The sequence below is a fragment of the Calonectris borealis genome, chromosome 14 (genome assembly GCF_964195595.1).
Source record: "Calonectris borealis chromosome 14, bCalBor7.hap1.2, whole genome shotgun sequence".
Lineage (NCBI taxonomy): Eukaryota > Metazoa > Chordata > Aves > Procellariiformes > Procellariidae > Calonectris > Calonectris borealis.
The window spans coordinates 19,003,987-19,261,915 of NC_134325.1; the positions used below are offsets into that span (position 1 = coordinate 19,003,987).

At 41.3% G+C, this 257,929-nt stretch overlaps 4 protein-coding genes across 5 annotated transcripts; 1 reads left to right on the forward strand and 3 right to left on the reverse strand.

Moving 5' to 3' along the window:
- Nucleotides 1-4,567: 4,567 nt before the first annotated feature.
- On the reverse strand, nucleotides 4,568-144,221 carry ABTB2 (ankyrin repeat and BTB domain containing 2). The gene is made up of 17 exons (XM_075163398.1): nucleotides 142,182-144,221; nucleotides 55,981-56,127; nucleotides 53,057-53,267; nucleotides 29,764-29,916; nucleotides 24,149-24,314; nucleotides 20,681-20,770; nucleotides 20,121-20,222; nucleotides 17,899-17,995; nucleotides 16,511-16,646; nucleotides 14,468-14,694; nucleotides 13,500-13,678; nucleotides 12,353-12,458; nucleotides 12,143-12,245; nucleotides 11,381-11,471; nucleotides 9,483-9,551; nucleotides 8,521-8,634; nucleotides 4,568-7,266 (listed from the first exon to the last, which is right to left on the reverse strand). The coding sequence occupies exons 1-17, from the start codon at nucleotides 143,044-143,046 to the stop codon at nucleotides 7,069-7,071; spliced, it is 3,054 nt and encodes a 1,017-aa protein (XP_075019499.1). The 5' UTR covers nucleotides 143,047-144,221; the 3' UTR covers nucleotides 4,568-7,068.
- A 21,095-nt stretch (nucleotides 144,222-165,316) lies between these two features.
- Nucleotides 165,317-186,643, forward strand: CAT (catalase). Of its 2 annotated transcripts, none has more exons than XM_075163399.1 (13): nucleotides 165,317-165,577; nucleotides 171,434-171,605; nucleotides 172,646-172,756; nucleotides 174,197-174,327; nucleotides 175,265-175,369; nucleotides 176,443-176,568; nucleotides 177,935-178,126; nucleotides 179,067-179,219; nucleotides 180,367-180,505; nucleotides 183,043-183,173; nucleotides 183,808-183,915; nucleotides 184,541-184,627; nucleotides 185,097-186,643. In XM_075163399.1, exons 1-13 carry the CDS (start codon nucleotides 165,512-165,514, stop codon nucleotides 185,160-185,162), a joined length of 1,587 nt encoding a protein of 528 aa, XP_075019500.1. In that variant the 5' UTR covers nucleotides 165,317-165,511; the 3' UTR covers nucleotides 185,163-186,643. The 2 variants fall into 2 exon arrangements, with proteins under 2 accessions (XP_075019500.1, XP_075019501.1); XM_075163400.1 differs by lacking the exon at nucleotides 165,317-165,577 and adding an exon at nucleotides 165,681-166,612.
- Nucleotides 186,644-197,258: 10,615 nt separating this feature from the next.
- LOC142088248 (acyl-CoA (8-3)-desaturase-like) lies at nucleotides 197,259-211,179 on the reverse strand. Its single transcript, XM_075163401.1, has 12 exons — nucleotides 210,943-211,179; nucleotides 206,871-206,981; nucleotides 205,081-205,278; nucleotides 204,589-204,690; nucleotides 204,288-204,416; nucleotides 202,776-202,836; nucleotides 200,839-200,915; nucleotides 199,926-200,023; nucleotides 199,155-199,251; nucleotides 198,359-198,438; nucleotides 197,497-197,622; nucleotides 197,259-197,310 (listed from the first exon to the last, which is right to left on the reverse strand). Exons 1-12 carry the CDS (start codon nucleotides 211,177-211,179, stop codon nucleotides 197,259-197,261), a joined length of 1,368 nt encoding a protein of 455 aa, XP_075019502.1.
- A 25,468-nt stretch (nucleotides 211,180-236,647) lies between these two features.
- Nucleotides 236,648-251,608, reverse strand: LOC142088249 (acyl-CoA (8-3)-desaturase-like). The gene is made up of 12 exons (XM_075163402.1): nucleotides 251,364-251,608; nucleotides 247,313-247,423; nucleotides 246,662-246,859; nucleotides 245,521-245,622; nucleotides 245,222-245,350; nucleotides 243,307-243,364; nucleotides 242,775-242,851; nucleotides 242,187-242,284; nucleotides 241,745-241,841; nucleotides 240,524-240,603; nucleotides 240,215-240,340; nucleotides 236,648-239,873 (listed from the first exon to the last, which is right to left on the reverse strand). The coding sequence occupies exons 1-12, from the start codon at nucleotides 251,580-251,582 to the stop codon at nucleotides 239,822-239,824; spliced, it is 1,347 nt and encodes a 448-aa protein (XP_075019503.1). The 5' UTR covers nucleotides 251,583-251,608; the 3' UTR covers nucleotides 236,648-239,821.
- Nucleotides 251,609-257,929: the final 6,321 nt, after the last annotated feature.

A 257,929-nucleotide genomic window follows, 5' to 3' on the forward strand; every position in this document is an offset into this window, starting at 1 on the left:
TACAACCGCTTGCTTTGGGGGACGGGGTGTGCTGGAGGTGCTGCTGTCTGTCTGTGCCTGACGTGGTCCTGAGAGACAAAGGACCAGGTTGTGCCGCAGGGGATGTTGCAGCGGGCTGGGGCAGGAGGGGCTGCAGCCAGAGCTGGAGCCCTTTCAGGGGACGCTCTCCGGCCAGGTGAGAGGAGAGCAGTTCCGACAAACAGGAGTGGTGTGGCTGCACGGCTGGGCCTGGAGGCTGTTCTCTAGCCCAGGGGCCCTGCAGCATGCAACACATTTCCCATGGATACCCGTAGCACTTGTCTTGCTTAGCTCAATGCAGAAACCTCTCGGGTTGGTCCCATTTGTCTGAGGGATGGTTATTGAAGTAAAAGGTTTTTTTGTGGATCGTCCCGAGCTGGTCACATCCTTTAGCCATTTGAGGAAGGGATGACAAAGATGTGCTCGAAGTGGTGGTCAGGTAAGGATCTGGTATCAAATGGTTACTGATTGAATATCTTTGGCTTGCCCACTTCTTCATATGCTCCGCTTGGCGAGATTCAGCTGTGGTTTAACAGGCTGCAAGTCAAAGCTTTAAACACTTTTAGAGTCCTTTTAAAGAGTGTTGAAACTTGGCACTAATAAAGCAGCCGTAATTATTTCAGATTCTCTAACCTATGCAGATTGCTGGATGTGTTCAGCCAGGTGGAAGTGTTTTACTTGCTCTGGGTCTTACTGTCTAATAGGTGACAGTATCAGAAGGTTTTTTTTTTTATTGCACATTACTTTTTGTGCTAAGGAAATGCTGATTGAATTTCCTTAAAATGTAGAAGTGGTGCAAATTACAATGCACGTCTCGGGAGGGCTGTTAAACTTGAGTTCTACTAATACGTTCAAAACTAAGGTTTAAGAGAAGTTTTATTATAGAACACCCATGTACCGTTAGGGCTCAGAAATTGGTTTGGTTTTTTTAATGGCGAAGCTGAGGATCAAATGGCCAAGAAGTTCAAAAAAAGTTTATATGAAAAATATGTCAACGTTTCTGTTTTATTTATAAGGCTGTGCTAAATAGCTATGAAACAGTGTATGAATTCGACTGTCCTGCTTCTGCTGGGACTATGCCAAAGCTGTGACCTGCCCAGCCCAGGGGAACCCCGTCTACACGTGGCTGTGATGAAGCTGTTACTCAAGGTGTAAGCCTTGAGTCAGGCTGAGGTTTCTGGTTGTTTCAGGAAACATACGGTCTCATGCTAGTAGGCAGCAGTCATAAAAACTTTGACGCCTGAATTACTGGCACTGTCTTGGGGAAGGTACGTCGGAAGCGTTCATGATGATGGGCTAGGTAGGAGCTGATCTATGGAAGTATCTGTAGTGCAGCAAGACTTCTTGTAAATTGTCTGTAAATCAAGGTGGAAGATAGTAGGCAAAATTAAACCGGATTCTTCAAGCCGACTAGAATTTTACTATTTAGCTGACATGGCTCTAGAGCTGCCTCCACTGCTTTCTGTAGGCTGTGGTAATTCTTGCGCTGTTGTCTGTGACCTGGGTGCACCGTACTTGCTGTAAAAGACTTGGAGGATTTGAGCTGCATGTGTGCCCTTCCATTTCTGAGTGGGAGTTGTATTTGAGGAGAATTTTGCTATTTCTACAGAAAACGTGTGTATTCAGTTGGATCGTTCTTTTTCAGGTTTTCCGTGTACATTTTATGATTCCTGGCAGCTTTTTGGATTCCTCTGCCTGTCTATTGCTCTTTGAACAGTAAAGTGGAAAAAAGCCCTCAGATACTAAAATAAGTGAGAGATGTGGATTTTTTTTTTTTTTTAACAAGTCTAGTCAAACCACATTTTCCTCCGCCTGTGCTTTCCATCAGTCAAGCTGGGTTAAAATTCCAGTGAGAGTAAGGGCTAGTTGAACGCAGTCCAACGACAAAGCAAGTATGCATGTCTTTCTGTAGCCAGAACTGCACTAAAAATGCCACGCAACATGGGAGCTGAGAAGAGCGCGAGTTCTGTGTCCTTGAATTTTAGGGTCGGGTTGGTTTTGAGCCGAAGTTTCCCTCTGCCTAGAGCGGGTTCCTGGTCTTTCTGTACCCGGATCCCCTGCAGCTGGGGCTGTGCATGCTTGAAGGAGCCTGTTGTACCACTAATTGCAGCGCACGCATTTAACCGCAGGCAAAGCCAGCTCAGCTGTCCGTGCCTCCTCCTTTCCTCGTCAGGGGGACAGGTCTTTGCACAACCCTGTAACCACATGCATTAGTGTCTCAGGCCCTGTTTTAAACCCACCGGGTCAGCTCATGGCCTTTTTTCAGTGCTCCCTGGATCGCTGATCTGTCACGTTGCTGCAGGTTCCCTCTCCCCTCCTCTCCTGTGCCCGAGCGAGCTTGTTTGCCTGCAGAGAGGGGGTACTGTGGCTAATTGGAGGAAAACGGGAGAGCCGTGTATAGCTGAGCAGCTCTCTGCAGGGGGTGGTAGATGTGACCTAGTTGTCAGTGGAATCATCCTGCTTGCTCGGAGACCTGTGAGCTGTTTTGACAGCTGGAGCGAGCTGACCTCTGCCAGGTATCTGGGAGGAAGTAAAACCAGTGAAGCTGAGGATCTTCCCTGCTGCTGTGAGCTGTACTTTCGGGAGGGGTCTTGCCTCCCACAGCTGTGTGAGGGTGAGGTGAGCTGCCTGGAAAGCAAAGGTGGGTGTACTGGATAAGGACAACGTGTCGAAGGGGCAGGAGGGACTATGTCTTTTCCATTTGGCCATCGTGATACTGCCTTGGGAGTCTTTTTTTTTTTTTTTTTTTTTTAATTCCACAGCTGGATTTTTGTTTGACTATGTCACTTCCCCGTGTAGTCTCTGAATCACGAGCCTGTCTCTTGGTAAGGGCCCCAAACTACATGCGTTTGCTAACGACTGCTGTCTGTTAGCAGGCCTGTGAAGGCTGAGGGTGAAGAGAGGTGGTGAAGGGCACAGGTAGCTTCTCCTGCCTGAGCTGAACGCGGGGCCCAGCCGGAGCGTTGGGTGAAAGCCTGTGCTCGGTCTAGCAAGCTGCCCTCCGGTGAGTGCGTACGTGAAGCGATGAGCTTTGCCCTGTGCATGGGGGTAGTACTCCAGCCGGGCCGTTGCGAACTGGCCTGCTCGTTTTCTGGTCACCAACAGTAGGAAAGTGGACAGCACTGAAACGATTCCAGCCCTGGGGCCGGGTGTTGCTGCTAGCAAGGCCTTTTTCCCTGCTGTGCTGTGATTTTTCATCATATGACAGAAACCTTTTTTTCTGCCTCTCTTTTGCTCGAGCAAATAGTGCCGAGTGCAATATTCTATTTTTTTTTGCTGTGGATTAATGGATCCCTTATACTCACACCCGCCCTTTGGGGAGGCAAATCTAGCTCTTAAGTCCTCTTCTCTGCCACGGGCAGTGGCGACAGCAGCTTGCTGCCCCTGTTCCTCCAGGGAGTCGCCACGCTCCTCTTTTCCCTCTTGTGTCTCCTTGGCTGTCTCTGTTCGGCAGGTGCAGGAAGCAACGTCTGGTGGCCTGGGCCGCATTTGGTGAGGGCAGAGGGCCAGTTAGTAGCAGTGCTGCCTTAGCCAGAGCTTGCCTGCTGTGCAAAGGCTTATTGTAAAGTGAAAAGGTTTTGTTTTAGTCTGAAAGTCATCGAGCATGTTCAGGCAGATGTGTGAGCTCTATTTATTTCCTCTGCTCCATGAAATGATAGAATTATGGCCAGCAGTTTTGTGCTTCCCCAAAGCTGGGCAAACTCTGCTGTTACTTTCTAGGACTCCAAGGGCAGCGCTGTATAAAATAGAGGTGGTATGGAACTAGTCTCATAAGAAATTTCTATTTAATCTACTTTTTAGAGTAAAAGTGCTCCAAAGGGAATCTTAGGTGTTTGTATTCCATGATTCTTGAGAACAAGGCGGTGTTTGTATTGGTGGGTTTCCAAGCATGCTGGTGTAATGGCACAACGCAGGAGAAAGCACCCCTCATCCATCATTCCCAGCAGACTTCTCTCGGATGATGTAAATCAAATGCTAAGAAATGCTTGTGACAGTAGCTTATTATAGAACTGGATTTCAAGTCTTGCTACACCAGAGAGATACGCTGCACGGGTCCCTTTGTTTAGACACGTGGTGGGAAATTCAGCGAAAGAAACAATTACGAAGAGATTCGCAGCAGCCAAGTACGGGTTCTGGCTGTATTAATGGTTTCCTCTGAAATGTGCTCAGTGTCCTAAGAACGTATTTGAGTCCTGTAGAGGTAGCACCAAATTCAGTTACAGCTCAGCCATCACCCGCAAACTCGGTAGGCGTCTGCAAGATTTATGGGGTAAACTTGGTGGGGGTGGGGGGGAGATATTTCTGGGTCAAATTCTTGCTCTGACAGCGGAATTAAACCTGTGTATTTCTTACCTCATAGCTAAATAAATGCCCTTGCTTCCTGTAGTGTTGCATGCCTGACTGTGTGTGGCTGTCGGAGTGTTCTTAAATGCTCTTTGCTCTGACATGAATCCTGCTACTGCCACGGCCAAGCACCAGCCAGAGCCATTTTAGCCTTTTGGGTTCTGAGGTGACTCGGAAGGGAAGCGTTACCTGCTTTTTCACACTCTGTTAGCATTTGGGAGGGAGTGGATCAGATGTTTAACTTCTGAGGAGCGCTGAATACCTCCAGGTTAATAGTTGCTTTAACCCTCACTGTCTCTTCTGCTCCAGAGAAGAATCCGAGAATTAGGATTTTTCTTAGACGCTACTCTCTGCTGCTTTTCAGTGGAAAGCAGGTAAACTTACTTCAGCTAGGGAAAATGCAAGTTAAACTTACTACTTCAAAAAAAAGTTTGAGCCTAGGAAGGGGAAATGAGTGCCTCTTTATCCCTTGTTTTAAAGCGTAACATTAGGTATATAGTCCAAAACAAATTTAAGATGCTAAAACTGCAACTGCCTTTTCCACAGGAGTGTCTTTAAATATATTTTTTCTCGTTGTTAGAAGAGCAGAATAAATGAATAAATAACAGCAGCTGTGTATTTTAAAATTACGTTGTTAATAAAATCCTGGTACATTTACATAAATGACAACATTAATGTACAATTAACAAAGCATTGTAATATTACAGCAACAAAAGAGGACCTACATATTTGTACAGACAGCTGGAGCAGCTACTTGAAAATACTTTCCAAGATAAAGCCTGTTGTGGTATTTTTCAGGCAGACCAGTGATAATTCTGAAACACCTGTATGGCTTTCTGATAATAAATAGGGTTATTGAAGCTGGTGATCTTCAAACGTGGATGTGTACCTAAAGCACAAATCGGAGTGTGCCCTGACCAACTTGTCTGTCAGCTTACTGAGCCTAGATTAATCATTCTTATCCTTGCATGCAATTTGCCTCTGATGTAAATCCTTCAAGAATGAGGCGATGTCAGATTTTGATGGATTTGTTGGGAGGTGCTGCAGTTCCTTCTCCTTCCCTTCATCTACCTAAACCACGTCTATGTCGTGCTTTGGAGCTTGGGCCCAGCTGAGCCTCCTTCTTCCAGTGTGTTTAGTTACAGTATTAATTGCTGAATTTCTAAGAAGCAGTAGATCTCCACTGAAAACTTGGCTTCCTCTTCTCCTTCACCCACCTATAAGGAATGAAAGCGTCTTAGCAAATGCTTTTGGTGGGTGCTAGCAAAGATCAGCGGGAATAGCTGAAGGTCTTTCCTCAAAGCTATTGGTAAGAGCAAGGTCTGTGTTTTTACACAACTAACTGCCTTCCTATGGCTGGGATTATTTAAACACACACACACAAAAACATTGCTTCGGACTCAGAACTGTAGATTAAACTGTCTCTTTTAGTTCTCCTAAGTCAGCTAGAAGAAGGCCTAGAATGAGTCCTTTTGGACCAGGAACATCCGTCTGCTGCAAACAAAGGAAAAATGTGACTCTCGGGCGTTCGAGCTGAGGCACCTTGTTTAAGTGCTGCTGCCTAAATGTTAGACTGCAGCCTGCCTCTAGGAGCAGTCAGGTGCCCCCCTGAGGTAGCGTATCTGTGGAAACAACATCATTCCGTGGATGAGGCTGCGGAAGCAAAGACTAGCGGTCAGAGCTTCTAATCCCAACTAGCTCCTGAGAGAGAACAGACCATCAAGCTGTATGTTCCTCGGGGTCTTAGGGAGACTTTTATTGCTATTTATGCTATCGGACAGTTTTTCAGCATAGTGCTAGCTCCTACTACACCTGAGTCTATTTTAGAGAGCATCTTTTATGGTGTCAGGTCTCACAGATAATGTTCAGAACCAGGTTTTTAAGGTGAAAGTGATTGGGACTATCAAACCTTGATACTGAAAGGATAGACAGTCTTTTTCGCCCCCCCTCAAAATGGATCCAGATTAACAACTAGCACAGTGAAACTGTATTAAAAAAAATACAAAAAACCAATTCTCCCCTCCCTGCCCCAGCTCGGTTCTTCATATTAGGTTTAAAGAGTGAGTAATTTCAGTTAGTATTAGTTTCTACTCAGCTTTGAACATCTACAAAATCTCTCTCTCTCAAGGTGCAACAGTTTTGGGGAAAAATTTACGTCAGAGTCTCTTGACATGTATAGACACTGGTGTTTATTACGATAGTGAAGTAGTTTGTGTATGCCAGCCCCTGTGTTCAGACAGACGACTCGTTGAGTGGGCAGTGGTCCATAGGGTTAGGAAACTCCTTCTATGCAGCCTTTTTACAAGTAAAACATCTATGCGTATCGACTAGGTGGCCATTATGATGTGTAGACAGACACTTAAGACTACATATTAGGTGTTGGCTCTAGGTAAATTGCCTCACTTCTCTATAGCCCTGCGTTGTGCTTGTTTAAATGGCAGCGTTGATCTTCTCTTCGGTTCAGGTTCTTCACTTGCATCCTCAGTTCTTGTTGCGCTGTGACAGTGTTTCTGTGACAGTCGTGGCGCAGAGAAGCCAGCTCCCCCTCCCGCAGTGGGACGGGGCACAGCGCCCTTGCCTGGGGGGTGTCTGTTGCAGGGGACTTTCGGCAAGATCCAGAAGGCAAACAGGAAAGCTGCAGCTTTGCCTGACGACGCGTCCCCGTGCAGTTTGAACCAGTGCTCCTGCCACTGCCCTGTTCCTGCTTCACACCCTGGAGGTGACGTACACAGAGTGCAGGCGGCCGGCCAGGGCTGTCTGCAAGTCCCGCAGGGGGTCCAGGCCTTGCACTTTGCTGTTCCTGCTGTAGATCAGCTGTTTGAATGAGTCCTGTTCCAGAAGAGAGCTCATGTGTTTGAGGAAGAAGCCTTCACAAAAAGAGGCTAGCTCAGGTGCGTTGTGAATCTGCAGAAAAGAGGAAGATCAATTAGCCTAAAGGAGATGCCTGAGCCTCTTCTCATTTCTAACGCTTTTCCCTTTAATGTTTTCTAAGACAGAAAAAGGACGGTAATAACAGTGGAAAAGCACTGCAGGTAGGACCAGTGATGGCTGGTAATTTCTTTTGGTGCTTTTTGCAGGCACAGGTGTGAGCAGGGAGGCTTTCAGGCTTCTTTTAATTCCTTCCCCTGAGGGCCTGCTGTTGGCAGAGCCCCTGGCCTCGCTCCAGTCTCTTCCTCTTAAAGGAGCAGAGCAGCTGGCTGATGAAGTGGCCAAGATGCCCGTTTAGCTGTGCAGGCGGGGAGTGCGTGTGCCGCAGCATAAAACACGGCGCTGCCAGATGGTGTGCGCAGCTCATGGCAATAAGAATATGGTTCATAGGACGCCAGCCGAACTCCTAGAAAAAGGAGCTGAATATAGGAAAATAGGGGTGTTGCACTTCTATTTCTGGCTGTGATCGGGTTCCCTTTGCTTCAGAACCAGTGGGGGAAGCTCAGTAACAGAACAATGAAACTCAAGTTTAGTATTAAGCAGCACTGTGCACGCACACACCCCATTTCTGGGAACTTTGTGCAAATAGTAATTTAAGGACAAGTACTAAAGGCCAGTAGGGAATGCTCTCTTCCCCCTCTCTGCCACAGCACGGTTAAATTTTAGGTCCTGAGAGAAACCAGCCCGAGTTCCATGGAAAAAAGGGATCTGACCCTGCAAACTTCCATGAGTGGCAGAGTGTTTCTCCACGATTTAACTGATAACATGGATTATTTGCTATAGAGGTGAATATCTATGTCACACAACAGTATATATGCTAGTTCTGGAGCTGTAAAGAATATGTTTTAGCAGTAGGAGTGCTAGGAAGGGGGTTACTTCTTAGCTGCTGTACTATGATCAGTTGCCCCTGCTGCTCTGAGGATTTGAATCTCTCGGGCTTTGCTGGATGATGTTGCTGCACCAGCCTGCTAAGACACCTCTCCCCTGCTCTGTAGGGACCTTGCACCAGTTTCATACATGACTGCTTTAGACAAGAAAACATACTAGGGCTGTGTAGGACTTTACAGACTGGAACTTGAATACGTCTCACTGGTGGTTGCGGTTGGGGTCGAGTTACCAGCGTAGCAGGTGCCCACTCTGTGCCTGTTGTATTCAGTTACCAACACGAGACTGCAGAAAGCATGCATGCTGTTTCATTGTCATTCTTAAATAAGGCAGTTTGGCACATACCTTTGCATATTTATAGATGTTAACGGAGTTCTCCATGCTGATCGTCTGGGCACAGAGGATTTCACAGTGCCTCTGGAGGCCATCCAGTTGAAACAGGCTGGCAGCCGACAACAGCTATCAGGACAAGAGAGAAGCTATTTGAGATCATGAGCCTCGAAAGGCTTTAGGGAAGGGAAACAGACAGAACTGATGATTTCCTCTCCGAATGATCTCTGACTCCCTGTTTTAAAGGTTGAGTCCTCATGAAGGAGCAGAAAGGCCACTCAACACCTAGCTAAAGCGACAGATTTCCCCTCTTAGCAAAGGCTTGCTCCTCCTGCAGGAAATGCATTTGTGCTACCTTCTGTCACCATGACGTACGAGCTCTAGACTGCTCAAAGCCCCCTCTCCTCTCCTCAAAAAAAAAATAGTTGCGTGTAGTCTTTAGCTGCAAGCTTTAATTTCACCGGACGACTTGTGACTGAGCAGCATAATTGTAAAAGGGCCTATTTGTAATGCAGAAGTGCTCTTAGTCCAGCCTTTGCAGTACCGCCAGCTGCTCTGCAGAAGTTCAGCTTGAAATCGGTCGTTTCTCTACACTCTCCAGCCCCTTGGCGTTTGGGCTGCTGTGGGCACCAGAGCTGCTGATTCAGCTCCACCTTTTCTGTGCCCTGCCAAAAGTGCAGCACGCCCGCTTCCTTCCCCCAGGACAGAGAGGACGTGCAAAGGAGGCTCCCACCCAGCTCCGGGTACCAAAAGCACTGTAGCGATTTCCCTCCCTGCTGCCGCCTCGCCCCCCAGCCTCTCATGGACATAATAAAACATAATTGGTGGTTCTTATTTCCAAGCAATGGTGTTTTGAAACTTTAAGCTCATTTCAAAGTGTAAAGTATACTCCTGGATTGGAAGCTTGCTGTTAACTCCTTTTAAGCTCTGTTTATGCCCCAGTGCACTTGGCAAGACTTAGAAGAAAACACTCTCACCTCTAAGATATCAGTGGTGGGAATTTCCATAGATTCTGTTCCTCCATAGTATAAATACTGCATCAGCATCTGAAACGGGAAGAAGGCCAGGCATGAAGCTGTTATCACTGAAGTCACAAGGGGCTGTGAATGGCTGCGCTCCCCTTCCTGAGCAGACGGGAACCGCGTGGTATGCTGGCTCTCGCCTCCACTGTTGGCTTTTTTCCCTAGTGTTGCAAATCTGCTGCTTTCTCATACCCTTTTCTTCTTAGGGCTCTGAAAAGGGCCCTGTTGAGGATTTTAGGCCGAGGGTGACAGCGTGTCTCTGAGCAACACAAACGTCCTTGTAAAACGGTTCTTTGGATTCGGTTTTGTAAAGCCTTGCAGGCTGGTCACACGCAGAGCTGCCAGCTAGCTGGAGCGCTGAAATCTGCCACGCCATGAGCATGTGCGTCTCGGGGACCTCCCAGCCACTTGCCTCCCCTGCTGTGCTTCTAATCAGCTTCCAGCCCCCCCATCAGGGCCGGAGGAAAAGGCCTAATTGTTTGCAGGGAGAGCGAGAGGCAGCTTCTGCTCTTTGATCTGCATGTGCGCACCCCCAGCTACACCAGTACTGCCTTATCTGGGGAACGACTGGATTTGGTGTTGGAAAGAGAAGTCATTCCAGTGTCCTGGGTGCTGTGCAAGCGCGTGTGGGGATTGCACGCCGTGCTTACCGTTTCTAAGAGTAGTGGTAACAAAACTAAGTTTCTACTTTTAAAATTGCCTTACTTGTATAACGGAATTACAGGGGAGCAAAGCTGCTTTCCAGCAGAGCCGCGAGCAGAACACAGATCTCTGGTGGCTCAGCATCCTCCATGCGCCATAACTGAGATTGCTGTAGAATGCCACCATCTCCTGAACTCATCTGATTTTATTTACCATCAAATTGCTTAAGTCCATGAAGTATTTCACTGTTTTAATTCTTTTTGATTTGTTGCTCTCTCCAGCGAAGCAAAAGTTTATCTTTAGAAACCTTTTGATGTAAGAATGCTGTTAAGGAGGCTTGTTTCAATATACTTTTTCTGTCATGGCCCGAGCTGCAAAATTTGGATGTCATCTATCCAACACAAAACTCGTATAGCCCCTTTCAAGCAGAACAAAGATGTTCTTCCGGTCAGCTTCATCCCCTCTACGTGAGATGACAGTACTGCTGACCAACAGCTTTGCTGTTTCGTTTGCTTGTAAAAAGAGAAGGAAAAGCCTCAACCCTGTGGTGGAACAGTTATACAACCTGTTCTGCACTTCAGATTTCCCTGTTCTGTACCTCTCTTCCAATTTTGAAATGCAGATCTGGAAAGCTGGAATAACTTAACTGTCACATTTCACTGCCTTGTTTTTTCCCTTGGGGGTGTGTTAAGAAACCTGCTTTCTCTCCATTGTGAATGAACCTCCCTTAGGTGCATTAAATATGGAAATGTCATAAAAGCAAAGTGCAATTCTCAATTTTGAGCCTTTCTTCAAAGGGACACCACTGAATTCTGATCATCTGATTTGAATTAATATGAAGCCTGGCAGTCCACCTGCTGTAAATAAGTTTACTTTTTGCTTAGCGCAGCATGAAAATGGTGCCTTGAAAAGTATGAAAATGGTGTCTTAAAAGTACAAAACTACTTTCAGTAGAAGACTAGTTTCTCCTGCTTTATGGAGGAGTCAGCTGCCTAGTAAGAAAGTAAGAATATAGGCTGGAGGTTTCTGTTTTAAGGTTGGTCCTAGCTGAAAAGTTTTGACAAAGATCAGAATACTCCTGAAATACAGGTGTGTTGAAATGAACTCCACCTCTACGTGTCAGTTACCTGTGATATTAAGCCTCGGCCCTCTTAGCTTCCAAGTATGTGAGAAGATGAGAAGAGTAAAGAAAGGTAGAGTAAGTTACATACCTTGAAAATATTGTATTTCATATCGCTGATTTCAACGGTCTTGCTGCCATGGCTGTCGTGTTCTGTTTTATTGGTCATTAGCGTCTTAAACCTGAGAACGGTTTTAACAGATTTCTGTATTAGTGCTTCACATACTCATTACCTATTGACAAACAGCCTAAGCAAGGGGAAAATAAAGATTTTTCTTGTCCTTGTTTTCAAGCTGAAAATTGAAACGTTTCTTTCAATTTAATGAGAATTAGTTCAGAACTTCAGGGACAACTTAACCTGTAAACGGCTTGAGTCTGATCCAATCCCACCCTATAACAATTGCAAAACACTGTTACTATGCCAGTAACGGAGAAAGAAACTAATAACTGCAAGTGTACCAGGTCAGGGGTGAGATTTCCAGGAAATCTGGAGCAAGTGTAGCTGTAGCCAGCAAACTCTGAGCGGGGGAATGGGGAGGCAGTGAATGGCTGGATAGGTACGCTCCAACTACTGCACAGGGTTTTAGGGATAATTACTGGTTAGTTTATGTCAGCAGAGCTCTGGGAATCTCTAACACACACTAGGAGTGGCTAGAAAAACTCATCTTTACTCTCCTACTATTCTTAACAGTAGCAAAGAAGATGTGGCTTGGTCCTGCAGCTCTGAATTATGGTCTGTAGTCGTATCCTTAGCAGCTGCCTTAATGCAATGAAGGAGCGAGAGCTAGTCTCACAAATGAGATACTGAAGGGCCAAACCTTCCTGTAACGCTTGGCTGTGGAAAGCGACTCACCTGTTAGATGCAGTAACCAGCAGGACTTTGTGTGCATAAAATAGCTTTCCTTCTACTAAGAAAGTTACATCAGACATTTCTTTGTTGTTTAGAAAGTGAGGATCTGTCAGGGTAAGGAAAAAAAAGAAGAGGGTGAATATTTTTTGAAACTGGATGCTTTTTAAAAAAAAAAAAATCACAAGAACTTCACTGTTTAGGTGAGCATCTTACCTAGCCGAGCCGGCAGTGTCTTTCGGATTTCAGGAATGCTGGGTATCGGACTGCTGCCGTAGCAGTGGGTGAAGATGGATGCAAGCTGCTGATTGATAGAATCATTCTGTAAGGAGGATGGAACAGGTATCGTCAATCGGCACTTTGTATTGGGCAGGTTTCAAACATGCTGTGTAACAGTTCACTTGAGGCTTATAGCAACTGCACTCCACAAGAATAACCTCCAAGCAGAGGGACAAGAGCATGATCTGAACAAGTATGCTCTGACAGAATTCTCTCAGCAACAGTTTATGGGACAACCTCTGTCAAGGGAAAACGAGTCCATCAGCAAAAGCCCACCCGTCCACTCGCTCTGTAACAGGTAAGCCCACACGCATGTTCTCAGCAAGGTTCCATTCACAGTATCAGTTCGTTGTCAGATACCAAATTCGGGTTCCTAGTTTGCAATTGTTTTTAGTTAGCCAGTTAATATTTCTCGCTTTTGATTTAAAGGACAGTTACAATGTACGTTGTAGTGACCAATTATGGAGGAATGGAGCTGTATATACTCCTCAGCTTCCCCTGTCTGTGCATTTCAAATGTATCCCATCCGCAGTCAGCAGGCAGGCATCCCCCTCCTAACATGAAGGGCAACAGCCTCTTGGAAGAGAACATGGTAGAGACCAGGTGAACTTATCTGCAAAATGGGACAGCTAAACGATATACCATGGTTCAGATCTGTTCTAGACACGCCTTGAAAAGGAAAAAACAGTCATGGGCAACCTTTAAATGAAAGAAAAAAGTAGAAAGAAAATGTCACTGAACAAAAGCATTGTTCAGAAAACTCCTAGAAGATACTATTGAGAGAACCTGAATTGCCCAGTACCGTATTGATAACCCTTCCTCTTACACTCGCATGGTTTCAAAAGCGAGTTGCTGAACTGGACTTCAACAGAATAGCTTTCACTTCTATTGAAATTAACGTCTACTGTGAGGACTGCTTTTGCGGGCTGTATACGAATTTAGATAAATGCTATCAGGGCCATTTTCATACCATAACTCATTAGGGACTTCGCATAGGCATTCACTTGTTCTTGTTGTGCACTACCTTGTACAATAGCAAAAAATAAACACTTGATTTTGATACTGTTACAAAACTAATAATTACTTTGCTGGTTTTGAGGATATCAAACATGAGCTGCAACCCTTCATTAACCAGTTCTTCATTATAGTCCTCTTCCTTAATGGTGACAAATTCCCGCAAGAGGGTCTGTACAACTGAGTAACGAGACTGGTAGAAGGTTGTCCGTAGTGACTCGATCCACACATGGAGCTTCCACGGGACTCCTGTAGCCACGGCAAAAAGGACAGTGACAGATGATGATTTGCTGAAGTACCTGTGAGTAGGTAGTTCTGCTGCTATTTAACACTTAGTGGCACTGAAGTAGATCTTTACATACATCCTAACAGCAGATACATTTTTGTCGTGATATTAAAGATGACTGAACTGGGTCATTGACAGATTACGTGACTTATCTACAAGAGCAAAGGATTGGACCAGGACCGTAACTTGAACGTTTCTGCTGATTGTTAAGGACCAGAGACTCCCTATTGTGTATTTAGCTTCATGATTAGTCAGAACTACAAAAAAATTTGAACTGAACTTGTAAGAATACCTAATCCTATGCAAACATGGTGCGAGGTCTTTTCTCCTGGTTACCTGTCACAGTCTAGACACACAAGCTTCAAACCTTCTCTTTCCTACCTTTAGATCACATCTGTTCTTTCACCTTAAACCATTTAACTCTCTGATGTTATCTTTGATTTTGAGACCAGCCTCTTTAACATTGAATTTTAGGTGTTAGAGTATCTGACAAAGAGACATGCCCCTTGCTTTTGATACTTGGGAATAGAGGATCCAGCTGTAAGTAAGGGACATCCTAGATCAGTGGGAATTTGAAAATATTTGTGAGGAGCCTTAAACGCTTTTTTTACTAAATTAGACAGCTAATTCCCATAAGCTTGGGATAGCTTTGCAGCTGGGCTTGCAGGTTCTTCTCCAAGTGAAAGGGGTAGAGGAAAAACCTTTTCATGCCTTAAATGTGCACAATGCTTAAAATAAAGAGAACACCTTACCAAGCGCCCTGAGCTCCATGGTGATGTCTACGTAGCCGTGCTCAGCACTGTAATACATGGCCTCCTGCAGAGCCTTCATTCTTGTTTTACATAGCCTGACTTGCCCCTCGCTGGAGCTGCCCTGGCTGGAGGTGTCACTCTCCACTCCCTCAGCTAAAATCTCCTCCAGTGAGAGGACATCTCCCTTCAGCTGCTGGGGCTGGGTCAGGAGCTTGCGCAGAACATTCCTGAGGAAGAAGAAGAGATATCACTTGTTAATAAATGAAATATCAACAATTCAGACAGGACTATGGTGATTTGGGTTTAGGGGTCTGGCTTAGTAAATAATAATTTCCTTCCAAAACATAGACAGCTGGCAGATACGGAGCAGCATTTAGAACACTCGTCCTTCCCTGTCCCACATGCTAGAAATCGATGCCCTGGTAGCAAGGGCAAAAGAATGGAATATGCTCCGCTACCTTAGTGGTACCGGGGCATATTTCAGCGTGTTAGGGCAAACTGGTTTTTGTTGCAGTCTATACTTTGGCATAGAAGCACACTTCCTTCTGCCAGCCCTGAGTGTGGTAACATCTCAAGCTCTGAAGTAAGATTTACCAGAGAGTGTCTGTTAGAACCCTTGCTGTTTTCCCAAATGACCATCTTCAAGCACTGTTATGTTGTTTTAGTCACTTCTGTGTCAGTAAATAGAAACCATTAAAAAAATGATGGTCCTGCATCACTAAATCCAGGGAGAATTTTTTTTTGTTTGGAATTTCACACAGCAGTTGCAAGAAAGCTTGCATCATTGGTGTCCTACAGACAGCTGGAGCCATCTGCAGCAGACATTCCCCATCCCAGCAAGTCCACCCGAATACTCAGCTGTGACACTGAACTGCCACTAGCTGGTGCTCTCTTTGCGCCCACACTACTCACTATGTCTAAAAAATGTTAATTTTGTGCTTTAGGATCACCTTGCCCTATCCGATTGGAGAATAAGCCTTAAATTTCACAGTTTGCATGGTTAGATATTGCAGAACATTGCGGGAGGGGAACAGAATTGGGAACAGAACAGTGTTTGTGTAGTTTTACACTGTAAATAACTGCATTAGGCCGTTCCAGCTTTGCAGAGTTTGGGCCATTCTCCCTGGTGTATCCAGATGTGCGATGTACCTGGAGGTGCAGTTTTGGCACCACTGTAAAGCACAGCTGTGTTCAAGCAAGGTAGCTACTATTTAACGTGCTACTCGAGGGCCAGCTGTACTGCAGTAAGACCCTGTGATATCTCTCTGCCCATCTACATGGGCGGTTTCAGGGCTGTTTTAATTGGCTTGTTACGCTAACATTTTTTTCTGGGAACAGAAGGATTTCTGGATGAGTTTGTAAGTAACGTCTTATTTCTAAATAACTACCCTGAAAACAGGGTTGGAAAGCCCAGGCTGGCTTTTCAGCATTTTAATGACTGATCTCTTGGTCGGCCATCCAAAAACCAGAGATGGAGTCAACCAAATTCTGCCGCAGATTATGTTTGCCACCTTAATGTGATTAGATTCTGTCTCAGAACATGAACAACAATCTCATAATCTACCCCTAGGTGGAAGTTTGTCTGCTCACGTATGGCCTAGAACCAGCTCCTACTCACTCTCAGTGCTGCAGAGCTAGACCAGCAAGTGAGAGAGTAAGAAAAAGCAAATATCTTTCTGTTATATTTTGTGCTTTTGACTAAAATATAATCCCTTTCTTATATCAAAGTTACAGTTGCTGAATAATGAAAGTCTTGCATCATTTTTTTCTCAAAGGGATGTAACAGAGAGCAACTATCAGTTTAAAGAATCTTTCAGCTCCCCAAAATGCTCAAAAGGCACCACCTACATCAGAATCGCAATAGTCTGAGAAACTGTGCTGCACTAAAAACTGGTTGCTGTCAGGAGAGTCTTAGCGTCATCTTCTGAACTATACACCCAAGGATTTGGGTACAAGACATGTAATATGAAGTCACATAGGAATACCTACAGTGATAGCCTCAGGCAAAAAAAAAACCTGTTCTGAACATGAACAGAGCTTTACCTGTGCCCATGTGCAGCTGAGTGACTGAAGCAATTCATATCTTCGTGAAGCGATGAAGACATACCATTGACTTCCAACATACTCAGGAGTGGATCGGCACCCCTGCTTAGCAATAAGCTGACCAACTCGTAGTTCCCTAGGAGAGAATTGACAGAAACATAATGATGATTCCATGTCTTTTACCTCTTTGAAAGCATATAACACAGGACAGGTAACAGACAGACTGTACCGGCAACTTTTATGCTACCAACTAAGGCTTCCAGAGCATCCTGCAAGCATGCATGAGGCTTCGTAACATCTCGGAGAGAGAAACTGAGTCACCAAGCACTTAAATCACCTAATAACGCACAACTAGCTAGAGGCAGGATGAAAAGAGAATTAAACTGGTCTGGTGCTTTCAATACACCCCAGCAGACGTATGCAACCAGTTTAACTAGAGTCTCGGCTGTTCAGTTGGTGGATGAGGGTAACAGAGAAGGCCAGGCAGGAGCACAGCTTCCTAAAACCACCCTGCAGACAAGTATATCGGTGCAGTCCACGTTCAGCCGGGCCTCCTTTCCGCCGTTTTCATTAGATGTACTAGTGAGTGGTGGCAAGAGACCCAGCACAATGAGTATCTGTCGTTGGGAGGGGAGGAGGCCATTTTTTTTATCCCTTCAATAAAGCTTGGTGCAGAGCAAGCCAGAGACTCGTCTTCATAAACACACAAAAATGAAGCAGAAAGAAATGAAGGAAAAAAAGTAAAAACAGTTAGAGGTGAAAAGTGTTGAAAAACAACAGGTACTTTTAGGCTAGCACAGACTTGTTCACAGAATGCTAAACTCTTCTCGTGACAGTTAGGTAGAAGAAATGCAGAATTTTACTTGTATTTAATAAATTAATAAAACAAATTTCTTTATATAGCTGTTATTTTTCCCCAGGCTGAATTTAAACTTGTTAATTTTTGCATCTGGAAGTTATTTAGATCCAAGACATGCCTAGACTAGACAGTAGCTGTTTTATGTTTCTTGACAGTGTGCTGTGCAAGGGAGTTGTTTCAGGCAGCTTTACTATGGAGGCCGCTGGCAGGAGGTGAGTGCTGGGACTAGTTGCAAAAGCAGACACTCATTTAGTGCCCATCAAGCTCTTGCCACATGACGACGGCTGTGAGTTGCTGCCAACCCAGACGGGGTTCCTACTAGTGTTTTAGAAATGAAAAAAATGCTGACTTTTTAGTAGCCAGCTCACTGTGCTACTCATTTGATATCTTTACCATACCCGTGGTAGGGTAGAATGCACTGCAAAGTCACTCCTAACGTGTCTTACAGATACCGGACCCACGCATGAATTGGTTGTGGTTGTTCTGTGGTAGCAAGAGACAGAGCGTGCTGCGGCTGCACTGAGCTTACCTGCTGCTGAAGCCAGCTGAAGTGGAGTCTCAGCGTAGTTGTCTTCTCCACTGTTAACGGCAGAGCCCTCAACGTGGGCACCGGCATCCAAGAGCAGCTGCAACAGACACAAGAAAGACAAGGAGCTGAGAAAAGAGCAATTCAGAAAGACAGAACAGAAGAGGCTGTGTGTTAGAAAGGAAAACCAGCAGATTCATAGTGAAGAGCGCATGCACACAAAGGAACCATCTCAAAGGCTAAAGCAAAATATCTAGTACAAGGCAAATTTCTCTTGCATTTCCTCACTCAGCCTAGGGCTAAAGTCTCCACATGAATGTCAATTTAGAGTTTTCTTATTTTCTTTTGCTTTACTGTGCTTTCAATTGTGAGTTTGTGCTGGAAAGGTGCTCAGCCGGCAGCTTGGAGAACACCACCTACTTTTTTTTTTTTTTAATCTCCTTTATGAACATGGTTTTGCAATTGTAATTTTCCAACTCCAAAGAGCTCTGCAATCAGAGCTTCTCTTCAGCGCAGGAAGTCCATCTTACTTAGTTTCACGCTGTGCTCAGGAAACAGGGTTCCTCCAGGGAATTAGCCCTGGAGGCCAAACATACCTCTTGGTCTCCCGGCCCTGCCGAGCCTGCGAAAGGAGGCCCTGGCAGCTGCAGTGATTTGCCACACACACAACCTGCTTTCACTGAACGCACCGAGCCGCTCGCAAGGGAAATTGCCCCTCTCCCAGATGAAGGGGAGAAGGTTACAAGATGATGGGGACCTTTTACGGCCAGGTAGGGCTGGCAGACAGCACCGGAGCAGCCAGAGCACCCAGGCGCGGGCCGGTGGGTGCTGCCCCTCTCCCGCGGCAGGGAGGATGAGCCCTGCCCGCATGTGCATCACCAGCGCCCGGCTGCTGCCAGCAGCGGAGGTTCCTTCGCCGGACGTAGGAGTCCAGCTGGCTGTATCCTATGACATTGTCACAATTTAACAGTTTCAGCCATCTCCAATTAGCGATGACCTTGGCCTTGGCACAAACAGCATATCCATTCACATTTTTATTATTAAACCTTTTGCAGAGCACGACTGCTGGTTCATTGGCTGGTTTCTTTCTCTCCTGAGATGCCAGCTATGCCATGCAAGTATCACATGGTAGACCTTAACTGGAAAGGTGATTTTAGACACCGATTTCAGCAAAAGCTGATATCTACCCTTTTAATAATAGTTGCCGAATGAAAAAAATTTATGTAATCTTTAGAAGTTTTAACCAAAATAAAAGAAACAAACACTGTGGGTAACGCAGTCCAACAGGAGCTTTGATATACTTGGCTACATCTCCTGGGAGAATCACGCTTTTATCTCACATGTAAATTAAGGCTGTCCAACCTTTGTAATACCAAAGGCTGCCCTGGCAATTTGCCAGCTGGAATCTGATCTTTGTAATTATTTACAAATGTACACAAACAAAAAATGAGTGTGTGCAGCCTCTATTTGCTTACATCTTTTTTTTTTTCTTCCCTTTGAGCAGAAGGTAGATTAATTTCACCAGCAATTGACTATCTGCTGTGATCGGTTTTGAATTCCTCTTGAAGTTCAGGTAGGATTTCCAGGATTCCACCCCATTCCGCTCCCCTCTGCGTTAATTCCACAGAAAAGGGAGCGGGGAGGATGCGAGAGGCTCAACTCCCACGACAGCTTAAGTCTTGTTCATGCAATTCTCAAGGATTATAAAGGAAGTTACAGATGATTTGCTGCCATTAGAGCAGAAATCAGCATATTCTTAATTTTTGCACATGTAAATGTATAAACCAATTAACACCTAATGTCAGAAAGCATCCTGATCAAGCAGTCTACCTGTAACCACTCCACATGAAGCACTAGTTTATCTAATACCAAAGAAATGATTGTGCAGCATTGTTCTGGAAGTGGTAAGCCTTGGACCAGTACTGAAACCAAAGAAAAATAAGGAAACATACTGTGTTTTGTTATCAAGGCCTTGCTAGGAATTATGTCATCAATTCACAGTTCCGCAAGAAAAGCATCGGTTGCATTCTCCTCATTTTCAAAACATGCAACTTTTCACTGATTCGTTAGAAGGCTTCCACCAAACCGCGCGTGGAGCCCCTGAGGGACCCGTGCTGAGGAAGCCCGGCAGCAAGGGTGCTGCCCAGCACTCGGCTACCGCGCTGCGCTTCAGTCCCGCTGCGTCTCCTGTGAAGATTCCCGACCGGGGGATTTCCTCCGCTTACCTGAACAACAGAAATGTGCCCATGTAACACAGCAAAGGTAAGAGCAGTCCAGTGCCGGCTGTCGGGATGGACTGAAGGGTATCGTGGAGAGGTACTGGGAACCTGGGAGAAAGGAACCAGGTAGTTATTAACCACTGCAGTCTCTGTCTGCCACAATCTTTAGGCTTGTACATAACTGCCTTTTTTCTTTGTAAGTGACAACCCCAGGGAATGGTAACTTACGCCATTTAGAGAACACTGCCACTCTGTCCGGTCCCCTGGGCCATTTTAATGGGCTTACTGGTTTCTCCTAGTGGCAGCTCTTTCAGGAGGGAGGCCCCTTTACCCCCACCATGCCTATTAGACTTGCCAATGCCAATCATAATTGGAGCCACTGTGTGGTCCAGGAGGTTTTGAAGGTTTTCTTCCCCACCCAAATCCCTCAAGCAATGATTTCTGGAAGAAGTGGCTTGTTCAGAAGCTTCCAGAAATGAAGCCTTCAGTACCTAGGAGAAATTTCATAACTGCTCTTTTTAGTTTACCGATGAGTAATCATGGGGAGAGGGTCCTCTGTTACTCACTGGAATATCTAAATTTGCTCCGGCATCTATAAGCATTTGGACCATGGCTTCATCTCCAGCAGCACAGGCGTACATTAGTGGGGTCATACCCTTTAGGAAGAAGAAAAAAAAAAAGTTATCTTTCTATACCTATCAACAGTGAAACTGTCACGGACACAGTGAGTTTGAATCTTAACGTACAGAAGAGTGTGTGTGTGCGCGTGTGCAGGCATGCACGTGTGTAGGGTCAGCATACATATATGTTCAAAACGTTTTAGTTTCTATGCAGAGTGGGCACAATGCAGTAGTATTGGAAAGTGATGTAGACAAAACATCAGGGGACAAGACTGCAAGAATACAAAAGGGATCACTGAAAATCCCAGCCGTGTATTGTCCACAATTCTTGAGCTTTCTCAAGGCTGCCAAAAAAGAAATACCATTTCTGGGACCATTTGTAGCCAGATGAACCGAAAGCAGAAAACAACACAAAAATACACAAGATGAATTTATTTGGCAACTTATCCCCATTGCTAAAATCCTATTTGCCACAATATTTCAGCATTTCTATCCCATAAATCTCTCTCTCTCTTCTTAACCAGCAAACCATGACGGCTCAGAGATGAATTATGAGAGAAATGAGCCTTACTTACGGAGTTCATTCCAGAAGTAGCCAAGGACAGAAAGGAAATGGCCTAGTAAAATCCATTCCTGCTCACATGCTACGGTTCCCCCCTCCTCCTTAATTATTGTGAGCGTTTGAATTTTTCACAGGCAGCATCTCTGCTGCTCATTGTGTAATAATACAGCTTCGTCTTTAGAGACGAACATCTCACACTGAGGAGTTCTCATCTTGTATCTGCAAAAGCGTCTTTTCAAAACAGCCACAATTCCAAGCTTCCTGCATTTGAGGCAGTTACACACATTTGCAAAGATGTTTCGGGGGCAGGGGGGTTTGGCTTTTGGGGGCTTGGGAGGATCCACTCTCATTATAGACAAGTAAACTTAACTGAGAATTCAAAACTCGGGTCTGCAGGCACAAGCCCATATTTACTGCCACAGTCAGGGTTCTAAAACTACCAGGTTTGTATAGACTTGCCTTACCTTTCCTTTTTTTTTTTTAATTTTTAGTATCAGTTTTGCATTCCCTGCTTGTTCCTCAGCATGCAAAGGGAAGAAGAGATTGTTTTCCTAAACACCTCAAATCCTGTGAAACCAGAGTGCTGCTTGGGGCACAGCAGAGAACTGAATACAGGGTCCTGCTCCAAACTCAAGTTTCTGAAGATATGTTCTGAATTCTCTCCCTCTCTCTAAAAATATTGCCATACACATACACGTAGAAGTGGATCTGAACACACACATCAACACTGGACATGCTCACATTCTGGGAGCGGTCAAAATCTGAACCTGGATCTAAAGCCTATATGTTAAATTAGTCCAACAGTTCTGTCTATTGTAGGATTTGCAACAAAACTTTTGCTGTACTTGCCAGGTGAGAGATGGTCACGCCTGTGTGCGAGGCCTCGGAGGTGACTGCCTACTGTGCACTGTTTTAAGAAGACTCATCATGACCAAAAGAAATCAAGATATATGAACTGAGCTTTACCAGGTGCCAGTGTTTCATATTCTATCCTACGACAGGACATAGAGACCTGCTTTCTCTTGCCGTGCCTACGTCAGTTTTCCCAAGTTTGGGTGTACTGGCTTTGGCTTATTCCTTCCCAGGGAGGGCAAAAGCAGCTAGCTGCAAGGTTCAGATTTGGTTTCATATTCCAGCTATGGCAGAGTCACTGCTAAAGTCTGGATTTAACTTTCTCTGTGAATGGTAGCGCAATGGAGGACACTTGCTTAGCTGCAGAGATGAGTTGCTCCAGAATCACTTAAGTGGAGAATTTCAGAGAAACAGCGTCTCCAGAGAGAGCCTGTCTTGCCCTCCTTGGTCAGTGCCCAAACACTGCTTTGAGACATGGGAGCAGCGTTCTGCAAAGAAGAGAAAGCCGCCAGCATGCTACGATCCCCCTGTTCAGAGTAGGACTGGCTAGAGGATAACATCAACAGGATGACAATGAGACCATAAATAAGTGACAGCACAAACTCCTCAAGCTTTCCAAGGAGTTGCCTACAGAACGCAAGGGTCTTTATCCATACAAAAGCCAAACAGCTCCCAGTTTGCTGGCTGGCTGAAGAGAGGTAAAAAACATCCCGCACTGGTCTTGGCACCAATGTCTGTGGTGTTAGGATAGCAAGGTTCACAATGCAAAATAATCTGCTTTGAGAAAACAAAAGGCCTCAGGGCTACATAAACAGGAACTGCAAAAACTTCTGGAAAAAAAAAAGAAGTAAGCGGCAGACCTTCGTAATACAAATTGCTACCTTTGTCACCTTACTAAAGTCAGTATTGAGGGCACCTATGATGTGATATCCCACCTCTGTGACCACAAAGCTCCCTGTATTGGATGAGTAAATAAGGCAACTACATACCTAAATATAAGCTTGTGCACGAGTAGCTTCTGCTCGTATTTGTGCACACATTCACTCTTCCTTTAAAATTGCCGGATGGTGGAAAGCACCGTGGAAGATGTGCCAGTTTCAGAATTTGGTCTGAAATGCTACTGCAGTAAAAATGCTGTCTATGAGAAAACCTCTCTACTTGAACGTAAATCCTTCCTATTGCTAAATATCCTATTGTTTCTGAGACATGACAGCTCATTCTCATTGCTGTGACAGCTATAATGAATCTTGATTTGGAGGAGGTTTTTTTTTTTTAAAAATTAAAAGCTAATTCAATGCATTGAATGATGCCCCAGAGAACAGACTGCTGTTACTTGATGGGACTGACAGCACAAGCAGAAGCAGCTAAAGACTCCCCGGCCTACAAAATCCCTATGGTTCAATGTAGCTGAGCAGGGAACAGGTAAAAATGAAAAAATAGACACATCAGCATGATGGACTTTCAACAAAGCTAATACTGACGGATACCAATGCCACTGGGGTTCCCGGTGCTGTTTCTTGTATGTCAGACTGTACTGACAACATGTAACTCGCTTCACACAGGCAGCCCGAAAGCCATCAGACACCTTTTGGTCACTCATCACTGACCCGGACTGGATTTGGGCTGTTGAACCAGAAGAGAGTGTTGCTGGCAAAAACCACTTTGTTTTGACATTGCCTTAGCATTAAGACAACATCAGACTTTCCATTTGCAGCCAGCGTATTCACCTGTCTTCCATCAGTGCCTGAGACAGGCCATCCAAGGAACAGACCTACATTCCAGCTGATAAAGAAACAATTCACTCTAGGCTTTGACTGGCTTTTTAGGGGTTATTTTTGTTTTTTAAGGGATGCATTTTCAGACTAAAACACAAGCTAGAATTAGAAAAGCCTTGGAGAGGCAACTAACGCTTATGACCTCGTGTATTGATTTGCCACATGGAACAGAACATGCAATTTGTTCATGCAAAGAATTTGTGTGTGTGTGGGTATATGGCATACCTGATCATCCATGGTGTTAACCCCGTCAGGTCCCAGTGCATCGATTGCTTGGTTGATCAGATCTGTCCTTCCACAGTTTAGCATTCGGAAACCCAGATCCTGCTGGAATTTTTCAGTAGCAGCCTTAGCATCCAGTCTCCGGAAGGAACTAAAGCAGCATTCAGGTCTGTGAAAGACAAAATAATTCCTGGATTTTTTTTATTTTTTTTTAGCCCTGTCTCCTACAGAAATCAGGCTTACGAATTTTCATGGTTTACCTATCGTATACCTTCCCCACTGCATAATCATTTCTGAAAAATCTGGCTAACTTCACTCATACTGGAGATGGAAGTTTTAGTTCTTAGAGAAAGACAGTAAGTTCATGTAAACACTGCAAAAAATAAAAAGAGGCATCCAAGTAGAGAAACCTCATTGGAGCCCTCCTCCGAGGGAAAGGCAGGAAGAAGTCCTTATTCCTTGCCAAGAGTGGTGTTTTCCACCCAGCCCCTCACTACAAGGGTAGCTCTGGACCAGGCACTGCTTCTGCTACATCTTACCCAGCAAAACAGAAAAGGGGATGCCGGAATATGCCCATACCATAATGGGCACCAAACAACCGGGGTTACCGCAGCAGCGAGGTTATTGTGGTGGGACCGGTGCCACAGGCTGCAAACCTGCAGCAACCAGGTTTCCTTAGTTCTGCTTCTCACAAAAAACCGCACCAAAACCCAGTTGCTTTAAGTAATTAGTTGTATATATTTTTTATATCATATTTGTATTTTCCTGCTTGTTATAGGATAGTCCACCAAACATATACAAAAACATATTGCAAGGAGGAGAAAGAGGTGGAGAGAAAGTGTATCTAATAAAATACCAGTGTAGTTCTAGGATGAAACAATTGTGCTGTCTGTCTACCAGACTAGCTATTATTTTGAAATAAAAAGCATTTCTGAAAGAAGATAATGATGCTTATTCTTTTCTGGAAAACAAACAAACAAACAAACAATTTAAAAAAAAATAAAATCAAAATCAAATTCAGGTAGTGGACTCTTCTCAACTCTTTTCCAATGCCCCAATAAAAAGAAGTGCGTTAACATTTCTGTGAGGCTCTATTAAATCCTTATCCTTTAGATGACTATCAAATGACCTTTATCTCATTTGGAAGGAGTCCAGGGATTACTGTAAATCCTCTGGTTATCTGCTCAGAGACTTCTGAGTTCCAAACCTGGAAATGCATCTCCTTCACTGAAGAAACATTGCCAAATCGGAGGTGTTTCCTATCTCAGCTGGGCATTGATATGGTCAGCCCTTTGATGTTATTTCAGGGTGAATGCCTTCTCCACTAGCTGTCTGGTTTTCCACAGAGGCTCTTGTGCAAACTCTCAGTGAGTGAGATATCAGCCTGCCAAGTTCCTTTGAAAAATGAGATTCTTTCAACAAGGCTAACCTCTTCTGGAAACTTTGTACGGCCTGCCAGATAAGTAAAACACTCATCAATTCATGTAGAAGATGCAAGACGAACCTTAGTCAAGTTTTAATTCAGTTGGTCATTTTTTAATGCTTCTGAACTTGCATTGGTGGTGGATGACAAATGGTGAGCAGATGCTATGAACAATATGCTGAGTTAACAAAGATCCCTCCACAGCCTGGTGACGGTCACATTGTACAGGGGAAACCAGCATCTCACCACAGCTGCTTTCAGAAAGGAACTGCATCAGGGTACAATTTGGGGAACAGTCAGCAGCAAAGTGACAGTCTCGGAGTCACTAGCTCTTTGGAGATACATCTGCAAATAAAATGTGTCTCCGAGGCAGCGGAGTACATCAGAACACAAGATCTCTGGAGCACCCAGATTCTAGATTAGGACACATGCAGTACAGAGCACAAGAGGACAGGAAGACAAAAGGCTTAATGCTAGACATAGAAAATCCTAGAGCTAGGCTAGTCAATTAATAATCTTGTTCTAGTAAGGTAGTTGGTACAGTATTGTGATGCTACAATATTATGTAGAATATGATGCAATGACTTTGTATAATATATAATAAGAAGGAGGAGGAGGAGAAGAATCCTATGCAAAAAAAGTGAAATAAAATGACATCACTTGAAATGCAGAGAACCTCAGAAAATAAAAGTTTTTGAAGGGATGGTACCTGTCTTTACATATAGTTTCTATTTTGCTAACAGGCACGATTCTACCCAGTGCTATTTACAGGCCCTGCTGGAACAAGGGTGGTGGGGGGACAATTCACCGACGAGCTCTGCAGAGCAAACAGCAAAACAAAACAGTTGCACAGAGCTATCAGGGAGACCCAGCAAAAAGGTGGACTGTAGTTCTTGGTGTAGAGCTGCCAGGAGGCCAGGTCAGGTGCAAAAATTTGAAGTTAGCATTTGTGAGCTTTACTCCTGGGGGACCTGCAGGCTCAGCCCATGGAAAAGTTCCTGTACACTTGCTGTTCTGTAGCGGTAGTTTGACAGCATGCTCTTCTATGATAGATGCAAAGTAGCTTTTTTCTTTTAGAGTGTGATAAAAGTTAGAGCATCCTACAAGAGCCGGGGGGGAGAGCTCACATACATACAACTGCTGTGCAGCAGCTGTAACCACAGCAAGTTTTCCATGTGTGAGTTGTTATCCTGTGCAGAAGAGAGGCAAACTCTTGCACGCTTCCTAGAGTAGAGCCTGTGCTCCTGCAGTTGCCCAGATAGCAGCTCCCATGTACGCCCAGCTGCACCCAGGGGATAAACTGAGGAACTGAAGGTGGACTGAGAGACTTCGGCGAGGCAGAGCCCAGAGAGCAGGGAAAGGGATAGGGCTGAGGTCCTAGTTTGGGAAGGGATAGCTTGAAGAGGAAGCAGGAGCCTGGTGTGCTCTTTGGGTTTCATAAACAGTAACTACTACTATAAGTATAACCACTGGTAGTGAATGATTTAAATTTGGCCTGCAGTGAGGAAAAAATAATGAAAAAAAAAAACCGTGCATGATAATAACTTAATATTAAAATCTCAACATTTATATTTAAGTAGGTGGAAAAGAAACACAGTTCTCTGCAATCTAGCATTTCCCCACTTATATTATCATTTAACCAGTAACAGGTGAGTACTGATAAACTGAGAGCATCCTATTAGAAGGCTTCATCCACTAAGACACAAACAGTTGTTGCGGAAGACTATACTGCCCAAGCAGTCTGTGTCAGAGAATAGGTATTAGAGGTCTGAATTTCAGGTTATACTAATTACACTTTGTTCTTCTGCACAATTTCCCTTTCAGGGATTTCAACATACCCTACCTGATGCATCACCACTGCAAGGAACTATCATTATAGGACTTCTAACCTGTGCATCACAAGGAAAAGCGAGTTGCAGTTTGCCTATAATCACACAGCAAGCCAGGGATAAATTTGGCTTCAGTTCCAAGATTTCCTTTTCCCCTAAATGTGCTGTAATGGTTAGATACAAATGACTGCTTTAAAGGATCATATAATGGGCACTGGAAATGAGGCACTGCTCTCTCCTCGTGTTTTTTTCTGTTAGTTTAAATCTTTCATGCAGCAAAAAGACAATGTTCTTTCTCTCTTATCACACATCACAGAATATCCTTAGACCTCTGAAAATAAAACTCAGGCAAGACAGTTCAGAACAAAGACCTGATCAAGCTTAACTTTGATTTTTGTCCTCTACTACAAAGATGATGTGCGTTACTTTAAAGCAGAGGTTGATTCACCTGCAGGGAATGCATACTGCATATGTCCCTATGGAGGAACAGTTTTGTGAGGTAAAAGGATCTTAGTTTTCTTACAGAATTGCCGTTCTTTCTGTAATAACAACAAACTGGATAGAAACCTCTAACATACTCCTTCCCTGGGCCAGAACTGCTAACCCTTAACAATCCAGCAGTTGAATTATCTTATGCCTGAATATCCCACATAGTGTGGCTGAGGCCCTTTATACGTGCTTCTCACTTTTATTTATTGCCTATTTATTACATTATTTTGGACTTCCTGGGTTTCTATCGAGACCTTCATTTCATAGGTGTATCATTATGGCTTCAGTTTTAAGTTACTGAGATGAACTCCATTTTGACAAAGCCTGTCTTTAAGTGTTTCCTTTTAGCTCACATCAGCAGCAAAATCAAACACCCAAATCCCAGCCCTCTTTTTTGTTTGTTTTTTTTAAGGTATACGATCTATAAAGTAAGGGACTACCTGTGCTTTGTATGTTAATGTGCATGAAAAAACAGTGCAGAGATAGAGTGGGATGTCTTTGAAGTGGAAGGTTTGGATTCAGTTTTGAAATCAAAAGTCTTTCTGAAGGAGAGACTGAAAGAAAAAGCATGAAACTGCCTGGAAATACTTGTGATTAGGTTAGTCTTCTGTTGTTCATCAAAGAATTTCAAAGGTTTTGGCACGCATTAAGCACATATGTAAAATTAGTTTAGCCCATAGAAAGTCGCCTACACTAGCACCTACCATCCACATGTAAGCCAGAGTAGCCTGTGCTTTAACTGACACACAGAGCACACGTACACTGGCAGAGAAAAGGGAGAAGAAAAGTGTTCCAGGAGTAAGTGTACAACTCCTGCTTTGTGGACGCCAAGTCCAAGTTCAGCTGCTCCCTTCCAGTCCGAAGCCAAGGAGTTTAAATAACTGTGGAGGATCACCTGTGTAACTTCACTTTTTAAAAGACCGGGAGCACTCTCAGTCGGTCAGGTACCACGTCTCAGGAGAAAGGCAGGAACTGAGAGCTGCGAATAAGTCTAGGAGTCAGCTGCAGCCGACAAAACATTCAGTCATCTAATTGCACCAGCATACTCACCGACTAATTTAGCTTCACATTAGGTTTTACGGGTAGTAAGTACTACCCTTCAATTCACAAATGGGGAGACAGAGATGCAGCAAAAAGCAAGAGCCTTTTTGGCTGTCAGAAGGAAAAGGTAAAAATGCAACAAAAACAGATCCAGGACTCCTGATTAAGTGTCTCTTGTTGCTTTTACTGTTCATGAAAAATAATTCTAAGAGTAAGGGTATATTTTTATCTTTTCAGGTGATCATTTCATCACTTAAGAGCATGATAAAAGTATTATTTATTGTTATTAATGTGTTCTGCCCACTCATTTAACCCAAAGGTATGTGGGGGACAAAATTCACTTGAGAAACAAGAATTTACCTTGTACTAAAGTTCAAGATGTTACCCTGATATCAAAACCAGTGCTAATGACAGCAACTTAAAGGATTACAAACCTGAATAAAATACCTATGATGTGCTAATGAATCAAGCTAATTATAAATCCCTGTTCATTATATACATGAGGGGAGGATTTTAAAAGGCACTGATAGTTTTCATCAAGGTATCTCAAAAAGCAAAGAATAATCTTGCAATTAAGGCTGAGGCATAAAAAACCCAAATACTTGTATTTCAATCCTTCTCTGTCTCATTCCTCCTACATAACTTTTGGCAAGACAGAATCTTTCTACCCCAGCCGCAGTGTTTGGCCAAAGTTTTTTTATCTCTTGGAGTACTAAAAGGTTAAACATGTATCGCCTGTATAGTATTTTGAGATCTGGCTCCCATGAAATATAGTAAGAATAATATTGTAAGAAGTTACAATTACTTTAGCTGCTTATAAAGCTTAGTCTACATACTTTAGCTGCCGGGGCTCACAGTCCAGTCCAGGTAAGAGCAGTCTGGCTGTCTGCCTGATATCATCACTGTCCACAGTTAAACTGCGCCGGTGCTCAGCGTAGGTGATAGCCACTCTCATCCACTCCATCAGCGGCGGCAGAAGCATGAAAGGTCTGTGCAAACAAGGGAAAAATCCATCATGGTTAACATTGGCCTGCTATTTTCTACTGCGATGCAAAAGCACACTTCATCGCTTCCTGGGCATGCTTGTGGGAGGCTGGCACAGATAAAACCCACCTGCAGAGGCAAACTCTGTCCCTGTGCTCAGCAAGACTGGCAGGCCACAGCAGGTGGAAGGAGCTGGAACTGCTCAGCCTTGATTATCTGAACCGCTTCTTACCCAAAATGGGGTCATGCCGGGACACGCTGGCTTCATGCAATACATTTTACCCTGTGGGAGACAGACTGAATATAAGGGACCTACTTCTACTATTAGCTATAGGTCAGGCTCCCCTCAAGTAGAGCCAATGCTTTGTTTTGGATCAGAAGGGCTCTCATCTAGGGGTGCAGCTTATATAATAATTGTGTCTGTTGTTCTAAATAATCCATATGTACAGGAGTGAGCTGCTCCACTGCTCACTTAGTAACACTGAAAATATTCTTGATTATTTGAAACTTCAATAAAGGCTAATTCAGGCTAACTCAGTACTACCTCCATTGATTTTTACATTACATTATCACTGTGCGATGGCTTTTCACATCCTACATTTCTTATGTGCAGAGCTGAGGCCTCCATTTTTGCACCACTGACCCTCTAGACCGCAGCAGAACTGATGCAGCTATGTTTTAATGTGAACCGTTTTGCTAGGGAGGACTGAGTAGAATCAAAGAGATAACAACTCACATGGAGACATCTCTGTGCAAGAATAAATGTACATTACTTAAATTGTAAGCAATTTGTGGAAAAGCAACCTATCTGTTCCTAATTTGTACAACATCCAACACAGTGAGGTTTTACTCGATATGAAGGGTTGCAAGGCAATAAAGGAATATAAATAAGGTAATAACAATAGCAACAACAGCCGTTTTGGATTAGCTTTTGAAGAAGCCCCCCCCTTACTCCTGCTATAAGAATGAAGACAGTACTGAGATTACACATTAATATATGGGTACCGTAATACTCTCACACACAACATATCTCATCCATCCTCTCAATATACAGCCAGACTGATCTATTATTTGCTTGATTTTTCCCCAAGGATACCTGCCACCCTGATGGAAGGCTCAGAAGTGCCAGCTGTAATTGAAAACACCTTTCCCATTTCCAGTAACGAATTTATTAACACTGGGAAAAAAGCCCATTTCAAAAAGAAAATAACTGAGGGGAGAAGGTACCAATTCCTTTACAAAGTTCAGAGGAAAAAAAAGACACATACTGGAAAACATAAAATTATTTTGGCATTAATGAAAGCAGCTGAACCTGTGAAAGGCATTTTCAAAGCTGTGCATGTATATGTGTGCGCACATTGCGAGCACAGTAAGACGTTAGAAATCATTTATCAATAATGGGATTTGCAAGCAGAACTCCGTTTGTATGACTTTGAACATCCTTCAGGGAGGAATAACTGCACTCCGTAAAATATGTGCCATCTGTTTCCATTTTTGCCGGTTGCAAGGTGCACTCTAAAATGCTGCCATTATCTCTTTGCAAACGCATGCACTATTTTTTCCTCTGCTCCTTCTCTTCTCCTGAGTAGCAAAGCAGCGTTTACAACATCAGAGGTCCTTTTAAGCATCTGATCAATCCTGGATTGCCAACGCAAGGGTGTTTTTAACAGGACATTTACTTATTGCTTTTACCAGTTTACTTCTATGTCAAACAATCAAAATATCAGGGCTGCTACATTCATCACTTTGAAAATTACCCAGTAGCTCATCAGTTGAAAGACTTTCTGGAAGTCCAGCTTGAATCCCCCAAGCCGTTTATTCTTTCTAACTTGTCCCAGACACGTGGGATGGGATGAATTCCTCCAGCACAGCCAATTCTGTGTTGACTGACTTCCCTAAGGGAAGAGCAGCAATCTGCAACAGGCATTTGGGAGCTGCCTTTCAGCAGTCTATTCCAGAGAACTTCAACCTTTACCTGGCCTACAAAGGAGGCCTTTACACCTTTTAAATTCAGGCACGAGCCTAAATTAACCATGTAGACTTTCTATGCACTCAGCAGAGCCTCTAGTACAGGATTCAAAGCTCCCGAGACGTGGTAGGACAGAGAGGTAGGCTAAAAGTACCAGAATTAAATACTCAAAGTTAGATGGGGTGAACATCTCAGGAGCAATGGAAAAACTCATCTTAGAAGTGATTGTATCTACCACCTTTTGCAGTAGATAAGCTATTTAGGCCACATCACAGCTTCCCTGACACTTTCATGGTGGGAACACTGCTGGACAGAGAACCATTTCAATCCAGCACAGTCCTGATCATCTTATCAGGTAATGAGTCAAACCTTGGTAACTGTTACACACTGCACTGGGCAGCAAGAGACTGTGGTCAGCCAACAGAAAATACCATTGAGTCTGCACCAGAAATAACACCTATCATGAAGAAATTTCCATTCTGTAAAAAACTCACATGTGCCAGGGTTATAAATGGCTTGCATGCACAAGCAGACCCTGAATGTGGAAAACCTGGTTTGGGAGGAATGGAAAGGAAAAAGACTTTTTATGTTTGTTTGTTTGTTTTTTAATCTCAACAGATTTTTCCAAAGGCTTTAAAACTCACAGCTCAACAAACTGCCTAGTTACCCTGTGCCCGAAGGAGAGCAGACTTTGGATTAAAAAAAGAAATGTCAGGAAGGATGTTCTCCTCATACTGCTCTCTTAATTTGTCCAAACCCCACCACTCGCATTGCTGTGCAAGTTAGATAAATCATTATTCTACCAGGAGTGACTATAATGACTTCAATTTCCATTCTGCTGTAAAAGCTTTACTTCTCTTGAAAATTTCTAGCCTGAGGATGGGCTTTCTATTCTCCCCCCGACACACACACTCTTCTTTTATCCAGCTACCTCCTTTCTTCATGCTGTGGGCATGCTCGCGGGAACAGCTCTATCTTACTTTGCTCACTGACACTACATGAGATAAGCAGTACACATGATCTAAGCAGAAAGAGAGAGATGCAGTTTAACTGAATGAAACACCAACATTGGGTCACTTTGCACTAAGAAAATAAATGCAATTATTCATTTTCTAGAAAATAAATGCAATTATCATCCCTGTGGCCCTTAACCTGGGCATCTATCTGCCTCTAGGGAAACACTGATCATTTCACAGTCTGAAAAACACTGGAGGAGGGGAAGGGGAGAAACCTTCATGGAAAATTAACTGGGAGATGCTGCAAGCTAAAGAATTAATTTCTGTCTGTGCCATGTTCTATGCTGTGCATTTTCCTCTGGACTTTCTGACATTTAGAAGCATTTGGCAGCTCATTAAATCCTTCACATGAAGTGATCCAGCCCTACTCACAGCAGTGGCTCACTAGGGACACATACTCTCTGATTTCTATGAAGAAGAATGCCACCATTGCTTTGTTCGGTTTCTTGCCATGAAGTTGTCTTCGAGTGATGCCACATGTACACTGGGAAAGTACACAGCCATGGAAAGTAAAATGGACACTGCTCATCTACTATACACCTTGTAAAGAATCGCAGTAATGTCTGATATAGTCATGTGCTGTCAATCTTCTCCACTTAGAACTGGACAGCCACTCCATTCCCCGGGGGATCAGGCTGGAGCTGGGTGAGATGTGCTCTGAGAAAGAATGACTCTATTGTGGGCTTTTTCCCCTCATTTGAACTAAAACACATTGTTTTATTTAGACATAACCGAGAAGGATGGTGGCAGCAGCACTTGGCAGAAAATTTATAGCAAGTTGTAACTTCTTCCTGGAAAATGTACTATGCTCATTTGATTAGAATGGCCTAGGACATGACCGGCACGTGGAGATCACGTGCGGCAGTCCTGAGGACGTGCTGTGGGATCACAGACTTTCAGTGTTAACTCATGCATCACAACAAAACTAGTCCCCAAAGTGGGCTCTTCTGAGGATTTTTAAGAGCACTGGGGCCAAGATATTTTTAGCAGAGGGAAGTTAATTGTATGCAAAAAGGAAAGAGCTCCAGAGGAGTTAGAAAATTATGTCATCCTTCCTCTGCATTGAATACTTGAAGGACAACGCACCTGGAGCTTGACTTTCAGAGGTGAGGAACACCTGCTATCTCAGATGGAAACAGGAGGTCTTCCCAGAAGAAACAGCCTTGCTATCAAATTCCTCCCTCCTGCCTGGGTCCCCAGGAGGGTCCAGTGACAAGATTGCTGAAGAAAGGAGGAGCAAGGGGAGGAGCTGCAGCCACCTCTCTTTTCCTCCTGTGCTATTTTTCATCGCCTCCTGTTTTGCTACAGCAAAGCAAAGAGGGAGCCAACAGTGACAGCAACATCAAGAAAGAAAAACCTTGTTCTTCTAAATAAGAATCATCTTCTTCTAAAGCAGGAAAGAAAATACCGTCCTAATGGAAGCAGGTGAGAATGGCAAAATTTGTCTCCCTCTTGGCAGTCTGAGCTGGTCCTGAGACACACAAGCATCGGACAGTCTCCCATCCAGCCTGTCCCATATTCCTCTGAACGGTTTGACTGAACAAGCTTTCTCTTCCCTTCTTCTGTAACAACCGCTCTATAAGCCCCTGCTAACATTTTAAACACATGCAAACTTTAGCATTACAAAACACGTGTAAATACCAGAATACTTATGGGTGGAGTAGGGTAAGCCATGATAACTCCCCCATATTTGATTTACTGAAACTATGCAGAGGCTATGTGCAGAGAAGAATCCCAAATCTTTAAAGGTCGTCGCGTTTTTTTTGCAAGGGACTAAAAAAAGAAGGAGGGCTTGCAGTGCAGTGCAGTGAGCTGATGTTTAAGTTTAATGCTGGAACCAAACTCTATGGTTCAGTCCCATTTTACCCTAAAGCGATAGAGCTCAAAGTCACTAGCACACAGTGAGTTAAGAACAGCTATAAAAAGTTATTGCTTAGTCTAACCTGTTCTCTCTTTTTTTTTTTTTTAAAAGGAATAAGCTTAAAAGTCAATTGTGTGTGTGGACACAGAGAAGGGAGTAATGTGACTAGCAGAGATACTGGGGGTGATTGCCGGATTGCCGAGTAAGCCAAGCAGGCTTTTTCATAGCTTATGAATGCCCCTGGTTAGGGGTCCTGGGAGACCCACATGCAATGAGCAGAAAACAGTGGGAATAAGACTAATCTGCAACAAAATGGTGAATCATGTAGGAGGGTGGCTAGAAGAAGATGCATTGTTTGAACTTTAGACCAAGATGGAAAAACCCCAAGGATGGCAACAGAGTCAAAAAGAAAAGAGAGTGAAGTCTCATTAACTGGAGAAGGGAAAAGACTCTGAGGCAAGACAAAAGTATCCAAAACCTAAACCATGTCATGTTGATGTGAAAAACAGTGGCATATTTACAGTTTGGATTCTCAAACACTAAACCCCTCTTCAAGCTGCAGGGGAAAAAAAAAAGATATCTCTGAATTATACGTATAATATAATAATATATTATTAATTATATGTGAATAAAATAACAACAGAAATGATGATTTAGAAAAAATACAAACATTTGCTCCAAAACACAACCAGCTTAAGTCAGGAGCCATTCCTTTCAGATTGAAAATATTTTACTGAGTTTGCAAAAACCTCCCACATTTACAGAGAAAAGATAGGAATTACCATGCTGGATCTGATTCACGGATCATCTCGACAAATGCCACGTCTTTCAAAACAGACAGTCCCAGATCTCCACAGAAAAGGAAGAAGAAATTTAATCCCAGCCAACTGGCCCAAAAATAAAGTTTTCTTCTGAATTCCCTTGAAACAATGACTGGCTCACATCTTAGAAGATAAGAGTTCTCAAATTTTAGTGGATCATTATCAAGTTACTAAAGTCTTGGCTTGGATATGCTATGACACTAACGTCCACAGTTTAGCGAGTTATCCTTCAGTCAGACACTAATGGAGTGAAAAACATCTGGATAATATTATATTTATTGGGATCCTTTCTCCATTGAATCTGCCTTCACAGTTTCCTCTGCTTATAGAATATAAAATGGTACAAGAATAGTTTAAATCTCGAACTGGCAGCTCTGATCTTTCTTAGCAATCCTCGTAACCACAGACAGAAATACCACCTTTCCGTTCTTGTCTGCAAACAGCACTTAGAAATAAGGTACAGCATCAGACAGGTTTTACTTCATGTTAACTGCAAATCAAAGTAAAAACTTAATTCAAGCTCCCTAAAAAAAAAATGAAGTAATCATTAGGAACTCACTATGAATCTTAAAAAAGACCCTCGAGACTGGTTTATTTATTATAATCACATTTTGCAAACTTTGTTTTAATAACAGGGAAAAGATTCCATTTTCAGGCTGAAAACAAGTACTTGTGCTGCTCTGGAATGTGCCATGTGTCTCATTAGAAAAACATATTTGTAACATCTGTATGCTGAAGCAGAAGGAACTCTTGGTTTCTAGACAGAAAATAATTAAAACCAACTTAAATTCTATATAGTTGATGATAAGAGTCAAATAGATATACACGATAGTTTTAAGTACAACAATATGGTCACAGTTCTGTGGTCAAGGATGTGACTGACTTCCATCTGCCTCCCCCAGACGCACACAGAGCTGTTTGATCCCCGACGGGCACTGCGAGTACCCACCTCGACAGAGGAAATGCGGAGGAAGGGAAACCACCGATCGTGCTCCCCTTGCTCCTCCCAACTCCCTGACATCCATAAGCTGAAAATGACGGCAAACAATCTGGGAGGTGAACTATTTTTGCATGACTCTGGACCTAATTGCAGCCTTGACCTCAGTTAATACACAGCTGTATGTTTAAATCACTCGCAAGAAGATCAGATGCAACTATGAGGACTGACTTGCTGAATCTCAGACACAGAAAACAGCGCTTGTGAGTGACCTATGCGCCTCAGCTTGTGCCACCAGACTCGCAGAGGTCAATTCTACAGATCTCCTCCGAAGGACCTGGGTCTCAAATCCCACCTCTGACCGGCCGCGAGCATCCTCGCATCGTCACCCAGACACAGGCTCTTCCCACCACGGAACAGTGGCTCTGGCCCGGTCGTTTGCATCAGATCTCTTAAGCCTTTCCCAGCCCTTATAAAAAGGTGACTACCCTGGTTTGCAAGCCTTCCATTTTGTAAGCACAAAACGCTTTCCGGACAAGACCTAACCATGGCCCAGCCCTTTCACAGCAGCGGCTCTGAAGGAAGCCGTGCTTGCGTCTGCTGGGCAGGTGGGGTGGGCACACACCTGGCTGCTGCCCCTCAGGCCTGCCCAGACCCGCAGGAAGGACGCTTTGCATCTGCATGCCCCGCTGAAGTTGCTGTCTGTCATTTTTGCTTTTACAATTTAAGTTGCTAAAAGCCCAAAAGTGCTTGTGCTGAGTTACACAGCAGGTCACAAACTGCCTCAAACTTCAAAACCAACTCACATGGAAAATCTTAAAAAGTCCCTTCGTGTCCTTGTTTTAAATGCTACTTTTTTTTTTTTTAAATGGTCATCATTGGCTAACAGAAATTAAGAAAAGAGAAGGGCCATTTTTGTGGATTTCCTGGGTTAGTCGGTGAAAAGGGCGCAGCAGACTTTGCAGGAGGACCAGAAATGGCTGGAACGTCTTGTTCCCCCCTGAACCAGTCTGACATTTGGAGGGCCGGTACACATGACCCACCCCAAGGAGACCGACCGAGGAAATCTTGCCATGTGTGACAATTCCTCCTGCAAAGGAAAACACTGGTACTTTTTGGAGCAGGACATGAATGCAAACTATATGCATTAAAGAAATGAGCCTGTAACAGCATGCTATGTGATAGGCAGAGATAAACACGGGCAGAGAGCCAGAATGGGTTGTCTGCTATTCTTGGATTCGCCTTGATCCTGTGGGCAGAAAAACCAAGAGGTAACTCCTATGGTTCATTCCAGCAGCTACGCTGGCAAACTAAAAACCAACATTGCTATCTGCAAGCAGATTTATCTGGGGTCAGTGCGGTTCTTCACTATCCAGTGCTAAGACTCCTCCTTCATCATTTTTTTGCCCATTATACTTAATTCCTAAAAGCACTAGTAGATTTGAGATAACAGGCCTCTTAGTTATGACTTCAATCTGATTTGCCAACATGCATATGTTAAAAACATATGCTGATTCTCAAGCCAAAACCAATCTGCCAGATTCAATCACAGAACTAATTTTCAGGGCCCAGTTGTAAAATCCTGAAGGCAGAGCATTGCCACGCTTACGAAAATTGCCTGAAGCTCCTGAGTTACAACTGTGTGAACAAACAGCCAGAAAGATAAATATTTTCGGCAGCCCTGGAATACTGAAAACTGTTTAATTAATTGTAACTGCAAAAGTTTGTTCAGCTAAACAAAGAAAATCCTCACCAAAGCAAAGGGTTTTCACAATAAGTAGGGAAACGTTTCCCATTTACCTTACAGCACAAGCCAAAACCTAATTAATATTTCAAAAGAGAAATTTTCAAACACAAAATAATGGTATCTACAGGCTAAACATTTCAAGGTTAAAAGATGATTCTTTCATTTTCAGGACTAAGACAAAATTGGTGAAACTTCTATTTTTCTAACGGCTTGACTGATGTTACACTTCTGTGCCATGTCATGCTACTGTAAGCATGGCCTTCTTATAACGTGAATCTCACCTGATGCTGACATCAGTGTTTTCTTAATGAAAATTAAGTAATCTCTTGGCTTTTCACATTCCTGGAATCTGAGAAGTTCCAGAAACTAACTTAGCATGAAGGCATGAGGAACACACCAATGCACGCGGATGAAAAGAACTGATTTTGGAGCTCTCTTAGGTACAATAAGGTAACGTGTGCACTAAAATCAGGTACCCACTCCACCCAATAGTGTAATTATACAATCCAGGTTCTGGCTGCTGTATTACAATCACAGAATGTAATACAGCCAAAATTTAAGAGTCCATTTTCTTGAATAAAAGGCAATCAAGCCCACAAGGTTTAGCATTTGTGAATGAATAGGCAGTAGTCTTCCCTCTAAGTCAGTGCCAGGGTAAGACACGTAAGATCTGTCATTAATGAAAGATTAGAAGGAGGAGTAACATCATTGCTGGACGGAATAGATGCCAGCATAGCATTTTTTAAATTATTACTTTGCAAGAGAACATCACTTTGTCCTAAGGGCAAGCTTCTCAATGAACATATTTCACCTACATCTTCACAGAGCTTCTGTTTTGTTCCTCAGTTCTTGTCTTAAAATATTGGAAAGAGTGGCTGGGCAGAAATGAAGAGAGAGTTCTGTTTCATGCAAAGATGTTTGGAACTAGTGGTGAATGAATGTGTTTCTGGTTTTTACTGAAAAGCATAATGAGTTATATGTTTGCATTTTGCCTTCAATAATTAAATAAATAGTGCCATGTAAATGTATAGATGTGAGAAATATAAGCAACAGAATTGTCCTAAATTTAAAGAAAACCACTGTTGCGATGAAGTCAGTCAGCCTATGCCAGACTAGAAATCCCCTCACTCTTCCATTTTGTGTTTAATGTAGTGAAATCTCCCAATTTCAAACTCTTTTTATGCTTCCATCACCATGATTTTTACGGTCATATCAATGGATATCAATGAACCTAAGCAGCACTACAAATGGCAGACATAACTTCTTAACTATGGGATTCTGATAGGTGGCCTTAATTGATAAAGCTCAAATTCTTTCACTTTCCAAATATCCTAAATTTAGAGTATGCACGCATTAAATTTCAACAGTTGGAGCGGTAGCGCTTCTCAGCTATTAGCCACAAATTCCAGCTATTAGCTTGCCTTCAGCATGGTTGCATAGATCTGCTAGCACTGCTGCTGAACAGTCTCTTGCTTTGACTGTTACAGTGTATGAACTTTCAGTGAATTTCAAATAATATATTATGTTTCAATACCTCAACATATACCTGCAGGAGATTTTTCAGTAGGTAACAGTTTGGTCTAATCAAGAACAATGCTGACAGGATACATGTAAAGTTAAGCTAAGAAGATTTTGCCACCATGGGTATTAGTAGCCTCCTGACATCTCTACTGAACTATAAAAACTGTGTTGCTTTCTCTTCGAAAAAGGTCCCTAGATCCAAGGCCAGAGTTGTAGAGTTCCTCTTATAAGGAATTTTCATGCTGCAGACAATAGCCATAGGTGACAAAATATCATGAACTTTGGCAAGTCTGGTCTCAAGTCTTTCAAACGCTGTCAGCCCATAAAGCTAACTCACTTAACTGCTCTCCCACTTTCTCCAGCAGGACGAGGTTACCAATATATGCATTGCAGAATCTAGCAGGTAATTTCAACCATTCCTCAAAATACATGTACTTCTACACCAGAAGTAGGGGGAATCTTCACAAACGACAGCCTTGCAAACGAGAGATGTAAAGGCACTTACCTTCAAATCTTGACACCATCACGCACGCAGCTGCCAAGACTACTAGCACAAATAGGAGGCCAGCAGCTTGCACAGCGGCATGAGCAATACTTTCCTACAAAGCAACTTGTTATACTACCAAAGTTTTATATCTCATGTATTCTGAACTACAGAGTTGCAGATTTCATGCTGAGTTTGCAAATGGCTGAATAAGACACTAGCAATGGTTGTTTATACCCATGACATCTGCAGTACAGGCTGGGAGGGAGATTAAAAAACCCAACTGTCATACAACTCTCCATATCAAGGTTATCTGTTACCCCATCTCTCTCTCTAAAAAGGCACACTTAAATAGTCCTATATTAATAGATTAGATAAACATTCTAATGGGGGGGTAAGAGAATGGAGTTTTCTTACACAAAGCTAAAACCTGTTCTTGCAACAGGTCCAACCTGCTTTACTTTGACCATTGCAGAGGGTGCAGCGCTGTGGTTACTACAGGAACACGGAGGAATTTCAAGCTCCAGCTACCCGCTCAGCTAATGACTAGCATGACAAAATGATAATTTTTGTTTCTAATACCAAATTACAAGGATATTTTTTCTTTTCAGCCCTGCTAAAATTCTGCTGCCAGAAGGTAGATCTAAAACCACAGAAGCATCGATGATCTGTTAAAAATGACAAAGTTAAACATGCATCAGTTCTAACACCAAGTGTAATGTGCACAATTACTTTTTTTCAGCTTGTTGAGAAACAAAATAGCATTCAAAATCTTAATCTGCTCTACACTTCAATTGCCTGTTGCTTGAATAAACCTTTCTACCAACACCCAGTGCTCTGCATTCCAAACACAAAGGAAGAGTAATCAATAAAATGTATATGAAACGTGGGAAATGGATATCTCCCTTCCCAGAGTTTTTACCTCAAAGAAAACTGAAGAAACAAAATTAGTTGAGAAATAAACTAGTTTTCATTTGCCTTTCTTCACATCAGGCACCTCTGAGCCCTGACTATGTGAATAAAGCTGTACACAGCCAGAACTATAACACATCACTATACTGGGGCAAATCCCCTTTCTATATGTACAGTCAGATTAAGTTAGTTTGGCCACTTGCCCTTAAGCGTATTGAAAGTCTCAACACAGAGTTTAGCAGACTAAAAGAGGGTTCCAAAGTGAGTTAATTAAACTATTGTAACTTCTTGTATAAGGAAGAATGGGATGCCCAGGTGGAAAGTCATTTAAGGAACATATGTTTCTGTGATGTTCTTAATGGCATCGACTCCTCAGAGAGATCCTTTCTGAAGAATTTGGCAGCCACAACAGGGAACTGAGCACGGACTACCTGGCACAGTGCAGTGCTGCACAGAGGTAACTCTTAATCACACAGTCTGGATGCTGGAAGCAATATAATTACAAGAAGATACATTCTGAGCAGGTTATATTAGTCCTGTTATAATTTCATGCTAATGTGCTTATATTCCTCTCAACTAGCTTAACTATCTTCTCCTAGTACTGCATCATGGACAACTCATCCTTTCCTACTGAAAAAGCCTACCAATTCTGAAGCATCTGTTCAGAAGAACCCCATGTTTCTCTGGAAGGATCTTTTGCATTTCTGAAGAGGTAAGGAACGGCTGAGTGAATTCCTTACAGTAGCAGAGAGTTTTCCAGCAAGCCTAGGAATAAAAACTTACAGCTTCTCTCTCCCCGCTCTATTCTCTAGCCATTACGATATACTTTCTAATCCACGGAAGAAAGAACTTAAGATACAAACTCTTCAGTGGAACTGGAGTTCCCAGTAGTTGACTCCAGACTGAAACCACCCCTTTCAGCAGCATCGCTCCAGATCTACACTGATAAGCAGTAACAGCAAAACACAGCTCAGTCTCTTTCCTCTCGAAGCAAACACATTAGACCAGCATGCATTGTATCAACACAAGGTGGTTTAGCCCCAGAAGAATCACGAAGCTGAATCAGCTCAGACATGTAACTCATTTGAACAGGATTTGTCTTGCAGAGCAGACATGCTTTTTAAAACAGTCAGTTCAGCATTTACTGTAAAAACATGTGATGAAAACAGTACAGTTCAGCTTCGTCAGTACCCACCAGGTCACGGCAGTATGTGCACTCGTAGGTATAGGATGAGGAAGTGCAAACTGCCAGGGTGTCCTTTAAAAAGGAAAGAAAGCAGAGACATACCAATCTAGGATTACCCCAGGGAAAGTTTAGTTTCTATTCTCCACAAGGTGAAAGAGAAAGAATGATTGTTGCTATTATCATAAATTATACCCAGAAACATTTACTCTTCAGAAGAGCTTAGCTCTTAGCTCTCTGTTACAAAGATGTCAGGAACAATAAGAGCAAAAACCCCAACAACCTGCCAGCCCTGGCTGCTGCACAGCAAAAGCTCAGAACTGTGTCTTTATTTAGTGTGGCCTTTGTTAAAGCACCAGTTAACTCAGGAAACAGGCAAGTTCGGCAAGTGAAGGTTTGTAATTTAGTCCAATAGGAAATAATACTAACTTCAATTGGAAACAGCAATTACTGAAAAAGAAGAAACTTGTTGGCTTGTTACCATCATCGCTCTTTGCAATATGCTCAGAACCTTTCATCCACAGAGTTACTGCTTTTTACTTACATTAGCTACAAGAGCACTGCATTGGTATCATGACACTGTCTTTAAGGATCTATGCCTAGGAAAAATGAAGACAGGCTGGTATTAAATGACAGCAAACCAGCCAGAGTCAAGCAGAGAAATTTAGACTCTCAGTCAGTCCTCTACTATTTCAATGGGCAGTCACTGTCCGAAAGGTGGAAAAAGAAGCCAGGAGACCTTGTCTTATTCATGTCTGTGTTTCTATAATGCCTTTTTAGTAACACATGCTGTAACAGTTTTGTTTTAATTTCTCCCTGGATTATTTTTCCTTCATTTTTGATGCTAGCTTGCTGCTTAGTCTTCTCATCATAAAACAGCAAACAATAAACAATACACCACACAGGGTGCCTACAGGCACTGAAGATTTCTGTTTGTACCAGCCCTGAGAATCCAGGCAGCTAAGCTGCCAGGCTCTCATTTTCTTGCACCTTCTTTTTTATCTGAACAGATGGAAACTTAAGAGCAGAAGCCAAGAACTTAACATGGACATCTTTACAGTAGTTACAGTAATTACTGTAGCTGTAGTTACAGTAATTACAGGGTGGTAGCACACACATGCACAATGGCTGTCATCTCTTCACTGCTAAACAAGACAGCCAAAGATCATCTATCTAGTTTTCAAACATTTTTACAAATAGGGGACATTTGCCAGAAATGACTTAGGTCAAAGACAGTCTTTCTGGGGATTTCCAGCAAGCACTGAGGTCAACTGTAAAATGCCTATGAAAGCAGAAAATAGTTTTTCAAACAAATGTTTTGTAACTGACAGGACAAAGACTGTTGAATGCCTTATTACTTCTCTAGGTAAGTGGTAAGGATCAACTACTGCCTGCTGTCCACCTGAATAGCCAGTTCTAGGAAACAACGTATTGATACCTATCAATGATTGGGAAGTTACCAGACTGACACATATAACAACTTTAAGGGACAAACACTGTAATTAGAACCACAGAACAGCTGAGGTTGGAAGGCACTCTGAAGATTGTTTAGTCCAAACCCCCTTGCTCAAAACCAGGGTCAAGCTAGAGCAGGTTGCCAAGGACCACGTGAAATTGGTAATCTTTCAGGTGACCTGTCCCCTGCATGCTTGTATCTGTGACATCTGAGACTTCCTTCACGACTGTCCATGGAAACCAGTGCATATGCAGCAGCAAGGTTTCAAGACAGCCTAAGAGCCTGACTTTTTGGCACATGGCTTCACATATGGCCATTAGCATCAAATTTTTGTTTCACTGTGTATGCTCTTTTTAACCTGTAATGCTTGCCCTGTGTGCCAAGGCTGGCATAGGAAGGCAGTCCCTACTCTCCGTGAAGTCTGCTCTGCGCTGTTCGATTTCGTATACAGTGAGATTCTTTTCCTTCCAATTTTGCAGAGAATTTAAATAATCTCTGTTTGTACCACACCCCTGCTCCAATACAGAAAGATCAGAAGATACAGGCTACTTTGGAAACACTCCAATAACACTACAAATTGCTTACAGCCAGTAATATGGGAGAAAGGCTAGTCTGTCCCAGGTGTGAGATACACGGAGATAAAAAAATTTGAGCAGTGTTTGTTTATACAAACAACATAAAAGACAGGGAGGGGGGAAATCTAATTCAGAATAGACAGCATTGCCAGTTTCAGCAGCAACACTTGGATGAATTCGATCCTCAGGGTTTGCAATTAATTCCCTTCACTACTGCCAAGGTCACCCCTCACATTCCAGTTTTGCAATCTTTGAACTATAAAGAAATGAACAATTAAAAAAATTACAAGACTTAAAAATACAGGCAAAGGCAGGAATATTTCCAGGAACCCAAACATAACTACTGTCTGTCACCTATTGACTTTAACGTGACTTGTTTTTAATTCACTTCACATACCCAATGCGGTGGTGCTCAGAGCATGCATGGACACACAGACACAGAGTAATAAACAAACATGACAAATATTTCATCCTGGATCCCTCTTCAGTCTTTCGGTTAGGATACCAGGAGTACATATGTAGAAGGAGTCCCACTAGCACGGGATCTGACTCTTCTGTTTTTTTCTGGCTAGATGTTACTGCTGTAATATGTGCTGAGATGTCACCATAAAGAGCAGGAAGGTGAAAGTTGCTCACCACAAGTGTGATAAAGCTACTGACTCCTCCTGTTAAATGATATATGCTCTCAATCTCAAAACTGTGGAAGATACTCAATATATTGTAAACTATTTAGTATGGGCTCAACAAACACACAATCCTGCATAAGGTCAGGAACAGCCTGCCAATGAACAGTTAATTTTAGTCAGTAGATAAATGTTGATTGTAGCTTATTGGCCTCTGAAATAGGGCCATTCACTCCATCTTCCTTGTGAATGAGTATCTCAAAATCACAATTAAGTCTGACATTAACTGGTGGAAGTCTGAAATGGGCAAAAATACACGTAACAGCTTCTCTCCTTAGCGTTGGTGAAGGAAGCTGATCTTATCTGTTTATAGCCTTCTTACTCTTCTAATTAATCTACCAAACTAATCTTTCATCAATAGCAAATAGCTTTTTTTTTTCTTTAAAACAAAAAGGGGCATATTTTTATGTCCACTCTGAACAAGGAATGCCATAATGGCACAGTTCAATGTAAGGCTTCCTTCTGTTTCCCTATATTTAATCAGTGTATTTATATCAAAATAGCTCTGGGGAAAAAAAAATTAAAATCAATGGGACTATTGCATGGGGGTGGGACTGGAATATGCTCACTGACACATCTTTCTGTAATCAACTGTTGACTTCAGGGATACTCTGAGTGGATTTAAGTACTGTAAACATGAATGTATGATTACAGCATTATTCTCTCTCAAGACAAATGAATCAGGGTCTACTTTTATTATTCCTCTATACCTATTCTTGACTGGTGAGGCAGCTGTAGACAGAATAGAAAGATATTAAGATCTCTCAGACAAGAGATCCCAGAACTTATTTTATTGCAGACCTTTTCAAAGACACAGCTCATTGAACTAAGTGTATCCAGTTCTGTTCCTGATGCAGCATGGTAACAATGGGATAGGGCTGTAAAATAAAAGAATTCAGACATAAATATATTAAATTTGAATTAGGAAAGGCTAGGCCACAGATAAATCTAAAAGACAGACAATGACGTAGCTATTACACTTAATAAAATTCCATAAACCTGCAGTTAAAAAGAATAGAGGGGAAAAAAGCCTCATGACAGATCACTGAGAGTCTGGAAACATCCATCTGGAGAAAAGATTTGTCCTGAAAAGCCTTAGCCAGCTCTGAAAGCAGTGATACTTCTCAGTGATGTTGAGGATGCAGCTCAAGCAAACACAGGTCTCAGCAGCAGGCTCTGCAGGTTATTCCTGATTTTCCTTCCTTTTCTGCCCATGCAAACAGAGCAAGACTTTCTGGAGACAATTCACATTAATAACTGGGATGTTAGTGTTCTCTTTATTATGAATTAATATCGCTGTATAAATTTGATCCATGTGACCAAATCAATCCTGTCTCAAGCAATTTCAGAATGAACATTTAGTTGTGCCAGACGTTTTCTGAGCACAGGGGAAGAAAGCAGCTAACCGTGAGGGAAAGAGCTGAAGGCTCTAACTATTTCTAATGATGCACCTAAAGATCATCAAGTAAAAAGGTACTAAGTAAGATCAAAGTAATGCTTTTTCAAAACATGAAATTTAGAAAATGTGATGAGGAGGCCATCTTCATCATATGGTCACTAGGGATTTAGAAATAGCCATAGCACAGGGGCTCTCTATTTGCATCAACCACTGCTAGGCTCTTGATAGGGAAACTACGCCAGAAGGCTCTTGAAAGTAGCGCTGCAGGAAAGCAGATGCACAAACTACTTGGAGATTATTTTTCTCTCAGTAGAAGTCAGTGGCATGTCTCTGATATATCTGAGGACAGATTGAGTTTTACAACGTATGAAAGATAAAATCAGGTCATAAGGCCACTGCTCTGTTCAGGCTGGTCTGAGCATGAGTATTTGAATCTAAGATTATAATAGGCTGAGATGCAAACTTGATCACCACTGAGTCAAGGGATGCTTGGACAGGATTTCGACACTGTATCAGGAACTGTTAATTTAGACCCACCTCTGTTTTCCATGCTAGCCAGAGTAAATTTGGATCATACGCCACAAGACAAAAAATACCAAGTATTCTAGCTAATGACGATTTAAATCAATAGCTCAAATATTGGAAGAATATAGCATTTCACCAAATAGCACTCAAAAATAGCAGGAAAGGGCTACAATCTTTTCTTCTGGCAGCATCAGATGCATTTTTCATCCTTTCCCAATAAATAATGTTTCAGAGCAGGCATTGCTGGAAATACTCCACAGACAGAAAACCCAAGTAGACAGTTCAGCTCCTTCCTCCTCCTGCCCAGCTAACGTGGCACAGGAGAGCAGGCATTAGTCCATTTCTCCTGCTTGACCCTGTTGAAGAATATGGTTTGCATGCTTATCCATGGGCCCTGGATCACGCCAGGTAACAGATGTAATGGGAGGACTCCTGTTCGAAGTAGAAAAAAATTTTAGGTCACACTTGAACCTTGTAGCTAAAAGCAGCCATCCAGCTGAAAGAAGAACGAGCAGCAGCCTTTCTGAAGGATTTAATGTGACGGGAGAAACTGAGTGACCCAACGTTTGTTTAGAATCACATCACAAAACAGACTCCTCTAGAGAAGTAGCAAATCTGAGGCAAGCCTTCTAGACGCCTGCACAGGGGGAACAGAACAAAGCTTTTCTCTTTTCCTATGAGGTGGCTCCCTGTGTGATTGCAGTTGGTTTTTTGCAGTGTCCACAGCTTTTCCAGCTGAAGAGCTGTAAATTTCCATCAAATTGGCAAGCCCCAAATTTTACTGTTGGCAGCTGACAAATCCTACATCAGCTCTGGAATTTCACTAGCGTTTTACTGGATTTTCACCGACAGAGTCAGATGGGTAGAGTCTGTGTGCTTCTGCTGATGTAAATTGTTTTATACTCATTGACATTTGGAATAAAATAAAGCACCAGCAAACTCAGACACTGTGTAAAACTTGGCATGCCTACAACATGGATAGCTCAGAAGGGTCTGCCATGGCTGGATCCAGGGGCACTGATGGAGAAGCCCAGAATTACTTTTAGAATGTTCTACAGACCAACAAGATCAACAATAGGCAAACACAATTTATAGTTTTTTTTAAATAGGGTAGCTGGAAGAGGAGGAAGCTCAGCCTACCAAAGACACACAGGTAATCAGCTACAAGGAAGCAGGATCCAACTTTTTTGCCTATTCTTAGGTATTAGATCATGCTAACTTCCCTACAATAAATGCTGTACGCACATGATGACCAAAAAGAGGTAGGACGAGGGCAGTCAATGGTGTCTATTCCTAGCTTTAAGGCTTGACCACTATCCTGGCCAACTCAATTAACCTAGGGTAGACTAGTCCACCCAGCTGTAAAATGAGACTATAATACTGACCTCGATTTGTGGGGAGCAGACAAATAGTCCCTAAGATAAGCATCACTGAGAGAGCATTCTTGCCTTGACACACCATTAAAAATAAGACAAAAGCTTTGTATTTCATTTGGGAAAAAGTGAAGAAGGGAGAAAGAAACTTCGTTTACCTTTGGATGGCCCTTCTCAAGTCACAGTATCCCGAACAATCCCAGCAAACATGCTCTGCTGCTCTGGGACATGATCTCACACTGCAGAGTGCTCCCAAGCTCAGCCAGCCTGACATAAGCAATGGGAAAAAACCCAGAGCAGAAACAGAGCAGAGAGAGAGGGAGTGCCACGCATCTGCTCGTGGCCAAAAACACATTGTCTGACCTCTGACACAATACAGACTATGATCTCTGAGAAACTCTAAAAATCTTACTGCCCAGCAGAGACACTTTTTTGGAGCAACAAAGGCAGATGTGCTCTCTAATGACACAGACAAGCTCTTAGCCTTCAGGCAGTCAGGTGTATTGTTACTGAGTAAAGCAGCTTTTTCTCACCTCAGGGTCTAATTCGTTTGCCAAAGTATTGCACAAGTGGCACTCTCTATTTGCAAAACACTTCCTCGGGTGGCCTATTTGACACCAAACAGCAGATGGTTTACTGTCCGTGCAGCAAATACAGTCATTTTGGGGTTCCAAGTGGGTCACAGCTTGGTCATACAGCAAGCAGCTGCATTCGTTGTGGAAATATTTCAAATGTTTTGCTTATGATACCTGGATACTTCCTCTCTAATTCTGTCTCCTCTCCTTCTTCTGCTTCAATGCCTTTACCTGGAGGTAAGTATAAAAACCAGATAAAACCAACACACAAACTTCCCAGAGTTTCAATCTATTGGTATCCCAAATCATTCACATGCTGGAGGCCAAAACAGAAAGCTCCTCTATCTGCCAAGCTCTAGAGAGATGACTACATCCATGCCATTCCTGCAGGACTCTACAGTTTACCCACCTCAGTTCTTTAGTTGCCAAGGTGTTTAGCATGGATAAGGCACATAGCTTATATGAGTTTAAACTGGCTCCGTTCATTGGGGTGCCTTGCATTGGGGTGCAAGTGCGTATGTTTTCATATCTTGTACAGTTTGCTGCAGGATATGTTCAGAAGCTCAGCTAGGTTTTTTAAGCCCCTTATGGCTTATGACACCCTCCATTAGGTATGGTTTCAGAACTTGAATTTTATACTTGCCCTTACGTTGAAGTGAAGTACAGTAAAGACCTTCCAGACCCTACAGTGTTATGATTTTCATAGCACTTTGCATCGCAGTGTGACACACAGAAAGCTCACAGACAACAGAAAGCCAACCAAGATGGATAGTAGGTTGTCAGGTCTCTAGATGTACTGAAAAACTGCAGTTCCTTCCACTTGAATCAACATGGCTCACAGATCTTCCCAAGATCAGGTTTTACCAAGTCTGCAGCTCTAACAGCCTCTCTTTGCTAAATTTCAGATTGGTGTTCAATACCGATAGATTTATACAGCAGCCTAGAAACTGAAGCACAAGCAAATGCAGAATAGGTCAGCGTTATTGTCCTTGTTCGTGACCTAGATTTTTTTCAGTAGAAAACAAACTGGGATTGCAGTGCACATAACGGGTTTATTCCAGAGAGAGAGCATAAATGCACAAAAGAGCAATGCAGAGTTTGCAGCTGATCTAGCACAGCTCAGGAAAGTATAAAAAATCTGGGCTGCACAGCTTTGCCAAGTCACATTAGGTGAATCAGTGCCCTCATCTATCATGACATGAGTCCGGCATCTCACATGCAGCCTCAACCATCTCTCCTCTTAAGCGAGGAAAGAGTAAACTATCTCCTGCATAAAGCGCTGCTAGCAATATTTATCCCACTGGCTATGCTAAATAATGTGTGCAGAGGTCAATACAGTAAGACATATACAAATACATCTTGGAACAAATAAAAGGTAGGGTTGGATGTTCATTTTTGGTATACGGGGCAGTATTAATTTTATTTCCAGATTTCATAAACTTTTCAAAGCCAATTGTTTAAACCGATAGTCCTCAGGTTCTGTTTTTTTTCCCCTAATGTCAGTTTTTGCTCCATTTTAATATATCCTCTTTAATTTCCTTTACAGCTAAGTACTGGTCAGAAGAAAATGGCAGAAATTTCCCTTACACCAGCTGTTATAGGATCTAGTGTGGATTTTAAAATAGAATAGAGTTGCAGCCTGCATTCCAAAAAAACTCCAGTGAACCATGTGAAGAGCATTGTTTGGGAGCAATTGGAGAGATAACTGCACTCCTGATTTAACTCCCTTATTATCCTCAGTGTACAAAACAAGTAGCTGCAGTAACATCATTATGCTGAGAGTACTGAAAAGAACACAACACAAAATAGCTTAATCCTCATTTCTGATACGAGCTGTTTAGCAGCTTCAGCTGTACAACTGTGGGAACTAGTGGTACAATTTCACAGAATCTAGCCCCATGAAAACTCATTTTTTGCACAGTGCGCAAACACGAAATGCAAAATAAATCATCTTGTGCTAGGTAGGGCATTTGATTAAGACTAGTGAGCCCAAAAAACAGAGCTACCAACAGGCTCCGAGTTGTGCAGTCATACCTCTTCCTATTCCTATTTTATTCAACTTCACTTAATTCCTCCTGGTTCTTTGCACGTGTACATCAGTTCCCTCTGATGCTACGGTTCTGCTCACAGATTTTTCTTTTTGAAAGGATTTTGGGGGAGGATCAGACAAACAGAAAGACAATCTTTTTTACTTTGTAAAATAGTTGAGCTCCCACCAGACTGAGACCTCAAAGAAGTCGGTCCAGTACAAGCTACAATAAAGTACAGGAAGATGGTTCAGCAACCAAGAGAAAATGAAAACAAGTGACCAGTGGAGGTAGCTACACAGACCAGCCACATGCAAAATATTATGGCAGAACAGGCAGCTTAAGAGTGACAACTTTATATTTTTCTCCTTATTTGAAGTTTCCCTTAACCTAAAGGAACTTACCAAGACTGAAATTATAGAGGCTGACTTCTGCCCAGTATGTTTTTCTGCACCCTGGCCTGAAAATTCAGAGCCTTGAAAGGAGACAGTTCAACCTACCATTATTCTGAAGAGGTCTTCTCACTCCTGACTAGCTAAGCTCTGGCCGAGAAGCCATCAGCCACAGCTCCAGTGGTGGTGAATGCAGCTACAAGAAGCCTTAGGGCTGCTGAAATCAGCCGGCAGGCTTGCTGCAGGCCAACGAAGGTCTGCATGAGAGGGGGTTGACTTGCAGCATCTGAAACGCACGGACTGAAGACAGTGCAGTCTGAGAGCAATCAGGAAGTGTCTCAATAAAAAAAAAAAACACAGGCTACCCAGCATGGAGCAGAGGAAGCAGCACCATAATCCCCACATGTACAGAAGAAGATAGGAAGAATAGAGAGAGGGCTAACTTTTGTAGGGTTTTTTAGAATGAATTGTAAGAATTAATTATTTGTATGTTACCATGATTTCATACCAACTTTAGAAGCTGGGGCTCACTACAGTAAAGCGCAAGGAGGGAAGAAGCTTTGTTATTTACAAAGCTGCAGAGATGTTCTCCTTTCCCTGCTCACCTGTCCAACAAGCACCGTGCTTTTTTGTTTTGTGAATGTGGCCTCACAACACCTCATTACACTATGAAACTTCCCAACCACAGGCTGCTTTTGGGAAGGGCCAGGAAAGCACCATCGGCCTGATCTCCATCAGGCTAAAATAAATTCAAAGAGTAAGCTAGCGTAAATACTCAACAAAGTTAATCAGAAACCAGAATTTCCCATTTAGGTAAGATTTCTGAAATAAACATAAAATTGGATATGCATTTCAAACAGGGGAAACCTAACAAGTCCAGAGAGGCCTGGGTCTCCCTGCAGGATGCAACTGCAAGGCAGCAGCTATCAGTCTGCCTTTGAGCTGAGGAGCAGGAGCTGCACGACCTGTCAAGGAACTCGACTTGTGGCCAGGGCTCTGAGGGCTCCTCAGCAATCCGCTGCCACCAGCCTGTCAGGCAGACTGCCAAGGAGCTGGGCAGGAAGGAAACCAGGGAGGTTTCTAACAGAAAAAACATCCCGCTGGAAAATTTCTGACCCACTCTAATAATGGGCCTACTTTCAGAGTCAGTTGTGATGCTGGCAGAAGGTAGGGAGACCCACTGCATTTTCTGTTTAGTTATTGGCTTCCTATATAAATTTCTTTCTATACCAGACACACGCATTAACTGAAATAATCCTTAAGAAGGATGTTCATAAATCCCTTCAAACCTCTCCACAGCAAACGACATTGCTTTTCCCGAGAATGATGACAATTGTTAATTGGTGTTATTCAGAAGGTAACATTTTCTTTGGTAAGGTCTTTACTGCTTTAGGCAACCACACGTACTTTTGGCAGCGTCTCTAGACAAGCCTTGTTGGCAGCACACAGTATATGCCTCGCTCGGAAAGATTGCATGAAAAAACAGCTCACTTTCCAGTTCCAATTCCAAGGCTTCGTAAACTTGGCAAGGCTGACAACATAATCTGGCTTGACTGCAGGAATAACTGATGCCTGATAGGTAGCATCCCACAAAGCGACCTGAGCTGCCCATGCACACGCAGTTACTCTACAAAAGGAGACCTTCTTAGCCTAACTCCCTGACTACTGGCAGTTGACCGACCTACATACCGTTCGTTGTTCAGGGTCATTCTTGGAGGGTCAAGGTTGGGGTTCTCCATGGACTCCATTTGAGGACAGCGTAGGAAGTAGTAGAGGGTGTGGAGAGCATCAGGGGACCAGGAGATGGGTTGCTGCTGCCGGGTTTGCCGAATGGGGCTCATTCCTGGGCGGATGGTGTTCAAGCACTGCATGTGGTGCATTGCTCGTGATACCAAATCACCTGCACAAAGAGAAAGAATGCAAAAGCATCTCTTTACTATTCATCCACGGTCCTCTTAAGTACACTTTTTGAACTAAATAAAATCTCTCACAGCTAAGAGAAACGTCTTTTGTGTGCACATATTCTTTTTCCTCCACAAAGGCATAAACTGTCCTCAAGCTTTGCAGGTTGTTGTATGGGAAATTTAACTTTCTTTCAAATGACAAGCTTTAGTTAGAAAATACAGAACGAAACTTCTCTCAGTCACCATACATTCAGAACAACAGCTTTATAGTGATTTTTTATATCCTGTTTTAATGCTGGTTTTCTCCTCTTTCCAACCATGTATACCAGTTTCTTGCCTGCCTACAAAAACTACTGATATCTTTGTAAAATGTCCACAGCCCAACCTGGGAGCACAGCTTTCACAAGGCAAAGCCGGTAACACCAGTACAGAAACTTTACTCTCATCGCCAGCATCACCGTTTTATGTTATGAGATTGTTCCCATTTCTTTCAACTGGGTTGTGACGTTCTACCCTCCCACCCAGGCACTTGTGACAAATTAATGATGTTACATTCAATATAGAAATCCCTTCTTTTAGGGGTCTGCTTCTCTCATTCTCACTCTAGCTGCAGGTTTCTCCAGAATAACAAGACCTGACTCTCTTATTAAAAAGCCAGTCTTTATCATGCTGACTGTCACAAGCTATGCCAGAAATTTGCCCCTGAGCCTTGTAAGAAGTTCAATCCAGGAGCTTTCCGGGCTGCTCAGTCCTCTTGGTCTTTGAACTCGAGCCAACCTGCCTCTACGTCAGAGTATTGGTGGATTTGAGGAGGCCTGGAAGAAGGCGACCTGTATTACACAGTTTCTACTCGGAAAGGATTTTAAGACTGCAGATTTTTAAAAAGTTCACAGAGTGTTGACCCCCAGACAGCAGCTATGCAGTCACATAAAGCTGGTCTTTGGGTAATAAACTTGCTTTGGGCACACCCTGTTTACTCTCCTTTTATTGTGGTGCATTACAAACTCCCAAGAGCTTTGCAACAAAGGCTTCAGACACTGCATCTTTGAGTAGTGTGACTACCATACCAGTGAGCTGAACGATTACTATAGATTACTATACATAGCTAGGATCTATTTTTTCCTTGGGAGAATCCTCTGTTGCTTTATGTTTTACAGTCCCCTAAAACTCTCACAGGAAATGTTACCCTATTGTGTCCTACAGTTACAATACTGGGAAAGGATGGAACTGAAATAGTCGCCCCATCGCAAAGCTGGTTCCTGAGAAAGCGCCCTGAACTTAGCCGTGCCACACATGAATTAGTCACGCCTCCCTCGAAATTCTTAGGAAGTTATTATTTGTTCATTTATATCTAACAGCAATACACTGAATTTGCCAAACAACCTCCAGCTGAACCCATGGAATTCTAGTGTTACACAGGCTAGGGAGAAACCCCCACAGGGCTACTGCATGTCTAAACATGACAACGTTATTAGTGGTTCAGATCGATGGAGTATTAAAAATCTCAATTTGCAACGTAAAGCTGTGCCACTCGTTTGTTGCATAGTACATTCAGTTCAGGGACCCACTTCAGAATGGAAGAACCTTCTAACATCTCTGCCTTTCCACTTCAGTAGCTCCTGCCTCTCCTGCAACCAAACGTTTTATGAGAGTATCGTGAATCCTTCAGCGTTGGTACTAACACAGAAGTCTGCGTAGTTATAGCAGAAATGCATCTGGAATTCAAATTTTCAGCTCAAAATAACGTTCCTTCTCCTTTGCACACTCACTCTCTTTATTTTTCTGGCAATGTGCAGCAACTTTTTTTTAAAAAAAAAAAAAAGTAGGCAACTGTATCAGGAGATCTATTCACTAGATGTAATGACCAAGTTGGCCAAAGCAGGGACAGGGGAAGAGAGGGAGGAAGCTGTATTCAATCTTAGGCCCATGCTACAAATGTTCTCTTGTGTTCCAGGATAAATAGAGGTGTGTTAAAGGAATTTGAAAACCTCAAATTAAGGCAGGTTGCAAAATAAATGGTGAAACCCACAAACTCCTCGCTGGCCCTGACATTCATTAGCATTCAGATGGTGGAGACTAAGAAAGTGATGCCAGCAGAAATGTTGCAAGGGAAAAGTAGACCAGGAAAACACAAATCATTTTTGTTTACTTTAAAGGGGCTTTGTGAGTAGTCTAGGAATGGAACAGTTCATTTGGTTAGCATTAAAAAAGAAGGTTTTGAACAAGTTTTTGTTACCAAAGTGCTCTCAGATTTTTTTTCCTCCACTTTTTGTTTTTTAAGTAACCAAAAAGCTTTTCCTTGAATATCCTGCACCCTTGACATTTCTGCTGCACAAACACTAACAAAGAGAACCCTCTTCGCCATCTGAGGGAGGTGCCACTGCTGTGTTCCACAAATGTACAAGAAAGCCTCCAGAGACAGCTAGGCAAAAGCATCCATCTTCTGTTGGCACTAACACCACTAAACTACCAAAAGGCTAGAAAAGCCACATCTTATGCATCTCTAAGGTGAATTAAATACAAAGTTGTCTAATGAAACAACCTGATTTTCATAAACAGCACCACGAGACAATTAAATCTTGCACAACGTTAGCCAAATACTGCTCAGACTGTCAACAATAGCAACACTCCCACTGACCTCAATAGCGGAGGGACTGGCTCTCCTGCTTCACTGAAAGAAACCCATGTTCGATTACATCCGAAACTTACTCAGTTCAGAGATGCTTCCAACGCAAGTTGCCAACAGAGATTGCTCTAATGTTCGGAGTTCCAGCTGGGCGTAAGCATCAGCCCGTCCATCGCCGCACACAGAGCCATCGTTGTATGGGCTAAAGTAGGCAGGCAGAGACAGCACACCTGGGGACGAGAGCAAAGAACAGTCCTGTGACAAGTGAAGTTACAGGAGCGGAAAAGCAAGTCTCTCTACTGATAGGAGCGGTAGGGAACTTGAACACCTTTGCACCTTTCTTGGGGGACTGGAGGTCTTTTGAACAATTCAAACAAAATCAAACAGTGCTGTAAATACCATTGGAATGGCTGAAACAGTGAAACTAGGCTCTAGGGAGTAAGGCTGGATGATTCCACAGCCTTTAAAAACTAGAAACAAATTGCAGTTGAGATAAAACTACATGAAAAGCTTTAGTGAAGTCTCTACTATTGTTTATACAACAACTCGGCTGTGCACACACAGCTTGATTTTGAACAGCTGTATGCAGATTGCTAGATATAAGGGCCTGATTTTTAGAGGTGTGAAAGATAACCTCTAGTCCATCTAAGGTAAACGTTAGCTACAATCTTTGCAACTCTGAAAACAAAACTATGGGCTCTGCCAGTTCTTTGAACCTGCATCCAATTTCAAATGCGCAGACTGTGGTTTCTACATGTGTGAACCTTTGGATATGCCAAACTACGCCCACAAGTTTTGGGGCTGACTGTATTTTCATGTCTATAAATGACCCCTCTATGAGAGAGAGAGATTAGAAAGATAATTACATTGCATACACGCATTTACCACACACACGCACTCCTTCCATTTTATCTTCTTGCACACATGAGCATTAATGCACAGTAACTGAACAGAACGACGGACTTGCAAGCAGTTTTGCGTAGTTGTTATTGGGACCCCAATAACATCCTACTTTGTGCATATCCCTACAACTCATTTGCATTGTGGGCTAATTAGAGCCCATTTGGGTGAATTGGCTGGGAATGGTAGCAGAGACTGAGGATGCTACAAAAAACTTGACATACAGTTTCATGTTAAGATGCAGGCAGTCATTCACCTTCCCCCAGACACCTTTTCTACCTGTTATCTTTGGTCGAGCATGGCAGATCTGCAGCCACAATGTAAGTCAGTGCAACATAGAGATCCAAAAAAATACTGCCTCCCCTGCTTTCCTCCCAGAAATCCATTAGTTGAATAGTTTCTCTTCAAATTAACGAGCTGAATTTTGTTGCCCTTTGGCCACATGATTGCTCTGTGTGGCACAGAGGGAAGGGTGGGAATGTGACCTCTAGAGCTGACGTGAGGTGGGGAGCACGGATACGTGACTGAGGCTGGGGCGGGAGAGCGGACCTGCCTCCTCCGGTGGCACCCTGGGGTGGATCTGGTGAAACACAGCGTGACACTGCACCCTGAAAAGCCGCCTGCAGTCCACACAGCCAGTGTTCCTGTACCCTTGTTGCTACCATATTTTCAGCTGTGTTCCATTGCTACTATACTTTTAGTTACGGATCTATCCCACAATTCCAGTAGCACACCCTAGCCCCAATTTTCCATGATTTCAGATGAGGACGCTTATAGCCACAACTGCCTATGCTCTTACCCTGCTGCATCCTGTATTTTTGATTTTTCAACTTTGATCCATGCACAGCCATACCAATATATTTCAGCTTAGACCCACATTTCCTTCCCACCCTCACCTTCTGACCCCGCTTCAGTCTTAGATGTGGAGAGACTTTACTCCCATTGCAGTGACCTCCTGTCACATAGGTGCTGTGTATTCTTGTCAAACAAAACCCTGCCAGCTGAACGGCAGCGCATTGTGCAAGAGCTTTGTTTCTTTGTCTTGATGTTTTCTTTTGAAATGTTATGCTGAATTGATCTCTCCTACTCTTTTCACATCCTCTTTGCATCCTGCTTGGTGGTAAAGCCAAGGGCTGCATCAAAAACTTCCTGGATATTTTGAGGATAAGGGAATCATTTATTCCTGTTGTGCTTCTTCACTGTACATCACTGTTAGTTAATAGAGAAAACTCTGCCAATGCCCTCTGTAACCTGAATAATTAGGAAGTCGAGGCTTTAAGAGCTAACAGAAGCGATGCATGCAAACTAGAAGAGCTTGCTTTAAATACACTGTAGCCTCCTATACAGAGCCTAAGCCACTTCCTTTTCCATGTTAAAGCTATGAAAGGATGTTTTAAAGACATATGGATTGAATTTATGGCAGAGGCAGAATGAAAATAGACTGATTTGTCAAAAGTTTCAAATAGAGGCATATAATTCTACAGAGGAGAAAACAGAAACTGGCAGTTACATTACTAAGCCAGGCAGAGGAAAAAAAAAAATGGGGCACGTTTTCTCTGCCAGCCAGTTTCAGTTGGTTCTGTTTTCTAACAAGGAATTAAAAATAAAGATTTGTAGAATGATTTAAGTTGGCTCACAAATGAAACAACATTTTCTCAGGTTTTCAGTTAACAGTTTGCCAGGTGCTGTGGGTAAGAGGAAACAGGGATGATTTATTTACTTTTGGAAAAATTACTCATACAAGATAGTTGCGGACAAAAATTATGTTCTCATCTGCCTTGGTACAGCTGAGGAATATCCTCTATGTACAAGAGAGGAATAAGGAAGTTACCGAGACTCTGGCCACGTGCCACAGCCCGATGATGCCACTGGGGATTTTCCCTGGCATTGCAGTGGGGTATGAATCAGGCCCTCATTACATAAGATTTCACAAAGGCTCCCCACGCCTGGCAGGTCTCGATAGGTACGAGCAAGCCTGGGAATGAGAAAACACACCTCTCGACACTGCTTTTGAGACAGACGGAGAGCAGTGACCGCATGGGCAGCAAAGTAGAAACGGACCCCACAATTATCACGTCTTGCAGCACGCTAATCCTGATCTCCTCTTCGATACATTTCCAGTAACTGCGCCGAGTTGGAAAAGCATCATCTTTGCTCCTCAGATCAGAAATTCAGGCACAAGGACATCTGCAGCCAAGCTTTGCCCACTGGTATTATAATTAGGAACAGGACTTAATCTTTAATACCAATTAAAAACACATTGTTTGATAACAGAGACAACTGCGTTGTGATGACTGCTTGTACCCCAAGTGGTGGTACCTGCTCTCCTCCCACTCAAATCAAGAAATTTGCAGTCAAAAGGTGTTATAATGGTATAAATCATAGGGGCAATTTCTATTTCTATCTGGCATTCCCATTTCTGTATTTTTATATTTGTGGCAACACTGGTTTTAATCATAGCTAGCTAAATAAGCAATTTAAATAAATCAATTCACGTCAAAACACTCTCTCTCTGTCTGAAATCACATTAAAACTGCTGATGTATTTCCTGACGTTCAAGAACGTGTTTTCCCCACAAAACAACAATGTGAAACAGCACGTAATTACCGTGCAGGAACGAACCATTCAGGCGTGCACACCACTGTTCTTACAATATTTTCTCTGATGTGGGCTACGTTGTGTTTCCTACACATCCCTGGCTGTATCCTGGCATTCTGGTCACAACATTTTTTTTTAATTAACCAAGATTTTAAGTATGGGATCCAAGCCCAGGTGAAGTTGGTGAGAGCCTATGAATTTGAGCATGGCTTAGATGAAACCGCAAGAGCACAGGGAGCTAAGAAGTCACCCCTCTAGAATGGCGTGAGGCAACACCCTGTAGCAGCCCAATTGAAAGCACATTTGTAGCGCTGTGATTAAGGTACGGCTGGCTAACAATTTGTTTCTGATATTTCCATAGCCTTTGAAATAGCAGCTGGAAATAAAGGCATATTTATTCTACCTCAGTTAATAGACGAAACCTGTTCATGGGCTCTTGCTGCCAACGATCTTAAAAGGCAGTCACGACTGGGTGAAATTCCAGTTAAGCAGTTCCTTAAACTCAAATTATTCTGCTTGCCTAAAGATTTTGAAATTGTTGTCTGTAATTTGATGCTTTTTTAATAGCCACTGAAGAAGTTTCCACAGCCTGAGCTAGGTCCAGGGAAAAGTCTGTTCATGCTCTTGGACATCCTCCTGGTTAAGAGGTGCAGCAGTTCTGCTGAGAGCTTTGGCTATAACGTGATTGCTCCCACGAGCAGGGCTGCGCAAAACTCTGCGTGGTTTCCTCGAGCTGGGCAATCGGTCCAGTCCTCAAGCAAGGCAACTTCTGTAAGGAACCCTGGGTCCATCTCTGAATGTCCCGTGATAATTCAGAAGCTGGCATCAAGTTCTGCTCTTTTGATATCAAGGTACAAGGAAATGCAGACTTTTACCTGAATTTCATTTTAAGATTTGAATGTTTAGAAACTTTATTTTAAATAATTTTAAAAGTACCCATCCTATCTTCACACTTCATGCTGTTTACATGTTACATTCATGAAAAAGGACTAGCCATCATTTTTACCTCGCTGTAATGATTTTCTCTCTGCTTTCTCTTCTTTAATCTAAATCCTTCATGTTGGGAGACAACTTCCTAGTGATTAACTCATCAGCCATTTGATGACTTTCAAACACTTACATGATGTCTGGAGGTTAAGATGAGGCCACTCACAAGTGGCAAAGGGCCAAGGAGACTTGTCGGGAAAGCACTCGAATTCTGCTGTCTGGGATTCATCACAGAAATTGCCCAGGATACTAACTCCCTCATTTCAGAAACGCACTGGCTGTATTCATGACAGGTTAGGCAAAAAATCAGAAATATAATTAGCACAGGGGTATACACTGTAAACTACTGACACAGAAAAAGTGCCTTTTTTTTTTTTTCTTGATAAACCTAGCAAAGTCTATGAGACAATACATGTGTATTGATTTCTCCCTTTGGCCAGAATAAAAACAGGTTCTCTGGGCAAGGATTCTGTGTATTGTGTTTGCATTGCCCCTAAAACAGTGGTGATCATTACTGAACACTACCATAACACAAATTAGCACAACAGGAAAAAAGTATCTATTTGGCAAAACCAGCCAGAAACGAAAGCCCTCAGAAAATTCAGGATCGCCTTTATACGTGAGAAATGCCCCTAGTACCGCAAAAAGCCCCATATGTGAAATCAGAACTGCTGTGAATATGCTACAAACATGTATTAGGAAACCAAGTAAGGAAAAATGGTCTTGGTCTCCAGCATCAGCATACTTTTGCAATATTTGGCTTGTGATAAATTCCGTAAGAAACATTCTGCGAGGTGAGAACGATAGCTGATCCCAGTGAACTGAGCTGTGATTCAGAAGGCCAAAATTCTGAGGGCAGATGGTGATGACCTGACTACACTGAAGTGAACAGCCAAATCCCACTGATTTCAGTGGGCCCAGTAAAAACCTCACCCAATTGCAACTGCAGTTCCCACACGAGAATTTGGCCATGACATCAGGATAGCTGTCACCTTGCACAAAGTCCTGTAATTCTTCATAGCAAGGAGCATTCAAGGCTTTCCTTGTTTTTGCTTCCCATTCTACGAAGCAACACAATGCCATGCAGTTCCCTCTTGCCAATCAATTGGCAAGTACAGAGCACCACCTAGAATTAATGCCAATTCCTGGAGCTCTGTTTTCTTCTTGCCAAACTACCACTGCTAGAAAAGCTCAACTCTCCTTTATTTTATGAAATGAGACAGAATCATTCTGACAGAAAATAAACAAACGCTCCCCACTCCCCCAAAAAACAGGCAACCAAAGTGTTCCTGATACAACTCACTCAAATCTAAACACATCATGCTCTATAATCAACTACAGTCATGCTATAGATTGTGAAAAAGACTTGTGATCAGGAAACAATGCATATAATTGCTAACATATAGGAAAATAATGTGGCTTCTGCTATAAAGCAGGCAGGCATCTCTTTCAGTTTGTCTCTGTCAGCAGTAAAAAAAATCAAACACAGTTGCTTGTATCTAAATCCACATTAAACAGTAATTCTGTAATTGAAAACAGGAGGAAAAGCTGAAGAGGGAAAAGCTTCAAGCAGAGAGAGCAGATCTTCAAATCTTCTGCAAGTGCTCAACTGAATCTCTCCATCGAAGAGCTGCTGTCCTAATCGGACACTTCTGCACAGATTTGTCTGATTCACACAGCGCTCACATGGGCTCCCCGGTCTTGGTCTAACTGCTCGCAGAGACAATGTCCTCTTCAAATTAACAAAATGCAATTTGCCTCCACTTCAGGAATGTTATCAGAGATGCTTTGTCTTGAAGCATGCAGCCTGGTCCTTCATGTAGCTCAATGTCAACAGGCGTTGCTTGACTGAGGTATCAAAATACCCCAAAACAGAGTTTTAAAGCACTCTCAACATCCACTACCCCTTTTCTGGGGTGCAGGTCACTGCAGCACCTCGTGTTCCAAAAGCAGGTGAAAGCAGTGGAGCTCACAGCTCCTGCAGCGCGATGCGAGCTGTAACGCTACCCTTGTGTGTATGCACTGCCACAGAAAGAGCAGAAGCCTACTGACAGTCACCACAAATGCTTAAACATCTCCTTACTCCTAGGTAACTAACTGTGTCCTGTCTTCATCCCACACTCGCAAACGTTCAACATACTTTGCTCACTTTTGCTATGAAAATGATGGAATTGGGCTGAAAGTTGGAGGGGAGAAGGTAGGAAGTAGGTATAAAAACTATTATATTTGAATCCAGCTGTGATATACAGGATTGCAAATGACTATAAATGTAGGAGAAAGGCCTTGGTTTGGTATCGAGTCAGTATTTACTGAGTCATTAATCCCACTTCCATATCCCTGTGGTCTTCCGGACAACCACTAACCTGGCTTGGCCCCAAGTACTTAATTGAACATAAGCACAAGGGAACATAACCTTGGCGTATATTTTAATGACTGCCAAAAAACATAGCAAATTTTATCTTTCGCAGCAGCAGCATACTTTGCAAGATAAAAGGTATCAGTGCTTTTATGAGATGGTGATTGTCCTCATTTCCATTTCCTAGATGGAGAAACAGAGACAAAAGGAGGAGAAGCAACTACCAAGCTCATGCATCAGAACCAGCTCTTTGGAAAGTCCAGATATCCCAGTTCAGAATCCCTGTGCCATTAGACCTTGCCTATATGAAACAGGCCAACATGGAGCCATTGGATCACAACCTGGATCCAGAGATTTGAAATCAATGGCATGACTGCGAGAGATAAAACCACCTATGTTTCTAGGACGACTATTTTCAGAATCCAGTAAGGCACATTAAAGAGAAAACCCTGTATTAGGCTATAAATATCAATGAAAAAACCAGAAAATTTTATGAGGCATGGTATAAATAGATTATGAACACTGAGAAAGAAATACAAAACCAGAATCCTGTGCCAAAAAATGAATGTGGTCCAACAGGCAGAAGACCTACCATTAACTAGTTGTGTAAACTCCGACCAGTTTACTCAATCTCAGTGTCCCAGTTCACTTATCTGGAAAATGGGGATATTGCTTCATTCCCATCAAGGGTAGTCTGACAGAAGCAGTGTTCTTGCTTCATTTGTTATTCTCATCTTACTCCTTCATGCTACTCATCATCTCAGCAGTGTCCCCATTTCCTATATGTGCCAATAGCACATTTTTTGTCCCTTAGCAACAGTCCATCTTTCATTTACATAGCCCTTTTTACCTTCACAACATTCCCAAAGCTCTCTGAGATACAGCTACTTCTGAGATGAAAGGACACCATATTGTGACAATGTATAATTCCACCTCAATGGAGCTTATGATACAGGAAGAGAAGCTTTACCCAACTGAGAGGGGTAAGAAGGGCAAAATGGATTTAAGCCTAATGGAGATTCTGATGTAGATACGATATCGGGACAGTTATTCTGACAAACATAGCAAAAATACCATAAGTTATTATAAAGAAGAAACTATATATATATATATACACACACACACACGAAACAACATATGAAAGCTAAAAAACCCCAAACCCTTATTTTTAAAAAATAGGAGAGAAAGAAAGAGAGCGAGAGATACGACAGATAAACAATGGCAACTCCAGAAACACCAAGTCCTTTAGTAGCATTACTGTGAGGATTAGAAAGCCTAGGGAAAAGAGGTTTACATCACTTTCTCCATTCCCTTAGAATTCTTTAGAAGTCTCCAATTTAGGTGCTTTTACAGTAAAACCAGCTTCATTTGGAGTAACTGGTAGGACTGCAGCGTAAGTCTAACAAAACTGCAGGCACCAGCTAGAGCCCTCATACCCTCTACAATACCCTCTTCTAATCCATCCTTATTGTTCACTGTCCTTCCTGAAATATGGTCTTTGAATCATGCCCAGTTCTCCAGATGTGGCCTGAAAAGCTCTTTGTACATACCATAATGACCTCTCTTTACTTGCGTTCAATTCTTCTATTTATACATCCCATGATCTGTATGCTTGCCAAACCCAAAGAGGATAGTAAATTTATATCCTCTGTCACTCCCAGTTCCTTTTCTTAGGGAACATCTAGATGGAGAATCTGACCAGGGCAGTACTCCAGAACAATCCCATGCAATCCCTTCTCAGCTATCCCAGAGTAATCTTTTGAAAGAGCTTAGTCTACATGACCCCTGCCCATCAACTTCTTTATACAGGTGAGCCCTTGGTCTGATAAAATCTGGTTAGACTCTCCTGGCTGTAGTAAACGTGCCATTAAAATAAGATTTTAGAAACTGTGGTCACCTAATAATAAACATCAAGACTGCAATTAGATCAGTTCATGACTTAAAATATTGTTAAGAGCTGTTTATTCTACACTTATTTTGAAAAAGCCATGAGGAAATAGGAACTCAACAGTAACCAAACTACTGCTCCTCAAGGACTGGTCTTTTTTACACGACTCAAGGATTGCCTCCATCAGCTGTCAGCAACACCCGCCCTCTGATGCACAGCTGCACAGTTTTGATTTTGTCAGGGTGAAATATGCATCTGTCACTCAATATAAGATTGAAATTTTATCTAAGTGAAACACAGCACAGTCCTGAGACCATGAAGTCTGACCTCAAGAGGGCAAGGTTTGGAGTCTCACTAGGATGATCACATGCATACCATGTTTGCAGACAAAAATGATTCAGGTTTTGAGTCACTGGCCAGACAACACAAAACTTCGGGTGGGTGTACACTGGGTAGTTCACAGGAAAAAAGACAGTATAGTGTAGATTTGATACCTAGAGTTTAATCTCCAATATTGTTGTCGGCGTAGCTACAGTAAATTGCTCACACCAGCATTTACGTGCATGAGTAGTTCATGAATCATACACTTTGTCATTTTTACCCCAAAACTGCCTGGAGCCCAATATTATCTTTGGTGAGCGCAAGTTTTTGGGACAACTATCAACACAAACCTCCACCATACAGATAACAATGTTTGTTTTTGACACGCACCTTTAGACAGGGTTTAGTGTCTAGGAGTATTTTGATAGCGCTAAAGACCAGCAACAATTCTATCTCAGAACAGAAGCTATTCCTCTCTTAATTTTTATTTCCTCAAACAAATACTTGGAAGTATTTGGCAGTTTTTGCCCCACAATACAGCAAATCAGTCTCTTACTAATGATAGTATTTTGCAACTTTCTGCTTCCTCACATCAAAGCATCCTGGAGATCTTGTCAACAATGACCAACTGTTTATAGCCTCAGAAGCGTTGTTGAGGAATTCCACTTATTCACCAACTGCTGACTTTTGCCCTGTATGTTTGCAACACCTTACCTATTTCTCACATCATGTGTGGTACTAAAGGACCATTTCATACCATCTACATTCATGCTTGGCTTTCTTCCATGATGTATGCCACTTGCTCTGGCTTCTAGCACCTATTTTACACTCTACTTCTGCATCTGCATTCTTCTTTCTTGTCCCCCCTGTCACCTGCTCATCATTATCATGTTTGTACTCTTCCCAGGATTCAGCCTTTGAAGGCTCAACACCAGTTACAAACAAGAGTAGATACAATATCTATTTTTGAATGTACCCTTTAGGGGTAGCAACACTGCAAGAATTTGGCACTATTTGTAAAGCTAGCAGAAGAAAAAACCCCAACAACTCCACTACAAGGCTCTGGCCTGTCTCTCGCATTGCGTAAGTGCCAAACGCGTTTCAAAGTCTAAGTCTCTTGGTTGTAGCCATTTATAGTTTGTATAAAAAGCATAACTTGTACACTTCCATTAGAGCCCTAAATATAACTGCCCTAAGCAAGTATTCGCTTTTCAAACAGTACCTCTTTGAATTTTGTTTTCAAAAGAATGCTGTTGCCACTATATTATTTATAGACATTTACATTAAGATCTAAATACTTGGTCAGGAAACCGCTCAGATTAATGGATCCCCAGCATTGTTCTATAACTCTAAATAGCTCAGAAGAAAAACAGGTTGCCTATATTTTTATTCTAAAGCAGCATGTTTTTTGCATAAGCATAAAAAGCAGCAATGTTTACAGTGCTCAGACTGGATGGGCATGGTTCTTTGAAGAATCTGGAAACACTACCACATGTTTCAGTTTTTTAACATAGCATCTGTACAGAGGATGAAACTTAGAATTTCAATCTTGGCTTGGGTTTTTTTGGTTTGTTTATTTGTTTGTTTTAAACAGGGAAAATATCTTTATTACACTGTGCACCGTATCTGTAATGGATTCAACTATTCAACGTAATTGATTTTGCCAGCATGCTATCTTCTTAAAGCTTTCTTGCACGTGAATTTCCAATTACACCATTTCATAGCATGCAATTATTTTCTTGACCCTTGGAACATAATTATTTGGAGAGGTGACCTCCTTCAGGTGATATGATGAAAAAACGGGAAAAATTGCCTTATGGCAGAAGTAAAAAGGAAAGTAATTTTCAGAGCAAGACAGGTTCTCGATGCTTTACAACACTGCGCGCACACAGACACTGACAGTGTCCCCAGGAGGAATAATACTGTGTAGCTCAGAGAGTGAGGACACGTGCCAGAATAGATTTGGCAAGAGCACGGTCAGCGCTCCAAACACCAAAGTAGTTCTTCTCACAGACAATAGGCAAAAATAATGTCGTGATTTTGTGCCCGCCATTTCTACCAGAGAGAACCAAATCATTTTCTTTAAATGTTATGGAACCCTTGCTGCTAACTGCAAAATAAAGTGGCATTTCTTGCACTTTTGCCAGAAGAGCAGCTCAGCCCTGTCCCCATCACTGCTGGCAAATTCTGCGGGACCTGAGGTGTAGGAAACGAACTCTGGAGTGCCTACCTGCTTATCCACGACTGTGTGGATTCTTCTAAATACCTTTCAAAATCAGGAAGCCAATTATTTTTCAAGTAATCTTGAATCATATGGTGCTAAAATAACTTGCCCACAGTCAGTCAGGGGCTATTCAAACTGCAGGATGATGCAAGCCACTTACTAGAGAAGAAGACCTGAGGAAGAACACAAGTTGACTGCAAATAAAGAAGCGGGCAGCTATTATCATTTTGCATTCCTCTCCCCCTTTTCAGTTAGCACCCATTTCCAACACTGAACAAGCCTGCTCCTAAATGTGAAGATATTCCTACGGCAGCATCTCGCATGCTGGTGGCAAAGACTACGATTACAGGGAACCTTCCTACAATTCTTATAAAATAATGGAAAACTGGCTCTCCGAGGAAGATAGAATCATAGAATCATAGAATCATACAGGTTGGAAAAGACCTCTAAGATCATCGTGTCCAACCGTCAACCCAACACCACCATGCCCACTACACCATGTCCCTAAGGGCCTCATCTACACGTCTTTTAAATACCTCCAGGGATGGTGACTCCACCACTTCCCTGGGCAGCCTGTTCCAAGGCCTGACCACTCTTTCAGTAAAGAAATTTTTCCTAATGTTCAATCTAAACCTCCCTTGGCACAACTTGAGGCCATTTCCTCTTGTCCTATCGCTAGTTACTTGGGAGAAGAGACCAACACCCACCTCGCTACAACCTCCTTTCAGGTAGTTGTAGAGCGCGATGAGGTCTCCCCTCAGCCTCCTCTTCTCCAGGCTAAACAACCCCAGTTCCCTCAGCCGCTCCTCATAAGACTTGTGCTCCAGGCCCTTCACCAGCTTCGTTGCCCTCCTCTGGACGCGCTCCAGCACCTCCATGTCCTTCTTGTAGTGAGGGGCCCAAAACTGAACACAGTATTCGAGGTGCGGCCTCACCAGTGCCGAGTACAGGGGCACGATCACCTCCCTATTCCTGCTGGCCACACTATTTCTGATACAGGCCAGGATGCCGTTGGCCTTCTTGGCCACCTGAGCACACTGCCGGCTCATGTTCAGCCGGCTGTCAACCAGTACCCCCAGGTCCTTTTCCTCTGGGCAGCTTTCCAGCCACTCTTCCCCAAGCCTGTAGCGTTGCCTGGGGTTGTTGTGGCCGAAGTGCAGGACCCGGCACTTGGCCTTGTTGAACCTCATACAGTTGGCCTCGGCCCATCGATCCAGCCTGTCCAGGTCCCTCTGCAGAGCCTTCCTACCCTCCAGCAGATCAACACTCCCGCCCAACTTGGTGTCGTCTGCAAACTTACTGAGGGAGCACTCGATCCCCTCGTCCAGATCATTGATGAAGATATTGAACAGGACCGGCCCCAAAACTGAGCCCTGGGGAACACCGCTCGTGACCGGCCGCCAACTGGATTTAACTCCGTTCACCACAACTCTCTGGGCTCGGCCGTCCAGCCAGTTTTTTACCCAGCGAAGAGTGTACCTGTCTAGGCCGTGAGCCGCCAGCTTCTCTAGGAGAATGCTGTGGGAGACAGTGTCAAAGGCCTTACTGAAGTCCAAGTAGACCACATCCACTGCCTTTCCCTCATCCACTAGGCGGGTCACCTGGTCATAGAAGGAGATCAGGTTGGTCAAGCAGGACCTGCCTTCCATGAACCCGTGCTGGCTGGGCCTGATCCCCTGGTTGTCCCGGACATGGCTCGTGAGCACCCTCAAAACCAACCGCTCCATGATCTTCCCCGGCACCGAGGTCAGGCTGACCGGCCTGTAGTTCCCCGGATCCTCCTTCCGGCCCTTCTTGTAGATGGGAGTCACATTGGCGAGCCTCCAGTCGTCCGGGACTTCCCCAGTTAACCAGGACTGCTGGTAAATGATGGAGAGCGGCTCGGCAAGCTCCTCCGCCAGCTCCCTCAGAACCCTCGGGTGGATCCCATCCGGCCCCATAGACTTGTGAACATCCAGGTGGCATAGCAGGTCATGAACTTCATCCTCTTGAATTATGGGGGGTTTATCCTGCTCGTTGTCCCTGTCTTCCAGCTCAGGGGGCTGAGTACCCTGAGGATAACCATTCTGACTACTAAAGACTGAGGCAAAGAAGGCGTTGAGTACCTCAGCCTTTTCCTCATCCTTGGTGGCAACGTTCCCCCCCGCATCCAATAGAGGATGGAGATTCTCCTTGGCTCTCCTTTTGTCATTAACATACTTATAAAAGCATTTTTTGTTGTCTCTCACGACAGTGGCCAGGTGGAGTTCTAGCTGGGCTTTTGCCTTTCTAATTTCCTCTCTGCACGACCTAACGCGATCCCTGTACTCTTCCTGAGTTGCCTGACCCTTCCTCCACAAGTGATAAACTCTCCTTTTTTCCCTGAGTCCCAGCCAGAGCTCCCCGTTCAGCCAGGCCGGTCGCCTTCCCCGCCCGCACTTCTTGCGGCACATGGGGACAGCCCGCTCCTGCGCCTTTAAGACTTCCTTCTTGAAGAACGTCCAGCCTTCCTGGACCCCTTTGCCCTTCAGGACCGTCTCCCAAGGGATCCTCTCGACCAGTGTCCTGAGCAGGCCAAAGTCCGCCCGCCGGAAGTCCATGGTAGCGGTTTTGCTGGCCCCCCTCTTTACTTCACCAAGTATCGAGAATTCTACCATTTCATGGTCGCTAAGCCCAAGCCGGCCTCCGACCACCACATCTCCCACCAGCCCTTCTCTGTTCGTGAACAGCAGGTCAAGCGAGGCATCTCCCCTGGTGGGCTCACTTACCAGCTGCGTCAGGAAGTTATCCTCCACACACTCCAGGAACCTCCTCGACTGTTTCCTCTCTGCCGTGTGGTATTTCCAGCAGACATCCGGAAAGTTGAAGTCCCCCACAAGAACAAGGGCTAGCGACTGGGAGACTTCTGCCAGCCTCTGGTAGAATATTTCGTCTGCCTCCTCTTCCTGGCCAGGTGGTCTATAACAGACCCCCAGCAGGATATCTGCCTTGTTGGCCTTCCCCCTCATCCTTACCCACAAGCACTCGACCTCGTCATCACTATCATCGAGCTCTAGACAGTCGAAGCATTCCCTAACATACAGGGCTACTCCACCGCCTCTCCTTCCTCGCCTGTTCCTTCTGAAAAGCTTATAGCCGTCCATTGCAGCACTCCAATCGTGCGACTCATCCCACCACGTTTCCGTGATGGCGACTAAGTCATAGCTACCCCGCTGCACAATGGCTTCCAGCTCCTCCTGTTTGCCGCCCATGCTGCGTGCATTGGTATAGATGCACTTGAGCTGGGCTGCCGATTTCTCCCCCGACAATGGCGTGCGGACCCTAGGCTCTTCTCTAGAGAGCCTGGTTTTATCCCCGTCCCCCTTCAAATCTAGTTTAAAGCCCTCTCGATGAGCCCGGCCAACTCACACGCGAGAATCCTTTTCCCCCTGCGAGACAGCTGAACTCCGTCCGTCGCCAGCAGGCCCGGTGCCATGTAAACCTCCCCGTGGTCAAAGAAGCCAAAATTCTGTTGATGGCACCAGCCCCTGAGCCACGTGTTGATCCGATGAGTTTTCCTGTTCCTTTCATTGACAAAAACTAACATAGCTGGAAATTTTTTTTTTTTTTAAATAAATGATCATAGCACTACCTCTGTCTATAAAACTTCTGTAGTCGTTAGGCTATAAGACAAAATTAGTATTTTTTATTTTGTTGGTTCCCTGCTGAACCCAGACTATGTTGCTCTACATTGCGATTTTCTCTCTGATTGCAACGTGCAGCATCTCTACTGCTGTGTAGCAGAGATGCACAGCACGGAAGTACTTGAAAAGCAAAGGTCCATACCACATAAATAATCCCATACCACATAAGTAATCACTTTTTGGATCCAGCTGTTTGTATGCAACCACTATATCCTAGTAACATTAATAGCTTTGACTATTGCCAAGAAGAAACGTCTTAGAAGGCTTTTTAAATTTGTCATGGAGGAAAGAAAAAGCTAGAACCATGGCAGATGCAGATTTGGGGAGGCTCAACTATCTAAGAAAATGTTTTTCCTCAAACAGCACTCTCTTCCTTTCACCAAATTACCAAAGCAACAGTTAGAATAAGAGAGTGTTCTGTTAAAAAAGGACAAGCTGGTAAAGGCTAAAACTAGACTGCACTGCAGTTCCATTTAGGGAATTTCAAAATGCAGATAGGAATAAAAATTGGAATAGGAGATAGGACAGATCACTTGGATCTGAAACCCAGGTGCTCCACAACGTAGACTTATTTGGAGTTGAAATTTCACTTTAAACCCATCTTTTTCCCAAAAAGAAATACAACAGTAACAGGGAAGGGAAAGGAGCACACAGGAGACTCTGAGAGGTTGGAAATAGATACATGGAAGAAGGACGGCGGGAAAGGAACAGGAAAAAAACCCCAAACGTTCCCTGATGAAGGAACTGGTGAAAGAATGGGAGAGCGCTGGAAAACAGTCAAATAAGTAAGAGCCACTTCTGCTTTTCTTATCTTGGAAATATTTTATTTTTCCTAAAAATTTTCAGGGTCTTGAGGAACTTATAACACTCTATATCCTTTAACCCCCCATATAATTTGTCTCCCTTCCCCTCACCTCGTTCCCTGAAAAGTGGCACCATAAACAAAGGGTGACCCAGCAGAGCTGGACATGCCTCTTCATAACACCGATGGAACCTGATACCCACCGTAGCTATCTGGGCAAAGTCATGCAGTTTCCACATGTACCTTCGCGGGCTGATTTCAAGACCAGCATAATAAGATATACAAAGATAAAGGAATCAATTTTTTAATAATATTCTTTGAAACCTGAAGATCCTTGGTTTTGTTTTGGTTTTGCTGTTTTACAGTTCTTCAGGGCAGAATAATCAGACAAACACGAACAGAAAAATGCTACAATCTCCTACCTACCTATTTTCTTCAGGATCCTCTTCACCTTCCTGCCCTATTCTTACTAATAAATCACTGATTTACTTTTGGGCCCTGCAGGCCCGACCACTGCTTCTTCATCTCAGTAGGAGCCAAATGATGATTGAGATGCCAATATATTAGGCTGGCCTGATTCAAAGAAGGATAAGGAACAAAGCATTTGTGCAAAGCAAAGATAAATGAATATAAATCAACTGCTAAGCCATTTTCTGTGATGGATTAGCACCTTTCTTTGACCTAATAATGTCAAGGGGTCTCCATGCTGACAGCAACTAATGTGGAAATGTCTGTGCTGTGTAAAGCCAGGAGAAATTCTGATCTCCAGCTGCACTATTCCTCTATTTGTATTTTGCTGGGTGTCTCACTCAGGTGTAAGCAATCCATCTCCTTCATCTCACCTTGAGGAATGTCACTACAGCATCCACCGAACTATCGCTAGAGTACAGGACAGAGATTTCTTCCACTCCCTCTTCAAGTTTCTCCCTATAATCCCATTTTTATCAGTAAACCAGGACAACCAGCAGGTCACAGATAGTTTACCTAGCTGAGGACTGGACAGAAAACCTTTCTCAGTACCTGGGGATGTTGCTAGAGTATAAAACTATACAAAACCAGCAGCAAAAAGCAGATGTTTGGATCAGATCTGGCAACTGCAGTTTTACCAAAACTTTTTTTTGCTAGAAGGTAGCAAAAAAATTGGTATGCACAGAGAAAACTTCAGTGGGAGTCGAGCCCAAACCTCTCAGTTTTGGCCATATGCAGTAGCTAGAGCTGCATTATATAGAGTTTAAAAATCCATTGTGTCACTGACAAGTGGCAAAACCTGCAGCTTTCGAGAGCAGGAAATACATCAAAGTCCTGCAGCTATTGTAGCCTCTACTGTTCTCATTTCCCAGATGCAAAAGACTTGTTCATTACTTTTCTTTTTTTTGACAATTTTGGACAAGAGCAATGTTTCTCTTGTGTTTGTGTTTGCAACATGAGCCTCTGTGTTATGTCTTAGATGAGGTGCCTGGACACCTGGGTCAGTAAAAACAAGATTTTTATCCCTCGGCTGTTCTCACAGCTAGCTCAGGATCTGCAGTTCCAACAAACAGCATGGGATACTCAAATCACAGCTCTCGCATCAACCTACCCCACAGGTGACTGGCACTTGTCTAACCTGTTATCTTTGTCTGGAGACTGAATCACCTTTCACCCTCTCTAAAGAGCTGACCCGATGAAAGATCATCGTCATAACGTGCTTCGGGCCAGACTGCACCCATATGTCTTCACATTACCCATTCCATGCAGACTGACACAGATAAGAGGTGGTATCTCAAAGAGACCTAGGGCATTAAAAATGAGCCAAAGGCTTCGCGCTCTCATTACACCACCTACATTGTTTTAAACTTCCACTGAACTACCTCCAATACTAGAGCAGCTGTGCTCCTGCCTCTCTGCTTTGAGCCCGAGCTTTGTGTTCCTCGCCTCTGCTTTCGTCAGAATTGGCATTTGTGCAGTTGTATCATAAGATGCTTCAGGAGTCAGAGGGATGTCTCTCTTGTTTGCTATCCCCTCTCTCTCAGTAGACTTAGCTTTGGTCACATCAATTCTTTGCCTCAGCATAAGCACTGTATAAACACATAGATGCAAGTGCAGGCATAAAAGGGGCAGTAGGAACGCATCTGGAGGCAAAAGGGGATGGGTGAGACTGCAGCAACTCCAACTTAGTTTGGCTTAAGCTGCCACAAAAATCACACCCTTATACTGCTACCATGTCTTGTAGAAATACCTGAAACTGCCAAAATACTGAAAATCATAAATTAAGTACGATCCTTTAAATCCATCTCTTCTGCTTTTAGAGAAAATAGTAAAAGACTTACTTTTAGAAATTAGTAGAAAACTTATCCGCAGTTTTGGCATTCTGAGAAAAATTGAATTTGCCAAGTGCAAGAAGTTGTTTATAAGAAGAGAAACAGAGAACTGGAAATGGTTCCAGAAAATTTATTATGATCCACCTGATTGTAGCCAAAAATATTACATCAGCCTAGATAGCCTGAGAACTGGAACAATATTACTCTCAAATTAGCAAGTTGCTTGGTACAACAAGCAGGGAGAAATGGTTTTGCAGGAGGTCTGGGTTCTCTCCCTAGCTCTGCTAGGGACCATGGGCAAGACCGCTTCTCTGCCTCTAAACTTACTATCTGTAACCAGAAATAAAGACATTTCTCCTCTACTCCTCAGTTTGGTTTTTGGTTGGTTGGGTTTTTTGGTTTTGTTGGGGGGGAGAGGGGGGAGGGGAGACTGGACTGGTGTTTGTTTGTTTGTTTTTAAAACATCTTAAGATTCTTAGGACAGTGAGCACCTCTACACTAACACTTCCAGAATTTGCAGTTCTCAGACATGAGCTTTCTTGGTTCACACTTAAAAGATGGATGAATGCAAGGTAGTTCCAATCCAAAAGCCATGGAGCCATTGGTGCTGATGACGAGTTAGACTTAAGTATAGTGCCAGTGTGCCAAGGAATTCCATGTGTGGCGCTGTGTTTAAAAAAGTAAAACACAACACATGCAAAAAGGTCAGTTGATGCTTAAATATTTTAAAGATCATAATTATGAGAACACTTTTTCAATATTTAGACAATTTCACTCCAAAATAAAATACAGCACTGACCTAGTTACAATAAGAGAGCTCGTCTAATAACATTCTTTTCCTATACCAATGCAATCAAAGCATGCACGTTCCCGACTTCAGGTGGAGGGTGATTTCTCTCATTTAGCACAACTGATGAATTACCTGTTTTATGAGAGTCTAAGAAGCCAAGACTCAATAAACTCTCTGATGGAGCTGGCATGACATCATTAATTCTGAAGCAGTGTTATGGATACCTTTTATCTTGAAGTATCTAAAAGAACTTTCTTATACGTTAAACAAGGTAGTTCATAGGCAGTGCTTCTTGGAAAAAGGAAATTCACTGCTGGGGTGAAAGGAAAACAAAAACCAGTAGCTGCCCACACACAGCAATGCTGTCCTACCAATTAAGAAAGGAAAACTATTACCTCGCAGACATACAAAACGTTCTTATGAACCAATCTGGGGAACGCTGGGAAGTCAGGGCTGGGCTAGTGCATTTGGCAAGTCCAAAGCACTTCCCAGTGCCACAGCTCATTAAAGCCCCGGCCTGTTCAGGATCCCTCCTCTCTTCTTCCCCACAAAAATGGTCACAGAGAGGTGGGAAGCATGGAAGAGTCTATGCTTGATGCCACAGTACTTGTGCTGGGCCAGCCAGTGCATCTGCTGACAAGACAGGAGGCTTGGCTGCCACGTGTGGTCCACCACTACCATCAAAGTGTGTTGATGATGCTCCAAGGGTCTTGGCGTTGGCCTAAAAAGCTTAGGAGAGAACAATCATTTAGACTCTCTTCAGCTAGGCAGATGTTCCTATAGTGTTTCAGTCCCTGAGGACACAATCTGACGCTTATTCTTGTACCATCATTTTCAAATGAAAGACAAACTTTCATGTAATTGCGCAGACGTAGGATTCACAAGTGAGCTTTCATGCTTGTGACTCAGTCTGGCCGTGCCTGCTGAGGAGACAAATGCTACAGAATTGGACATAACCCACAGGCTACTTTTTCCCAACTTTGAACCATTAATTTATTTACTAACATGGTGACTTTGCATACCACGTTCTCAGAGGTACAACTGTTCAAGCTCACGTCACTTGTTTTCTGAAAGCTGAAGTTTTAATGAAACATCCTGATACAGTTTAACATGAACAGTATCTTTCCAACTGCATTAACTCACTTGTGACACGTGTAGTTTAAAATTTCTTCATTTCCTGGCCTAACCTGTTGTGTAAAGTTGCTGCTGTGTGCTTTTTAACAGCTGCCATATTCAGCCCTGAAGGCTGCTGTTACAGGGCACTTAGGGGAAAATGTGATCTCTGAGTGTCCTTGACATTACTCACACAGATGCGTTGACTAATTGGTCATCTTAAAATGTGTTGCAATTCTGGGTAAATGCTGCGGAAGTACAAACATTACTGTTACATTACAGAAAAAGAAAAAACTTCTGCAATGGAGGAAAAGAAGGTAGGAAATTCTCTGCTCACACACATGCAGATTTTGCTCCCTAGTATAGTGCTAACGTCAGGACATGAGAAGTTTCCATGAAACTTGTTGACACCTTCTGTGCAAGACTTTTTTCTCTAAGATTTTTTTCTGTCTATACATAAATTATATTTGGTAGTATGTTGCCTCTACATAAAGAAGATCTTTAGGCAAATGTAAAACGGATTTTTTTTTTTTTAAAGACTTTTTCTACCTTCTCCATCTCTCCCCGCCCCATACACACTGGAGCATTCTGATGAAGGAAGATCCGAAACGAGGTTCAGCTTCTGAATATTCAGTTCTTACAATGGTGAATCCTCTTAAACAGCTCCAGTAATCTCCCATTAATCTCCCACAAGAGCTAACATTCTGGGAAAAAAATATAATAATCTCTTAATCCTTTTGGGCTGGGGGAAGTTCCAGGATACAACACTGAACCAAAAAGCATTTAGTATCTGAGCTAAAGTTTTCATTAAATCATCAAGTATCTGCCCAGGATGAAGAGGCTCCCTCCAAGTTATCAGCAAGTTTCCTCCCTATCAGTCACCTCCATGAATACCAAGGGCACCCCCAGATGGAAAAACACGACTTCTAAGTATGCGTGACAGAACATTTCAGCCAGAATTACAGAAGCTGTTGGGCCTTCACTGATTTCATTTAAGTGATCTCATGCATTGACTTGAGTAAGAACTGTGTTGCATCAAACCACAAAGAGTCCAGCTCTTACAAGCTTGATCACATCATCCCTAAGGTCCGTGTTAGGTCTAAATTGTACCATAGCTCATATTTTATATATTTTTTTATCTATATAGTATATAAATCTCATAAGCAAATAGCTAATGAAAAGCAGAATGCAGGAAATTTTACAGGGCAAACAGAGGTCATCTATCTCAAAGAGGCTATGTTGTCTTCTTGATTTCGGCTGCCAAATGTCTTTCCCACAAATAAAAGTTAAGTGCATTTGTTGCATCAGGTTTTATTCCCAATTTTGTTGTTTGTATTTTATAATGAAAGGAAGTGCACTTTAGATATATTAGCATTTCTCTTTTCCCCACTAAGCACTGAGAAGGAAAATGGCTTTTTACCTACACCTGCACGCTGCCTGAAACCTGAGGACTGGATTTCAAACTATCACAAAAGGCTGTGACAGAGCATGTGGGCCCACTACCCAGACACAGTACATTTGTCAAATTTTAGTTCAGATTTATGCTTCACTGAAGACATCATCATCAACTCCTTTTTCAAACATTGTTAAAAGTTCTGAGGTTCAGGTCTAACTGGGACCTTTAGGAACTGCTTCCAATTCTGCATTCCCTAGGTAGGAAGGAGGAGGTCTCTCTGAATCTCTTGTCATCTAATAGACTGAAAAACAAACCAAGAATTCCTCCCACCCTTTCTTCTGGGATGTAATGAATAGACCTAAACCACTCTTTGCAGGAACACCGATTTATGTATTTGAATCAACTTAGCCCTTCCTCCTTTTAAAGCAGGTCAGCAACTGGAGTGGAAGTTTTAAACAATACCTACATAACCCCTTTCTTCAGCTACCCCAGCTCCTCTACAAAGGAAAGATCGATATCATTCTGTTTTTCAGCTGTAGAAATGGAGGCAGGGACATCAAAGCCTTTGCCCAGCATCATTCCCCAGTACTGCAGTGCAGCGGGAAACCCAGTGCTCTGGAAGTCAGACATGCTCCAGGGAGAAGGGTGGGAGAAGAGAAGTGGTTATCAATAATTCTTTTCCTGTTTGCATAGTTCCTGGTGAACACAGGGCACCTGCGCAGTCACCAGGTGAAATACATCTCCACCAAGCAGTTTTATGCAACATACTACATGGGACCTGATTGACAGCTTAAAAAGTTCAAGGCACTGCCACATGGATATAGTTTATTCAGTCTCTTCAGCTGGGAGGTAAAAAAAAAAAAATCATTTCAATGCTAGAGTCTACTTCAGTATTGTTTTGGTTACCCTCTGGCTTGCTTTCTTTATGTTCACTTTCTCCTAAAGGATAGTGCCAACAAGACCTGCACCACCACAAAAAAAAGAATGAAAAAGAGTCTAGAAGGAACGATGCATTAAGTCTGCCACCTTTCACATTCTCTCCCTTCGTTAAACAGGCGTCACTGTTTTGCTTCATTGCTTCTGTGCACCAGACTAACGGCTTCCAAGATCTTTCCACAACAATATCCAAACCCCTGTTCCAGCACAGTATTCTGGATGATTTTTCCAGTGCACACAAAGTCCCCCAGCTGACTTCTTTCATTTCCAAGTTATTGTACCATTAGAATGACAACATCAGATTTATTACATCGTAGACGTATCTTAAATAACCCAGAGAGGCGCTGACATTCCCTGCTCTGGATGGGGCCTATGCAAACCCCTCTCTCCTGCTGGAAGGACAAGCTGAGATCAGATTGATGTGGAGTTTTTCAGCAGGGGATGATTAAAAATAAAAATCTGGGGGAGGGTAGGTATTTTGAAGAAAAACTTCTCTATTCTCAGAAGAAAAGGAAAACTATTTTGAGGCAGCATTATAAACCATAAGACTGTGCTGAAACAGAGGTTATAGTGGGAAAAGACTTAGCAGGCTGTAAAGGCAACAGTAGGTTTAGTACCGAGCTCATGGGACCCAGCAGCAGAAATATTGAATTTATTCCAGTCTGCCACTAAATCATGTGACTAAGGCATTTCCCTCAGTTTTCTCATCTGTTAAACAGTTAACAATACTGCTTCCCACTTACGATGCCTCAGAGATGCTTGGAAAACACTCCGAGATGCAGAGGAAGGAAGCGATACGGCAGACAAAAGCTCTCGGTCTTCATAGGGACAAGATCCTATCGTTGTGAACACTAAATTCATGATCCACTGAGACGAAAGGCCAAGCATTAGTTTGTTGCTTTATATAAAACATAATGCTATATATCAGTCTCAAAGCAAGGCTACGTCATAATTCTGTTTTTCCTCCAAGTACTCTTGGGGGAAAAAACAAACAAACAAACAGCAAGACAACCCTCAGCAAATAGATACAGTCCTGACAAAGTTCGCAGCTTTTTCAATACAAGTATTAACCTGAAAAGTAAGCAGTTTATTGTCTATGGCAAGGTAGGTGGTGCTACAATTACAGATTTCTGATATTCATGATTAAAACCCTAATTCTCAACCTATGCAGACCACAAGGGAACAGCCCAGAACCATTCTCTCCAGATCCACCGTCTAAGCACACAGGCTGAGCGTTGTCTCTACATTTGTGGCAACATCTGTGTCCTGATGAAAATGCAGTCTTTTTATATTGACAGAAAACATTTTCCAAACCAGTTATTCAGCAAAGAAGCTGTTTTACAACAAATTATGAGATAAGGCTAAAATCTATCTGTGCTTTCCTGAGCCTTTAAAAGACTGAACGGAGATGAAAGGCAAGCCCAGGCATGCCAGTGGAAGCAGGCAAATGACTTATAAGATCACCAGTTACACACGTAAGAAATTCTCTTTATTGCCAGTGCCTGACCAGAGAGGGGAAAAAAAAAAAATTAAAAAAATAAATCAATCTGTTGTGGTTAGACTAAAAGACACACAGCTTCACCAGCCATTTCACTTTGTGCTTTATACAAAGCTTCACTTTGTTTGAAACTTCGAGTCTTGCAGCAAGAGATGAGCGCAAGGCTTGGTCTGTCACAAGGTAGACTACAGAAGGATGTTGTTCCAGACACAGAAACAGGGCATTATGCTTCTCGGGTTATATCTCCAGTTGGGTCTTTTGTTCAGGGTGTTCGTGAGATTTTACTCCATGCCTCCTTTTCCACACCTAGGAACTGGGGAATAATATGAGCATTTTTATTACGTATTTGCATTTTCAATATGGGAGAATATATTCTTTACGTGTAAGGCTCATTTCTGCAGCACAGCTTCTCTCTTTTTCTGTTCCAGATTTACACTGGTTTCAAACACCGGCTGAGCCAGGCAAAATAGGGAGAAGGAAATGAGTACACTGGAAGAAGGGCCACAGGTGGATGAAGTAAGAGTCAGAGTGTGTCCCACAGGCAAACAGGTTCCTGCAGATGCTCGGAGAGCAGAGGCTCCAGAGAGGACAGTTTACCGTAATTCTGCAATGAGTAATGAATCCGCATGGCTTCCAGCCGGAGCATGTGATCCATTTAACTTCTTAGCGGAGGAAAAGGCCTTTCCCCACCACCGCCTGACTGGACAGTATCAACAGCTATTCAGACTGAGCTACACTCACATGCTCCACCGCCACCTCTTGCACGGAACCAATCCCTACCAAAACCGCACTTATCGTTCTCTACATTACTTTGTTCATGACTTAAGTTGTCATCTTTACATGAAAGTTACTTCTTTCCTTGCAGCTTTGCACATTCCCTGCCTGGTTCTGAGCAACTTCAACTTCATCTGACGTTCATGACATCACCCCTGTTGGGACCTGCCGCTCCATCCCCTTGGGTGGCTCTGACAGCAAGTCTGAATTGCATCCAAGTTTGTGACAGGCAGAGCCGTCCTTTCTCAAATGCTAGCTAAAGAAAAATGGCTTATTTCGTCATGTAAAAGAAACTGATTTTTTTTTTTTATTCCAAACCAACTCCTTCCAAAAATAAAAGGCAAGTAAATGGTCAGTTCAGCTTCTCTGCTCCCCTTCACAAGGCCATGACTAAGGGTTGGCAGGCTCACAGCCAGACTGTGAAATGGATGAATTTCCCCTCCCCACACTTCTAAAAAGTGTAACATCTTGGCTCACCCTAATGCCTCTTTAATCTCTTTTCAACATTCATACATTCTCCCAACCAACTAGAATGCAATTGCTGCTGCATAGTCTATTTTTTTTAAAATAAACATTCCCTGTTCATTTTATTATTCAACATCATCTGTCTGATCCTGCACTATGGAAGCAGAGTAATTTTGGAACGCCTGTAAATCACACCACATAAACTAGCCTGAAATAACTTTTTTTTATTATTAATTTGTTTTATGGCCTATCATTGCAACCAGCTTATGCTGCCACGTATAAAGTCTAGATAGCTGTTTAAAAAAAAAAAAACAACCAACACAACAACAGAAGACCCAAGGTACTAGCTGTACCTCATACCACTGGAAGCAAGGGCTGAGGGAGTTGCAAGGAGGCAGCCCTTGCTGTCATTTCTACATTTACAGTGCTCCAAAATAATAATGATGTTTTAAAGATCATTTGCCATACTACAGCAGAAAGAGATCAATTCTATGTGAAATTATGAAAAATTAGAGCTATTTATGAAACTGTAACTCTGATTTCCTGCAGCTTCACACAATTACTGGTTTCTTTGTCATAGCAAACATTTAGGAGAAGAGATGTCAAACTTGCTCTGTTTGGCACAAGGAATGCCAACCTCCCTTTCCTGATGCTTTCATTTGGAGGCTTTGCTTTTAACCTGCCATTTTCCCAAATGTCATAAGCAAGCAGTCTAAGTGTCACAGCACTATATTCCATTTGATACCACTCTCAACTCAAAGCAATTTTACATCAGCCTCACTGGAGTATCTTCTGCTTTGTACTGGCCAAGGAAGTCCAAACCATGTTCTCATACAGGGTACAGGGTTGCATGGTTCAGAACTAGAAGTGAAACAGTTTCTTGGTGACCTCTCTGAAAAATGAAGCCCAGGGTGAGAGTGGTTCCCTTCAAGTTTCTTAAGGCAACAAAAGCCTACCTGGGAGTCTGTTCGGTAATACCAAATTAAAGAATTAAAATAAAGTATTATGGCTAAACAAAGAATCGGGGAAAAAACCCTCCTACCAAAAAAGCACTTGCTGTATTTTGCTCATTAGATTGCATCAAACTGAAGTCTCATGGAAAGAGAAGGGAAAGGGTTATTCACACTCTAAATTCTTTTCCAGTTTTTGTGGTTTACCAGTCACATTTTTCTGCCTAATATTTAGCTTCTCTGCACTTCTGCTTAGGGACAGAGCCTTGCAAACAATAAAATGGTTTAAATGATTACACAGAGTTTCATTTGAAATAATAAAACCAAAAAAATTTCAGTGGGAATTCACACTGGGCCACCAGTATATCTGTGCTTGAGCCCTATTCTGAAGTCTATTACCAGATGCCTAAATCTGGATCTCCGTATGGGTGCCAGCTCTCTGGTGGACGAGGCAGACTGTAGCCCATGCTGGGCACGCTGCTCACTACTGATGCGGCATCCTGCTGTTCACCAAGGGTTTGGGCTGGTTTCTTTACATTTGCCACTCAGCTGAAAAACAGCAATCCGACACAGAGGTTAGTCTCCCCTTGGACCTTCGACAAGTGACTCTGGCCGTATCCAGTAACAGCCTCACAGTCCCTGGCCAGGTGACTTGTGCCCGTTGCACCAATACCATCCCCAGGGCTACAGCTTCAGTTCAAAGTTGCCCTAAGTGACTGCCAGCTGGCTCACTGAAGATAAGAAGCAGGATCCTATCCGACAAGCAGGCAATATGCACAAGCTCAAGCCCAAGATAAGAGGCCATGGCAGACAACCTTAATGTTTAATTTCTGTGAGACACTACACTTCCCTGCTGCACAGGAATGACTGAGGATAACACTGTTAAGCTTGGATACAAGAGCAGCACGGGCTATTTAAACGAACAGCCAGACTACGTCACCAACGTAACATCAGCCTGCTTAGCACGGCAGCACAACGTGCTTGCTTTTGAAGCGCTGGCAGAAGGGACGGCATCTTTTGCACAAGTTTTGTAGAGGAGACGGCAGGAAGGTACAGAACATGCACGAGGCTTGTATTAATAACTAGGTTTGTGTTAGTAGTTGAGGAAGAAAGGGCACAGAGCAGGGATATAGTGTAATTGGATCCTGGCTTAGGAAGCAAAGACAAGGCTCTGTATGTATACACACGTGGAGGAAGAGAGGAAGGAAAGCCAGAAAACCCTGTCAGAGTTGACCACACTTGCTTTCCACAACTGAGGTTTCCAGCCACCCTTTTTACTACAAAAGAAGCAAAATAAATATAAGCAAAGTGGAGGATTTATGCGAGCTCTGTGGGCATGGGAGCAGGGCATGTATGACATAAGCTGGTATCACAGCAAGACTGTGAATCATACGGTAATCAAATGAGAAGTTCCTGCCCAAACAATACACACAGTGTTGGACGACAGGTCTTGCAGGCAACAGCACTGAGCTCACAGACTGAGAGCTAGAAAAAGCCCACAGACAAAAAGGGAAGCCCCTAACAGACACAACGAACAGCAAAAAATTAAAGACATCCTGGGCTCTGTAACAGTCACATTTTACCTAACTGAGAACAGAAGAACCTCAATTCTACAGACAAAACTTTTGCTCCTACTTTACCCCACAATCCCTCTGCTGAAAACTTGCCCCAGAACTTGCATATAATGAATTCAACAAAAAAGATTTAAAGATCTTCTCAGATGCCTTTGAATGCCACCAAACTGTTATTTACTACATTAAGTAAACTCCCAAACACTCCAACTAAAATGACCAGTTTTCTAACTATCTTTCACCAATCAAAACAAAACAAAAAAGTCCCTGGAGAAGACAGGACTGAAGCTTTGTTTTAATATTTTCTGTGGAAAAGTCACCTTCGGAGTAGGACTTCCAGCTCCCTGGAAGAGGAGCGTTTTTTGTCAGCACAACTGACTGAGCCCTTTGCTCTTCTTTGGAAGCTCGAGCCATTTCCATGCTGCTCAGCGCGGGTCATGCTTTCAGCCGGCACCTGTAAAAGTCACACTCCTGCATGCAACCTGCAGAGTTTACAGATGTCCACTGTGGGCATTCAGATGTAGCACCGATATGTGAGAATTAAGACAGATAGGTCACTTGTGCCATTTGGCATTTATAGGGCAGCTTTAGCCCAAAGCATTTGTTGTTTTCAGCCTTTGCCCTGGCTAATCCTTTCAACAGCCTCAAAAGGCATTCTCTCTCCCAATTTCTCTTTAGCTTTCAATCCTTAAATGCTAAAATAAGTGTGTGATCAGTATAGAAAACATTGTTCAAAGCCAGAAGACGCTGGATTTCAGTACTTTTTCAGGTTCAGAAAAGTAACAGAAACAGAAAAAGGCAGCAAAAACTCCGAGTCAAACAGGAGATGCTGAGCTGACTTGGCTCTGACCGAGATCTGGACAACCAGTGCCATGTACTCAGGAGAAAGACAAAGGCCTGGATGTCATCTCAAAATAATCCCACAACTCGGAGAAAAGAAGTGACACTCAACAAAATGCAAGGAATATGCAAGCTTAAACAGTAAATGCCAGAGCAGAAGATTAAAATAAATCACAGCTGAAGCAAATCTAGTGAAAACCACAGGCATAATAAAAAACAGACAGAAAAACACAACGTAGCTGGGTCACTAGCTATGAGTTTTCTCTGATAATGTTTCCAGTAAGTCCCAGAAAATAGATCTCATTGTGGAACCTATACGAACAGCCCTTCTGAGTTACAAGAGTGTATACACGCACAAATGCATGAGACCGAGAAGCGGGTTTTAGGAAACAGCATAGTCTACGATTTTTACAAACCAGTGTAGTTGCACAGTTTTCTCTGAAATAACATCTGTACGCACCAAGGGGAGGCAGAAAGGAAATATGCTCCTTAAAAACATGCTCCGCTTCTTTTTACAAGCAAAACCACATACACACTCTACCACTGTTAGCTCCTACTATAAGACTAGTGTGATCAGCAGCCCCCCGGGGCCTCAGGCTCTCTTATTTGAACTTCAGGAGTCATGGGAGACCTACAGGAAAGGCCATGTCCAGAAGCTACAAAAGCAAACAAATCCCAAATTGTTATGCTCTTTACAGCAGTCCTACCCTTCCCTATGAGAGGCTGTGGCACAAGCTGGGGTTGGATTCGTGGTACTGACCACACTTCGTCAGTGCAAGCACTGACAAGTCAAGGCATATACACCTGCCAGGGGCACAGCCAGGGAAAAGGCAAGACCAATTTCTATTGACAACAGTTAGCTGACTTGTTCTGCCAAGCTGAGCAATCAGAATTCCACTTCTCTCTACATGCAGCCCCTCTTCTCCTCGCCTTAGGCCATCTCCACCCACCTTTGTTACTTGGATCTTCTTCTATAGTTGTCATAGCTGCTTGTCAGAGCTCATCTCAGACTGAAAGCTCTTTGGGACAGAAAATGCAGTGCCTACACTGTGAGTTTTGATATATAGAAACAGTGCCCAGAGGTGAGCTTTGAATTTGGTGGAAGGCTTATGATGGGCTGGTCCTGCTTACAGTGCGTAAGAGCTCATCTTTTAAACCGTTGCTGCCATATGTAGCTAAACTATTGATGGTCCTTTCTCCACTGTAACCACAGAGCACACTGGGCTATTAAACATCCTACCTAAACTATCCCAAATGGAACCATGGACATATTTAAGTAGCCCTATTAATTGCACTGAATTGCCACATTGAAGACAGCCCACTGCAACAACAGGACTACCCAGGCGGTAATGCTGAGAAGAGAAGACTCTCATACGTAACAAAGGAATAAAAGACCTGTTTCTCCTCTGGCGTACGCCAGGATGCTGTGACGCTGCTGACTTATGCAACTTATGTACCAACATCAGTATGAGCAAAAAGAGACTAAGACTCAGACACTATCCGGGTAGATGAAAGGCTCTGCAAAAAAGCAGGCAATAGTTGAGCTATGCAGTACATGCCATTATCTGCAGACATGCTTATTAAAGCTTTAGCAGCCTCCAGATCTCTTACCTTAAAGAAACAACAGTAATAAAGTGCAATGCAGTTTGGTAATTGTCACTGGCCAGGCAAAATAAGGATAAGTTAAGCATGCACTTTTCTTTCCTCTCAAAGCTGGAGAATCCCCCTACCTCACTGTTCAACAGGAAAACAAAAGTATACATGCACATACCCATCTTTCATGCATTGGGCATTCAGCCAGGGCTACACTCCTAGGCCAGCTATTGTCAGGTTAATACATCAGACTTGCTTTCGATGGCCTATATTCATTTCGGCCTTAATTACACACCACAATTCGGGAAAAGCTTGGTGAAACCAAGTGAATTTCCCAGTAAACCATTTGCTCATCTCGAAGAGACTGAGAGTCTGGGTTGTATTCGTAGGAGGAAACGGTGAGAGGCTTGCAAAGCCAGCCTTGCATAACCTCACTGACATCAAAGGCTTGCCAGGGTTTTAAATCAGATCAAAATTTGACTATGCAGCATTTGCACTAGAAAGAATCAAAACTCAGATATCCTTAGAAGCAATTTTTGATTCAAGCTCAAATTTTAAAGAACTTTTCTTTACAATTTCTGTGTCTTTATTTTTGATAAAGCAGAACAGTTTAAGATAAGATTATTCACATTTAGTATATCAATTTACAGGTCTTCTAAAGCAACTGCGTAAAATGTCTAAGCCCATGCAGAGAACACTAGAATACTAAACATCTGACATGTTCAGTGAAGCATTTCTATAGAGAATTAAGAATAGATAAGAAGGGTATGAGGAAAGAGGATAAAGTGCAATCAGCGGGAGGGAGGGGAGAACTTAACCTATTACTTGCTAGGCTTTTTGAGAGGCAAATAACTGACCTGAATGAAAACACAAATACCTGCTTACTGCATTACATTTTGCATCATGAATAATACATACACCTCCCCTCTGTATTGAAAATAAAACTCTCACTTGAGCTTTCACGGTTACTGTGCAGCTGGAGAGTTTCAAGATTAAATGACACCCTTAGGTTACAACTGGAAAACATGGCCAGTTTTGTAGCTTGTAAATGAAATAGTTTTGTATTTTAGCTGTTGTCCCAATTCATGAAAACCGTGGAGTGCATCTAGAAGACGTTCACTGTCCATGCAGGGAGAGGTCTTAGCAAAGAGAGGCCACGTTCTTGAGAGCCAACCTAATCCAAACATCACGATAGCTCCCAACCTCCAAATTCACAGGCCCCCAGTTCAGGGGAAAAGCTCCCACGTACAAGGTATGTCACTTGCTGCTCATGTGCAAGAATCACACCGTATCAGCAGACAGCATCTCACCAGCAACCACATGCATGGGAATCTGGCACAAACTCCTAGCTGAGAAGAACATCCAGTGCCAGCAGGAATGAGAGCTTTGCCCCGTTTTTAACAGAGTCTATACTGAGGATGAACCTGCGGGAGGAACTCCTACCTCCCCGCCATCGATCCAGCCAAACAGCATCCACAGCACCCACTTCTTCTGCCACCAAGAACAGCCCAGCCAGGCTGTATAAGGCGTGCACCAGAAAGAAATTTACAGCATGTGTGTAAAGGTAAAGACATATTATTGCAAAATAGAGGTATAGGTACATCACAGGAGCAGAAGTGACTGATACCCACAGGATTAAAAGTATAGTTTAGTTGGGGTCACTTTCTGCACAGACAGGAGTTCATAAATGCCTTGGTTTTAGTCACCTAGGTAAGACAAATGTACTCAGATGGAACAGATATATGAACAGCAACAAGGATTAATTACCAAATAATTAATTAATGGAAACATCTGGATGAAACGATAAACCATTGGAAAGATTAAAAAAATTGAACTGTGACATAGATCCATAGTAAACAGATCCATTTATTACCATTAACACACACACAGACAGCATTACTGTTTCTCCCTCTGCCATATAAAGTCATAATTAATTATGCAGTACAGCTGTTGACACCTGAGATTGATTCACTATCAGCTATACTCTTACAAGGCCAGACTCTTTGAGAGGAGAGAACTTTGTAGATACCCGATACTGCCTCAGCATCTGTTACCTTGGCATAGTATCTGCTTAACACAGCAACCACCTTACCTGGCATGTTACAGATGCAGAAGAAAAAAGGGGAGAGGGGGTATATTTAATTTAAAAATATGCACTTCATAGTTTATCACATCTATTTTATGGATAAATACAGTGAGGCATGAAGGAGCTCACTGACTCGTGGCAAACCGTTCGAACATGCCCTACTTTTAGCGTGAGCTTCCTTTTTGGACTGCGAAGTCCTGGAGTTTGTCAAACAAACGCAAGTAGGCTTTGCTGCACGTCACTGACATGAGGCACTTTCTCTCTACTGCAGAAGATACAACAACTTTCACCTCAGAGAGTCCCAGAAAGGAATAATAAAAGGGCTGCGAGATTAAATCGGCCCAAATTGATAATGAACTCCAGGTTTGTTTTGAACTGAGCTCACTCTTAAATTGTGCCCCTTGCACTAAGTGACTCAGGGGATTGGTTTGGGATCAGGAATGTTTTGAATTGCTACGTTCTGGATTTCATTATTACCCTCTGGGCAAGTGGATGCATTTGTGAGCTTGAAACTTCATTTGTAGAAATCCTGCTATAGCTGGAAAAGCAGGAATCAAACCAACCAGGACAGAATACGTGCTGATGCCTCTGAGTCAGCATTCAAATTCCTGTTCCACTTCAGCATTTACCAAGTCTGGAAGGGGTGAGGGAGGGAAAGGCGGGGGGGAGAGGTGGTAGGAAAAAAAAAAAAAGAGGAAAAAAAAAAGGCTTTCCTTATAGTACCAGCAGCACACAACCACGTGTGTGGTACGGGAAACAGTCTTGGTCTTTGCTTTTCAGAAACATTTTTCTACGTCAAGAAGCTCATTGTATAATGCAACTCTATTCTTGTTCCTCGTTTACTCTGTTTCTCACCTTCTGTAACTGCTGATATCTCATCAGTTAGGGAGAGGTTAGTATTCTTCCTTCTGACAGGAGACTTGTTGCTGCAAGTCTGATATATTTAACATTCTTTCTACCTGGTTCATTTACTAACACACAATAATTAGCTTCCAGAAACAATTGGTGTAGCTCAAAGGACTTGTTCACTGAGATTTGTAACCAAAGTTTTTAGTCTGAGCAAAAACAAAAAAAAAAAAAAAAGAAAAGAAAAAAGATAGAGCATGTGTTCAAGATGAGACTTGAACCAAAGCCTCAGCCCAGTACAGCTCCTGCACAGTGCTGAAACCCAGGTGATAACAACGAAGGAATGCACAGAAGCAGAAAGCTAAATTCTGCAGTACAAGTGGACCTCAAACGTGATTGCAATTATGTGGAAAATGTGCTTCTACTCTTTATAGCCATTGTCTTTCTTGGCTCACTCCCAGCAAGTCATAGAGGTTTTATGGGCAACTCAAATATAAGATGAGACCAAAAATTAACGGAGATACTGACCGCACACATACTATACATTAATTTGATTTAAAAGACAACTATTAGTGCTCTTCTTTCTACAGCTACCTGCCTTCCCAAGAAATACTCAGGAGACGGCAATTAAATCACAACTTTATGCTCCTTAAGGAGTTGAAGTAAATAGACATATGTCTGTCACATTTAAAACGGGAAACGAAAAAAAGTACTTATTTTGGGAGTGGTGGAGACAGAAATAATATTCTCAAGGGTTCAAAGGCAGAGGTGGGAAACTGAGGTGGTGAGATGGCCTCCAGGTCGTGGTTTGTACAGGAAAAGACAAAAGCACTAAACCAAAAACTTTGATAGCTGACTGGGTTCAATGGAGAGATTTCAAGAAGTTCAAGCGAGAACAGCCCCTGTCCGGTTAGAGCAGGCAAGTGCTGATTGCGGATAGAGGGGAGTTTGACTTTGAAGACAAGTTAAGATGATACTGGGGTTCAAAGAACAAATTAAGTAGCAAGAGATCCTGGTCTTCACCACCTCAGACACAATTTCATTTCCCACTCAATCACTACTTGCTGAATTTTCAAAACTCCTTCCATACAGCATCTCACACTGAAAACAGTAAATGGCTGTTGTGAATCAAGAAATTCAAGATCTAGCTTTGTCTGGCTCTTCATGTTTTCATTTGTAAACTAGAGGCCATAAACATCTCATTACTTCAAAGCACTGAAGTGCTTTGAGATCCTCATAATGAAAACACTAGGTAAACTACAGTTATGATGTGCTATGTGATCACTATATGAACAGCGCAAGCTTGCTCTCTCAGATTTACAGCTCCTTTACAGATCATTCATTTTATTTTTTGTGTTACACTGAAGGAGCTGATGACTAACTTACTGAATGCAGAAATGCTACTGTACTCCTTGGAGTATTCCTTCCTGCATCTCTTTTCCCCACCCCCAGACATATGTTAGTCATTAGAAGCAGCTTGCTGAAGTTCAAAGTTTGACGGGGAGGGGGGGAAGGAAAAAAATATATCCATGATCAGAACACAACAGAATACCCAACAAGACCCCCCCCTTGTCTCTCTACCTACATAGACACACAATTGTTGCCTCTATGTAAGGTTTTTAGTTAAGGCCAAGGAACATCTAACCAACTGAAGCAGTAAATAATTGAAATGGCCCCTATTATATATACCTGTCCTTGAGTAAAAATAATGGTTAAATAATGGAAGAACTCAGATTTTGGTAACATACATACGCTGTGCATTAGTACGGATCAGAAGCAGTTATCCCTTAGCTTTAATAATGACAATATCAGCACAGTAACTATTGTAGCTTATCCTGCCTTTACTGATGGGGTGGGAGTCTCACAGGAAGGCTGAGCCCTGTATCCGAAGCGGTGTGGTGTTCCCTAACAGCAGTTCTGCGGAGGAACGGGGAACACCGCACAGGACTAGTAAATGGAAAGGAAGAATGGCAAACCTGCTACTAGGAATCCCCGAGAGACAACAAAAACGTTTTCCTGCCTTCTGGTTTCTCTTATGCCAGAGACCTGAAGAGGGCAGAAGGTAAAGAAAGGGGTAGAGGAAGGAGCCGCTGACCTCTCTGGGCCAAGGCCAGAAACATACAGCGACCAGGAGCCAAACGAGAAGAAAGAGTGTGGTTGGTGGTGAACATGCCACCAGGGCAGGGAACACCATCTGCTGCTAATTCTAACCATCATCACTGTGACAAAAAAAACCCCACCAAACCAACCAAAAACCAGTGCTCGCAAGCATCAGGCTACAGCCAGCCATATACTTTTACATATATCACTTTAGAGCCATAAGATGATGGAAACCACAGGAACAGACACCAAATCGGTGCCTACTGTAAGACGGGTTCATATCTCATTCATTTCCTCAGAAGCATGTCTGTTACACAAATTCCCAGAAACGCTGGCATCCCGCCCAAAAAGCACTTATTCAGCCAATTCAATTAATGTTATCATTAAGTCACAATATATCTAATGAATGGGACAGCCAAGTTACTACTTATTATCACAGCATTTCTCTTTGGAACAGTGTTAGTGACGGGATGCAGAGAGCACAGTCTGATGTACAGATGGCAGGGAGCGGATAAGTAAAGCTGAAACAGCCCGGACAAATCAGCTACTCTGCTCCAACTTCCAGAACTGGTCCTGGGAATAGAATTGTCACCTTGGCTTTAATTTGCATAGGGCCTACACCAGACTTTCTTCTGGTAAGTAGCAATTCTGAAGTGAGGAATTCAACAAAAGCAAAAATATTATAGCTTTTCAAATTTTTAATCAGTTAATTAACCAGAATACTGACAACAGTATTCTGGAAGCTTTTATATGGTGTGCCTTTTTTTTTTTTTTTTTTTTTGAAAAAGTAGAGCAGCAAATGCACTCAACCCCAAATCATATCTTTTTTCACATTTAGTTAATTGCTTGGCAGCACACATCCCGATAAAAATGCTGCCTGTACATGTTCATGTATTGGAGTTACCCAGCGCAGGAACAGCAGGGGATTCTTGGAGTTTCAGCAACACTAACAATTTCACTGTTTTCATTCCACTGGGATTGCTTTCTAAAACCTAGTTATCTCAAAGTTAATTCCCCAAAACAGAAGCATTCTAAAAAAAGATTACACGAAAAGTTTGAAATTCCACACCTGCATCTCTCTGGATTTTAGCTCCTTTTGTAGACCCTCTATCTGAGACGCCCTAAAGCTTCATGCACTGTTGTAAATACAATGCGCTGCTAAACATAAGTCATGGACCAAGATGTTAAGAGTTGTTCTGCTATGGCTGAAGCTTGGTATGGCAGAGAGCTGTAGATAAGCAATGAAATGCTGACAGGGGAAAGGAATGGAACTGGACGTCCATTCCTGGATTAACATTGTATTACAGGTTGGGAATAAAATCCTGCAGGGTTCATCAGCATAGGCAATGAAGCTTGGCAGAAGCATTATTTATAAGGTCTCATGTATGCTTGTAATCATAGATGTAAAAAGAATACAGGATTTTGTGTTAAAGTCCTAGCTTCAGACTTTCTTCAGAAATTTAAATGCTCCTAGCTAAACGAATAACTTTGGTATTTCCCAAGCAACATGATTAAGGCTTCATAGCTATAACTTCTCACATGTGGTTTCAAATGTACTGTTTTGTTGACAAAGGACATTTGATCCAGTTCTCTGATCAAACCTAGTGGCTGGCAAGTCAAAAGCCATGATCAAGGTTGACTTCTCCCTTAACTCTGCAAACCAGAGTTCAGGATTTGCCTGATCTAAATAAACTGCATAAATCAGAGCTTTTTTGATTTTAGGTGTCCATCTTATTTAACTGGCAGAAATACTGATTATTGCTGTTATTTTTGCTGATGCTGTTTTCTAGGAGAAACGCTTAGCTGACTGCTGAGCATTGTAGAGATGCTTGTGGTAAGTCTAAACAAGTTAGTCTAATCACTGGAAGCACAGTAATTGCAATCGCACAGCACTAAACATGGGTTAATATACCCTGCTAGGACTACCAGGATAAATTTGCCTGCAAGGAACTCCAGAGCACCACAGCTGTCCTTCCTCAAATATTCAGGTCAGCTCTAGTATATGCTGCAGCATAGGAACACCTGAAATGTGAGAGGAAAAAAATATCTAAGAAAGGGAAAAGATGTTCATAATTAACTGGGAAGTTAAACTAATTTTTCTTGAGTTTTCCTACTTAAGTTTTCTCTGTCGTTTCTGAACCTTCCAACAGTTGTTCTTACAATTACAGATCAGGAGGACCTTGGAAGCCTGGGATGGTATTTTTGTGTTTGTGCACTGAAAAGGTGCATGCTACTGCAGTCTGTGCACGGAGGATGAGTCAGTAGGAGCTGTTTGCCACTGCCCTGCCGGGTACTCCAAGGGCAGCTCTGCTGTGCTAGACATGTCGGCCTTGCCAGCAGGCTGCCCTTGTGCCTCTGCTGGGAGAGGAACAGAAAAGGGCAGAATACCCACACCAGCATTGGCTGCAGCCCTTCAATACTAACTTCTGAGTCAGTCTAGATCCAGGTTGCTCTACAGATTTTGTAACAGATAGGGAAAGCTTGTTCGTGTGTTTCTACTGCACGCATCTCTGATTTGAGCTCCTGGGCATTACTGCTGTATCAATAATGGTATCCGAGTCTCTCAAATTACAGTAATTGAAACAGACAAGACTCACTGGGTTTCATCTTCATCTCAGTTCAGGACTTCTTCCTCGTCTAGGAGACTTTCATGTTTCAAACAGTGGGGCTTTCAGCACTTCCCTGCAAGTCTGCTTGACAGAGCAACAGATCCACTGTCAGGAAATTCTTCTCCCTTGGTATTCAACTTGAAGTTCCTTTTTGCTTCCTCTTTTTCTCTGCCAATTACCTCTCTGGAGCATACTAAGCAAATCCTTCAACATTTACATCTTTAAAATAATATGGCATAATTAACTCCAGGGGAACAGCTTTGACCAAACTACATATATTTATCTCTTTTAATCTTGCGTTGTTAATTTAACCCCTCCAGCCAGTCCCCGAGTTATTTGGGTTGCTCTCCTCTGAGCTCATGCCAATTTGTTAGCTTTTTTCTGGCGACTCAAATGAAAAAAGCTGAGAGCAATATGGTAGGTGTGGTCTTTTCTGAGCCACAGAGAAAACTCTCTATGGTTAAAGTCCATTCTGAACCATAAAGAACTACAGCACATTAAAATACTTCGTAAATGGAAACTAATTCCCACACCATCTCTCCGAGGAGGGGAAGTAAGCGTCTGACCTCTTTCACAGATTAGAAACAAAACATTTTACCTGTGGCCACAAGGGGAGAGTCAGTGTGAGAACAATGCTGAAATTCAGCATCTTCCCCTTAGTCTTGAGTTTAGACCATTTCTGTTGCTCTATAAAACAAACCCAAAGAGCTTCAGAGAGAAAATCTTTAGAAAGAAGTGACTTAGTCCCAATTGTCCTGGAATTCAGCTTCTAGCACTCTGCTCTTATATTATCGTATTGGCTCTGCTACCGAGTACCATTTTGCTTCCCGGGGTTCAGACACTGTTATGATACTTGACTTCTCTCCCTCATTCTCATCCATCTGAAATTGTAGTCTGAATCGCCAACCCTCTGGAGCCCAATCCACTTAAGCTTTGAAGCAACTGTCAAAATATAGTACATCAAAGCGTAAGATCGAGAACATGCAACATCTCTGAAAAGCCACAGTGTGAGAGAAGTAAGTTTCTCAAAAACTGGAAGTCAGAGGTGTAGATTTGTAAAAAGAACTGAACATAAAGCAGTTCAGTGGAGGATCCTTCTATTTGGGTAAAAACTCTGTAACATTATAAAGTGTTGGCACCATTCAGCTCGTGCTTCATATGTTTCAGCAGCACTGTGTTGTTGTTGGTCTTGACAGACTAAGCAATGCCAAGTCCTTAGGGAGTGCTGCAATGAAACTGCTGAATGCCTGGCTAGAGAAGGAGCAGCTGTAGAGTGAGACCATATACTAAAGAGAACATGTTTCAGCTTGATTTTTATTTTTTTTAAAGCCACTTCTACATGTAGTTTGTTTCCTTTGCGCTCTCACTCACACTCTGAGAATGGCTCTTTTTTGTGCCTCTTCCCTCACATGACTACTACTGTAATCTGTCTTTTTCCAAACAGTTCAACAGAACTTTCTAAAAACAATACAAGTATCACAGTCCTTCTATATCACCGTATTAGTGACAACTGCAGACAATTCTGGTTTAATACCTCTGATCTACTAAGTAGATGACCATATCTATATGCTTGATAATTAAATACAATTTGAATAACCTGATGCAGTCCGTAAGGCATGAGTGCACTTTGTCTAGCACTTCCAAGAATTTCCAAAGAATGATGACAATGTAAATACCAGTGCTGAGACAGACAGTTAAAATCAGTGCCTGATGCAGGCCACCTTATATTTCTTTACTGCAAATACAGGTTGCACTCAGAAGTTGAAAAATAACAAGGGAAAAAAAATGGAAAAAAAAAATCCTGGGATATTATTCTAACTCAGATTCAGAAACTTTCAGGTTTCTGCATTTTTAGACTACACTCCATGGTTTTTAAAACTTCTCACTATCATAGGAGCTAAAACCAACTTCCTTCATAGTGAAAACTGAAATTGTCCTGTAACTTTCTAATTACAGCAGCAATCACTTAAACAAAAAAAACCACCACCCCAAACACAGCTGCCAGAGAAACAGAGCTTACCACTATGTCACAAGAATGATATCATAACATCATACAGCTTTCTGGCTTTGGAGCTGCTTGCAAGAGGCGTCCCATCTGTTTCTTCCCTCCTCAGTCCCACATACTCTTCATGACAGCCTCCTTAAGCATTTGTATATCCCCTGTCTGTACCAATTTGTGAGCTCACACAAGACAAATAATCCTAAGGCTTCCACAGCCAGCACTTCTCCATTCACATGCCCTTTCCAAAGCAGCTTTTTCTTTCCACAGTGCTGTCGCCCAGTTGCTCCAGTACCTCCCATGTGCCGACCTACAGCCCAGCCGTACAGAGCAGGCACCCTCCAGCCTCTCTACCCATGGGAGGCCCCACTCCTAATTTTCCTGATGCTTACAACAGGGGACCCAAGAAAAAAAAGTGACATCTTTCCATCTTCTTTGGTTGTTATCTGGTGCCCCCAGAACGTGGGGAGACACCAGGCTATGGAGACTTACACAGTGTTGACTCTGTTCTCTATTTAGAGTTTTGCAATGACTGTGGAAAAAGCCTATACCTTTCACCAACACAAAGTATGAAAAGCTGGAAGAAAAAAATAAATAAATTGGAGGAGGTGCTTGAGAGATCCTAGAAGAAAATATCTTCCAGAAAAGTGGAATGTCCTGATGACACAGCCCTTCCAATGAAGGCAAAAATAAGACACTTGTAGAACCGCGTATATTAGAACAGAAGTGATAAACACTCTCCATAGGTAATCTTCATGCCTGTATCTGTACAGGGAGGAACACCATTTGAGGGGAGATTTCATTTATCCTGGAACCTAACCTTTCCCTAGGGAATCTCTTTCACGAAGTTGCATACAATACCTCTATTCATTGACCGCTTTTTCCATTAGTTGCTTTGCTTTAGGGGGTCCATTCCCTGCTCAGCCCTTTCCTCCAATTCCCCCTCCTCTTCCCTGTACTATCACATGGTCACTTTGTGAGCCATGTTACTTTCTTCCATTCTGTTATCCTTGCAATATATATTTGATGTGCTTGGCATACAGAACTGATGTCTGTTTAGATTAAAACCATGTTGTAATTTGGAGGAAAAACATACAAAGCCACGGCTGAGCATGACAGAAGAAAGCTATCCCCAGTTTTGGAAGCTGCAGTATGTCCCTACTGGGAATAGCCTAGTACCATGTTTATTACATTAACCAGAAACAGGGGAAATGGCTGAGGTTTCGCTGGTCTTTCCGCTCCATACTGTACAGAGGCCAGTGCTCATTCCCTCCAGCTATGTAGGGTGAACATTTTACACATACTCTCATTTCTACTTAATGGTTCTTCCATCCTTTCAAATAACTCTCTCCACTCTGGCAAGCATGTGATTTATGGAACCTCAGCAGAAACGAATGGATTACACAGCTAATGAATGAATCAAACAAACCCAAGAGGCTAGATCATATGATCAGCTCAATGGGACTGAGTCTTTTAAATGGCACTTCTACTACTTTAGGTCTTTGCGCTTGGTTATGCTAAAGAGCCAGAATCCAAACAGATACTGCATTGTTTAAAAAACATGGAATTTTTCGATGTGGATCTGCCTTCACTGACATCTTTCAGCAGCGTTGTCTCCATCTGAATTAGCTGCAATTGATGCAAAAACTTCTCTATGACAGAACAACTTCGGGAGCATTCTCCCTCTCAAATATAGCTATGGCACCTTGCATTTCTAACAGAATACTTCTCTTGGAAAATATCCAGGGCTATGAAATTTTATCTGCTCAAATTCTGCCCTTTTAGTAGCAATATCAGCCTGAACGTCTAAGCTGGCTGCATACAAAATGTACCCTAAGCATGGCCTAGAAAGGGTGGGATACATGGAAACTCCATCAGAAACTGCAAACTTTGCCCCAAACTTGCATTCCAACAACTATCTTTGATAAAAGCTTTGCCTTTACATCAGCCTGAAGAAGCTCTTTCAACATCATAGACTCACAAACGTAAAAAAAAAGAAAAAAATTTTAAAAAGCTCCCTTCAGATGTAAGACATAGTAGTAACCTTCTATTACAGATATAGAATACGAGGTAATTCTGTGCTAAGACAATGCAAAAAGTCATTGAAAAACTGAGTAACTTAGCAAAGGTCTGCTGTGTCCCAGTCTCTTAAATAATGCACTAACTTCACATGATTCAGTTTACAAAATACAAGGCTCCAACATGAGCAGTTAATTTTATTAATAGTGCTGATATTGGAGGATGCGTCCCCTAGCTGTTCTCATTTGGTGTCTTAGGAGTAAGAAAAATTGACACTTGCATTTTCTCATATTACTTTTTTCCAGTAAACCTTTGAGGTTTTTTCTACAGCTTTTGACTTCAGCAAATCATCATTTACAGACACACCAAGCCAGTGGTTGGGTCGGATTTGCAAAATCTTATCATACATGTTTTGATTTTGGGTGATCAAGACCACAGATAGTCTTGATTCAGGTCTAACTTTATTCAAATATGAAAGGTGTTTTTTCTGAGAGCGGAACTGAGGGTGGTGGTTTAAATACAGTTTAATTTCTAACCTATTTCTGGACACCTAATTCATATGGTGGAGAATGGAAGTAAGTCTAAGAACAGTCCAACTTTATTTTATCATACCACAACAATACGGTACAGACAAATCAAGTTAGTGTTCTCAACGTCAGCATTTACTTATTGAGCTATGCATACAACTTCGGGCATACTATCAATTTATTTTAAAAATGTGAAAAATTGTTTTACTTGAAAGTTTCTTCAGCTTTTATATTAAATGCAGGCAAATTTAAAATGACAATTCATATTGACATTAAAATGTTTGCCTTTTAAATATAAAATGGAAACGTTTTAAACTTTTCAAATTTTAATCCTACTTATTAGGCCTATGCTCTGAATTTGATAAATACCCATTTTTAGCTAAAATTAAATTGCACTTTTGGGGAATGAACTATTTGATAAATATTGCCTAGCATTACTCGGTATTTCTTCCCTTCTGCCAAAGAAAGGTCACCAGAGGGAATGAAAAGATTTAACTGAAAATTGGTTTAAGATAATTATTATACATCTTTCAGGCTCTTCCTACATACAGGAGAAGAAATACTGCAGAAACAGAAGTTGTTTTATGCACATAATTTAGAATATATTTTATAGAACAAGTGAAATTCCCAAATAGGATGTTGTAGTTCACTTATTCGGCACACATGCAGCAACAGCTTACAAGCTTTCTTCCCTCCCAACTCTTTTGGAGTTCTTTGACTTATTCTAACTGGATAACTCCTACAGACCTAAAATCATTAAATTGGTGGCTTTTTCATTAGTACTACTAAGAGAGAGAAATGTTATCTCTTTGAGTGGTACCTTGTGTTGATGGGAAGAGAGAGGTAATCAAACATTTCATACATGATACTACAGAATTTGCTTAGTTAGACTTTACAATTCTGAGCTGAAGATCATCTCAGCAACTTAGCCATAAATACTTACCAAGACTAGCCTTTTCACTGCCCAAACACTAAATTGTTTTTTACTTAACAAGTCTTGTGACATTCAGCATTTTGATATCAATCATATTTACTATTAGCTACCAGAACTGAAATGACAAAAGCTACTTCTATTCTTGGAGACAAGTATAATTGATTGAACCCTGCTCTGCACTTTATGCCATGTGGAAAAATAGGTGGCAAATAGTATTTCTCCCTTTCTCACCCCACAAAGCCTGACATTTCATTTCATCTGAGCATTTTATTGGTTCTCACATCTGGATTATATAAATTTAAAGCACAGTTTTCAATATCTGTGTTGCTTAAGGTTACAGTATTTGACAAATCCTATTCGCCAGGCTGTCAAATTAAATTAACATGGGCAACAGAGGGGGAACAAAAGAATAAAGAGGCTAAGTTTTATTCCCTTGTGTTCAGAAAGTGAGACAAAATTAACCCCTCTGAAGGGGAAGCACCAGCCCCAACAGACAAGCCTGCTAGCGTGGTAACAGGCAACATAACATAAATCCATAAATTATGTTGGCTGGCACCCCAGAGATTAACTGGCCTTTACCAGGCCATCAGATTCCTATGAACAGAAGCCACACTTCAACTGCTGAGAGCTTCCCGTCTGAGGCAGTAATACTTTTTGTTGTACCGTCAACTGAAGTTTTAACCACAAATCAACAGCAAATACACTAGGTAGGATACATCTAACGCCTCTTTCAAGGATTCTTACTTGCATTCAGTCAGAAACTTCTGAAAGACACTATGAACTCACCAGTGGGCCAGAACGATTAACTGGTCCCATGTTTGTTTAGCTGATCAGGAGAGTTAAGTCTCAAGGGTTGCTCTTCATATCACTCCTTTGAAGATTCCTCTTACATATTTGCCCACACAGAATCTTTTTTATCTTAGCTTCCAGGGTGGCTTTTGTGCTGACACCATGCTTCAGCAGCCATATGCTGTGGAGGGCACTTACCATCAACAAACAGAAATGCACACAAAGCCCAGAAAAATAGTAACAATAGAAGTAAAAGTTGTCTGCATGACCAGCTTGTCTGCATGAACCAGCCTAATTCATAACAGATGCTTAAATCCAGTATAGTGATGATTAGACTCACAGGTGAGACAAACTCATAAGAGCAATCCGTAATAGCATGTGATCAGCATTTTTATCTGTTAGGAAAAAATCCTGGATTATAGGCTGCATCAAGATGGCATTTGAAGGTCTCTGCAGGGGCCAAGAGAGAGAATCCTTTCCTCAGAATTACATGGGGGCTCTGCAATCACTGCTGCATTTCTGAGATAAACTCAGGAGATTCATGCAAATCCAAAATCTTTGCTAGTGAGGCAGCCAGATCCCAGAGGTGAGACAAGGTGGTCTCATCTTCACTCCACTCTTCCCACAATTGCATTTTTGCCCCCACTGGCTTTGTGCATCTCTCTCAGGTATGGATGGATGGACTCCAATACATTCTTTCTTCCTGGGTAAAGCTCTGCAATTCCTGTTCAAAACAGACTACAACTCATGTACGCTCCATGATGCTCACCTAAATAGAATGAAATGGGCTCAGCACCTGAGTCCATAACTGTCAGTGAAGAAAGCAAGACAGCTCTCTAACATCAAACCTTAGCAGAGTAAAGCATTTTGACAAAAAGGACTGAAAACATACACCAAGACAGTTTCAATTTCTTTTGGTAGTTCAGAGTAACAAGGCTGTCAGCCCAGCTGAGCTTTGGTGAGTCTTTTATCATGAGATAGAGGCTTTTAACTATTTACAGTGTATTTGACTGCCTGGCTCCCAATATTACTTCCACATTACCTACTCAGAGGGCTTCAGAGAGAGCATGTTCACAGCTATTATGCACAGCTTCCTACTATCTGCAAATAATTTTGGGGGAAGCGACTGTTCAACTAATTCTTCTTACGCTCTATGCAAATCAGAATTAAATTTGAGTAACCTCTTTGTATCTAAAACACCCTCATGTTCACGGTACATACGTTACATAGACCCCCTACCGAGTAGCCTCACAAAATGGGGACTTACATTTTAGGCAATGAAGGAAACCACATGGCTTGGTTACCAGGATTTCTTGTTGTTGTTGTTTTTAATAAAGTGTGTATGTGTACAGATTGAACCTTCTCATACCTTCATGCAAAGAATTACAGGAAGTCACTTGACATGCTATTGTCATTGTCAATTTGATTGAAGAAAAAAAAAAACCAAACCAAACTGCATAATAGGCTGCTGTCATGATCCATACTGCCATTGCAGTGCTGAAGGGCAACGATGATTGCTCCTTCCAGCTTAGGATTTGGAACATGTTTTGCTTCTCTCAACTATCTGCCAAAAGGAAACATGCATAAATGTGATCATCTAAACATAGACATTAGTAGATTTCTTTTTAAAACCCCCTCTTTATGGCAAAACTAAGGGACAGATAGGCAGTAAAAAAGAGCAGAGAAAACATTCCAGCAGTGATGCTGCTCCCCTGAGACACAGTAAAGCAAGACATATCTGTCATGAGATAAAGGAACACAAGAAAAGTTTAAAATCTTTTTTGTATGTATACAAGTATGTACATATATATTTGACACCGTACTGACAGTCTTGTTAAGCATTCTTACATACAGTCATCATGATGTCAAAATGGTACCAGGGCTCTCTAGAACCCCTGAGAACAACTGGCATGTTTCCCTATGATCAAAACCAACTCTCAGCTGACATAAGTTAAAGCTACAGCCACTCCTTGGGTATTTTTCTAGGTTTATAATAGTGACAAAAACTCAGAGATGAGTCATGCTTTTTGTCCTCTCAACTCATGAAGTTTCTGCTTTTACAAATAATATAATGCACTCCCACTCCCCCCAGACCTGTATATTACACTCAATCACATGAAACCTCCAACAAACCAATGCTCATTAATTCACTTTAGATACCTATTTTTTCAATAAAAAGACTACAAGATTCAGATAGCACGCTATTGGGTGTACAGTCCAAAACTGAGCAGTGCCAACTATGGCTGAAATCACAGAAGCACATCATCACTGCCCATGTACGCCTACAGGGACATGACAGCTACCAGAAGTTGTTTTATAATAGGCACATTTCACAAACATTTACCAAGGGCTCTTTATTGGCAAAAGGCCATACATGGGAACAGACAAAGAACAAAATAAAGCAGCAATAATCCAATACACTAGTATTTGCAAGTATGTGAAAAGGAGCTATGAAAAGGTAGAAAAGAAGTCAGTGAAGAAAGGGAGCGTAGAAGAGAGAAGAGAAGCATCTGAGCAAGTCTTCAGAATGGAAAGAGGGTTTAGGGAAGGTCACTGAGGTCGGTTCAGACGACAGGCAAAATAAAATGGGTTTGGAATTGTGCTGAGAGGGAAGCCACTGAAGACTCTCAACTATGGAAAAGTGAGATTGAAAATGGAGGGGAAGAAGGGAGAAGGACAGCTATGTTTGGAGGAGGGGAACTTCAGAAACATAACAGAAGCTAGCCACTAGCCCTTTACACATCAAGGAGAGTCTTTTGGACAGCATTTAGCATCATTTGTGCTTCCTTGGACTCCAAGCTAGAATTAGTGCAGGCAACATTTTGAGACCAACGTATCAGATTAGATTTTTCCTTCCCAAAGGGAATATAAAGTTAAAAACTGACTTCAAAAAGAGGCAAGATCCTTCTCATTTCTTTATCAGTAGTTTCTTATCTTTGCAAGAGGGAGCAGCTCTCCACTGGTGCTGCCTTCTGAACTCAGCAGCTGGGAGTCCCTGCCTCTCACAGATACTGCACTTCAGATGCTACGGCTTAAGTTCCTGGCTGAGTTTTGCTTTATGCATCGAAAACCTGCCTAAACGCTGTCCTTTGCACTTCCTCTAGTCACTGCAAACCTTTTGTGCCAAGAAGCATTACTCCAAATCTTACAGAGCCCGAGAGACCTAGTTGACACAAGTAAGGATACAATAAAGGAGTGGATAAGTTGTTCAGCATTTACTTCTCTAAAGGATTGCTTCTATCCAAGAATCGGAGCCAAGAACAGAAACTCTTCAGTAAGGAGTAAAACAAAGAGTGTCAAGGACCCACAGAAAAACAGCTGATTGATCAGTATCTGAAATCATTGAGGATGTAAAACTCACAATGAATGAGGCAGATCACTCAAGCCAGATACAATCAGAAGTTACTCCTACGCTCTGACATGATGGATAATGTTACACAAGGGTTCGTAGGAACATTAATAAAGCTCAACATAACGATCATCTATCTGTCCAGATCAGCAATTCTTTGGGGGCATTACATTTGCTTGGCAAAAGAGAATCTCCATCTCCATTAGATCTAGGGAAATATAAAATAAGAAGAAAAACAATATACGGCAACACTTACACTTGTTTAGAAGGAAAGATTTAAAAATAAGACTGTTTAATGGACTATTTATTCTAGGGCAATTTATTTTTCCATTAAAATGAGTTTTATCGTAGATCACTCAGAGAGGAAATCAGCCTTTCCCAAAGCAACTGGAAAGAGCAGAAGCATAGAAAGCATTACGATTATTCAACAAGGGACAACAACTTCAACCCCTGGTCCTGAAAACGATTAAATCTAAGTTTGGAAAATGAAGGAAGAAAAAAACCCCACAATACCCAAAACCAAGAACGACCTGTACTCCTACCCCCGAACCCTCAGCAGCGATACAAAGCAGGGCCACATGTCGTAGCAGCTACTCCCGCGTGTTCTCTTCCACACTATTATCGGTCCTGCCGTCATAGGATCATCAAAGGGAGAAGGCAAGATTCATTCTTGTGTGGCTACCAATACCAAATGCTGCACATATGGCAAAGTATAGTAAATAAAAACCTGATCCCATCACCCTCACTTTGGAATCAAAGTTTTTTTCCAAGTCTGCTTTTTGTGGTTTGCTCTAGTCCTAAGGGAAAACCAGGAAAACACACATCCTGCAGAAAAAAAAATTAAACGGTATTTGAGAGGGATTGAACCAGGAGAAGAAGGAAGGTCAAAAATGCAAAGGAACAATAGAAAATATTCCTGCTTTTGAAATGATCCATATACCAGCTCTTTATAATACAATGCACAGATGTCACGAAAACTAAGTGCAACACCGTTAGGCATTTCACATTTCTCCTAGACATTTATTATTTAGACATCATTTCTCTTTTATGGCTTCCCTGGAAGGTCAAGACAAATTTTCTCTCATCACCTCCAAGGCCCAGGTTGGTAATGAAACACCTACCCAACAAAATAATTGCTGCATTATATGCTGTAATGCTCCATTTGAAAAGGGGAACACGAAATAGCTCTATCCTTCAGGGAGCAGGGCTTCCACTTAGAACACCAATAGCTTTCACATTTCTCTCATTTTTTTTCTTCCTGTTTTGCAATATCATGTATTTCTGGCTAGAGGTTATACTGAAAGAAAGCAAAACAACTTTTACACTTTCTATCCTTTTCATTGATCAGACCTAAAAACTGAAAATTAAGAAATCTAGTAATTGTAGGGAAAAAGGCTTATGAAACAGGCATGCTAGGGAAAGCTAGTGTTTTATACAATAATTAATAAGATTTTCTGAATGTTACAGTAAAATTCAGTACTAGTAAGCAATACTCCCAATCTTCTAGTGTGTGCAAAGCACCAAAAAGCATTATCCATCTGAATTTCCTATTCTCTTTCAAGAGTCAAAGTGCAGACTCTGCTCTTGCTTACACTGTTGTGACACTGATTTCTCTCCATTTACAATTTTCATTAAAAAGCCTGGAGTTTGGCCTTTATATTTGTATTTGTTCCTTGTGCATTAATAATGAACTAAACTAACATTAAAATGCAGCTTCAAAAAAAATGTGCTTGTGCACATTAATGAAGCTATGAGAGGCAGTTTACTATTGTTATCCCCTGACTCTGTAACTGAACAAAAGCAAGCAGGTAAGCACAAGGATTTTTGCCACGGCCGCAAAATATTTTTGCGAAGACGTGCTTTATACACCAAGCTAGGATTGTACATTCAGATTTCCAATGGTCAGTCAGCTTATATTTCATAGCATGATTTTGACTTTATTTTAACAATTTTTACCACGATGTATGTGCTCAGGCCAGTTAAAATGACTGCTCTGGCACAGGAAATTTGCAGCCTCATTTGAATAGCTGGGAGGAGAGAATTCACTGGCAAGCTGTCACTAGATTGTTCAGTGCAAACTCCTGTTTGTGTGATACCTCTACACTTGTGTTGCTGCACAGCTGCCCTTATAGCCACAGGACTGGATTGCCCTTGCAGTAAATGGGGAAATGCTTAACAGAGACAGATGTAAGAACCAGCCACAAAGCAGGGTAACCTGATAAAGCTCTTTTTATTAGCTACTGAAATAAAGAACATTGATCTGTAGAGCACTGGCTCTTGAATGCACAAAGCAGAGTAAATTTCTATAACAGTCCCCCTAAAAATGTACAAAGGTCTGCTAAGTGCAGCTTTACTCCTCCCAATGATAAGAATTTTTCTGGGGAGACGCACCAGACTGGCTCTGCTCACAGGTCCATGATAGACCTAGTAGGGCTATTGCTCTCCTGGAACGTGGAAAACGAATTTCTTCATTCTACTTTCCACTGCCAAGGGGCAGGAGAGTGGTACCAAGACTATTTATGACAGTCCCCAATTTTAAGTACTGTAACGTGTTTGTTACTACATACTATTTTTGCAATATCTGTTCCCACCATAAAGAGAACTTGGCCCAACAAACCATAACTTTCACTGACTTCAGGTTTGATTCTGCGGTGCATATCCCATCAGGTTACCTGTAGGGGCTTACTTCCATGAATAAAGCTAAAGGATAGTATTATGCTTTATAAATGGCTTGACTTCAACAGAGTTACTCCTGATCCATATCAAAGCGAACGGAAACAAAGCGGATCAGAACGAGATGGGATCTTACAAAAAGCTTCTAGCCAAAAAAAAAAAAACCACACCAAAAAAACAACACACAAACGAGCGGACAATATGTCCATCCACTACTTCATGTATTATGAATCAGAAAGATTAGATTAGTCCACAGGAGTTGAGAGGATAAAGCATTCGTTTTCACCCTGGAAATTGTAGTCTCCTGCTGGTTGAGTCAGTCACCATCTTGAAGAGAAGCGTTCACCCAGAACACTAACCTGGCTGTAGCAGGCTTCTTCCTGCTTGTCTGAGTCAAATAAAGGTGTTTAAAGACTCGTCCACACCCTCTGATAAGAGGTTACACTGCAGGGAAGTTTCATGTTTATCTTCTTTTTCTCTAGGAAATACCCATGATGTAACAGATGCTCAGTACTGCAGGTAATGCTTTGGGGCAAGGAGTGAGTCAGTGATACCAAGGACCTTATATTTGCCTATTCAAATTCCACTCATTTCAGTGTTTCGACATGCAGAGCTATAACCATACAGAGTAGTTCACATCCAATAATACAGAATCAGGATCTCACCCGGTAGGTGCCAACTGATTTTAAAAAGATCCTAAGTATTCTCTATACTTAAACTAGATGGAATCAGAGCTTATAACCTAAGGTCACAGTTTTACATTATGCTGGCTGCTGTTGAAAGGTGAAGTCCCATTTTCTTTTTCCCTAAGGTACATATTCTCACCCTCAATTTTGCACAGGATTATGCAGTCTTCTGTCTCAGGTCAGCAATCCAATGGAAAACTTGCTTTTATTTTTTAAGCAAGTTTTCCATTAAGTCAGCAAACTGATCCAACTTGCCCACAGTCACAGAGTTGCCAGAGCAAACACAAACAGTGGAAGCACATGGCTGGCCCAGGCAGAACAGGATCTCATTTCATTGGCAGCCTAAACTTAGACTGAACTCAGTGTAACATAAAACTGCACCCTGAATTTTCTACAACGCTGTTTCCTAGCTGTGTTCTGTGACTCACAGAATACTGAATGATATCTCCGGACAACTATGAAGAAGTAGGTGTTCATATGTGGCTGATTCCTCTGCCTCCCATTTGAAAAAACTAAATATACTTTAAGTATTTTGCTAGAACGGTTCTCCTACGTAAGTGTTTACAGAGGTTGGCACAAAGCTCACAGTGGAGAAACAGAGGAACAATGTATCCAGAAAGCAATCATGAGACATTTTTGATGAGTCCACACACTGTAAAAATAGTCTCTTACCTTCTCATATAAGCTAAAACTCAGTAAAAGCAAGATTTACCCAAATTATTAATTATTATTACTAGGTCTATGGAAGCTCTTAACAGCCTTCAATGTGAAGTCAAGACTCCAGTACAGTAGTTTTGTCAATACTTGCCATTCTATTGCAAACACGGGAGTTTTTGTGGTTCTCAAGCACATCTCCCAGAGTTTTAGTATTAAATGAGAAAAATAGTGTTCCTTAAAACAAAAAAAGGCAAACAAAACATCCTTCCTTCCATTCTTTACAGATGAGAAGAACAACTTAAACACTGCAGGCTAAAAATACCAGAAAACAAACCTAACCAAAACCAGGGTTTTTTGTTTTGTCCCGTTTTAAAAAACAGGCTCTTAACTTCGGATAGCCAGGTTAGGATTTTGGAAGATTGAACATGCTAGAAGAGTCGAGTCTTGCTCCTGCAGATTACAACTCTTTAGTATTCCAGGACCACCTTCAATATCTAAACAATAGATAATGTATTTTCTAGAAGGGCCCTTCTAAGTTAGTTGATTTGAAAGGGTTCAGTAATTTATATTAAGTTCCTTATATTAGTGTTCCTTTCTTCTATGGTTAATAACTTGAATATTAGGAGGATCCCAATTATAAGCATGAAAACTATTTTATACTATCATCTATTCATTTCTTATTTTTATTTTTTTACTTTGGTATCTGCATCTTATGCCAGTTTTGAGGAGAAAATTTGGAATTTAAGAATTCACTTTGTAGTTATCTTACCTCTGCCAGGCCGACCTTCACTTAACATTTCCCATGAAACTAATCTGACTTCTGGTCAAACAAAACCTGTCTAGCTTGAGTTAACTGATACTTTGAACTCGGGTTGGCCTCTTCAAAGCGAAGCAAAAGGTAAATTGGTAAAGATAGTAGTTTTGTGCAGTTTTTGAAAGCTGGGCTAGAAATTTGGTGGGGATGCTGCAGCAAGTGTTACAAGTCACTAACTGCTAGGCTGATAGCTACAGCCTGAACACCATTCTGTCAAGCACACCAACTTCAGCACACCCTGAACTGGAGCACACTATTAGTGAAGAAGGAATCTCAAACTGTAGCAGATGCTCATTGTTCAGATGTATAATTCTGTTGCAGAATATTAAAGTTCTTTTTTTTAAACTCATTTTCTAAAGATGAAAAGAACTCTTAAGATTAGAAACAAATCAGTCAATCTGACAAAGTCTGATTTGGGTCTAATTCTAAAGGACAACATTCTTTAACACACATACAAGTTTTACTCAAGATTTTTAAATGGCTTTCACATTTATTTTTCTTCTACATCACTGACAGTATAATACAAAACTATCTGAATTTAAAATATGCATTTAATTTCCACTACAATGGATTTATCTTTCTAGCAGATGTTGTTTGGAATATCTAGTGACTGTAAAATGTCTTGATCTAAAATGAAGACTGAACATGTACCAATACCCTTTATATCCTTTTTTTTTTCCCTCCTTTCTCCAGTGAGATTGGTTTTTTGCAAATCTAGTTCCCATCATCGTGCACATCAAATGCGTGAAGCCATTTACGGGACAGCCTTAAAGCTCAAACACCAGGCACCAAGAGGAAGCGTCAACATCACTGTATATTCTAAAGCAATACTGATTAGTGAACGGTGCTTCTGATCTCTAGGCCAAGATTTCTCAGAATATCAGGTTTCCTTATTTGGAGGAATGGCTTATTTAGAAAACTGTAGCAATATTCTTCCTGGAAAACAATGAAGGCAGTTGTTTGAAAAGCAGAAGCTGACCTGGATTATCTGAGCATCAGGGCAAAAACTTCAGCTGCTTGATGTAATTTTTAGTAAGCAGTCCAGGAAAAATGCAGAGTATTTGTAATAATAATTGCACAAGCATTCTACTAAGTTGTCGTCTGCTTGGCCTTTGAAAACCTCTACTTCAAAACTGGAATGTTTTGAAGCCTAATGTAGGTATTAGTGTAGTATACCCCATATTAACATGATGTCTTATTTGCACTGACTATTCTAATACATTTGGACAATCCTGTATTCACTGTAGCAACAGAAAACCTAGAGACTGAATACTGTACAATCAAGCTTACAAAGATTTCACCTGTAAGCAGCTGCCTGCATACAAAAACCCCAGGCTTGTTCAGAGACTGACTTCACTTTTGTTATTTCACACTCAATTCTTCTTCCAAACCCTCCCACTCATTTTCTTACACAAGTAGCAGTTATTTGACTTCTCACATGCACGTACCTGTAACTCTCATTCTGGTCTCTACCATTACATAGTGTTCAGAAAATGTAGCATCTGTTCTTCATACAAATACATAGAAATTAAAAACAGCTTAAAGATTTTTAAAAAGCAGTTTGCCTTTTCTTGATAATTTTGAGTTTTTCTGAGGGGTTTAATTGCTTTTGCTAGTAGCTATTTGATGCTTCTATGATAATTTATCTTTGTTCAATATTAGTTTAGCAAATCCTCTTCAACAGAGTGCAAATACTTAAAAAAAAAATTGTGAAACGAATCATGCTCTTATTTTGCAAGTTCAAAGCTACTTTAAAAAAAAACCCAGACTGAAATCAGCTATAGCCATGATCAGAATTAAATTAACTTCCATCAAGAATTTAACATCTGGATTTCAATTAAGCTTAGAGTTAACAATTAACTGTCTTAACTCATAACCCATCAAGGAGTTAAAAAAAAAAAAGAAAAAAGGGAGAGATCAGCCTTTGATGCCAGTTTGAAAGTTGCTGAGCTATTAATCAGTAGTTATCAGTTTCCCTTAGATGACTAAAACTCATTAATATAAACGAGAAGCCTGAAAGGATCACATTAGTGTGCTATCAGTTTCATAATTTACAACACTGAAATAGCTAAAATAGTTAAGCTATCACACACTGCATAGAAGGATAATTTGGCATCATTAATTTTATTCTGCCATTTGCCAAACATTATTGGGAACGATAGGGGCTTGTAAATCTGAGTTCCAGTAGTTTTCGCCTACATCCCTTTTTATTTTTTCCCCAGAGTCCTGGCATTTAATGAATGAAATAGCACCAAAAGTATGCAAATGTTTTAATAACTTGAATTTTGGCTATCCACCAGTGCCACCCATCTCTGTTCCCCTTCTGCTCACCTCCAGAGGCCACATTATTCTGTGTTTAAGCCTCTCATCCACAGATACTCATCCACTGAACCAGCTTTTCGCTAAGGTGATTAGAAGATAAGGGAGATCTGGAGCTGTCAGCAAAGATGCAGAGGCTCTCAGCAGAGATGACAGAAGCCATTTAGCCCGAGGAAAGTTTTACATTCCTTTTGATTTCAGTGGCTATATACTTCATAAAAGCATAGTGTTGTGGCAATTATTTCCAAAGCTCATATTTTTGTTTCTATTGCCTTTCTACGAGGAGGGTAAAAATTTTCCTCTCATCATCTTCATTATGTGCAATATGCCAGTTCTCAGATAAAGAGCTATTTACTGTTGGCCAGTTACTAACCAGCACACATCTTAGCCATTCGCCAGATCTATTTACTACTGCTCACTGGCCAAATTGTTCATTCTTAAAGGGACTTTTACACTTTCGGCACACAAGGAATATTATGAAATACAAACAGTTTTCCCCTTGCTAGTTAAAAATAAAAAAAAAATCTACTCTTTAAATTTTCAGTTTTCTCAATTCAAAAAGTAATATCCCAGAATTAATCCTGGAAAAAAGAGAAAACAATATATGTACCTAGTTATGAAATGGTTAATGCACTAGATCTTGAAAGCAGCAAAATAATTTCTCTTTTTTGGTTAGATGTGCACTCAGTTTGTGTATATGGCTGATAGTGGGTAAGACAGCACTCTCTCCTCAACCTCACTACCACTGGATCTCTGCCTTTGAGTAAGAGCTTAGTATTTAGCTACTTCATGAATAAAAAAAGTAATAAAAAGCAATCCATAAACATTAAATATGACTATGACTAATTTAAGTATTCAGATCCAACCTTCAGGCTTGCAAACATTTTAGTTAGTTCAGGGAAAGCAATTGTTAAGTAAATTCATGCGTGGATATGCCTATTCTAGTTAATCTTTGTTCCTGGTCACTTTAATTCACCTAAAAATATAAGCAAAGCTAAAAGAAAGGTGGTGTTCCAATTACAGAGGTAGATAACCATATGCTGGATCAGAATTATGATTAATCATTTACACTTGAGATCTACATTCAACCTAAAACTGAATTAGCTTTCAACTGTAGATAGATCCCTTGGATCTGGAAGGCTCCATTAATTTCAAGGAATCATTCCTGATTTGAACCACTGATGGGGAGGAACAATTTATACCTGTGCTTTCTAAAGAGATGTCATTCACCAGGCAGAAGGAAAGCATTCATCTTTCACATTTTTTTCCTTCACAGATAATCCCTTTAGCCTTTGGGTTGACATACTTTATAGAAATTCAAAATGACCATCCACTAGACTTATTTCATACTGCAGTCTTTTATGAAGCTCTTCAAAGAGCATTCTTATTCCAAAGAGATAAGAGAGTTCTTTTGTCACATTGACATATAGAGTTTATTATCCTTTAATGGAAACTTCATCATCTGTGGCAGTTTTGAACCTGAGGAGGTTGTGCTATTAGACACAACAGACATGCTACTTTTAACTGTAAAAAGTTAAAATTCAAACAGTTGTTTCCACTGTTCTTGATATATTGCGATGTTATGCAAGACATTGGCTCTTTTCTTGCATGCATGTTCATCACAAGAACAATCAGAGTCCTCATTCAAAAACCTTTTAGTGAAAAAAACCCCAATTTTTAAAGACAAAGGAAAAACAAGGGCTTTTGACAGCTCTGGGTCCTGAAACAGTATCATTAGCTCCGCTTCACACACTGAGAAATAACGATCTGCAAGCCAATAAAGAACTAAGTCTAAAATGGAAGCTACTCTAGGGGATGGTTCAAAGCATGGAGCTGATGGAAAAATACCTCTCCAGGTTAAAATTAACCTTTGCGAATATTACTTTTAAGCCCCAGGTCAATGGTGTCTATCCATTAAGAAATGTTGCCTAATTTAAAAAAAAAAAAAAATTACTTTTAACTTTGAATTAGCTCCTGAAATGTCTCTTACTTCCTACCCCCCCAGTGATTAACTAGGAGAGCCTCGCTGCATTCACACGCTCAGCAGCCTTTGGAAAGCAGACACTAGTTTGACAACACAAATTCAGTGCAATAGGATTTTGGGCAGCTAATGATATAAAACAGCTTAGACAGTGATTCTTTTCTCTGTGTGTGCATGTTCAAAACTTTTAAGGGATGGCACATCTTCCTTTCTTTAAAATTATATACTCAACAGCAACATAAATTTTACTCTAATTTCTTTTCAGTCCATCAGGTTACAACTCTATCCTTCAACTGGAAGGATTAATCATTAAATCTCTCCTTGTGATGTGAGGAATCACTGTCCTGTGAAACCTCTGCAGGCAGCTGTGGCCAGCCTCCTGGACATAAAGGTACTGCTTTGTAAGCAAACATTTCCATGCTGCCTTAGCCTATGGGTTGAAGTGGCTCTGCCGCTGCAAGGTTTCTGTTCTCAGAACAGTACTTCTACAGCTGTAAAGCTCATTACTTAGGAGACCCCAACAGACACACTTTAACAACAGCAAAAGGTTCTCAAATGAAGCTTCTAACCCAGGTTCTGATCATCTGCGATTACTGAAGATGAGCAGCATTACTGCAAGATGATATTTTGTGCTGGCCTCTTTGTGGTACAGGTCTGCACAGTTAAAATTTGCACGTGCAGCTGAAGACTGCAAAGCCATTTACAAGGACAGATTCATTAATATTCTCAACACATTTACACTGGAGACCACCATCCTGGAAACGAAGATGTATTAGTGAAATTCATGTTACCATGTACAGTAATAGATCGGCTAGACTATTTATGACTCTTTTTACATTGGCATGGATTATGCATCAGATGAAAAAAGTTGTCATTTGCTCACTACTTACAGAATCTATTCACTGCTTATATTAAAACATAAGATGTTAAGGAGGGACAAATTCTTTCCCAGGAATTCACCAACACTGAAGCTTTGTTAGCCACAACTCCTTGGATTTACATAATCCCAGAGTTTGAAAAATGTGAAGAAGCATACAGTACCAGGGTGGTGTTTGTGAAAGTATCTCAAAGGAGTAATTTTGTAACCTCCTGACATTGTGTAAACACACCAGTCTTGGGGGCTTTTTCAAAAACTTTTGGTGCATTTTCATTCTGGCCAAGTAATATAGCACACACCAAAACATTCTGGGGGCTTAACAGAAATACCCCGTATTGTTTTATTTTATATAAAACCATGATCAGTTAATAGTAGGAATAGAATGTTCTTCCTAGCAATAGGAACTACGCTAGTAGGAAAAGAATAAAACCAAGAATACTCCCCCAGTAGTAGTAACTTAGTTTTGCTTGTCATTTTATGAAGCGAGGATCAATCTGACAAATTTCACGTAACTCAGACCCTGGAAGACCCCGAAAGTATTTTATTTTCATTAATATAATTGGCTGAAGGAAGACAGCGTGAGGGGGATTGTTCTGAGACCTTCAGAGTGCTTGCTGTATGACCAAGGAAGAATTCAACTTCATCTCCCATTGATATGCCGGAGTTCCTGTGACTCTTCTACCCAAAGCCTGCATCTTTGCATGCAGCCGATATTAGGGCTGGACTTCCAAAGATAAAAACAAACCTTACCAAACCTGCTTCCAACCCGATCATGCTTTACAACCACACGTGCACTTTAAGCCACAGTGCTACCAAGATAAAGTGTGGGTAGCAGAACTGTCAGGGGTTAAGGAAGAGGCTGAGACATAAGTGCTAGTTAGCATGGTCAGAATGGTATCCACATCCATTATTATTTTACACAGCATTGGCAATTCCTCATTACTAGCACTTCTAACACCGGATACTAACTAGTTTCTTCAAGAAACATGAAGTTTTTTGATGCTTCTTTAAAATCACCTTTTTTTCCTGCACTTGCACAGTAGATTAAACAGAATCTAGACTCCTCGGCCCACATAGTTGCATTTCCTATCACTTGAGAGGATCCAAGTCCTGCAGAGGTGGAACAGGCAGTGTGAAAAGCAGGATTAAGCCCTGGCCGTGCCACGTAAACAAGTAGGTTTTGACATATAGGGAGCCAGTAGGGAGCATGCAGGCAGAAAAATAATTAAAAAAAAAAGTCTGGAAAACAAGAGCTTCCAAAAGAAGCAATCCCGGTTCACAACACAGCAAAGCAAGCAAGAGGGGTCAGTGCACAGAGTGTAGTAGTTTAGTACAGGCATAGCCATCTAGGTTTGGGCTGAAACTCAAGTTAGATCCAGAGGTAAGCTTACTACTTGGACATACAATTAAAGTCTTTGTCAGAAGATGAAATACAGTTTGGGATGTGTGACATACTGGAGTAAGGAATACAACAGACAAAAGTGATATGCACTTTCTTGCAGAAGGAAAAAAAATACAGAGGGCGAGAGATTCCAAATATCGGTCACTAAAAGCATCCCATTTTTGAAAAGTGAAAGATTCACAACGAAAATTTCACTACTGCGTTCTCCTGTGGTGTCAGAGAACACAATGCCTTCCACAGCTACGTCAGGTCTGCCAAATACATCAACTCAGCACGTATTCAAGTCAAGAGATGGCATTTAGAAATTGCTCACATGATACGCCTCGAATTCTTCTACTCTGGTACTGTCAATATAAGTCTGTTTGGAGTATAAATGCATTTTGGAAACATATCTGATGATAAAAGATGACAGCATCTATTTTAAATGCAATTATTATTTGAAAGGTGCTCATTATTGCTAAATGATTCCTCTTTGATAGAACTAGTACCTGCAACACTCACTGGTATTCAACACTTCCAGTAGCGAACAGTTCTCTAAGCTGCTAATTAATGTGATAACACAAGTGCTCCGCTCAGATACACTGTAATTAAATATAGGGTCCGTAAAGAATAAGCTCTACCATCTGTATCTGTAGAGAGGGAAGTGCTTTATTTGTACAGTGATGGGGATTTTTTTTTCTCTTTAGCCAAAGGGGGAACCCTCTAACAAGGGATTACTTTCTGAGAACTTGAACCCAATGTATTTATGCTGATGGTGTGTTATTCCCTGTCATGTTTAATGGGAAGTCTGTCAAGCTTTGTTTGCAATAGTTTGTTTATAAATTTTTTTTTTTAAAAGCATTTGTGCCACTGTTTTCCCCCCCCAGCAGTTCTGAATAATTGATGCGTTTTTACAAATTTTGTAATTAAAAGACCTACTGGAGTTACTATAGTAACAGGGGCCTTTAGAAATCAATTGAATAAAACAAAAAATGGGGTTGATTGGTTGGCTTTGATCTTTTCTCTTTGTTCAGTGGTATTAAGAATATTCTGAAAGATAAACTTTTTTTCTCAGAGTTCAGTTATATTTCAGGGCTTACGCTGGGTAAGCATTAGTATTCATCAGCAAGCCACGGCATAAACATAGACAACTTTCTGTATGCTATTTTCTTTCTGGGGACAGCCCTAGCAAATGCAGAGCAGCTCCACTTACACAGTTTTAAGATAGCCTTATTGCATTTTTACCACCGCTTACTTAGCATTGAAATCCCCACATGGAAAAACTCTCAACAACGACGCACATTTTAGGTTTTGTTTTTGGAGGAATATTTACTAATTCAAGTTACAAGAGCAAAACTCAGTGCTCATTAATTTCAAAGCAAGGTTCAACTGGATGGTGCAGTTAACTTGTTCTATTGCAAATGTTCTCTTTGGTTTTGGTTCCACTAGCACCTGACTCTTCAAGTTTCAGTTTGAAGAGTGTTTCAATTTGAAAAATTACTACGAAGCAATGATAACCTCTTACTCAACAACTCTGTTCCTTCTCATGCTATGTACAGATAGAGTCAGATCACCGGTTCTAAGGGCACAGATCGAGCCTCTCTTGCTTTTCTGTTCTGTTAGTAGTTTAAGAATCAACGCAAAGGAGAATGTGTTTATGCTAATCATTATATTTTAACTATGCTGACAGACAATATCAGCCCTTGTATACTAATAGCACAGTATGTTACCTTGGAATAACTCCTCCAACACAGAAAAGTAATGGTAGTACCTGTGCAAGTTACTGTCTCGTTACTTCAACTTGACCAGGTTTTTTTAGTCACTCAATTTATATTGGGGGGTGGGGGGGAGGAAAAAAAAAAAAAAAAATCACACCAGAAATTTTCACTAGGAAAAATATTCCACCGGATATGAACTATGAGCCACAAAGAAAAAGACCACAACAGCCTGGATCATAGGCGCGTAAGAAGGATGAGATTGTATTTACCAAGTTCTATCCTACTGCACCTAATCACAGGTGTTGCTTGCTTTGGGATATAAACCCATCAACAACAGCGTAAACACAACACGATGCAGTTGCCACCCACATTGGAAGGGCATAATTTGCACTCCAAAACCTTTCTTGGGAAAGAATGAACTCAGCTCAGTTCTCAGAGGCAATATACAGAGCCACGTTTGGACTCTGTTGCAAGCAGCCACCTACAACATGGTTTCAATTTGCAGTGATGAAAATGAAACTTTTTTTCCCATAAGAGACAATTACCTTTCATTAAGTTCTTCATATTATTTATTGGCATCTGCTTGAAAAATACCTCTTTTATGAACAATTGGCTCATTTCCTTGCAGAAATAAGATGAAACTATGAATCTGAATGTCAAAATACTATACCTATCCAAAGATATGGAAAGTACTGCACATCTCTGGTGTAACCACTACCCTATGGTGGCATGGCCCCATTTGGTCCTCATCATCAATCATGCCTAACCTACAAAACAGGACCACTCCAGGGACTCCCTGCAGTCTTATTTCCCCAGCTATGTGAACGTAAGTCTACTGGAAACTCCTGTTTTCCTTAGAAGAAAACTTAGGTGCCCAGGCAACCAGGCAGACAAGTCCTGTCCTGCCTTGTGGCAGGAACATCAGGAAGGTGTTAGACCAGATTTGCAAGGCATACCAGAGAGTAAATCCGCCCCACAGCTTACGCATAACCAGCAAGACCAACAATTTAAAACGATGCAGAATAATTTTTCTCCAGAGGAAGAGAGATCTTAGAAGAAATTTAGCAACAAGGAAATTCAGCCACTCGTAAATCAATAACACTTCCAGAGGTTTAGCACATCTTATGAAAATCTGTTCTTTAAAATGTCTAATTTAAGACTCTTGCAATCATTTTACTAACCCAGGTAAATTTATGGTCACACATATTTATGAAATGAGCCTAAATTTCCATGCAGAACTTGATTTTTAACTTAAATAACCAAGTTTATCAAGTAACTAATTTTTATCCATCTGAAGGGCCATTGCTTAAAACAGGTTTCATTGTAGATGAGCATCTGGACTCATATCTCTTATTTCAGATACACGGCTGTAACTAAGATGAACATCAGATCCATTTTATGAAGTCAGAGCCTGATTTGAAAGTAATAAATCACAACATTTTGTTTTATATTTAAGTTATGCTAGTGAACTTCCTTAGGCCTTTGGATTTTTATATTTGTAGTTAAAAAAAGAAATATGATTCAGAACTGATTAACATCAGAACCTGTTTTTACCTAAGCTAAAACGGTTCTTATTTAATGTAACACTAAATTGCATTCCAGTTCTAAAAGAAGCCATAAACACAACAAAGGATCACTTGCATGCATTGATTTTTTTTTTCTTTTTTTGGTCAAGTTTTTATAAAATAGACATTAATGAGCTCTTTCTGCAGCCCCACACGTGCAGTAGGCATAAAAAAAGAAAAATGCAGCAGCAGGTATATCCCCTTCAACTTCAGCATCCACCACAGGGCAGTAAAAAATGAACGCTCTCTTCTTCTGGGAAGAACCAAATGGAAACAGACTGAGATTTCACTTTCAACATGGAAAGGAGTTTAGTAACCAATTCATGAGTGATGCACTGAGAATTTGCTCAATCTGAGAAGGCGGCCCCCATTCTTGACTCACTCAGCTGCAGGAGCATGTCTCTCCAGCAAAATTGTCTGCAAGACCTCTAATCATAATAATTTCTTAAAATAAACGGTTAACAGTCTATGGCCTAAGAATAGCACAACCTTTTGTCCATAAGTCTCAAGCAGACCACCCTCTAATAACTACTCAATATTAGAAGGAATTTCAGGAAGACAGCATCCCATTTCTTGTTTGGAGAGATAACAAAATGCTGAAGATGCTTTGCTGCGTTATGCCCTCCCTCCACTGTTTGTGGGCTGTAAATTCATGTAGTCCTGGGGTGGCTCTAAAAACTTACCCATTTTGCTGCAATCTCATACCAGCTGCAGCGCTGGCCAGAGAGCACAGGGAACAGTACATTTAGGACACATCTATTTCAATTCTTGACGAGCTGGCAGAAGACCTAAACTAACACCACACCTGTCTGTTAGGTAGCACCACAATATCAACTGAGACACGTTTTAGGATTTTTCTTTCCAGTTTTTCCCACTTTGTTTTTCGTGTGACTTTAAACAAATCGCTTCTCCTGCATACGTTTCAAATTTTCCTTTTTTAAATTTGCAATATTTTTCTGCCTTAATAAGGTGCTACAAGGCTTATTTAGTATTTGTAAAACACTAACAAAAGGTACTTTATAAAAATCACAAGTTATTATAACAACACTAAGGCTTTATAGCTCCTGGCTTGAGTCCTTGCAATATTTTGTAAGCAGGGTGTGAAGTAGAAGCAGCATACCGAAACTCTTGTGTGTCATCTTCTTCACAAGAGCTTCTCCACCTCTTATTACACTGCCTACAGTGCTTAGTGATCTGTACAAACACATAGTGAACTAATACAGCTTCTCAGTATAGCTGAAAGGGAAAAAAGAGAGGGTTTTCTCATGTGTATGGTATGCCCTAATTCTACTCAGCTGTATAATATTTAAAAAAAGAATGATGACAAGCTTTCTGACGTACCCGGCAAGAGTCATCATGAATGTGATACAAACCAAATCCAAAAATAGATGACTACGTGCTTCAGAAAGAAAGAGAAAGACCTTCCCATAATTTGCAATAAGGAAACCACCTTAGCTTATCATAAAACAGAAGTCAGATCGCTGCTGGGCTGAGCAATCGTTTGTCACCAGATGGGTATGTGTAGGTTGTTGCTGGATGCGATCTATGGTGAGCTGCACAAACATGTTTCTGTAATGAGTATACACAGTGGTTTGCTTTTCTACAACATGGAAATGTTACTCAAATGTGGGTGACTGCGCAGTGAGAAGCATTCCTTAAAATATTTCATCATGATACACTAAATTTATTTCTGACAGAATGCCACAGCTGAGCAGAATGTAAATCCTTCAAGTTACCTGGCTACTTACATTTTCACTGTTCTCCTTGATGACTGACCCAACCTACAAGGCTAGAGAGAAAATACCAGACAAGCAAGCTGTTAAAAGAAGTTGTGGAAAGTATTCCAAACACCAGTGATTTTTACTGCCATAAGGTCTTGCTGGTTTTGTTATTTTCATTGAAGGCTTGATGCTTATGATATAAAATCACTGTTAAAGAATCTCATCATCAACTGATGCTGTGCTGAGTGCATCTTGCCCTTCATAATCACAAGCTCTAAAGTTACAGCTGGACAGTGGAGGACGCAGGGGGAGCACAAAAACTCAAAACAGCCAGAACATCTAGAATTCAATCACAACTCTAACACTGACTTGCAAGGTGGCTTTGGACAGTTCATTGAATTTTCTGTGCCACATCAATACTATGGGTATGGTGCTGTACTATTAGCAACAGTATTCAAATTAAATGAAGTCAAGCCTCACTAGAAAAAAGACGGTGACGCCAACACAAGCAAAGCTATCTCATAACGTGTTTTTATTTTCATAAAGGGATCTGCTTTCCTTTTCCTTTTTTTCCAAAGGGATCTTTTTCCTTTTCCCTTTTCCAACAGAACAGCCTTAGCAGTGAATGCAGGTCCCATGTTTTTAAGCCTTGGCTATAGCTTGTCACGTTTAACACTATCCCAGCCGAAACCAGGACATTCACCCACAACCTTCCACATACTATTACATTTACATAGGAACAATATGGCCAAACCCAGGGAGATTTGCAATCATTGGATGCAATCAAAATGTTTAAGTATTACCAACTGGCCATTCAGACAACATAAAAACAGGAATATCATCTGATTCTTCATTTGGAAAGCAGGAGACATCCCTAGTCCCCCTCTCTCTCTGTGCTCTTCATGGGATGCTACTACAGAACTCACTACAGTGAGTACAGTATACTACTGCTATAGTGCTACACTGGAACAGTAAATCCTTTCAGTGCTGGGTTCCCTACTGTTTGCTCACAGTAATTCTCATTCTCAGTCACCCTTCCCTTTTTTTGGGCAAGAAGTATGAAGGAGGGGAAGAATTTTGAGCAATTTTTTTGCAATCTCTACTTCCTTATGGGTTTCCAAACTGCAGTCTGTATTTACACACCAGCTCTTCCACAACATGCAGGAGCAAACTTTGTTTTCAAAAGATCTTATGTATCCATATTTTATTCACAAAAGAAAATTACATTTGCTGTAAGTGTATGGGATTTTTGCGTTTAGTAAGCATAGGTTTAAAGTCAAGCTGCTGTTAGTAGACTGTTACTGGTACCAGTTAAACAGGTTTCTCACAATGCATTGTAACATGCTTTCCTATTGAAACTATTTAAAGTGCATTTTATCACCAATTCCTTAATTTTGTTATTTATGAGGGATTTCTTCTTTACAGTTTTATCATTTTCCAAAGTCAGAGCTAAAGTACGTACCCAAATTCATAAGCTGTTATGATTGAGAACAGCTGAGCTGCAAAGAAAAAAAAAATTACAACAGAATGAATGAGAAAAGTGCCAAGCCAGATCAAAGAAGTGAGTGAACAAGCCTGGAAAGACCTCTTTGGGAATCTAAACAGCTTCTCAGACAAACAACAAGAGATCCCACTGCAATCAGAATACAACATACCTTCATCCTAACACTGCACTTCTACTGTGAGGGAGTTTTCACAATTACCAGTATTCCTAAAGAATAGGAGGGGGGATATTCTAGACACAGTCATGGCCTCAGAGACCTTTAAAACCAGTTGGGTGTACACCCACATTTAGGAAGCGATGTTCCCATACCAGTTGTCCAGGCTAGCCACCTCCTGTTCTGACTCCAAATCATTCCAGCTACTGACTTGTATTTGCAACCAAAATGTTTTAATCTCTCAGATTAATTTATTTAGAGATGTGCACAGCGCACAGTAAAAGAGTTTTTCCTTCACAATCCAAAACTCAAGCCCCACTGTCTCAGCTTCATCGCTTCAATGGTCATGTTTCGGGGAAAGCTTTTTGATATTTCTGCTCGTAGAAAAGAGGCACCAGATACCCACAGTGAGACACGTTTCTGATCCAACAGTAGTTTAAGTACACAGTGTGCTAGATAAAACCTGACAAATTCCCTCTTAATCTTAATGCTCGGGAAGGGAAAGGAATTAGCAGCAAGACCCAGTTCTGCAATGAGAAAGGTTTAATTAATAGGTTTCAGCATAATGCAAAGGTGGTTTCTCTGTAATCCCTTTGCTAAAGTCTGGAACCAGGAGAGACTGGGAGAAGCTCACTCTTTCTGCCTGGCTTTAACAAGCAGTATACATGTACAAAGCAGCAACTGAGACTCACATCACAAACATCCCACTAGCTAAATCCCAGGACACGGATTACTAGTCATTCAGGGAGTTTCCGTGAGGTTGTACTGCTTTATAAAAGGGTTTCACTAGCACACATTTTGGATGACTTGAAAACTCAGTAGTGGCTTCCTGAATAATGTAGCTGGCCCAAACTCATACCAATAAAAATTTTATATCAGACCAAAGTGCCACCTAGTATTTTAACATCACATATTATGCAGGGAACCTGTTTTAGAGAGCTGTAAATGCTATGTATTTGTTCTACTTCCTCACATCTCCAGTGACTCCGTAACTGCCAGGAGCAAATGGTACCCAGCTGTACAGTTAGAGACACAGATTTGAACATTTCTCAGGTCACTTTTAGGGAATTAGCTATTAAACATAAAGACAAGAAGCCTGCTGTAATCTCTTTTCCACTGATGTGTTCTGTCTAGGCAGAGAAAGCAATGGCCCATTTCTTGACCTGTATTGCATATAGGGCTTCTCTGTGGCAAATTTACAGCCTGAACCTGATTTCAGGTATGTACTTTTAAATTAGCAGAGCTGTATCCAGCAGCATATCGGAGAACAGGCAATCCTGGCTCTCAGCCCTCTTCAGCTTCCGAATGCTTGTGTGCAAGAAATGAAAGAGCTGGTCACATCCACAGAGTGGAATGAATTACTTACTCACAAAAGATAACATTTTACTCACTGAATAAGAAAGTGCTGAAAACGTCTGCATTTCTGTAACATGAGTGTGTGTTTAAGAGTCCCCTCCGGATAATCTGCATGTAAATAAGGCAACATTAGTTGCAAGTATCTCTGGAAACTTAAACTGGCTACACATTCTGAAAGTTAAGTAAAAACAGAACCATGGGAGAGAACCCCTAATTACCACATAGCGAGGGTACTGATTAAAACCATCAGGGCAGGGATCCTGTGTTTCATTAAATAAATACACCAAGTTCAGCTTTATTGTTATTTTAGCTGATGAAGGAAAAATAAAGTCTACCTCCGCATGCATGAAATTACCTAAATTCAAAGACTCACTGACAAGAGACTTAGAATAGTACAGGATTTTTTCCCTAATGTTTGTATTTAAGTAGCTCGCTACGGTTACTTGGGTTAATATGAAATACTGAAGCACAGTTAACCTCCGGCATTTTAGCATTCTATATAGAGCCATTTCTTTGGATTTCACATGGCAGGGTGTAACTAAGAAATGCAACATCAGAATACTATTTTAATCATTTTTTGAACTAAAAGCAGAGAAGAACTAGAGAACATTTTGGCATAATGGGCAACACCACCTCATTTATTCTCTAGCTTATAGGGGTTTTTGCTGCTTTCTGGCTACTGCATTGAGTATTCAAAACTGATTGCCAAGAGCTTGAGCAAACAACCTTAGTGAGGTCATTTCTGGGTAGCAATTTCACAGAGGGTTTACTTCAATTAGAGAAAGACAGACATGAATTTGTACGTAGGAAGCAAGTTTCCTCTTGCTACTAGCAAACTCAATTTAGTTACACTACTCAAGACAGGAGAACACCATTTTCTGGGGTGTATCAATATTTGCAGTCTATACCTCATTGGTAAATAAAATGTATTAGGCAGGATTATCTCTGCTGACATTTCCAGAGTTTGCAAGAATGTCAAAAAGATGTGTGTCTATTCTTTTTCCACCAGTACTGCCAGCCTCCAAGGGGACCCCACATCCAGAACTGATACTGCTGGCTAATGGGATCCAGCCTCTTTAAGGAACATTTCAGCAAAATCTCAACATTTTCACAGAAGAGAAAGTGACAAGTCTCATCAGTTATTTTTACTAATTACTTTAAGAGCTCAGGTTTTGTTAAGAGTTTTGTTCAAGAGCTGAACAAAGTTAATACAGAGTAACTTTCAGTATCCTGGTCTCCACCCCACTCTCTTCAAAAGTTTATAACCTAGAAGCAAAATAAATGAAAAAAGGAAGAAAAGGGAAGAAAAGTGGTATGGATACACTGAAACTTGCACAGTCACCAGCATTGTTATTTTAATTGGTATAAAATTCTCTTCAGCTGCTTAGCCATATATTATTAGTCCGTTAATTTTTGTAGGTGACGTTCTGTTTTTAAGGGTAATATCGGCTAAGACATAATCCAGTACCTGTTTTCCTAGGCAGCTGCTGGAAGGAAGAAGGTGCAGCTAGTGTTTAGAGCCACATTTTCCAAAGAATTATTGAATGAGTCTTTCGTTTGTGAATGCTCCACATCATAATGCAGTAGGTAGAGAAACTAAAATATTTGCTTCTCAATTCTCTTCTTGCATAGTGCAGAGCTACTCCATTTTCCAAGTACGTATAGGCAGCATTCATGTAAGTGACTGCAACTTTAAAAAGGGCAGTCGGTGATAAAGAATGACAACAAATCTAAGTCTGCAGTCTGCTATAACCAGCAGATCACACTTTCCCCATCTCCTAAGTTTAAAATGACCAGGCAGGTTGTGCCTTCAACACTGGTTGGGGGCGACAGGAAAAAGGCAGGAGGGAACCAAGAAAAAAAAAACACTGAAACCTGAGACTAGATCTCAGGCAGAAGCAGACCTCACAGCCAGACTTCAAACTCTTGATTTTGAAGAGGTATCTGGACAGTGAAAATACTGATATTCTCATACACTGCAATAACGTTGACACCATAGCTCTAACTCAGTTGAGAGAGCTAAAGGAGTTTGCAAAAATGTGTAGCAATATTCGACTGCCACACAGAAGACTTTTGGGATTTTTTTGTTGGTTTGGTTTTGGTTTGGGGTTTTTGTTTTGGTTTTTTGATTTTAAATTTTAAAACATCAGAAATAGTTTTGACAAATGGCTAAAAGGGAACTCAAGAATCACTGCTTGTAGTAGCAAGAAGCTCACTCTTTAGTGATGAAGTCATTTTTCTTCAGAGACTCCCTGGAGCAAGAGATGCCTCCGTTTTGTGCTCTGGCAGAAAGAAAATTCTGCATTTGAAACCTCTCGTTTGCCATACTTCTTCACTGTGCATAAAGCCACAATCTGGCCCATACAGTGTGTCAAGTCTAGGACTTCAGCGACTCCAGGACAGGTCCCTCTCCAGCAGAGAATGCAACAGTGGTTGCAAGTGGTAAGCCTGGACCCAATCAGTCTGGCTTTTGCCACAGGGCTGTCATGTAACGCTTCATCCTTCCACACTTATTTCTATCTGACTGCACTGCAAGTACTGTGGCCCAAAGATGATGCCTAATAAAGTGCTGGCATCCAAGCCAGGGCAAGCATGCTCCGAACACAGGGTTTCTGGGTGTTTCTCTAGTACAAACGACAGTCTGCCAAATCATCAAAGATCAGGTGACACTAACATACAATGTGAGGCATTCTGTAAGTGACAGGAGACATGACGGCCACTGACAGCTAAGTACGAATGCGTGGTCACGAGGCAATGTAACACACTTGTTTGTGAAGCTCTTTCATTCACTGAATACTCTCCAGAAGGTTAGAGGCATCATTAGCTTCATTTAAAACATTAATTAAAAACAGAGACACAGAGAGAAAAAAAAAATCACATGGCCAAAACGTTATACAACAGCTCAGTATCACAGAGAAGCCAAGTCTTCAGAAACCAGACAGGAGTCAGAAGACCTGGGACTGCCACCCGCTTTGGAGCAAGCCTCCCGATGGCTGCCTCCTCCTTGCCACACTTTTGCCTCTTCGTCTCTGGAGCTCTGCCACCGCTCCCCTGCACTCTGCCTGGGCAGAATTCAACAGGAGTTTCTAACCAGAAAGGCTTTTCCACACTCAAGGTGAGGCAGAGATGATGGTAGACCACATAATAAACAGTATTGTATATTACGTATACAGTATTCATTTGGCAGAATGATAACGAGCAGAGAACACAGGAGCTGATACTGGGGTCCATATTGTTTAATATCTTCATAATCAGCCTCAGCAAGTTTGTGGGTAACACTGTTTTAGGCTCCCCACTTCAAAAGGGATGCAGATAAACTGCAGAGAGACCAGCAGAGGGTCTCTGCCTGAAAATGGTCAGGGACCTACAAAGCACAGCTTTCAAGGAGAGAGCAGGGGAGCTGGGCTTGTATAGGCTGGCTATGAGGACACTAAGGGCCAATTTAAAAGAAGCCTACAACTATTAGGGGGGTAGCTACAAAAATGATGGAGTCAAATCCTTCTCAGGAGCGCCAGATGGTGCGCCAAGGGCACTGGCTACAAACTGTGGCTTGGGAGTCTCAGGCTGGACATTAGGAGAAACTTCTTCACTGAAAAGTGAGCAGGTTGCTCAGAGAGGCTGAGGGATCTACCACATGGATGTTTTCAAGATTTAGAGAGGCAAAGCCATCGCTTACCTGATCTAGTTCTGGCAGGAGTCCAGCTACGGGTGGGAGATTGGACTAGATGACCTCCAGGAGCTCCTCCTAACGAGCATTTCAGTCATTCTAATGTGACCAAGTAGTTATGCAGTGCAGCCAAGATTTCCAGCTCCCAAAGTATTAATTTATATTCCTCCTCCCACCCTTTCTTGGGTCTAATTCATAGGTCACAGTACTTCCACAATGAATGAATCAAAGATACTTAAAAAACCCAAAAAACCCCAAAACACTAAGCGGTGAACTGCTAGCCCATGCAACTTCCCTGGTGTCAGTGGGGATGCTGAAGGTAACAGACCATGCATCCATGACATTAATGGAAAAAAGCCTACAAAATATATCTATATGAAACATTTCATTCCTTTCTTAAGTGCTGTTTTTGTCTTAGCTTGTCATAAGCTGAGGAAAAGATAGGGGCAAAGGGAGGGAGCACATAATTCACTGCCCATAAAAATAAACCTAATATTCATTAAAGGCCTGAACATTTTGAGCAGAACCAAATACTTAAGCAATGCTTAATGCCTTCAACACCACTGCCTGCTCTGTCTGAATGTTGTTACCAAAGAGTGGCTGATTACTTGCATTAGGAAGTTGAGGCCAAAGAGTAATGTCTCCCAAAGCAGCCAACTGGAAAAAAAATCTGTGAACAGCTGTGATTGCTGCACAACAGTTGTGGGAAAGCAGTGCAATAAGGTCAGATTCTGATCCATTACATTACTACGCATAGAGACAAGCACTACTGCAGACAGAACCCATTATAGATATAAAACAAGCTCAGCGTCCAGTCCACAATCTGCAGGACAGACAGCAGAATACAGCTCATTAGCATAGCTACATGAATGCCATTATTCAAACAAAATTACTAAGTTTTTCTTGACCTCAGCTACTCACAGTGACAAGCCATGCGTATTTTAAGAGAAGAGGCGAATCAGACCCCAAGAGATCTCATTCTGGTTCACCTCATATGCTTCTACTAACTGTTACATCCAATTAAGGCTGCCAGTTTTATGAACTACTATATATTAAAGAACACCACAAACCTGACTGTACCCTCCCAATAAAAGGTAAATGCTGTTTGAGTACCTTCCTTAAAAGCTGAATAAAGCTTGATCCTGTGGTTATGATTTTGGTTTGCAGGAATAGCCAGTTGTATTATGCTCCTATGCAATTACAGAGCAGGTTTCTGACCAAATCATTCAATCTTTTTGAAAAGACATCTACTGACCCCTTCCTCCATCTCAGAACTAATCTAGGTTTTAATGGATGATCCATTTACCCACAGTACTCAAAAAATCTCTGCAACAAGTTAACATGATAATAACATAGTAAGCTCTTCTGATACCATTACGACTACACGGGGGATATATAAGAAAGAGACTGCGCCAAGGAACTCAGTCTAAATACAGAATTGGTTCCCTTGTAAAATGAGAGTTGGAATTTTGAGGGGAGGAGAGATGGAGAAGTTTGTTTATTCCTTTTTTTCCCCCTCCTGAAAGACTTGCAGGAAAGTGAGGCCTTTTGTGTTGGCAAGGATTGAACAAAGAGAAGAAGCCACTATCCCAGGACAAAAATTTACATGTGGCAACTATGGAACAAGATGAGAGTTCACAGCAGTTCTTTATTTGTGCAGGTATTTATCCAGCCTTCTTCGACTCCTAAAAATGAGTAAAAGGAAAGCCAATACTTCAACAGGAATCCATTTTGGTTTTGCTCCCTATTAAAACTTAATTTGATGCTCTTAACCTGTACAGCTCAATACGCCACGTATTTCTTAGCATCCCTGGCCTTCTGAAATGAACAACAGACACAAGAAGTTTTTTTTAAATAATAAATTAAGGTCAATCTAAGTGATTAATGGTTCTTTAATGTGTTATGCTGATTTTGTTCCAAAACAAGCAGCTGCTTTATATAAAACTGCTTCATTTCTCTTCAACAGCAAATCACAAAAAGTAGAAGAAATCACTCCCACACGAGTCTTTTAAAGCTCATGTTGTTCATCACATAACAAGCACAGAAAGTAACCTGTTGTCCCTGAACAACAGAAAAGCGTCCTCAGATGAACCAGTCCTATACAATGAATACTATACATTTTTACAGATATTCACTGAGCAAACTCCTTCATAACAGTTAAGGAAATAGCAAGGTTAGAAGAACAACTGATTCTTAATTCATATCAATATTCAGACCCAAAAGTCAAATTAGAATTTGTCTAGCAATCCCTGATTAAGACAAATCAAATACAACTCTTCCGTCGTCTTCTAGAAATCACTATGGGTGACAAAGTAAGATGAAGCTAGCCCATGCAAGCTTCATGAATATTTTTAAGCAAGAAATATTGTATGTCCCCCCACAACTGGCTCAAGGGACTTGACAACAAAAGATCTTGTACCTCTAAGCAAAGCACAGATTGAAAATAAAACTGACAGTAGCTTCTCACAATTGTGGAATATCAGAAGGAGCTATAATCCACAACAGATTGTTCAAATCAGCCTTACTCAATCACTTGAGCACTTCTTTGTTATGTACTCTCATCAGAGAAATACTTGGCAGTGTTCACATGTAAATCATCAGCAGCTTTTTGGATCACTTCTTTTAATGTAGAATCAGCTCAAACTTTTCAGAATTATGATGTTTCGCTAGAATGCTTTTCAGAAATACAATGCACTGCTGAAGACTCAGGCAGATGGCTTGGCTGAGACAGTTCACAATTTGAAAATTGTCTCCAGTCAGATTTTATTTAAAATAAAAATCAGCAAGTCTTTCTGAGATTATATTACACAGAAAAAAGCAGCAGTTACTGGAAGATACAGGGTCATGAAATAGACTGCCTCGTTCACTGATCCCAGCCCCAGGGTTAAATGCTACCTAAGTTATTTGATTTATAAATGGGATTAATTGGTAGCTTCAGTCTCATTCTTGGCAGATACATCACCATTGCATCCAGCAATATTTGGCACTGTTAACAAGCAGACCTCACCTTATTCCTATTCACAGTTCCACTCTTCCATGCAGTGAAAAGAGACTACATACACAACTAAGGCAAGCAGGAAGCAGTTCTTACGGCCAAATAAAAGCTATGGTTGGAAAATGCCCGGAGAACAAACCACCCTCTTGTATGGTTCCCTTCAGTCAGAATTGAAAACCACAAATGGACCTGTGAGAAAAAGTTTTAGTTCAGGTTTTTGCCACAAGAAGTTTGCTGAGCTCCTATTCTCTCAGTCCAGAACGTGTCACTAGCATGACACTCACTGTTGTTTTGTTGTTATTTTTTAGTTAAGAAGCATCTTCTATGCAAAGATTAAATTAGCAGCTGATGCAGAAATTATTCTCTTCCATCATCTGTCAAGGGAGCATAAGTTCACCAGTTGCACACTACTCTCCAGACCACTAGAAGCTTTGCAAACAATGCAGTTCATTACCTCTACATTATTATGCTTACTCTCTCATTGACAGATAAGAAAACTGTTTGCTCTCCAAAGCAAGTCACCCCAGTATTCCCTGTTTCAACCTATAGTTCAAAGAAAACAACATTGATAACTCTGGCCCTATGATCTACCCAGCGCTAGAAAGCGATCCAGCTCCACTAACCAAACACCTTCTGAGTCCTGTCTCTTGACAGGCCAAACATAGAGCCTCCTACGGCTATACTCTGAACTCTGTATGTTTGACTAGTACACAGAACCCAGGCCTTGTTCCCCAAAAACAAAAGCAAATCCCAAAGCGGTGGTGAGTCCGGGGTAGCAAGCGGAGGCAGGGGGCTGCTCTTTTGTTTGACACGCCGAGACAAAACTGTGCATAGTTACTTCATGTGTGTCAGGGGCCTGATTCTCCAACTGCTTTACTCTTCTTTCAGAGCAGCATGTCCAATTAAGCGACGGTTGAATCAGGCCCCTCATATATAAATGGATCATTTGAAGTTATACATGTTACTTTACGTGGAAAAAATTCAAGCTTTTAAAAAAATGAGCATATAAAATATAAAAAGACATTTAAAGTGCGCGTGCGCGTGCACACACAAGCCAGTTTTACTTTGCACTGCCTGTTCAGTAGAACAGATAGCCTGTTCTCTGACTCTCTTTTAACTGCAAACCTTATACTAGCTGTGTATATTTTGGACCCTTTCCCATCCTACCATGATTTCCTGTCTGAGTCTGCAGCCCGTGGCAACAGCAGAAAACTGGAGTGCAGGGTTTGCAGATGGTGGTAGGCCAAATGCCCTGTGCCAGTTTAGTATCTTCTTCCATAACATATGCATATCTAAGTCTTGGCTACATGGCAAGAGTTACCTTCATGATAATAAGTTATATTCATTTTAATTTATAAATTGTGCTTGCCTTAGGGAAGCTCTGGCCTTCTGCAGTGAACATAAAAAAACCACAATCACACAACCTTACATATACATCATCATACTATAAAAGGAAAATTATATTCTGAACTGCTGTCAAGGTAGAAGAAAATTCACAGTTTTATCACTTAATTCCAGCAGGTCACAGGCCACTGCAACTGCTTAAAAACAAAGAAAAACAGTCCCCTCCCCAAATTTATTGATGTGCAGCACATACATCATCCCACAAAATAACCTATGACGAAAGCTGCATTTCCACATGTCTGCAACAAAAATACAAGACCTAAGATTATATACACAGGGAAAAAGTGCCAGAAACAATTCCAGGGTTGCTTTCCATCGGGAAATGTAGTGTTAAACATGAATCTTCCTTGAGTGGTTTTAATAAGAGATTCTGCATCTGGCATTGCCCTGAGATAATGGGGCCGGGGGGTAGTGGGGGAGAAGGAGACACTTTTTTCAAGGAATAACATTAACAAGAACGCAGCAGTCACCCACATCGCACTCACAAACGCAGCTACAAAACTACCTCAGTGTATAGGTGCTTTAAATCCCTCCTGCCCCCAGCACACACGACAGGACATCCAGGTTTTCCATGGAATGAATGGTCACCATCAAAGCTTCTCCCACCTCGAGGTGCAAAGCCCTGAAGTTTATGACAAAGTACTAAAACAAAACTACCTCAGACAAACACGTGGCCTCAATCCAAGTGATTTCAGCGGAAAAGCCCAGGCAACTGCTTCAGAAAGAATCCAGTCTTTTCTGATAAGCAAAATCATTCCTTTGCTATTGTAAGGAATCACAGACTAAAATCCATCAGCCGCTGCTTTACTCCATAATGAAACTCTCTGGTCTCTCAGCACTGGTAAATAAACACACTGTATTTTTTTCCCCCCCTCGAGCCTAGTTCACAACTCTGATCTATTTTCTTGACTTTCTGCCTTTCTCTTCCTCTACCTACACCACACCAGGTAGAAGCATTATTCAGAACTAAGGGATTCACAAACCTATTCTGGATACCGATCAAAACCCCATTAAAGCTAATGGAAATTATTCCTTTGGCTCCAGCAAGATTAAACTTTAAGGTAAGCAGCACTTCTCGCACAGGTTATGAGCTTGCTTTCAGTAGCAGTTCATTGACAACAATTCTGACAAATTTCCTACTTGATGATCTTACTGTCATCACCCTCAAGTGTCTTGTAAGTTCAAACAAAAGTGATACTCACTCAAGCCAAAATTTCCACATATACTGCCAAAGCATAAGAGAACTTTTCATAACACTTCTTGGAGAAGAAAAGGGGGGGAAAAAAAAAGCCCATAGACAAGCTTTAGAAGTCTTTATACATTGGCAATAGAATGAAATGGTTTATTAAAAACAACTAATAAAGATGATGTCTTGGTTGCTACTATTATGTTTTCCGTGTTCTTCCCACCACTCTAAGTTAAATTATCACTTCAGTGAAAATATCCAAAGACACCTTATAAATTTGATATAACAACTTAAAAGTACCAGAAACCATACTATGACCATAATAAAACTGTATCAGTTCAACTCTGGAGCAATTTTTACGATCACTAGACTAAACAAAACTGCCAGTGCAAGTTGAGCACAAAACAGGGTGGGGGGTAGAGGGAAGATAACATTCAAACCAAAGAGCAGAAATTCAATGTGCAATTAACCAGAAATTATATCCACCCCCCAGAGGAAATATGTTTCATTATATATTATCTCTGATATTATTACAACATACACACATCCCTAACGTTTTGGTTAGGCCTGTGGCATTATCTCAGGAAATTGCACAAAACCTGAAAAAGAAATAAAAAGGAAACCTCTCAACCATTTGTGATGCACAAAAAGATGAGCACTTCAGAGGACAAGTTTATAGTGTGCACCAGTCCATTAATGTTTCCCTGGACTTGCATTACCGATTCTTCCCAAACTCAGCACACAATAAAACACTCTAAAGAAACACCTCTGAAGTTAAGACTCCAGTGTAACTGTACAGAGGGGTGCTCTCTGCCTGCATGCGTGCATACCTACCACAGAAACACCACACTGCTCGTGCCCCTGTTCCTCACAAGCCACAGCAGCATCCCGACAGCGCTTCCTCACCCATCAGGGAAGGCTGAGACCCACACTATTTCAGGTTAAAAGAAGCTGCAGGATCATCCAAGTGGAATCAAAGTTAAAGATGAGTGAACTGTCTTAAAGCAACTGGAAAACTGGGATTTTTGCTTTAATCTACTAGTTTTGACATCAGTCTGTGCTGCATGTAGTATTGGGTAGTCATTTAAATAAAACAAGCAAACAAGAAATTGATTTTTACTAAATTATATTAAAACATCAAAAAATCCAAAACAGTTTGAAGAAAGAATGAGGTAAAACTGGCCTAATTCCCTACTTTAGCTGTTTGCCAATATTCAACTCTTGCCCTTCAGCTGAAAGAGTAGTGTGCTTTATTCACAAGCAATAAAACGTAAATATTAGAAGAAAATCTATTCACTGTCATCTTGGAATTAATCAAGAAAAAAAACAGAGCTATATAGGATCAAGAAAATAATAGATAATTATGCCTCTGCATGTTTATCTTTTTAATGTATAAGTCCCAGCATAAACACACGGTCATATTTTTTTCTTTATTCTCCAGGTCCCAGGCAACAGACTGCAATCTGGGCTAGAAATGAAAGTAACAGAAGTATCCAACATGGACTGTAATGTTATAAACACTAAAGAATGGGACAAGCAGATTATGTCTTCCATAATGTTCCTTTCCTCTCATCCCTGAAATATCATAAACAACAGTTACTTTGATCTTGCATAGCCCCATAGCAAATTTATCAGTTATTATAAATCCACATGCATGAACTGAAAAGCTGGTCTGAAATGTTTATTTGGCTTCAGTTCTTAGTCTCTAGCCCATGATTATACCACAAATACCCTTAATCATTTCAAGCATTTTGGTGTCACTACACAAAAACTACAGCAATTACTTAAGCACATTTTCCACAGTTTTGCTCTTTTTTGCTTGTGTCAAGGCTTTTTCATTTTTTAGACAGGGAGAACCAAATGCAGTCTCCTGATAGACTGCTGGGCGCTGTAACACTACAAAAAAGTGACACCTTGGTCACTTGGAAACTTCTCTAGCTTTCTTCTGAATTTTTTTTTAAAATAAAATAGTAATAATTAAAAAATAATCACGGCTTAGATTTCAATTTCACTTTTACAAACCTAGCAGAAAGCTTGTCAAATAGCTGATTTGATACTTGTGCATAAGATAAGCAAACAAATGGAGATGCATATTCTCACTGTAAGACAGCATAGTTAGCGTAGAGAGAAAGCCTCACATGAAATACATGAACGATGTACACTGACCCAAGATGATTAAGAAGATGCTTTACCTTCTACTGTCCCTATCACTCCACAAACCTGAAAGCACTTTGCACAGATGACTGAATGAAACCTTGCACCATCCTGCAGAAGCTGGTATTTTGCTCAATTCAGATGTGAAGCAGGTTAAGTAGCCTGGTGAACATCAAACAAGTTTTAAGAAAGAAATGGTCCAGGCGTAATAATTAAACAACCAGAACAAGACTGACAAGTGTTCAGGCTCACAACTAATCTATGAGTTGTCTGGGTCAAACCCGTACAAAGAACACCAGCCAGTTTTTGCCTGGTTGACAGGAAGAAGGTAAGTACGTTCACAGCAATCCCTGTGACCTGATTTAATGATTCTCACAGGTTACAGTCCACAATCTCGGCTTTGTTGAATATCTATTTCAAAGAACTGTTTCATGTTAAGATCATAGTAAAGACCAATCCAAACAACTGCCTCCTAGAGGACCACCACAAAAAACATCAGCTAGACTATAGTTAATGAAATCACATCATTAAGTAACAGGTTTTGAGAAGATGAGGAGGAAGTTTACAATTCTAAGGGACTTTCATCTGCAAGTAACACATAAGCAAGTAGGTTTTAGTAGACAAGGATTTTATAGCTCAGAATTCCATTTAACTTGAATTTAAAAGGACTGATCCTTAGTTTCCACTCCTGAAGACAGCAGCAGCTACAGCATACCCTTCCCTCAGAAGTTACTTTCACACTATTAATTCTATCCCACACATCCCATGCTCACAAAAGCTGCAACCACCACCCTAGCAGGCTGCAAGCAGACACTTTAATTACAGGTTGACAAACAACCCTCAGCCATGCCCTGCCCATAGCTGGCCTGTCCCAGTGCTGGTCTCTCCTCGCTCCAGTTGCCAAGCATACCATGTCACACCCGCTGCAGCCAAACGTTTCCTAAGGACCAGAATGAGCTCACAGTCCCAGCTTGGTTTGTGACCTAAGTCAGAAGGCAAGTCTGGATGTGTTTGGGTGAAAGGAACAAACCTTTCAGCATTTGTGCATCTTTTCCTCTCTCTGTTATTGCTTTCTTGCGATAAGGTCCGCGCTGCCAACAAGACTCCATTTAGAAAGCCCTCCTCACTCAAAAATGCACAACTTGGAATCCTTAAATTGACTTAGATGCTCTCAACAAGGTCCTGCAGTTGTTTTTTTTTTTTAAATGTAGCTCTTGTTCTTTTAGGGAAGGAATCAGAGTTCTGTTGAAATATTTTTGTCCCAATTTGTAAATTAAGAAAGCATGAAGCCACCATCGTACTGGTTTTACCATTGCCTCAGGCTTGCTTAGATTTAACCAAATGTCGTGTTAGGTACTTATGTTCAAAATAACATGTAAATTAATCCCATTAAAACAAAAAGAGCATCAGAAATTATTGTTATTCTTTTGTCCATCAGCCTGAATTCTCATAGTTGGACATCATCTTATGTTGAGTACTGGTGGAGTAGAACTTAGTCAATGAAAGAGGTTTTTCTTCATGTCCAGAGCATAAGACTGCAAAGCAGGACTTCTGAGTCTGTAACGATGTGAAAATGTTTACAAATAAGGACCACATACATTGTCTTGAAGAGCTTAGCATTGACTAAATGCAAAATGCGAGCTAAAATGTAAACAAAGAATTATTTTGATCTTGTTTCCAAACATTCAGAAGAATAAAGATTACTGAGGGATTTGCTGGACACTTCTGAGTATCTAGTGGTTTTATTGTGTTTAGAAGCCTCTGTTTCTCTTCTTTTGAATTCTGCTGGCATGATGGACAAATTGCTCAAGATAAACACCTGTTCATTTTACATTTTACTTTAAGAAAGGACAACATAGCAGCTTAGTGAGGATCACAGGATTAATAATACCTTTGGCCTTATTTTGCCATTTTCTTGCATTGCTACAAGATGAGTTCCTTTTAAAATGAACTTACTTCTAGTTCAACATTAAGATCTTGTGTTTAAGCTTCCAAGTGCAAACAGGCACTTCTAAGCTTCGGTTCTTTCTGAAGTTATTTAAGTGCTTCAGTCCTAAGCCCATGCCCCTCTCAACTTGGTAACTGTGTAATAAGTGAATTTTATACAGTCTATTGTAAATAAGTACATTCAGTACTTCTGTACTCTTTACATTTCATATGACAGAGGGCTTTATAAGCTTGAACATTTCCCTTGCAGTGTTGTATACCCATTACAACACCAAGCTAGGGAAAGGGACAGAAAAATGAAACAGATAAGGAAGGAAGCTCTAAATGGACCATTAACTAGATTAATTGAATCATACCATGTACATGAGCAGAAATAAATTATTACAACATGAAAACGTTACAGTAACATTAATACCCAAACAAGATTTTTCAGTGTAAAAAACTCACTGCCACCCTACATGACTATTGCAATTAGTTTTGGAATAGCCCCAAATTAGGTAGGATTAAGACTTCAAAACAGCTAGAATATATACAACATCCATGCACTGGGTGAGTGCTGATTTCAAGAAAGAGGAGGCAATGTGTAATGCTAGAGATCAGTTAGGGAAGTTCACTGACAACCATCAACTTCCCCAGACCAGATGAGTTTAGTTTTCAAATCACATGAGAAATTAAATGGGGTACATGAGAGAAACCACTCTGGTGGCTCAGTTCAGAAAGACTAGCTGCCTGTATGCTGCAAGATCTTCAAACTGGAAATGAGACAATTTATTTTCAATTATTCCAATATCAGAAGACATGATATTAGCCATACCATATTTTATTATTAAGAATATGAACACTCAAAGTTCATGCCTCATTTTCCTGCAGACACACAAAAAACCCATGTAAGAGCACCCCAAATATCCAAATATTGCACAAGTGTTCACAGCTGAACTTTGAGCTAAAACAGCTTGATTTTTCACCTGAAAAATAAATTTAAAAAAAAAAAAAACCAAACAAAACAAAAAAAAAACCAAAACCCTGTTGGAACTTAGGGTTTTACATACCAAGGATGAAATTCTGTCCTGGCCTCAACAGTATTTGCTCAGTTTAAACCCCTGGCGTTAGCAGTAACAACAGACTTCAGCCTCGACACAACAGGTCACAGACTTTTTTCTCCAAGAGGTTCATTCTTCTCAGGCCTAGCTCCTCAGTTTCACAGGGACAAGCTGTCACCAACACTGATTCCACTTGAAATCCAAATATCAGAATTTGCTGCTCGTAGTTATACACTGAGGGAGTTCCAGCACTTGCTCTTTAACCAACTGAATTGAAAAGACCCAAATTTTATTGCTGTGGTGCAATATCAGCAATTTGAAAGATTAATTTAAGACAGCATTATTACTTCATTAATGAAATTTTCCTTTACTATCACTAAATGAAATATATATATATGCGCCACAGAAAACGCACTATAAGGGAAAAAAAATAGGCATTTTAGCTTTACTTGATCTATCCTTTAACATAAGCAAGATGCGTATCTGCAGATGTTTGTATTTCTAATTGTGCATCCAGTGGTTTACGTTTGTAGGAGACGTGAGCATGTATATACAAGCACTAACATTTAGGCTTAAAGAATTTGTCCCTGTGGGTTTGTGGATATAAATCCAAGCTGTTGGATGTGTAGGAGTAGCAGCACACAAGGTATGCTGGGGGTACATTTGTACAGAGGTGAAGGAAGCCATAGTTCGAATAGGATCACAGCTACGACCAGCCCATCTAACATGGAAACATGCGCATAGGTCTATCATATTCCTGCCCAGGAATCCCCAGTGAGCAGCGTTGCTTCAAACTACTGCTTCAGATATGATGACACGGAAGACAGAGGTGCGCATTTGATTTTTTCAACGATTTGCAAACCACCTGTGGTACTGCTGTACTAGCCTTGTACTTCTACTCAGCTTAGCTTATTGATTGCACTGGCAGCTCTCTTCCCCAAAATGCATCCCTTCCAACATGCAGTTTTCTCCTGAATACTTGTGAAGCTGATAGCTTATTAAAATTGATGAGGCTCTTTATGAGCACAACAGTTTGTTCAGTTCAGATAACAAAAGGACATTCTATTTATTGAAATGTCATAATTTTATTTTCATGCTGGATTTCAGTACCACAACTTTTTTTTATTTCAGTGTAGTCATTTCAGACCATTTTGATAACTATAAAAAGGAATTATGATAATAGCATAGCTCTAAAAAATCCTTGATGTTAAAATCAGCTATAATTTTTAACCTATATTAGTGCAGTGAGAAATATAAAAGAAAATGGGGTTAGTTAGTGATACTAAATCCAAAGTCCATGCTTGACACTTGGTAGGGTGTGCCGCAGTGTTTAGTACCAGAGAGAAGAAAATTCATCCCTGCTCTAACTTTATTGAGCCCAAATCAATGTGAGGTTACACATTTTCCCCCTCAACCTCTTTCTGAGAAAAATGTCTCAAGACACAAGTAGAGCTTATTTCAGACTCTGTTTCTACCACTCATCAGCTGAGCAAATCAACGAGCTAATTTGTGGATTAGTTCATCCACAGAGAACTTCAAGTGTTTCAGCTAAGAGGTATGTGAAGACACAGTGTTACCAAGTTAAATTCCCCCCCTTTTGGTTTTTTTTTTGTTTTTTTTGTTTGTTTGTTTTTGTGCAAAAAACATCTGTCAACACTTGTATCTACAGAACACCAGGATGTGCTGATGCATTAAATAGCACAGCAGGTGTACTGGCTGTCGCAGGAGTGCTCGGCAATAACCAGATAGTTAAGTACAATGTAAGTGCTGTAGTTAATAGGGCAATAATATCAAAATGTATTTGCAGTGCTGACAGTTCAGATTCTAATGAACCATGCACCACTCAAACACAGGAACATCAAGTAAAAGAATCCCTTTTCCAAGGTAAGTTTCATATTTCTCCTCATCTCCCAACAAACACTTTAATGAATAGACCGTAATATTCCGAATTAGCATGTCTCAAAATCCCTGTGAAACTACCGGACGCATTCTCTACTTTAGCTGTATCAAACCAATACATATCACATATCTCCATCTAATTAAAAATAGAAAATAAAACATGTATACCAATTTACATTACTTTTTTTTTTTACCTTCCAGTTGCTATGTTGTTCAGTAGCTGCTTATCATTTTTGCTGCTTTTGTTTAATTTTCGTTCCAGCTTGCATTGCATTATTTTTGCAACATCCCACCTAGACTCTGTCTGAAAGACTTCACCCTTGGAGGCATTAACACACCCAGAGAGCTTTACAGAACTCCTTAGGGCCACAAGCTCAGATGACATTCCTCCTTCCAAGGCAGAGAGACTGAGTCCCAAGCATGAAGTCAGAACTCACACTAACAGCAGAAAATGTCTCATAGAAGCAGCAAATAGTTGACTAAAGAACAGCTTCACAGAAAGGGCGAATAAATAAGCAAGCCACGGATTATATTTATTTAAAAATAACATTAAAATTCCCCTTAAGCATTTACAGAGTTTTAAACTTTACCCTTCACACACCAGGTGTTGACTAAAACATGTTTGTTACAATACAGAATATTAAGATTTCAGCCTCCAAAGCCGTAAGAACAGTGACTGGACTACTGTCTTTGATGGGAGATTAGTCACTGAAGAAATACAGGTCTAAACCTCAGTCTCTTGAGAATTTACAAAGATTTATGTATTTATTTACTGTTTCTTAGACTCCAAAGAAGCATGCTATCCTGATCTAATAATGAAAATTGTATTCAATAGATCATAATGCCAGAAAGGTCCATTATGATAATCCAGTGCAATCTTCTGCATAGTACGCTGCCATGGATTTCATCCAGAGATTGCAATGCTTGACTGGAGTTAGAATTTAACCTCTAAGTGCTTTTTATCTCTAACATCAAACTCAGTGCTATAAACCAAAACCCAACAAACATATGCCAAGTTCGCAATTTACAAGTACTCCTTTAAAAAGTTCTTACTAGAAAAGAAAAAAAATGACAGTAAAGCAAGTTTTCCTGTTCCTTATACTGGAAAAAATCCAGTTATTTTACCACTAGATCTACCTCAAATTTAAATTAATGTAAAAGACAAGATCACTTGAAAGCACTGTGGAGAATGATGTGAATACTACTAATTTACAATTCCTACAGGGAGAAAGGATAAAGAAGTTATTTCAAGCTTTTTGCATCCATATAAAGCCATTTGTGGTCTTACAACTGCAAGAAAAGCCATTATCACTGACTTAGGTCAGGTAAAATACCAGTGACAGACGGTCACAGGAAATCACAGGATACCTTCACGTGTAGTTTTATTCAATTTTCAGACTCAAAAAATGCATTCAGTTATTGACAGAATTGATCTGAAAGAGAACAACAACAAAAGAGGCAACAGAAGCCAACCCTTCTGTGGCCAGTGGCTGCTTGATATTACACTATACAAGCGTTATCATAACTGACCATTTGGTGGTTTGAATATTTATAAGCATTTCCCTGCACAGTCACTCATGTTTCCATTGAACACCAGCTTCCATTCATTCATCGCAATTTTTCCAAGAAGAAGATTTCTCTTAAGGAAAAAAAGCTCTGTTAGGGATTGACTCTTCCTCTCCATTTTACACACATAACCTGCATGGCAGAAGCACTGAGCAGCAAACAGCTGAAGTGCATGTTTTTCTTTACAGAACCACAATATTTTACTCCAGCTTCCCTGAATAAGGAACAAGAGAGGGAACCGAGTCCTCTTTTTGGACCTGGTGACAAATACTCCCATGCTACACAAAGAATTATGACAAGTGTTTTGGCAGGTGACAAGACATCCCCATACCTTTATAATCTTCCATCAAAAAGCTTGTAGTTAAAAAAGCAGATGTCTATGTTTGACTTTTAAAATTACAGTTATGTCTTGTACCAGTGCCGAGAACATATCCCAAAGGGCTCCTCACATTTATCTCACATACATTTAGTAACACTGTCAGTGGACAGAGGGCAGATGGAGCGCACAAGAGAGGTTTTGTGAACACCGCAATAGCAGCCATCCTCTTACGTTGTAATGTGAACCAGGCAGACCCAAGGGGGACAGTCACTGCACCTATCTACTAGCAATCTGAACCGTGACGTTATTGCTTTGTATAGGATAACTGCAGGAAATCAATGTGCCCAAGGAGCAGAAGTTGAGTCAGCCTTTCTCTGACAAAAATGTTATTACTAACATTCACCTAAGGTATATTTTTTCCACACAGAAAATCCACTCCTTTACTTATCTCTCGTTATGAGATTATCGTTTGAAGAGGACCAAGCCACTTGGTTTTATAAAGAGTTAAATCAGAAAGGTATTATGCATGGAATATCTGACCGTAACTATGAGGCCAGCAAAAGTCACAAAACTGTGTGTGGTACTCAGAATAGTTTTCTAAATTGAATGTTTCTCCAAGTTTTCCATGGAAAAATATGGTACTCCTCAGAGTGACAATGCAAAATAAACAGCGTAGCTTCTTGACAGAACTGTCATGACTTAAGCCTTTCAAATTGCTCCTCAGTCTCATAGGAAGACGCCAACATTCCTCTATCTACTTATTTGCTTAACTGTTCAAAAAGTCTGCTTTCTAAACAAATTACAGAGGTGAGTATCTTAATGCTATGTTATTCTCATTACTGAGGCACCATCCTACATACCCTGGCAAGCCAAGCACAAGCTCTTGTTTATTGCACGAGTGTAATTACAACACATGTTTCTGCTCTCTAGAAAGAAGCCTAAGTAACATGTAGCTTTAAGTTTTTGCTCAGAAACTGAATTTTACTACTGCAAAGAAAAAAAAATATTAATGTTGTTTTCCCTCTCCAGGCTGTATGTGGGAATAGCATCTCCAAGATGAAACTGCAAGATACTCACTACAATATAAATTTTGTTTAAAAACAATAGCGGTATTTTCCGAAGAGCAGCTTATAAAGCAGATTTCATCTTATGGTTACAGAGAAGCATGTTTACATGCCAGTTATAGCAAAAATGCTCAAAACAGCAGCTGGTAGAAAGTCAGGAGACATTTGTTAGGACAACAGGGCTTGGTTTCCCACAGCCTCTGCAGCTTTTATAAACTGGTACATCTTAAGAATAAAGCAGGATCACTCTTGCCTGGTAAAACCATCATGTCTGTTTTACGCACACACAAACCACAACCAAGATGCAATTCAGATGAAAAGAAAAACCAAAAAAACCCCAAGTCCGTAGAAATCAACGATTTTACTTTAAAGCCTGCTGGTATGAAGATTAGAAATTGTAAAAGCTGGATCTTACCATTAGCATTTTTCCCACAGATGAGATGCTCGTAAGGTTGCAGCACTCCCCAAAGTTCAGCATCGTTGTTGATAACCATCTCCAGGATTTCAGCTGAGATCTCCCCTCCTCCACCATCTGGGCTCTGACTTGCCAAAACCCTAGCCTTAATCTCTTCTACAAGGTTTTCCATGCAAGCAGTTAAAGAGATGGCTGCATATTCATGGATCCTAACCGAGATCCTGGTGTCCACCATCCACCTGAAAAACCTCCCCACTGAAAAGGTGAGGCCGCATCTAGCCGATTTACCTTTCCTCAGTCCGTCTCCCGCACTCATGCTGTACAGAGAGAGAGCCTTGACAGTCGCCAAGACACAGCTTTCTGACAACGACCAGCTCTGGATGAGCTTGATAGCGCTCTGCACCTCAAACCTGGTGCACTTGGAGTGCATCACGCTGAGTCGTTGAGCTTCCCTGGAGACCCTGATCAAGACGCGCCTCAGTAACTGCGAGAGCCGCCTGACAGCTTCCTGAGAAAAGGTTCTGGTATTGCCATCTCCCTTCCCTTTTCTGAGTATTTTTCCAATGTCTTCATCAGTCCAAGGGTATTCCTCTAGATCCGGCAGCTTAGGACACTTGGAAAAGATATCTGCAACCTCGGGGTCTTCTGGCAGAACAGTGTTCACGGTATCCCAGCTGTTATTCCTACTGTTCATGGAGCCCGAGTAGTACCACCAGTTGCCTCTGTGCTGAGAAGAGGTGAAGGCTTGGGAGTTGGACTTGGAAGAAGAGAGACTAAGGGACCTGCAGGAATCCCCTGCCCCATAACCAGAGTCCAAAGTTAAATCCTCCAGGGTCTTCAGAGTAGAGCTGTATATCCCAGCCATAGGAAAGACGGGTTAAGCCAACCGCAAAGAGCACGAAAGGTGAGGCTGGAACAGATCCCTCCTGCGCCTACCGAGCCAGAGCCGCCTGCCCCACCAGCGGCGCGGGAGGAGTTGCAGCACGGCGGGAAGGAGCCCTCCCCGCACGCCGGCTCCGCCGAGGGCCAGCTACCTCCATCCCGCAGGGAGGCTGCGCTCAGCCATCTTCAGCCTGAGGGACGGTTGGCGGCGGCCGAGAGCCCCGGCGCGCGGGCCGCCGGCTGCCCGGGCAGGTCGCGAGGCCCGCGGAGGGCGCGGGGCGGGCTCCGCGCGAGCCGCTCGGCGGGACACTTGGCGGCGGCTCCGACTCAACTTCTCCGCCGCAGGTCTGCCCCGCACCGCCGCATGCAAATGACCTGCGGGGAGAGGCACCAATCAGCGATGCCGACGGAAACCGTCTCGGCCAGTGAAATCCGAGCTGGGCGGCTAGTATGCAAATAGCGCCGGGCGGGGCGGGGAAGGAGGGGCGAGGGGAGGCGAGGACAGCCGGGGAGCTCCGCCGGCTTGCGGCACCGGGCGACAACGAGCGCTTTGCTGCCACCGGCCCCGCATGCCCAGAGCGGCCGCCCGCCCTGCCCGGCTCTCGGGAACGGCGCACGACCGGGCCGGGCCGGGCGGCGTGGCGGCTCCCCGGGGCGAGGGTCGCGCACGCCTGGCCCCGCGGGGGTCACCGCCTGAATGGAGGATTGTGCGGGCGGCCGCGAAGCCGGCGTGCCGGCTCCTGAAAGGAGCCTTTGTGCGGCAGTTTACACAGCCCTGACCTTGAACCGTGAGCTGGGTACGAAACGGAGGTGTCTGGTTTGTTTCTCCCCTCCCTCCCTCCGCCCAAGCGATGGTGCTGCCCGGGCAGGCGGCGCGGGGTGCGCGGGCCGAGGGCGCCCCCCCTCGGCTGCACCGCGCCGGCAGCGCCGGGGACCGGCGGCGGCGGGGAGCCCCGGCTGCGGGGCGGGCAGGAGAAACCGTATTGCCCGCATCGGCCATCAGGTTCTCACGTTCTTGCAATTCAACTTGGAAATGCAGTTTTCACATCTTTCTACAAGAAGTAATCCCCCCCCCCCAAAAAAAAAAAAAAAAAAATCACCATTCTGCTATTTACAGCCACCCGCCCACCACGTTATCTTTTTGCAGGCCATGGAGCCCTGAATTACATTGTGGAGCCCTAAATTACATTAGCCATAGGCGACAAGGATCCGACACAGAGAGCGAAGGTAGCCAAGAGTCCATTTTGTTAATGCTCAGCCTCATTTCACTTCTCCATAGAGGAAACTGCAGTGACTGCAAATATCTGTAATTTAGCATACTTCAAGCATTGATTTTTCAACAGCTTTCATAATTACAAACACAGCATTTTACTTCTGCTCTATAAGATACATAGAAGCTCTGTGCTTGTTTTCTCTCTAAAATTACGTTCGATATTTAAAACCTGTGGAAAGAAACCTCAGTCAGGAATTTCGGCACTCGCTAACCTAAACCACTACTGCGATGACTCACGCGAAGCAGCGGTTCTCTCTGCCTTCCGTAGATGACATCCTTCGCTTAGGACAGCCTGGCCAATACTTCTGCTCTTGCAGAGTACATGTATTTCTCTTCATTCTTCAATTAAATAGATTCAATCAAAACCACCAAGTGTCATGTCCTGTTGTCTTCTGGTCATATGAGGCCAAAAGGTTTCACCTGAAGTTGTCTAAATTTGTAACAGTGGGCTGACCGCGATGATACCCACTTCACAAGGCAGCAATGAACATGCCAAATGCTCTGACTTTTTTGTTGTTGTTGTTGTTAAAAAAGTGCCTAGGAAGGTGCATTTCAAACTCTAAAGGTAGATATTTTACAGTCACACTCATGGAGCAGCAATCTATTCTCAGACTGCAACACTTTCCCTTAATGAATACTTGCCATAGAGGAAGCAGAAGGGTTGTATTTGCATACAATCTGACCTAGAGCACAGTGCTTTCCTACGAAGGCTCTAGTTAACGAATACTTTGAGCAGATGTGGCTATTGACCGCCTATTTGCATGGCTAGCAATTCACTGTTACACAGATTTTTCTCCTGTCCAGGATACAAGAGATTTCCTACTCCAAAAGCATAATGCCTTACAGGATCTCGTTTTGTATTTTTGTACTGCGGTATACACATTGCTTAGTGTCAATGAAAAATATATCAGAGCAACTAGTAGGTTTGAATGAAATACTTGAAAAATCATATCTTATGCACTTCTGCTCACAGGAGCAAGTACCTTCCATTTATACTAAAAGACGAAGTACGTAACAGGGCATACTAACTTCCTACTAGTTGGCCCTCAAGACTGCTTTTTTTAACATTACATCTTCTTTCATCTTTCTTAGATCTAAGCCCAACTATAATTCAGCTCTTTGCTCTTTCATAGCTTCTCCCCATGAAAACATGAACATTAAGCATAAGTTGTCTAATAAAACCAGACATAATTCTCTCAAAGTCATTCCAAATTATTTGAAAATCATAACACTTTGCACTTTCTTTGTGCTCCACTGTCAGTTCAGAAATAGATATTTTTACTACATGATTCTAATACCTCACTCAGTTGTTGTTTTACAGATCAAAGCTAACTCTGCTATTTTGCCGTATTTTTCAGGCTCAAGCACTATTTTTAAGAATTTCAAGCCCAGCAAAGACAACACAGCTGATAGTGCACATGGTAAATAGGTGCCTGAACATAAGACAAGGTACCTTATGCAAATGGGGAGAGCAGGCAGCAAGACCAATCTCTATTACTTCTTTCTCACCAAAAAGCCTTTGTGCTTTGTTTTGTGATGCCCCTTTGCAAAAGCTTTCTCTAAAATTCATCCTGTTCTGTCTACCTCTTAGAATTCATTTCAATCATAAAAGCAAGCATAAATTGCCACTGAGATCGCTACATAGTTGGCCAATGGGAACTTGATGTTATTTGGGAAAAATGCAGCTTTGCAAGTACTTGACATATTTCTACAAATCATTTCTGTTCCTTCCCTTTATCACACTTCTCCAATACTCCCACACAGTTTGTTATTCTTACCATTCCAAGTAATTTAACAATACAAAAATCATCCAGCTTAACAGCAGTGTCTGCTTTCTTACTTCCCTCATACAGTGTTTTCTCCTTGTTAGGAGTTACACTACTTTTCATTTTTAGAATTTTATATGTAGTATTTCGTTATACAATAACGCTTTGCCTGACAAATCCTTCTCTCCCTCTGCTGCAAAGGTATCACCAGCCTTTTCCAAAGGCAAACCAACTGTGGAACAGAAGCCCCCAAGTATGGAAATTATATTTCTTACTGAAGATATAACCTCAAGCTCCAAGATATCCAACACAATAAAGACAAAACTAGGGTGGGAGGAAGAGGACCAGACAAAGAAGGGTTCTCTACTAGCACTTCTCAACGTCACGTGCACTACTTACCCGTGACAGAACAAGTTCATCACATGCGCTGTGCTCTTCAATTCACTATCTGTATCGGACAACTAGAAATAGCCAACTTTGTAACAGATTTCCAAGAACAGCTAAAAGAAGCATGAAGAGTGGAAGGAAATAATAAAATTATTTTCTTTCTTTGAAAAAGAAGAAAATAGTTCACTTTCAGACCAGGTGCATATATTTGTAACAAAACTATGTCATGAAAACTAATGTATATTTCCAGAAAGCAATTACTATACTTGGTTTGGGCTAACACAAAATTGCCAACTCAAACAATCAAGATTACAAGTCATACATCAAAACACTGATAAGAACAACTTAAGATTCCTTGATTTATAAGGCACAATAAGTATTGGGCTCTTTTTGCATATGTTTCAACTGGAGCCATTAGCAATCGCAAATTATTTTCATGCAATGTAAGTCAACGTTCTATAGTCAGATTTTCTCATAATCATTTCTCTCTAAAATTAAAGTGTTAAGAAAGTAGAATGTATCAGAAGACTTTCAGGAACATAAGCAAAACAGATAAAGGAAGTCCCATAATAAACAAAAATACAGCACTCTCGAACCCCCATCTTCCTTTATGTAAAGAGCTCAGACACAAATGTTATTCTAGCTCTGATACACTACAGACTTTGACAGAGTTTTAAAACTCTGATTTTAAAGTACATCAGAATTAATTAGAATTAAAAAGCATTAGCATTCTCTGGTACACAAATAGCAACTAGGCAAATAGCATCAAACCCATTTAAAAAATAATCAATCACTTTGTTGTTGTTTTTAAGGAAATACAACAAAGCAAATGTAAAGCCCCATAAACTTAGTCTGTACCAAAGACTCCAAATCAATACTTTTTAAAGTAACCAATAGCTGGATTAATCTGTTACTTGTTCAAACCACAAAGTTCAGTGTATTCCTAGAAAATAACATTCACATATACACTATTGAGCAGTATAAACATCCCTTACCACTAGGTGCCATATGAGCTTGTTTTACTCACTTGAAGTAAAGATGACTCAAGCTTTTCCACCAGGAAAAAGAAGAAGGAGGAAAAAAAACACAAAATAAACAAACAAACAAACAAACAAACAAACAACCACAACTATCCTCAGCAGAGCACTCCAAAAAGCTGTTTGAATGGTGCAACCAAAACCCTGAAGTAGCACCTACAGAGCACCTAGCAGAGGAACCATTTCCAAGCCTTATTTACTGCAGCTGTGGGTGGGGGTGTTAATTAGCCCAAAGAATCAACAGCTGGCATGGCTCCTCCATGGGACATGAACTGCTTCGATGATTATTGCTAGCAATTTCCTTCTCAAGCTGCTGTCTCTATTTTGAGCAAGTGCTAATTCTGTTTGCCCACTGTAAAAAGATGGCATTTTCCTTATATAGCTACTTAATTTAACTGCATTTTATCTGCAACGTTCAGAACTATCTTTTTTAATAAACTGTAGTTCTGTTAACAGTTGCTGCCCAATACCTGAAAATCAGTCTGAGCCCAGACACCAGCAGATGTGGGGGAAAAGTAGAGATGAAGCGTGACTAGAGCAGGTGAATCACATATCAGGTCTAAATCAAATGCAAAAAAAAAATGTTTACTGCAGTTAAGAGAATACATTTTGCATATTTTCAAAGCAACACTGATGAAGAGATAATGTACATCTGATGTGTTTTCTACAGTACAGCAAAATCCCCATCCAGCAAAGGCCCTCAATTTATTGTCTAACTGGAGTTGAGAGTCCAGTTCAGCAAGTTACCAAATATTCACTGCTGACCTCACCAACTACCAAGTAATAATGGAGGCACCAGCTGTACCTTCCCAGCTGAAGAGAGACTTTTTCCCCAGTATGTAGTAAGTTGGCTTCTTTTCCCATTCATTTTGTGCAGAATGACCTTTTCAAAGGTTACAACACTTACATTTCAGAATGTGTTAAATGGTAATTTGTAGGTAAATTTACTTGATAGCACTAATTAAAATTTAAAAAGAGAACACAGAATCTCATGAATGTAGAATTTCAGGCCAAGCCTTTGTTCTTCAAAATCCTCAGAAATAATACCATCCCTTGTGTAAACTTTTCAGGTATTTAGAACTCACTGAAATCTTCTACAGAGAGTTGTCCTGGTTTCAGCTGGGATGGAGTTGATTTTCTTCCTCTTAACTGGTATAGTGCTTGTTTTGGATGTAGTATGAGAAGAATGTTGATAACACACTAATGTTTTAGTTGTTGCTAACTAATGTTTTTGTTTAGTTGTTGCTAACTAATGTTTTCGCTAGTCAAGGACTTTTCATCTTCCCGTGCCCTGCCAGGTGTGTGGGGGGCTGGGAGGGAGCGTGGCCAGGACGGCTGGCCCAGCTGGCCAATGGGCTATTCCATACCATATGACGCCATGCTCAGCATATAAGGCTGGGCGAAGAAGAAGGGGGGAAAATGTTTGGAGTGATGGTGTTTGTCTTCCCAAGTAACCGTTATGTGTGATGGACCCTGCTTTCCTGGGGATGGCTGAACACCTGCCTGCCGAAGGGAAGAAGTGAATGAATTCCTTGTTTTGCTTTGCTTGCGTGCATGGCTTTTGCTTTCCCTATTAAACTGTCTTTATCTCAACCCATGAGTTTTTCTCACTCTCACCCTTCCGATTCTCTCCTTGTCCCACCGGGGAGGGGGAGTAAGCGAGTGGCTGCATGGGGTTTGGCTGCCTGCCAGGTTAAACCAGGACAAGAGTACACTGAAGAAATCTTCAGACTTGCTGGTAATAAATGGCTCTCTTACCTTCTCCTGTCACGGTTTTATCTGTGATTTAGCATAGACTAAAACTATGTTTTGCTATTAACAATTCCACAGAAATGCTCCTGCCTAACAAATCCTGCCTACTTTTTTCTACTTTACTGTTAAAACTAATAAAAGACATTACCTGTCCTTACATAACTTGCCTCACTGATATCCTCAGACTGTCAATTAAAACAGAATTTCTATTTAAAAAAGATCACTCTTCATTTTTTTTCAGTAAGGTAAGTTTGCTTAGCATACAAAATCAGCACAGATTAGCTTTACTATTATGTGTAATGACAAAGAAGGTACTACTTCTCAAAATTATTACTAACTGTCGAGAAATAAGGGGCCATGTCTATCATGACTAATAGTGACTGTTAAGCAGGACCATTTTAAAAACTTTAATTGCTGAAGATTTTACACAACAGCCTGCTTCTAACACACATTTTCAGACACGAAAAGCCTAAGAAACATTGAGACTCCATTTTAAAAATATCCTTTCTACTTTCAAAAGCTGCCTTTTGTAGTAGATATAATTAGAGAGATAAGTAACTTCGAGTGAAATCTGTGCACATATAAATCAGATGCCTGAGATGAACAAAAAAATGGTTTGCTGCTGCTGTATAGACAGCTTAACTGGCCAGCCTTGGCTGCACTCTGCTCCTCCAGAAGTCATTCAAAGCAACTAGCTACAAACTGGTCAGCCTCACCTTTACCCTTGGGAGGGGGATGGAACAAATAATTCTGGAAACATTTGCAAACACATTAAGGACAAAAATGTGATTTAGAGTAGTCAGCATTGATTTATGAAAGGGAAATGATGCCTGACTAACTTGACAGCCTTCTATGATGAAATCACTAGCATAATGGATGAGGGAAGAGAAGTTGATACTGTTTATCTTCACTTCAGCAGGGCTTTCAAACTTGCTCCCGTAACATCCTCATTGGCAAACGGATGAATTATGGCCTAGATAAGTGGTCAGGGAGGTAGACTGAAAGCTGGCTGTGCTGCTGGGCTTGAAGGGTTGTGATCAGCATCACAAAGTTGAGCTGGAGGCCAGTTAGTAAGTTTGCAGGTGACAAAAAAATGGGAGGAGTGACTGATACAGTAGGTGCTGCCATTCAGAGGGTCCTTGACAGGCTGAAGAAATGGTCAAACAGGAATCTTGTGAAGTTCAACAAAGGTAAGCACCAAGTCCTCTATCTAGGGAGGAATAACCCCATGCATCACTACATGCTGGGGACTGACCAGTTGGAAAACAACTTTGCATAAAAACCTGGGGGTCCTGGTGGACAAGTTGAACATGAGCTAGCAGTACATCCTTGTGGCAAAGGTGGCCATCAGCGCCCTGGACTGCATTAGGAAAAGCATTGCCAGCAGGTGGAGGGAGGTGATCCTTCCGTCTACTCAGCACTGATGAGACAGACACGTCTGCAGTGCTCAGTCCAGTTCTGGGCTCTCCAGTACAAGAGAGACATGGACATACTGGAGCTAGTCCAGCAAAGGGACACAAAGATGATTAAGGAACTGGAGTTTCTGTCATTTAATGAGAGGCTGAGAGACCTGGGACTGTTCAGCCTGCAGAAGGTGAGAGAGTATCTTTGTGTACCTGATGGGGGCAGAGTAAAGAATACAGCTAGGCTCTTCTCAGTGGTGCCCAGTGAAAGAACAAGAAGCAATAGGCCCAAAATGCAATTAAAAAAATTCCATTTAAACACTAAAAAAAAACCCAAACCTTTTTACTGTGAGGGTGGTAAAATATTGGAAAAGGTTGCCCAGGGAGGTTGTGGAGTCTCCATCCTTGGAGATATTCAAAACCCAACTGGACATAGTCCTGGAAAACCTGCTTTAGCTGACCCTGCTTTGAGGGTTGGACTAGATCTCCAGATGTGCCTTCCAACCTCAACAATTCTGTGATTCTGTGAATTCTGCTCTTCACACTGTGAAGGACACCTAGATGAACCTTCTCAGCACAACTTTCCCTTTCCAAAGTCAGGTCTTCTGCTACATTTGGAATCCCTCTCCTCACTAGCATTTCTAACACTGCTGCTGAATCCTCTCATCTTTAAACATTACCGGTTAATTTAGTTTTCAATCTCTCTTAATTCAGCACATATTTTATAGGCAAAGACATCTTTAAATCGAACACTTTCTAAGAATGAAAGTAGTATTGAAGATGCTTCATAACATGCAAATAATGATGTTGTTCTTCAGCATTTAACAGCTATTAATTTATAACAACCAGCTATAAAGTTACAGCAGGATAAACTTCCCTAGTCACCTAGCTATCTAGCTCTGATACAACACCAGGTCTGACAAGTCTATATATGATTAGCTACCAGTGTAAAATAATTCCTTGGATACACTTGCAATAATCTCAGTTATCTGGTCATGGGGTCACATGTCATGTTTTCACTTCTATATCATGTATGTATGGAAACCTGCTACAGTTCCATGTGCCAGAGTACTCACATACTTGGATGAACTTCATGTCAAAATTACACCTATTACTATAGCCATTCACCGGCTCTAATATTAACCTGTCTCATGAGGCACTTGATAGAGCAAATTACATACATGGATTGCAACAGATGTGTGTCATGCTTCCTGGCACGTGTGTACCGAACTAATGTTCATGTCCTCAACTCTTTTTTATTAGCCAGTAATACAGTATTGACAATAACATTATCAAGAGTCAACCACTACGATCAGAGTCAATGGAAAGAACAGTCATACAGACAGACATTTATAGTTAAATATTGTAATTTTCATAATCCTTAACAGTCAGGAAACTGTCAGGAAACCAAATATTGAAGCATTATCCTCCAACGTTGCTATAAAGTGAATGCCCCAGAGTGTATCAGTCCATGCTGAGAATAGTTTTTATATACAATGGCAAACAATGCTCGAAAGAATTAAAGACAACCGATAGGGGAAATGCAAGGGCAAAACCCAAAGTCTTAAAAATGTCTTCTACCTTGTCTGGAATCATTCAGAACCTTAGGACAACAGCTGCAGTATTTATTGTGGTACTGACATACACCAGTCTAGCAACAGCTTCCTAGCTGATGCAGGATCTCATTCCACAAGGTTCTTACCAGCCCTCACAAGGGCTACTGCTGCATCACAGTCTATACAGGCCATGTGCACAAATTCTGCTTCCCCCTGGTTGTGATTAGTCAGAGGTTTATTTTCACACGGAATACTGAACTTTGTAGGATTAGGCCGCTTCGCTGTATCACAGTAACCCACTGACTCCCTCTTGAGGCTGGCTGTATGGAAATACCGCAACAACACTGTCCTTAAACTGCTCCAGGATGTCTATCAAATGTCAACTCACTGCAAAATGAAGAATGCTGCGGGGAAATATGAATACCAGCTTTCCCATTCTGGGTGAACAACTGCTGTTTGACACACCTCACGAAATGGGGGTGCATGCAAACACTGATGAGGCACTGCATATGTGGCACAGTTTCAAACAGATCATGTCCTATGATATGGCACTATCATCACAAGGTGTCTTGCCTCACACAGTGATCAACAAGTGCGCAACGCCTTGCATACATAACTGCTTAGAATAGTTGCAGGATTGCCCAGCATAATATGTGAACTGCATGGTAGTGAAGCCAATGACTTTCTATTTATAAAACTAGAAATAAAGATCTGCTTTCTTTCCTTATCCCTAGCATAAAGCCTCTGGAAGAGAGGAGCACCCCTTTCTGTTCACAATATATTGGTAAGACAGACACAGCATAGTGCACTGTTGCAGGCACCTGCTTCACAAAGACAAAACCTGCAATTTTGCATAAGGAGGAGGCTTAAACTTACTCATTTGCAGATCATGTTCCCAGAGCAGCACCTGACGAGGTGGCCCATCATGACAAGGTGTCATGCCTACCGACCTAGGCATCTCTCTGTGCAGTAACATGTTCCTGAGCAAAAAAATGCAACTGCAAGAAAAAGCAAGTAAGCAAGGACAGGAAAACAGAGTGAGAATAAGAATCAAGCTGACGGATATTATGAGAAGTGCAATGTGGTAGTGGAACTTCGCTGCTGTATTTTTCTAACCTGCCCTCAGTGGGGAGCGAATCAAAAACTTTGTGGCGCTTCAGGTGCCTCACTTTGAATTGGAATACGCCTTTGAGATGATTAGCAGTGTACATTCCTGTCTGCTGTGGAGCTGGTAACACTAAGCCATCCACTCTCAATGAATTGTTTCTACCATGTGGTCCTACCAGGCCTTCTGTGCTCACTGTTGGCTAACTCTTGGGTGTGCAGCTACCTTAGATGCCTACTGCAAAAGGAGTAACCAGCATCCCCTGTGCGGTGTGAGCACATCTGTCACCATGTACACAGTGTGTTAGGCTGATGGTGCTGGGAAGTGACACCTCCATCTAGGCCATCTCCAGGCATAACAAAGCAATGCCCAAGTCTTCTCATGAACCCAAGCCAAAATGCTATAAACCCTCGATGGATAACTTACTGGGTTGTTTTTCAGGTTATCCTGAGCAGTGACAAGGTTGCTTGGCAACCCTCCAGAAAGCCATACTGCTTAGGCTAGGTGTGGTATACTCTAGCATGGAATAAGGCAGGGTATGAAGCATACGAGAGTATGATGCCTTCTGGGACGGCACTGGAGGACAGTCAGGCAGAGGTAGCCAGTCTTTGTGCAGTGCCCTCCACACTGTCTTTACGATTGTCTTTTAACTATTCTTTCAGACACACCAGGGAGCAAGAAAAAGGTCCCTTAATCAGCAAGGGACCTAGTACATTCAATCCAGAGAGACCTCAGGAGTGAACGAAGTATACAACTTAGACCATGGGGGCCTGGGCCAAGGAGTGAGAGAGCAAAGGGACAGTGCAGATGTATCCAGGAAATCCTCATCACCACAAAGGACCTAGTAGCTGGGGTAGTCATCTGGCACATATGTCTCATTTTAAGTCTTGTCTAAATCTAGCATTTGAACTCGATTCTTCCCATATTCCATGAAACTCTTTTAGCCACCAACTATTTGCTGCTCTGGTTTGGTAGTGAATCAATAATAACACATTGAGCCAGCATAGCAGCAAAGGGCAAGCAAGAGAGACAGACAGACTGCTGCAGTACTATCACCACAGTACTCATCTGGAAGGTAGAAGAGAAAAGTTCAAACACGTTTGTGGGAAAAACTACAATGAATCAGTATTTCCAGCAACAAAATAATTACTAGAAGAATGCCAAACATATTAGAATAAGGGGAAAAAAATCACAACAAAACAACGTCTTCAATTGCAGAATTCTCTCTTCACTAAGAACTTCCTATCTTTTTACCTCCTGATCCCTAATTTCCTTTTCTCTGATTTCTCTGATAAAATCAAGAGATTTTAGCCATTTTCAGTATATGCTAGAACTGCCTACCTGCACATAAACCTAGAATAGAATCTTATAAATTCTTCAGTTTGAGGTATACTTCATATTGTTTAAATACCTCAGAGCCAATATCATATAATGCTAATTTAGTAAATAAATGAGTGATTGCCCAAAGTTAGGCTGAAATTTTAATAAAATTATATCTAAAATTTATAAGGCATATGTGAAAAGTGCTATATAACTCACCTAGCATGACCATTAATATTGGCTTTTTTATGAAAAACAAAACGGAAAACAAAGCTTTGTAACACTAGTAGGCCTAGTGTTTCTCTCTCAAAGATTCTGTAACACAGTTTCAAATAAATCTTTTTACTCTATATAACATTATAAGAGCACAGTAACTAGTATTCTAGTATTCATCACCGATTTATATTGCCCATATTAAAAATTTTAAGAAACATGCTTCAATGAGAAGATTTAATCTCAGTATGTTGGAGCTGGAATTTGTAGTTTGACACTTATTGCCCAAGTGAGTTTACTAATTAACGAAAACTTTCTGAGTTTATATGATGGTTAAAAAGTACCTTATATAATGCACTGTTCATACTTTTTCAGTATGCTTGTTCCTAATTTTTATGTGAATGAACAATGTTTTACCATCTCACTATTCTTGTGAAGATGCTGAATGTGTATACCACCATGTTTTTGCTACAGCAGAAGAGCATGCATACTTCCAACCCAAAAAGTAAAATCATGTGAAAAACAGTAGGGAAGCAATCACATAATAAGGTTCCAAAACTCATTGTCAGTTCAGTACATGCACACGTAGGTGAGTTGTTAATTAGCACTATTGGCTCAAGAACCACCTAGTCAATGCATAGCCTTAATAAACATAACACCATCCACCTTCTTATATACCTAATTCCACTTATGACACAGGGTTGCTTGTTATCATATAATCCAGGCATATTTTTCCAACAACGAGACCGCTGACACAGGGCAATTTGTTATTGCCACTCAGGATGAAACATACGCTGTAAGCAATGGGTAGATAATTACCAACTCCCTTTTTTTCCACCTACGTCATTGGGAAGGCATACCTGTGACACATCACCTGTAATGGAAGTATCACAGTGCTACATAATGTTCTATGCATAGCACATCTCAGTAACTGGTCCTGAAAAAAATATAAGAGTAGTCTGTATGATTCAGTAAAAGAGGGGCTGGTGCCAGGATTATGAAGTATGGGATCCATCAGCGCTCAATAAAATGATGAATCAGAGATGTATCAAAGGTTGACAAAAGAATTAAATTAAATGAAGAATGGTGGGTGGATATCATAGGATAAGTCATTAGAACTGGATCACAACAAAAACCTCCTCATTCAAATGCATTAAAATATAGGGGGACAGACCAAGGTCTATCTCCAATCCATACGAAAATACTTGGCAGTTAACTTTCAAGTACAATGGAGCCTTTTGTGAATAAGTTACATTGGTTAAAATCCCTATGACAGGTAAGCAGAAAAAGAAGCAAAAACATCAATACGGAAGAAGATGGTGAAAAGCCTCTGGAATCTGCCATGCAGGCAGAAAATTAAGGTATCTCAACCTTCCGTATCTTGAAACCTACTTTCAGATTTCAGGAAAATGTATCAATTACAATACCAAACAGAAGACGTATTAGCACACTGTAAAAACAAATAAAGAAACCCCATACCATACTAACAACAAAAGAAAAGAAAAAACGTTAACCTCCTCAGCCAAATAATATAACCAGAGGACTATTGAAAAATAGCTGTTTTCACTGTTCGTGAATCGAAAGTAGTTGGTGGTCAAAACTTGGCCTAATTTACATGGTTGGTATCATGTGGTACTTTCTTGTAGCTGTAAAAATTTATCAAACATTTTTACACTGGAAGTATTGAAAAAAATGAAGGCAGCATATTCAGTGAAAAATGTGTATTCCTCTTAAAATTCTTTAGAAGCCCACGTTATGGATCAAGACCCAACTGTGCTGTTCAAACACAGAACAAACACTGCTCTTAACCCAACAAAAATAGGAAATGCACATACACAAAGCTGGATAGGAATGCTGATAGATCACTGTAGATCTTTTTAGAAGATTTTAGCGTGTTTATAAGTTTGATGTTTTGTAAGTTATGATCTGTATTTAACTTTTATCCCTACATGGTAAGTTTCTTGGCAATGTAAATGGCTTGTAAACCTCTTGCAAATATCTTGTAAATGGCCAGGCAGGGTGCAGGGGAGAATTAGTAGCTAGAAAGAAATATATGAATATAATTAACCTGGTAACTTACTGTCAACCTCCAGAAAAAAACCCAAAAAACTAGTAATTTGTTACAGTTTCCAGATAAGTTTCACCACTTCTTGGTTGTCTTGAAACAGCCAAGTTCTGTGCTGATATGTCAAAATACCAATTATCTCTTCTAGCAACTTCTATAAAGCAGGCGCACATTTTAAAAACATACTTTCCGTACATATAAAAACCAAAGAATTTTTAGGATGTCTAAAATGGATCCCAATGTCTAACTAAATGCTGTAAAGACTACTGTAGTTATGGAATTATTTTGCTTTTTTTAGTATATTATATAATATTTAATATATTAGTAATTAGTATATATTTTTGTATATATTAGTATATTTTTAGTATATTAGTATATTCAGTATTTAGTATATTTTTAGTACATTATATTAATATATTTAGTATATTTAGTATATTAGTATATATATATTTAGTATATTATTTAGTATATCTTATGTACTAAACTTACCTATTTGAGACAATTAATTTTCTATGAACAAAAACCTTAGAAAAATGAGGTCAAATGTAGAGAAGAGAACTTTGGCTTTAAGAATAGCCATACCTAAACACACAGAAAAAATTCTGCTCTGTTTATTTTCCACGCATCTACCTGTGGTCAAAACAGTCAAGGGCTTGTCCAGGCCTTTTATTCTACTTCAGCAGAAATCAGAAGTAGCCCCTGGCAATTGTGTAAGTCTTAAACAAAATAATGGCCATCTTTGCAACCTATAACTAGTCAGTGTGAAAAACTGCTTTTATCAGAACGATACAACTGGAACAACAACTCAAATGCTGCCATTACACAAGACAGCTGGGGCAAAGGGCATCAGCAAGCTGCTGGCCATATGGCAGGCACTGTGGTGGACCAATTATTCCAGGCTAGAAGAGCTATTTTGTATTTATCTAATATGCTACTAACAGTGCTGTATTTCACTCTGACTGTGCCCCTTGCTTCTTTGAATCTCATAAGACCCCAGAATTTTTTGTAGTCTTTCTTATTGTCAAAATTAAGATATGTAAGCAGATGGTATACAGACTTTTTGCCAGTATTCCATCCTTAGATGCCTCCTATTATGATGTAAAATATACCGAGAATGAAAAATACACTGAGAATGACAGCTACTTAAAGTGAAAAAAAAGGCTAAAATATTCACACCAAAATAAAAACAGATTTTCAAAGGTACTGAGAACCTACAACTCCTATCAATTCAAACAATACTAATTAGTGTGCTAGTACCCTAGGATTAATTACTCCCTTGGTTCTATTTGCGACCATCTCAAGGGACAAACCTTAAGTCTTACGTCTATTGCTGTTATGCCTCGTAAACAGGGCAACTAAAGAGACAGCCACATTTCTTCTTCTGTTATAAAGCAGATTTTAAGAACTGCATTTACTTCACAATTCATTGAAATTATCTTTAAAAATCTGAGTTATGTTCAGCATCTATTAATCAGCTAGTTTAAAGACAATGAAAATGAATTGGTGACGAGCTAGCTTCCATTAAACATTTTAAAGTGTATTTGTATTTTCAGGACAAAAAAAATGAAAGAGAAAACATACTAAACTACATGTGGATTATAAGCATGTTAAACTTGGAAAATATTATTATCTTAATGGGATCCTGGCAGGCAATCTCTGCACTAGGAATTTGTAAAAATTACCTCCAGGTAATTCCATGGGAAACTGACCCATCAAGTCAGCACACTAGATTATTATATATGTAAAATGCTTACTGATACTCTAGCATACAAATACCACGTCTACGTATTATGACTGTCACATGCATTGTAATAGTCTTTGATGTATCTCTGCTTGCAGAGCGTCACATCTTTCACAACTTACTTAAGCAGAAAAAGATCAATCCAGCCTTTCTTTAGATACCTAAACATTACTTAGATGCCTAACTTAAATCTCTCAGGTTTAACAGTTTTGACTTAGTGACTTGATCACGTGTGGAGAATTTCTAGCTACTTGCCTATTGGTTTCAAAGACAGTGACGTTTTCTCTTTTCGTACCTTACAAATGCAACATACCTTCCTCTTTGTCCTTCCTGTTTCCCAGTGTCCACATTTGTCGTAGTTACAGCAAATCCATCTCATTTGTCGCCATTCCACTGTCTGGTTTGTTTGGTTTTTTCCCCCATAAGCTTCCTATGATAACATCATTGTCTCTTCCAGTCATAACCGTGATACTATATTCATAGGAAAATTCAGACATCACCGCTGTAAAGAACCATGTGTGATCAGATGACAAATTTTAACATCATTTTAGTACCAAAACTAACTGAAAGTTGAGGTATGAACCATGCCTAAATTTATCATTATTGGTGTTGTTCACCTTGCAACCTAAATGTCAGTCATGCACTCAAAATGCCACTAATTAGGATTTTTCTTTCAAAACGGAATGCCCAGATGATAAAGCAGTATTGATATTGTTAGGCATATATGCAATCTTTTGTCCACTTCACATTCTAGCAAAGCATGTATCAGGCACACCTTCCCACTTGCAGCATAGAATTCTACGTTTTAATCTAAAATATTACACTGATATTTTTCAGCACAGCATCAAACTATTCTTTCTTCTGCTTACGGATCATAGAACATATATAATGGGCAAACAAATTCTGTTCATACATCCAAGTGGCAGCTTCAGTTTAGTTCCTTTTATTGGCATATTAATGAATTGTATGAATAATCTGTGTATATCAGTCTAGAGCCATACTGATGCATTTGGCTACAGACATATATCAAAAATTTTCAAAAGCATGTATCTAATATTTACTGGCAATGAAATAATAGCCTGATTTTCCAGTCCTGCTGGGCAGCCAACATTTTTAATTGCCTTTAAGTTTCTGAAAATTCAATTGGTTTGAAAAAACAGTTCATTTAGGATTCTCTTCTTTCTACAGGATTAGAATATATAAAATGACATCTTTTGTATCAAGGTATCTCTTGGATCAAGCATCTATATTTATATATGCAAACATCCAGAAAGCCAATTAAGCACTTGACTAATTTAAAGTACATGTGACTGTCATACTGGATGGTTGACCCATTTAAAAGCTTAAGAGCTTCTGATTCCAACAACAGAAAAAAACCTTGCTGTGGCTAGCTATAAATCTTTTCTTATGCAGAATGAAGCATTAATGGGCAAAATCATGTTTCAAAATAGAGGCTTTATTAACTGCTGTTAGGTAAATGCTTCAGACAATGCTGCTAATAATACAGAGAACAAATGCAGAAAAACATTCATAAGCTTACTTATTGGTGCTCTAACCTGAAAGAAAATCAAATAAAAGCAAATGCTTTAACAAAAGAAAATTGTTTTTATATGATGTGAAATAATTTTAATAATGTAGTTTCTAGGAATAAAAATACAAAACTGAGATATTCAGAATGCTAAATACATGTTTGAATATCTTACCACCTGAAAAGTGCTGCATTTCTTATTCTATTATTGTTCTTTCAGTTATCTCAAGAAGTATATTGCAGCTGTCCTTTCAGCGTTAAATATGAAACAAAACTTCTTGATGACGATGATCAGGAGTACTATTTATGAAAATTAATAAATTATTGCAAAATATTAATAGAGATGAATGAAATTCTCTTTTCACCAAAAATACGGCAAAATTTTTTTTATGCTAGAACTGGTGTATCCATTGACATTTACTAACCACATACACTACTAAAGTTTGAAGATGTCTGCTCCAGAATCACTGAAGTTTTTATTGTCTATGTAGAATGAAAGAAGCAGAGGAAAAGAAAAACATGTTTGAAACATTTAAAATATTATTATTCTAACACACTTTTCTATCTCTGAGGTTAGACTTTTTCTCTAGTGGTTTAAATTAAGACCTTGCCCTAATAACTACAGCAGAGGATGGCGGAAAATTTCAAACACAATAAAGAGGTTTCCTATCTGCCTTTTCCTGATTTTCTTCTACATGTGGTTTCTCAGAAGTCCACGTTTTCTCTCTGCTATGCATCTCAGTATCTCACTCTGTCAACTGACAGCCTAATATGCATGTGCTATTTCCCATAAAAGCCAGCTTTTACTTCTTGCCTGCTTAACTTTTCCACTAGTATTCTTCTCTCAATCATCCCTTAAAGTCCACCTCTTCTGAAGATGTTATATTTCACAGTGTTTTCAGTGTTTTCCATTAGATCTGATGACTGACAATAAAAAATTAAAAAGACTACATGTAATGCAAATTACTGAATGATAAACTTATTATCATGGTAGCTTAACCAGTAAAATGTTTTCAGACATAACTTACAGAGTATATAGAGAGATGCCCAGTTTATTATTATCTATCTCATATTCCATCTCTTCTTCTCACCATATACTATGTCTAACATCTTAGCACTTGTCACCCAGATGTTGGCTGGCCTTTAATAGCATGGACTTCATGTCTACCTAATTGCAAGTTTGATATATAAAATTGTTTTGGGTGTGTATTGCCACTTTGGAATCAATACAGACAAAATGTTCTGTCTGCTGTATTACAATGGACATTAACCTGTCATTTCTATTAATATTTCTCTGGTTTTCTAAAATATAATAGCAACCTTTTTCTTCTGACTGTACTTGTCATACCTACCCCTCAATCCTCTGTTATGTAAGTGAACAGTTAAGTAGTAGTATATGTTCCTCTTTCAGTGCTTTTTCTGTGCTCTGATGCTTACATCAGACGTGACAGCAAAAGGATTGTTGGAAAAGTCATTTGTAGAGGTTCCTGAGGTACTGTAAATATCCCAAGGTTGGATATTTATAACAAGGCCAATTATTATTTCAAGTCTCGAGAATAGTTTCATTATATTACTTCATGACTGAAAATACATTCAGTAATATAAATTATATTTTTATTATGTGAGCCTAAAACAGAATCTTTTTTTTTTTCTTTCTAACCTTATTCCCTGTAGCACAGGTAGAAAATGTATCCAAGCCTCATCTCTAGATACATAATTTGGATACTCTGGAAGATACAAGTTTGAACATCTGTAGTAGAAGGGGAAAAAAATTAAGTCTCCCAATCCTGTGATGTGTTCTCACTAATAATCGGTTTAATTAAAAATGAGCACTCTCTGTCTTGTGTTTCTCTTTTCTGATCTTTTAGAATAAAAGTCATTGTGGCCCCCATGCTCTGTGCTGAAGTTGAGAGCTTTGGCTATGTAGTAGAGGTACTCTGAGTATACCTGCTCAACAGATGTTGTACAGAACATGGGAACATTTATGAATCTGATTAATCATAAGCAGGAGGTAGGTACCAAGTCAGCCAGCCGAGATGGCTGGTACATGTAGCATGAAAGCTTTAGGTGCTCATGTAACTTAATTAGCAAGGCAACAGACACTATTGACCTTCTACTCGACTAATTCTACATCATTCCCTTGGGTGTAACTGACTGAAGTATGCGTAAACTATATACAGCATGTGTGTGTGTGTGCATGTGCATGTGAATGAAATTGACCTTGAAGTTTGTGTTTAAACTCACTTTAACTACAGAAAACAAAATAAAATGCTAAGTATTATGACTTTTAATCTCTCAAAATCTTAATTAAGGGTGAAGTGTGGTTTGGACTGTGCCTCATAAAGACACACAGCAACATAGAACCAGTCTCCCCAGGTAAATAAAAATGATTAATTTGGAATTGTTTGAAGTTTGTTTACTTAATGCATATGTAACAGGAGGCTTACGCAGGCAAATAAGATGCCGCAGGAATCAAATATCAAAACAGAAGGGGGGAAAAAAGGAAATAAATTAAGATACCCACAGCAAGGTACCTGTGGAATTTAAACCAGTATGCACTGCTTTCTTCACTGAAAAGGCAGAAGATTAAGGTGAGATGAGAGAAAAAATTTGTATCTGTTTCACACTTAACTTAGCTTTGTATATGACCTTTCTTATCAAATGCAATTGCTTGGTTTTAGTAAAGCTAAAGTGCAAACATTTTTGAAAATACATGCCATTGAAGTTGCCACCTGCTCTCTCTTGGAATTTTTTTTTGATATTTTCTTAGTCAATATTTAATCCCTTCTTGGTTTTTTATGCACACATATGTGTATGTACATACACACATATATTTTTCTCTAGCACTACAGTTATAATAAGAAGGGTTTTTGGGAAATGAAACAAGCAGTTTTTGCAAGTTACTCTTATTTTGAAACAGATTGTGACAAACAAGTTTATCTACACACATTTGTTGACAGGAAGTGTTAAAGTTTAAAGGAAAAGCAAACAATAACTCTTCATAAAAATGTCCGCATTTCCCTCATTTTGCTGGTTAAGCAAACTGAGGTATCAATTACTTGGTTTTAAAAAATGTGTGTATACACTGCTAATATTAAGTCCACAGGACTCGTCATTCAGTCTTTTCTTATGAAAAGACCATTTTTTTATAAAACAGTCATCTTAAAAAATAAAAGCTGTATGAAAGAACACCATATCAGCCTGAATGAGTACCTGAAAAGATCGTTAAATGTTCTTAGAAATGGCTGATGGTGAGGCCTACAAACTTAGTTTGCAGAATGGGAGCTAGCATCTTGAAAACAAAGTCTTCTGTGGGTTAAGACCTTGTTGTGAAGTTTGGACACTTTTTTCTTTGGCTGATACTATAGAGGGTTTCTTGCTCTGTACCAAGACACTTTAGATCTTTGTGGATTTACTCCTGTTTAGCTTTACCAAGGATGGTACATGGAAGTGATCAGTGGTTGCACAGAAGACACAGTAGTAGGTGTAGTCTGATGATGTACATTTAGTATAAAAAATCTCAGAAACATAGGTGATCTGTCTTTCTTGCTCTTCTTTATGATGTTCGTTATCATGTTGAGGAAGAAAAAATTATGAGACTTGGAGACATGAAAGAAATGTCCCAAATAAGGCTGAAGCAGAAAAAAGGGAGTTTGCTGTTCTTACCACTAGAAAAAGGAGTACCACTAGTGACATTCCCTATGTAGTACAGACCTGAATTTGGGAGTCTTAGCCCTCCCATAATAACACATACTAGATAGAGCAATTGTCTGACTGGAATAATAAGCTAGACTATTCTTTGCATCTGTTAAGAGAAAAAAGTGTAGACATAATCTTACAGATAAGCATTTTCCCCATTTCATTTCTTTCTGACAGGCTATGTGTAAAAAGAGCTGCTCTGCTTCACTGTTGTAATATATATTCTGTAAAGAACCATACTGCGATTCTTATCAAGAATGATGGGGGGGGGGAACAAACCACCACACACACAAAACTTGCTGACTCAGTTGCTTTTATGAACCAGTACTCCTGCAACCACATTTGGGTAATTTCTGTTTGTTTAGACAGGTCTCCTATCTGATTACCCCCGATCATTGTCATTAGGGAAGAGATAATAAGGTGAAAGGTATATGTATTTTAGTTTTCTAGTGTGTGTAGGTAGTCTTATCCACCTGTCTCGGTCCATGCAGAAGTACGCGCCATGAAGTGCAAATCCACAGAATAAGATAGAGATCTTCATCTATCTTTCAAGTGCCCAATGTCACGCAACCTAATAGTTTAAGATAGGTTATTCATGTTGCTGGAAGGTTTTGCCTCAGAAATAGGAAAAATAACCGCCTGTTAACCACTTCTATCACCTGTAGTACATCCTTTAGGCACAAAGCCAGGGGACCTCCCTCAGTATTGTGAACGTTACAGTACAAGGGACGGATCTGTGGGCTGTTGTGCAGAAAACTCAAACACAAAGATGGCGCTTTAAGGAGCAAATCTACAGCTGCCTAACGGTAGAACTGTATTTACCTCATCATTTGTAAGTATAACCCAGCGAGTTTTCTTATTAGTGCAGAAGTGTTTTTTTTCCAAGGTTACAAATTCAGGCCTCCAAAGAAACAGTTTACAATCGGGCACATATGAATTATGACCAATGTTAATGTATCACCTGTGCCTCATTTGAGGTACAGATACAAGAATGAACATTTAACTAGACACTTGGTCACTTTGATTTTGCAATTGAAACATTTTTTGCCGCTGAAGCAAATCCTGCCTCTGAAACTCCCCGAGTAATTGCAGTTTTCACAGTGCCCTCATCCTGTAATTTCCTACGCCACTGAATAACTTCTCCCCAATCAGCAGCTTTAGAAACTGAAAACACACACCAAAAATTAAGTTACTTACACACCTCCGTACTAGCTAATTACACACACTCGAACTCGAGTAACAAGAGAACGCTACAGCCCCGCGCTTCCCTCCCGCCGTCCCCCGCAGGCTGAGGCGGCGGGCTGCCGCCGGCACCCCTTCCCTCACAACGCCTGATTGACGTTCCTCTCACCCATTCACAGCTCGCGCTGCCCGCTGGGCGCGGGGCTATTGGCCGAGGAGGTAGCGGGGGGTGGGCGTTGGGGGTAGAAGCCGTAGCTGCAGTAGCTCCCGCTACCTGCGGGTGCTGTAGGGCGCGGCGCGGCGGCAGCTCCCCGCGGGGTGACCTCTCCGGCTCTGCCTTCTCGCTGGTAGCGAGCACAGTCCCGCGCTTGCTTCTCTCTGCACCGCCCTTCCTGCCTTGGGGGTCGCCTAAGCTTGCAAGATGGCTGACGACCGGGACGACGCCTCGGACCAGCTGAAGCAGTGGCGGAGCCAGCGGGGCTCGCAGGTACCCGCTAAGGCTCCGCGGGGCGGGCGGCGAAGCTTGAGGGACGGCGCCCCTCGGCACCCCGCTCTCCGCTGGGCCCGCCCTCCGTCCGGCCCGGCGCGCTGGGCGGTAACGGTCCGGCCCGCTGCGGGAGGGGGATGGCGGAGGGACGATGGGCCCGCGGGCGGCGTTTGCCCCTCACGGGGGCCGAGGAGAGGGGGTGAGCCCCGGTGCTGGAGGGCGCAGAGCCCGGGGGGTTCCTCGGGCCTGGCGCCTGACCTGACGGAAACCAGCTCGGGGGAGCAGGGCCCGGGGGGCCGCGGCGCTTCGTGCTCGGCTTGTCCCGCGAGGCAGCGGCGGAGGGCGAGGCGTCCTCGCCCCCTAACCCGGAGCTCTCGGCTTGGTGCCGTGCCCGGGAAAGCCGAAGGACGAAGGGGCTGGCGGCTGCCAGTTGGCCGGGAGTGACAGGGGCGGTCAGCGCTGCAGCCACGGCTGCCTCGGCAGCTCTGCCTTGTCCACAGCCTCCCCTTTTAGGCAGAAATGGGGCTTGTCTGTGCCCAAGCAGGCAGATCCTTGGGCAGAGATGGTTTTTTTTTTCGTCTCAAATCAGACACGCCCATTTTCAAGTCTGCTATCACGTTGATAGAACCCAGTGAAAACGTAACTGGGGAAAAATATAGAAGATAAGGTACATTCAGCGGTATGTGGAGACTTGTTTACCAGGTTGAAGTGGATTGGGGCAAGTGGCTGGCTGAAATCATAAGAACATGTAATCAATAGCATGGCACTCAGCCTTCTGAAGATGTAGAACATACCCCAAAATATTTGGGTAAATGTATAAACGCTGCAAGAGTTGATTTCCGTTCTTCTTCATCAGATCACTGTGACAGTTTCTACTATGTATTTTCTGACAGAAGTGTGTATTTGGCATTAAATACTTTTTCAGCCAGTTATACTAAGCAGCAGTCTTGCAAGACACAAGTGGATGCCTCAATTCCCACTGTTTGCAGTAGTTAAGTCATCTTGATTTTATTTTTTTCCCCTTGGTTCTAAAAGGTACTGTATGAAAACTACCTTCCAGTGATGAATTGTGACTTCAACATATTTTAGCATGTGTCATGATACTTTCTTTTTGTACTGTAAGTAATACTTTTCGTGTAGATGTCGGCTTTTCTGTAACAAAGTAGTATTTGAATACAGGCCAAGGTTAATTTGAAGATTGGGAGGCAACCCGAAGTCTGTGTTGCATAAGGAGTCATGAGACCTTAAGATAGAAAGTAGGGAGGACTTATTAGAATTTTAAAGTGACTTGTAAAAGGTGCAAAGTATCAGTAATGCCTGGAAGTATGTACTTTGATGTATGGTGTTTACAACAGCTGTGACTAAAATTCCCCTGGCTTTGTTTCCCCTCTTTCTGTCATGGCAGGTTATTAGTGCTGTAATGAAATACACATGCAGATTTGAAAGTTCTTATCTTTTAAGGTTTTGACTGTATGCAGTCAAACCATATGAAAATATAGGCATCAAACAAACTCAATTCCAAAAGTAGTATGAGAATTCTTCTTAAAATTACTGTGGGTTTTTTTTTTCTTTCCCTTCACACTGATGGAACCTGTTTTTGTGTGCCCCATGTGACATTATCCTGAAACTAAAGAGAATATATCCTACATTTTTTTTTTAAAAAAAAAAGTCTGTGCTTCTAATGTGAACGCTACAAAGAATCTTTTAGAAAGTCTGCCTACCCAAAAGAGGCTGTACAGCCACAAAGCTGTTAAATTTTTTGATAGGTTTAGTTTCAGAAAGTTGTGGTTTTAGCTGCTACTTTTAGTAGTCTTAAATGTTAGCATTATAGAAGAAGTGGTTTTCAGACAACAGTATAGCCTTTGGTTTGAGAAGGGCTGTATTACCTCTACAAACCTTTATTCTTTGTTGCATGCATAGCTTACAAATAATATGCAAGGTTTTTTCCTACCCTTGAGGTAATCGCACAGAAGGTATTATAAAGGCATAGGTGAATCAAAAGGACTCAAAAAGTCTCCTTAAGACTAAGGTTTCACTTTTTTTTTTCCCCTTCTGTCTTTTACCAAGCTCTTGCAAGGACTTTGTAGAGGAGAAGGTCACAGGTGTAGGTATATGCTTTATAGTCCTACCACTGCATGGTTAAACTGGCTTCTTAGAATTTATGAAGAACTCCAGGATAAACAGGGCTCTAATTCAACATAACTTTTGTGTTTCTCAGTGGACTGAGTGAAACTTGGTTGGTGCTTCGAAATGACATAAGTATTAGTGACTTTAAAAAGTGACTGTATGAACCAAAAGGGTCTTAAGAGCTATGTTTCATGTTAAAAAAAGAGTTACCAGAATCCAGTCCCCCAGTTTGCTTTTCTTAGAATTATGGTAGTCAGAATTCATAAATGGTGCTGAAGCTGGACACAGGGGTTTTGTGTCACAGGCTGCCTTAGGGTGAGGATGAAGTGGAAGTCTCTGTGTATGTAGAACATGTGGGAAGGATGGGAATGTGTATAATGAATGATAACACAAGGAGGTTGGAGAGGAAAATGGAGAAACTTAGGATGCCATTGTAGGATCTGTTCTTTCTTATCACATTACTGCAAGCTTGCCTGTCTTAAATGAGTATGACAGAGTCATCAATATGCAAAAAAGATCAATGAATTCATGATTAGAAAAACTAATACATTGGGTTTTATCTGTGAGAAAGTTGAAGCTTTTAATCAGCAAAACTAATGAAAGTAAAAGAAAAACATTGGCAATGCTGGAAGCTGGATTAAAAAAATAAAAGTAGATCTCCCTAGGCAAACTCTGAAAACATTTCTTGACCAAAAAGTTCAATTAAAACTGTTGTGATGTGTGAGCATTTTATAGGCTTATCATCTGCAGACTGTACCATGTTCTAAGAAAGGGCTCTTCAAAGCAGAGGCTTAGAATGAGTTTCAAGATGTGTTGCTGGTAGCTTTCATACCTCAGTACAAAATATGTCAGGATAATGAGCTGATAATATGATTACATTAATTTGTGCTGGGTGAATATCTTGAAGTAGAATATTTTACACTTAATAGACTGAATCATGGAATGGATCAATGAGCTTTTTCCTAAAGTTTCTTGAATATGGTGGTGTCCTTCCACTTACTTTAATATATGAAATTAAATTCTAATTCAAAAAGTTCATTTGTAATGGCAATTTAAGCAATTTCTAGTTTAAGGTTATAGCCAAAACATAATAAAGCATACATAAACATAATAAAGCATACATATTTAAGGGTGCTAAGTTATATGGGGCCTGTATGTTAGGATATCATTTTAAGAAGTTGAACTCTCGGACTGACTCAGGATGGGAGAACTTCCCATGCAGTCTGACTGGGTGATTTCTCAAAGCGACCAGTGAAATAATTTTCTTTGGCTCATTTAAAACTATGCAAAATATAAGGTAGGAAGCATGTGGTATATAAGCGATGGAAAGAATACTGAGAACAGTTTTTACTCTTGCATATTTCCCTTGACAAACTATGGATAATGTTTTGACTTAAGCAGGTGTTCCTTTGACTTAAGAATACTTCAAATAAAGCTGAAGTGATAACTTTCCTGTAAGTTTCTGAACATCATGTTCCTGTTTGTAACTGGATATATGTTGTCTTTTTAAAATGTTTCATAGAATCATAGAATAGTTTGGGCTGGAAGGGACCATTAAAGGTCATCCAGTTCAACCCCCCTGCCATGGGCAGGGACATCTTCAACTCGATCAGGTGCTCAGAGCCCCGTCCAACCTGACCTTGAATGTTTCCAGGGATGGGGCATCTACCACCTCTCTGGGCAACCTGCTCCAGTGTTTCACCACCCTCATCGTAAAAAAAATTTCTTCCTTATATCTAGTCGAAATCTACCCTCTTTTAGTTTAAAACCATTCCCCCTTGTCCTGTCACAACACGCCCTGCTAAAAAGTTTGTCCAAATTTCAGTGCAGGTTAGGATTTCAGGCATCCTGAAGGAGTTGAATTTATGCTTATAGCTTTATGCTAATGAAGTGGTGAATGAAGAATAAAGAACCTAGGTATTTTGGGAATTCAAGCCAGCTACAGTAACGTGTGTTGCATATTACTAAGAACACATTGGAAATGCAGTTATCCTGTCAAATGTCTTTTATGTGGTTATTCATATATTTGAGTTAAACAAAGGTGTATATAACTTTCCCTGTATACTCTACCTCATCCAGAACTCTGGGTGTTGATGTGGATAATTATTCTTTCTCCTGCCTTTGTGAGTTGCCTCTCAGAAAAAAAAACTGGAGGCTAGTCCAGTTAAGTATACTTTTCCATGAGATACAAATGGGAATTTTGCCTGTTTACAGTAATTAAAACACCTAAAGCAGAACTTAGATTGTCAGTAAAAAAGTTGGAACCCCATAAAATCGCTGATATAATAGTGAAGGCCTAGCTCATCAAGAGTTACTTTTTCCTTCTTTTCACCATCCCTTTTCATTTATAGAACTTTAGAAGAAGAACTAGTTAGGAGGCAATGAGTGAGTTTATTCTGCAGCATTTCCTGTGGTTCAGGTACATGGATGCTACTGGCAGAAGAGGGTAGGATGGTATGGATAGAGCCCATATGGATGTATGTCAGTTTAGTGCAATATGTAACTGTGGATATAGTGTTAACTGATCATAATCTGTGACTCAGATATTTGAGCTCTCCCTGTTGCAAACCTTTTTCTTCTGTGTTTTTTTTTTTTGTACTAACTTCTATTCTGTTCTTCTAAGTCCTTTACAAACATCACCCTAGCTCCTAACAATAGATGTGCTCCAGGAAAAACTGACACCTGAAACCATCAGGTCTCTGGAGCTGATGTACCTTTCTTGCCGCGTTTTCTACACTACCCAGTAAAATAGGACTGTCACCTTAGAGGAGCATATGACCCCTTATGTGATGCAGACAAAGTCTTTTCTACTGGGATTTTTTTTAAGAAAGTGGGAGTACACTCAATTGTAGTGCTACAGAGTTCCAACACGTGTTTCTTGAAGTTGTCTTGGAGTGGCTGTTTTTTTCAGGTACGGGGTCACTCCTACTGTACAAGATGCTGCAGCTCTAAGTAGCCTACAAGAATGGTTAACTTAAACTTGGTATGGAAGCGAGGGGAAAAGGATGAGTATGGGCTCTCTTGGGCAGTTTCTTTAAAGACAATAATGATGCTAGTAAAAAAAAAAAAATAGTGTTCTGGTTTGCTGTCCTTCTGACAGAACATTTATTGACAGTAGGACTCTTTAGGGCTTTTGTTAATCTTAATCCTTCCATGGTTCAAGAGTCTAGAATGATGATTCCTCAGATGCTTTTGCTTGTGTTATTTTCCATAGCTCTTCCAGACCAATGGTAATCATGGGTACCCCCTTTTAGTTTAGAGCCATAGCTCTTTCCTTATGCCTCCATCCCTGTACTGACATTACCACCTTCTTCCCCTCCTTTTTTTCCTAATTACATTCCAACAGCTACTCCTTTTCTAGCTTGCTCTCTTCCCATCCTCTCCTGTTGAGGTGGGGGGCAAACTGAACCTTAACTCATGTTTTAAGGTTGATACTTTATATTTTTCTTGAAGCAAGACATATAGTTTTAACAAGTAATATTTCTGAACCATAGAAAACATTTTGGATTATACATGACTTGAACTCCCCTTCTTAAATAGCTCCAGACATAGATGTCTAACTAACTATATCACAGTACTATATTTTCTGTAACTAGTTCCAGAATCTTATGCCATTTTGCTGTATACATGTTAATATGTCCTGTGATACATAATGGTTGAACAGGTGTGCTTAAATACAGAGGGTTTTTAATTTCCGGTGTTGTGATATTGACTGTCTCTCGCTTTCAGAAACCAGATGTCTTGACCACTGGTGCTGGGAACCCAGTAGGAGATAAGCTTAATATTCTGACAGTAGGGCCACGCGGACCCCTTCTTGTTCAAGATGTTGTTTTCACTGATGAGATGGCTCATTTTGACAGAGAGAGGATTCCTGAAAGAGTTGTGCATGCAAAAGGTGCAGGTATGTTCAAAACCATGTACTTTTTCTCTGTGTAGAATTAAACTTTAAAAAGCTTTTGAGTTAACATGTAGATTGTGACATAAATTGCATCATATTATCTATAATTTACTATCATAGATTATAATAAATAATTATATATCAACAGCAGTGGTAAGGCCTGGTTTAAAAGAACTCAATGCCAAAACCTGAAGCACTGAAACTATTTAAAAAAAAAAAAAAAAGAGGGAGAAAATGTAGTTATAGCTCTTAGATTTTTCCTGTATTTACTGTAATCTCTGCTTCCTTTATCTGTTCTTCCACAGTACCCCATTCCTCTGGAAGGGAAGACTTACCCATCTCTATTTTAATGTCTGCTTGCATGTTATTTGATGGAGATTCTTGTCTTTGTCATCCGATGTATCTGTCTGCCAAAGCAAGATGATGGACTAGTATTTAAATTAAAAAAAAAAAACCCTAAAACAACTAATTTTAAAATTTGTTATTGATCTTAGTAGGGTAGAACTGGCACTTCTGATTTTTTTTTTTTTTTTGTTACGTATTGCCCTAGAAGAAGATATGGGAATGAATTTTATTATAATGTGAATGTATATGGGGAAAAATTCCGCTGTGGGGGTGGAAAGAACTTTGTTGCTTCATCCAGCTTACAGGTAGACCAAAAATTCTGCAAAGCATATCAGGATTAAAGAAATACTTGTCTTGCTCTGAGATAAATATGCAAATCTTGGCAGAAGAGCATCCAAAAAAGCTACTGGTTGTTATTTTGCACAGTTGAAGTGAGGTCTGTATTGCTGCTGGGAACTGTTAACAATCAGTTAAGGAGGGGAAAGTGAGCACAGTGCAAATAGTAGTTTGTGTTAAACTTCATTTTGTGAAAATAAATTGAGTGTTTTAGTGCATAGGTATAAACTCTGCTTAAACTGGTGTATTTCCATGTTTACTTTTGACTTAAAGTTGTATGTTGGACCATAATGGAATACCAGGTATGCTATGAGTGGAAGGAAGGTATCTAGATCTGATACTTTGAAATTACTTTTTTTCAGGAGCCTTTGGCTATTTTGAAGTCACTCATGATATTACCAAGTACTGTAAGGCAAAAGTGTTTGAACATATTGGGAAGAGAACTCCGATTGCTATACGATTCTCCACTGTTGGTAAAGCTCTAAAGTTATTGTGTATCTTCTTACATGTGTACCATAGTTACACTGATAGCAATGTTTGCATTGTGGGGTAGTTATGTATTTAAGGTAGTTTGAAATGCTTTCTGCCAACCAATTCTGTGAATTTCATTTAAGCAGCTTCTGCATCTTTCTGCCAGAGCTCTCTGTAGACACTTTTACCTCTGGAATGTGAGAGAAAGGATAGTCTGAGATATGTTTTTTTTTTTTTTCTGACAGAAAGCTTGCTTTGTTTCTAGTTGGATTGTAATCAACACTTGAATGCTGCGGTTTAACTCTTGAAAGTTAAATACCTATTATGTCTTATGCTGTAGGAATGTTTTGAGGATGAATGCTGTAAAGTAAGTACTAGGCAAAGAAGAATAAACAATCTTCCATAAATAACATCTTGTTTCTTGAATAGCTGAATGCATAAACTATCAAAATCTTAAATGATATTAGTTAAAACATGCATTATGATGAATATCTTGTCTGACAGAAAAATGATCTTTCAAAACGTATGTGTTACTACTTTATCTGTATTTAAAAGAAAATAAATCCTATTAAGGATTCAGTTTGGGAAGTAGTAGTGGAGAGAAAAAAATAGTCCAACAAGGCTCAAGAAGCTGCTGGTTTTGGCCTACTGGCTTTTTCCCTGTGTCACCAAAACTTAAGGAGTCATGGAATGTTATACAGGGCAAAGACACGCAGCTGAGTTTGATCTGTGGACTGTGTGCTGAAGTGGGTTGTTGCATCGTTACCGTTCCTTTCCCTGCTCTGTTTGAACGTGTTTCTTCCTAGCTGTTCTGTAGTGCATAATTTTTTTAATGAAAGAATGAGGTCCTTGTTATTTCATCATGATGTTTAGCATTAGCTGTTCCTGAATACTTCTGGAACACTTTTGCTCAGGTATTGTGGTAGGCACTTTTGCTCTGGTATAAAGTTACCCATTGAAAGGACTGTTTTGGATAAACCGGGAGGGGAATTAAAAGGGTTGCAACCCTTTTTATAATAAGTTCCCTTTTTATTAGGCACGCTATTTAGATTGCTACCTTCCAAACAAGAGCTCTCACACTGGGATTTGATGCACAGAAGAAACTAATGTGTTTTTAGCGATTCAGCCTTATCGATGTTGTCTCCATTAGTGATAATGCAAATTCCGCTCTTAATTATTTCAAGTGGATATACTTGTTTTTTCTTTCTTTTAACTGTGGCCCAAATGTTTGGGTGGGTGTCTGTTCACACTTTGGGAACTTCCAGTGCCTGAAGTATTGTGGGAAAATATGCCAAAAATTCCTTGGTATAGAAAAGACTTAAATTAATAAACCCTGCCCTTTTAGGATTTTATGGCACATTCTCAAGTTCTGTATTTTTATGCTTACAATTTGTATGTGTTCCCTATCATAACACTTCTGTATGTTCATGTGTTTCTTCAAGCTGGAGAGTCTGGGTCAGCTGATACAGTTCGTGACCCTCGAGGCTTTGCAATGAAATTCTATACAGAAGAGGGTAATTGGGATCTTGTGGGAAATAATACTCCTATCTTCTTTATTCGGGATGCAATGTTGGTGAGTAAGCATAAAAGATGAGGCTAATTTGTGAAAGAGTCCAAAAGTTCGTTCACATCTTGTTCTTGCTTCACTGAGAAGCAAAAGCTATTATTTTGACACAATTAAACTTCGTTGTTTGTTAAATGGTCCGAAAGTTTTTGACTTGAAAAGATGTTATTTAAAAAAAAAAAATTAAGAACTAATGCTTGATTACTTGTGTGGTTTCATACCACAAATAGTACACACATTTAATTGTGTTTGCTAGTGCATATGCCACAGCAGAATAGCCAGCAATTAAATACACTATCATGTTTTTAATTTCAGATTTGATCAGTTTCACTGTGTGAAACAAATTAGCTGTTTTACTCTGTAGACAGTTTTTCTCACTTTGAGGCTATTTGGGGGGGTAAAAAAAGACACTTCACTTTAAAAGCTTCTTGCAAATTCTTTTTATTAAGTCTGATTTTTGTTGTCTTTTAGTATAAGCACTTTGTAAGTAGAGGGGCTTTCCTTGAGTGGAAGAGTTCTGCACAGATATAACATCTCTGTATTCATTTAGGAATCAGATATTCAGTAAAGTTCAGATACACAAATTTGAAAAGATTTACCTTTCACTTTATCAGTCACAAAATGAAAACGTTCTTTAATGAACATTGAACAGCCTGTTTATCCTAATTGTACATGTTTCACTTTACCCTAATTTTACTGGTCTGTGAATGAATTTGGTTGCAGGAGGGGTATGACAATAGAAGATTTTTCTTTTTCACTGATCCTACAACTTCGTCTCATCTTTCAGCGTGCTGTTCCTTTCACAGTTAAATGTATTGGAAAAAAGTTTGTTTTGTTTTGTACCAGGAGTTGCTTAGTATACCCTATATAATTTGGAGGTGTAACAGAACCTTTTTTTTCCTTTCCTCCCCCTCCTTCCTTCCTTCTCTGCTTCTGGACGAATTAGTTTCCATCCTTCATCCATAGCCAAAAGAGGAACCCTCAGACTCATTTGAAGGATCCAGACATGGTGTGGGACTTCTGGAGTCTTCGCCCTGAGTCTTTGCATCAAGTAAGGTTCTCCTTTGACTTTGTTTTATATGATTAAGAAAATCATGTTATGACAGCATATGTTTTTAACTCTCTCTTTTTCATGTTTTATCTAGAAGTCTACATAATCTTCTAGGAACAGTAAAGGTGAAAGGCCTCCAATAACTTTTAAGGCTATTAGTACATGTATCTAGTTTTGCCTTTTTTCTTTTAATGACTGTGAAATGGGTAGGATTCTTCTGTTTTCATAATCATACTTTATATAGGGATGAAGGGGAAGTTGCTAGGTTTTCTAATACTAAAGCAGTGGAGATACTGATGAACAACAGACTGTTAATGTTAGAGAACAGTAAAATACTAGGAAAGTAATGCAATCACATACAAGTTTATTTAAAACTGTATATTGTGTAGCACACTAGATCAACTCCAGAAAAGACTAGAATTCACAGTGCATTCTGATTATTCTGAAATGTATTTGTATCTAAATGTTATGTGAAAAAGCTAATATAAAATTAAAAATGCAGTTGTATTTTTTTTTTTTAAAAAAAAGAAAATGGGTTCATACAGAAGCCTTCCAGTATTTACTAATTGGAGAAAAAAGTACCACAAGCATTGTTTGTGATCATAAACCTAAAGAAAAGCAGCATTTTGAATATGTTTGCATGGTGGTGTGTTTACTGCTTGAAGACTTTGAAGAACTAGTTGTTAAGGACTTTGGTTTTCAGATTTTGTCTTTTAACCTGGAAAAAAATCCTTATTTATATTTGTAACTTAAATTATCCATGCTCATCTGCTCTGTGCTTATAGAGGAAATCATAATGTTATCACTAGGTTAATGTCCTGTACTTCACCAGATACTTCCTGTGGGCATAAAACTTCATGTAGGTTTAGTTCACAATTGTTCTTTGTGCAAAACCAAAGCAGTCTTATTTCATTAACAGTCTTAAAACTTAAACTAGAAATTCCTCAAGGAATTAATAACATTTAGATAGCTTCCAGTGATGCAGATTAATGCAATAAATGAACTTTGTCTCAAATGGTCGCTTTATCCTTGATCTGGTGAGTCCATTAATGTTGTTTGATCCTTCTGTTTAGGTGTCTTTCTTGTTCAGTGATCGTGGTATTCCTGATGGTTATCGCCACATGAATGGATATGGATCACATACTTTTAAACTGGTTAATGCTAGTGGAAGAGCAGTTTATTGCAAATTCCATGTGAAGGTATTGATTTTTTTCCAGTTATCTATTGGAAGTATACATCATATTGGTTAAAAAACAAATGGTTTAAACAAATGGTATAAAAATGTTTTGTGACTTTTCAAGTTTAATTAAAAAAAGACTTTTTTGTGCATAGACTCAGTCAAAAAGGTGCATGTGGTTTTTTAAATCAGTTGCATGCCTTTAACAGATATGACAGACATCATTGTTCCTGGTATGACGCAGTAGGTATTTACTAGACCGTGAAGAACTCTTCTTTGGGGAACTGTCTCTTGTTATTGGAGAACTCGGGTTACTTGTGTGATAAGCTCTGAGCACCTAGCTCAGCTTATGGCATTTCAGCCTCACACCACTAGGTGTTTTGGGCGTGAAGCTGTGCAAGAACTTCCTATCAGACTCCCTTGCTATCGTTCAGTGCAGATGCAAGAATCCTCTAGCCCTTTGGAAATGTGTTTTATTCAGTGTGCGATATGTTCCTGTTTTGTATTCATGGCTACACAGTAGTTCGGATTCAACAGGTGCTTCTTCAGGTAAAAGTTCTCTCATTCTGGATCTGATTTTTGTTCCCATTTATCTTCCGGATATGAGCTGCATTGTTCTAGTATTTTTAAGACTGCCTCAACTGTATACCAAAATATAAAAACTCTGTTTCCAAGAGCTCTGCAGCTGAAGCTCACAGAACCTTGCAGAACTTCCACACTTTTCTGAGAAAGCACTCTCTAGCATACCTCACTTAAAACAACTTCCCTTCAAAGTTTTAAAGGCCATATAGGTTCATTAGACTTTAGTGGAGGCTGGACATCCACCTTTGAAACAAGACTTCAGAAACCATTATGTTAAACTAGAAGGGATTGTAGAGCAGCTTTTAGCCTTCAAGTTGTCAAAAGCTTATTAAAGTGAGATTTTAGTGCTAAAGATGACACAGAAATAGGGGTGGGGGTGGGAAATTGAGATTCATGTAGAATTCAGAACTTTCAGCCCTGAGGGCTGCAACCGTTTTACCACTTTGTGTTGGCATGTGATCTGTAGGAAAAGGTGGGATGATGGGACAGTAAAGGAGCACTCCATCCTGTAAGGGGAGGGGGGGGAAACATCTTTACTTGATGTGCTGCAGGGATCATACCTTCGTGTTTAATTTATGTTCTGCAGTATAGCACTACATATTTATTCCACTTTTATCAGAGAACTAATTTTTACCTGGAAGGCAGCTGTTGAATATACTATCATTCTGAACTCAAATTATTGGAGATTGGAAGATGGACAATCGCATTCTTAGATTCTGAGTCTTGTTAAAGCACATTCTTATTAATGATTTCTGTAACACTTTCTGCATGTTGTAACTGGTGCTACTGCTTTTTTTGCTTTTTAGACTGACCAGGGCATTAAAAATCTTTCTGTCGAAGAAGCAGGAAGATTAGCTTCTACTGATCCTGATTATGGAATACGTGATCTTTACAATGCTATTGCCAAGGGGGACTATCCATCATGGTCTTTCTACATTCAAGTTATGACATTTGAAGAAGCAGAGAAGTTTCCATTTAATCCTTTTGATTTAACTAAGGTATCTCTGATACTGTTGTGAATATTCAATTTCAGCTAGTTTAAGAAAGGTCATGAGATCAAAATGTAGCAAATGCCAGAACTGAGCTTATCTATAAAAAAAAAGTGTAACAGTTTCCATGGAGTAGCACTGTTTTCTTACTAGTCCCTATCAATAAAGTTAGTCTGTCCTTTTTATTCTTTCCTTATAGTTTTTAACTGTACTCTTTATTCTATGGTCATGACGAGTCAGAAATTCTGGAGATGAAATAAATTGATGTTATCTCTGATGTTACTCTTCCTCAGTGAAATATGGATAGGGCTTGATTCCAGGCCTGGAGATTACAACCGCACTGCATTTCCAAAGCGTGATCTCAGATCGTATAGTCACACCTTGAGCTCGCTAGTTTTAAGTGTTGTTGATAATGTAGCTTCTGACTGTTGGTCTGATTTTTGTCAGACTTCCAATTGCTGTTCCAGAGAACGGCTTGTTGAAAGATACTAATGTAAACTTGTATTACTTTTTTTTTCCCCCTCTAATATTGCTCTCCCAAAATGGCTAAAGACTTTTGAACCTGAAAGTACAGGCTAAGATGATGAAGAAAAGGCTAGTTAAGCTGATAGTGTTTTGAAGGAGCTGAAAACAATCATGCTACCGGTTCCACCTATGATATTGCACTCCTAGGCAGTTTTTCAAGCGCCTGTGGGTGTTTCATTGAAGTAGTCAAGTGCTGAGACTATGCTGGGATGATGAAATAAGTTGCATTAATACTCTGTATTCATTGCAAAAGACTTATTAAAATAAGACATTTCTCAAAATGTTTGTTAGCAAAAAATAAATTTCTTGAGTAATGTATTTTCTCAATCAAAACTCTACAAGGCAGCATTTGCCTTATCTATTATTTAAGCTGCATAATACTATAATAATATTGATTTTGATGTATGTGTGTTATGTCTTACAGATTTGGCCACATGGTGACTACCCTCTCATCCCTGTGGGAAAGCTTGTCTTGAACAGGAATCCTGTCAATTACTTTGCAGAGGTAGAACAGATGGCATATGATCCTAGCAACATGCCACCTGGTATTGAACCTAGCCCTGATAAAATGCTGCAGGTAAACTACAATGCACATAAGTTTTTACCTGAAGAGTGTTACGTTTGCTTTGCTGTTTATGAAAGCGTTCCTATCACTGTCTGTAGCAGCAGTAAAATAACCTGACAGATGGAAAGCAACTGATTTTTTTTTTTGGTGGTTGTTTTTAATGATCAGCATTTGATGTGCTCATCCAAAATTTAAATATAAAAAGAATGGGAAAGGACTAAAGGAATAGAAAATCTAGAATTTAGAGGGCATCTGCAACAGCTATCAAAGTTGATGGGAATATCTGTCTGGCAAGAAGTGCGGGATAAAGCCATAGCAGCAATGCATATTTATTCACACTTTTTACAGTATATCTTAGAATTGCAAACTCTTATGAGTGTGAGAGGTGGCCTTCAAATGCTCTAAAATACAGATATAACTAATCCCTGATAGCAAGACTATTCTTTAGAAGTAGTATCAGATTTATTACAGGTCAAAATACCTGATAAGACTGGCTGCAGTAGACTATGTTGTCTAGGGTGTCATGGACGTCTGCATGGTATCCTTTTTCAGATAAAACCAGATTGTTGTTTCAAATTATATCTATGGAAACAAGAAGGTATTTTGACAATTTTGACTGGATAAACTCTTGAACAATCATGCAGTTCTTTTGTTTTGTCTCTCTTCGCTCCCACAAACTTCATGGTCAGAATCAGTCTGTTTGCTTGACATCCAGATGTCACTAGAAGTGCTTCAGATTCAGTTCAGTAAATAAGGGACTACCATATTTCAGATGTAATCAATTTTTAAATCTAAGGTTGAGAATAAGTAGGAAAATATTATATTATTCCTTAGTAATATTTAGCACCATTATAGTAATTTTCACCTCTACATGTCTAACCATTTTCCTGCTTCAGAATAGGTTTAACGTTCTGAAATTGGTAGGAAATACCCACGCTGCACAGATACAACTCAACCTGCCATTCTTCACTGGTATTCCAGCAAAGTTAGCTTGTGGCTGAGTGTCACTTTGGACGTAATTTGAAGTATGTCAAGAATATATACACAAAGGAAATAGTCTTCTCCCTTTTACTATTTAACGTATAATGCTTTGAGTTGGGATATACGACTTAAGTGATCTCTTTCAGCAAGTAGTAGTTAATGTTTGTGATGTTTTCAGGGTCGTCTTTTTTCATATCCTGACACTCATAGACACCGTCTGGGACCTAACTATCTACAAATTCCTGTGAACTGCCCCTTCAGAACTCGTGTGGCCAATTACCAGAGGGATGGACCGATGTGTGTTTCTGACAACCAAGGTAGTAATGAAAAAATCTTTAAATATAATGATACTTATGCATGTACTGCAGAATTCTTTTCTGTTCACATGGCATTTAAGATACTTGCTAAACAGGTCCTTTTATTGGATATTACCAATTTCTTATACTGTGAGAAATGCTACTTTTTCTCCTTAACCATTCAGTGTCTCTTGTGACTTTTTCTCCCAATTCAAACTTACTGCTGTGTAACTTCCTGAGCTTCAGACTTCCCAGTCTATCTGTTTCTTTTCGTTTTATATGAGAACTGTTCCTTACCTCTCATAATCCTTGTCAACCTTTTAGTACCTTTCCTTATGTTACTAGATCCCTTTTGAGATTAGATGACTTTAAAGGTCTCTTCCAAGCCAAACTATTCTATGATTAGTTGGCCTCACCTGCAGTTGTTACAAATCCACCATATGCTCTTTTCTGTGGAGTGTCTTAAATTTGTCCTTGTGCCATTCCTAATACTCTTTAACTTGTTGCTCACCAGCAATCAAAAAGTAATTTACTTCGAACTATCCAAATGAATTCAAGATCTATTTTGTGATAGGTAAGGACATATCTTAGAACCCATGACTGTGCACGTGTGAAGTTGTATGCATTTCTGTTCCCTATGTGAATTATATGGCAAATAAAATTGCCATATGCACCGTTTTGGTATCATGAGATCATGTGTCAGTATAAATAGCCAACTTTGATTTTGACTAAGTTAAAGTTTGCAGAGGTTAAGCTGTCAATTTATTATTTGCTCCCTTTTCAGGTAACTTCATGAATGTGTTGAATAGTACTAATCTTCACACAGATTCCTCGGGAGGGTCTACCTGATTAATTCTTCTTAATACAAAAAGTGACCTTTTATTCCTCTGTTTCCTATGTTCTTGATATGATGCTAATTGACAAGATACTGACTTTTATCCTGTTACCTCCTGTTTGAGGGATCTTATTGAAAGCATTCTTAAATCTGAATATATTGTATTGCCTTAATCACTCTTATTTGTTTACCCACTGTATTTCTCTTGTACAAGTATTGAGAATCAAAACTTTGCTGTAAAACATAAGCATGCTTGTGTAGATTACAGAATGCATTCTCTACATCTTTTTTTAAGACTTTAAAAAAAGCACATAGATGTTCCTTATACAACTTCAGCCTTGTGTGAAGTAGTTGATAGTCTCTCTAAGTGGTTTTCAATTCTATGTATGTAACTTTTACTTACTACAAATAGACTAATTTTTAATTTTGTAAACAATGGGGGGAAAGGGGGGAAGGGGTTTTCTTCTTGGTTCCTGAAAAGTAGAGTTTTTCATCTTTACATACTTGTTTAGAATGGGTCTATATCTTCTATTAATCCAGGAAAGGAGACTTTTTTTTCTTTGATGTTTGGACAGGGAATGGGGAGTTTTAAATGTTTTAAAACCAAATGAAGCTTAAGATGTGTTTAAAAATGTACAAATAGGCCTTTAAGAGAAAGGGGGTTTGCAGGAAAACACCCAGTCAAACGAATTCAGTTATGTCCCTAGTTTATATTCCTTTAAAGACCTCTAGAAACATGCTTGTTAAAGGGAACTTAATTGAAAAAGTTATAAAATATTAATTACTTGAAATGAAGAAATATGCCTAAGAAATGATTTCACAGAATTTAATTACTGCCTCTTTGTTTCTACTCCTAGGCAAAAATCTAATCTAAAAATAGAGATGACCTAAATGTCTTTGAGAAATCTGGATTTGCTTTTTTAAATGTAAAGACTGACTTTTGTATACTCGTCTGCTTTGTTAAAATGCTTTGCTTTCTGATTTCCAAGAGATTGCAGAAGGCAAGAGTATAAATGCCAAGACTAGAGCTTTAACTTTGCCTCTATTCAGCAGGTTATGTTCTGTCAGCGTTTGCCCCATAGTGACTGTTTTACACCTGAGGGTAAATGAGGATATACTTAAGCTATGCCTCATGCCAAAAACAATGTATTCCTCTGGGCTATGAATTCTAATACTTGCTGAGGGAGGAGAGGGAAATATTTGGAAAACAACCTGAGAACAGCTGCTCCTGTCCAAGAACAGATAAGAAGTTTATTTTTATGCAGTCCTGTAAGTTCATTATGTGTTTAAAATAAACCCCCTAGATAGTTAAGATTAGTAGTACTTGAAATATGCAGATGAAAGTGTATTTTTATGCTGCCTTGGACTAAAACTTCCATGGAGTAACTTCCATGACTTTGTCTAGTAAAATTGTCTGAGCAATGTTGTTGCGAGAGTGGCAAGACCTCCTTATTTCTGAAACAAAGCAATTTTTCCCCAAAAAAGCTATTGAAATTCTGTTTGTAATGAGAGCTGTTAAGTACTGGCTTGAAGACACAGCTCCTGATGTTGAGCTGTATGTTGACAGAAAAATCCTGACAACTGTTTTTAATAAAGTGAATCATAACTGGGTAATTGATTTAGGTTCTTCTAGGCAAAGAACACTTTCTGTCTTCTGACTTAATCTGAGAGAGCTGACATCTGATTGTTTTGGGTTTGTGCGGGGTTTTTTGTTTGTTTTCAGGTGGTGCCCCAAACTATTATCCAAATAGTTTTACTGGTCCGGAAGATCAGCCTGTGGTAAAGGAGAGCCGCGTGTCCGTTTCGGGAGATGTGCAGCGCTTCAATAGTGCAAATGAAGATAATGTGACTCAGGTACGATGTATGAAAAGGGTTTATATTGCTTATGACATAAGATGAGTTTATAGGATGAGTCTAGGGAATATTAATAAGAATCATTCAAACATGGCTCCTCTCTGAAGCATCTGGGCTAACCTGAAGTTCAGCTCTCTTGAGAGCTTGGAAGATCTCAATACGGCTTAATTTCATAAATATGTGAACTTTTGCTGGCAGGACAGTTAGTGAATTCTCACAGACCTTTGCCATCCATATTCTGAGCACAGATATCTAGAGTTTGTGACTCTGTCTTCTTGCAATTAGTGTCTGCAGATATGCAAACTAGAGTATGCATCTAATGTCGTGATTATTAATTCCTGAATTGGACCCTAACAGCAATATTTGTTTTCATTTGATAAGCAACAGTTATGTCAAGCTAGACAGGAAAAGAGTTGTTAGCAGGTTTGCCAAAAAAAAACCCCAAAACACAAATTGGTTGCCTTTTGAGTTTAGGTATCTTGAGTATTTTAAGTGTTGCCTGACTAGTAAGTGAAAGCTAATTTTTTTTTCAGTAATAATGAATCCTAAAAGTCTAGTAAGTATTATTGGCTGCTACAGGTAGAATGGCTTGCTTTTGGGAATTCCAAAATAAAACTTTGTTTCTAATCAAAAGGTGCGAGAATTCTATACCAAAGTGCTGAAGGAGGATGAACGCCAAAGACTGTGTAAAAATATTGCTGATCATCTTAAAGATGCGCAACTCTTCATTCAGAAGAGAGCTGTAAGTGGCTTACTTGGTTTTTAGCCTTTGCTCTTTATTCCAGGTTTTCTTGAAGTCTAGTAACTTTGTCAAAATGGCAATATGCTTATGGAAAGGAAGATGAGAAATTCTTCTCTGAGAAGGCAACTTCTAGATTTTTCTTACGCAGGAATTCTCAATACAGAATACTTAAATATATGTCTATTTACATAATATAAATAATGTATAACATGTTAAAGTAACTTTTTCGTGATGGGAAGAGTGGGATTAATGTTGAACATGAAGGATGTCATTATGTGTTTAGCTTGGTGTTTCAAAAATCAGGTGACTGCCAGTGTAACGTTTTGCTCTAAACAAGGAAAAGGCAGTAAGGGCCAGGGGGGGATTGGATCTTTATCCTTCCCAGTGGAACTTTGTTTAAATTGGGAAAGAGCTCTATGTGAGCTAATAGAAATAGCGTTTGAAGATGTTCATAGCTCCTTTCTGGCTGGTCAGAATTAAACTTTCAGAAAAGAGTTTTCATCGTCCTTTTCTTCCTTGTGATATGTACTGCTTGTAGACCACAGAGCAGAAAATGTGTTAAAGAATACATTCGAAGTGGAGGAAAAAAATCTTACTGCCTTTTCTGTTCTGTCTTCCTATTTAGGTGAAAAACTTCACTGATGTTCATCCTGACTATGGTGCCCGTATTCAGGCTTTGCTGGACAAATACAATGCTGACAGTGGGAAGAAGGTATGCTAGTGACTTCTGTAGTTGTATTTTGACTGGCTGTGAATTGTCTTAGCTTCTGTTGTAAATCCAACAAAGTGAGAAATTGGTCTCGATTCCCATTTGGTTTAAACGGCAAAAGTCAGTGCATGTAGAATTACAAAATGAGGAAACGTGACTCTAATTACATTTAATTAAATGTTGATTAACCAATGATGTACAATTACTTTGTTTCAGTTGGGTTTTTGTAAGGCTTCTGGAAGATAACTGTACATGATATGCAATGTGTTCAGGTTGATTCTTCAGACCAAATGATTACCCATTCTTTGTAATGGTAATGAAACATTTCCACAAGCCTTTCCTGGGCTCGGTGCTTGCTACATAGAATAACAGAATTGTTGCTTCAAGTACTCTTTTTTTTTTTTTCTAAAGTTCCCTTCATTACTTCTAATGGAACTTGCTCTGAATATTTCTTTATTTTTATTATTTTTAGGATGTAATTAGGACATATACACAGTCCACATCTCGTGTGTCTGCCAAAGAAAGATCCAACTTGTAAAGTGTGCTGCAGAGGTTTACTGTATGAATTTTGCGTCCTTATAACTGCAGGACAACCTGTTGAAGATGTTAATGAATGTAGCAGACTTCCGCACAAATACAGAAGTGTTTTACAGGCTTGATTTATTAAGCTTTCAAGTGCCTGTATCTGTATTGGAAACTAGGTAACACAAGCTAACAATCCTAGTGCCTTTCAACACTAGTGCTTTACTACTTGTTAACAACGTACGGTGTTTTTAAGGAAATTCATGATTAAAAATTGTCTTCATTTCTAGAAGCAAACATAAGTTTAATCAGAATACTGCTTCGCTTTTTAATTGTAAAACTTTCCTGGCTAAATCACACAATAGAACTTCTATAATGACACTGTGATTATCCTTATGGATAAACTTGTTCATGTTAAAAAGTTGATGTTGCTCAATATTTCTAATAAAATAGTTATCTGTATGTGGTTGTAGACACTTTCTTTGAAATTTATTTTTGGCCTTCCAGAAGTAAAATGATATGCAGTAGTTCAAGATGTTAGTTATGTCTCATTCCTTATGATTGAAATGAAGCTAAGTAGAAAGTTTAATCTCAATATATGTAAATTTTATTCCCAATTTGAAGATAATATTTGCTTACTAATGCTAGGTTGGATATAACTGACCTAAGGGCGATAGGAAAGGATATTTTCTTATTATGTACACTTTACAGCTAAATTGATTACATCTTACAGTTTTTTAGGAGAGGGGGAATTGTTCTTTCTAGCCTGTAAGAATCTAAATAGAAAAATATTAATTTTCCAGATGTCTGAGAAATTAACATCCAAATGCATGAATATTTTTATCTTGGCCAAATTCAAGCTCAAGCACTTTCAAAACTATTCCCAGTGGTTCCTGAAATTGTTATTTTACTGCCATAATATGATACTGCTATCTATTGATCAAGCCAGAGCTAGTTTTCAGAGTTAGACTTCAATTGAAGTGGCATGTTTGTATGAATGTGGGTATCTATAGCTAATACATGTATAAAATTCGGTGTATTTGTGGCTCTGTCTTGAATTGTATTTTGGAGTACTTCCTGATCTGGCATATAAGTGTGAATTGGCATTCCAAGAAGTGATGGCAGATAGATAAAGAAGAGTAGATACTAAGTGCTGTTCCATTAAATTCCAAGAATGCTGCTTCTTCTCCAGCTGATTTATCTACTAACCCTATTGTCAAAAATTAGCTGTGATATAAAAGCAGTAAAATATGAACTGATAGCCTGCTCTATTCTGGGATTCAGTTGGATTTTCACCTGATCAGGCAGGTGGGAGCTGCCTTTCAGGGAGTGAAAGAGCTACATGGATGGGTGGGAATATTTCTTGCTGGAACGTAGAATCCTAGTGAGTTTTGGAAAAGAATAAGCAAGGCTTGATCTTTATTTTTGGTTGTGTCTGCTAAATTAATTATATTGTCTTCCTCTTTTATTTCTGAAATAAAACTGAATTTAAAAATCTCTTGGGAATGTGTTGTCTGTTTTCTGTGTGAATGTTTTGAAACAGTTTATTTTAATCTAGGAGGTTCATGCCTTCTTCTGTTTTTTGCAGGTAGTGCAGAAGCTGTTGAAGTTCTGGGTAGTTGGTATCTATTTCAGAACTTAGTTATTTGGCCTGCCAGCAAAAGCCTTGGGCTCAAGGCTGATGCTTGGAATTCATGTGTAGGGGTCAAGCACTAAATTCTGCTCAACTCTGATATGTGAAATTACTTGTTAGGAACCTTCTCTTTAATTTCCTGAGCCTTCAACAAAGGGAATGCTGCTCACATCTGTGGTACAGTAGTGCATACGACTGTGTGTATCGTATGAAGGGGAAAAAGTTGCTGTCCTGCTTTACTGGGGGGTTTGTTGATGATGCCTTACTTAAGCCTGTTTGCTGAAGAACCTTTTGTTATTTTTAATCTAAAAACTTTGGTGGCAACTTAGAGAATTGTCACAGGGTTATCTAGTTTTTCATCACGGTTCACTCAAATATTAGTGAAGGACAGTTCTTAATAGTTAAACAGAGTATGTAGAGTTAAATATAGCACCTGACGTGTCTCAAAGCTACCATATAGCCTTTCAAAAAGCTGTCAGTACAGAGATTTATTCTACCATCTGTATTACCCAAATGTTCAGTTCTGCTTTTTTTATTGCAGCTCCTTTTTTCCTAAATCACTCCTTTTTGTTTTATGGTAAGGAACTGTGTGCCTCATGCCTCATTGTACGGTAACCTTTACAAAACACCTACTGACCAGGTGGTAGAAAGGGCACTGTGACATGACCTTGTGGAGGTTTTAGTGGAGTGTTTAACATGGACGGCTATTTTATTAACTTTGTCCAGGCGGCCTCTATCTGACCACGCCCATAAATGATTATCACTAATAAATTGTACTGCAAGTTATACTAGGTTAGAGTAGAGGTTAGGCTGAAATTTGGTTGGTATCAAGTCAGAAAAGAAAATCAAGCACTAAGGAATGAGGAAGAGAGAGGAAATACCTTGTGCAGTAATGTTGAGAAGATGCAGAATGGGCTAGGTAGGTAGTATGTACTTTCTGCAGCCACCTTTGTTTTGAAAACTCACAATTTCAGTGTAGTTGTGCTTAAGACTGACCTACGTTCTGTGCTGCTAAACTGACCATGACAAGTATATACAGTAAAACTCGGCTTTTCAATAGGCACCGAGAGGGTTAGGCAACTCTGGAAGAACAATAATGCTATTTCTTCAAATAAGATGGTAAATCCATTTATGGCTATTTACTGTGAGAATAAAAAGGCTGTTTACATGACATGACACAATCTCACTTGTGTTTTGACTTTGTGTTCTGCTCAAGTAAAATCAAATATTCCTTTGACAGGTTGTTGCAATACAACATTCAGTTATGTGTAAAGGAGAATTGCTCAATGTTTTCCTATTATGTTTTATTTTAGATACACATCTGTAACAGTGGAATTGGGAATGAATTTGAAACTCATGTTTTGGAAATTACAGCTTCTCCCGGAGTACCTCTCCTTCTCATGGGCCCTTTGCCTTTATTCCTAGGTTGCTTTCCCTTTTCCAAAGTGTTTGTACTTGAGCAGGCAAGAGCAGCAGCAACAGATTCCAGAATCTCCAGTGGACGTTTGTTGAAGTGGGCTGTGCCAGGAGATGAGTGAGTGTGTGGAGTTGCTAAATCTTCTCCAGAGGAAAAAGGGTGCGGTAGGTTTGGATCAGATAGTTACCACTTTTAAGTATGTTGGAAAAAGTTTCTTGAACCCAGCTAGCTTATTGCCTGGTGAAAGCCACTGAGGGAAATTGTCTATTAAGCAGTATGTAGGTGTCCGTGACTTCAGTGTCCATTAAATAAATCATGTTGATCTGCTAAATAATGTTATACACCTGTTACTCATCTTAGGAAAAGGCTGTTTGTTCTCCTTTTGGAGATCTGACACGTGAATTCTCAGACAGGCATGTGAATCACCATTTTCTCACAAAATTATATCAAAGCAAGAGTCTTTCCTAATACCACAGGAGGAGGTGGTTGCGGTCTATGAAGGTTCAAGCCTGCCTTAAGCCTGAGAACCCACGTTTCATGTGTGAGTGCCCGAGTATACTTTCAGTTGAGGCTCCGTTAATCTTTCTTTTTAAACCGTTTCATTTTTATCTGCAAGTTAAACGTTAATTGGGTGAGAAGGAATGTGAAGGAATGTCTGCTTCTTACTGAGTTAAAGTTACGGGCATGAGTTCATGATGCTAAGAAAGTAACTGTATTGATCAGCACTGCAAACAGCGTAGTAGATGTACATAGAGATGAACTTCAAAGTACCTCCCTGTTTTACAGTTTGCTATCATTTGAAGTAAGTGTCAGGCTTCATGATTAATATTAGTTTTGAGACCTTACATGGCTTAATCTAAAGGTTTGCCATCAGGAAACTTAGATGCACATAGCTTGGGACTTCACTAGTAGGTTGGGCCTTCTTAAAAAAAGTATTTTTAGCTGTGTTAAAAGCGTCTTTTAACATCACATATGAGTTTCAAATAATGTCTGAACACTTAGTCGTGAAAAATGTGTTCGCTGTGTCACGACAGGGCTTTGTAGCCTACTTTGCCTGGATGCTGAGAGGAAAAAAGATGCCACAGACTTTTTTTTTCCCTCTAATTTAATAAGCTTTTAACTGAAGTTTATAAACAGTAACCATCATCATTTTGGAAAGAAGAAAGTAATGTTCTCAGTTTTTTTCTCTTAATAAGCATTTGAAATGATTTAATGCAAAAGAATTTTACTCTTGAACTATTTCCTTTTTTTTTTTCTCTTTTCTTTCTCCAGTTATTCAGTCTCCATTCCGCCTGTGGGCTGGTTCCTGGTTTGCGTCCTTCCCTTTCTCCCTTCTGTCCGAGGGGAGGAGGACAGATGTGTGCCCTGTGACGGTGTTTCCCGGTTGTAAACGAGCAGGTACTGAGGGGTCTCATTGGGATACACACATGCACACGCACGGCGAGGTCTGGTGTCCTGGCACACAGCATGAGCCAGAACTCATAAGTTAGCCTTCATGTGCCTTAACTCTGCAGGTTTTTAAAGGCAATAATGCCCTAGCCTCAAGTCAAACCTTTCTGTACATCATCACGGGAAAGACATGGACCTGTTGGAGCGGGATCAGAGGAGGGACACAAAAATAATCCGAGGGATAGAACATCTCTCCTATGAGGACAGGCTGAGAGAGTTGGGGTTGTTCAGCCTGGAGAAGAGCAGGCTCCGGGGGGACCTTATTGCAGCCTTTCAAAACTTAAAGGGGATTTATAAGAAAGATGGGGACAGACTTTTTAGCAGGGCCTGTGGTGACAGGACAAAGGGTAATGGTTTTAAAATAAAAGAGGAGATTCAGACTAGACGCAAGGAAGAAATGTTTTATGATGAGGGTGGTGAGACACTGGCACAGGTTGCCCAGAGAGGTGGTGGATGCCCCATCCCTGGAAACATCCAAGGTCAGGTTGGACGGGGCTCTGGGCAACCTGATCTGGTTGAAGATGTCCCTGCTCATTGCTGGACTAGATGATCTTTAAAGGTCCCTTCCAACCCAAACCATTCTATGATTCTTCCTGCACTTGTTTTGTTTGCTGTGGGGTTTGGGGCCTCAAACCAGTACCGCAGAAGTGGATCGATCCAGTGATGTGTTGCGTGTTCTCATCTCTTGTTGATAGTAGATCACATGAAGATGCACAGTGCATGGTAAAGCTTGACCCTTCCTCCCAGGCAATATTGCAGAACTGGCAAAGCTGGACTTGAGCATAGCCTTGACTCAACTGACGTTGAGGATGTAACTTAAGCAGTTGCATAAGGCCATTTTGGACAGAACTGGGAAAAGAGCTAAGCCTCTAGTTTGATTATAAACGAAATAAAGGCAATTTTGCCAGATTTGTGGTTGTCCGTCGGTAATTGCTAGATACCCATGTAGCTCTTGAACCCAGACTAAGAGCTAAAGACCTTTATAATCTGTGCTGTACCATCATTTCACAAATACCTGTTTAAGGTACCTGCAAAGCATCTGTCATGTTCCCTTTCTCTTCTGTCCCATTAAAAAAGTATCAATATACTTTTCTTGTGAAAACTTCTCACACATGAGAAGTTCTGAGGTCCTCTCCTAGTTCAGGATGATTTTTCAGTTGTGGGGATAGATCATTTAAACTGAAGAAGATTCCTGAAAAAGCCCTATGTTTGCAAAAGGTTGTAAAGGGTTGCATATTTACACAGTCTGGGAAAGCTAATGAAGGCTAAATGATGAGGCAGTGGTGTAAAAATAGTAAGTGAAGTACTTGATACTCGGTTCACAGGTGTCCTGGTTTCGGCTGGAATAGGGTTAAATTTCTTCCTAGCGCTGTTTTGGATTTAGTGTGAGAAGAATGTTGATAACACACTGATGTTTTTAGTTGTTGCTAAGTACCCTGTAGTCAAGGACATCCAGCTTCCATGCTCTGGAAGAGGCTGGGAGGGAGCATAGCTGGGAGAGCTGGGTTAGCTGGCCAGTGGGGTACTCCATACCATGTGACGTCATGCTCAGTATATGAATGGTAGGCGTGTTCCAGGAAGTAGCGATCGCTACTTGGTTGTCGGTCAGCGGGTGGTGAGCGATTGCATTGTGCATCACTTACTTTGTATATTCTATTATTATTATTTCTTTTTTTTCTGTTCTACTAAACTGTCTTTATCTCAATCCATGAATTTTACTTCTTTTTTCCTCTCGATTCTCCCCCCCATCCCACTGCGGGGGGGAGGGGAGCGAGCAAGCAGCTGTGTGGTGTTTGGCTGCCTGCCAAATGTAATGATGGTAGGTAATGATGACACTTTTACAGCTGGATTGCTGTGTAGAGCCCGTATGATTTAGTTGTGTGATAAAAGCTCGAACTTTGTCATGGTGGGATTCTACCCAAAGTCAAACTTCAACCCCACTGCAGCTGGAGATCTCGCTGCATTGCAGTCTGAGTGTAAACAGGCCCCCAGCCTGTGCTGAAATTTATTTTCAGGTCACATACTAAAGCTTGGTAAACTGATATTTGTACCTTTTAATAAAAAAATATATATTTGCATCCTGCTTACCAGAGCAAAGTAGCTGGATCAAGGAGGTCTAGTACTGTTACATGATTAATGGTGACATTTTTCAGCCTAGAAGTTGCAGCCTGACCTGTTTCATTAAATGATGATACATTGCTCTTTACCTTGAAAGAAAACCATAGACACCGGTTACTTCGCATTTTTTTCAGAAGAACTTGCAGACAGCGTCGTCTTAATTTCTTGAAAATCTCAGAGATGTTCACTTTGATCTTAATCCATCTCATTCAAATCATTACAAGATCATAAAAGGGGTTTTGCTTGGTTGCTGTAATCAAAGTTGGATCCAATGATTTGATTCAAATACTGTAAAGCTATAATGGAACAAGTCAGAGAAAAACTTCATTTCCTGTTTCATATCAGGATAAATCACAACATATTTTATATAGATTTGCTGTGTCTGTTAACTTCAATGTTTATTCTTTGCTCATTCCTCTCAGATTTCACCATTTTAAAACTTTGACCAGTACTGGGAACTTTGGCGTTTTTTTTTATTGATTTTTCTTTTTTTTTTTTTCCCCGCAGTGCAATAAATCCTTGTCTCACAGTGATTGTTGATTCAGGATTGACAGCAACAGCATTGACACACAAGTGGATAGACTCTTCTACAAACAAATAGCTGGGGAAGAATCATCTCTTTCCTATTTTCTACACTTAAGTCTACAGTAAGGAATCTTTCCTTGACCCTGTGCGTACATGTTGTAAGAATTATTGAGGAATAAGGATGGTGGGAGATGCTGTTTACAGACTAAGTTGCAGTTGTAACACTCGCCGAACAGAATGAAAATGTAAAACGCCTTAAGGCAGCCTTCCCTGCCTCTGCCGAGGGCTGGTAGCTGGGTGAGTGTTCAGCTTTAAGTCTGGCTTTCACTCACAGATGCTGCTGGGATTGCCACTGAAAATGTGTAACTGAGTTCTTGTGGAAGTTGATGTCTCATTTGCTATACTCGGGCTGTGGTGGTAAGACTGTGAAAGGGTGAGGGTGTCTAGGAGTCAGAGACCACTGGGAGACCTAAACCCAAACATCAGTCTCTCTGCTTGCTTTGTTCAGTCCACTGCAGTTACTTCACCCTCATAGATCGCATCCAGCCTTCCTTTTGGTTCCTCCTCACTTGTAGAAAACAACTCAATTAAACACGTTGTTTCTTCACATTCTCTTGATATAATAGATCAAAGGAAAATACGCAGGGTAAATTGCCTGTTTGATCAAATGTCGTTGGCTGCTTTAGGGAACGACTGCCCGAACGCTGCACGCTGACCCCCTGCCTGGCAGAGGTCTGCACGACCTGTTCCCAGCCAGCTCTGCTGAAGCAGCAAGCTGGCCAAACCAGTGCTGCTTCAAATTATGCAACACTTGCTCTGCCTAAAGGTGTAATCTTTAACAGAAGTCTAACATGTTTTGCCTGGCTTGCATTTTTTCCTCTAATCTTTCTGTCAAACCCAGTTAAGGCGATAAGTCTGGTGTTCCTTTTCGTGTAGCTTGAGATGAGGGGGGGAAAAATCAAAATTAGCACGCACTAAGGAGATGAAACTACGTAGCTCTGCCTAGTCATAGCTCTCGTGTTGTCTACGGGGTCTTGACAATGCTCTTGACTTTGTGGAGGGAAGTTGGAAAAGTGAGAATGAAGAAATCTCTGCTCATTTTCCCCGCTTTACTTATTGCATATGTGCAGAGTGCAAGGTGCTTGTGACACTCATTACTTGTCCTAAATGCGGCTTTTTCTTCATATTTAAAGCAAGTAAGTTACAAGCTTTTTTTAGGGAAGTTATTGTCTGATAGGCGTATATGTACAAGTGTGTGAAGACTGCAGGATGAGGAATAGGTTCAACACTTCCATGAAATAAAGTGTGATTATGCTATAAAAAGTTTGGCTAAGATCTGTCAGCCTTTTAACAGATACAGCTTTTTGTTTAAAGATTAAGGTTTTTTTTATTATTTACCATTCAGCTTTGTAACACAGAAGACACTGCATGTGCTTATTTCATTTACTTAATATCTAGCTATTAATATGAGGTGCCATATATAAAACGAAATTTGTCACGCACGCTGATATTTCTTAAAACATACCCTTTTTCAGAGAGAATTTCTCAGAAAAAAATACTTCATTTTAATTTCAAATTTTCAATATTATTTCCAGTGGAAATTATTTCCCTATTATTTCCAGTGGAATTCTGTCCTGGACTTCCAATTTCAAGACATGACCATTGGAAAAGAATAGAATTTGCATTTCAGAGGTGCAGGAATAAAGGCTATGTTTTAGAATAAGTCAGTTAATATTTTGTATTATTTCTATCATTCTCCACATTTAGAGAAGATACTGTAGTGGTGATGCTACTTTTACTTCCACTCTGTTTTCATGTACTGCAACTTCTTTACATAAAAGTCTGTTGTTTTTTTTTTTAATGTTTTTCTGTTGGGTTGTGTAACTAATTTGTATATGTTTCCTTCTTTGGCCTTCGCAGTGATCTCTTCTGTGTAAAATCTCACCAAGCTATTAAATGTTTTGCTGAGGTAATCCAGGCAGCCTTTCATCCAAACCTATGCTACCTACCATACTGATAAGATTGGTCGAAGATACCTGGGGAAAATTTGGCAACTCCTCCTGTTTGCTCTGGCATTGATCCATATTGCTTAGGCTTTATTCCACATTTATCCACAGCACTTCATCTCAATCTTGCTCAACCTTCTTGCACACCTTTCCTCATTTGCACACTGTTGGGTCCTCAACTAATGAAAATGTTTGCAGCTCTTTTTTTTTTTTTTAATTGCATTTTGACTTACAGGGGTCCTGACTGCAAATTGCGCTAGAAGCCAATGATGTCGGAAGTCCAAAAATCAAATGCTGGTCTTCAAAATCAGGCCTCTCATCTACCCAAAGAAGTTATTTTAAGGGACTACTTATAGTAATTTTAAAAGGCTTTTTCAAATAGTGGAAATGTGTTTCTGAATACCTGATAGCGTTCGGCGTACTGCTTCACTCCTTATTTCTCCCACAGAGTTGCCAGGAATTGCTGCTTTTACTCCCATGGCTCAGGCATTGTACTTTGTGCTGTTAACCTCTCAACATAATTGCACATTTTCCAAGGCAGAAAATGGTTTAATAACAAATCTTTTACATGTTCTGGCTGACTGTACTGGGTTAAAGATTTTTAAGTAAAAGTCAGTTCTGAGTATGGCACGTATAATTCAGACAATCATTGCACAAACAATACGAAGTCCATTCATTATCTAATCAGAGGCTTTCTTATATCTTTTTACCAGGCGAGATCTCTATTTATTAACCTCATCACTTTTCTTATTGTAAGAAAGTGGCCTTAACTGCTGATACTCAAATGAATTTTTTTTGTTCCTAAAGTCCCCTTCCGAAAGTTAGTCTTGTCTTTCAGGGTCTGAGTACGTACCCATGATGGTACTCGCTTCAGAGAAAGAACACTCTCTCTTATTAATTAACAGTGAGATATTGCCTCCTCTCAAGGGTGATTCAAAGTACCTAGATCAGTCTCTTTGTCTGACTGGCAGAGCCAAAAATCTGAGTCTGCTCAGGTAATTCAGTTTACTCTTGAACTCTCAAAACTGCCTTAATAAGCTTGAGCTTAATAAGCCTTGCCTTAATAAGCTTTGACACACGAAAGTCTGTGGCTCAGTCACAGTCTGGATCCTGTACTGTTGCTCCCTTACAGTATGTGGCTAGTGCTCGAGTCCAAATGGCTGGCACCCCACCTCCTGTGATGCTGATTTAAAAAGTAGCCAGGATGTAGTCCGGAGCAAGAGCAGCTCTGCATCACAACGAGTTTGTGCGGCTGTCGTTCCTGCAAGCCAAGCTTTTATAAGCAACTCTCCAACTCTACCCTTTTCCCTGCTTTCTCATCCCACCTTCCTCACCTGATTTTATTTGTAATCCAAACTCTCAGGTTCATTTCCAGAGCTGTAAACCTCACCAGGAAGCAAGGAAGCTTATTGCCCTCCAAGGATGCTAAGAAACATGATGTGACTTCCGTAACTACATAGCATGAATGAGCTCCAAAAACTGTAATATAAACTCCCCGCTACGTATCAAGGCATAGGAAGTAAAAAATGTGGTTTACCTCATTTAGTCAAAAATGCCTCAAATCTGTTTGTTTGAATGGACTAGGGTTAGGCTTAGTGTTAGCGCCGTTAGGGTTAGGGTTAGGGCCTATTAGTGTTGGGGTTAGGGACTATTAGGGTTTGGATCAGGGCCGTTAGGGTTCAGGTTAGTGCCTATAAGTGTCGGGGTTAAGGTTAGGGTCATTAGGGTTAGAGTTATGCTCAGTGTAACAACCCATTAGGGACATTAGGGTTCGGGTAAGGGTTAGGGCCATTAAGGTAAAGGTTAGGGTTAGGGCCTGGATAAGCAACTTGAAATGCATACAATGAGTTTCTTTTGTACAGGTTAAAATATATACCAGAAGTGTATTTGGACCCTTAGTCCCAGTAATCACAAGAGGGGAAATATCGTAAGGCTGTGCACTAATACTATGTCTCTTCTGGTGCTGCCTCCTTATTAGAGAGAATATGAGCACTCTTTTCTCCCCCAGTGCACTCCTTAAATAAAGAAGCCAGGATTATTTCTTAATAGAAAATTATAAGCAACAATCCACATTTGACAGAGAGAGCTCAGTTCCAGGAACTCAATTGTGTTACTTCTAGGTTTATTACTCATGTATACTAGCGGATAATAATACTATTCAGTGTTTAAGAGCACTTTGGGGCACAGACTTGACAGTGGAGACCTCATGGTTATAAACAACTCAGCCAGACCAGCATGGGGACTGTACGCATGGCTCAGCCCAACACAAATTACAAAAAACAAACAATGAATAAAGAAACTTTGAAGAAAACAGCAGGCTTAAGCTGGTTTCAACTCATGTATTTCTTCCTGACAACTGGGGATGCCTGGCACTGTGACAATGAGGATGCTCTAGAGAGCAGTAATGGGAAACACATTTATGTTGTTATTCAATGGCATATTGCTATACTCTAAGTGTGATATGTAGTTTATTATAATTTATTATGATTTAAGCGCATTGCTGGAACACCATGTTAATTCAAAATCCTCTACAATTTCAAATAAGCAAACATTGTATTAAGCATTAAACCCTCCACATGAGGAGGGCCTAAAAAAAAAAACTGGTCAGAGGACTCTGACATGAAGTTAAGTGTGTGCAGCTCCACCAGCCCATAATCCAACTTGAACACATACTCAGGCTCATGAATGCTCTTAGCCATATTTACTTAGACGCAGCTAGCAAAGAGTTTCTCCTGTTCTAAGCAGTCATCTCCTGCTTGCCCTATCCACTCTTAACATATCTGAACCAAAACACCAGGAAAGACCAGAAGTAAAATTCAAGTAACTTCATATCTATTGGAATCATATCCTTCGGTTCTTATCCATTTTCTTCTGCCATAGAGTCCCTTATGGTTCCTGCTCTTCAGCTTGCTGGGAATGCAAAGACGTGGCAGGCTGTGAATGGTACCATCAAGCCTTATCTTCTTATTTGTGTAGGTAGGCATCAAGCCAGAGCTCTCCTGAATTCTTCAGAGAGCTGAGAGAGAGAGAGCAACAAGAGGCCGCATCATGCAGGGTTGCTTAGGGGAGTGTTGGTGGGGACAAGGGAAATGAGGGTTTCTGTGCGTGGATTTGTAAAAGAAGAACAAGCCAACTCTTGTTCTGAGGCTTCCAGCCTCTCCTACATCCTCCTGCAATGTTTTGCCAGTGTGTTGTTACTTACTGCACAATGTCTGCAAAAGCCGTGAGCAGCGGCTTGCACTGGTACTCAATGCCGTGTTTGGCACACAAGGACTTCACCAGAGGAGCCACCTTCCAGTAGTTGTGTCTTGGCATTGTGGGGAATAGGCTGTGAACAGGAGACAGACAAGTTCTCTTCCAGTGCCCCATAAGAAATACGACCTTTCACATGTTCACATTCATTATTACTTCCCAGGAATCACACAGCTCACACGGAGGGTCTGTAGCTGCCCCTGACTCTTCTTTCCCCTTGGCGTGCTTTTAGCACAGTAACTGGTAAGACTTTCCTGCTTTCCCCCTCCGTTATTTTCCACGGTTTTCTCTAGCATCTCTGAAGTGACATTTCTCCAAATTAAGTGATGCCAGAAACTGGAAGGATCTACTTCCCCGCCTCCCCTTTCTGCAGAAGTAACCATCTCCATAGCACAGAAAAGGAGGTGAGCCCATCCTCCAGCTGCATCTCTCAGTCCCTAGAGTCATAGTGTAAGCCGTCAATATAGGTAGGCTTAAACTGCTGTGTCGGATGCCTTAGCATGTGCATTTTCACTAATGCTTACGAGCTACTGCTTTGGATGGACCCTGTTGCTGTCTGTCTGGTTTCATAGATCCTGCCCAGGTTCAATTTTTGCTAGTCATTCTCACCTTCCTGGGGGTCCAGTGAAGGTTTTGAATTACATTGTGATTCTCTTTAGGGTTTTCAGTCTTTTTAAAGACAAACTCACTGGTGCTCCACAACTGTTTGTAGAATTCAGAGCAAAGAATAGGGAAAAGAAAAGAAAAAAGAGAAGAAAAAATATTTTTTAAAAAAAGAGGAAAGAAAATTCTCTCTCAGGGTGTGTACTCACTGATGTTCAATCTGGAAGTTCAGATGCCCAGTAAACCAGTCATTGAACAGGGACTGCTCAACATTGCATGTTGCCTGGAGCTGGAGGAGGGGAAGGGAAAGCAAAGTCAGTACAGATGGGCGACTGCAGCCTTTCTCTTTTGTCTAAAGAGCGCAGTATGGTGTGCTACTCTCTTCTGTTGTTTTTTAGCCTAAGCTGAGCTACCTCAAGCCAGGGATCATAATCCTCCTTCAGCTTCGTGGACCAGCAGAGGTATGTAGACTGGCCAACATGGACCATGGTAAAACTAGGAGTTGGCTCTGTGCTCCCGTGAATGCATGTGAAAAACAGTCAAAAGTTCCGCCTGGGTCTTCTCAAACCTATGTCTGCAGAAAAAGCAGAGGTGGCAGGGTACTTCTGCGATGGTCAGACTTTGCTGCTGGACTCCAGTAAGTCCCTCTGCAAAGAGGGGACACCACGCTGGCATTCTACTAGCGCAAAATTGCTCAGCAAGAGCAGGACACAAACTTCCATCTCCGCGTAAGTGCAAAAAGTCCAAGACAGAATGATGCAATAAGTGGGGAGGTGGGTATGTTTAGGAAATAGAGCTGGGACCTAGCTTTGATTTTAGGTTGCCCATGAACGTGGCATTGCTGTCCTCCTTCACTGTTCTGTAACTGAATCCCATTATCCTATTAACCTTCACTTCCCAGTTACCAACAGGTTTTCACCCTTAACGCAATAGAGGGCTTGCTTGTCTTATGGTTGGAATTTGTACTTGTATGGCCACAATTCTTAAGAATGGAAAATATTTTACCTGAGTAGACACCCAGTCCAAATTGTTGTCATAGTAAATATCCATAGGGATATGGTTCATCTGTGAAACCCAGACAAACCAGCTGCTCTCCAGCATCCTGTGCAATCAGACAAGAGGCCAGAACTCAGTAACAGGTAAGCAAGTCAGTGATGAGCCATTGAAATAACAGCGTAGCCAGGCTTACAAACACATGGCTGAACACCAGCCTTGCTAATCCAGCACCTGGAAGAACTTCCAAAACCTGGAAGTTTCATACTTCCTTATGAAACTCATGATTATTTAATAGGTTTTGTTATGAAAATGATGTAGCCTGTTATTCATCTTGGTTTATCTGTAGCCAAGGACCAAAAGGACTAGAATCAGTAAAATGGTCCAAGTGGAGAGTGTATTGTCTATTCAAGCCAATGCTGCTGGGTAATGCTTGGGCATTTGCAAGCCCAGGCTAAGCTGTTTCTGTTAAACGTTCTCTTCCTCTAACCAGCAGCAGACCCAACACCCAAGCACTGAACGGTATGTAAGGTGAGTATTCCTCGATTTGCTCAGCACTCAGTGAAGTCTCTTTGCTGCCAGAGCCAACGAGGCGACATAAAACCTGAACTAGCAACTATGCAGAGGAGTCTTAGTTTAACTTTATGGAATTAAAAAGCAAAGCAAAAAAATGAGATGGTCAAGGAGAATATGGAAAGATAAGCAAAGGCAGAGAAAGGCAGGCAGGCACAGATGGAAAGAATACTTAGAGGAAGGCTGAAGAACCTTCTAAAAAGATATCACCTGAATATAAAATAATATGCCAGGAGACTCTTTATTTCTAATAATGATCCATAAGTAAAAAAGAATCTGATATAGAAGGTCAGCATCCAGGCCAAGTCCTACCAAAACCAGAGACAACAAGAAAAGAAAATTATTATAAATTACATTTGCTTAAATCTTTTTCTAAGCTTCATGTTATACGTACAAGAGAACAATCTACATTCAGCTTCTGTAGGTTTTGCTGAATTGGATCATCTGGAGCAATCCAGATTAACACAAGCTAATAACACTTTTTCACAGCTTGCTATAATGGAGATGACTCTGAGCATTGACGCCTAGTAAGTAGATTAACATATTAGCAAATGACTATGCATTCAGAAACACGAGTTGAAGACTTGTATCAAATCATTGCCCAGGACTCTGCAGTGAGCTAAGTGCTAGAGCAACGATCCCGTCTGGAAGTTGCTCTGTCTTGTATACATAACACACGCAAGAGAAGGAAGTATGAAGCATTAATTCCGGCTGCTTGGCGTAGGAAGTAATGCCAAGTATATGCGTTCTGCTAACCAATCAACAACAAGAGTTCCTATAAATCCACATCTTCCTCATTCCTGACCGCTACGGACCTTCCAATTTGCTTCCAAAACCAAAGGAGACAGTACACTTCATGGTTCTGCAAATGAAGCAAAGCAGTACAAGCCAAACAGCCTGTTGCTTGTTTTCAGGCCTTTGTCATCGATCTGGGGAACATAATGAGTTTAGCAGAAAGTATGCAGAGCCCCCGAAAATACTGCACCAAACTGACTGTCGCGTTAGGCTTAACTGAATGGCATACAGTGTCACCCAGCGGGGACAGAAGCTGGCTCCATGTTCAGAAGAAAGGTTGAAGGCCCACAGCTGACCCCTTCTTGGTTGCACGAGTAGCAATACTTACCACCCAATACCTTTTTGTGTATGCAATATAAAATGTGTGGCAGTGGAAGTAGGTGGGAAACAGGAGCGGAGGAAGAGCTGTAAGGGAGAATTCATTATCACTGGTAATGTCACAGACTGAATGACAGATAATCAAACTGGAAGCAGAGGATCCCCGAACAGCTACTCAGTACGGAGAATGTTCTGAGAAGTTTCAGGGCTGCAGAATTTTCTGGGTGATACCGGTAGGCGTCAAGGCAGACAAACAGTAAGCAATCTGGGAGCCTGCTGACCTCAAGAGGTAAAACAAAGGTAAGACAAGAAGCTCTCTGAAGCCTGACTGAGGACCGTTCCTGCTCTTCAGCATGCCAGCCTGCTGCTGCTTGTGTCACCTCTCAAGACAGGTCGTATTGCCTTCCGCTTCCTCACGGAGAGCTATGACCTCGGCTGCTTTTAGCAAAGAGTGAAAACAAAAAGGGGTGTGGAGAATCCTGAGAAATAAGGAGGACAAGACCCCAGAAACTTAATAATCCTTTTGAGTACCGCAGTAAGCGACCACTTTGCAAGAAAGCCACTGACTGATACTGGTTAGGATGCTATATCAGTGCCCCTAAACATTTCTAGGTCTGCCCATTAATCTGATCGTGCTTACAAACCTGAGATTTCATTTCAGGCTTTTAACCGAGGAACAGCCACAAAGGAGTATTTTGAGAAGTGGCTTCCACAGCCCCAAAGCTTATCTGGCTCCCCATTCTGTTGTGCAAAGCAGGGCAACAACAGGAACGCCTATGAAATCCCTTGCCTACCAGGGATTTTGGGTTGCACGAACAGCTCAAACTCAACCTTCCGAACGGACATCTCAGTTGTACTTCAAAACAACAACAAAAAGCCCACAGACTATTCTTTAGATTTGAATACTACTGAAAGATGTGGTGTGACATTCTAACTCAGAGCCACTGCGGGGGACGTGGAAGACCTGGGATAGGATCACCTTCCTTAACTAGGCATCTCCGAGTTGCATATCGGAGACACGCGTATCTGAACGAACCCTGCTGGCTCTGTCCAGCCGCTTGAGAGAAAAGCCACTGCTGGCAGTGCCTGCCGTCCTGAGAGGTCAAGGGAAAAACCCAGGTCAAATTAATCACACCTTGAAAGTGCCCATTTCTGCTGGGTTTTAGGGTTCAAATTCATACTGTCCTCTTTTCAGACAAGCATCCTAAGCAGCGGACCAGACCAGACTATTCTGGAGAGATGCAAGAGGTGATATCTCCTTGTCCCGTGTTGAAATTGTGCTGCTTTGCAAAAGGAATAAAACTCCACTAAGACGGGAAGAAGGGGGCAGGAGCGAGAACCTAGAGATCAGGGCACCGACAGCAGAGAAATTCTGAATTTTTCCTCCTCTCTGTTTACGCACTTTATTAGCCATACATTATACAGCTCGCATAAACAGTCCCTGGAGCCCTCATCACACCCTCCCAAGTAACTTCCTTAATTAGTGAGTTAAGAGTTTTTCTATTTTTCTCTGTCCAAATAGATGTAGACTTATTTTTGCAAATTTTTAAGATGACGCAAAGTTTTAAGATGACCTGGGATAAGCATACCCCACTACTTTTTCTACCCTGGAACAAACTTAAGCCCTTTGGTTAGAAATTCTCAAACCAAATTAATGTGTTTCAAGTCAAGAAGGGCACAGAAATCTGATCTCACATAGGATCATATGATAATTCAGGCTGGAAAAGACCTCGGGATCTCAGAGCAGCATCAGCTATGAGGTCAGACCAGGTTACACGGGGTTTTAGCCACTCGGGTCTTCAACTCCTCCAAAAATTAGATGCAAACTGATTATTATGTTCTTTGATGCAGGCATCTTAGTTTTGCTCAAGTCCTACAGGTCAAAAGTAAGACCTACAAGCCCCATTAGTACCCCTCATGGTATTGCAGAAGAATGGAGATACTCACTGATGAAGAAGTATTTGTGCTGGTGATTGTATGGCATGTATTTTTTCTTTTTGATCCCAAGCTGTGAAAAGAAAGAGCAAAAAAATACTGAGTGGAAACTAAGCAATCTGCACAGGTAACTTGCTGTTTTCCATTCTTTCTTCCCCAGAGGCACTCTTCTTGCACACTTCCCACAACCCTCATTCCTACTCTAGCCCTCTTGTGTACCTGTCCTATTAGTTTACATACATAATAACCTTTTCTATAAATCCTCATTCCCTTAATGTAAGGCTTTACTGCCTTACAGCTGTGTAAAGTCCTTCAGAGATAAGCTGTTAAGCAAGCATGTGATTTTTCTCCAGTAGGGGAAAATAAATCAAGCGATTGCTGAAAAGTACTTCTAGATGTACTTATGACAAGCCAAAACAGAGGTAACAGCCCTTAAGAAAAACCTACGCTGTATATGGTAGGAAGGAAACTGCTGTCACAGATACCACCGTTGTCTGGGTTGGAACTGAATGATGTAGTAAAAACTAGAGCAGAACGTTTCATCCATTAAAAGATGGTGTGATCTGTAAGTTATGTTAAAAATAATTTTGGGGGTGGACAGAGGTGAATTTTAGCTGATGAATTTCCTTGGGTTTGTGTTCTTACCACATTCATAATTCATTTGGGGAAATAGTAGATATTTCAAGGCTAAGCTATATTATTGGTCAAAAATAGTCATATGCATCTTCTCTCTTCCCGCCCGCCCCCCCCCCCCAACTTTCTTCTCTGATTCTGTACACTTCAATGACAGTTTCATGATGGCAAAGGTCTTCCAAGGAGAAAAATATTCCAACGCTGTAGCTACTCTGACAGGGTCACAAGAACTGATGAAGTTGTACAACAAAAGGGGTTCAGCATTGTCTTAGGTTGTTGCTCCTGGAAGTGGCCTAGCAGTACAAGCTGAGAACATCCCGTCTGGTCAAGTGACTTCTGCCCACTAGAGGGACCTGCCAGCCAGTCCTGCAGAGCTCCAGGCACAGCCCTTGGTTATTCAATCCTGCTGTCCTGGCTGCCTTTCACAGCAAGGCTTCTGCCTTCTCCTAGAAGGCATAGACATGCCAAAGCCACCTGTATCTCTGAGCCTCAGACATTAATATTGAAGTAATAACCCCAGGCCAACTGCAGACATGCTTTATATTAATGTTTACAAGCTATCTAATAATCATTAATTACTGAGTTGTTCTACTAGGTCATTAGGTTGCTATAACCATTAATAGTCTTTTTATTGATGGCTTTTCCACCCTATATTTGATGCACGTACATCATGTCTGATTTATTTACAACTACTTGTCAACTGTTCAAGAAATGTTTAAAGGAACTGAATGTGAAATGTGACCTGCTTTCAAAGGAAGTAGACACAGGTGAAAGCAATCTTTTTTCAGAAACTGTCATCACATCTTGGTTTTAGATCTTTATGGTACGGTGTGCTTTTTTTGACCAGGGTGTTCTTCCCAGTTCCTAGTACACAAGCGGGCGCACACTGACCTCCACAGAGAATTTCTTCCCCAAAGTAAACAAGAAAGGGTGCATATCAATGTCAGGATCTTTCTGGAAGCAGTTGGGTTTGGCATGGTGTTGGGAGTGCAGAAGAGTCCACCATTTGGCTGAAGCCCCCTGTTTTAGTGAAGAACAAAGTATGAAAAGTAGAATGCTTTCAGAGCCAGATTCTCTCCAGTTCCCCTCCTTCGCCCAGTGCCGAACACACTATCCCCCACAGTCTTCAGAACACGCACTTCTACGGGAAAGCCATCAAATCTAAGAAGTTTTTCCAGGGTCAGGTACTTACAATCAAATGACACATCACAAACTTATGCAGCAAGTGGTTCCACTTGGTCTCCCTGAATACTGAAAGATGTCCTAAATCATGTTGTAACCATGAAGCCTGGACCTGGAAGAGGAAAAAGAAAACATTGGGAGCGGGGAAAAAGAGGAATCGAGACCAGGACATTGCCACATCCTTTGCTTTGAAATATGAAGATGTATTTCTTGGACAGTGCTCCAAAGTCACCATCAGAAATGAACTATGAAATCCTGATACTCTTGAGGCTTCCCCTAGAATATATCTTGCTGAAAGAAACCCAGGCTTATTGGGAGCTCCCCACATGCGGAATTTCTTCTTTACATCTTCTGCAAACACACGCCATATAGTGGTTGTCTTCTAATGACAAAGGAGAACTATGCCCAGTAAGGAAATGGAGGACTACAAAACTGCAGCAGTATTATGTGTATGGAAGTTGATGCAAGTCCATGTGTACATGCTGCCGACTTAGTTGCTTACCTGGGAAATGGTCAGCACCACCAGAGAGACAATAAAGGGCATGAAGGATGTCCCAAAGTAGAAGAGAATGAGCCAAGCAGCAGTATCCAACAGGAGGATGTGAGCGAGGTGCAGGAAGAAGAAGAGTTGATTTGGCTTCAGAAGTCCCATCCTCTCAACAGTAGCACGCAATTCACGGAAGTCTTTCACCAGCATTTTCTGTGGGAAGCACCAGCGTTACATGTTCCTGTTTCTGCAGTGTAGCACTGCAGCCTCAAAAGGCAAGGACCACTTTAATGGAGGAAAGAAAGAGCAAAGGATCCGGCCAAATGGGCAAGAGCTGGGCTTGCACACAAGTAAACTTTGTCATTGCTCTCCTACAGCTTCTCGGTGTCTTTGCCTGATAAGGTACATGGAGGAGCAAGCAGCAGCCATCACAGAGCACAACGTCTGTACCCCCAACCCCTAAGACTATATCTTTGGTGCTTCTTCCATCATCTTCTTGGCAGGTAGCGTAGGGCTCAGGTGGAAGTCGTGTCTAGTGGAAGGTGTACTGGGTGTGCCTGAACATAGCATGCCCTCTTGTGGTAGGCCTTTGGGATGAAATTATTCCTCTTCTGCCACCAGTTCCAACAGATCGATATATGTTTTCACTTTACCCTTCCCAAGATTAACGGGAGGGCTAAATGCCTGTATGAAAATGGCACCTACAGCCCAGCTGGCCTCAGGCTGGTGGGCACTGAAGAAGGAGGATGGAACAAGAAACGAGCACAGCACAGGTGCTAGACCAACCCACCTTTGTCTTTGCCAGCTCCGCAGATGCCTCCCAAGCCTGATTCCTGTCTCCATGCAACCCGACCCACAAAGGCGCTTGCCAGACCACTTGCCCAATCATTTAGGGGAAACGGAGTTTCAATGGAGCAAGGCACGTGCAGGGCAGCTATGGAATCAAGAAATAGGCAAGGCATGGCCACAGGTGGGTAAGAGGGTTCATGAGGTTCCACCTACATAGGAAACGTGGCCATGCCATTCTGGGACAGCCAGACTGCTCTGAATTGTGTTTCTAATGCCTGAGTTACATGGGGCCATGTATCATCTTGCCCCCCTTCAGCATGCAGTGGGGGACTGCGCGAAGGAAAAGTCAGGGCAGGCTGGGAGGAATGGGGAAAACAGGTAGGCTTGGGTAGTGGGAAGAAATGAGGACCATACCGCCCAGGGAATATTCGTACTCCAAGAGCATTCCTGTTCTGTTGTCTGTGCCTCCCTCATGAGGTTTTCTTTGGCATACTAGGTTGGTGGCTCTCACAGTGCCATCAACAGTGCTTCTGTGAAGGATTATGCAATTTGACGTTGAGACTGATGCAGGAAGGCTGTCCAAATGGGCAATGCCGATACAGCCTGTGAAAGTTAATTCAAGGCTAAAACACTCTACCTGCAGTCTCTCCCTGATACTTAAACAGAAGGAAGTACAGTCTGAAAATTTACTATCAACTGGAAAGAATTACTTAATTTTTGGTTAGCTATTTCTCAACGCGAGGGAAAGGAGAAAAGGTGATAGCTGTGATATTCATGAGAGCAAAACAAGGCTCTGCTATTTTTGTAGAGCTGCTGTGATAAGAAAAATTCATCTTCAGGAAACTCATTCTCAACCACATAATGCGGATTTATTATTTCTATGTAGTAGCACAAAAAATTGTGAAGAACCTGGATCCCATTGTTCCAGGAGCTACGCTGATACAGAAGAACAAGGTCTAATCTCAGAATATTTCCCTTTAATCTGTCTTTGATCTGATTTACGAGGATAGACTTACATTTTTAGTGGGCTCTATACTGGGTTGATCCGGTGCCAGCTCCCCAATCTGCAGTGACTTCAAGTACTTGCTCACCAGCACCTTGTCAACATGGAACGCTACAAAGGCATCCTGCAAATGCACAAGAGTAAAGGAAGAGGTAAGAAAAACAAATACTATGGCACTAACCTCGATGTGCACAGTAAGACATTCACTGTGGGGGAAGTACAATGTTAAAGATGGCTGATTTACCTTTCTATCTCCTCAAGCTTTTGTTGACCTTTTTCTTTTCTTGTCCTTAAATGAGATCTTATTTCAGCTGGCAAACAAAAGAGGTCTGACTTCCACTACTGCAATGACTACAGGTATGCAAGCTCCATAATACAAAATTGAATGAGTCTCCATTGCACGCCTAAAGCAGCGTTTAGTTCCCTTGCCTTTCTTCTTCCCCCACTTCTCAACCCCAATGACTTTTCCATCTTCCTGGATATCCAGGTGCCCAAAAGACCTTTCTTATCAGCAGACCAGAATCTTCTTCGTTGTGCAGTTTGTCAAAAGAGAAAATTGCCCTTTAAATCCGACTGCTTAGAAGAAAAATGTGATTCCTCTTATTCACTGGATAGAGAACTCCACTCCCAAATCAACGAAGACGGGAAGCGTTTCAAGGACCAAGCGATACCAGAGAACTTTCTGTTTTTCTCTAGTACTTGAAAGTGTTCAGAAGGAAATGAATGCAAGGACACAATTCATAAGCCCAGGCCTGGTGTTGCTGATCTCTCTTACAGACAGGAGCATGAACAAGCAGTGGTGTGATAGCCTCCAGGCAGGGCTGGGGACAGAAAGGATGGGATGCAGAAAAGCAGAGGAGGACACAACTGCGTTGACAGAGGACGACGGGGGCAGCTGGAGCCCTGAAGAAACAGGAGCACACACTTGGATATGGCACAGCTGAGACCGAGCTGAGCTGTGAACTCAGTCTGTAGGAAAGGAACTTCCCCTGGAGATCCTCCAACCATGGAAAATTGCTTTTGTACATCCAAGTAAAGGCCTTCAACTTATCGATCTGCTTGCATGCCTGCTTTTGCACCATCTTTTATCTGATTCAACTTAATCATTCTAAACAGACCAGAATCTGTGCTCTGTTGCATTCCAGCCCCAGAGTTGGAAGGGACCTTTAAAGGTCATCTAGCCCAACCCCCCTGCCATGGGCAGGGGCATCTTCAGCTAGATCAGGTTGCTCAGAGCCCCGTCCAACCTGGGAAAACGTTTATTCAGAATGGTTGTGTGACAAAATGAAGTTGTTTAGCTAATCTCTTTGAGCAAACTGCTACAGAATTTCTCTCCTCTATTCCAAAATGACACAGGCCTGGGCAACGCCGTGACAAACACCGAGGCATATATGTAACATAGGGTGGGTTTAAATACCGTGCATGTAATCGCTATCACTGATGAATCAAAAAATCAGCAAGCAGTTTCTCTGCAAAATAACCTACTGCAAGTACCTCGTTATTTCATGATGTTGCAACATCAGGTGTTTTTACAGTCTCCAAAATTCAACCAAATTTTGCCAAATTCAGCCAAAAATTCCAGTCTCAAGATTGTTGCTCCTGTTTCCTAAGTCACCTCATTCCTTAGCTCTGCTAGTCCATCCTTTGTGAGAAAACACCACAACACAAAGCAGCAATAAAAGGACTCCTCGTCACAGTTTTGCGCAGTGTCACCCTTACTAATATTGTGGCATTAATTATACTCATTTTTCCATTCCTCAGATTTCTTTTCTTACTGAGAGCCTTCCATGTTTTTCATCCGCTCCTAAGTTATCATCTTTCCAGGCTATATGCTCTTGGTACAATCTTCCAGTCACACTAATTTTTTAATTTTTCATGCTATACATCCAAAAGATTAAGCAATTGGCCTATTCCAAGATGCACAGACCTCACTAAAGTCTTATGGATTTTCTTAATAAATGCTTCTTTCACTTCTTTTTGTCTCTGCCTCCCAGACTAACTGAAGAGCCTATTGAATTCACACTGTCTCATGAAACTGCTCTTCGTAACGAAGAGGAGTTTCTTACTTCACCCACAACGTCCTGGATATATTCCCACTGCAACTCAGTGTGGATATAACCAAGTTTGCTGTAAACGAGATAGTTCACACATAATCAGGCTCCACAGGAGAGCACAGAAGTCCACACACACTGATTTACCCTGCTTCTGTTAGAGGGTGACTAGGGCCAGCAAGGCTTTCTCTGTACCGTATTACATGACCCTATAGCAAATATTCCACCTTTTACGCTCCTCCACAGGTGCTGCTGAGGCCAAGGTGCACACCTGCAAGCTTGCAGAGTTCAAGCAGGGCAAGATACTCCAGTATCACACGTATCGATTTGCCTTGGAATAAATACATATTGCGAATGTTGTGCCTTGTCAGAAGTGATGATGCTGTTATTATCCAAAAGTGCTGAGTTGATGAAGATTTATGTGTTCTTCAGCATCTCTGGAGCAAAGTAAAAAGCCTTCTTATTAATTTCACTTACAGCCCTTGAACTGAAGTTTTATCATATATGCTTAAAAAGAGAGAGGGGGAAATAAGCAGGCATTCTTCCATTATGGTGCACAGCTTATTCAACGTGCTTCACACCTGTGTGTGAGGACACTTGAGCTGGTGTCACACAAAAGTGGCTGAAGTCTTGCAGGGCTTAATGATTTGGACATGGAACCAACCTATAAGAACCAGCTCAGATCCCAGAAACAAAACATCTGTGTTTCCCAGGTTCATCCATTGTCTGGGGTATTCCAGCATCCTAAAATGAGAGAAACCTGACAGTACTACCTAGAGCAAATGAATGATGGAAAATTCAGAATGCAAAGTGTAGCTAATACAGAATTTGAAATTTAAACTTAGTGGACTGAAAATTATTTTTGTTTCCATGACCCTCAAATATCCTTTATATATGGAAGATCAGGGAACTATTTGCCTTGGGGTTTTTTTTTTTTCTTTCAAAATACACAGCAAGGAAGCAATCACATTTGTCACATCTTTGTATAGATATTAATTTACCACTGTTTTCTACTCTTTCTGCATATACCAGAAGACAAGAACTCCAAGGAATTTGCTGAATGTTTTGCTGTGTGTTTTCCCACAGGTTTCCATGGCATTAAAATAGCAGTCAGACAAGGAAAGATGATGAGCAGGAGTCGTCTTGCCCATACGCTAACTCACCAGCAGTTGGACATTTGTTAACTGGCCGATTCTTTCAATCTTGTTCATCTCAAGGGTCAGAAGGACCACACGCAATAACTACAGAAGCTTTTCTAGAAGACTGCTTGGGAAAGCATGCCGTCTTTGCTTTCCCTCCAAGTTACGCCGGGTGGCATTTAGGAGGGATACCTTCCCTAAAGGTATGTTTCTCAAAGCAGCTACTGTCGTTGCCACAGGGCTGATGCACTACTTATGGCAGCTTCCCCACCTTCCCCTGCTGTAAGCAATCACTGCAGTTCACAGCAGCTGCAAAAGCAAGATGGGCAGATAAAAGCAATCCTAAAGACTTTAGCTGGGTAAACAGTTACAGCCGGGTTGCCCCACGGGCTAAACCTCTTTATGTGCCTGTTTCCATAGCATGAGGCTGGAAAGCTTGGATGGAGCAGCGATGCTACACACCCCCGGCCCCGCTGCATCCCCCCCGCCGGCCCCGCTGCATCGCCCCCCAGCCCCACCAATTCCCACCGAAGCCAATCCCAAGCTCTCGCTGCATGATGCTTGCCGGGTATCGGTCCCCTCCGCCCTGCATCTCAAAGTTGCGCCAAGGGAGGTTTAGATTGGACGGTAGGAAACATTTCTTTACTGAAAGAGTGGTCAGGCCTTGGAACAGGCTGCCCAGGGAAGTGGTGGAGTCCCCATCCCTGGAGGTATTTAAAAGACGGGTAGATGAGGCGCTTAGGGACATGGTTTAGTGGGTATGGGGGTGTTGGGTTGACGGTTGGACTTGATGATCTTGGAGGTCTTTTCCAACCTTAACGATTCTGTGATTCTATGAAAGGCAGCCCGTACCAAGCGCCTCCCCGCCATCACCGCCCCCCTGCCCGCCGCTCACCGTGGCGTCCTGCCCGGCGTGGCTGCCGATGAGACGGGCCCCTCCCGGGTGCCTGCGGTAGAAGTGGCTGATGTCGTACACCTTCCTCTCGATCACCAGCCAGCGCTCCTGCGGCGGCGGCCCCCCCCCGGCCCGCTGCCCGATCTCCTCCCAGGTGAAGCGCCGCAGCGCCGGGCCCGCCGCGGGGTCCCCACCCCGCTCCTCACGCACCTCCCCGGCATCCCGCAGCGGTGCCATCCTCCTTCCCTCCCTCCCGCTTCGCCAAGCCCCGGCACCCCGCTCCCGCCATGGCATATAAGGGTGGGACCGCCCCGGCCCACCCCGCAGCGCCGGGCCCCCGCCCTCCTCCTTTTCCCATCCCTGGGAGACCGGCAGGGAGGCTTCGGGAAAGGCGAGCGATGCTGGCAAAGCCCCGGTGCTGGGCTGCAGGCAGAGCTCCTAAACAAGCTCCAGCTGCTCTGGGTTTCGCCTCCCCCCCAAACACCCACAACCCCCCCCCCCCCCCCGCTTCTTCACTGCCCCGGCTCTGGCAGCGCAGTGCGATCCAAGTGTGCAAAGCACAGCAGTAACTGCAGGTAAGGAGTAGCTGACTGCTTAGGGTTTTTTCTCAGCTGGCTCATTCTGTCCCCAAGACAGGCTTACTCTGACAGTCAGGGAGAACTTACTCAGGAGAACTAGCTCAGGGAAAACTTCGCTTAAAATACACCTCTGAGTAACCTGTTGTTAACCAGAAAACTAATATCACTCTGCAGCTCAGTTTAGATGTTACAGTCCATGAAGCCCTTTGGAAGAAACAAGTTATGCACATTCTTATGCCAGATTTAAAAAAAACAAACATGCCAATCTCTTAAGAGCTCAGTATTATATTTAGAACCTGCTGAAAACCTGTATTCTGTATTTGCAGTTCTCCAGCACTCACAGCAAGAATGGAGCAGGGAGGAGGCGGCTTCCACAGTGCCCTTTACAGTAATCATCATCTTCTCAGAGCTCTGCACTTGATGCTTCTGTTACCTTGGGTAAGCCTGGGATGGCACATGCAAAATGTTATACCAAGATCTGATGGTAGGCTGTGAAATTGCTTTTTCTTCCCCTGCCCTTGCCCCCTTCGTGTTTGTAAGATTACTAAGTAAGCTATTGACTTGGGGACTCCCAGAAATTAGTATTAATTGCAAAACAACTGTTGGTTCAGCTTTTCCTATCTTTCTAAACAGTTATAGCATTCACAGGATTTTCTCTTTTCAAAACAGACCGCAAAGTCTTGAAAATATTATAAAACCACAACTGAGTCAATGATTTCTTTATTCCATAGAAAAACATATGTTAAAGCTCACATCAGCAACAACCAAGACAGAGGAGCACACAATTAGGATAGAGTTTTCAAAGCATGTGATCAAAGCTGAAATTAATTTGTCTGAGTTACTATCTTTTGATGGTTTGCAGTATTTCATTTGAATTAATTCCTACACATTTGTAACATTTCTCACACATCTACTTGCATTTTTTTTCCTCGGTGCTCATTTGCTTTTGAGACTGATTGGGCTAGTAAAGTTCTCACTTGATAACAATTCTGTAGTCTATATTTCAAATTAGACACGCTGATCCAAAGAACCATGAGAAATCTCATGTAGTTATCACAGTTAAGTTGTTTAAATAGTGTTTATGGCTCTTCCCCATTAGAAAAAGGTGTGAAAAGACTACAGCTGATTTCTCAGCCCAGCTCCCAACGACAGCCAATGCAATAAGAGGCCTTAAAAAGCAGTTTAATTGTCATTATAATTGATCTATTTCTTGGCTTCTCCCCTGTCATAGCAGGCAGTCAGAAAGCACCTTTTCCTTCTCGTTCCTGGGCTTTGCCATCCCTTAGGCTCACGTTTGGTACTTTTTTTACAGAATATGTTTTTATAACATTTGAGATAAGCCATCTCCAGTGCACCAGTACACACCTTTGGGAGTACAGCAGAACTTGTTCCTTTTAGCTTCCCTCCTACACTGAATACTCAACATTGAATATTTAGCAGAAAAGGAGGGAGAATTCCTTGTCCTATGTTCATACCTCCTTAGCTGCTTTTTCTGACCCTAAAATCCTGCACAAAATTAAATAGCTTCAACAATATCACTGAGAGATTTCCTTTTCATCTTTTTCTCCACCTTTCTGAGGATACTCAGACGGCCAGAGCAACCTGGCAATACACAAGAGAAATAGGTTCAAATCCCCTTGATATTTTACCTTTTCAGTGAATCACAGGTTGCTGAGTAAAATATAAAATTTCTTTCTTTTCCTGTCATCTTTGATGTAAAGCTGCAGCTACCACTGGATTAGTAAGACAGATAGGGAAAACCTTTTTCCCCCGAGGTTTTTAGTCTACTAAGCACCCAGCCGCTCAGCTGCCCCTAGTCAGCTTCTCAACTGGGTGAAAGATGTGTGCGCACAGGTGAGGTTAAAAAAAACCCCAAAAACTGGTGTTTGGGAACTTCAGAGAGAGGTATTACGCAGCACTGAGAACCTGGCGATTTCAGGAGATAGGCAACAGCTTAGCTGGAGCTTTAGATTTTAAGAACTGCCCTCAAGCACCTAAAATGGTAGCCAGGCTATTAAGTCCTTTCATGGATGTATGTCAAACCCTTGGATAACTGAAGCTTTAATTATTTAAGAATGAGCCACATAACCCGCCCAGAGAAGGAACTGTCTGTTAGATGGGTTGTATGGCACTCATGGCAGTACTATTGTATCAGCCTCTAGACATTAATCTGATAGAAATGCTGATAATAATAATAATTGCTCTTGTATCAGCCAGTGTTTACAATGGAACAATACACTTGGTAACAAAGAGTTCATTAATCTGAACCACCGCTATTATATCGAGTTGCAAGCTACTTAATTTTTTACTGGAACCCCCCATTAAGCTAAACTTAGGCACTTCCAGTATTGCAGCTCTCTGCTTTGACGTTTTGCAATCTGTCTTTTCACAATAAAAGATCCCAGCTGCTAAAAAGATAAACATCAAATTATGACTTGATATCTACCTGATATCCACTTGTTCTCTCACATATCCCACGTTCTTATGCTCTGTAATCCATTCTTGCAGCATAGTGAAGTGGACCAAACCTGCGCTATGGTCCTTTCTGGAACTCTTGTGTTAATACATATGTCATCAAGCCTAAATGGGGAAAAAAAAAAAAAAAAAGATTTGGGGCAGGGTTACGTAGGTCTTGTATTGCAGCTTAAAATCTGAACACTGATTTTTCCAAACTGAGCTGTTGCACCTCATAAGTGGTTAATATATTTGCTGACTCTGAAAGGAACCCTGTTAGTTCCCTTTCTGCATGCCGTGGACATGGCAGATTCTTGAACACCAGACAAACATAGAATCACAGAATGGTTTATGTTGGAAAAGACCCTTAAGATCATTGAGTCCAACCGTTAACCTAGCACTGCCAAGTCCACCACTAAACCATGTCCCTAAGCACCACATCTACACATCTTCTAAATACCTCCAGGGATGGTGACTCAACCACTTCCCTGGGCAGCCTGTTCCAAGGCTTGACAATGCTTTCGGTGAAGAAATTTTTCCTAATATCCAATTTAAACCTCTGCTGGCGCAACTTGAGGCCATTTCCTCTCGTCCTATCACTGTTACTTGGGAGAAGAGACCAACCCCCACCTCGCTACAACCTCCTTTCAGGTAGTTGTAGAGTGCGATGAGGTCTCCCCTCAGCCTCCTCTTCTCCAGGCTGAACACCCCCAGTTCCCTCAGCTGCTCCCCATCAGACTTGTGCTCCAGGCCCTTCACCGGCTTTGTTGCCCTTCTCTGGACACGCTCCAGCACCTCAATGTCCTTCTTGTGGTGAGGGGCCCAGAACTGAACACAGTAGTCGAGGTGCGGCCTCACCAGTACAGGGGCACGATCACCTCCCTACTCCTGCTGGCCACACTATTTCTGATACAGGCCAGGATGCTGTTGGCCTTCTTGACACCACAGACCTGCGGAGGTCAAGCACCTTCATATTTGTACAAGCAGGAACTTCCTCTCCCCTGGTGGCAGGATAGAATAGAATAGAACAGAGCAGAATAGAACAGAAGAGTTGAGTTGAGTTGAGTTGGAAAGGACCAACAACTGTCATTTAGTCCAACTGCCTGACCACTTCAGGGCTGACCAAAAGTTAAAGCATGTTATTAAGGGCATTGTCCAAATGCCTCTTAACCACTGACAGGCATAGGGCATTGACCACCTCTCTAGGCAGCCTGTTCCAGTGTTTGACCACCCTCTTGGTGCAGAAATGCTTCCTAATGTCCAGTCTAAACCTCCCCTCATGCAGCTTTGAGCTATTCCCACACGTCCTATCAGTGGATGCCAGGGAGAAGAGATCAGCACTTCCCTCTCCCGCTCCTCAGGAGGCTGTCGAGAGCAATAAGGTTGTCCCTCAGCCTCCCTTTCTCCAAACTAGACAACCCCAGAGTCCTTAGCCACTCCTCATAGGACATGCCTTCCAGCCCTTTCACCAACTTTGCCCTCCTCTGGATGCATTCAAGTTAAACTTCATGCCATTGATGATTGCCCAATGCTCCAATCTATCTAGATCCCTCTGCAAGGCCTCTTGTCCCTCGAGAGAGTCAACAGCACCTCCCAGTTCGATATCATCAGCAAACTTGCTAATGGTGCTTTCAACTCCTGCATCCAGATCATTGATAAATACGTTGAACAGAACTGGCCCTAGAATTGAGCCCTGAGGAACACCGCTGGTGACCAGTCGCCAGCCAGATGTAGCCCCAGTTGATGGGCCCTGTTGATGTAGGATCACCAATTGTATGAACCTATTTGTGTTTTAAGGATCACTACCTATCTCCTTCTTCCATGATTTAGGAAACTGGACAGGATGGGGCCACATACAATTATAGGTGCCATGTGCATTTGGAAAACAGAATGCAAGATCATATTTGTTTCAGAAAGTCTTAGGTGTGCCAACATACGAGGTAGTATCACTGTAGCCTCCGATAGCCTGCACAAATGCTGCAAAGTTAGGGTTTAATATTTCCACATGGAGTACAACCTGAATACCAAGGGACTCCATAACCAGTTCCCCCGTTTGGAAAACGTCCTGGTAAGTAATCCAAGGAGATCAGGGCTGTGTAGTGCTTGCATTCCTGCCATGCTTCAGGCTCAGTGTGTCCCTATCTGCTAATAGACTATTTTGTGGCATGGGCTTGTTCTTTTATCCTGGCAGAAGGGGCAGCTGCCAATATATTTGCAACAATTTGCCTCTGAAAGATATTTTGAATTGTGGTGAATAGCAAGAAAGAAGACAGGGTATTGATTTGCTTGATGAGCCCATATCAGACTGAATGTGCCTTCCTCTGTTTGCGCTTTTGGACTGGTAGAAAATCAATTCAGTGGATTGTGTAGATTGCTTCCTTTGTTACTATAACTCAGTAAAATGTTTTTAATGGGTTCCTCTTTCATTATAGTTGTGTGGGCAGCAGTAACAATTTCAGTAATAGACAATGCTATGAATTTCAATAACACAAGTAACCGCAGGATATCATCAGAGCAGCCAGCCACAAAACATACCCCAAAATCTCCATAAACAGGGGCCTCTGAAAACAGCACACACAAAAAAAAAGAAAAAAAAAAAGTGCTAATTAAGCTGAGTAAGCCAGAACAAAATATAAACAAACAAAATAAAACATGATTTATAAAAATGCAATCTATAGGAGGAAAATACAAGCTGTATCCATAAGTAATTATTTGCGACCTATAACTCCTGTTCCTTCTTTTTCTTTCCTGATTCTTCCTGCTCATGTGGTGCAACGTGTTAGGGGAATGAGAAGTAGGGTCAGTGCTACTTCTTGGAGTTCACAGCAACAAGCAGGAAGGGCTGCCATGGTAGGGACTTGAAAAGGTCCTGGTGTTTACTGAGGACTTCTGATGTGGGACTGTTCAGCCAAACTGGTGCTCTGGATAAGACACTGTACTTCCCGTGGGTCTGAAAGAATTTTGGATCTCCTGATGCACATACCTGTAAAGCTTCACGCTAATTGCCTATGGCTAAAATACGCTTTAGTATTTCTGCTCCTCCTCTGACTTCATTTCACAGTGTTATGAAGCCAAGGTTGGCATCTATCCACAAGTATACCAGGATCTTGTCCACGACCTTTCAATATGTAAAGGGGGCTTATAGAGAGACATTTTACCAAAGCCTGTAGTGACAAGACAAGGAGCAATGGTTTTAAACTGAAAGAGAGTAGATTTAGATTGAACGTAAGGGAGAATTTTTTTATGCTAAGGGTGGTGAGACAGTGGAACAGGTTGCCCAGAGAAATTGTGGATGCCCCATCATTTTCATTGGTCATTGATCAAGTTGGCAAATGTAAATAGCAATGGACTTGTGTAAAAGTATAACAGAACATCTTTTAAACTTGTTATAGCCTTCATGAAAGTTGATTACAAGAACACTGCAAAAATCCTTAGCGGTGGAGCACACCACATGCATAAAAAATGAATCCTAAGCACGCTGATCCATATTCCCCTCCAGTTCAAAACATTGCAACTGTTGTTGCGTCCTGGCACTGCTTGATGACCATGAGCTCTCCCTTTTCTGCTGTGAATTGAAGATCATGTTTTAGGGAAGAGATCACCAGTGGCACACAGGTTAATCTGAACTCTTCCTCTAGAGCCGCACAGCAGAGTCACATTGTTGGAGCAATAACAATGCTGGCGAGGACCTTTAGTAAATCTTTAGAAATTCTTCATTGCACTGTGTTCATGGTCCTGAACGCTGCTCTGGAAAAGACTCAGGTGAGGAAGGATCCGATAAATAGTGTTTTAGCAGAGCAGCTGATGTGGCACAGAGCTGATGCTAACCGTATTCTTCCCAGATGTTCCCCGTTATTTGGGTGTGCTCCACTAGCTAACTAGCACGGTGTTGAGAGGTCCTCTTGCTAGTGACACAGCAAAGGTTTCTGTTTGTGCTACTTTGCAGAAATTTCTGAAAGATTAAATAAGGTAACCCAGTGGAGATCAGTAAAGAGACAAAGAATGTGTGAAAAAGCTGGAAGATCAGAGGAAAAAACCCACTGTATTCTAAACCCCACTGTATTCTGATTGAAAGGTTTCTTGTGCTCATGCCCAGTAACTTGCTGCTGCGCACCACTCAAGAGGGTCACGTAAACAGTTGTGCATGGGGTACCTAAGGTTTTACAGTATGAATGGAAGGGTGGCATTGACAGAATTGTATCCTTGCATCTTCATATGATGTAATGTCTTCTTTCATAATAACAGATCTTATCTACTGCCCCCCAAAAAGCATCAGCGTATGACTCAAAATTTGCAGCACAGACTTGCTGAATAGAAAGAGCGATACAATCTCTTTTCTGTCATGCCATGTTACACCCTTTTTGGCTAGTACAGCTGATTATGCCCTGTTTTGGTAATAACTGCACCCACAATCATGGGGTGGATGCCTTAACCCCTTGAAGAAGTTATGGAAACGTATGGAAGCATTCTCCCACCAACTTCTCCTCACTTTTAACAACTTAAACTCTTAAGAGGACCTTGCCTTATTCCCATGTACCTCATTCCAACCTGCTTTTCACAGCACCAGATCACCATACTTCTATCTAAATCAGACCAGAAGTTCCCTGTCACAAATCCAGTGCTGAAGAGGCACTAAATATGTGGCTCTGCATGTCTGAGCAAGGCAGGTAAGAATGTCAAGATGAAGGAGAAGCTTCCCAGAGCCGTGGCAACTCAGAAGTCATTTGAGCCAAGCTATGAATACTATGTCACAGGAATAGGGAAGAGAAGAACTTGAACAAAACATACAAAGAATGTATATTCTTTGCGGCATGGTGGTTTGTGGGAGCTCTTACTACATGGTGCAAGTGGGGAAGGATAGCTCATTCGATACCCAAACAGTCTGACTTAATGTTTCAAGTTTCTCTCCAACTCAGGCAACACAGCCAAGGGAAGAGGCATTCAGCTAACACTCTGCTTCCCGGGGTGCGTTAACACGGGATAACTTCTAGTACTGTTAACAGGATAAATGGAAGATAAGCTGAGAAAGTTGCTGGGTACAAAAGTTATGGAAACGTCTGTACTCACGTGCTTGAAGTTGCTGCATAAGAGAAGAGATTTTGTAACATTCGTGGGGAAGTGATTTCTCTCATCAGCCTTGTTTCTCACACCTCAAACTTTACAATGCATGACAGCAATTACCTTGCTAGTACAGCAGAGGACAGAAAGGGAAGACATAAAGAATCACATACCGCCTCTACTCAAACCTACACATAAAATTAAGTGCACGATCACTTACTCCCACAGGAAGCATTACTCTTATTAGAACAAGAAGTAGGAAATTCAGCAACTGAAGGCTTTATCAGTCTAGATAACTTGCCCTCGTGTTATCCGGTTCCATGTAGAGAATAACTGTTCTACAAACTCAAACACCTGAAAATCAGGAACAGTTAAAGGATTTCAAACTCAGTCGTGTGAAGAATTGAAACCAGAGTTAAGTTATGCCCAGATCTTTACATTATTTGAATGATGTTCTAATCTACCAGTCTCTCTCTTTCTCCCTCTCCCCCTATATACACAGACACTCTTACTTTATTTTAGAATTGCAGTGAACAGAATTTGTCTCCATTTTCCCTACAAGGCCAAATATTCAGGTTTAGATTCATCACACCTCACTTTAAGTGCCTGACTTCAGTTAACTGCCTGTGTTAAGAGGCCAGTTAGACTCTCCCTGGCCAGTGCAATGAGATATACACCTTGAGTGGATGATTCAGTTTTATGTGGCCATAGCTTAGCCCATGCAGATTACTACACTGTCTCAAAATTTGGATCCTTTTAGTCTCTTGGCCAGGATCCTATCACTACACTTTCACGTCCTTACCATCAAAGGCGCAGATCAAACAAGAACTGCCTTACTCCTGGTAATCACAGCGAGAGAATCCCTATTTCCTGCTACTTGATATAATCTATGCAAACCAGCACAGATATGAGTTATGGCTGAGTACATGAAATTTTACATGTAACGCTGTCCTCTGTACACAAAAGGGTCAGAGAGAGGCTGAAATCCAGTAGAAAGTCTCGGCTCTTCCAGATAATATTGTATCACAGCATTGCTAAACTGACCTCCCGCCATCCAATTCATTAACTGCTTACGTGTTAGGTGTGCCTGCAATATTCTCAGCTGATTTCCACTTCACACTGCCAATCTGTGAGGGAGAGAGGGATTAATATTGCATACTTCTTAATTTCTTAGTCCTTGGTTTTCAGAAATATGTCATAGCCATAATTACTTCCTTTCCTAATCTTCGGAGAGTGATGTTCTGATGAAGATAGTATTTGGAAAAGGCCAAAGAAACAGCCTAGCGACTCGAAATATGTTTTAGCAAAAGCAGCAAAAGACATTGGAATTATGAAAAGAAAGGAACAAAACCAATCCCAAATTACATGGAGTAGAAGGTGAACCACGGTTCTCATTGGTGGTGGAAAGTCAGCAGAGAGACTTCGTAAGGGTACTGATTATGTTGCCATCACACCAGCGGCAAGGATGGAGAAGTGCAGAAAAACCTGGAATTGCTCATGTTCTTAAAGCAAATCTTGAGAGAAACTGGTGACAGTGTCCACAGTAACTGCACGTATTCTCCTGGAAAGGAAGGCAAAGAGAGGGACATTCTTCATGTATATGCCACCACACCCCCTCCTTTTCCTCTGCAGGACAGGAACCGTGGATTTCGAGAGAAGCAGCAGCACAAGGCTTAGTAAGCCAGCAATGATTTCCTGCACATGGAGCTTATAGACTGTGTCCACATTCTGCATAGACCCACAGATATCATTTGTAGAAAGCTTTGTCTATGTTAGTGTTTGGAGAAAACTGGTTATTACACCTTGCCTCAGAAGATAAAGATCCACCCAGCCTTCCCATCTGAGGTATGTCAGCAGGTCCAGACAAGTCACATCAAAAAGTAGGTGAAAACACATTGCACAACGTTGCGCTTCTATAACAATATGGGCATAACATGGGCTTCTTTCACTAGATCTCATGGCAAGTACTTCCCCCTGTAAGCACCACAGCAGTGAGAGCAAACGTAGTATTTCTTCACACCTACTAGGCTCCTACAAAGAACAGCTGAAAATCGTATTGTTCTACAAAATTTAAATACATATATATAAGTTACAGTCGTATTGGTTCTTGACTTTTCATTCTGATCATACGATCAACACAGCATTTCTCTGATCTACCAAGTAGCCCTCCCTTTTCAGTTTTGAATTAATCTTTCTGTGGAATGGGCAACCAGCAGTTTGCACCATCATCCAGATGAGATTTCCCCAGTCTTGTACAAGACCACTAAATTTTTTCTTTCACTACTGCTAATTCCTTGACTGATATAAATTTGCTTTTTTTCTTTGTCAGAGGTTCACTACAGCATTGGTTTGTAGACATCATTGCTCTCCCATGGCTTTTCCCCCCTTGTTGCTTGTAGATGATTACCAGACAGTAGCACTGTCCCTCTCAAGACATCCTTAATAAAAATAGCACTTAGGATTTTCTTCCAGGGTTTGGAAATTTATTGTATTCTTTCTCAGCCTTTGAATTCCCATGTGATCCCAGCCAGATCATGTTGACAGAGGAAAACTCAGTGCCCACGTATACATACTCGAGACACTTTAAACGAACAAGAATGAGTTATCTTGAGTGAGGCTGAGCTCGTATGGCTCCAGACTTAACTCTTTCAGGTCATTTAGGCATTGGAAAGAGTATAGCCACACGGCATTTTCCTGGGCTAATATATCCAATATGGCAGCACTGCGAATACATTTCTAAAAAAAGGCGTATTAATATTTACTTACACTAAAGGGTGCTCAGGCAATATGTACAGGATACTGAATCTGTAGACTGTATAAAAAAGTACTTTTAATTTGAGCAGCTTCCTTTGCTCTGTTTGTGACTAATACAGAAATAGAATGAGCTGAAAATGAACGATGGAAAAATGTGACTAAAAAATCATAACAAAAAAAGGAAGACTTAAACATATCAGTAGGTAGGCGTAAGTATTTTTAACTTGTCTTTATTTCACTCTATTGCAAGTAGATTATTTCCTTTAACAAACAAACCTCTTTTTATCATCTACAGATATAGGGATTATGCTTTCAGATGTGGGACTGTGTTTACACTAACTGTGGCATTTCACACCAGGATTCTGGCATCTAGTTCAACAACTTGTGTTTGAGGCAGAATACATCTTTTAGCTTTGATTTAAAGATTTTTCAGTGACTGGATCTGGCCTTTTTTTGTTTATATAGTGAATAAAGCTCTCAGTATCAGAAAGCTTCTCTCTGTGGTGGTACAGATATAGAATACACAGACAGAGAGAGTCCATGGCATCTCTCTGTCTCAAAAAAGGATGATGTGAGCATCAGAAGAGTTCAGACACAATGAATTAATTCATTCACTTAGCGTTAGCTGTCTAAAAATGCATAATCTAAATGATTTATTCATTCTTTCTCTATAATCATTTGAGAAAATGGACAGCATAAATTACCTCTAGAGATGGTTATCTTGCTTCATTGACAAGAGAACCTAGACACTAGCATAGACTAGATGCTTAACTTCATAAAGCGAAGCAAGATTAATCCTATTTAATGAGTCCTTCAGTGTTAGGGTTGATAACATTCTTTTTCTAAACAGTCATTGCTGGAGGCAGCACAAGTTTATGATTTAAAGAAAACCGAAGCACTTGAGATCTACTCAGATTTTCTTTGTATTCCTCCCATTTGTTAGGGACAGTGACCAACTTACCTCCTCATCTTCTCTTTCATAAGTGAAATAACAGCGTTCTTTAAGGAATTGTACTTTCAGTTCTTATCACCACGTTTTCTTTTTTTTTTGAACGACTGAAACAAATTTCAGGAGAAGTCTTAAGAAGCAATTGAAATAGAAAATCAAACAATTAAAATAACCTTTTGCAGAATTACTCTCTTACAACTATCTCTTACAATTACCAATGTGCATTCACCATCCCTCACCTTCAGTAGTGAGTCTACGTGATTCGTCTTTATTCTCCCCAAGGGAGGCAGAATATTAAAATCACAGTCAAGTTGTTCAGCCAATCTCAACCGAGAATTGGCGCGTTGCACACTTAGAATTGTCTTACAAAATCCCAGACGCCCACTCACTCTGTGAGAACAATTTAGTCACTTTTATTTGAGGGAAACGAGGGGGAGCAAAGCAGGGCGATATAATTCATTCTGTCAGTCAGGAACCATTATCAAGATTAAAAGGGAGGGTCTATGTTTTGTAGCTGGACCGGTTCCTTGCACAACCTGTGCCTAGCACCAGCGAGGTTACCTAATCGCCTCGTTTCACCTGGAGTGACTGGATCCGCATTTCACCACAACTCATCCTTTCTTTCAGAATCTTCTTCCCTCTGCTTCCCCGCTAAGGGGAAAGAAGCAGAAACGGGAAGTTAATGCTAGCTCTTATGTTAGCCAAACCACACAAATCATTCTTGCTTGGCAAACAGAATTTATCAGGTTAACAGAGTCTTTGGCATGCAATTGCATTTGGAAATGTAAATTCGTATAGATGGCATAGGTATAGGATACATGCCAACTTACTTCACGTCTCCAGGCCCGAAGCGCAGCTAGCTCTAGAAATTACATGGATTTATTAAGTGTAATTTCAGCGTTGTAAAACAAGGCTACAATTCAAACTATCAATGCCATGTAAATCACAGACAAGTCACCCTCATCTGTGCCTTTGAATATGTATAAACAATAATCAGTATCTGTTGAAAGCTTCTTACACGTTGATAAGGAAGCATAAAAAGAATTATATAATTATAATTCCTTTATAGTAGAAGTGTAGTGTTCCAACACACAAAGAACAGATGACATAATTCAATCAACCAATATAAGTGGTGTAGTAGTTGAGCACAGATAAGTGAATGTTGCATTAAGAGGGTTATTATATGAGAAACATCTTCATATAAGGGCAGGAAATGGAAATACGTTGTTGCTCATGCTCAGGGACAAAACAAGCAGTTGCACATTGTTCAGTTAAGCTCGAAGTTTTCTGTGTCCTACTTACCTATAGTTGAAGTTTCTTTTCAAATGAAACTTTTAATTGTCTTCTCCAAACCAATGTTTAAAGAATCTATAAGGTGAAAATTAATAATTCTATCTATAAACGTAATTGAAGGTAGCAAAACCATTTTCAGCCTCTTTCTTTCTGTTTGCTTATCTCAGACTAAGGTAGGAGATCCTGTTTACTCCTCTGGTACCGTCTTCAGCCAGTGCCAGCCATTTCCTCTCTCCCTTTCTGTTCTGTCCCCTTGTCCTTCCCCCTCTCCAGGCCTAGTTATCTTCAGTGTTTTTTGTGAGGCCTCACGAGTCCAAGCATGAGGTAGACCAAGGGTACCAACCAGACAGAGGGAAATAAATAGTCTTGGGGTTACTACCTAAGGAGGACTGCACGGTCCCTGAGGTTTGCGGGCAATTTTAATCCACAATGCATGGTCCAGGAGGGCCAGATAATCCCCGCAGTTCAGAGAAACCAGGGAAGGCAGGTTTGGACCAGGCAACAAGAGGACTTAGAGCTTGTGCGCAAACCTGTGTTGCAAGAGGTCCAGGACAAGTACCACGTGTCAGGAAAGTCCGTAGCTCTATCCATATGGACACACCGAAGAGCACCTCCACAACCTGAGTTTGGAGACATGCCGCGGGAAATATCCAGGCGTGCACCGACTTCCTTCTGTAGCCTTGTTTTCATGAAGGGCGCTCTCAGACGCAAAACCCTCAAACCCCTTGAGAATGGCTGCCCCCCCAAGACCTTGGATGCCCATAGGACATGGGACCTCAGGACACAGGTTGAAATGTAAAGACAGACAGAATCTATAAGAACCTGAAACCTGACAATGACCCAACTCATCAGAGTATCCTTCGAAAGTTAAAGAAGTCTTTGCTTCCAAATTCAAGCTCTCTGGATGCGAAGACAATCTTGAAATGAAGCGAGTAACTACCGCAGTCCTCAGCGGTGTGAAACACTGAGGTGTTTTCCCTCGATGCTAAATGTTCAGGAACTTATTTGAACCATCAGAGTTACAAAAATGTACACTACAAAAGCAATTGAGCATGTAGGACAGCATATACAGTAAATATAATCTATCATTAGATTCAGCAATACAGGAGTTATAGCTCCTATTAGACTGTTATAAGCAGTTTCATACCTACTACGGTAAAATCTTTAATTTCATGGATGTGCAGCCAGGGCCCTTATGATAAAGTTTAAATGTAAGCTGTTCTATGCACAGTTTATGCTTAGCTCTCTACCTACAGCATTAGGAACATGGGATGGAAAGTTTGACAGGTCTTAAACAGTCATTAGAAAAAACATTCATAAATTATGACAAATACTTTTATATTTGCTTGCACAATCCCTGCATAGCTTCCACGGATCCACTGCACAGTATTTTTTTTTCTTTTCTGGTGTCATCAGATCAGTTAGCTCAAGAATCTAATTATTTAATGTAGATACTCAGTTGCTCAAAGCCTAAGAACCTGTCCTCTCTTATGATTATGCTTACCAGATTATTTCATGCCTGCTTATTTTTGTTAGAAGATTATTTTATGCTCTTCAGTTAAAGCTGACCTGTATTATTGAAGGAGAAATTGGCAAAAGTGCAGGAGTGCAACTATTCCCAGTTGATTTGTACTTCAGCTTTTACAAATTACGGGTGAGCAAAGGGTAACAAAGCGAAACTGTTCATAGGAGTTTATTTGGAGTATGCATAATTTAAAACTATCTAAGCAAAACAGAAGGTAAAAAGGTTTTGGTAAAAAGCCAAATAAAGCATCCTTAAAAGATAAAGAACTGTTACAACTGAGGCAGGCAGAGCAGCCGCTGAGGTAAGCAAAACTATTTCCAGATGCAAAAAACAAACTGGGAAAATTATAATGCCTGATAAGAATAAAGAACAGGTAAACAATGTGGACTTAAGGTGAATTTTCATGTGCATCTGAAGTATCCTATCTCCCAGTTCCTAAGGTTTCCTGGACAGGTGCCATCTGGAGAGAAGGGATACTGTGAACTTCCTTGTAAATATTTGGGGAGAAACAACATATGCATAAAAGAATCCAGTTTGTCCTCACAAATACCCTTGTGGTGTGTCCCTTTTCTGTTGTCAGACTCATGGACTGACTGATGTTACATCCTACGTAACGTGAATCACGAGTTTATATGGCGAGTCCTCCACTGAACTTCAGGCACAGGACCGCAGTCCATCTCTTTTCAGCTCCGCATCCTTGAATTGATGGGTCAAGAGCTCTCCTCTCTGCGCCGAAATGAGCTCCTTGAGGCACAGACCCTAGAGCTTTGTTTGGATGTGTGGATTCCTGTCACATAGGTTAACTCAGTGGGATGCTTTTCTCTTCTCCATCTATAGACAGCGGGTTCTAGGACGGTGTTTTCTTCAGGTGTACCATGATCTGCCTGGAGGATTAACCTGGCGAGGAAACTGATTGCGTTTTAAAAACACGTTTCCTAAGAGTTTTGTGCCAGCCCAGCATGATGGATATTAGTGGATATCATGCAAGTATTTTACTTCTCTTAATTGTTCCTAATCCTTGATTAGACAAACAGAGGCCTTGGCCTATGCCTGTGGGATGCTTCTGAAAATCCAAGTGGTGAACTAATTGTTTAATCTTAGCCCTGGGCAGCTACTATTGCTTATACACTGATGGCTCACAGATTATAAACCTAAGGAGGCGGTGATGCCAGACACACAAACCACTCCACAATATATTGGCTGGCCCAGTGCTGCAAGTTGGTTTTTGGACCTGAAACATAAAGCTTGACAGCAGCTGGGATTATACCCAGGAGACCTGGATCTCGAAATATGACCTTCTATATAGCAGGATCTCCCAGTGTCCTGGGACAAAAGGCTAAGGGCAACATAATTAAATTAATTTGAATCTAAAGGGATTATATCAGGGACATAATGCAATTTCATTTCCCTTTGTAGGAGGCATACAAGGGCTTTGTGAGCTGCAGACTGAGGCAAGGGAAAGAGCTTCATTAGCCTAGGCTGTTGGAGTCAGTCCCAACCACTACTAGTCTCTCACAAGATGTTACACGGAGCAAGCGAAGGAGATGCAAGACTAATCCTAGGCCATGACACCACAACCCTTCTCTCCATAAATTGCCCCTAGACATAACCTAATCAGGAGAGAGCTGAAAAGCTTCTGCGATTTCTAATGCCTTGGTATTTATCCCAGACATTGACCTTTGTTGTTTTCTTTTGGGATGCATTTTCAGCGGCGGTATCAGCACTTGCTATTTTATTGTGAGCCCCACAGTTCTGGGTATTTTTCTTAACAGTTCTGTTCCCAGCAGTCACAAAAGTAAAAAAAAAAAAAAAAAAAAAATCCTGTATTCATGAATAGAATGGAGAGAAAAGGTGCCCTATGCTTATTCAGAAAAGCTTGAAACTTTGACCTCTGTGCATAAGAGGAACTTAGAAATCGGTGAGTGCTGGGAGAAGGTTTTCTTGGGGCAGGGGTAGAAGAAGTGGAAAGAATGCATTTCCTTTTAAGTCCTTAAAACATTCTCTTAATTTTTAAATTATTGGTGGTATTTGTAGGCTTAAAAAAGCCCTATGCTCTTAGTTTAACTCTGCAGCGTGAATTTTGGGGTTTGACAATCTGATTTTAGATGTATTCTAGAAAAGGTTCATTTGTCCTGCATAAGGAAGTGGGACGCGCTTTTGACAGGAACATCCCCGGGTTTTCACAACATCCATGAACCAGCTTGAAACAGGCCAAGAAATTACAGTTTTGCCACATCAGCCCTGAAAGCAAACACCTACTGCAGCCGCTGTGATGTTGCCAACAGTTTTCTGCAGTGGACCCGGTTTTCATGCCCTGCCAGCATCACACCTTAGGGAATCCGTGGACCCAAACATGAGCCAGCCCCACGTCACCTCACCCTTTAGTTCCTGTTCTCCTCCCCTCAACAGGACCTTGATCTAAGAACCCATGTGCAGAATTTCTATTCAGAGCTTTTAAAATATTCCCCTCTTTTTTCCCACTGCAGGCGCAGAGCTTACACATAGCAATTAGCTGTGGAAAGTGGGTAGAAGATGATCACGGATCCTCAAGGATTCACACTGGTTCCTCATGCCTTGAGCTACGTCTGTACTTGCTGCACTCGCTCATTATCCGGACGGAGCCTTCAGGTAGGCTGCACTGCAGATATTAAAGGAATGTAATTTTGCTGGGGACGTTAAAACAGGGCAAGTGGGGAGTGTCCTGCGGGAGCGATGGGTCAAAAGGAGCAGATCTCACTGCCTTGGTTGGACGTGACAGAAAAGAACTAGTTCTTTGCCCTTTCCTGTTTCATTTGAAAAATAAATCACAGCTTGTAAGTCACAAACATCTCCTGAAGCTTTTTTAGCTTGGTTTTCCAAGAAAATGAGATTTAACAGGTGCCTGCCTGTTTCTCAGCTCACTTTTCCTCCCCGCCAACAACTTTTGAACTCACTAGGACCTCTACACCACTTCAGATTTGGTTAAAACAAGCCAAGAATAAGTTCCTGTAAGTTTGTATAAACTGGCAGCTGGTTCTGAAAGCTCGTTCAAGTGTCTCCACTGAGCGCTCGGCTACTATGAGACAGAGAGAAACTAACAACGATTAAAAAAAAAAAAGAAAAAACCCGTTCAACTGGAACTTGCGAGGAAAGGAACTGTTAAGGAAAATAAAGTTACAAGAAACTAAGCTCTGTTATTTAGGCTCAAACTCCATACTCCAAACACCGTGCTCTCTCTTGAGACTTCTGGTAAATTACTTCCATGTTGGAGTGGAGTAATATCCCTGCTTGTAGATTTATTTGAATTTGGAAATGCACAGAATAACTAAATATTCACCTTGGCCAGGCTGATCCTTCATCTGTGTCTTGCTGTCTACTGCAGTTTTAGATCAAGATTTTACTGTCAGACCAAATCCCCTTCTACCTTTTGCAAGATGGATTGAAAGAAGAGGCTACATGTATAAGAGGCCAGGTAGCTATTCCTATAGTCCATTTCTTGGAGAAAAGTTTTTGGAAGAGTCTTGTGCGGAAGGGGACTCAAGGACTCTGACCTGTCATTCTGGCCCCGAGTCTCTCCCCCTCAGAAAATGAGGCACCATAAGCTGATAGCAAAGAACACCTTCCGTGGTTACCAAGATAGTTCCCTCTACGGTGCCATGTGTCCTTCTGGACACTGGCAAACTCCTTACGGTATCCAAAGCTATGTTAAAAAAGAAGGTGCTAGAGAAACATGCCTGTTGCTTGCTCCCTTCTCCACACCATGTTGAAAAGTAACACTAATTGCATGTGAGGTGAGAATGCTGAACCGCCTTGTTTAGGCTTGCAGGCAAGTAAGGTGTGTAGGCAAGTGTCTGCCAAGTGCTCTGGTTTACGAACGAGCCCTCACAATTTGTTGGAAAAACATGTGAGTCAAATTCTTTCAAAGGACAAGATGCAGAGAGAAAAAACTGCAGCAAGGCACTGTTATGAACGTCACACTCTGAATTTCCACGTGGACAACTGCCCTTCTTGTACAGGTGCTGGAATGGCTGCTCCAAATATACAGTTTTCAGCTTAAAGTTGTGAATTTTAAGTCCCATGTAGTCCTGGCTTCCAAAGACGCTGCTATTACCAATTAACCCACAAACAATGTTAGTGTTTTCATCTCTTCTTTTCTCTCTTTTATGAGCTACTTACAAACGGGTATTTTCAAGTGGCCACAGCTAGCACCATACCCAGCTCACCGTGGGGTTTGTAGCTTGTCTGTTGTCCTGGGAAAGAGACCTGTCAGTGTTTTTAATCGAAGGCTTTCAGCAGGATTCTGAAAGAATGATTTTTTTATGGCTTTCAGACAATTGTGCTTTCTAAACACAAAGTATAGAATTTGGCTTTCTGTACTCTGCACTTTCTTAGGCAGGGAATCAGAGGCTGTCCAAGATTTTTCTGTTGTTCATTTATATGAGTTTATTGCACCTATTGACTGCAAAGTTCCTTACTTCCTAAGAACAGTGATAACAACGTGTAATTCAGAAATAATTTTTTTAAAGTCTGTAGCCTGCTGTGGCTTTTACTTTTGGTTGTGTTTGGTTTTGTTTATCGCTGAAAGGATACCAAAGAGCAGGGGTACCTGCCAAGCCAGCCAAAGCTTAGCTGGTGAAGAAATCCACCAGCCTCAAAGAATGTTGTTCCAGTCCTCCCTGGGCATAAGGTTTTTCGTAAAACTGCCAGAGGACGAGGTTCCCTTTCATCCACGGGAGGGGGCTGCAAAACTGCGTTCTGTCTTTGTCCTCCCCGAACATAGCTCTCTATTTTGAGGTGAGCTCCTACTGTGATGTTGGAGTTAAGAGTGGGCGTTCTCTGAAGGCACAGGAAGGAAAAATCACACAGCAGCAAAGCCGTGATGATTTTTTCTTATATATTATTACTGTGATTTTTTTTTCTCGTGGTGTGTGTAGCTCTAGCGCCCACTTCAACAAATGTTAAAAAATGAAGACAAATCCTTTTTCAGCTTCACAAGGAGCCGCAGCCTGGTAAATCCACTTCTATTGCAACAGGCCAAAGTGTCTTAGGCTGTTTCGTACTTCAAGAGGAATAGAAGAAGGTTAGACTGATACTTGGGACATCTAGCATGTGGGTGGGATTTCAAAGGTCCTGGTAGTTCAGTGGGAGTGGACCGAGTAATTCCTGAGAAGAGCTACCCTTTAAATCACTGCCAGCAACTGTCTCGGTGGCCAGAGCTGCTATTATTTTCCTTCCCATATTGGATAAGTCACCGCGTATTCAGTGCATATATGATGACAAAATAGGCATTGTAATTAATCCCCATTGAATCTGTCTTTACAACCTTCCTAGGCATCCACTTTTTGGACACTGGCTGGCTGGAATATTGCTCTGATCTAACATGGTCTCTCTTGTGCCACCTCACGCCTATTTGTTGTTCTTGGTACCCCCCAGACGCAGGTAATTGAAACTTTAACCAGCCGGTGTGACAGCGATACGGGAGGTTGTAAATGGGTAGAAAAGCCCATGTGAGCACACCGAATGGTATGCAACTGCCATGCGCAGTTCTGTTCACAAAAATGGAATTATGAGTCAGAGTGAAAATTAAGGTCACGTAGATTTCTGTATGCAGCGCGTCTTGCAGGGCATATAGGCTTTGTTTGCATAATTAGCTTGCTCTTACTCAACGTTCTCCATACTGTGCTGGTATAAAACAGTGTGTATCAGCAGATCATTTCTTTGGTACAAGAATTGTGCAGTGATAAATAGGTAATTCTAAAATACGTGACTTTTTTATACTAGATACTTAAACCAAAGCGGAGTGAGGCTGCGGTCACCAACGGGCACTTAGAGAATCAGTCGGAGCCACCCTCTGATGCCACATGACATAGGAAACCAAGTTCCCGTTGCCGCTTTTCCTTACACAAGGATTTACACATCTCTCTTGTGCTCAATTGACACTTCTCACGCATTTTTTTAATTGATTGCTGATGCTGCTTTTCTCCTGTCAGACCAGCAAACACGATCCTATATGTGAGAGAACCCAGCAATCGGCAGTCACCGAACAGGGATGGCTTCCATAGGAAACTAGGCTTATAAAACAAATCTAAGATTAATTCACACTGGAGTCTGATGCTGCAGATTCTAGATGTTCATGTTAGATTTCTTGGGTATTACATGCAAAAAAAAACCAAAAGGAAAGGAATAGTGCTTTAAAAAATTGCCCTTATTTTTATTTTGCTAATACATGTAGACTGAATCTCTTCTAACCCATCGTAGATCAGAATAACAGCTCCAGTGGACACCCTTGTATCGACCCCCTTGAATCAATAAACTTGATTAATTGGCACAAAAAGATAATATGGATCACTGTGCATGTTTCACTAGAATGTTTCCAACATTCTCATTTTCCACACACCACAAAACCAAAACCTGAAATATAAGCCTATTTTCTTATGCTAAGCATAACCACCCTGCTGATAAAATATACAGCTAGTGTAAGTATTACTTGAGTGGTAAATATATTTAAGGATAGGGCAGTCAATAGGGAGAGATCTAGATCCCCTAGGAACCTAATGAAAAGACGTATTTTCACATATACGTATACGTGTTTTCAAAATGTTGTAACTTCCAAGAAGGAATGTAGGTCCTTCAGGGGAGAATGACTTTTTTCAGAGCGTATGTTACCAGATTCAGTCCAGTGGTCAGTCAAACCAGTAAAGATCATTTCACTTGATTCTCATTTTTCCTCATGTATCCTCAGCCACACCAGGCATACCATCTTTCTGGTAAGATATAAACACCCTTAAGGGACCAAGGGTCCAAATGAGGAACACCTTCACAACTCACATATATATATATGATATAATTCATATTCTGATACAAAACTGTCACAATGGAAACCTCCAATCCATGGAGGAGAAGATAAGTATACTGAGAAACATTCTTCTGTCTCTAACTGGAAGCAGCAGAAGTTCATTAGGCTGGTTTACCAGCTGGAAATGTTCTGCTGATTAAGATTCAACCTGAATCTAAAAATATGTAACGAACTCTTCCTTGTGAGGAATTGCTTCATGATTTCTTATCAAGTTGCCAACCTTTAGCTGTGTTGTAGTTATTACTGTATTTATTAGACTGTAGTTATTACTGACAGAATTGTGAAAGAATGTATATTTCCATCATCTTATCCTCTTAATAATCCTACTTGGTTTCTCCAAAAAATAAACTTTGGAGCAGGGGCAGCTGGGGTTGGACTTTACAAAGGTCCAAATACTGCTGCAGGTTAGTACCCTTTTCGGTTCAGTCATGAGGAAAGATCACCTCTGAGTATTTCTCCCTCCTAAGCAGGGTTTTGCTGAGTATTTCTTCGTATGAAAACCAGAGAATTCAAGCATACAGGCACCTTCTGAAATACAAATATTGACTCTTTTTTCACCTTTATTTTAGAAATATTTGTTGGTTTCTTTGACATGCAAATCCCAGTGGTGAAAGTAGGTTTTAATTTGCAAGAGCTGAACAAATTCATTTACTTTTTATCGCTGTCTAGATAATTTTCTAAGCTGACATTAAAGTGTTGAGGAAATAAAAGCTACCTGCACTTACAGATCTTAAAGAAAGCATATCTGACTTTATCTTTAGTTCTTATTGTAGTTACATACATTAAGCACAGAGATTACACTATTCTCATGGAAGCGCATTTGGCAACACCCCTATACACGTTGTCAATACAATAGCACCGCCAGTCCTAAAGGAACGCCTACATTGCATGACGTATCATGTTAACGTAGAACCACCACACTGGCCTCTTCCCCACTTTATTCCCCTGTGTCCAGGTGACCACTTGAACTCAACAGTTCATTAAAGAGCCCATTACTGGCTCTTGGAGATGCTGCACGGCAAAGTTGGCATGTTCAGCACCAGATACCTTGTTGAGAACCTGGGACTTAGCAAGTTGGCTTCATTCAGACTCTAACCTGTACATGCAGAGTCTAACTTGTAGCTGACTCTACCGGCACTGTGGAACAGAAGACATCATATACCATAACAGTATTTCCAGTTTCCAACTGGCTCTTACAACAGCATCATAAAAGTTACCACTTCATATTGCACAAGCTTCTGTCGGCTCTCCAGTAATCTCTCTGCTTCTCACTCCGAGCTTGTCCTGGACTTCTGCATACGACTATTCATCCGCTGGTATTCAAGGCACCTTGTGGTCTTATTCTAGGTGGCAGTAACGAGTGCGGAGGCGGGGACAGGAGAGGCACTATCCTGATTTTAAATTGCTTCTTCCTGCTACCAGAGACCCATCACAGTGCTTCTCAGTGGGCACAGGGCATGTCCCTTGATAGCGATCTCCTCAAAAAGCATACTGAAAAACAACATTTGAACCATCGACTCAGTCCTGGCACACCATTTTCTAGTCCCTTGGGGAGTTTGAACAAGGACAGCTTGGAAGTACGACTTAAGGGCCCAGGCTGCCTCAGATAACAGCTTAGATACCGTATCGCTCTTATGAATGCAATTACAAAGGATGGAGATTGCTCTTGCAATTATTGGTAGCCATTGAAAGAAGGTGTAGAAAGCGTCTAAAACGGGGATCAAATTCCTGCCCAAGAAGTATTCTGAGAAGACAAGAAATGCCATAAAGGATTGCCAGTCTTGAATTCTTTGTTGCACCGTGGTGCACCTTCCAGGGAGAGGGGAACATGTCACCATCCAGTCCATACGTGGGTGAGAGGTGGGCATTATGGCTTTGAGTCACTTTTGCTAGGGAGAGAATCGCACCTAGGTAATTACACTGCCATAATAACTGTATAACCACCGTATTATGAAAAAGTGGAGGATCACCTCTTCCAGCTCCATTTTAGAAAGACAACAAACATAAACGTTCTCTGAAAAGCACAGTCCTGCAGTATAAGTGTGTTCCGAGCATGCCTGTGCGATCAGGCTCCTCAGGGGATATGGCAGACAGGAAAACGGAACATGTCCCACCCTTAGGTGGGTGATAAGATGGAAATTGCTCAGACCGAGGCAGTTCTGTACATGCACAGGAGCATAGCTCAGCATTTAAAGAGCTTTAGAATAATCGCAGAACACGCCTACTGAGCCAGCTGTAGGCAACACCTGAAGAAAAGGCATTTTAGGTGTTAAGCTGGAATATAGTCACCTACGTCAACCGACTTCATTGTTGATATCGTCTCTATTTCTGGTTGACTGTCTCTTAATGGATATACATTATATATATACGTTGTCATTTCCTTCATGTCAGCCGACAAACAAGTTGGCCACCAATCGATTATTTAAGAGTTTACACAACAACACTGAAGAACCCTACCATTTTTTTGCAGGGGTGGGTGGTAAGAGGAATCAGTGAACAGGTCTTACATGGGAATCATTTCACCCTTCGGTAGGAGGAGAGAGGGCAGGTGCTAAGCTGAGGTCCTGCCACACAGAGCAAGACATCAGTAGAAAAGGGAGTTGTTTTTTCCATTTCTAAATTCTTGCAGTCAGATTCCACCTGAATCATCTTATCCAATTGCCTCCCTAAATCTGAGTGAAGAACAAAAGCAAAGACACAAATTTAGGAGAGGGAATGTAACCATATATGCCTCCCTTCCTCATGAAATAAGCTTTGTTAAGCCAAGCTTATCCGTATCTCCAAAGCTTCATAATCCTTTTTGGTCTGTGTAAGTATATTTGCTGCAGTTTCATTGACATTACTTATCCATACAAGAGCCACCAAGTCGGCATCCTTCAAATCTTTCAGAGAACCTACAGAGTAGAAAGTCTGGAGTCTGCCTAATCACGAGGAGTCAGGAAATATTCACGAGTTGAAGGTGGGAAAGAGGTTGATGGAAACCCATTTGGAAACCAGTTAAAGGAGGCAACGATTAAAATTATCCAAGAGGAGAGGGAGAGAAAAGCTGAGAAGTGAAAGGAAAATAAGAGAGTTGTGTCATATGAGAACAAGAAAGTAAGAGGAAGAAGAAATAACAGATTCATGACATTCTTCCTCCTTTTACTATACTTTCCTTATTAAAAAAGCCTAAACATCATCAAGTACGTGAAGTGTTTGATGATGGAGGGAGACAGACTCAGAGTGCCCATTACCAATTTGAGAGAGAAGATTGTTGTGAGAAGTGACTCTGCTTGGTCAGTTAGAAGAGATGAAGGGAACGGTGGCTTGAAGAAGTGACTTGGTGTTTGGAAGAGGAAGAGAAGGAATATAAGTGATTTAGTTCTCTTTGCACATCAGTTTTAAGAATCCTCTGGAGTATTGCATTTCACTCTGATAACTTAAAACCAGAAAGACTTCCAGACATATGACCTAGATCTTCAACCTTATTTGCACGTTGTTATGCTTCCTCTTACCTGTTAGATTACAGGAATGGTGGATCCAGGAGACCGGCTTTCGTTTGATTTTTTTTCAAAACTGCATTTTAGTAGACGTTGGGCTTTTGATTATATTTTTTCTCAAAAGCCTCTGGTTTCTTTGAAATTTTGACCATTCAGAAAGGTAATGCCTTGAAACAAATATTTTTGTTTGACAGGCTGACTAATTGTGAATGTAAAGTTACATTAAATCCCTGAATTAAGGCAAAGGAACTTTGAGGATGCAAATACAGCTGGGCATACATACTAGACAATATCAGGGGGTTTAGTTTGCATTATTTCAATTAGAATTAAACATGGAATTACTATGAGAAGCTGGGCATGGGATTGCTGCAGAATAAAAAGCATGCTGCGTTACTCTGCATGACACACTGCATTTCCACGAGCACAGTTCGACTCCTAACAACTGTCAGGGACTGTGCCACATTTCTTTTGCTCTTTTGCTTTACCCGTATAAGAAAAACCACTACTAGCAGCATAAACTCCTGAAGCAAGCAGGATTCTGCAAACTATTTCCCTAATTTCCTTGTTTCTTCCAGGTATTCCAGATTGCACATATTGTCTTTCAGGGAACGTTACAGTAATGAAAAACATGATAAATAAGATTACAGTCTCCAGAAGACTGGTTAAGCACAAAGCCTGGATTTCAATCGTCTTAGTCTCCGTCATGTAAGTTTTCTGTTGAACAAGCTTTTGCTGCGCACGTTTTATTCTCCTTCTATACCAGTGTTACAGCTGGGGCAATTTCCAATTATTACTCATTAAGATCAGACTATTAGAGACCTCAGTATTAGTGCGAATGCAAAACGAAGTGGCTTGCCAACTTCTCTCCGGGTGTTACCCTGACCTATGTTAGAATTCGATAATGGTAAACCAGCTTAATTGTTAATAACCTTTATGAAACAGATAAAGAAATGAATATGCACATAGAGCAGCCTGTTGAACCAATTAAAGGGACAGAAACATTTTAATTAAAAGGAGGTTGCAAAAAGACAGACTCAATAAATTACTACATTCAAATGAGTAGAATGCTAACTAAATGCAACAAATAATCAGTTTGATTTATGAGACTGACACCAGAAAGAACCGTTTTGTGTCAGTCTTGTGTTTAGAGGATTTCAGTGGGACTCACGATCAAATCAGCACAGCTTTCAAGTCTCACCAGTAAAAGCAGGAATCCTTAATATATATATTACCTTCACCAAGACATCCATTTAAAAATGTCTTCATGTATTACCAAATAGAGCATGCAGTGAAATCCCTGCATTCATCTTAAGACAGTACTATCACTTAAATACTTATAAAATGTTACTACTCTTGCACATAATCGTGGATATCACCATTCTAACCAACCTTGGATTTGGGAACACAGAATTGTTCTAGGTACTAGTTAGAAAGGATTTTCAAATTACATTCAAATTCCATTTTAATAACTACTTTTTTAATCAGGATCCTTTTCAATGACATCTATCAGCTATTATTAGGAAATAACCAGAACAGTATTATCAGTACCTGCACCTACACACAAAAAAATATAAATAAAAGAATAAATGGAGATATTCTTAAAAAAGAAAGGCAAAAATAAAAAGTCCAAACTCCTCCTGCTTTGTGTGTTGGGCTTGATAGGATTTGTTACCTAGAAGGCGGCTGTGGTTGTCTGTAGCTTGTAATACAGGTAAGCTGCTCACCAGTGGGTTGCAGATGGGTCATGTTGTTCAGGGCGATATCTCACTTTAAGATCTTTCACGTTTCCCTCCTTTGGGTGGTTTGTCCACTGAAAGCTGGGGCACGGAGTTCTGGATGTGAATGGCAGAGGAGAAGCACCACTTTTTTTTCACATGGTCTTTGCTTTTATGGGCAAATTGTCTACTTCTTTGCCGTTACAGACTGCGTTCATGGTTTTAGGTCAGTTAGGTGAATACAGTACAATACAGGTTTTGCCAGTATGGCTCAACTGTCTCCTAATGGACTATATTAGCTATAAATTATATTAGAAAATGTCATCCTTGAATCATCATTCCTTTGCAAAATCAGCAATAGTAATCAGGTCATATACTCTTTCTGAAACAGGTATTGACTTGCAATCTAAAAATCATGAAGAGGAGCTTTACTGATATTCTTATCATTTGTCTTTTTTTCCTGTTTTCTAGCTTTTCCAAATAACCATGTTATCACCACTCAGCTTTTTTTTTCCCCTTCTTTTTTTCCTGCTATTAATTGATACCCACACACCTCCTTGTTCTTTCGTTCATCTTCTATTTCTTTTGTCTGTTATTCAATGCTCATCTCTCCTCATTTACAGTTTTCCTTTCCTTTCAAGTTTAAAGCACTTTCAGTGAAAATATTCTGCTATAGGCCCACTCCTAGCTTCTTTATTTTGCTGGCTCTCTCAAAAGCCAATAGTGTTCTTGGAGACTACTGTGCCTCTACACAAGTGGTCATTACGCTTCCCACTAGCAGAAGCTGTCCTTGACCATAAGCAGGGAGGGGCTAGGTCCTTCTTGGGGCCAAACAGCTGAGTACCAGGTACAAAACTGGTAAGAGAGAGTTCCAGGAAAGGAGCTGGTTCTTGGAGATGCTGAAAGAGAAGAAAAGTTTGCAAGGCCCAAAGAGGCCTTGGGATGACAGAATTAGGTGTGATTTATTTCCTGGATGTAGGAACAGAGCCACAAATGTACTTAGTTGCCTGACAACCAATGTAGATGCCCACAGGTCCTTGGAATCACCGGGAAGTAAGCATTTAGATTAAAAAAAAAAAAAACAACAACTCAATAAAAGCAGGAGTACCCTAAATGCCCTTGCAATATGGACCTAGCCTGTGCCTAGGCTTCTCACTCTTATTCAAAGCTGGTCTACATCAGAAAGCTAATCAGGCAGCACAGTCACCACTCAATGAAAATATATACATGTATTTATGCATATAAATAATACATTCTATACAGACTCTTTGGACTGTATTCAAACCAGCTATTACAGGTGTAAAACTTAGCACTAATTACCTGCCTCCCTATGCAGTCCATGAACAGTACTATTTATAACACCTAAGTAGTTAGAGTTAGTGCACATATGGCCACTAGCGATGGGGACATACCCCAGGCCATCTTGTTCTTTGCCTACTTATCTTACCTATTCTGGAACACCCCGCAAACATCCCCCCTGTCCTAATGTGTCCTGTCTTCCTGCAGTTTGCTTTGTCCTATCCCATTTTCACCGAGCCACTGAGCCAAAAACACTAAGAAGGAGACCTTATTGTGGCCTTTCAATACTTAAAGAGGGCTTATAAGAAAGATGGAGAGAGACTTTTTACCAGGGTTTGCAGTGGTAGGACAAGGGACAATGGTTTCACATTGAAAGACGGTAGATTTAGATTAGATATAAGGAAGAAATTCTTTACTGTGAGGGTGGTGAGACACTGGAACAGGTTGCCCAGAGGTGTCATGGATGCCTCATCCCTGGAAGTGTTCAAGGTCAGGTTGGACGGGGCTTTGAGCTACCTGATCTAGCGAAAGATGTCCCTGCCCATGGCAGGGGTTTGGACGAGATGATCTTTAAAGGTCCCTTCCAACCCAAACCATTCTATGACTCTACGAAGAATTTCCTTTCAAACTTTTTCCATAAGCAACGAGCTGTCGCCTCCAATGAAGTAAACTGATCAAGCTGGTTCAAGAGCTACTTCTCCCCAATTTAAAGGCCCAGTTCATCATGGCTCTAAATTCTGAGATTGAGAGCAGGAAAAATAGAGTTTCATGGCCAAGAAAAAAATGTATCTTTAAGCCACTTTCCCACTCATTCTTACTGAAATTAGCTTTGCCCAGCTCCCGAGTTTCTATGCCAGAAGACACACACACACTGGTGGTGTGTGCTGACTCTTTGCAGCAGTTGTCTGGTGAAGAGGTTCCCTTTGAGAGTTGCCAGTTTCTATCCGTGCAGATATGCTTCAAGCCAGTGCTCCCCAGAATCCTTCAGTGAACTGGAAGAACAGAAAGTAAAAAAATCGCTTATGGGGATGCAATATTCAACTTCATGGGAAGCAAACCGTAGTTTAGATGTGAAAAGAAGTAAATGGCAAAAATGGATTAAAAACTGCATAGACATCTCAAAATCTGACTACAGGGAATGAACTGAGAAGGCTTAAGGAAGAGAAAATAATCTTTGAAACTTTGAAAATTTTTGAAAATTAAAAGTGCCTTTAGAAAAACCTGAATAAACTCTAGGTTTGATCTCTCCATGGATATTGATTTGAAATGGCTGCCTATGTCTCTCCCTTGCATGCTATTACAGTGCAAAACCATCTTGTTAATTGATACTTACTGCAAAATGTCTAGAAAGGCTGTCAGTAAAGTCTTGCTTTTATACTCAATGCCATGCTTATCACAAAGGGCTTTCACCAGAGGAGCAGCTTTCCAGTAGTTGTGTCGAGGCATTGTGGGGAAAAGGCTGCAGAATTGAATGAGCGAGTTATTGTAAGACTGCTCTGTTCCCTCTGTTCAAAATATGTCCCTGCCCCCCCCAGAAGGAGAGCAAAGGGTCTCCTGAATGGTTTCATATGAGACTACATGGTCTTTCTCACTTTTAAGTGCCCCATATTATTCCCATTCTTCTCCCCATAATCATACTCACTGGTGCTCAATTTGGAAGTTCAAGTGCCCAGTGAACCAGTCATTGAACAAAGATTGGTTAACGTTGCATGTTGCATGGAGCTGGGAGGAAAAAAGACCAAGGAAATACATGATTTAGCTTTTATTTTTCTGGAAGTCTGATAATTGAACCCCAGCAATTATTACCAACCCTCGTCTTGCAAAAAAAGGCAACTTAGCGTCAGGGATTATAGGTATCATTGCCCTGAAGAATTAAAGGAAGTCTAGATTGAAATGGGTTGTTGGTCAATTTAGCTAGCTCTTCACTCAGAAAGAACAACTTCTTCACTGGCACGCACACAACTCCAACTGTGGTTCTATTAATAGGTTCTCCTCACACCTTTCACTTGGATGGAAAGAAAAGATGCCCAATAAAGAAACAAAAAACATTCTTCTGGCCTCCTCCAACCAGTACAAGTGGACTGAGATGCAGAAGCATGAGGACAAACATTTGTGTACACAGGCTTCCTCTCACCTAATTTAGACACCTTTAGTTTGAAATCTGCATCTGGGCTCATCACTTTAGAGTCAATGGCGAAAAGTAGACGTTTTTATGGTGCCACTCATCTGACCTGATTTAGATATCTATTTCAGAGTAAGACGAATCATGCCTCAGAAATGGCTCTTTCTCTCCAATGAATGTAGCAGGTGTTCAGATGTAGACATCCAGATCTGGTCAGATGAATACTAGGCCAGGTTTTTTTCCTTAATATAAGGCAAAATGCTTAGAACCCACCATGTGGGATTATACTGCTGGAGGCAGTATAGATGTGAGTAAAGTTGTATTCACAGACTTATTTTTATCAGACCTGAATTTTGTCAGATTTACCTTATCTGCAGTAAACCTGTAAACTGTAGGGTGAAAAATAAAGGTATCCAGTCCCACTTTGCTCCTCTTTAGTTGGCCTAAAAAGGAGATTGACTGTAGTCTTTCAGTACTTTTTCATAATATCAAGGGAAAAGTGATGTGAAAAACGTGTCAAAACCTTTCAGTGAAGAAATAGGATTTTTTTTTAATCTAGATGTCCTGTTTTCCAACTAAAGTTTTAAATGTTTTGACTACTACAGAAATGCACGCCTATTTAACGAATGACGACGACAAACCTCATCAACACAGCATTAAAGCTAAGAGAAGAACAACGTTCTCTTTGTCCTATAATTCAGAACTGCAGACCCACTCTTCCAGAAGAAAGAAGGTTCTCACCTGAGTGGATACCCAGTCTTCGTTCTTATCATAATCAATTTCCATCGGAATGTGATTCATCTGCGACACCCAAATAAACCAGGTACTCTCTAGGTACCTGGGCAGGTAAAGACAGAAACACTTATCATATCTCTAATCCCATCCAAATTTACCATTAAAACACTTTCCTGAGTCTCACCTTAAGTAAAAGAGCACTTTTACATAATTCAGGATTTTCTATTCCATTGCTTTGCCTCCTAAAACTTTTGGAGTTTCTTTTGAGAACTACTGAATTTATATTTGCAGCCACCCCTCCCACCCCAAGTTATACTGTTTCTTCTTGGTTGACTATTTATTTCTGAGAAAACTGTAGTGAGTATGACTAGTTTTCATTTATTTCCATGGAAGCTCAATATTGTTTACAAATATTAGTCATGGGGACTCTGGGTATGCTGTGTGTTACCTGGACAGCCAGTAGTACACCATGAAATTGTTAAATCCCATTAAAGGAATATACATGAGACAGACTCGGATGTTGAAAGACACAATCAACAACAGGTCCTGTAAAAAAAAAAAAAACAACAACAAAATAAAAACAAACAAACAAACAAGATGAAAATAAGCCTTTGTTGATCAACTCCCTCCACTCCCTTCCCTCCCCTTTACTTGAACTGCAGCATAAAAAATGTTCTTATTTATTTATCTCTTATCTATCAAGAGTAAGCTCCACACCATCATTCTGCCTCAAGTTGAGTGTATCCCTGAAATATTCCCACAGCACTCACTTTACCATCAGTAACTAAAGACCAGCAAACAGCCCTGCAATCAACTCTGTCAAGGTCTGATAGTTTTCTGTTAACTTTTATGCAGCTGCTAAAAAGCCTCTCCTAAAAAAATTCTCCCTGGACCCATTGACTAGATTCCTGCTGCACCACGCCGAGAATCAGCCTTTTCTATCTGAAGCCCCAGAACCACCTGAGGTGAAGGTTAATATAGCCACAGAGTGGCGAAATTTTTTGAAAGTCTTCTAGACAACGCAAGTAGTGCTTACCAACCACTTTTTCCTCTTGATTGCAAAGTAGAATATAGACAGCTGGAAGAAGGGTATAAGTGCAAGTGGGGCCAATACTGAAGGAAAGAATGAAAACGGAGAGACATTTATAACTTCACTGCATCATAAATCTTACAGAATATTCGGTGGGGCGGGGGGAACAGTTCCACTAAAAGATTCTTCTTTGCAATGGAATAAAAAAATTGCTGTCTTCCATTTACACTAACTTTCATGTGTCCACATCATTTGTTCCGCTTTTCATCTCAGCACCCTTCACTTCTTCATTTCTTTCCCATCCCTTTCTGTCTCACACTCGATTCACCCCTATCCGGTACCTAACATCACATAATCCTAACAGAGACATAAGGGGCAATTCCTCCTCACGTCAACCTTCTTTAACGTGAAGGAAGCTTCCTGAAGCTGTAACTTCAACGGAAGCACCTTTAGAACTTTTATTTTGAGGAGGAGATGCAGTCATGGTTTTTAGGGGAAGCACTAGAAGGAAGCAGTGCAAGGAAGCGGGGATACTCACAGACGAAATATTTATGCTGATAATTGTAAGGCATGAACTTCTTCTTCTTTTTCCCAAGCTGAAAAATGAAAATCTCATTGTAATGAGACCCTTCATAAGGTATTTCTTATTCCTGGCTAATGAACACATAGAGAACCACCTCTTAATCTCTGTAATTCAACCCCTCTTCTTGACAAGCAGATACTGAAGTTCCAAAGTAATGGAGAGAAGCAGATTTCATTTGAGCCTCTGTCTCCAGATATCAGCGTTATACCGATGTCAGAACAGAGCCATTTTTTAGGAGAGTTCCAAAACTCATGGCAGGATACAAAAATGCTCAAAAATCACAAAAATGCTCACAAGTCATTTGAATTTTGTAGGGGAAGTTTCCAGTGATGGTAATGAAAGCCCAAGCTAACCAATTCCACGTATACACCACAGAGTGCTGAGACTATCGGTGCTCAGGGAGGAACAGGTTATAAACATGAAAACTAAGACAAGAAACTTGATGGGTGACGAATGCAGGATGTGAAAGCTACATCTGAACTTCTGTATCAGATGAGATAGGATGCAGACATCCCAAGTTTTTGAGTAATAGAGGAGATAGTGGCCAGCAATGACACAAGCATTTGGATGCTATCCTAAAATGACTGCAAGATCAACGTACTAAATGCTCTATAAAGACATCTGCCTTTTTGTTTTGTTGAATATTTTGCCTTCAAATACATGAAACAGCAGAGATGAAATATTTACAAAAAGAACAAGTAAGTTTATTTCCTCACAATGTATTTATTCACTATTTGCACAAAAGGGTTCTTAACATCATCTGCAAATTTTGTGCTTACGATTCTTCAAAGGGTAAAATAATAAGGAGATAAAGCAAACTATTTCCAGAGCTCCCCTATTACTGAGAAAAAAACCTTGAACATGTCCAAGGTGTCTTCACTGGATCAAAACTGAAACAAACCAAATGGACTGGACTAACTGAAACCACTGAAATCCATTTTGCCCATCCACAGTGTACCTGACTTCTGTTAAAAAGCAGGAAGACATGAGAACTCATTTCCTACATTTTCATTTCCATCAAACCCAACCTAGCACAGCCAGCCCACTCTAGGTGCTCATGCTAATATACAGCCATGACAGATCTTTTGGAAGACCACTGACAAAATCCTTCCCAGTTGCAGCTAACAGTTTTCTGTGAATAAGTATTCTGTAGAAACTCTCTTTACAGGAGTCTTTCTGAGACAGCAGAGCTGGAATTTTCTACATGCCTTGGAGACCTGTAGTTTCTTTGCTTATTACCAGCTAAAGGAGAGTGAGACGTTATTTAAGAGGCTGGTTATCTAGCAAAGAGGCCATTTCATCACCCCATGAGTAAACAGAATTGCCAGGGAAAGAAAAGGCAGAAGAGACCCTGCCTATCCTGATGATATCAGAAATCATAAGGATGCAGGAAGGGTCTGTTTATGGTTGCTATTTTTATGAAAGCTATAAAATTTGTGATTAAGAAATAACTTGCTACACTTGTGTTTTGTGCATAGCAGCTATACTGGTCCTGAAGGTTTTGGGTGCCAAACAGCTCCCACAGCCAGAAGGACCCAGAGGGAACACCTGACTCATTAGCTACAGGATCACTAAGAACATCTCATACCAATGCAAGTGGACTGACTCATTCTTTGGGCTGCCTTCAAGGTGCTTACCCTGCTCTTCTAGCAACACAGAGAACTTGAGCACTGATGTTAAGACTTTGCTTCTCAGGAGCTGGTGCCTAAGCATCGTAATAACCAGTCAGTACATTGGCACTCAGACCTTGGAACACTTTGGAAGTTACCATGAGTTTACGCAGAAAGGCACGATCTGGGTTATTATTATACCTCAGTCTATAGCTTTCTGTCTTTAAAATCTTTGCTTCTCCAGCCATCCCCATGCTCACCTCCATGGAGAGTGTCTTTCCCAAGCTGAACAGGAGAGGGTGCATGTTGAGGTCAGGGTCTTTGCGGAAGCAGTTGGGTTTGGCATGGTGCTGGTTGTGCAAGTGATTCCACCAGCTGGCTGGTAACCCCTACAGGAAAAGTTGAAGACCAGGGATTCAACAATTACATCACTATTTCTCCACCTATTATTGATGGCTACACTTCCCTCACAGGCGATATTGCCTGAACGTAGGGACACTCCCATTCATTGCTTAGTCCAGATTAGCCCCAGAGAACATTCCCACCATGAGGCAATTACCTTCAGAACGTCTATCACAACAATCTGCAGAAGTCGATTCCATTTAGGCTTCCTGAAGACTGAGCAGTGCCCCAGATCATGTTGGAACCAGCTCATCTGGATCTGGAAGACAAAAGGATCACTGAGGAAACAGAAGCACAGCGGCGTTGCGTTAATTTGCCTCGGGAGTCTCTGTAACTTCTTAGCGTGAGTGCATCTTCCCTCTGGTTCGGGGAAGGAACACTACCTGCTGTCCTAGGTGCTCGAAGCTGAGAACTTCCTTCCAGGCTACTGTCCACTAAAGCTGCTCAATGCCAGATACTGATTTTATTGTAGCAGCTAAAGGGAAAGCAGCAAAGCATCATTACAATTAACTTGACTGTTACAGCATGGAACTCTTTTGCTCCCATCACAAATACATAATTTCCAAGTAACCAGCTAGAAAGTGTAAGAATTTCCAAATCCATAGCTGTGTTGTATTTCATATTCCCATGGAAATACAAGAATGGCCTTTGAGGAGTATCTGCCTTAGCAGATATTAGGCAAACAGAACAGATTATTTAAAAAATTAGTTACTCTGCACTTGTTCCATGGATGTCTGAGCAAACCTAAGGTTTTAGCGCTATTAAGAAAATCTTGCTCTCTTCCTTCCCTCACCCTCCAATTTCTCCCACCTAAGGGCCACAAAGTCTGTTCCCTCCTTCCCTACACCAACCCTGACATGTATCGTGCCCTTCTATGATTCAGTTTACTGAACCAGCAGAAAACTATTCAGGGCCAGTGAGTGTAATCGGCTCATAAAGGACCCAACAAACACCAGAGCCAGCAGTCAGTAAACAGAAGGAACACGGAGCCAAAAGTGGAGCTGAGAATGAAATATTCCCTCCTTTGCTGGGGCAAGTGATTAGATCAGCTCATCCCATCTTGTGAAACTGCCAGCTCCACAACATCCCACCAACCCTGCTGAGCAGCTTGTCAGCAAATCTAGATTTGCTGAAGGCAACAGAAATTGTGATGCAGAACGTGCTTGTTGTCTTCGGCCAGATTACAGGATCGAAGAAGAGGCAGTAAAGCGATGACTGGGATGTGAACATTTCATTAACCCTCTCCATCTGGAAGAACCAAACACATCTGCAGCGTTGAACAGCTGTCAGCAGTTTACCTGAGCAATGGTGAAGAACGCCATGCCAACCAGGAAAGGCACGAAGGATATCCCAAAGTACCAAACCACGAGCCAGGATGCAGCATCCAGTACCAGGAGGTGAAGGAAAATCAGGAAGAAAAAGATGTAATCTGGCCTCAGAAGTCCCATCTTCTCAATAGTGCAGCGCAGCTCACGAAAATCCTCTAGAAGTGATTTCTGTGGGTAAAGCGAGTATTAATGCACTGTCACATAATGTCACTGTAACACAGCAGCCCCCCGAATCCCAAAGTAGCCATGGCAGTCAGAGGAGATGTTCTATCAGAGGGGTCTCTGTGCAAAAATGAGCGCGAGATCAACAGGTCTTGGTTTTGCTTCGACACTGGAAAACAAGTTGCTGACAGGCTCTGTTCCTGAGACATCGCCGCGGGAAGAAGTGAGCAGAATTTAGGGCTCTGGGGCTCATTCCTCACACTCAGGTGGGGAATTAGTGATTCTGGGACAGTGCATGTTTCCATGCGTGACTCCTGCCAGCTGCCTCCCCGCCACCCAGCCTACGGCACAGCCTCAGGCATGCTGCTTCAGACATTATTTCTGTTCGCTCTCTTATTTTCCTTCTCCTCCCATTCTGAAACCCAAGCCATTCCCACAGCTGGATTCTGGGACACTCACTTTTTTATTAGACTCAAAGCTGGGTTGATCTGGTGCCAACTCCCCAATCAGCAGAGATTTCATGTATTTTTTCACCAGAGACTTATCGTTGTGAAATGCTACAAAGGCATCCTGAGAAACACACAAAGGAAGGGGGTAAGAAAGGGTATGTGACTAAACACCAGATGCTGCGGCTCTCCTTTTTCCAGGTCTTTGATGTAATACATAATCCAGTTTCCTTTGTCCATTTTTTTCCCTTTGGTTGCTCCTGTAGTTCTTTGCCATCAACTGGAGCTTGGCCCGAGGAAGCTGGAGAAGTTTCAAGAAGTTAAATTTCATAAAAGTACCTGGGCGAGGCTGGTAATCAACATGAAAGTGTGTGATGAAAAACTCCCTGCAGAGGGAAACATGCTCTCTCATCTGCTTATTTCAGCACAGTCCTTCCCTAGAAGGCTCCAGCCAGCAGCCCTGCCCTATGGATGGGACCCAGGAGCAGGGAAACATGTCAATGAATGAGGTGTGTCTTTGCCATGCTTGGGATGATGTTTTTAAAATCCTCTCTTTATTACACGAGGACCATAGGAAATACTTGCTGAAGCTCCCTACACAGCAGGACTAACTGGGTATCTCCTACAGTTCCCTGGAAGTTTTCAGAGGGATTGATGTTTTGGAGAACGGGGTAACACCAGTGACACAAACGGGGCTGTCCAAGAACCGTTTGAAATACCAGTTTCAAAATCAAATAGAAACTATGGAATAAAGGACGAAATTCCAGATAAACCAAAACTCTTCTTTAGTTCATGTCCTCAGTGAATTGTCCAGAAGAAAGGTAAAGGGGCTGACCATACTCTTTTGTCTTCCAGGAGGAGCAGACATAACGAAATCCTCAGTGTCTGAGCAGGCACTTGCCGATTTTGGCTCTGAAAATCAACGTGGGCGATCACGACACAACAAAATTCTGCACACTCGGGTCAGGATTAAGTCCCTGGAAGAGGACAGAGGACTTCCCTTCTGCAGCCTGACATTCCTCTGCTGAGAGACAGTCTCTCTCTGAGTACTTTAGTCTGGAAGAAGTCAGAGCAAGGTGACTTTCTGGACAGATGGGCTTTCTACAGATGTCTAGTGGCCCTTGTCACAGTGACAAAGGAGTAACTCTGTCCAGACCCAGAGGACTGGGGAAATCTTCCCCTCATGATTCTGTGCCCCTCATCCTAAGTCTTCTATACATTTTTATGTAGCTCCCTCTTGCCAGGAATTCTAAAACTGAGTCAAGCTGTAAATGTCTATACTGCAGCTTAGAAACAGGAGCCAGAATCCTTTTAAGCAGAATTTCCTATCCACGATATCAGTATCACAGATTCTTATCGCAGAAATGCAAGCCTTTCAGTCCTGCAACCTGTCCTCTCTCCTCCCTGCTCTTAGGCCCTGATTATCATCTTAGGAGAGATTAACTTTAAGGACTATCATCTGCAACACACCTAACCTCCAACATTTGACACCAGTGTATGTTCTGCAATGCGTATTGTCTGTATTTACAAAGTAATCCACACAGAGGAGGAAAATTCTCACAATATATATACAACTATGAGCTCTAGAGGAAGATAACTCTCACCACATATATACAATTATGAGCTCTAGAGTAGTCAAGAGTACTTGGAAAAAAATCCTGGATCCTGGCTTTAGGCAAAGTCATGCACCAGACATTCTTTTGAGACACCTTCCAGTCCTGCTTTTCTGTAAAAGTGTGTATTACTCAGGATACAAGAACATAGCAGCATTTTAAAAGCAAAAAGAACGATAAAGATTAGCAAAATAAAAATCGAGAGCAAGACAGAAGAATGCCATATGATGCAACATAAATCCACAGTGTACCCACAGTCTTTACTGCATGTGGTTCTGGTCCTTCTGTCTTCAAAGGGATGTGGTACAACTATACGGAGCAAAAAAAGATGAACAGAGTTCTGGAACAGCTTTCGTACTAGAAGACTGCCTTGGAGAAGAGGTAACAAGTTAGAGAGTTCTAAAAACCCATAAGTAGCATTGAGAAAATGAGGGAAAATTTATTCGCTGTTTTCATAACACAATAATGAAATTATCAGCAAGTAGGTTTAAAATGTACAAAAGTAATAATGAGGAAAAATAATGAGATTGTAATATTATTGTAATAGTAAATAAAAATAAGCTCAAAGGTCACTCTTTAAACTCATTCATACCAGACAAATTCACTGCGGTTAAAACCCCTGGGTGTCTATGAAACATAATAATCTAAATGCAAGTCCTTACACCGGTGGCTGCAGAAGCTGGGAGGACACAGCTGGGGGACAAATCGTTCCGTGCCTTCTGTATTCCTCGGCTCCTTTTGTAACAGCCCAGGAACAGAAACTGCAGGAGATGGCACCAGGCTACAGGGATCTCTGGGCTGGCTTGGAATGGCTGGACTTACCTTCTTAAGAGTGGCAGCCTCAACGTTTGTCTCTATTGTAAGTTCATCGCAGCGTGGCACAAAACATCACCTGAAAGGGCTGTGTTGGCTTAAAATTGGCACATTCATCTTTTATGTAAAAACACGGTTTTCATTAAAAAAATACATTTTTTCATTAAAAAAATATATCTTTTTCGCATGTTTAAATCCTCTTTAGAGAAGGCTACAGTGAATTAGCGCACACAGAAGGTTTGCTGGAATAGAATTACTGGGAAGATAACAGGTTGGTGAGAGAGCTGGCCGTGGTCGGTGGGCAGGATCAGGGTCCCTTCTCCCGTTAGCTCTTGGTGCAGCACCGTTTGCGACCTCCCGTCGCCTTACGCAGGTGCTGCATTATGGACACACAACCCTCTCTTTACAACAGGGCTGAATCTGCCAGCCAGAGAGCTAGAGAAGAAAACCAACGAGACTCAGAAGCCTTCTTTTTCTGCATTTGAGAACACTAGGTATTTTTTTGTCTCAGTTTCAAGTCGGGGGAAAGGGAGGAAATGTGAAAAATAACTGATCTGCCCCATTTTGGGCCATGAGTTAGGAAGTGCTATCCCATTTTACAGACTGAAACCTGAGGAATCAGGCAAGGTAAGCAACTTCCTTGAAGTCAAAAAGTTTTGTTGTGACAAGAATTAAATCTGGGTCTCCTACATCACAAGTTTATGCCATAATCCTGGTCATGTTTCTAATGCGCCTATTTCTGACTAATCAGAAATTCAGTACCTACTTTCAGCAAATACTCTGTGAGATCTGCTTAGAATTTATTATTTCTGTCAACAAGCAACAAATTATTTTAGAGAAATCCTCTAAATCAAAGAAATTTGCAGGAATCTCTGGAAAATCTATTTTCAAATAGTGATTATTTTTAGATTCTTTCCTCATCTTCTGCAGCCAAATGTCATTCTGCTGCTTTCTCACTCATTTTCCCTGTATTTTATTCCTTTCCCCCCCTCCTTTGAAATAGCCTTTTTGCTCAAGACTCTCTTCTCCTCCACTTACCTGTACAAAATAGTGCCCCTTCCCTGAGTACCCCCTTCTCTTGCCTCACTGGCCCCCAAATTACTTTATGCTTGGACGTTACCTCCACCTTATCTACCCATGCTCTATTTTTGGTTATCTTTTGCTTACCACTGATCACACCCATGTGACACTGAAAGAGCAGCCTTTAAAGTAAAAGCACGCGCCGAGCGTACTGCTGCCTGCCCCCTTCCCTTGCTCGCTGCTCCAGCAGACACTTTTCAGGCACCTGGAAGACAGCTTGCCTGGGCACGCCTCGTGGCAAGACAACCTGCGGGGTATCGCTTTGTTTACGGCAGGGTGTAATGAACCTCATCGGAGCTTTACAATTTGCACGGCAGGTAACTCTGACCCTGAAGATAGCCTGAAAGGCATTTTTACAGATGGCACAGACATGTCCACTTAGAATCATAGAGTCCTTAAGGTTGGAAAAGACCTCTAAGATCATCGAGTCCAACCGTCAACTTCATTACCTGACCGAGCACAGTGCCAACTACCACAAGCACTCTCCACTGGGGTCCCACCATGTCATCCTGCCCTGACAACGGAACCACCTTCCTCCACTGTCCTCCTAGATCTTACCGTAGCATCTTGGCCAGCATAGTGGCTAATAACTCGGCTGCCTCCAGGATGTTGTTTGGAAAACCTGCTGACATCATAAACCTTCCTGTCAATCACCAGCCATTGCTCCTGACCTTGACCATGGCCATTGTGGATCCTGATCTCTTCCCAAGTGAAAAGCTGTAGAAAGGCTGAAACAGGTCGCTTCTCCTTTTCGGTGGAGCCAGTCTGTGGAGCCATCTCTACTGGTAGATGTGCACTGAGAGTCACTAGTCTAAGCTTCGCAGCACTCTGTCCGGGCAGAGCATGAACCATCTCAGCCTGCCCGTTATACAGTCCCACTCCAAGCCACTCCCTGTGCTTCTAGGACTGGTTGGCTCTCCTTGCCCAAACACACCCTTCGATAGCTCCCTCCTCTTCCACGTTCACACCAGACACTTCGACACACCCTTGAATAAAAGCCCTGTTCCTTCTTGCCCTTTTTGAGTTGCCTTTGGAAGGTCTGATTACTCATGAGAGCTGTAGACTACTTCACTGAATACAAACACGCATAAATAGAAAAGCTTAGGAAGATTATCTGTTATTCAGTTACAAACGGGACGGCAAAATGACAGAAAGAACTGTTAAGTGAGCACCTTCATAGAGCATTAGGAACTGGCTAAGGTAAGCTGCTGACTTGCTTCCACACTGCTGAGTCAATATGGGGGTTACCCAGACGAGAAATCCGAGGAAGGCTGTGGGCACCTCCTCTGCAGCAAATATCCAGTGACCTTCTTAGACAACTGAAGCACTATCAGCATCCTGTGATCCTTTGATCGGTCACTAATGTCAGGAAATCCTGCATTTACCGTACAGCGGAGCTGCACAATGTCTTACAGCGCCAAAATGTAAAGCTGTAAAGGAGCCTGTGTGCAGAGCCAAAAGCTGCTATTAAATACGTTTGCTAACATCTCTTTCAACTGTAATTCCTGCCTTCAAGGCATAGAGCCAACTTGTACACTAGCATAGCGAAAAGAGCAGAATGCTCCAAGATCTGCAATCTCCCCACAAGGTATCTCTTAACAGTCTTGTCACTACCCAAAAACTTCAGGTTGTCCTTGGTCTTTGAGATTTTCCATGTTGACCCCGGCACGCTAAATTCACGTGTCTTTCTTAACTAAAAGCATTGTTGATCAAAATACCACCAGATCAGAGCAAAGAACGAACACGTTAAGAAAACATTATTTATCTCCTGTTAATTTAGCTTGCACGTTGACAATACTTTGCATACAGCTGTTTGCAGAGTTTCCTGTGTATACTCCAGTCATTCAATCATCTCCTTGTTCAATTCATTCATTCATAAGTCAGCAACAGACATTAAAAGACTTTAGGGTTGATAATAATAACAACAATTGTTAACACCAAGTTTGGCTGTAGATTAGGAGTTTCTAAAACTATGTTTAACGGCACTATTTACATAATTAACCTTACTTAAATATTAGTCTTGTAGAGCCAAAGTCTAAATATCTCTGATGTTCAGAGAGGATCTGCTATGCAGTGAAGAGGTAAGAGGTCTCAGTTGTAATAAATAGCAAAGAGAAGGCAATGCTATGTTTCCTACGAAGCCACATCAACTTTGCAGGTGACCCAGAAAAAACTAAGCCCACATATATGAAATATTGCCCTACTTGAGACTTAGGATTCTCTTAATCTTGTATTTTTTTTTTAATCCAAAATTACTAGCCTTGGGTGCTTTTGAGGAAGGTAGAAGCAGTAGGCAGATATGGTATAGTCTGTCCTCATCAGGTTTCCATCCTATCCCTTTATAATGCAATACTGAGTCAAATCCCGAATCACGAGTTTTCCACCTTACCCCAAACTTTTTATTTATGTTTATAAATGTATTATGTTTATAACCACAAATATTCTCTACAACAATGCCCAGTCCCTGCCTGAAACCTAACAAGTTCTAGGTCTCAGCTATCTCTATGACAGTGAGTTTCACAGACAATTCACATATTGTGATTCAACGAAAAGTGGTTGTGGTGCTGAGCTCCCAATTCTGAGAGGAACTGAAAAAACTCACCTGAAGTTGCAGATTTGAGCAAGGACAGAAAGATAGGAAAGCCAAACCATGTTCTTGACCAAGGTGCCTCAGCAGGGTGAGGTGAAATTACGGCTGCGTTCCCTGTCTCCCAAGCAGACGGCATGCAAGAAGCCTAAGCAAGAGCTGATGAAAGCAGAGATGATCTGATAGGCCTCTGCATCAGGAGAAAGGCACCATTTAAATGATATAGAATAACTTTATTTTGAAGAGTTTATCCTTAAGGGACTCTGGAATAGAGTTTACAGGGTATTTGTGATGTAAGTGACCATGAAGCTTCTCAGCTTACAATTATCTTTCTTAGCAAACTCTGTTCAAGTCTCAGACTGCGAAGACAGTGGCAAATGTGAAGTCTTGGGCTTTGCTTCCTTGTGTTTCCCAGTGAATTAACAGCACCCCAAAACCAGTTGGATAGAGAGCTGAAATCTCAGCCCTGCACGGAGTGGGCAGTCTTTCTGGCTGACACAGACCTGTAAATTATGCAATTCTAATTCTTTAAATCGTGTAGCATCTTGCAAATTAATCAGTCGAGCCCAGAACAACTGTTTAAAGTTTCTGACATGTGGCAATGATTGAACCACCCTAGGTAAAAGAGAAATGTGACTATTGGTATTCATTAGAAGGCAGTGATAAAAAAAGGGGAGGAATAATTTCTGCTGTGCCGTCACATTGCATTTTGTAACCCTTTATCTTACTCTATATAAAAGTTAAGAGTGTCCACACTAATGTGTTCATGTTCTAGCATGGAATATGTGTAGAGTCTTACATAAATTGTATTCAGTGCTTGAGGTGGTGGTAATAAAACATGCAATAATTGTTGCAAATTTCTGCATATGGGGTTTTTTAATATACATGCAAAAAATTTCAAGTGACACCATAGCTGGCTGAAAGTACAAAAAAACCTTTCCCATTGTCTTATATTCAGACTTGTAAATACAGCAGCTACCTGAAAAGAAGTAGATAAAAATGTGGGTTTAGATTCTGCTCTATGAGGATCTGGAGAATCCAGAGCCAGGAACATATTGGAGTGAACAAATACAGGATGTCTCTGCCTATACACACAGTCAGTAATCATGACTTCCACTGTTAACACACACGACGAGTGCCAGTATCCACCAAACCACCGTTGTTACCGAGACAAATTAAGTTTGGGAACTCTAAGATTGTCCTCCATATTAAAGTGTGCCTAGTACTTCATGTCTGAATTTATTTAGCATCAGACCCCATCCAGAGGGGGGTCCTGTAATGCCTATCGATATTCCATTACACTAAAAAGCCTCAAACAAGTCCTTTCCCAAACTGAAAGCAGAAGTTGTCTCTGTCTGTATTATCCAGGTCACCAAACAAATTCCAGAGTTGCACAGAAAAGCCCAGACAGATAGTAAAAGCCACAACAGGTATGCTCACCCAGAGAAACTATTGAGAAATCAGTTAAAGTGAATTTACACCATACTCGGTGTTTTGCAACAACTACCCACACACCTGCCAAAATCTACGCCGTACGCAGGTAGTACACACGCACGGAGCTACTCCACATCGCTGCTTTTATGACTAAGAGTCTCCTTGCACAGGCACCTTGACATAGTTTTCCAGATTTCCAGAACGCCAGTACGTGACTACTGAACTGGCAGTTATTGCATCAACATTTCGATCCAGTATCACGTAAATGTTTGCCATTTACACTCAATCCGCTGGAGATAAAACGGCAGAGTGGTCCAGAAAGGAATCTAGTACTAAGATACGCTGAAGCATCTTGTTTCTAAGAAAATCTCTTGTTCCAGAGAAATCCTCTAAGTTCTGAGTAATTTTGTCATACAGGATGCCACCTATGGTTCTTTGGACCACCTTTTCTACGAAAAGTAAATTTTTCATGGAGCCTGTCACATGTGCTGTGAGAACACCTACCAAGTGAGGCTCCTGGGCAAGACTGGATGAAGAACATCTACTTTACAAGCTGTACAGTCTCACCTAGAAGGAGAACTTAGATATAAGACAGTCAGACAGCTATGGGTTGTACATGTCTCCAGGCTTAGATGTCAACAGTACAGAGAGTTTGAGAAGCACGACCTCGGAGGTAAGCATCTACAATTACAGCTGCAGTTATCTATGTAGGCAGACCTGAGTCTCTCTGCCCTGCCCTGCCTGCTCTGAAGCCAGGCTGGAACAGCTCTGTGCCTTTGTGGAGGGCTCGTGGATGCCCTAAAGTGGCTCTGACCTGCACCCATCTGCTCCCACTCCTGTAGGCAGAGCCTGTGTTCCTTCTTGGATTTCACGGATCCTCGCTCAAGGCTCTCTCGTCTACGACATGCCTCTTTCCAGACAGCAAAGGAAACGGAAATCGGGAAAATTATTTTCTCGCCGGCACAAAACTTAATTGGGAATCCATAATTCAGGACAAGGCTAGGTTCTGAAACATCTCCTGAATCTTTTCAAGAGACAGTAACTTTTGCAGACTGCAAAATTTTGTTCTGAAGAAATGTTTTGGAGAAAAAAAAAAATCCAGTAATTACTTGCTTGATAAGAACATTAAAAGACGTCCTGTCAGTCAGAAGGAGAAAAGGACCAGGTTTTTGGTTTTTTACTATATTCTGAACTAATAAGACACCACCCTGTATCTGAGATGGGGCTACTTTTCAAGAACATCATCTACTTTCAGAAATGGGAAGAGAAACCAAAAGCAAAACCAAGCTTTTTTTTGTAGGGCAGAGAGTCAAGTTTGCAGTGGCGGCTCTCTTCTCTTCACTGTCCTGAGGGGTTTAGTTTGCTCAGATATTCAAAGTCTTGATTAACTTTGTTGAATTCCTTAATTCAACTATCAGTAGCAAGCTAACACATGGGTTTTTTTCCTCTGTGAAAGCAATCTTTATATCTTCTGCAAAAGAGAAAAAACCACTTGTGAACTACTACCATTTGGGTGGTGGCTAACTTTGCTTTCACTCCTAGCTTTGGGTAGCATTTTATGGGTAAGCAATAAAAAACCAAGATGAATGCCATGTTAATTATAATGAGATGTAAAATTAGGTTCTGTAATAAGCGCTGTGAACCTTCTCATCTAAAACTCCCCACGGAACAATAAAGTTGCATTATATATTATATAAATTTTTAGTACTCCTGAGTAAGTTACTAAAACCCCTACACAGAAGATGCTGCAATGCTGCACAATGAAGCTGTAAAACTTGACACGATTTGCTATTGCAATTCTGATGTGACCTTCTCAATCACACATCAGCTGTAATTACACACCCCAAATTCTTTTTCAACAGGGCTGATATTAATCGCTTCAACAATCACCAGGTACTTCTCTGTTTTGTGTATCTCATTTAACCTGCAATTCCTACGAAATATATCCCTCACATCCTCCAACTTCATGGAAGTCAGAACCCCAGGGGCTCTTCTGTGGCTTTAAGATCTAAAATTATAAATTCTAAATTTTACAGCTGTGAAAAAGCCCCTCTCTCAAGCACTCAGGTAGCGTTATATATTGTTACAAAGAAGAAATAAGACACAGAATGATTCAAGCTAAAATTTTTCAATGCCTGTAACAAACCCATTTTGTTTTCTCACTGTCATATATTTGGGATTGGTGTTTTCAGACCAGTCAGCATTTTTATAGCGTTTTCTGTGGTCAGTGCAGAGCACCCACTGATTACAGACACACTTCTGAATGCTCTGGCTATCCGAAATTGTGCATCCACAAAAGGAAAAGCTCTACAAAAGGTGACCACGCTTGAAAGTTTTTTTTAATAGATGCCTTGTGCAACACCAATTAGCAACAACGTAGCAAAAGCAAGGATTAAAACACCCACGGTGGCTCCACAGCCTACACACAGAACACCTTCTTACTTCTGTCCTTCCTGCAGGTCCTGGGCCACCGTCCAACTTCTGCAACCTATGAGGCAGGGATCCTGCAACAACTTGCCTCCTGCACTATGTGACCATAATTCAGTTCTCTGGCCTTCACCATCTGCCTCCTACACCGTCCCTCCTCAGACACATATTACGGTGTGTATTCTTAGCAGGGCAACATACGCATTTGGACTCCGAGATGTGCATCAACCTTAAACTTCTACACCCTACCCTCTCCACAGGGTACAGACACATATACCGTAATACAGACATATTTTTCATTTATATGGCTGAAGAAACTTTTGCTACTTGCTTTCATTTCTTTTGCAAAGTTTAATTTTCTTTGACAATTTAGCAATTCCTACTTGCACTTCCATGACCTTTTCCCTATTCTTTGCGTTCCTAATCTGCCTCAGAGAGAGCTCCTTATCAATCCAAAATGCTCTCCTGAGTTTGTTTCTCCCCTCCTTGCTAGGGACGTAAGTCTCATAAAGTTTTTATACTCTAAGACTCCTCCATACTCACGTTCAGAGCTCCTTACTCTACCTGACTGCTATGATTGTTTCTTTCATTTTCTTTCATTTTTCGAACTTTGCTCTTAAATAGAAGCAGCAAAGGCTCAAGTCCTGTGAGGCTAAGCTGGGGCGTCTAGCTCTGA

What these genes read in the sequence shown, in the direction of transcription:
- LOC142088248 (XM_075163401.1), bottom strand. Translation starts at nt 211,179, where the DNA reads ATGGCACCGCTGCGGGATGCCGGGGAGGTGCGTGAGGAGCGGGGTGGG. An exon ending in GTATAGAGCCCACTAAAAAT is followed by an intron (nt 205,279 to 206,870) that starts GTAAGTCTATCC and finishes TGCTTCCCACAG; the next exon opens with AAAATGCTGGTGAAAGACTT. An exon ending in GCACAAATACTTCTTCATCA is followed by an intron (nt 200,916 to 202,775) that starts GTGAGTATCTCC and finishes TCTCCCTTACAG; the next exon opens with CTCTTCCTCCGCTCCTGTTT.
- LOC142088249 (XM_075163402.1), bottom strand. Translation starts at nt 251,582, where the DNA reads ATGGCTCCACAGACTGGCTCCACCGAAAAGGAGAAGCGACCTGTTTCA. An exon ending in CGTTCTTCACCATTGCTCAG is followed by an intron (nt 245,623 to 246,661) that starts GTAAACTGCTGA and finishes TTTGTCTTCCAG; the next exon opens with ATCCAGATGAGCTGGTTCCA. An exon ending in GAAAGACACTCTCCATGGAG is followed by an intron (nt 243,365 to 245,221) that starts GTGAGCATGGGG and finishes TTCATTTTTCAG; the next exon opens with CTTGGGAAAAAGAAGAAGAA.
- ABTB2 (XM_075163398.1), bottom strand. Translation starts at nt 143,046, where the DNA reads ATGGCTGGGATATACAGCTCTACTCTGAAGACCCTGGAGGATTTAACT. An exon ending in CTGTGGGAAAAATGCTAATG is followed by an intron (nt 56,128 to 142,181) that starts GTAAGATCCAGC and finishes TCTCGTCCCCAG; the next exon opens with GTGTGCTGTCTCTGCCTGCC. An exon ending in CATGGAGCTCAGGGCGCTTG is followed by an intron (nt 13,679 to 14,467) that starts GTAAGGTGTTCT and finishes CCGTGGCTACAG; the next exon opens with GAGTCCCGTGGAAGCTCCAT.
- CAT (XM_075163399.1), top strand. Translation starts at nt 165,512, where the DNA reads ATGGCTGACGACCGGGACGACGCCTCGGACCAGCTGAAGCAGTGGCGG. An exon ending in TATACGATTCTCCACTGTTG is followed by an intron (nt 172,757 to 174,196) that starts GTAAAGCTCTAA and finishes TGTTTCTTCAAG; the next exon opens with CTGGAGAGTCTGGGTCAGCT. An exon ending in TCTTCATTCAGAAGAGAGCT is followed by an intron (nt 183,916 to 184,540) that starts GTAAGTGGCTTA and finishes CTTCCTATTTAG; the next exon opens with GTGAAAAACTTCACTGATGT.